Below are 222,404 nucleotides of genomic sequence, written 5' to 3'. Positions count from 1 at the left end.
CAAGGACAGCCACTGCCTTAAACTGTATACTTTTTTGCTCTTGACTATATTGTTATTTTAAAGAAAAAAAAACTGCCTTTTTATTTTGAGGCCATCGTATGGTGTTGGTGTCATAATTGTATATCTTAGTACATGAATCTCTAAAATGTGTAACTTAAATAGGAATGACCTGGCTGGTTATATGGATTCACAACCACTGCAACACATCATGTAACTCTTTTAATATTGAAAACTGGAACAAGAAACTGTTGGCTTGGAAATTGATAGAAATAGTCCTTCAGTGTCTACCTGATTGATATGGTAACTACTGTTGACATATTTTCAATGAGGCCAAGTATGTGACTTTAATTTATTTGCTTTGTTTATTTGGTTGTTTTAAGTTATGTTGTTGTGTTCAAGGCTCAATTATTTTAAACTGTATTCAAATTCTCCTATACAACATATTCTGATTGGCTGATTGCTATATATGAGCTGTATCATCAAGAAACGTTATCCAAAAAGCTCTTTTTTCTGGTGTTTCAGAATGGATTGCTGGAATAATTATAATGATATTAAACGTTTGTTTTACAGTACGATTTTATATATACAGTACATGTTTTCACTCTCTCAGGTTCATGAGTGTTGATCAGTGTTTTGCATCTCAGGTAGAATGCAAATGAAAGGCCCTCGTTGATACAGCCCACAATTATAAAAAGTTTAAAAGAAAATTGAGATGTAACATTTTCTTCTCAGTTGTACATGTTTATGTGTTCTTAATATACGGTGCACAGTTAAATGTTGAATATCATTTTGTATAGGTCTAGTTCACAAAGAAAGATACCTAGATTTGTTAATCAGATATGAATGTGTACAGTCAGTGTCCACAAAATCACAGTGTATTTATTCATTAGACTTTACTTCATGATGTAGTAACCAGCATCACTTCTGACAGCAGGCAATGATGACTAAATCTAAAATCCATTCAATCTTATACTGAATGTCCTGTTCATATATAAGGGATGATGCTTGAGTCAGTAATTTTTCAAATCAGTTTTTCAAAGTATGACTGATTAATTAATTTGGCAGTGAAGTTTTATGAATCACCTGCAACCTGTACAGTGTGTCTGTCTGGAAAACATGTTTGATGCCTGGGAATTCTGGTTATTCATTGGCCCAGTTGTTTTGAAGTCAAATGACAGTAAGTCTCTCTGTACCTGGGCAACATTTCTTGTGTCGTGAAGAAAGATTTCCTCATGGTCCCATACATATTTTGTATTGGTTCATAAAACATTTTTACAAAAGAGATCAGAAGAGTACTTGTCTTAATAAAAAGATGTTAATGTTCAAACTGTTGTATGTTCTTGACCACATTTTGCTATCTTATCATATTTGCCACCTTTAGTAAAGACACTGGGTTGTAAACACCTCTTGGGATGTAATGATTACTGTCTTTTTTCCCCAAGTTTTCAGCCCTGCTGTGAATGAAACTTAATCTCACCCTTCCAAATAGCTTCGTTTCTACTCAATTCGATCTCTTTGTAACATCTTTATAGTGTCTGTGCAGTATTTGTTCTCTACAGAGTTTTGACTCTAACTTGAATTGGAATGGATCTGAGGGCCCCAGTTCCACATGCTACAAAGCAGGACATTTTGATGCAGCACAATGTGCAAAAACCATGTGACATAACATGCCACCATATTATGGTGATGGGGCAGTGAGTGATGAAGCCACTTATCATGGCCCTGCCCCTTCTGCCTTTTACAGAGCTGGTGTCCGTTCGGGTATCTACAATAATAGGGTATGTGGATGTTAACATTGATTTGACAAATTGACAGACATTTTCAAGAACAAGACCTCATTTATAACCATGGCCCATCGTCATTCTGTCACCACAGCCATGTTCCATTATTTTAAGTGATCCCAGTTAAAGGTCAGTGGTGTTATTCATGTTCTGAAATGTTTAAACAGGACTTTTATCTTGGAGATTATGAAAATATAATACACCTTCTCAGTAAAATGTCTTTTTAAGTCATCAGTTCTCACTAGTGTACATAGACGTACTAACACATTCTTAACACCTCAGCTGTGTGTGTGTGTGTATGGGTGAAGGCCTACACTGTTCTGTGATGTTTCAGTTAAATGATGTTAATTCTATTTAAATGATCCATTTTAATTTGAAATGCCATGTTTAAGTGTAATTAGCACAGTGGGCAAATTGAGAGTGAATGAGTGTCGGGGCATGGCTTGTTTAGTTGAGTAATTGATTGATTAAGATTGATGGCATGTATCACTTGGCTTGGCAAGGTCTAATTAATGCTGGATATAAATAGATGGGTGTGAGTCAACAAGTTCAATCTTCACTGTTGGTGTCTTTAACAGCAGTGCCACAGAACACACATAATCAAAGACACAAACTTTGCTTAAGACCCTTGTTCCAAATTATACATTCATACTACAGAACAGTAAAACAACTTGTGCATACTGTATGCGCAATTACAGGGAATACTATAAATAAGAGTGTATGTTTGGGAAAGGGAGAGAGGGGGGGGTGCAGATGCAGTAACATGCAGAGGATTATTTTGAGAAAAAATCTTCTAAAAATGGCCATTAAAAAAACATGTTAATCCAAACCTTGTCGCAGGTATTATACCTTCGTCAAGCTTGCCATTTAATTTCAAACTTCAACTTTTAAGATTCACATGTAGATATAGAAGATGGCCCTTATAATGACAAACACTAGGATCCTTTTTGATAAGCATTTCACACTATCTCCCCCTCCTACGAAGATGAGAGATGTGGGTTAATTAAAACATAGCCAAGCCCTGCTAATCCTGAACTAGAGTGACAGAGTGGAGTCTTGTGTTTGTGAGGTGATTAAGTCTAAGCCTGAAAGATGCTGCGTACAGCACTAACGGATTGATGTTTAGAGACGTGTTTACCTCAGAGAAATGTGCTTGCCGCACTGTTAAGTTTCATTCTTGATAATGCATAAAAAAGCACAAAACAACTCCTTATATAAAGTACATCTCTGTAAAATAAGAATAATGTTCCTGAACCATCTGAAAATGTTCCTCTTAGACTGAGCCTTTAGAATCTGGCATGGTTTTTTGAACTAAATCTCAAGGTGACTTTGAAGATTGGGTAAAACTGGATTCACCTTTGTGCTCCTGCTAATGCTTTCTTAAGAACTAAAAATCCCAAAGTAAAATGCTGTTAAGTCCTGTGCAACTTTCTTTACACACTTAGATATTTGCCAAGTCTCATCTCCTTTGTCTTCGGTGGCATTGTTTCTGTCATTTGTTGCCAGAACTATTAACTTTTATTTTGCACTCACCTCCATTGTTTCAATTACCATGGGATGTATGAAAGGACATTTGGGTCGTTTTGTCTGGAGAAGGTACTTAGCACATGTGACTTTATAGGTTTACAGTAGCTGCTTACCTGCTGTGTCCTGATCTCCCATGTCTAAAGGCACGATGAGTTTAATTTCAACACGAAAGGACAGGTGGAATGAGTAGCCATCACAGAGAACCGAAATCATCTGCTATCACAGGGCAATCAGTTAACAATAGCATGAAAGTCTGAGGCGAGCTGCATATTTGAAGTTAGAAGTACTCTGCTATCTCTCCTGGCAGATTACCAATAGCCCTGTCCATCAGTAAAACTAGTGATGTGAATCGAAGAAGTAGGAATGAAAGAAAAGAAAATGTCACCTATCAAAGGGAACCAAAAGATCCATTCAACCAAGGCAGGAGGGCCAGAGTTACCTCTTTTTCAAGAAGTAGTTCATCAATTCAGCGTGACATCCCTGTCTTTACAACAAAAACATTTCTTTGTCATTGAATACATTACTGACGTTGTCACTTGCATTTCATATGTTAAATAATTACAGCAAATCCTCATCTTGTCCATCCAGCTGTGGCAAAAGGGAGCAATAATTGCTCTTCATGTTGTTTACTTCCTTATTTGTGTTTCTATTTGTTATACCCGATTGAAGGAAGTGTCAATCAGCTTATTATAATCAAACATCCCAAGCTCCTTTGAAGAATGGAAGAATGGAAAATAAACGGAAATCCGATCAAATTATTCAAATGGAAATAACGAGGGTTTACATTTACATTTAGTCATTTAGCAGACGCTCTTATCCAGAGCGACTCACAGTAAGTACAGGGACATTCCCCCGAGGCAAGTAGGGTGAAGTGTCTTGCCCAAGGACACAACGTCAGTTGGCTTGACTGGGAATCGAACTGGCAACCTTCGGATTACTAGCCCGATTCCCTCACCGCTCAGCCACCTGACTCACCTAGTAGGATCACAAGGTATCGTATATCTCAGTCTTCATGTTACTTCTCAAGCACAGGTCAGTTGAATGTCCTGTTTCCACTTCTGCATCAGGATCACTGGCTTGTTACTGACCTAACCATAAAGATGTGATTCCCCACAGTGAGACCTCATTTTACAGCCATCAAGTGTAAATGCAGTGATAGAATGAACTTCCACAACTTCACTTCAGGGACTACACTGGGATCCAGTGAATGTTTGCCTGATAGTGAGTCAGAGATTACATTTGTTTTGGTCTTTCATTTTATAGGGAACAAGTGACTCAAGCACTTAACCTTTGTGGATCAGACATAAATGTTAAGAGATCCTGGGGGAGGCGTAAAACAAACATTAATTATAGGTGAAACCTTTTAAGCCACCTCTCCATTTTTTTAAAACCCAACACCAGCGAACACCAAATCATTGGGGCCATAGCCAAGTACTTAGACTGCAGTCACAGGTGGCTAATGAATCTCAAAGTAATTAATTACCCTTTGATCCAACGTAATTTCTATTTATTTATTTTGTTGTTTCTATGACAACGATGTGTCACCTAAAGGTTAAGAGCAGTGCTGACCATGGACAGTAACCGTGAAACCTATGATGGTCATTGTCGTGTAGTTCTGAAGAGCACACATTCAAATATCAAAATAGAAGGAAAAAAAACATTTCATTCGAGAAGGTTCTAGTGTAATAGGTCCTTACTGTTTAAGGGCTGATATTCAGTGAAGAGGTTTCTTTGTAAATCAGGTTTAATCATTCCATCTTTTAACAACCTAGCCTTGTTTCTCTCCTCCCGCCCACCCTCACCTCCACACACTCTACACCCGGGGAGAGAGCAGATGATTGCCTCTTGTAAAACCAAGGTCGCTTCTTGAAAGGATGACAGACATTATTTCCGGTTCCTCTGTCCACGATCAAAACTCCTATTTCCCACCTCAAGCAAATGCTGTAGAAGGTTGGTCTTCACTAGCTAAATCACATAGCCTTTATTGTTGGTCAAGTGATTGCCAGATGGGCATTGAGTTTTATAGCTTAATAGAAGAAGAAAAAAGCCCCATACAGTAACTCAGTAGAAGAAAATTGTCAAAGACAATAGACAATCGGATACAATACAAATTCACTAGTCCTCCCAATTCTCTTCAAGGCCAAGACAGCGTGTCTATAAGCTGGAGTCTCTTCTAGAGCAGAACAGGATGCTGAGCCACTAATCAGTTGTCTGTCCTAGACAACAGTCAGAGCCATGGGACAAACATTACAGATCACCTGGCCGCTGAACGGGTCCTACTGCCTGGCACCTTCTGTCGCTACCAAGCAGGCACAGCCTGGCAACAAAATTCTTACAACGCAGCACATTTCTGCATCTGGAAAGGGCCAGCTGCTCCGGAATAATCCTCCAGGTAGGTGAGACTTCCTACCCTTTAAGGTTTTCTTTTCTTTTCTCATCCTTTTATTTCAGCCAAAGCCTCTACCTTTTTCTTCAATGGGAAACTTGGGGGGGAGAAAAAAAGGACAATTCAACATGAATGAAGCAATTTTCTCCCCATTTAATTTGTCCCCTCTGAAAAGTGAGACTTTAACCTCAACCTGAAAGGTAGCATGTCCCAAATGCATCACAGTGTCCAAAGGGCAGATGGCTGTCTGGCAGAGGCCACAATTCCCCTCCAGAAAAACTGAATAATAAATGCATATCTTGATCTGATCCAGCACCTTCAATACAGAAAAAGATTGCTCTTGTTGCAAAACACTTTGCTAAAAGCCCTTCTCTTTCTCAGGTCCAGTCTCCCATAAATAATTTGCCTTCAACCTTCACATGCATAAAAATTGCAACTTGTTGGTTATGAGAGAGAACAGTGAAGGCACGCCTTGAATGTCAATGGGGCGATGAATAAACAATGGCTGGCTGCTCCGGGAGCGATACTTAGCTGACAGGAGACATTTCTCCAGCCCGTCAAGTCCCTGTAATTGTTTCTGCCAGAGTGCAAGGCTCCCAGTCAGCTGTGAATGGAGGCCAATCAGATGGAGACATCTTTACATAATTTTCCAACATTCTCAATATACGGACGAAAGTTATTGGTTGCTGGGGGAGTTCCATAGCCAGCTTATTTGTAATAGGATGACAGTGGATGCTGAACAGGGACATAAGAAATGTCCCACAATGCACCCTGACATGACTGAAGTGTGTTTCTTCTGATTCCGAGTCAGCAGAAAATTTATATTTGGATATTCTGACTGCTTTGTGTATGTCATCACAAAAACACTATAGCATCTGTATACATCATCGGATATAATAAGAAGTCCTTTGATACCTTAAATTGTTGTTTTGTTGCTGAAAAAACATGATTGACCATTTCCCTGTGATACTACAGTGCCCTCCACTGGTCACTATTAACAGGACTATGGGTGTCACTTTGAAGTGACGTCTTTGTTCAGATCTCCAAGACTTTAAAAGCAAATCGAGAAAAAATAAGATACATAAATAACAACTGCCTGTTATAGGATAAGATTTTATTTTCCAATCCCCTAAAAAATATAAAGTAACATTAAAATGTCTTAGCAGTAATTACATTAACATTACCTCGTGTCTTTAAACAACACAATAAGACAAAGCATATAATCAAGTTTTGATGTTGTTAAAACTAAAACAAAGAAATGCATTATAGGACACACCACAAAGCTGTAAAGAAAGGGTTTCCTTTTAATGGAAAGAGCACTTATATGATCTGTCCTTTCACATTGAAAGCATATACAGTACAACAATACAACAATCTTCAGTAGTCATGGTTCTCCTTGGTCAATTATCTATTCATAATCTGAGTGTTTGTTGCGTGACTGAAAAGTGTGAGTGGATGTTTTTTAGTATCCCCTATTGAACTTAGTAAAGAAAACCTACGTGCTAACTAAACCAGCACCATCTTTAGTGAATTTGTTAGAAAAACGCAACAAAAAAGGAGCTCTATTAAGGTCTAAATTAAATATCCATCTTCGATACTGTAACCCCTTAGAAAGTGCATGTTTTAAAAGTAACCTTTAAAAATAATCTAATCAAATACATTAGCAATAATAAATATTGGTAGACACTCTGGCTAAGAATATTATTGCTTTAACATTAACAATAAGGTACATTAAAAGGGCATTTGCTCTGGGTTAGATCATGTTAACTCACTGTCAAATGACAATCCACCATCCTGTCCCTGTACCCCAAGACATTTGGACACATACTCACAAAACATGACAGCCATTCATCCATACTCAATATAAATAACACCAGCTGAGCAAATCACTAATCAGTGCCACTTCTCTGTGGTCTTTTTAACAGCTTATGAGATTTTCATTTCACCCTCTATATATATATATATATCCCGGCAATCTAGTGAGGTATGAAAACAAAGCGGTCTGCTCTGGCACAAACAGAGCGAGGATGAGATGAGCCAGGTCAATCACTCGGCATAGACCCCCGCTTCTGGTCTCAGGCCAGAGTGTGGAAAAGCTCCATGGCCCAAGGCTTTCGACAGCAGTCTGTGGCTGTGAGGAGACATGCAACCATGGGCAGGGAATGGGCCGGCCAGGACTTTACCAGGCCTGGGGGCTTTGGCCCGGGAAGCTGGGTAAAACCCCTCCAGGTTGTCGTAGTGTGTTGGTCTAGATTTGGTGCTTTGAGTTCTTCTGTTGGGCTGGGTGGAGAAGGAGCCAGGGAGGTCTGGTTCCAGAGGGGATGTGGCGTGGTGGTGGTGGGGGAAATGACGGGGCTCCTTGATGCTCTGGGAACGCCCCGGTCTCCTGGGAGCGGCGGGCTTTGGCCTGGCTGAGTGGGAGTAGCTGTTGACAGCGTTGCCCATCATCACCCGCTCCTGCTCCCGCCCCCGGCTCTGGCTCCTCCCTCCCGGCTCCAAGCTCCTCAGGTTGGAGCAGCTCCTCTCTTGCAGCGAGGGGACCTTGCGTAGCTGCGGTTGGCTTCTCTGGGGCTGGGAGGGGCCCTGTCTGGACTGGCTTCTCCTGGAGACACTCTCTCTCCTGGGCTGGGTTGGCTCCTCACTGGGCCAGTTAGCTCTCTGGTGTCTGGTGACATCTGGCTCGGCCACCTGGTGTCCTGGAGGGTTCTGGGACGTAGCCCTCGTGTCCTGCTGGCTGTCTACCCTGTCGATGGAGAGGAGGCAGGCATTCCCTGGATCTGACCTGCTTCTGGTGTGCATGATCTCTCTGCCCCTGTATTCTCTCTGGGGGAGGGGAGGGTCCAGCTTCTCGTAGGGGGACATGATAGGGCCCTGAGACCTCTGCCTGGCTCGGTTCTCCGCTCTGATTGGCTGATAGACTAGTCTATCAAAGCCTTCAGGTTGGCGGGCCTCATAGATGACTGTATCTCTGCTCTCCATTAGGACCTTCCTGTCTACAGGAGAGACCAGGTGAGAAGGATACGGATAGTACCCAGGAGGTGCACTGTCTCTAGTGGAGCGCATGGTGTAGGACTGGCTGTGTCTGATCCGATTGGTCCGGTAAGGGTCCACATAGTAGTATGACTCCTCCGGAGGGCTGACGTCTGCGTATGGGCTGTAACGGTACTGGACACGGCCATTCTCAAAGTAGGGCTGGACCGGAGGGAGGTCTGACTGGACGAGCCACGGGTATGGCTTTTCCTGGACGTAGAACATGGTATCTGGGGGCACGACCTCAGCCTCAGCCAGCTGGACGCGGCTGAGCTGTGGAGCGTGGAAGGAGCGCGCCCTGCGGATGGCTGGGTAGCCTACAGCTCGATCCTCCGGCCTCTGCCACTGGCCCAGCGGTCTATGCAGACCACTGGGGGACAGCTCGCTCCGGGGGGGGGCTCGGTACTGAGGGGAGGAGGGGTGTTGGCGGTCTCGCAGACCCAGAGTGCTGTACACGCCCTGGGGCCCAGCCAGGTGGAGAGGCAGGTTGTCAGGTCGGGGGTAGTGAGGTACTCCTGCGTTGTGGACCCGGTAGTGTCTGTAGGCCTCGGCCTCGGCCAGCTCCAGAGCCCTCTCCTCCTCAGGGCTGTAGCGGAGGGCAGAGGGAGGCTGAGAGGGACGTGGAAGAACCTCCTCCAAGGATTTCGGCATGGAGGCCTCGGATAGGACTGTGCGGTAGTTAAAGGCTGTGACAAAGTCAGGGTGGGAGGGGCTCGGAATGGAGCAGACCGGCTGAGGGGCGGGAGCCGACCCCGAGGGACTGTGGTAGATGGGCGCCATTTGAGGCTGAACAGGCCCCACAGCCCCTAGAGGCCTCTCTCTGGCCTCTCTCTGGCCCCTCTCTGGCCCCTCCAGGCCTGCGGACGGGACTGGACTCACAGGAGAAGTGAAGTTTCCCTCAGGGTCCTGTATTGTCTCTGGGCTGAGGTGAATAGGCAAACCATGTGCAGGGATAAAGCAGCTGTGGCCGTCTGTATGAACGCTAGGCGAAGCTAACAGTGGAGCAGCTGGCGAGATCGGTGGTTCGGTGAAATCCTGAGGCTGGGCACGGAGGTGGAGGACAGAGGGTCGAGGCGTTCTGTCCTGCCTGAGCGGAGGCTCCTGTCTCTGGGGAGAGTAGCTGGGTGTCTGGGTCTGGGCGCTCCTCCTGGTGGAGCTCCGGCTGCTGGCCTTCTGGGCAGACTCTGCGAGGGCCAGGGCCAGCTGGCGGGCGGCACTCGTCATCGGAGGGTGAGGAGGAAGGACAGACACTGAACTCACAAGTCTATCTCCTGGGGGGGGATAAGACAAACAACTCTACAGTATGACAGGACAAACAATGCTATGATAAGACATGATGAGACAAAACACAGAGGCTTTGATAAGAAACTAGCTTAAAGGTAGATCGATTCTTATCAACCTCTAAAAAAAATTATTTAAAAGTACAATGTATTACCACGATGCACAAGTTTTCTAGATGATCATGAAATGCGTATGGTGTATTATGCGACTGACCTGGTTCTGGCAGGTTCTGTGCAGCCTGGCTGTTGTCAGTGAGAGCAGAGACCTGGCTGACGGTGCTGGGGGGGCTGGGCTCTCTCCCCGCCCTCCCTGCAGCATGATGGAGCTCCCGTGGGGGGGAGGTGGAGGGGACAGGCGGGGGAGAGGGGGAGGCGGCACCGTGGCAGCTCCTTGGCTGTCCGACCCGCACATCTGCCTCGACGACGACGGGGGATTTGGAGGACTTCCGTCTGAGTTTGGGGGAGAGAGGACGCGGGGCTTTGTCCCCCCCTCTCACACGGACGGGAGTGACATCAGGGGACTGGCAGCTGCTGATGGCGTTGTTGGCGGATGAGATGTGCTCTGATTCGCTGGAAGCCCCCGCACTCCTTCTCCATCTGACGCTTTCCTTCCGCTGTGGGCCGGGAAACGCGGCGGGCGGGCTGCACTGGAAGGACATGGGGTCAAAGTCCAGGGAGGACATGCCGGGGTCAGGAGGGAAGAGGTCAAGCTCATCTTCTTGATGCCGAAGAGAGGCGCATGCTGGGCCACTGACGGTGTCAGCGCTGTTCTGTGCCTCCTTGGTCTGGTTGCTATGGAGATCGCCTTTGGCCCGGGCATGCCGCAGGTCATCCTTGAAGGCGGCGGAGAGGGCGTCGCTGGTGGAGCGAGGGCGAGAGGGCTGGTACATCTGAGACTCACCTGGGACAAACACAGAGACACAGTTGCTATCATTGAAAGGTGGTGATCTTACTGTCAAGCAAACAGAGAAACATGTACAGCTAAATGTGCAGTTAGTCAGTACTGCTAAATAATCAGTACGTTCACACTAGACAATCAGTATATCTAAAAACTATACAGTATATACACAGTATACACACGCAATTATCGTACCTTCCACATTGTGCAAAGAGGTGAGAGATTCTTCACTTTTAGCAGACCTCAGTGTTCCTCCATCTCCTCTTCCACCTGAACAAGGGTGCATCATTTAAGAGAAAGATTTCATGAGAACCCTAGATGCAGCGTAAAAGGCACCTTAACCGACACATTTTCATGGTTCATTTGCACGGCCCTGATTGGAGCTATTTTTGGGAGCAGGTTGAGTGCTGGAGGTGGAGGTCTGGGGGGAAGGCAGCCCTGCTGGTGGTGGTCTGACCTGGCAGGGCGATGCTCTTGATCTCATTGGGCTCGCTGGGGTGCCTCTTCAACTTGCGCTTGGTCACGGAGGACGACTTGCCCAGGTGGAAGAAGGACAGCCAATTCCCCACAGGAGACTTCTTCCCTTTTCCCTGAGTGCGCTTGCTGCAGACACAACATGACACACCGTCACTGTGCGGGCACTATCCCTACGACAGGCACAACCGGAGCAACGTCTCTACAACCGTTTGTCTGTCACTGCGAGCTGGAAACCTACCTTTCCATGGGCAGGTCAATGACGGTGTGGAACCTGCCTTGCAGAGCCCCTGGCCCCTCCCCCACCTCGATGTAGTCGCTGTGGGCCAGGCAGGGGGTGGTGACTGGGGAACCCAGCTGGGACTGGGTACGAGCCTGGGCCTCCTCCAAGGACAGCAACTTGGTGGACGGTGAGCTCACCATCAAAGACTTGGGCCTGGAGAGAGTGTTGTTGCCTGGAGGTGGAAATATGAGCAAGAATGTTTGAATTCATAGTGCACCGCCGTACATGACCTCCCCCCCTAACAACAAGCCTTTATTTTCCTCTCAGAAGTGTAAGGAGGGCTGCCCTACCTGCATTGTCCCGTATTACAGAGTTGAGTTTGGGGCTGAAGAGCGCCTCGGTGTTGTTGAGGATGAACTCCACCACCACAGACTGGATCCGCACCTCCATGAAGGCAGCTGTCCCGCTGAAACAGGCCGACTCGATCTGCCTGGACCTGGGACACAGATCCAGATACAGCATGGCCTACTTTCTGCAGGATGCCTGCTGGGACATGCCCCAGTTCACCACTACACCAGAACACACAGGACTCTCGAAAGGCTACATCGAAACTCTCCAATAAGTCAGATGTCGGATACGTCTTCAGATACGATGGACAACAAACTATCACTCAGAGAGACATTCACACAGTAGAATAACAACATAAATTGGTCTGAAATAACATGACAAGAACATGACAACATGTTCTTAACATACCTTACTGGTAAATTAAATGACAAATATATACTTCTTAATAGTTTTAGTTTAGTTAAGTTGACATAATTACCTGAGCAGGTTAGGTGCCCAGACGATGGCCAGGTTTTTGGTGTGCATGTTGGTGACGGGGCTGAACGTGGCCAGATGGGACAGATGTCTCATGAGGAACTCCAGGGTCCTGTGGAACAGACGTTACTAAGGATCAGACTGTACAGGAACAGCTCAGAGGAATGACCAGCAGGTGGCATCACACCACCACAGTCTAACACTCATCGAGTTGGATCCCATTTCCTAATGCGGGACTGCAGATGGAATTCGTATGTGGAGCAATGCCAGTTTTGTCCATTAGGGTGAGCAGTGAGTCGGCTCACTGACCTGTAGTGGGGAGGGGGAAGCTGCTGGATGACGTTGTGGATTTTGACCAGCCTCTCCTCATCGGTGGCTGCAGACACGGCTTCCTGTGGAGACGAAAAAACAAAAGGAGGTCGCTGAGCGAGACTGATAGCGAGAGAGAGGGGACCGCTCTCTCCTCTACTGTCGTTCCCCCTTTTAACAGCTATCTTCACTGAACCCCTGGTGTGCTGAAAACCTTCTGCTGCTCTCCGAGGGGAAGCTTTCTCACTTGTTCTTAGACGGCTTATTTCGATGCCGAATTTGGGTCACCAGTTTCCAGTGTGAACACCCCTTTTCTCTCATGGTTTATCCAGAGCTAACTGGGTCATTCAGCATACAGTACATCCAGCAGCTGGTTCATGTTTATCCAGAAGCCCAGCCTGCTGCGAGGGACCTGCTGCTTACTGAGAATCTCTCGTAGAGCTGGTAGGTGAGGAGCGGATTGGGTAGCTCTCTGAAGTACAGCTTGCAGAGGGAGCCCACAGAGTGGATGTCCTGCTTGAACACATCCCTGGTCAGGTCAGGTATCTGCTCCGAGTCAAACTCATGTCTGGAGGAAGAAAAAACGAAAGAAAGAGATGAAAACATCACGTTCCGTTCCATCAGCCTTCTTTGATACTCAAACACTTTACACATAACTTATGGACTGTATACTGGAGCTGACTACTAGACTGGTGGAAACTCACCTCAGTTTCTGGATGTTGGAGGAGATTCCAGAGAGGCGATACATCCCATCGACCACCCCATGCTTCTCTATGAACTCTGTACAGCTCCTTATCACCTGGGGAACTGAAGGAGACCAGGCCGTCAAAGACAGCAGCGAACACCGGTCCCTCCACAGCAGCAGGAAGGTTAACGGAAAGAGTAGCTTGAGTAGTGGCTGAGTGGTGAGGGAATCGGGCTAGTAATCCGAAGGTTGCCAGTTCGATTCCCGGTCATGCCAACTGACGTTGTGTCCTTGGGCAAGGCACTTCACCCTGCTTGCCTCGGGGGGGAATGTCCCTGTACTTACTGTAAGTCGCTCTGGATAAGAGCGTCTGCTAAATGACTAAATGTAAAAATGTAATGTGATTTGAGTAGCTGCACTGCAGGGTGAGAGACTGACCCTCATGACCCGAGTTGAGGAGGTGTTCCCCCAGGTCACAGCCAAACACCCTCTCCCTGAGTATGCCACGCTGCCTCAGCTTCTGAGGGGGAGGGCGAGACTTCATGAAGGTCCTCAGGAACGTGACCAGCTTCCCGTGCTTCTTGCACACTAAAGGGGACGCACACACACACACTTTGGCATTACACGCTTCAGTCGCAGAGAGAGTTGGTCATCCATTATTGACGAGGAGCAGAGCAAAGTGGAGCTCGGTGTTCAGAGATGGAGGACAGCAGCCCCCTACCTGGTTTAGGCACAGAGCTGGAGACACAGGGGGGGATCTTTTCACTTATCAGCTCCACACAGTCACAGGGGAAGAATCCAACCTGCAGAAAAAGAGAGGGAAAAAGACAGAAATGGAGAGTAATTCTATTAGTTGTGCTACAGATATGATCTGAGGGCCAGGAAGTGATAGTAAGCCTGCACTGGGGCGTGGGATGCAAAATATAGGTCACTAGAGTGAGGGCACATTTAAGTGATACACCCATGGAAGTAGTTTTACCTGAAAGCCATGTTTCCCTCTCCACCAGCCTGTGTCTTCTTTAGGAGGCATGTCGATGACAGACACAATGTCTCCGACCTAGATAACGCAAAATACAGAGAAACAGCAAACACACCATTTTAAGTAGGAGAAGAAAAAAAATACTGTGCTTTTTACACACTTCAAAATGAGAGAAAATAAATGTTATTTTTATCTATATTCCTGGATTTGTATTTGGGATTTCGACAGCCGATCATAAGATTGGGATAGATAAAGAGATGAAATTGAGCTTAAAGCATTCCCTAATGCCCATAATCCGCTGTGCGATAATCCCCAGATTCCTAGAGAGGTCACCTCAAAGGTCAGCTCGTCAGTGGCCTGGGCAGTGTAGCGCTTGGTGACGTGGGCAGCAGCGATGGCCGGGACATTGATGGAGGCTTCTTCAGCCACCAGCAGATGATTCCCCTTGTTGTCGATCTGGGGACACAAGACACAGTTTGGTAGCAGCGAAAACAGCACAGTTTACAGAGGTTAGCGAGTGGTACTGTGGTCTCTGTAAACAGAGTGACCACCGGGTTAAGAGAGCCAGGTAGAGGCAAGTGGAAGAACGAGAGGACAGGATCACGTACCTCCATCCATGTGAGAACCGGCCCACAGTTGATCTTGTTGTCGGCAATGACAGAGAGACGGGCCAGGTAAGCTGACAGCATCTGGGTCTCTGTCTGAGAGTCACACAGCCAGTCCAGACAGAAACAACATCACAGAGCCAGATAAGGGACCGCTGATAGTACTATATGAGGATGTTTTGGATCATAACAGTGGCGGGATATCCGATGTGGTACCTCTCCTGTGTCCTTCAGTGTGTCCAGGCGAGGCAGTTCGGAGAGCTGGGAGAAACGGCGATCATAGATGCACAGGTGAAGATGTTTATCCAAAACGCGGAAGTCCTCATAAGAACGCTTCACCAGCCAGCTCCGGCTCTGAGAAACGGAAAAAAGAGAAAGAGGCGAGAAGAAGAGAAAGAGGGAGAGAGGCCCTTTAGACTGGATTTAAGAAAACAGTAGGAACATCTATTTCACATGCTCCAGAAGCTTCCATGGTGTTAGGCATCCTGTACTGTCCTATACTGTACCTGGCAGCCTATCTGGACCAGGAAGTGCAGCTCCTTGGAGTCTAGACCACTCTTCTGCCCCTCACTCTGCTCTTCTGCAAAGGACAGCTAGAGGAGGAGGTACAACAGGAAGAGATTAGGCTCGTCTTCAATAATGGATGAGTACAACACACAGCAACCTCTCTCTGCGTTGAACCTACTGTAGCGTACACAGAGAACATGACGTACACCTCGCCTGTCCATGAAATCGTAAAAACCTTGTTCGTGTTCAGAATGTTCTTTTTCACATCTGCAATTCCTTCTTTAGCTCAGCTAGGTTCCAGCGGGCTAAAACGTTGTGGACACTGCCATGAGATGGACCTGATAGGGAGTGAAGGCGGGTGAGGGTAGGCACTTTCCACACTGTGACTCTGCAAGTTGGCGTGATGAAGATTCTGTTTTCACCCCCTGAAAATCCTGCAGTGGAAAATGTATAATAGATAAGGTACTGAGATGAACCCCCTGGGCGCTGGGTTGTTTTTGGTACCTCCTCCTTTCCATATCCCCCATCCCTGGACACTGTAAACTTCAGCATAAGGGATGAGATCAAAGCCTCCCAAAAACATTTGGGGCGAAAAAACTGACATGGAAACATCACACTTCAAAGGCCTGCAAGGCAAGGGAGGTTCATGCTATTTATAACTATTAACCGCTAATCTAGATACAGATGCAACGAAAGTGACCCAATTTATCCACCAGTGCTTACTAGCACTGCAAACCAAGAGCTCTTCCATAGACATGCATAGAGTTAAGAGCTGTGAGTTCCTGGAGACATGATCTTAGGAAGATCCCAGCATCCTGCATGTCATTAAGATAAGAGATTTACGCTGGGTTTACTTTAGTAGAGAGAGAGAGAGAAAGAATCTCTGGACAACAAGAAGATTAGCCTAAGAAGCAATGGAGACCATGTCGCTTGTGGGTGGCCTGTTAGGGGGAAAAAACAAGACCAGAACTAATATAGTCTGGTGGTTTGAACAACGGAGAATAGTGACTTGACTACTGCTTAAGCCTCACAGCACTGTCAGTAGTGCAGAATCTCTCGTCCGTTTCCATCTGTCTCAAAGTCTCCATCTGTCTGCATTAAACCATATGGTACCCAACAACTCTTATTACATTTCCCCAGAACAGCTCGAACTGAAACACACAGAGCAACAACTCAACCAGATAAAAACATGCTGGCGCCCATAAACGACTCAATACATACGAGAACTTAAAAAAAGAACAAATGAACAAGGCACAGCATCACTACACACTGCAGATACCTGCCAGTCCTCACACCCTCGATCCTGTGCTACCCCTTCCACAGACTCACAGCTGGAGAGGGGGTTCAGTCCTGGCTCTCCAGGCGCAGCTCACTAAGCAGATCCCTGCCCACCTCTGGTAGCTGGGCTTAGCGTCGAGAGGAGAGAGAGAGAGTTGCCCCTACATGTGTCTTCTGCAGCAGTTGAACAGGCTCCGCTTGCCTTCCATTGAGCTCCAGGTAATAAAACTCTGTGTCGGGTGTTTGCAGCAGCTATAGACTCCACATTATGCATCCTCTGGACTGTTATTACGGTGAGGAAGCAGAACAAATATAAATAGAAGCTTCCGCTGATTCTATTTCCCTCCATTGCCCCTCCTTCTCTCTCTCTCTCTCTCTCTATCTCTCTCTCTCTCTCATATCTCCATCTCGTCCTCCTTCACTCCCCAACTCCCCCTCCCTCCCTCCCTCCCTCTCTCTCTCTACCTTCCTTCATTCTCGGGTGACTACAGCAGCTTGTCGGTATAAGGGACAAAGCAGCACGGGCACACACTCGCAGGAGCCTAACTGGAGGAGACACCATTTACATTTGAAATAGTGCCCTTTAAGAGAATGTAGCTAATCTGCAACAAGATCAGAGTCTGTGTGGTGTGTGTGTGTGTGTGTATGAGAGAGAAGGGAGGTTGCAGGAGACATGATATTCTCTCTATGCTGGTCCTTTGTGTGTGTACTATGAGGAGCATGTGAGTCATGATGAGAGGAACCACAATGACAAAGACACACACACAGTGGGCACATTTCCTCTCTGGGAGAGGTCAAGTGATCACATCACAACACTATTACAGTAACTGATCCTAATGTATACAGAATTTCAGAAGATACTGGAAAGCTCTCTATAATTGTGTGTGTGTGTCAGTGTGTGTGAACACTATGTTCTATAAGTGTCAATGTCAGGCATGGCTGGCTTCTCCCTGGAGTGATATTTTTCTCTCAGGTCTAGCTCATCTTCCCTCTCAAGGTCACAGAGACTGCTGTGCTGTTGCAGACACACGACCAAAGGAGCTTGTTCTGTCGAGGCTAGGCCACAAAATCCTATTGAAGCAATGGAACACTGCCCATCAGCTCTAACACATACTACACGGAAATATACATGTACAAGCCTGCAGCAGTGTATGTCATAGCATGTGAAACTCCCCTGACTGGATGGACCAATGAGCAGGGGGTGAGGTATAGATTTACTGCTGCTCTCTGCTGGCTTGCAAACAGAATTACATTGAAGTTAACCAGGCGGGAAAATGCCACTTTCACAAATGACTGAGTCAAGTCTTCCGCTTGACTGCATCTCATTATCTCCACGGCAAACAAACTCTTACTCTTAGTCAAACTCCTGTCCTGATGGACCATGCATTGGCTGAGGAAAAACGGCATTTACACAAACGCGACCTTTTAGGCCTCAAATAACCTTAGTTCAAGCTTTTTTTCCTTTTACCAAAAGTACAAATCCTTGGCTTTGTATCAGAGCATCACCGGAGGGCATAAAGCATCTGTCTAGTTACATTTGTCCCTTTCAGTAAGGTACAAAAAATTCTCTTCTGCCCCCTTCTGGTGCCTACCAACATCTACAATCCAAATGTCTGGAAAGAGCACAAGGCCAGTTATGGAGGCTCCTGCGGGTGGACTGTCCAGGAACACCAGTGAAAGCTCTTTCCCTGGTGGCCAGAATGCTAATCCAACTAAGACTGTGGATCCAGGTTTAATCTGACAGGATTAGGGTAGCATGGATGCTATTTAGTGGATTAGCACAAACACAGGACGAGGCCACATAATTAAAGAGGAAAATATCATTCTAAACAGCGTTTAGAATTCCGTGAAATATCCACAGAGTAGGATTTTATAACAGCGCAGTGTTACATATCAATTGGTGTTTGAGTGCTCGACTCAAATGTCAGCTAAAAACGTGATTGTTTAAGAGCTGGAGGCCAGGAAAGCATTGCAACATACTGCTCATTCTATTCCTGCGTTCCATTATTAAACTTAGTAATTTGACAAACAAATCTACTAAGTAATACATGAACGTACGCCAAAGACAATTACCCAAACATAGCTCAGCCAGGAACAATAACTCCTGTTCTCCATAGAATGTCTAGATGAATGGATGACTGAATGCATGAGTGTCCTCACCTGCACACTGCCAAAGTCAACAGTTTCATAGTGAAAGTGGGCACACTCTGCCAGCCTGGGAAAGTGCCCTCTGGGAAACGTCAGCCTGAACATAAATACAAAAAGTCAGTAAGCTAGCTGCTTCATCAGTATTCTAATGGCTAATATACTGAGAAAGGGAGAAAGTACACAGAGAGAGAGAGACAGAGAGACAGAGAGAGAGAGAGAGAGAGAGAGAGAGAGAGAGAGAGAGAGAGAGAGAGAGAGAGAGAGAGAGAGAGAGAGAGAGAGAGAGAAGGGAGAAAAGGAGAGAAATAAAAACTGAAATAAAGGGAAAGAAACCTGGTTAAGAGTCTGAGATGGATGGAAGGTCCACAAAGAGAGATGTAGAGCAAAAGCAGCGATAGACAGAGAGGGAACACAGAATGGTAGGAAAAACGGCAAGGCATACACGGAAGAGATAGCACTAAATGACTAGTCTGCCTTTGCCTCGCCCATCATTCATTTTACAGTCCTTTCATTTTATTGCCCTGGTTTACAGCCCTGGTTTACAGCCCATAATAGCACGTTGCCGTGGGAACACCTACTTCTTCATGTTCTTGACCTTCATGCTGGCCGTGCTGACGCAGGAACGCAGGGGGGGCTCGGCAGGACGCTCTGTGACCTCATCACTCCTCGCCTGGGCCGCGTGTGTCATATGCTATTCGACAAAACGGAATCAGACCTGAACCACACTAGCAGAAGGAGAACCACAAACCATGTCGATACTCAAATCAACCCCAGACACTAAGGACCGTGTTCATTAGTACCGTGGATGGGGATGTCTCTGAAGGGTGCTTCTCTGCTGGAACATCAGAGTCTCTGTTCCCCTCCAGGGGGGGCAAGCCTTCACCCAGGCTAGGACAGGGTACCACAGTCCTGACGGAGAGAGGAACGAAGGAGAGGAGGAGGAGACAGAGGGAAAGTGAACACGCATCCATACAGGGTTTTCAAATCATAAATCCTCCACCAGGGGGAGCACATGAAAGGCAGTCATATTCCCGTCATAGTTCAGGGTCTCCAATCAGGACATTGCACCACCACAGCCCTGACAACATTTGGCCCAAGCAACAGTGTTATGTAGATGATTGTGTAGTTAGTGTTATCAACAAATTATTGATCTAAGTAGTTAGTGTCTAATACACGAAGGAATGCACCAAGTCTATACTCGGCAAAGACGGCAGCATATCTCACAGGGTGAGAGCAAAACTACACTTACAGCCTTTGTGTGTGTTCATGTAAGCAAAGACTTCCCTTTGAGAGATTCACCAATGCAGGCCTCCCACAGGGGATAACCTGACTAAACCTGCAGCTGAAATATGAGTCGGGGCTGGGGGGAGAGAGGTATATAGAAAGAGTGAGCGAGAGAGAAAGCGAGAGAGACAGAGAGAGAGGGCGGGTGGGGGTGGCAGACAGAGAGAGCGATCCATTCAGTCTAACTTATATCAGGGACAATGAGAAGGAGAGGTGGCCTCAGATTTGTCCTCCCGGTCACAGTCACAAAGGCCATGTGATGCAGTGATTCAGCCTCATAGTTGTCCTCTGAGATCACCAGATAAGGATGGCAATACTGCCACACTAGAGAAGGGATCCTGTAGATCTAGGTGGGAGAGCTCAATCATCCTGGGGCCTTAATACAGTTTAGATATGATGAGGACTGTTCGATTTGATATTCCTGCTTTACGCTAACATTCGCCCACATCATTCCCACTCACAAATTACCTCACACAATCACATACGCACACACACACAACAGACCCTGCATATGCAGGTACAGTATAATCATGAGCATCTGCAATGTCCTGATCAGCTGACGCGCTAGCCGTAAGAGACTAACTCACCCTTCAAGGACGTCACCACTTCCTGGTTCTCCCTGGAGTCCTGAGACAGCATTCCCGATCACCGCGGCAACCCCACAGCCAGCCTCCATGACACTGCCTTGCTGCAACAGCCGACTGACGAGGGAGAGGAAGAGAGAGGGAGGGAGAGGGAGGGGGCGAGAAGAGGAGAGTCAACCGTTAGAAAGAAGCATTCAGGCATTAACCCACTCTTAGCTGCATCTCACTCTCAGTCCATTCCATTGTAATGACCTGGGGGAGTAATCGCCGGACGAAAGAATTGGCTGAATCCTTCACCCCCCTCACCCCCGGTAGTAAATGGTATCAGGAACTCACGTCCATCAACATCACCATATACTGTAAATTAACTGAAGAAATGCAGACAGTTGACTCAAATGCCTCCCTTAGACACTTGTCGTGCGGCCTGCCCCCATTCCCACGTCCAGCGTTTACCCCTGCTTCTGGCACATCCTCACAACCATGACATTCAGAGGAAGGCCAAACAGGACTTCCTATCTCCACATTTCCCCGTCCTGCACCTCCAAGAAGAAGCTCTTAGCCATTGATACTGGGGTAGTTTTGTCTCTTCCTTTAGAGTGTCCCACTAATCACCATGGAAATGTCTGGCATCGAAAGCGGTAGTAGATACATCAGCTCAGCCATTAGCTACTAGCATTGCCGCTCCCCTGTAAATCACTGGCCCACGGCCACACGGAGTGGTGCTGACTGGGTTCTACACAGCTGCCTGACTCAGCAGAATGTGAGACACCAGATACATAGGCCGAACAAGCCCAACTCCACTCAGGGACATTTCATCTCTCCAAAGGCTGCCATGATCCCACTACAGGATACCCTGGGCCGACACAATCACAACAACTCGTGCTGCTGGCTGTGAAGAGTAAGGCTGTGGAGAAAGACATCATGATACATCAGGATTTTTTTTTACATAAAGTCATTTTCAATAATGACTGGTTGGTGGAGTCATCCCAGAAAGGCTAGAGAGGAATTGAGGACAAGTGTGCATTCTTATTTAGTACTATACAGCTTCATTATGCCACTGACATACTCTTTCACAAAGTCATCTTATACGGTAAAGGACAGGTTGGAACCTGTGAATTCAGAATAATACCAATACATATGACAAAAAACTGTAGTTATTAGCTCTTAGGATTTGGTAGACATAAATGTTATCCTAAGTACAGTTACTGTAGCATGTGAATCTAAAGCCTTATCACAATGTATCACAATCTTCAACATAGCCTGCATTCTTTTCCAGATAACATTTTGCATGGTACAGTGTAACATCTGACCTTGGGAATCACACTGAATAAAGAAAAAAAACGTACATTTCAAAATGCACTACATGCTTGTCATCGTGTTCTGCATACAAAATAGTTCGGCTAGTTACTGCCAGAGTAAGGAATCAAAGTCCATTGTTTGAAACTCAAGATGACTTACTGAGTACCCCTCCATTAAGAAACTTGAATTTCAGAATAAATGTCTGTTCCAAGCCACCTAAGAAACTCCCAAATCCTAAAGCGTAAATCAACCTTATTTGAAAAGTGTTTGTTTAACAGGTCAAATCTTTCAAAGAGAAAATGTGAACATTAGGTTCCGACGGCACAAATTTCCCTGCTGAACATTTCATTCATAAATGTATTTAGGCTACTTGTGATGTTTAACGACATGTGTCTTACTGTAGCTGTAAGAAATCACACATTATATGTATTTAGAAGCCACAAACGATATGGATTTAAAAGGCAAGAATATGTATCTGATTCTGATGACCTATCGGTTATATTTAAAACTGGTTGTGTATGTACATACTGAGCTGCACAAGACATTTGTTGGCTTGACATGGAGGATGTGTGTCTGATGTCAAGAGACAGAAGCTGCAGAGCTCTGGCTTTGACGTCTGATAGCCTACATAGTATTCCAGGAAAAGTAGGGCAGCCTACGCAATTCTGTATGCTGTTTATGAAAGCTATATTAGCACTCAAGGATTGCTGTTTAAACACTACGCCTGCATGTTGTTATCTAAAGCAGCAATTCAACGGACCAAGCCTGTGCAGCTACCAGCACACTTCAACTAATGCGTTTTGTACAGCGAATACAAGTAGGCCACAGGCAGAGATAACAAATCTGTCACAAATGGAAACCTAAAAACGGGGCCATGGTGGAGGAGGAACACTGAAATGTCTGCTGGGTAAGTCAGAGTCCAGGTGTTAACTCCTGGTGTTACTGTGTGCTGTTCTGAAGTATGGCAAGCGGACTCCACCCTTACAGTTGATCTCCCCTCCCAGCAGTGGCCAGCATGGGGGAGGGGTACAGGGGGAGGGCAGGTTCTCATCAACAACCACAACAACCATGACTCCATGGGTTCCATGAGACACACCTCCCTTGTGTGTCTGACTGATCCATATCTAGCTGAAGGAAACTTATTTTTCTCTCCGCTCTGGAATGCTGTCAATACCGCTCGGCGCAACGGAGGAGGCCGGGGAGTTGCCACGGCAACCTCCCCACATACGTCGTGACTGCGCCTCCGTTCCAGAGGGGAGACGAGGCAGGAAGAGGAAATTAAAACCTTTAGCCGTAAACCTTTGACCATCCACCCAGACGACTGCATGCCTGTCTGCAGCTGGAGATATCTCCCCAGCTCATCCCTCAGAGGTCTGTTCACCTTGTCTTTGTCTTTGTGTACCACAGTGGACACAGCACATATGATTTTGTTGTTGAAGCCTAGCCTGAACTACATTTACATTTAGTCATTTAGCAGACGCTCTTATCCAGAGCGACTTACAGTAAGTACAGGGACATTCCCCCTGAGGCAAGTAGGGTGAAATGCCTTGCCCAAGGACACAACGTCATTTGGTTGGCATAGCCGGGAATCGAACTAGCAACCTTCTGATTACTAGCCTGATTCCCTCACCACTCAGCCATCTGACTCCCCTCTGAACTATTTTCTTTCTCAGAGGAAAGAATCATCTGATGCTGTAATCTACTTTAAACCTACAGTACCAGACAGAGATTAATTTTGTTTCATCTGAATGAGGTTGTGTACATCAGTCTGTGTCCCGCTCCAGACTGTCAAGGACTAACACAGTACCCCACACTCTCAACACATACAGGCCACAGACATGTACCAAACACACTGTGTATCTAGTCATTGAGATAAGACCCATGATTGTAATAAATACAGGCAATTTTTTGAGTTTGTTCATTTGATGGGTGACAATTTGATGAAGACTGTTCGATTTGATATTCCTGCTTTACGCTAACATTCGCCCACATCATTCCCACTCACAAATTACCTCACACAATCACATACCATCATCAAAAAAAGATCAAAGATGAGATTAAATTGTCATGATGTTTCCTCATTATGGGTTAACAGACTGGCATGGACTCACCTTTGACCTAAAAATTAAGTAAACAAGATCATCCTTGGCAAAACGAGGCTATTGGCACATTAAAAGCTATGTTGAACTAGGAGTGTTAAGAACAAACATCCGCAAATGAGTTGCTGTTTCTTGAATTTAGTAGCTCGAGTCTAAATTGAATACAGGCAAAAACTAAGTGAACCGAACACGAAATGCATGTGGACAATCGATAGCAACTCGGCTAAATGTGTAGTCTTCCCGACATCGTAGGATGCGGCAGACCCCATCATAACTTATCAGGGGCGTGTTGAAAATCCATGCATTAGAGTACATTAAATGATACTTGCGAGATAGGCAAAGGTGAATGCCTACTTCAAAAACATATGCAATTTATATTTCGGTTGTGTTACCATTCAGATATCCCCGCCTATGTCTCTTAGATTATACAGAACCCAATAGTGAGGACGATGTAAAACAACGATACGCAGCCATCGGTAGCCTTTTAAACTAGACCTTATACACGGGATGACAAAACATACCTTTAACTGCAGGAGGGATAACACGCTTCTCCCCTCTCCTTAAGAGTGATTCCTTCAGCTCACCAAGCTTATGTGGAACTGCAAAGAAAATAGTTTTGTTCTCTCTAGCATCGCACTGCGAAGTTAACTTCACGGTTGCACGAAAGTCGGAGGTATCCAGGATAGGAAAGCATGTTCGCAAGAGCGCCACACAGCTGATAGGTCTCGTGTGCTCTGTGACTCTGCATTCGACACTGCGTGAACGAAATAATCCACGCGTGCACGCGGACAATATAATGATTAATATTTTGCTTAAGATAATGCCACACTGTAGTTATATTTCTACCAAGCCCTAGCATTATCCAGAGTAGAATAGATGGAATTGATTCTCAACAATGTTATCTCTTGTTTTACAGCTTCACTTTAGCAAACATAGTTTACTGTGGAAATCAGCCGATGTAACTTGCTGCAGATAATGACATCATTCCTGTGTCCATAAAAATAGCTAAGATGTCATAAGAGTTTATCAAGTTTCAGGTGTGTGTACTGCTTATGCATCATGTTTTGTTTGGCTATAGAAGGAATTTGAACATGGGTACAACGGTCGTACTGTTGTGATGACATATGCCTCGTTCAAAGCAGATCGTCAGTCTAGTGTACCAGGTTAAGTTGGCTAGTCACCTAGTCATCGAATGGTGTTTGAGATCAGAGAGGGCATATTAGACTTTGTAGTAGCCTAAGTCAAACCTCTAATTAATATTGTTGTTTACATAAAATGTTGATAAGTAGTACTACCTCAAAGCCGCTAACCCGATCCTTTCACCATTTAACATGGACTATCTACCCTACACTTACACCTTGTGTCTAAGAGATGAAACTGCACCTCCATGGTTCTGCTTTACTGTCACAAAGAAAGACGTGACACTTATGTCCACTTTTCATGTTTTTATTATATCAAAATACAAAAATTTGAGAGGAAAATTGTACATGGGAATAAGCGTTGAAAATGATATGATGATATGAACACAACATTTCTGCCAACTTCTCACAGATTCCATAGATAGGTCATAGATCATGCGATGGATCCGGCCTCCAGAATGTATGCCACCAAACCTTTTTCTCATAACCGGGCTACTGTCTCAAACCTACGGTAAACCTCAGACTATCAGTCTCCACCCAGGCCAGAGACGGCATTCGGCCGGCTTGTTTCTGTTTATTCCGAAGATCGAAGTTCTATGGCAGTTGGACATGGAGTGAGTAAGACATGATTCCAAAGAATACGGAATTCTATAGTTAACAGTGACTAACGGAAAACATACAGACTATTTTACATAAGGCTTTGGTACAGCACCATACAGTATGAGTTAATTGCAACAAAAAGAAAAAAGAAGAATCTGATCATGAAATAACTGACGACTCAAAATTATCTGCGGGTTATCATTCTAAAATAGACAAACAAGTAAAAGGTGTTATGTGTTTTCACTTTGAAGTATTTACATATGAACAGTTTTCCATGTTTCAATTAAAAAAGGCATATTGAAACGGATTATGCGCAAAACACGACATAGAATGCAGAATGTAAACGTGATACAGCACAAAGTTCAATGGGTGAAAATATGCAATGAAATGTTATACATTTTCTTCCTTTAAGCACAACTGGTTCGCTTGAATATGAGCATTTGCTAAAACAGTCAAATATGTAGCGCTTATTGTAGCCTACAGTAATAATACATTCTAGTTTCTCAGTGCTGGTACACATGGAAAAACAGAGAACACATAAAATCCTACATATTCAATTTTCTGATCAATCTCAACCAGGTTGAATGTTAATGACTGATTGTGTATTGTCTCTACATGCAAGATTAATACAATAAAAATAAATGGTCTCTAAGTATCATCCTATTTTCACCTACTGATGCACTAAAAGCTTGTAAGCAGAAAACAAAAACTAGATCGAACAGTACCTCCAAAGCAGCCCTCTTGTACACTACATGTTTTAGTTGAAGAAGCAAAAGAGCCCGGAAGACAACAGTACATAGAGTTGTGAAATCCTACATGGACAATGTGTCAGCAACAGTTTTTCAAACCATGTGTGAGGAATTAGCTTAGAGAGCAAATGCTGTTTGATGAATACTCATTTGGGGTGTACAGTACTTGGCACCCAGAATTACTGTGCTTTAAACAGTGCAGTCCATAAAAGAGTTTAGACCTGTAGAAAGTGAGCGGATAGATCTTATCGTGACCTGGTCGTGCACTTTAATTCCTTCCTCTTGTCTCAATAGTGAGAACTGTTGTAATTGTATATACAATAATCATTATGAAGACGCCTGGGTATTTATTGTGGGGGATACTCTTGTCACCAACATTAAAACAACACTTTGGAGGGGCTACCTTGGAAGCACAGACAGAAGTTTTCTTTGCAAATATAGTATAGAAATGAGAAATAGTTTGATTTCAGAATCCTATGAAGTCTGTTAGACATCCTATTTTTTATGTCTGGTCAGATTTCTCACTGAATACTGTCTTTTTACTGTCAATTGCACCACATCAACAACTGCAACATCAACAATAGGACTTAAAGTACATACTGTATAATGGAGCTCATTTAGTTAGTAAAGCACAAAGGACTTACAGTTTGCATGTAGCAAGACATGAGACCTCTGTTCTATTGTACAGCACCACAGAGTTAAATGTAGCACCAAGTCATAATGTTCAAAGCAGCTACCTCCTAACACAACATTCCTAACTAATGTACATGTAAACACGACTCCTGTTGCAGCACACACTCTATAACATTGCTTGTGGCTTCAAGAGAAACTTCGTTTTTTTTTCCATCTCATTCACTTTGGACATCTGCAAGTGATGATGAGTGAATCTATGTGCTCGTGAGGGGGAGTTTAAAGTTCTTTGTTTCAAAAACGTTTTGGGGGCCACACATACTTTATATGCTTCTATAGCCTTTCAGATTAGCATTCACATTTACACACATGGGAGGAAATACTGTACTACTTGTGCAACAGGCCAGATGGCAATAATACATTTTACTGTGCTAACATTACGTTTTCTTTTAGTGTAAAATAATGTCTGCTAAAATATGACAAATGAGGCACCGTAAAAAATATTTTATAAATATTGTTCACTTAAAGCCATGACGCAAATAGATTTATATAATTTGAATTAATTTCCTATTCTGTCTTTGTTGTGCATCATTTATGCACACCACCCTGTAAAACATGGTTTGTTTCATCTTTACAAATACAATACACACCATGTACATTATAAATATAGATTATTCCCCCTATCTTACATGTAATTAATTCATACAGTAGAATTTATCACTTTGATGTATTCCTTTCAAACAACTTCCAGTCAATATTTACTACTTTACTAGATTTTAAAACAGACAAGAATGTAAATGGGAAGAGAAACTCATGAATGCAATGTGGGCTATTTCGTGTTAAGTATAGATATCCAAAAAGTCTCAATTTCTAATAAATAAACTTGCTATTCAAATTTCAAATGAGCATGTTGTGGATGATCCTGTCCCGTTCAATCACCTGGATTGGTTTCAAAGTACTTCTGTCAGTGTATGTGAAAAGCTCTCTTAATCGAAGGTCTAGTCTAACATTAATTATTGTGGTAACCACAGTAGTAGAAATAGCCAATAGTATCATGAAAACTAAACCGAGCAAAATAAAAAAAAAGCTTAGAGATTCACACCACAAGAAAATGGTAAAAAAATAAGAAAATAATTGGTGTATTGTCCAAGTAGCCAGCTAACCAATGACAACTGCACTGCACAGCATGGGTCAGTTCAGTTAATGTACTATGACATCAACATCAGGACATTCTTTCCTGTACAGCAAAACATACATTCATTATCGGTTAGTGTTAAAACCAAGAAACAAACAGAGATATAGCAAGCAGGTAATATACAGTTTTTGGAGAGATAAACAGTCTAGATGGCCACCTTGTAATAAAGTAACAGAAACAACCTCCAGTTCTCAAAATGTTTCACTCATTTTTCAATATACACGTTCTTTTTTTAATATATTAACATCAGTGGCAAGTTTCACATTTCTGCATGATAACTACAGTACTTGAGTACTTTTCGATTGACACTATACAGTACAGTACATACCGATTTACTTGAGTTATCAAATCTATGTTTCAACATTACATTGTGAAACCTGGAAAGAACAACATTATCATCACTAATTGTTATCATATTTCTGTTCTATTACTGGAATATACACAGTCAACGCAGGAATCCATTCAAGAGATATATATATATTTTTTAAATCAAGATGAGTAGAACGCCTTCAGGTCCATTTCCTCTCAGTTGTCCTTGGCAGAGAGTATTAACTGCGCACACAGGAAATATTGGAACTTCTAACTTGCCACATAGACATAGTGAGAAGGCGAAGGAAAAGGCAGTTAATTCAGAAAAAGTTTTCCAAAACAAGACAGAAAAGGCAAACAAGGCATCAAGAGATGTGCTGCATTTCACAACTCCAGTTTTCCTTTATATTCATGTAAAACACTGCAATACAAATCTCAATTCATCACCCTGTTAAAACCCTCCAAGTAGTGGACCATTGAGACCATGTCTTAATAAAATGGCCACAATCTCATCTCAACATTACGTGATGACCAGTTCCAACACAATCTGCAAATCATGCAGAAACGTTCAGTGCCTTTTTATGGTTTGCATTATATGAATATTATTCTATGCTTTGCATTGGATAATATCAACATGAATAAAAATAACAAGATTAGGACCAATATTAAATTACTTTTGACCATACTCAGGTCATTTAATTTATTTAATGTGTGAATTGAGTAATGTGATCCATCCTCCCCCCCCGCATACACCACTTCACTTGAAAGAAGATTTCAGACGTAGTGTATCACAAGCTTTACAGCAACTTTGTGTTTACTGAGGTATATTTGGTGATTACAACCCTGTAGATACTGACACTATTTGAATTGTTGGAAAGGTAGACAGACGTCCCTGTGCCAGGACAAACCAGATAACAGTACACTGTGTAACTGAAACACCTCAAAGGACTAACACCTCAGCGACCAGTGAGTGAGACCTAACACGGTGTTGTGACTTAATCCAGCAAACACGTTTTTACCGCAAGGAGGGTTTCACCGACTCCCTTTACGAAATTATGTACAGTATGTTCTCAGAGCAATGTTTTGTTTGTCCTGGTGATTCCTTAAAGCCAGGCGATGATGATGATCCCTAAGAAAAATGACTACTTTTGTTCTTTCAAATGACTATAAAAGAGCCCGCTCCCTTGCTGTCCAGTACTGGAAGGAGATTACCACTTGTGTTATTAGTGTTACACAGGAATCAGGTTTGGGTGGAGTCACGTGGCTTGGCCTGATAGTGACAGCGATGGCCTTACTGGTCAGCGTAGGCTTCCGTAGTTGTGCCCCTCGGAGTCTGTGCTGGCCAGGATGCCCGTCTGGTCGTCGTCGGGGCGCCTGCGTCTCAGCAGGCAGGTCAGATAGACATACGGGTTCCTCTTGCTCTGCCTTTTCCGTTTCCTGTGGAGGTAGAGATCTTCTCCGGCCGGAGCGGTCTGGGATGGCTGTCGGGTCTGAGAGGGAGACGCACCTACGGGAACAGGAGCACAAACCACGTTGATCAAGGGAGCGAGCGATGGAACGGCATGCTGTTGTTTCGCGTTTAGCTCGGGCGCTCTACTCTTCAGACCGACCTGTTCTTCTCTTGGAGGTGGAGTTGTTATTGGTGTTGGCTGCCACTCTCTTGGCTTTTGTAATACATTGTTGTAGCAGTGCTTGTAAGCTCTCAGACCCGGCAGCGTCGCTAGACGCACCTAGAGGTTCCCTGAGAAGAAAATAGGAGCAAAGAGACAACACACAGCGCTTTACTATAAACCTACAGTGGCGAGCTCTACCCACCTGAAGGTGAGGAGTCAGAAGAAACGTCCAAAATGGCGACGTGATTTTGAAACGTCAGCTGACTGGAGCTGAAGGAGATCACTTCATTGTCTTGTTATCTGTTAATTTTCAATGTCACATGGAACAGAGAGTACCAATGTTTTTTTGCTGTCAATTGTGAGTCAGTTCAAAAACCCATAAAATGAAAATAATGTCTTTTTTTCTTTCTTGTTTCTATGGTGATTGAGTGGGTCCTCTTGCAGCACAGTATCCTATGTGCGTTTAGATATGTATCCTCTCTTCCACTGTTGATGGCTGGATTTGCTTCCTTCTTAAGGAAACCAAATCCTTATTTTAAAGCTATGCCAGAACTATTTTCATTTTATGAGTTCACATTTGAATGAAAATTCCCCGAAACTGTGAGTGAAGAATAAGCAGGCCCATTGATCTGTGTAATTATTCTTTTTTTTGTTGATAATTATGTTATGATTTGATATAGATTATCTCTACAAAGCTGCTCTTTAAAACACGCACTTAAGTCCTTTGCTGTTTTGCAGCCCTTCTCTTACAGAAAGATATATCATCAAATACTCATTGAATTATGAATGTCCTTGTTCTGAATGTTTTTGTTTAGTTTTGGTCTTTCAAAGGACAGAATACACCTGCTTCAAAACCTGACTTAGCCATATGTTAAGTCAGGTTATTGTGCCAAAACATATTGTTTTGCAGGGAATGGAAACACAAAGCTTTAGAGATGCTGTCCTTGATTTGTCACTGTGGAAAGAGAGATTGAGAGCGATTAGCAGATGGGGGAGACAGATCTGAAAATCACAGCAGTCCTTGTTAAATACAGTCATTTTCAATTATCACAAATACAGTCTAGTGTATGCAGTTGCCCACAGAGTGTTAGGTAAAGTACATTTCCATAGACATGAACACTGTACAGCACACTTCCATAAACATGAACACTGCGTACAGAGGCTTCACCATGCTGACGGGAGGAGATGGCAGGAAGAGGAAATGGCCGTTAAAGAACAGTCACATGACAGGAAGAGGAAATGGCCATTAAAACAGTCACATGACAGAAAACGAAAGCACTTAAGACGACGAATGCGACGAAGATTTTAGTCAGAGATTCATTGTTATTTGTTTGAGTCAAAGAGAGATATTTAGAGAAGGCATGCATGGCATTTTGCACATGGAACAAAACTTTAAAGGGGAATACTCTAGTCCATCAGTAATCTGGGTCCTCTGTTGATTCAAGGCTTTTAGTGCTGGGAAACGTGCCTGTATTTTAAAATATTTGTCATTCCAAAACAGCTCCTGATATCTCTGACCAGCCTACTCACTGTGCACGACAGCAGGCATGCGCCATTGAACTGTATGGTAAATGTGACCCTTAAAGGTAACATTGAAGCTACAGCATTATATACTTGAATCCAGTAAAGAGGCACAACCCAAAGTCAGCAATTCCCCTTTAAAGGAGAGAGTGAATAGAGCCCTCCCCCTGCTGACCCCTCCCCTCTCAGACATGGGTCCGACCCTTACCTATTGTGGCGTAGGGGACTTGGTCACAACAACGCTGCCCAGATAGCTGAGATCAATCAAAAACAAATGACATCAGACCCCCCCGAGTCCTCACACGGTACAGCAGCCCTAGAACTACGTTACCCATAATGATCTTTGCCAGGGCAGTCCTGGTTTTCCGCCTGCCCTTTAGCGCTACCCTGGGTGTCTGTGGGGTTCCAAGAGGTGGGTGAGGTGGGTGTGAGGGGGGAAGGAGGGAGTGTACAGGTACAGCGGAACACTACACAGAGGGAGTTCATATGCGCCTCAGGTACTGTATATTGCTCTGAAATTCAGTGTATTTAGGGAACTTCTAGATCTTTCTAGAGTATGCATGATGTGGGGCCTCAAGTTACAATGTAAGAGCATAATGTAGGAAGCATCCACTGCTCCAGATATTCCCTATTGTTCTTGGTTTCAATCCTTCAAATTTATCTCAGATAAATAAAGGGAGTACTGTACAGGGAAATTGACTTCATTCTATCAGTCGGCAAAATAGGGAATAGCTAAATATGCGTGTTACTTTATACATTTCATATTTTCCTTTAAACAGCAGATTAAGTCACAATACATAAAAAATGTACAATAGATCACATCAATCCAATTACGTAGTTAATGAAACTATGCTAGGTATATTGTGCCTCTATCTTAGCAACTGTTGCCATGAAAGCCTCTGCTGAACAGCAGTCATGTTTAATATGAGGACAACACAAGTCATGGCATGGCCAAATCATCATCATGCTACAATTTGTGAGCTACTATAATATTGACAGTTTATGTTATTGAATATTTTTCAAAAAGTGACTATTGAAATAATTATATTGTATATTGTTATATAAAAATTGATTATTATTTTCATATAATCTTTTTCTAGTGCACTGTCAATTGGCAAATTTGAGACAATTTTTTGTTTGCTATAATTTAGATGGTTATATAAAAATTACAGAATACATGTTGTTACGTCTTTGAACTTAGCCGATAAAGTGCCAAATGAAAATACATGCTTTCTGCATATTACAATACAATATGCACTATTTTGCAACTTGGAAAGAAAACTTGAATTGAGTGCCCATAAGGAGAAGGCTCCTGTGTGAATGAGTGTGTTTCTGTTCCCTGGCAGAGAGCATCACCTACCCTGAGGCGGATATCTGGAGCTGGGAGGGCTCTGAGGGCAGCATCTCCTCCTCTGTCCTTCTCTGGGACGGCCTCTGCCCGAACACGTCCCTGCCCTCCAGGGGAGGAGATGGGGACTGGGAGGGGTAACTGGCTGCAGTGGAGGCATAGGACATGTGAGGGTGATAACTGGGGCTGGGCCGTCTGCTGCCCTGGCCGTGGGTGGGGGAGGTGGCCAGGGAGGACCTCCGGGAGAAGCTGGCGGTGGCGGAGGGGTGCAGGGCGATCTCTGGCATCTCCAGGGAGCGGGAGGTGCGCAGGATGCTGGGGTGGGGAGGGGGCCGGACTAGGATATCTGGAGAGCCTGGCTGGGTACTGAGGGGACTCTGGGAAAGAGGGGAGAGACGGGAGGGCTGGAGGACCAGCGGGGGGAGGCCGGGGTCTGCCCGACGTCGTGCCCGCGGGCTGAGCCAGGACTGGGGACTGCTGCTGGGCGCTGTGCTAGGGCTCCCTGCACGGACTGCCGGGTCAGGGTAAGGCAACACTGGTACGCCCATACCATGGGTCGTGTGTCTGAGCTGGCCAAGACTCTGGGCCTGTTGCATAGCTAAGCGCCTAGCTGGAGGCCCCAGGGGCCGTTCTCTGCCTGGTGGAGCCATAGGGACCTCCAGCTGCAGGAGCCGAGGGCTGATCGGATCCTTCAGGGGTGGGAGGTGCAGGCGACTCGGAGGGAGGAAGTGAGGAGGGTAGGGGGGAGGGTCAGGGAGGTCCTGCTGATGATGTAAAGGGTGGTGAGGTGGGTAAATGAAACGGGTCCCTTCCAGACCCAGGAAGGGGAACTCGTGAGGCTGCCAGCTCTCGGGCGAGCGAGGTGGGGGGCTGTGTGAGTGCGGGAGAGAATGGCCGGAGGCTGTGTACTGATGGTGCTCCATCTCCCCGCTCTCCTCCGGGATGGAGGGGTAACCGAAGGGCCCCTCGCCCGTGCCCGGTGGGGAGGACAGAGCGGAGCTACGTGGGCTCATGTCGGGCATGTAGAAAGGTGGGGGGATCCCCGATTCCCCGCGGCTGCCTAGATACCCATAGAAGGGGCCCTGGGGGAAGCCCCGATAGCGGGAGGTGGGGGCCTGCCCTGAGGCATGAAGCCCACTGCCCTCCACAAAGCTCATACCTTCCATAGCCCTGTGGAGGCGGGGGCTGTAGGTGGGGGGCTGCGTGGACTCCAGGCTGGAGGACGTTGGGGAGAGTTGGGGCCGGAGCGTGGGCATGATCGGGGGCAGGGGCCCGGGGTCAAAATCATTCTCCTCGTCGGACTGCCGGAACTCAGGGTACATGTCGGACTCCTCGGCGAACGGAAAGCCCTGGATGCGTCGGGGCGGGGGGCTGATCTCCATGACGAAGCGTCCGTCCGGCCCGCGACTGATCAGCTCGATGGGCGTGGTCACCTCCGCCTCGTGTTTGGACACACTGTACTTCTTACTGGTTATGGCACGCTTGGTTTTCTTGTAGAAGGAAAGCTCCTGGCCCCTCTCTCTCTGGGGGCTGGACAGCCGCCGGACATACAGGCCTGGACCATGGGCCTCCTCGGACGACAGAGACCTGGGCCGCGATGGAGGAGAACTCTCTGGACTGATCTTCCCCGAGGACAGCCTGCCAGGACACACAGACACAGACAGGCTCTATTAGGGGAACATTCCAAAGCAAACTTCTCAGTTTTAGTCAATATACAACGTTGTTACTTGCGCTGCACGCAATGGGCATGTAAACCACATGGACCTGCTAATGCTATGCTAGTCAGAAGACATAATCCACAGCCATGGCAGTATGCCTTTGGCCACTGCAGTATGATATAACACAATGCCCGGCAGATGCCTTCTACTTGCACTGCGGCTAATAAACCTACTGTAGCAAAGAGGGAGAGGATGAAAAAGCAGCCATGATAACCATCTCAGAAATGTCTTTTTTTTCTAAACCGAGGCCTGTCTGCTGATTTAAGGGAGGGGAAGGGGACATATGCTGCACCAAAATGCCTTATCAGCCTGGGAGAAAGGCATCTAAAAATGACATTCACAGGCCTCTGTAATCACATACCCACACCAGGAGCAGCATTGTAAAGGCACCAGAATTACACGCTCTCCAGTTCTCCAGAGTCCACAGCCTGCACTGTACACAGTCGGCACTGTACACAGCCCGGCACTGTACACAGCCGGCACTGTACACAGCCCGGCACTGTGCACAGCCCGGCACTGTGCACAGCCCGGCACTGTCCACAGCCGGCACTGTCCACAGCCGGCACTGTGCACAGCCCGGCACTGTACACAGCCCGGCACTGTCCACAGCCGGCACTGTACACAGCCCGGCACTGTACACAGCCCGGCACTGTTCACAGCCCGGCACTGTTCACAGCCCGGCACTGTGCACAGCCCGGCACTGTGCACAGCCGGCACTGTGCACAGCCCGGCACTGTACACAGCCCGGCACTGTGCACAGCCGGCACTGTGCACAGCCCGGCACTGTCCACAGCCGGCACTGTGCACAGCCCGGCACTGTGCACAGCCTGCACTGTACACACAACAGAGCCGCCGCGAGCACACATCACTGTACGAGGGTGTTTTCTGTGCATGCGGGTTCGACCAGCGGAGCACTGAAGCACACACTTCTTTATTATTGATTTTTTTTAATGCAATGCGTTTGCCATGCAGCCGAGCCAGTGCAGCGCGGCGCAGCGCTGCATTATGGTGCAGGGTAGGCACTCACAGGGGGCTGGCAGGAGGGGGCATGTAGCTGCTCCTGGCTGGCTCGTCCCAGCAGGGCTCTACCCCAGGCAAGGGGGTAAGAGGAGGCCTGGGATGGGAGACAAACGACATGGGCCAGGGTCATCTGTCAGTGGCTGGACACCTATGCCTCCACACAGTGAGGACCAGCGTGGACTCCCTGACCTCACACTTCAGTCAAACTAATCTCACACGAAGACGGAGTTATCATATTGATGTGCAGTTATCATTTGGCCAGTTAAAACTCAAAACTAATGCTAGCTTCTTCCTAGAAACACATCATCAAAAAACAAGGAAAACAGGATGCATATAAAAGGACCTCCTGTTCATACGAACCCACACACAAACCACACAAACTGTGGTGAAACAATCCTGCCTTTGAGGAAATGACTGCACTGAAGTTGGATTTAAAATCACACAGCAAATGTTGCGCCGGGACTCTGGATATACCCCCAAAATGGCGGCCTTACATTTAATCTGGAGTGAGATTATGTTAGTCTTAGGTCATGTACTTACGGTGATTCAATGCTTTTCCTGAAGTGTGTCACAGACAGGGGAGGGTCTGAGAATGGTAAAAAACAACAACATTTGGATGAGCTTTGACCGCCAGAGGAGGTCCATCACACAGTAGCTTGGATCAGGGCCTGTGTTTCGAACCCACCTGGTTTGCGTTTGAGCTTGCGTCTGTGCTGCTTGTTGACGAAGCAGGCCGCTAGAGTACTGAACAGGACCGCCGCAGCCAGGAAGCAGATGGTCGCCACGACGCCCGCCACCACCGGCCTCGCCAGCCCCTCATCAGCCACCTCTGCGGGTGGGAAGGGGTCTGGGGAGGAGGTTAAAGGTCACCCAATTATTGGAACGGACAGTCCAAACATGACAATTGTCAGTAAGGCTTTACAGCATGTTTTTTGTGGGTTCGTTTGATATATTTTCCAGCAAGTTTTTAGTTCTATTTGCATCAAGTTGCATGTTTTAAAAGATGGAAAACTGACCCGTGCTGGACACCCCAACCACGTTACTGCTCTCACTGATGAGGTCATCCATGACCGCCATCACTTTGAACTCATACCACGACTCCTGCCAGAGACACAAACACACAAACACATTACACTGCAACAGTACCAGTAACCAATCCCTCCATGTAAGCAGCCTGACATATCCTCTACAAGGTATTGTACCTGTACGAGGTCCCGGGCGATCAGCTCAGTCTCTGTGGCAGGGATCAAGTCGTCCAGAACCTCCCATCTTTCCCCAAGACGGAACTCCATGATGTAGCGATCAACGGGTGACGAGTGATTGGCTGGAGGGAGCCAGGTGAGCAGGACGCCGTGTTGCGTGCGATTGGCTGTGAGGCACCGTGGTGGCGTAAGAAGCACCTGTGGTTCTGGAGTACTCATGGGAGACACTGGGGGGAAGAAGGACACCAAAATACCCTTGAGAAATAGACGAACACCTCATTTGTGCTGTGTCATGAGGATGAAGTGTTGACACTGCAGCCAGATGCTGCCATAGGGACAGCTACTGAGTCAAACTTGTCACTAGAGGGCAGTAAAGTCCACATTAGACAATGTGACGATGAGCAGGCAAACAGACGAAAACAAGATGACTGTTCCGCAATGAGCTCCGACTAGCAGCCTGCACAGATATACTAACAATTAAGTATTTCATACAAATACACGTATTCAGTACACTCAGTTCCAGTCGTTTCCATCTACAGAACAACGTGTAGTATTAATATTTCAAACACAGTATCAAATCAAGCATATAAAAGAGAGGGATGAGCGTGTCTGGATGAGCGTGTCTGGACGAGCGTGTCTGGACGAGCGTGTCTGGACGAGCGTGTCTGGACAGCAGTGGTGGCGCCACACACCTGCAGTGTTGACCGTCACCACCTCACTGAAGGGGCCCGTGCCCAGCTTGTTCTGTGCCAGCACGCTGAACTGGTACTCTGTCCTGGGCTCCAGGCCTGGCACCACCAGCCACATCTGAGCACCGGACACTGGCATGGAGTGCCAGTTATGAGGCCCAAAGTCCACCCTCTTCAGCCTGTGGGGGGAGGGGGAGAGGGAGAGGGAGAGGGAGAGGGAGAGGGAGAGGGAGAGGGAGAGAGAGAGAGAGACAGAGAGAGAGAGAGAGAGAGAGAGAGAGAGACCAGGCATAAACAGAGAGCTCAGATAACTAATCCTATTTTGCCTAAAACAGTGTAGTCACAAAAAGGTCCTCGCATTGCAGTACATTACGATAACTTACAATGTTTAAAATATTTCTTTACTGCTATCATTTTTGACTTGCAGATGTATAGTTATGATAATCTGTACTAAGTAATACATTATTTAAGCACACAGGAGACACATCTGCACATGTCGAATGATGACTAGCCATAGTTTAATATTACAGTTTTCTCATTTCCATTGGTTGCTACAAGGCCATGACAGAGAAAGTGATGAGAAGGACTGTTAACCATATTACTCTGATGACAGCAGCCCCTCTATAAGATGATTAATCTATACGCATCTGGTCATCTAACCTGCTAAGTCTCCTACAACTGCTGACATCAATTCAACGGTAATACCGATCTTCCCGCAAGTCGTAGACACCGCCTCATGGACTATGACTGCCATGTCTTCCCCATTACAAGCCATTACATTTTCAATGAAGCACCTTATGAATTATTCATCTGTAATATACATACAGCCTTCAGAGGTATACTTGTAAGGAAAATAGTACAAATAAAAGAACCAAATTATTTCGTATAATGATTCAAATACTGACTCGGAAACTATCAGAATCATGCCAACTCCAAATATTCCTGCGCGGAAATTGGTTTAGCGAAGTAGTATTTCCCTGCACTGCCTCAGTATCTTACCCCAAACCACAGACAAAGCTCACATTCCAAATCCAAATCCTGGCACAACAGTGGCATCAGTTAAGACCTGAAGAAGGAAGACGCTGGGAGTACTCACACTGGACCATACCACACCGAGAACGTCTGCTCATAGCCCCCGTCGTAACCCGGCTCCCAGGAAACATTGGCTGAGGTTGTGGAGGGCAGCACACGGATATTGCCCGGAGCGTGCGGGCTGGTGCCTGAGAACGGAATATAGGGGAACACATTATAGAAGACACTGCAGGGGGGGAAACGTCATTATTGAACAGCAAAAGGTTATAATGGCCTGTCACTATCACTCGATAATACTGCAACAAGACTCTCTTGAGTGCTTGCTATTCTCGTCACAGCGGTTTAGAATGAATAACTGTTACACAGTTCAATAAAAATAAATCTATTCAGTCAAACACGATATTCTGGTTTAGTCCCATTTGCCGATGCAGACTGAGACTGGCCAGTCTGATGGTCTCACAGACTGGGGGCCCGAGTGATGACCAGGGTGGTGTGAAGGTGAGGAGTATGGCTCCAGTCTGTGTCAATGCTACACCCTACCCCCTAACCAGCTGTGCAGCATGGCCCAGTGCCAGGCCCTTCTCTCTGGGTCAGAGCCGCCCCAGCTGTCGACTACACAACCTTGGTGACATGGCACCTGTCACCTGAGGGGGCTGTCTGTCACTGAGCATACCTGAAACAATGTCCCACATAGGTGTGCTTTTGGCTTTCTACCCATAACACTTACACACATACCCGCACATGTACGCACACACAAGTTCAGCCTTCCGAGAGCGCTCACCTAAAGATCACCATAGTAACAGCCAGTGTGTCAGCTAATGATCCATTCTATTTCTGTCCGGTCATGTCGGGAGCAGTCTAAATTTCACCTTAGGAACGGAATATTCTGGAAGTGATCCGTGTGAACGGTCAGGCTGTGAAAGAGAGAGGAGAGGGCGTGCGCGTCGTACCGATGACGAGGAGCCGTGTGCTGGCAGTGATGCTCGTCACCACGTTGGTGGCCACACACTCCCACTCCCCGTGGTCCTCCTTGCTGAGGGACAGAAACTGTAAGCTGCCGCTGGGTAGAATGTTGTGCTTGCTCTTGCTGGGCTTTCCCACCTAGCAAACACACACGCACACAAACACACACGAACACACACAAACAGAGCATGAGAATATTGACACGTGACGGAGTAGGTTCAACATAATTCATCTGAGTTCTGTAGCATGCTCTTCCTTCCGGCCGTGTGTGTATGTTTATACTGTACGTCGGTGTGTGAGTGTACCTTCCTCCAGGAGATGGTAGGAATCTCAGGGTCACCAGAGGCAGCACAGGGGATGACCAGCTCTCTTCCAGCTTCCTGACGGTACTCCCCCCCAGGCCTCACGTTAAAGTAAGGGGGATCCTGCAACACACACACACACACACACAGACACACACACAAAAACTCTCCCCGGTGAGGCAAGCAATGACACACCAGCTCTCTAGAGAGAACTGTGGCACTGTTGGTGCTCTTTTGCTTAAGAGAGAAGTCTGACGGGTGTCTGTTACCTTTAGCACCAGAGTGGCAGGGGGGGACTGTCCCATGGTACCAAGGGCGTTGTAAGGCACGCAGGTGTAGGTGCCCAGGGAGTCTTCTGTGGCCTCCGCCACCCGGATGCTTCCGTCTGCCGCCTGGCTCCACCCGGGGTACTACATTAGGGTCGGGAGGAAAAGTGCTGTTTGAAGTACAGTTACACCATCATACTGTGACTACAGTGGTGTTACTGGGGTCAAAGCTGTGGGAGTGAAGGTCGTTTGATCAGACTTTTGCCAAAGCCCCACCCACTACAAACAGACAGAACAGCACAGGGGTACTGAATAATATCCGTCCTAGCATCCCAAACCTCGACTGAGTTTGGGGCTGGTGGCCAGCAAAGGCGGACTGACCTTCTCCACTCTGAGCGGGTAGCCATCTTTCTCCCACTTCACTAACATCACGGGCGGGTTGGCATCCACAGGGCAGCGGATGACCCCAGGCAGTTTCCGAGGAACGTAGATGATGGCGGGCATGTTGATCACCCGGGCGGGGTCTGGGGTTGCAGGGCAGAGTGGGCACAGAAGGAGGTGTGAGGTTTGGCATCGCACAGCAGGAACACACAGCTTATGGTTATATTTTCTTCGACTAAATAGAAGCACAGTCCAAACTGGCATAGTGACATTGAAGCTACCGCTACAGTGTTCTCTTGAGAATCAGAGTGTTACTGAAGGGTTCATTGTAGATAGGCACTGCATTAGCCAATATAAAAGGTAGTATTAATCTCTGATCACCAATTGCCTTTCATGCTGCTATAGTGACCTAAGATACTAGGAGGGAAATAATCACTTCATTATCAGGTGTACTGAGATTCGAATGTCAAAATAATCCAGCAGTACTGAGGCATACTAATCATCCTCTAATTCATCTTTGAGGTCAGAGGAGCTCCGGTGAGATGTGGACCAGCCTCACTAACGACAGTGTGAGACAGCAGGCAGGCTCTGGCATCAGGCTTCTCTACCGCCACTCCACTCTCGTCGCCCTCCTCCCCGCTCCCCGCCCCCGCTGCTACGTTGCCACGGTAACACTCACACTGAACAGTCAGGTGTGCCGAGGCGGATGGCGAGACTCCCAGACTGTTGCTCGGGCTGCAGGTGTATTTCCCGGCATCCTCCGGCTTCACCCGGAAGATGATGAGCGTGCCGTCAATCAGGATGCGTACCCGGAGCTTCAGGTCACTGCCAATAGGAAGCAGACATTTGTCAAACGGGTCATTGTGACACGCACGCACACGGGAGGGAGGAGGGGCACGTCTGCGCAGTTCTGCTGCACGGCCAGCAGAGGACAGCACAGAGTCAGACGGCATGCCAGCTTCAGATGGGCTCCAGAAAGTGGAGCAGTTGTCAGACAAATCCCCTTGTTACCAAAATCACCTCGTGTTTTCTCTCACTGCCACATGAAATGAGGCACCACAAACAGAGGCTTATATTCCCATTGTGTTTTAAACAAATGACCAGCCAATTAGACACTGCGTGGGCACATTTTGAAGATGCCATTTGATGGGAAGTGTGGATTAATTCAATGCTTATGATTCCCTTATATCCTAACGTTCTGTAGCATATTGTATTTTTGAAAGACATTATATTTTCACTGACAAAGAATGCATATTTCTAAAAAAAAGCAAACAACTGTTACATAGAACATGTTCCCTTGCATGTGATGTCTGTATTTGCTCCTCCTGACAAAAAAAGGCTCTGAAAGACTGTCCTCAATATTTTTTCTGTAGTCTTCTTCTTCACCTATTTACATTTAGTCATTTAGCAGACGCTCTTATCCAGAGCGACTTTTATTACACTGGTTTTTACGCTGGTTCGCTGGTACGCTGGTTCTCTGACTGTGTACCAGTGTGTATCTAAATGTGTGTCTGAATGTGTGTCTGAATGTGTGTCTGAGTGTGTCTCTGAGTGTGTGTAGCGTCTCAGTTTGAGGGCTGCTACAGGGAGTCTGGCAGAGCTGCTGGCTACGCTTCAGATCAGCCCCATGTGATGATGACACAAGCACTGAGTCATGTGATGCTGTCATCAGAGCATGCTAACCCGCCTGGCCCACGCCAGACGGCCCCCTGCTGGGACAACTCTAACTGTTTCTGGGGCATCAAGACGCACGCACACACACGCACAAACACACACACACACACACACACAGGATGACAGGAAGGCACGCACACAAATCCAATGAGAGAGAGCATCTGCAAAGACACATGCGCACACACCACACAAACATTCAAGTACATTACAGGAAAGCTGAGGGTGAGAAAAGAAACAAAACAGACAAAAGGAAAAGAGGAACACCTAATCTGGGACTTTAACTATTCATTAGTTAGACCTTTGGACAGTTTGACACACACGTGCAGGCACACATGCTCCTGCACACATCCACACGCTGGACAGTGTTACAGTACAGGACGGATATCGATCATGACTTTACTTCTTGAAGTAGACGTTATCCTCTTCCCAAAACCATGTGTAGGTTAGGTTGCCAGGATACGCCTCGGCTTGGCAGGTGAAGAGTGCATTCTGGGATATGTTTACAGTGATGTTTTCTGGTGGTGTCACAATATACGGTGGGCCTGGGAACATAGAGGAGAAAAAGACGTTGGATTATTACAGTCTGGAGAATATGCTCAATAATTGTTCAGATGAGACATTTGTCATACAATATTGACAAAAATTCATTAGCCTTTAAAAACAAGTGCAGGACAACTTTTGGCTCCTGTTGGAAGCCCACAGCAACCTTTACTTGGCCAAAAAGCGTGTTTCAAAAGAGAACAGGTTTAAAGTTGTGAGACAGCGGACTGCACACGGGAGAAGTAAAAATCAACATTCTTGAAATGTAAAAAATAAGTCTTCTGGTTTATCTCCAAATATACTCTTTCCCCCATGATTCCACCATAATCCCACTCAGGTTCCTTCTGGCCTTCCATACATTCAAGGATATGGACAGGCTACACAGAGGCAGACAGAGCTAATGCTAATGCTAAAGCTGTAATAGGATCCATCTAACGTCTCTACGGCCTGCGATGGGTTACAGTAAGAGGGGAGGTACTGTACTGTAGCACACATCCCAGGCAGGAACAGGGCTTACCAGCTCTTCACATTGGGCATACCCAGAGCCTCAGGGGTGCTCCTGTTTCTCTGTAAATCATTACAAGCCATGAAAGCTAAGCTGTTTTTTATTAGTGGGACCAGCAACAAGCCTCCTGGTTCTTCATCTTGGTATCGTTTACACAAGATTAGAGAGTAGTGAAGGGGGTGGTTGACTCATAACAATAAAAAATAGATCACTAGAGTGAGAGTCATGACTACTTAGCTATCTTACTGTTCCTGCTCAGACAACTTGCCTGGCCCATTTCAACACACACCTTCTGCAGATGGTCCTTCAGCAATTCAGCACGTAGCTCGCAGACATAGACACATTTTGATCATATCAGATCGTATCTCAGATGCATTTATTTAAGAATAGATAAGTGAGAGCTTTATTTTATAATTTTATGTCTCGAAATCTCAAGGTAATTGTGCGTGTGTGAGTGAGAAAGAGAGAGAGGGGGGGAGAGAGGGGGGGGGAGAGAGAGAGGGGGACAGAGAGAGAGAGAGAGAGAGAGAGAGAGAGAGAGAGAGAGAGAGAGAGAGAGAGAGAGAGAGAGAGAGAGAGAGAGAGAGAGAGAGAGAGTGTCTGCATCTACAGCTAAATCCTTGCCTGAAGATGTTACCACACTTTATCCTCCCCAAAGGCACCTGCACACGGACAGAAAAAGATGGCATCTTCACCACACTATCAAACCGACGCCTCCATGAAAGCGTCCGCTCCGCCGGCAGCGCTACACACACCGTTACCTCCTCTCCAGTGCTTGTTGTGAGGGTGAGAGGGAGGCTGAGACAGGCTGGAACTGGAGGCTCGTATTAGGGCTACGTATCTGATCTGTGTCTGCCTGAGAGCTGGGTTAATGGACCGGACAGAGACAGTGATGTTCCCTCAGACAGACAGTGATGGAAACACACACAAACACACTCAGACACGCACACACACAAACATGCACACACAAGGACAAGTATAGGGGAGTATTGACTGTCATGTAGACTTGCCTGTACTCCTCGTAGCATACAATCAGCACATATCCCAAACCTTAATTCACTGCATAGTGAGTAAACTGAAGATATTGCATATCTGTATGAGTGGTTGAAGGATTGTAAGTGTGCAGCTTGTAATAAGAGTGAACACAGTCCACTGTGCGTGTGAAATTCATATCTCTCTCATATCTCCCTGGAAGATACCGGATTCAGTCCACCAGGACCATGATAATTCATTAAGCTCTCCTACAGTTATCCTACTGTGGTAGTGGCCATGCAGTACCATTCTATCACAGCTGCACACCGCGTCAAGACATCCAACGTCTGTGTCATTACTGGCGGCCATTTTGTACTGATAACTACCTACTATGTACCTCCCCAAACAAGTCTGACACAGTTTAAGCATATGGGGGTCCGAGCTTGATGCCATGGCTGAATTAAGAGAGTTCATTCAAATCCCCCCCAGTGATCACCTTGGACGAGCAGGCGCGTGGTGTGCAGCACCTCCCCCTGGTCGCTGTAGGCCCTGCAGGTGTACGCTCCTCTGTCCTCGCGTGTGATCCCCAAGATGGTCAAGCTGCCATCGTGCACCTGCAGCCGTGCAACAACCACACAGCAACAAAGATGATCAGGTATAATCTCTCACACAAACTTGAAATATAATCACATTATTATAAGAGCGTCTGCTAAATGAGGTACAGTATATACACGGTTTAGTACAGGCTATATTTGGTATTTGAATAGGTACGAGGGTGTGCTGGAAGTATCAATGTAACAAACATTAACCAACACTGACGCCATCAATGTGTTGTTTTCTAATTAACTTTGAATCTGATGTGCAGCTAATCTCTCCATGCGGTAACCCTGGAAACGTACTGCTGTGAATGTCTTCATCCAGCCAATGCATGTGCATTGTCAAGAACCAAGAAGCAGTGGAGAAACACATGACCCCCCCCCCCCCCCCCCCCCCCAAAACTCCTACATTATTCAGAAGGTTGCTGGGTTCAGTCCAGTCAAGTCACACACAGCTGTCGTCTGTCTGTCCAGACTAGAGACGGAGGGGTCTAGGAAACCTGGAGCATTACAACAGTTCACCCGTCCATCTAACAGCAAAGAGAGCAGAACAGCTCCAGACTCATCCACAGCACAGCTCCTGCCTCGGGTCGAGCAGGTCGGGGAACTCTAGCAGTGATCCCCCCCTGCTTGTGACATGACTAAAGCGCCACCCTCCGCTACTGCAGCTTTGTGTGTGCAAGACCTTAAGGCACAGACAGGACACAGGAAGCAAAACTATATTTAACATAGTGTGACAGTCATTAGGGAGTTGCTCAAAAGTAATACGATATGAGCCCGAAGGAGGTGTTAATGTGAGATCAGTAAGAAGAGGATGAGCGCAAGAAAAAGGAGAAGAAAGAGAAAGGAGGAGGAGTCGGCGCAAGGGGAGGAAGAGGGGGAGTGGAGGAGAAAGAGGAGGAAGAGGTTTCCTTCTACCACATGTGCTGTAGAAGTATCTGAGAGCAGGCTAAGCTCCCCTGCAGCAGGGGGGTCGGAGTTGTGGAGCATGATTCCCCCTCCCCCGTCTATGGAGCCCAGTGTGAGGCTCAGCAAACAGGACATCTGATTTCTTACCAGATAGTGATTCTTTACAGTTTTACAGGTTTGGTTTGGTTTGGTTGAGTTAAATCCGTTTTATTGTATTAAAAAAATTATGATAATGTTTGTATTTAGAAATATAAACCTAATCTTTTTGGGGGGATAAGCCAGCAGATCATAAATGCAGTACACATTATCTGCTTCCTAGCATTTGGTTTGCAGTAGATATTAATTTTCAGTCTAACATTCATATTAAGAGTAATGTAATATTGATGCAGCAGGAGGGGATAAATAATGCATATGGACGTCCTGCTATCGTTTACTAAGACCAGCGTGTTAAAGCCCAGGGCTGCACAGTTCTGACCTTTTGAATAGACTGTGGTGTGTGTGTGCATATGCATGTGTATGTGTGTGTTGGGGGGAATCATTGAGCGAGAAAAGGGTGTGAGACAAGGATGAGAGACGGAAGGAAGAGAGGGAGGGATGGGAGGGAGGGAGGGAATGTGGGGGAGACATGACAGTTGGGTGATTGACAGACTACGGCGCTGGGCCGAGACACACTGTCACTTCCCGTTCATCTCACAGCAGCTCCAAATGTTAGGTACAGCCTACAGCGGGCTGAGGGACCTAGACTCTCTGCACACAGAGAAGTGGGGGCTTAGTAGTTGAGGTGGTGGAGGGGTGCTGGTGGGGGGGGGGGGTTGAGAATCCCTTCTAGATAAGTGGAACACAAACGTAGAACATAACACATGTAGGAAGGGTTGCAACCTGATATGCTTCACTGGTTGCCCTCCTCTGGGACTTCCCTCTGCATTGGCCTTCTGAAGTCTGACTGACACTCCACTGGCCAATTACAAAGCAACTCACTGTCATGCCCAGGATGACCTGTTAGACAGCACACTGATATAGTCTGACCTTCCCAAGTAACCAAATACCAAAGTCTTGGCCGTGAAACAGACTCCGCTAATGTGCTTTAACCTCACCTGAATAAAATACAGGATCAGTTATTTGACATATTATTCAAAACAAACCCAAGCAGTAACTCTTCACTGGTGATACTGGGTACTTGCTGTTAGCGTTTTGTCTTACCGTATATTTTGCATTTGTGGCTAGCTCCTCCCCTTCCCTCAGCCAGCTGATCATTGGTTTAGGGTTTCCCTGGGCGGAGCAGCTGAGAAGGGTACTGCCCCCCTCTTTGGCCTCCACATACTGTGGAGGCGTGGCTGTAAAAGTGGGAGGGGCTGTGGGGAAAGAAAATAATAGTCATCATATATTTCAGAATCAAGACAGTGAGCCAGGCTAGTTTGATGCGAAACAGCTTCTTTTCAGCATGAGGGTTTCTACCTCGAGCTGTGACCTATTTCTGTCCATGAATCCATTGAAGAGTCTCGCCACCATCAAACGGAATATAACACTTCATTGCATGATTCCATTAAAGCTAACTGCACAGATGTTCCGGTTCCCTGCTAATATTCACATAGGTTCACTTCACCATCTATTTTTAGGGAAATAAACGCCTGTTCAGCAGGTCTCCTGAGCCAGAAGTTCTCTTTTGTTCAAGGTAATTTCCTGATAACAAACAGCAGCATTGTGCTGCACTTCAGAGAAAGGGATCAGACTGGATCCAAGTGGGTCAAGGCTGGCCGATGGGAGTCCTGCCCTGCTCTTAACTAAACACACACTCACACAGACACACACACCTGGCGCAGAGTAAACAAACACACCAATTAGCATCTCTAGACATCTGCCCATACACCCTGCCCACCTTCCTTCCATCTCTCATATCCAAGCACACAGCAAAGGAAGCTAGTAAAGTACACAGCTGACGATTACCTCAGGTGCTATCATAATAGAGCGTTGCTACTCTCTCAGCAGGCTGTGGATAGCAATGTTATAATCACTGTTGTGATGGCGTCATATTGATAAATAATGTGCTAAGAGGATACGATACGCTGCACTGGAGATAAACAGGAAGTGACATCAGCATACAGCGAGGAGATTGGTCACCAGGGGAGTTCATTCCCGCCATCTGGTACAACATGTTAGCACACAGGGTGTCATCATAGAGGGAACTTGGGAGATGTTCTACTGAAGTTGAGCAGTACGTTCTCGCCCTACTTAACGCAGATCCTCTTCATTTTCACCTCTCCTTTATTCCTGGGTTCATAAACCAGCGTGTTCACACCCCAACCCTCCACAAACCCTCCCTTTCCTTACCACCCAACCCACTCCATCCACACCACCCTTCTACACCACAGCAGATGGCCTATAGCAGCCATTCGCGACCTTTTCCACTTTGCAGCCCACTTGCATAGCTCAAATATTTGTGCCGCCACCCAACACATCCGTTCACTTAATTTGCCTTTATCACACGTTTAACACCACGGGAGCCAAACAGTTTGCTTTAAAGGTCAAATTTATTTGAGAGATCAAGGAAGACAACACGTCCATCAGCGCCACAGTAAGCACATATTGTAAAGAGAGGTAACCTGTAACTACTACGGCCAGGTCTAGAACTTCCGGTGAAGTTAGAAACGTGAATTTTAATAACCAGAACAGGTTACTTTAACCCTGCTATTACTCGGATTCTTGCTTTTTTTCATTGATGATAACAGGTCGCCCTCACAGAGATCTCTCTCTTTTCCAGATGTTGGTTAGAAACTGAGAAAGACATTACATTATCTATAGGGATCAATTATTTATGTGAGTTAACATTAACGACTAGCAAGCAAGCTGACAGATAATTGAGAATTGAAAATTGTTAGCTCTAGCTAGCTAGCCTAGCTAACGTTACTGCTCAAATCCTAGATAGTTAGAGCTAGCCTAGCTAGCTACTCTTAGTGTGTGAAGATAAACCTTACCTTCGTAATTGTCGATGTAGCTCGAAATTTACAATTTGCCCTAACTTTTCCCTTTTGCTTGAAGGGCAGCAACATATAATCCTATGTTCATCGTTAATTATCATTTTGGGAAGACAACCCTAACTCCTGTAAAAAAACGCAATTTTGTGTTAGTGTTAACTAACGTAACTGCTCGCTACCGGAAGTTGTTGACCTGTACAATTTGCGGAAGTGATGCATGCATAGTGGATTGCAGTGGGCGTATGCGGGCGTATGCATAGACATATACATGTTTATGGGCGCATGCAAGTGAAGACAGAAATGTCAGTTGCTCTTTTGTCAACGTGCCAAGCGTAACTATTTTGGCGTTTCGGTAATGATGAATTGAAGGCAAAATGTCATTTTTAAATTAGTAAGAATTGTAATAATCATTTACCAACAGTATATATAAATATCTAACACATTTAAAAGGCATTGTATACTTAATATTGACATTTATACACCACCAAATTTGTTGGTTTTGAATTCACCAAATGTTCTTTTTTTTTGGCCTCAAATTTTTTGCATCAGAATTTCACCAATCGAATTTGAGCAGCCAAAATTTTGTTATATTCTATTTATTTATTTTTGGGGGGGGGATCTGAATTTAACTGTTCATACTTGAGCAACCTGAATTTCTGAACCTTGATTTCGTTTGTTTTTTTTTACACTGAAATAAATTAATATTTCAATTTTGAAGTGTTGAATTCAGAACCAACAAATTCAGTGGTGTTCAAATTTCAATAATAAGTATTCAATGCCTTTGTAAAATTAAAAACATTATGTCACTGATTTGCTTCCATACAGAGCACACAGGTTGGGAATTGCTGGCCTATAGAGTACAGTACATTGTCCAAGCCAAAGTATCACACTTTGTGTTCTCTTCCATGTTCTGTCCCTCTTTCTGGCTTCATCACTCCATCCCTTTCTCCACATCTCCTTTATTCGCAGGAAGACTTCCTCAGGGATACACACTCTTTTTTGATATTGTTGATTTTTTAAACTTTTTTCCCCAATGTGAACAGTTACAGAACCAATGAGAAGGAGAGAGGTAGCAATAAAAAGAAAGATGGCAGAGAGGGAGAAAGATGTATCCCTAAGGATTATTTAGGAGAGGATGATAAATCATGATGGGGAACAGCATACATTGGGCTGTTTGCTGTACTTCCACAATCCTGCAATAATTTTCCCTCAAGGCAACAAGATCCCTTTAAGACTATTAGTTCCTGAAGCTACTATAATACACACATATACACACACAGAAACTCTTGCTTACTTTTATGTTATTCGTTCTCTCCCTGCAAAAGCCTCTAATTACCACTAAGAGGAGGGGAGGGGAGGGGAGGGGAGGGGAGGGGAGGGGAGGGGAGGGGAGAGGAGAGGAGGGGAGAGACTCCCCAGTGACTCCCCAGTCAACACTGTGGAGTCCTTCCGCTTCCTGGGCACTATCCTCTCCCAGGACCTCAAGTGGGAACTGAACATCAGCTCCCTCACCAAGAAAGCACAACAGAGGATGTACTTCCTTCGGCAGCTGAAGAAGTTCAACCTGCCAAAGACAATGATGGTGCACTTCTACTCAGCCATCATTGAGTCCATCCTCACCTCCTCCATCACCGTCTGGTACGCTGCTGCCACTGCCAAGGACAAAAGCAGACTGCAGCGTATCATCCGTACTGCTGAGAAGGTGATTGGCTGCAATCTGCCTACCCTCGAGGACCTGCACACCTCGAGGACCCTGAGGCGAGCGAGGAAGATTGTGGCCGACTCCTCCCACCCTGGACACTCCCTGTTTCAGTCACTCCCCTCTGGCAGAAGGCTGCGGTCTATCAGGACCAATACCTCACGCCACAAAAACAGTTTCTTCCCCTCTGCTGTTGGCCTCTTCAACAAGGCCAAGGGACCACACTGACTCAAATGACTTATTGCTTAAAACACTCTGCTTTTGCACTGCACCACAACATGGTATCTTGTACATTTGTATTTTTTGTAATATTTGTATTTTTATATTGTAATTTACGGCAACTTATATTTATTCCACTTAGTACTGCTAGTCTATGTACCCTTAGTATAGTTAGTCCACATATTTAAATTTTAGGTATATGTTTATTGTATGCACCTTCCTGCCAAAGCAAATTCCTTGTCTGTGCAAACTTTCATGGCGAATAAATCCCTTTCTGATTCTGATTCTGATTCTGAGAGGAGGGGAAGGGAGGGGAGAGGAGGGAAGAGGAGAGGAGAAGAGGGGAGAGGAGAAGAGGGGAGGGGAGAGGAGGGGCGAGGAGGGGAGTGGAGGGGAGGGGAGGGGAGGGGAGGGGAGGGGAGGGGAGGGGAGGGGAGGGGAGGGGAGGGGAGGGGAGGGGAGGGGAGGGGAGGGGAGATGAGATGAGATGAGAGGAGAGGAGAGGAGGGGAGGGGAGGGGAGGGGAGGGAAGAGGAGAGGAGAGGAGAGGAGAGGAGAGGAGAGGAGAGGAGGGGAGAGGAGAGGAGAGGAGAGGAGGGGAGGGGCGAGGAGAGGAGAGGAGAGGAGAGGAGAGGAGGGGAGAGGAGAGGAGAGGAGAGGAGAGGATAGGAGAGGAGGGGAGGGGAGAGGAGAGGAGAGGAGAGGAGAGGAGGGGAGAGGAGAGGAGAGGAGAGGAGAGGAGAGGAGAGGAGAGGAGAGGAGAGGAGGGGAGAGGAGGGGAGGGGAGGGGAGAGGAGGGGAGGGGAGATTAGATGAGAGGGCAGAACAGTGGCCTCACTTTCTTTTGGACACAAGGCCTTGCCATCTGACACCTGCCACTGAGTAGGCATGAATTCACTCTCTGCTTGGCAGGAAGTGAAGGCCAGCAAACAGGAACTCAGAGCAGGAGTGTATGCTAATTCCACCGGCCAAAGGAAATGGCTGCCCTTATTGTCTGTGTTGCTGCAGAGCAGGGGAGCACCTGCCTCCCTTACAGAGAGCCTTTTAGGAGACAGCAGTGACATGTCTGAATGTCAATTGAAGACACAGATGTCTGAAAACAGACAACACTTTAATGTTGCTGGTCATGCCGGCTAATAGCTTGGCTTAAGACACAGATAGTCTTTGATTTGTAAATAAAATGTATTGTACACTACCAATTTGCATTTACCCTGCAACAAGATGTTTCAATTGGACAAGGTATACAAGACACTGTATATGGAGTAGAATAAACATCTTTTGAGGGAGAAAGAGGGGGAAACAGAGAGAATGAGGGGGAAATAGAAAGCGTTAGAGGGAGAGAAGTGAATAGGCTGAGCGTGAACACTGATGCTACAAAGAAACAGTGTGTCCGCACAGGAGGCCATTCAAACACACACAAAAACACACACACACACACACACACAGATGTTCACACACTCCCACCCCCTTGAGGCACCGCAGGTGACACTCTCTGGCAGAGGCACAGTGAGTTTAACCCAGCAGACAGAGAACTCATTTAACAACAGCCAAATACACACACACCCCATTACACATGCATTCATGAGCACACTAACATGCACACACACGAAAATACTGACACAAGCACGTACCCTTACATCATGGAAAAGACAGAAAAACACAGAAAAATTGGGTCCACAGTGGGCAGATGGCTACTTTGCACAAACATGCAAAAGCAGCTGAAGCCTAAAGTTCGTACTTGCGTTTATATACCACTGTGAACGTATATGTCCATAGTAGAATACACACGCAACTTGGGCTTCATAGGTGCAGTACAGACGTGTCTTATGCATTGTGAAACAAGCAGTACGCATGCGAAGAGCTAGATTAGAATATGTATGAGCTTCACACTGTGAGCTTAGGTTCACAGACCAAAAATACACTCAAAGTGTGAAGGAACCTGACAGTGTACTGCTGCAAACTGTCGTACCAACAATGTTTTCACACTCTGTGAAGTGTCTCTTTGCAAGTGCACTGATTTAATCTCTTAAAAATGTCATTCAAACACACACTATATCTGACCGTAACATTTAAATGCACTGGAAAATAATGATCTAGCAAGGCAGGAGAAGGATAAGTGGGAGAAGCACAGGAGAGCCCTAGATAATTACCATGTACATATTTCCTTGTTGCAGGTACTGTGGATTTCAGTGTGCCTGCATATGGAGCTGAATAAATGGCTGAACTATATCTGCACTCATCCTGAATGAATGTTCCCATCAAAACTTGATTAGAGGGATTCCCAGTATACTCCATTTCTCAAGCTTTGTTGTATTGTGTCTTTTGATGTTAGCAAACAATATAAAGGCACACATCACACAGGATTGGCTAGCACACTGGTGCTGTTTCTTGGGAAATGCAAAGGTGCAGATTTCTTTCCCCACAGTCATCAGTTTGATAGCTCCAAGATTTTCCAAGCTGTTCCCAGGCTGGATTGCCCCAAGCAGGCCACAATCAATGTCTTTCTCACCAGTATCTCATCCCTTTACCCCAGGCCACCTGAAGAGTAGTCTGACATCATCAAAAATAATGGTGAATGACAAATACCTTTGATAAATGTATCAGTTTAAAAACAAACACGCAATGGGAATATGTGATGATGGATGGTAGAAGAGAAAATCAAATGAAAATTAGGAGAAACACAATCTACATCAAACATATTCCAAATAGCATTTCAAACAATCAATCAAAGACAAACAGTGACCAACTGGCAGTGAATCTTGACATGAATGTATCAGACAGTCAAACAGTCTCTTTCTCTGGCTGGCAAGTATGATTTGTATCTCCAGAAAATATGTGCTCAGACATCTTGAGAATATGGTGTGGATAAAACGTATATAAACGAATGAAAACTCGCAATGAAACCTTGGTGGTCGTCTAGCAACTACAACTGGGCCATAAATCACCATGGTGCACCACTCTGACAAGAGTGCATTACAGAAACGATCCTTTCTACACATTCAGTTCGTAACCCTTATACCACTGAATCACCCAATCCATCCATATACTGTACGTGGCTCCTGCTAGGAGGGAGGCTGAGGGGATAGTGGGGGCTGACTTGGCCGGGGGGGGGGGGGGGGGGGGGTTCGGTTGATGACTCACCATTGACCGTGAGGTGCACCCAGCTGCCATTGTGGAAGGTGTCATACTGCTGCTCCAGCATCAGGACCCGGCACTCGTACCAGCCCTGGTCCTCAGGGTGCACAGGGACAATCTGCAGGGACGCCTTCCCATGAAGACTGGCTCGACCTGAGGAGGAGACAGAGCGGGGCAGGGGTTCAGAACCTAGGACCAACACCCGGAGGCGACACCATCACAGATAGCGCTCAAACCGTCAGTCTATTCTAAAAAGGTAAGCCCGTTCTATAGTTCTTGACTGACAGCGCCAAGGGTAAGCTTATGCTGCATAACTCAATCACAAGAAAACCTACATGTTATCCACAGCTTCCTCTATGACACACTGTTATTCTCCAGTACAGCACTGCTACATTACAGACCAGATTTAAACACACGTACACACACGCACACACACATCTTCACCCAAACATACTGTGGTTTTAGCACCCAGGCCTGGATGATTAATCCTTTGAGTCAATGAGCAGGTTGGTCTCACAAAGCCGAGGGATCACGCTGTGCACAATCCATGTTTTTTTCAACTTCAATCATACACATAACTTAAATAAAACAGGGTGGCAACTGCCATGGATCAAGGTCAAAGGCATTTTACTTGGCCCAAAATGAAAATGATTGCATTTGAATTTGAGCGGTTTCCCAATCCATACTACTTCACAACCTCTCACAATAAACAAATTACCGTCCGTCCCTGGCCTAGCTACAGCTGCCTGCCAACATCAGGATTAATGGAGCACATTACCTGGGAGGCGATCACTCCCAGTCTCCAGCTAGCTTCTACTGTCTGATGAAGCACATAGGACTGAAATAGGAAAGCACTCAGTGTCAATAAGCCCAAAAAAGGCTGCCTTTTCTTTTAAAGCTCAAAGAGATAAATTGGGATTGCAAAAGGAAGGAAGTCAGGAGGGATGGCTGAAGTGAAGGAGAGCAGGTGGGCACGTTGAAAACCTTCGCTGCTAAACTGTCTGTCTCACAGCTTCTAAAGCCTAGCACTCAGTCAGTCACTCAGTCAGTCAGCCAGTCATTCACACAGCCACTCACTTAGTCACATGACGAGTTTTGAGAGTGGAACTCCAACTGCTTCTTTGCCTGAGGAGAACGCAGGCCTTTTTCACCCAAGCGTAGAGGTACTGTTAGTACCAAGCATAGAGGCCTCTCACACTGTTAGCACCACTGCCTGTTACAGTAGTTCAACTGGAGCGTCAGGCAGGGGCGTAGCCACGTGGTGGCCGGGTGGGCCACGGCAACCATTGGTCAGATAATGGCCACCGACCCGCCCCCCCCCCCCCCCCAACTTCACAAAAAAACGCTCCTGAACAGATATGGTATAAAGCTGAAAAAATTTTATAAAATAATTTTTTTTATGAAGTCGTCTTATATTGTCATTTGTCACTTACGCTACCAGCCCCATATTCGCAACATGTTGGGCCACGCCCCCATCAAGTGTGCGGTGATCTGAGTGATGCAGTGTGTGAGTTTTAAAATAGTAGTTTTTGACAATCAAGTGCCACCCCAAATAAGACTGGCCAGAGCTGGCCCCCCCAGAAATAATGTCCTGGCTATGCCCCTGGCGTCAGGTATAGATGTTCCCAGCCATGCATATAGATCCCATAGACAACCTAGCCCCTGGCCGGCTGGAATACCTGGGAAAGAAAACTACAGTTTTTACGCATTTTATTAACTTTTTTGTTGTGAGCAGAAAATCGATGAGGATAACGGGAAAAGGGAAGAGAGGGGACTGCAGTCTTGCAGTAAAAAGTCAGGTCTATTTCTGCCCAGGTGATGAAGTGCAGAGAGAGGTGGGAGGTGGCGTGAAGGTTAGGCATCGACCTCAACGCTTATCTGTCAGTGAACGAGGGGCGTGCGGTAAACAGAGCTAACAGCACTGTGTCCATGTCAGAGCACTTCCTCTGGAGCAGCGGACTGAACACTACACGTCAACACTGGCAACAGTAACACAGAACTCACGCATGAGCTACAATGTCTCCAAAAGCAGCACTTATGGAAGCCACAGTCTAATTTCTCGTCCATACAGTAATAACCACTGTCCCGTTGCAGGATATTACCTTAATCTGATTAAGGATGAAATGGAAGAAGATGGTAGATGATTGGAAGCCCGTTTGCTCAATAATTGAGAGGACATAGAATAAAACTTCATAACCACATATCGTAAATGAATTATTGATGGCCTCCTTGCTTGAGTGGGTGTACAAATACATGTTTTTACGTTTCCATATTACCGCGGGGCACATTGACAAACAGCCTCTGTCTAACGGACAACAGCTAGAAGAGTAATACTCCATTACATACTACAAAAGTCTGTCGTAAAATGTGCATAGTTCTGTTGACACCTTGAACCCTCTCAGCACAGAGAGATACAAGAGATGACTGGCATGTTACTGTGAAACCCAAACCCTCTGCTATTGTTGTCCTGAACAGTATTGGAGCGTCAGACATCTAGTTTTAGCTAAGCACAGTAAATGTACTGTCTCTTAGAAATACATTGACAGAGGAATGATAGTACATTTACTCCTTTTGCTTGAACAAATTATTTAGTGGTTAAGAGATGAGAAATCATGAAAATTGTGTGTGAGTGTGTCTGCGCGTGTGTGTCTGAGAGAGCTGGAGAGGGAAAATAAAGAGACACTGAACGAGAGAGAGAGAGAGAGAGAGAGAGAGAGAGAGAGAGAGAGAGAGAGAGAGAGAGAGAGAGAGAGAGAGAGAGAGAGAGAGAGAGAGAGAGAGAGAGAGAGAGAGAGAGAGAGAAAGAAAGAGAGAGAGAGAGAGAGAGATAACCTCTTCAAACCTCTCCTCCAGGTCAACACCATGCATGGAGACCATGTATGGGTAGCATGGCGTGAAGCGCATGCCATAGTTACAGCCATTATTACACTGTCACAGAGCTAACATCTAACACGGTGTACCCAGAATGCACTGCGATCGGAGGGATGAAGATCCCCCAGCACACCCAAGCATCTGCTGCTTCCTGCTAATCCCACAGCCCTGGACCCTGGTCCACATGGCACAGGCTCCCTACAGCCGTCAGTGAACGCTGAGGGACATATGATGGGACTGTCTGTTAGCAGGTACCATGTGTCCTGCCGTCATTCAGAACACCTCATCAAGCGTCAGGAAAGCTCCGCTACACCAAGTAAATGGTTCAACAAACAGTCCCCTTGTGTGCGTCACTAACACCTACACATTGCATGGAGTTAGATTAACTGAAGTTCGGGAGGAAGATGGCGCACCAAGACTCCTCCTTCGCTCCATTCAACTCATACGCATCAGCCCAGTTAAAGCACGGAGGAATGCGACTGAACCAAACTCCACGTTTTCAATTACGAGTTCTGTATAAAGTCTCTCCTGTTCCTCTGGTCCTTGTGCTAGGATGTTATCGTCACCCTCCCACCCTTCCCCTTCTTCTCTGCTTCCCCCTGTCGTCTCTCCAGGCTTCCCGGGGGATCTGCTTGAGCTGCTGCTCGGCCGTGACCCACTAGGACTCTCCGCCACAAGTTCAATGCCTGGTAAATATGCATGTACCCTTCATTCGTTCCTGTGCATCGCAGTAATCACACTCTCGTCCCCTCAGGACCCCAGGCCTGGCTCTGCTACCGGCCTCCACCAACCGCATCAGGCTTGACTCTGCTACCGGCCTCCACCAACCACATCAGGCTTGACTCTGCTACCGGCCTCCACCAACCACATCAGGCTTGACTCTGCTACCGGCCTCCACCAACCACATCAGGCTTGACTCTGCTACCAGCCTCCACCAACCACATCAGGCTTGACTCTGCTACCAGCCTCTACCAAACTGCATTATGCTTGGCTCTGCTACCAGCCTCCACCAACCACATCAGGCTTGACTCTGCTACCAGCCTCTACCAAACTGCATTAGGCTTGGCTCTGCTACCAGCCTCTACCAAACTGCATCAGGCTCGGCTCTGCTACTAGCCTCTACCAAACTGCATCAGGCTCGGCTCTGCTACCAGCCTCTACCAAACTGCATCAGGCTCGGCTCTGCTACCAGCCTTTACCAAACTGCATCAGGCTCGGCTCTGCTACCAGCCTCCTCCACTAATCGGGCTGGGCTCTGCTACCAGCCCTGCTTCAATAAAAACATATCATTATTCAATCGCTGGTGTGTTACTGAACTCGTGAAATGCAGCTATACGTCCTTTGTGCCTATGGAATTTAATGCCTGCATTCCACATTCTTATTGTACTGTGCTGTGTGTGTGTGTGTGTGTGTGTCAGGGGAGTGTGTGGGTGAGTGTGGGGAGTACAGTCTAGCAGCATACTGCTGATAGGGGGATATTTCACTCCACGCTCTCAGCCTCAGCAGATGTATGGTGATTAAGTCTCAGGCACTGGTCTTCCATTGGCCCTGAACACTCGGTATGGAGGGAACAGCAGGTAAAGCTTCTACTAAAAGGAGGCAGTCTGAGCGACCCAGCCGTCACATGGGTCCCTGCTCCCGAGGACGGGGAGCACATAAAGACCACTGTGTGTGTCAGGAGCCACGCTTGAGGGCAAAACATCCCGCCTTAAACTCGCCGCCGCAGGGGAAAAAAGAGACCCAGGATCAGATTAAAATGAAAGGTTTACTTCTGTGCATCACTTCCCATTGCATAGGATTGGTCCCGAGTAGGTACGTAGCACATTAACGTTGCAATACATCAAAGTTAACGCAGTTTAACCAAAAACATAAACTGATCTGTGCCCGCAGAATTCCATGTCCGCGCGGTCTTCTATGCTTGCTATTATAGCCACTGCAGCTCACAAACATAAGTCCAGGCCCACAGAAAGTCATAACTGAGGTAGGCCAATAGGCTGAGAAAACATTACGAAAGTAAGACTTAGTAAGTAAGTAAGTAAGACTTTATTTATATAGCACTTTTCATACAAGAATTGCAGCTCAAAGTGCTTTACATAAAATCAACAAAATAGCCGCACTCTATCTGCGGTCTCTCGAATCAAAAAAATCAACTGAAAGTAAAGAAAGTTTCTAAATAATGGGCCAACTGATCATCTTATTTGCACTCAAACAAAATAACAACATGAGTATAACATGAAGCTCAAAAAACAGTATTTGTGTATTAGTTATTCCGAAAAAAAATTGGCTTGCATTAACTATCGATGTCCCTACCAAAGCTGATGTCAAACTTACGTCCCTGAACTGTCCATATAATAAGTAGAGGCCTGTGCCCCAGTAGAGCTTTATGTCTAGTAAGGCGCCTGGGAGGGTAGAGAGCTCCTACCTGTGTACTCCGGGTCCACATGAGGAGGGTAGAAGCGGAAGTTGATGAACAAGGGGATTGGCACTCCAAACTTGAACCACTCCACCACGTAGGGGGGTTGCTGGCCGTCCAGGGGAGGGGACACGTCACATCCTAGAATCACGCTCTCTCCAGCTCGCGCCGTCACAAAACGGGGCTCTTCTCTCACACCGTGGGCACCTGGAGGGGGGGGGGGGGGGGGGGGGGGAGACAGGAGATCAGCCACAGTGATATTAGTGTAGTTTCATAGACGATACACCAAGAAAGGGGGAGGCGGAGGATAAGGGTTTTACTACAGTACGCTGACACACTGACATTCTGCTGAGCAAGCTTTGAAACCACACAGCAGTACAGTCCAGAAACTAGGCCCAAGGTGTGGTGCTCAACGCTTCTCCCTTTCTACATCCTCCTTTCTGCCGTAAAACTACCACAGTTGCTCTTTACTGGTGGTGTCTCCTGGTGAATGTGGTATGTCCAACTGTGGTGTAGCAGATTGTACACAAGCTGGCCAGAAGGCTCCATTGATCAAAGCTGGCTCCTGCTCAGATGAGCTTTACTATGAGTGCCACGGTAACCACGGAACCAGCCCTGGCGTTTTGCCACGGATCTCCAGGCACGCTGCCGAGCGCTGACCTATTGGACGGCTGAAAGGTCAGCGTACCTGCCTCAGCAGAACCCTCACTCTGGGAATGGATTTTCTGCGGCTGCCTCCCCCGCTCTCATTGAGCCTGGATCTCCTCCCCCGTCAGAGCAACATGGCTGCCTGCCTTCACCCACGGGGAAAATCGCTTTGGGGATCAAGAGACATGCTGACGGTTCACTCTCCAGTAACACCAGCTGAATAACTTAGCACTTTCATTAACAGAATGATTTGCATTATCAAGGCAAATTTTTCCAGGAAGTACATCTTCCATGTACTGGAGTCTTCCTGCAGCCTTCACCTCAGGAAGAAGGTAGCAGTATTCAAATGCTCCATCTCCATGGAAGCTACATCAACTCCTCTGCTTTTCACCAGTGTTACTACCAATCCTACCGTTGGTGGTATTTTGCTAACAAAACATATTGGAACCCTAAATATTTAGTCCTGTCTTTTCTTTGGCAAGGATCGGTCAAAGATCTTTGGGCGTCACCTCTGAAGGCCCTATGAATGAGTTAGTGATTGTTTTTACCAGTTTAATCTGCTTAATCCGGTGGAAGAGTTAATCCACTTTATTGCGTTTAGCCAGCACAGCTTTGGGACTGAAACAGAGCAGATTTAATCAAATTACACTTTTTGTAAAGTGGAGCCGTGGTCTGCCAGTCACGGACCTTCCTCCTGGAAACTGCCCTGCCATTGTGTCTCCCTGGTAAGAGAGCACAAAAATCACGATAAGAAGCCATGGCTTAGCCCTAACGACTGACCCAGTGGTACACGTGCACAAATCACAAGTCACTGGACCTTCCACATGACCACAAAACAGCCCTTAATACTAAAATCCACACTAAATAAACTACAGACAAGGCAACATTAGTTACTCAGCTGAAGGAGGGACAGGGGGGGTCTCAAAGCTGTGCAAATGTAGGTCACTGCCAGTAATATGTGCTACAAGAGTGAAACCAGTCAGGGAGTCAGGTGGCTGAGCGGTGAGGGAGTCGGGCTAGTAATCCGAAGGTTGCCAGTTCGATTCCCGGTCATGCCAACTGACGTTGTGTCCTTGGGCAAGGCACTTCACCCTACTTGCCTCGGGGGAATGTCCCTGTACTTACTGTAAGTCGCTCTGGATAAGAGCGTCTGCTAAATGACTAAATGTAAATGTCTAAATGTAAACCAGTAAACGCAAGGTAAGAAGAGAGTAGGAGAAAAGATAGAGCAAAGAAGGAAAGGGAGGGAGCATGTGTTGTTGTGACTATAGCCGTGGTATTACAGGTCCACCATGTAGGACCTCCTAATGCGCCTGTGTGGAAAGCTGTACCTCCTCGCCGGTGCAACACAGTCGCATGATCTTCTCGAAATCTTCCTAGTCTTCCACAAAACTCAACACTCTGACGCTTTCTAAATTGGTTCATATCACCTCCGGCTTCATTAGCACTCCCCACATTGTGCATATGCTCCTGATTGCATCTCTACTTCTTACAAACCCCAAAGTTCTCTGAAGGCTGCTTGATGACAAGATCTATTTTCAGGAAAATATTCGACGCAGTTGCAGCCTGTCTGTGATGGAAAACAACAACTTATTAAGAATACGTTTTTAAATAAAAAGACTCTGAAGTACAGTTGAATGAAGAGAACTTAATCTTTTAATTGGGTCAACATTAAGTGTAGTACCAGTGTCCTCTGAACCACACCCTTGGAATGAGACAGTCCTACACTTCTGGACCACAAAAATTTCCAGTTTGTCACATGGTACTACGGACACCTGGGTTATTAGGATGGGAGCCATAAACACCAACCCTTTCACTTCTCTCCACACAGCTCAGCTAAGTTCACAGGTTTAGATATCGGTTCAACATTATTTGGGGATCTTGGTCCCACTGAAAGCAATCGTGGGTAGATGAATTGCTATAAAGACCCAGGATAATATACTGCCTGGCTAATAACACCCCAATCCCTTTATGAGATCATCACAAGGGGACGATCAGCACAGGCCCGGTCACTGCTACTGCCGTTTTCATTTCCTTAATGGAGACACAGTGACCTGCTTGGGTTTATGGGGCCTTTTTCAAGGGAACATATTTACGCTCTCAACAAGACATAAATGCCAGCTGTGCAAATCATGAGACAAGCCTTCCTGCTCTATGTGTTTGTGCGTTGAGGTCCGACCCCACACGCACTCCATCACTCAGGCACCAATACATCCCAAAAAAGATCCCAAGTCAAGATACCAGCCCACCCTCTGTTGGCTTAGCGTTGTAACTATGACAACGGAGAAACAATTTATTGCACCCAGGGTATGGAATGGAAGCTAAACGAACACAAGGACAGAGAGAGAAAATCTGTCTCTGAAGCCACAGTGTACATCTCATTAGACAACAAACGATGTGGTTTATGTACGACATTGAAACTATAAATACGTAGATCAATGTATAGGCTAATATGCACTTTAGAAAATGAACTACACTTCACTCAGTGATCTCTGATGTCTACCTCTCACCTGTAAATGAGCTAAATCAAAGGCGGCCTATGTCCCAAGGCACAATGCAGGAGAATAAATCTCCATTATTTGGCGCAGGTTAAATAGGCAGGTTCACTCCCAGTAACACCAGCAGCTACTGTACACATGCCGTGTCGCCTCCTTCTGTTGCAACTCACTTAATCAATAAAAGGCATCTGCTCAGAGTCGATCAACATCTGTCCAGGGCAGCACATGAATCATCACTGTCGAAGCAGCTGGGACAGCAAGGAGTTAAAATCCACTGGAGGTTTTCGACCAGTGTTTTTTTCAAGGGGCTAGCCTGCTAATAGGACTTGCATGAAAAGTACTCTGCACTGTGCTTGCAGTGATGATCATACATCTGTGTATGGACGCTCTAGGCACTTTGGGCAATAATTATGCAGCCAGAAAAATGTTTCTGAAAATTTTGTGACATTAATGAGGGCCAATATCATGAGAGATCACATAGAATGTGAATAAATATAGAGAAAAATAATGAGAAACAATATGAATATTCGGGGGTGGATTCTTTTGGACTATACTGGAGGCTTTGCTCACTCTAGGGTTCCTAAATCTTCTTTTTGACTCAGAAAATCTCTCTATAAATGTTCAAGGAGTGCTCTGGACTCATATCTACAGCACTCTTAAGGAAGGTTGAGATTTGTGAAGCTTGGCGTTAACAAAAGAGAACTTAAAATGAAATATGCAGCACTCTACACGGCCCCACATTGCCAAAGCGTGACACGCTGAGAACTGGCTTCTGAGTGCACAACCACGATAGACGGGTGATACGGCGCACAGGAAGTAATGGAGTATGGACCTGACCAGAGAGAGCCTCAAGGACATGCAGCTAGTGGGCTGGACAGGCCTCTGACAGGGCAGTAATTGAATGCGAGCCTGCATGTGCTGAAGGTCACATTAGAGAAGTGTGTGTGTGTGTGTGAGGGGAAAGGGGGGGGGGGGCTGTAAGTGTGAAGTGTCTGTATTGAGATTAGTTAGAAGCAATGACAGCCAGTAGCATTCTTATACTGCCAGTGTGAACTATTACATAGTGTGCATAACCCTAAAGTAAACAACTACATGAAGATTGTGGGATAATGGGACCGTATCAAGAAGGACACCACTGTCACAGAAGGACCAGCAGGTCAGTGACTTTCAGTCCTGCTCTAGCAGATCCACAAGCAGTCTGTCAAACTCAGGGTTGAGTAAAAACATCACAATGATACATCTGGACATGACTCATGTAACACAACAGACACTTCCCTGTGTCCTCCACTCATCCCACGCCTATACACACATATACTGTACATACACACACACACACACACACACACACAGGCTTACACAATGACCATTCTGAGAGCTTCCCATTGGTCACTACACTGCAGTAAAATAGGTGTTATATCTCCTCTCTACTGATTTTTTTTCTTCTAAACTGTATATAATTCATCCAACATAGCCACCACCAACTACAGCGCAGTTTCTCCCCCTAGCCTCCTACACAAAGCAACAGAAGTGTGCTTTGTCTGCTAGGCTAAACACACAAGGGCCCACACATATCCACAAGCACTGAGCTAACTGCCTCCTATCCTGCAGTATGAAAACTTGGCCACTGTCTTTTAAGACCAAGAGGGTGATTCAGCTGACAGATAGTAACCTCTTTGCCATCGAACTTCAAGTCTAGTCTGTTCCTCCTCCGGTCCTCTTTGATGAACGCACACTAACCCACGCACACTAGCTGGGCCCAGTTAGGGAGGGGCCTCAGCCTTGAATAAGCTGACACCTGCTTCTGCCGGAGCAACGCACGCATACACCAATACAAATGCACATACAAAGTATAAACGGTTAGGGAATCGGGCTAGTAATCAGAAGGTTGCCAGTTCGATTCCCGGCCGTGCAAAATGACGTTGTGTCCTTGGGCAAGGCACTTCACCCTACTTGTCTCGGGGGGAATGTCCCTGTACTTACTGTAAGTCGCTCTGGATAAGAGCATCTGCTAAATGACTAAATGTAAATGTAATAAACACGTGTACATATGCACGGATATGAAGACACACTCACACAAACATCTCATACGCATGCACCCCAAAAAACATGCTCAAGAACACTCAGAGATGGTGTGAAATGGGCAAGGCTTGCCAGAGGCCCAAAGGGCAGACCAATACCGCTGGGCACTGCCACAGAGGCATATTAAAGACAGTAAGACCAGTGAAGAGGTGTCTGTGCCAGGAGTTTAATAGTCCCGTGATGTCATTTTTACACATATGCCAACAGAGACGCAATTCACATACACGTACCCACAAACTCTGGTCAAACAGAGGCAGTAAATTCCTTAACCATGCTGTAGATTTATATCATTAAAAGCTCTATCGGTACAGCACTATTAGAGCATATTAACTTGCTTATATGGCCTTGTCTAATTACAGTGGGTTATGGAAAATAATGTTTATTCAACGTTAATAAATCTCTCAGACCAGCATAGCTCTAAATAACTGTAAGTGATAGGATCTGCTCAATAAATTTCATGATATGCCAGGGTTCTTTCAGGCAAGCTTCTCAGTTAAACCCAAAGCTTGCCTGTACCTCTCTGTCAGATCATTTCACTCTACCCAACATCATATTACAGTCTCCACCCCTCTCTCCTTTCTCTCTTCTCTCTCTTCCTTTCTCTCCATCTCTCACTACCATGTATTGCAGACCCTCTCGCTCTGCGGCAATCTTGTCTTTCTCTCACTGTGTCAATAACACTACAGTGAATCTCCTGAATTCTGCTGAGCCCAATAATATGACTGTTATTTGTTTCCCCCCATTTAAATCCTTCGACCCTCCTTGTTCAGTGATGGAATCCATTTTCTCCTCGGCTGCCTGGAGAAGTACGTGGCTATTTTTCCGACCCTGAGGGTTCACGTGAGAGAAGCAGGCGCTCTTTTCCTTGAGGATAGGGCCTGCAGGCCTTCTAGTCTGGTCTGGACGTTCAGTGAGGCCAGACAGATTCACATAAAATGAGTAAATAAAACATGAGTCACTGACTGGTAGCCAAACTTCTTCGAGTGTCTGCATACACAAGCATTGCATAATGCGATTCCTCATTATCCTTGGGGGGGTGGGGAGGTATGACGTTTGTTTGAGGTCATTCCTCAGGGCATGAGAAGTCAATCCCCAGGAGACAGTAGGGGGGTTCTGTCCTCTAACTAGACCCCGTACTTATCCTGGCTATCCCAGAATGCCCTAGGCTTTGTTTGCAGGGAGATTCCACAGGGATGGTACTGGCTGAGCGGAGAGGAGTGGAGAAAGCAGAAAGAGCTGGGAGAGGCCCAGTGCTGTGTTGGCAGGAGTCTGCCTACCACAGCTTGAGAGCTGGGCTTTCTCTAGGCCCGGCTCACAGGCCTCACTCCCTTGACTGGGACAGAGAAAGTAGAGCATATGCCTGAAAGTGAGAGTCGATGTCAACAAATGAATGAGTGAGAAAGGAGTATATGTCACGACTTGATCTAGTGAAAAGAGGCTATGTCAATAAGTGAATCCTCATGTGAGTGGTAGTGGTGTAACAAAGCAAACAGAAGAGGAGGGTGAGTGAGTTAGGGAATGAAGACTGCAGCTCAGAATTATCCCTGTCTTGGGATACTATGAATGAGTAAGAGAACATGAGAGTCAGGAATAAAATGAGCTGTGATGGGAGTGGACTACTACGAAGACACATGGCGCATGAGGATTGAGGTTTGTTGAGGTCAATTCCATTTAACCACCAGTTAGTTCAGGAGTTATATTGAAAAACAAAATCATGTCTATAGCATTTTTACAAGGAACTTTTAAATGTATTTATTAATTCGCTAAATTGATTGCTTTGAAATGGGATTGACCCTGGCCTTGGACCTGTTACTCCAACACTAGCCTGCCACCTCATCCACGGTACTGTATAGTCCACAGAACTGGACAGACTGCAGCATTGACGGACAGAATATATGTTTAGCATAGTCGTTAAAACACATGACTGTAGATTAACAGATCATAGGCTCATATCTCCCCATTACATTGCTTTGGGCAAGTGTGTCTACTAAATTAATTCATAAACGTAATTAAGAGGAAGTGACCATGCTCAATTCATTCGATATTTAGTGGTTTGATGCAAGGATATAATTCATGTTTAAGGTTTTCAGATGTGTTGAATTAGAATAAATCCGTTCACAGGTCTCGGTTCCATTAGAAGCATGGAAGCCAGAGATTTAAAAAGTTAAAACCAACTCAGTTTATACATGATAATACCGATTATTTATGCAGTTTGAATTGCCAAGTAGTTTACACAACAATGAATTATATCAAATGCATTCAGTATATGGTTTCCAAACAACAGTCATTGTTCACAGATAACACTGTGTCTTCAGTGCCAGAATATTCGAATATTCAGAATATTTGAAACAAAATCTTTGGGGGTTTAAAACTAATACATGGCCCTAAGTTTCTTTGTTTGGGAATGAGGGGTCACAGTTATCAGGTGACCTCTTGAGAAATGTCTCCCTCACCTGGACACAAATGGAAAAGCAAGGTTAAGTAAGTCCATAGGTCAATATAGTGAGCTCATAAAAATGGGAACAAACTTGAATTATTGATAAGGAAACTTATAATTGCTGCTCTCCAGACAATAACTCCATCCATGCTGATATGCAGTGCTCAAATCGAAACAGTTCTTGTCATCCAGATACAGCAATGTACCTTGCCCTCTCAAATATTGCATGGCAAATATCGATCTCAAGATGCACAGGACTACACAAAACATCTAACATAATCTAATGTAAAGCTTATTCGAAAAAGAAAATATATACCTTATCTTAGTTACCTTTCCATGTAAAACACAGATGTGGTCACACCCCTTTTTGAAATTGTGAAACTATGATTTCTACTGCAACTGATTATGAGTTATCATCAGATATCATGGTACATTAAATCATGGTTTTTGTATTTGCTTTCTTCATATAACAATTACCTACAGAATTGCTTTTTGTACTCACTATGCCACATCCCTGTGGTCTATGCTCCCTGGTAGCCTGGGGTTCAGAAGCTATTGGGCAATTGAAAAATTATTTTCCACATCAAATGTAGGCTATCATAGGTTTACGTTTAATTTCTTTATTTAAAACCAAGTATTGTTTTCAAACGAGAGCTATTTTTCCATTAAACATTTACTAATACCAATTAACTAAAGCTGAAGTTTCACGTGACTTGCGAAATGCAGCCATTTGTTACAATGAAATACAGCCCTTGCTATGGACTGTCATCATAAAATCGTGACTAAATTCAAATGCCAGCAGAAAAACATAAGTACAGACGCTAAAAACAATATATTATGGGCGGAACAATATATATTGCACTTCAACTCACCTTGAGCGGCCGTTCCTCTGGTGCTGAATACACTTGCTATCAGAGTGGCCACATACCAAATCATAGTACTATTGCCGACCAGCTATTACCACGCAAAGTGCCCCGTTCAACGAATCTTTCATATTCGACCTTGCACCGCACGGTGTCTAATCGATAGCCTTTTATTCATATTCTGTATCCTTTCCTTTCTGCGATTCCCTTCATCCCTTCCCTCCCCCGTCCTTCCGTCCGCATCCTCTCCCAAAGAGACAGAGCACCTGCACCGCCGCGGTTGTAGTAGACGGAGCAGCTTTACGAGCGCATAGTGAAACCAAGTGCGAGAATGTAGTCAGCAGGTCCGCCTCTACTATCATTGGATTGGTTGGTGATTGAGGCTTTGGGGCGTGTATTGGTTATCCATCCGCCCCTTCTTACCCGAATGACAGGAGAACAGTCGGGTACCAATTCAAGGTGAGTTGGAGCGTGCCGTAGTAGTGGAACCGCAGTATCATGCGCATTGACAGAGAGCCGAGTCCGCATCTTTAAATGCCTCCTTATAGCCTAAGTGTCACCACGTGGCACCATCATTGTTCAAATATCACCGATTATACTGAGAGCCTTAGGACAAATATGTATTCTTCATATTCAGCCTACTCTACCACAGGTTCTGTCTGTGTTGCTGCAACTGCATACATAGGCTATGTGATTAATATGTCGCTAATGCGTTCGTGGGTGGTCGCCGTAGTGTCACTTATTTAAAACGTTATATTTGTACTACTGTACAAGCCTACTATGTCGGCTAATGTAATGGGTGTGGCGAAAGATACAATAGTGTTTGCCTGTTTCTAAGAAGGGAGCAGCGAGTTTAGGGATGCTGTGTAATCATCCATGCTCGGTGTTCTCGTGCACATGTCACAGCACTGAAACCCAATCCATTGAAATACTATCCACAAGACGTTCATTCTGAACGATGTGCTCATTGCACATACAAACCTCACAGGATTCAAATGTAGCCTATCTTTTTGGTTTATTTCACAAGTCAATTATTGAAAGACATTCAAACACCTATGGCATTTTTAGCCTTGATTTCTCGTAATGTTTCAGGAAGCAGTCTACATAATACTGCATGCACGCACTTTCCTCAATTAGATGTGAGCAATTCAGCAAGTGTTTTTCTCAAGGTGTCAGCTAATGTTTATCATGCCACACAACCCAACCTTTCACAGACTGATTCCAAGCATTATGGACACATGACTGCATCAGCATGTGTTGAGAAGGGAGAGCTTGCCCAATTAGAGACTAAAGCAAAACTAATGTTGACTGGATTGCCAATGCTGCAGACCCATGGACATTCAAAAGTTAAACAGCACATTTAAAAATGTGATGACAAGAATATTTACAGTCATTTTAGAAAGAAGTGGACTACACTATAGCCAAGTACTCCAATTAGGAATGATTAATTTGATGCCTTGTTGAGGCATGCATGTATTGGGTTGTGAAACTGTCAACAATCAAAACAAGCTTAGTGTTTACAATTTGGGCTAACATCGGCTTGGTTCACAGCACACATTATCTCCTCTGATGATTTTCTCATGGGCTCATCCTGTTGTCCTGCAAGAGAGAGAGAATCAAAACCTGAAACACAATAGAAAGCTGTATCAGGAGACAAACTGTGTTTGTAAATACATTTGTGATTCAAGCAGTCCGAGGTCTTGGAGTACAAATCGAGAATGTTAAGTTGTCATCAAGGTGAACTATGTCTGGCTTGTTAATATGGTTTCTGTGTACATTGATGAGGCGATGTGTTGAGTAAAACACGAATGTAAAGGTGTCTTTCTCATGATACAGTAAAGCAGGGGGGACAGTTTCTGCAGGAATTGATGAAGTCATCCAAAGGGTGGAGCTGCCCTCTCTCATCTTCCCAATTACTGTCAGGAGAGGTACACTGCTCTGTGACTGCTGCATGGCAAACTGAACACAAGGTCATTTCATCTCTCTCTCTTTCTCTCTCTCTTTCTTTCTTTCTTTCTTTCTTTCTTTCTTTCTTTCTTTCTTTCTTTCTTCTCTCTCTCTCTCTCTCTCTCTCTCTCTCTCTCTCTCTCTCTCTCTCTCTCTCTCTCTCTCTCTCTCTCTCTCTCTCTCTCTCTCTCTCTCTCTCTCTCTCTCTCTCTCTCTCTCTCTCTCTCTCTCACCTTCCCCCTCTTTCCCTGGCCAGGCCTAAAGTTGCCGAAGTGCTGACACATCACCTTCTCCTGACCAGGACATATCATGACCCTCTGGGAGCATATAAGCCCTGGTAAGTACAGGGTCTGTTTCCACGGCGACACAAACATGGCATAATGGCATTAGCCCAGCTTTATGGGGCTGTAGGAGCAGACAGGGGTGGTAGGCTGGGTTACGCTGTGGTTTCTTTCAGATTAGAGTGACAGACTGTAGCAGGGGACAGATCGGAGTGCCAAGATAATCTCCTGTTATGCAACAAAAGTGTGAATCTTTTTGAAGAATTGTTACTGTAACAGGCTGTTGACATTATGGTATACCTTTTTGCTTATTTACTGAAGCACAGTTGTAGTACTTAAACTTCCTTATGGATTTGCCCAAATGATCAATCCTTCACCAGTTACTGTATGCATTCCAAAGACAAATGTGGATTATTGGTTTCCTTGGCAGGATCGCTGATGGGTTACATGGGTAAATAACTGGACAGTCTATAACATAGCATGATCTTTCGGATGAAATAACTAAGTGTTACCTTTGAATAACCCCCTATTAAACTGGTGTCAGTCTGAGGTTTGTCAACAGCCCTTTTCATGAACCGTTGCTGCAGTGTCATATAGTCCATGCTAGCAGGCCCATAGAGCTTACTTGTTCTGGCTTTCTGCATCTAGACTTCATCTGTCACCATGGAACTGCCAACCCACAATGGTTCCAATGGATGGCAGGCTAATCCGGCCCTTACCACACGTGATTCCTACAAGGGCAGCTTGAGTTGGGTATTAAACAGCCTTTCCTAAATGCTTACAGTCTCATTCCCCTAACATCTGTTGCCCCGAGTGGGGACATACAGTACATGAGATAGGACTCTCCAATGTGCAGACGTGATGGTCAATGACCCATCTGGATGTATCTGGGGATTTTGGGCGCACAGTAGATGCCAGGATGTAAGGACTCCTTCCTGGAAGCCACTGCAGACACTGAACAGGGTATTTACATTTACATTTAGTCATTTAGCAGACGTTCTTATCCAGAGCGACTTACAGTAAGTACAGGGACATTCTCTATTTTTTCTGTTCCCTTTTGTTTTATAAGTGCCACATGTTCCTGCAGCATGTCTCCCATATGCAAGAGCTTGTATGAATGCGCAAAATACTACACAGAAGGAAAATTAACACCGATTGTCTTGATGATGACTGTCGTTGATAAGTGTTAAATGTATACAGCAGGCAGGTAGTCTTAATTTTAATCTGACGCATCATCATCATTCATCATCAATAACATAATTTTTCATAAGGCAGACGATAAGGGTAATCAATAAACAAAGACTTCCGCCAGAGAGTAGACGGGCAGGAGCGACCGCAACCACTGCAGCACTGTGCCAGCTGTCACCACTTCAGTCTGAATGGGGGATTCCCAACACACTGGCCTGCAGCCCCTGAGGACCAACATGCTAATGATGGGATTCATTCAACAGGGGAACCTAAAGGTAGAAGCTCTGGAGACTGGAGGAGGAACTCAAGAACGACAGGACTCAATTAGTATTAGTGTTATACTGCTCTTCTTTACATGCTGTATCTTTACCACAGAGTAACAACATCTAAACTTGAGAAGCAAAGGCGTGGGTGTAGTCTGTGATGGTGCTCTGAAAATGCAATTATGGACCAACACAGATGTGACTTCCGATGATATGGTTTCTGGGAAGAAGTACAGGGGTGTTGCACAGGCCTGCATGGATATACAGAAAATCTGAAGATGGATTTACCTGTATTGGCTAAACATCAACAGTGAACAGATTGGCAATGCCAAGCATACACAGATTGATACTACAAAGCCCTGATCCTGTCAATAAGATTCAGTTTCAGATCAATTCCATTCCAAACAAATGCGTCTAATATCATTATAACATGAAAAGCTTATATCTTACAGTAATAAATAGTCTCCATGAAACACGCAAATCCATAAAGGAATCCAGGAAGTAACATACTGTTACAGTACAATCCAACATAACTCTTATAAGTCAGAGAGCCCTTTGAACAAAGTGTCAAGACTTAAGAGGCTGATGGAGCATGTACGATGTCACTGGCCTCTGGTAGGATGTCTCTCTCTCTCTCTCGCTCTCTCTCTCTCTCTCAAACAGAAATACAGCTGAATGCTTTAAACTCACACAAAGCATGCAAACCCTGCTATGAGCCCTCTGGATTCCCATGACCAGACCTCAGATGAGGTTGCATGGGAACGGCAGGCAGAAATAAATAGCTAAACAATCTGCTTATCGTAGCTCTGCTAAGCCCATCTCCAGCTGATATTATGGGACATTTGAATGAGTATCAATTCTATATTCACGTATGCAGGTCTGCCTTGCCTGCCTTCACACACAAGCCCTTACCCTCCACATCTCAGATAAGCAGACGGAAATTAATCAATTTTTCTTTCTCGCTCCCTTTTTCCAGTGTGTGTGCATGAGAGAGTGTGTTTGTGTGCATGTTAGGGTGTATGTGTGTGTTTGTGCCAGTACAGTATGTGTGGATGCACACATGTCCACAGGGAGCTTGGGTCTGTGTCTAACATGAGAAACACTAAAGAATTACAGACAAAATGCAGAGGCTTCCCAAGTATTCCACCAGTTCATCTATTTTCAATCTCATGGTCGGGTAATCAAACACTAATGCCTGAATGCTTCCCATGTGAATTTGTTTCAAATGATAACACTTTTTTTAATCCTCATTTACTATCACTATCCTTTACATATTTTATGGCTCCATGTCATATTAACATAGAAAGAAAGATAGTGATAGTACTGTAGAGATCCAGTACAAACAGATTTGATCGCTGCAAAGATGTTGTTCAGTAGAAATGTGTTTGACCGGCAGTGGGAAATTTTGAATGTGTCTCTTATGTGAACATTAGTTTTCGTATCTGACCAACTTAATTTCTGTCATAATCTTTTGGGTTTGTAAACCTATCACCTTTGGATTGACGTTTTATTAATTTAGCAGACACTTTTATCCAAAAGCGACATACAAGTGCATATAAGGTACAGTGGTCCATATGTCCACATAGGTCCATAACAGTTTTTCAGTGCTCAGAGTCAAAGAACAGTCATTTTGCGGAAAGAGGTTTGCTTTCACTCTCTAGGTTAAGATGAACTGTTGAGATAACTGCTCAATGTCCCACTGCAGTTGTCCTCCATCGCGTTCTTATTCTACACAGCACCGCCGGAATTTCCATGTAATGAAATGCAAGATGTCATGTAGTGTACTAATTTTCCAATAATTTCAAATACATACACCACACTATTGTATTTGGTCGTCAAGGTCAATGTTACACACATCTGAAACACACCTCTTTAAACTCAATTTAGCAGCTGGATGTAATGAGAATGGTTGCCATAGTTTCCAAATCTCGGGCAGGTGTACAATGTTGAAGCCCATCACTATGAGGGGCCGTTTAGGAAATAATTCAGGCTGTCCTTACACAAACACATATGAAACACATACACATTCACATATGACACATTCACACACATTCATACTACTGAAAACTCACAGCCACATATGTGAAATGATCGCATAGACACATATGAAATGCATTCATGTGAAATATTCACACATGCATTCATACTACTGAAAATGTACATACACATGAAATGCTCACACAAACGCATGAACACACTCATATATGAAACACACAAGTCTTATGAGGATGAGTAAAAATCTTTGACAATGTGAGAGTGTGAGAACATTTTTAGAATCAGAATCAGAATGGGTTTTATTCGCCATGAAAGTTTGAACAGACAAGGAATTTGCTTTGGCAGGAAGGTGCAAACATTAAACATATAGGAATCTAAAATTTAAATATGAGGACTAACTATACTAAGGGTACATAACTAGCAATACTAAGTGGAATTATATTAAAATAAACTATACAATAAAATTTAAAATTAAATATAAGTTGCAGTAATTTACAATATAAAAATACAAAAAATACAAATATTACAAGAAATACAAATGGTACAAGATTGTATTGTGCAGTGCAAAAAGCAGTGTGTTTTAAGGGCATTGAGTCATGAAGTCAGTGTGAACCCTTGGCCTTCAGTATATCCAGAAGGCATTTCAGTATATCCGGAAGTCAGTTCAGGGTTAGGGTTAGGAGGGTTACCCTAAAGTTAGTGTTTTCTGGATCAGAAGGCTGTTGTTTTCGACCTGTCTGAGTAACTTACCCTACCAGGCCCCTCATACCTCACGCCTCCTTCTGCCTTTGGAGAATACCACCGTTAATCTTTAGCTGCACTGGTTATCCTGCAAATGCGAATCCACAGGCCTTCTTAACTTCACACGGGTAAGAATAAGGACTGAATTAAGACAATATAAGTAATTTAACAAAGTAACAAACCTCAATATGATTATTGCTTTGCGGGGAATCTTTTTGCCTAGTTGCTCAGTAGTTTGCTCTATTATCCTGCTAATTGTGATCTAGGTCAATTTTACCTTCGTGTTGCGGAAATGTGTCTACAGTCTCTTTTACATGGTGCAAGTCTATTGGATCACCGCCTTCCTAAATTAAGTGCTGGGGGGAGGTGTGATGGGAGGGCCGGGGGTGATAGAACACTGCTTGGTGCCCTCTTTTGGGCTGTGAATTCACAGATTTATATGAAGAGTGCGTCTCACACCAAAAGAGAGAACTCTGTTCACCGCACACTGTGGTGGCGAATTTATGGTAGAAATTTTTGTGTACGCTGTCTACAGGAGAATGATGGGAACTTTTTCTTCTAAACTGATCAATATAGTAAAAATCATTCTCATGCTTCTGGAGCTTTTACAGGATGATCACCAAAAATAGATAGAGAGCTGCCATACTCATGCAATCCATTTAGAATACATTGTACATAATTGAGGATGGCATACGACTGACGACTGAAGAGGCCATAGGAGGTGAAGAGTCAGATAGACTCGGAGAGGTTAACATTCCTCTCCTTAGTTGTGAGGTTTGACATTTACATTGTGCTTCCACCCCTCTCTCCAGTAACCCGAGGAGGTAGAAAGAATGAGGCATACTGAGGTGATTCCACAGATGGTTTGTAATGTCATTCAGTTGAAAAATAACCTCAGCCTGATTAGCATGCTAACCTCAGCATGCTCGGTTTATGTATGAGATGTTTATGTGCAGAATATGGGCAATGTTGCTAATTCAAACCAAAAAGGTTTCAGGGCTCACAAATGTCCATGTTCCCATGAAAATGTTGTTGTCCTTTTTAAGTGTACAATGTTACGTTGACCAAACCTGTATCTCTTGTAAGACGACAGATATACTGTACATGAACATGAGAATGCAAATATTAGGAGCCATTTTGTATCTGCTATCGTGATTTTTTGTTTAAATTTAAAGCGCAAAACCTTCCCAGGGTGCCGTTCATTAGCATATAGAGCACTAGAGTTAATGTCCTATTCAGCTCTTATGTTGGTGGAGACATTGATACTCAAGGGGTACATTCAGCCAAGTCAGCTTTGCATCAGTTCCAGAATAAATAAATACAATATTTAGTTTAATGATAACAGCAAGTAATATATTGTCAGAGCTCATGTCTTGTACCAATGGAAACCTCCCAATGATGAATCCATGTCACAGATTTGAACAGCTCATTTGTTGAGTAACACTGCCTGTCACTGAAAACCGCAAACTTTCTCCCTCAGACACTATGATTTTCTGCTTAGTTTAGTGGTAGATGTTTGGGTTTTAATGGGGAAAAAAAGGGCATCTCAGTCCAAACATATATGATAACAAATAGTCTCTGTAAATAAAAGACTCCCAGTGTGAGGATACTTTATTGTCTTATACTTTCATCACCTTGTCCTGTCAACCTTGTGAAAATGGCGGCTTCATTCCTGTGATTGTATTTCAAACTCCGGAAATGGAATCCAGGTGATAAATGTGAGATCCATATACTGTGATGTCAAGATGCTGCAATGTGCAGAGGGATCATTGATCCACAGGCCGTTAATCTGAAATAGAGGGGTGAGAGAGAGACCTCATGGGATAGACTAAACACAACAGGAATTACAGGCCATGCAGTCACGTGACAGATACAGTAAGGCACAGGGGGAGGGAATAAAACAAGGCTTATTCAATATATTTTGTTGGGATGTTGATAAAGTAGCAGTATCAATTCTGTCTACTGGTAAATAGAATGTCTGTTGAGACATACATTTATAATAATTACTGCAGACTTGCTGAGAAATAATCATAAGAAACTCCCCATCTTGTTCACCAGAGCTGAAGAGCTCAAGCAATCAAAGTATTTTTTTTTAACACAGAGGCATTCTAAGTGCCCGAAATTACATTTGGAATCGTCACAGACCCTCATTCTCTGATCTTCTTTCTTTAATAAGCATTTTTTTCTTTTTTAATGAGTCAATTGAGTCTGTGAACTCTTGCCAGATCAAAAAATCTTCAGATTTCCAGAGAGATGCCACAAAGTCCCTGACTACCTGATCTGTGAGGGGGATTCCCACTGGGGATGATTGCCTAGCAACACATTTGCAACAGCTCTAAGGTGGGTGAGCAGTATCTGGTGCATGACCAGTCAGAGCACTGTGCTACATTGGTTCAGTATATCAAATACTAAAAGAGACTAATCAGTTGATGATCGGAATATAACAGTGACTGACAGTTGTGTTTTATGAAGAAATATTTATCAAGATCTGTAAGTGATTAGCTAAAACACACATGTAATTGAGAGCAGTGCAATTGTATTATTCAGACATTACTGATGACTCAGGTGTTTGTGTTCAAGGCTACATGTGTATTTTGCTGTTAAAATTGTGTTTTTCTGATGACGGATTACATGACTGAATGATCGGTAATATTTGGTTATACACTGACATCTGGTGTACTCATGAGGAATTGAATTGTGTAAATCACAATTGTTGGAAAGAAAATATAGACGTAGGTATACTTTATTCTGTTTGTAAAAAGCTATTCACACTGATTTGTGAGTGTATAGGTTTCAAATGAATTGATCACGAAATAAATAAAAAATATATGAATTATATAGTATCTCTACAGAAATTCTAGTTTTAATATCTAAGGAAAGTCATCTGTCTTTCTCACTATGTCACATAATAACATAAAATATAATAATGTCATATAAATTATAAAACGGACATTTCCGGTCGGTGTAACGCCCCTCTTCCGCTCTAACGCCCTTGTAGCTATGGAAACTCGTCAATGGCAGCATCCACACCAGTCATTTCACCCTTATCCCCCCATCCTCAGAGGTGCTGTGTGTGATAGCTTGTGAATGTGCAAATATTGCTGATAAATCAGGGGCTTCAAGATGGCGATACAACAAAGGACGGCTTTTTTCATCCTCTTTTTTAGCATCAGTAAGTTCTTTCCCTTTACTATAACGGTTTTAACTTTACGCAACATGCATCGCAATTAAATCACACCGATGCTTTGTTAATATTGACATTGTGGACTTGTGCTACTACTACACGCTGCAACCTGTATTACACTTTTGCTACACATCAAATAAATAATATTAGCTAACACTATAGCATAACGTTATCTATAATAATAGTCCCGGCGTGCAAGGGGTTTGAAATTGCTCCGCAGATCTTGGCTATTGTAGAGTGAGCGGCCCCATAGCTATCGTCCATTCAAACTCTCCAACATTTCCAGACCCCATTATCGTCCACGACCGTTTCTTCCGTTAATTTCATAAAGAAGATATGCAGCAGCAATGAAAGAAAGTAACTCACTGATATGTACACACCTTATATTTCTGCACACAAAATTACAGCCTCTTACTTAGAGATTTGAGTGTGTAAACATGCTCTCAAACCGTATGTGTAGCATCTGCCTTGCGCAGCTTCAAACTTGACAATTCTCCATTGAAAGTGGTTGGACGAACGATAATGGGGCCCCTCGGCTAACTGCTAAAATGTGGAAAATAACATTTCTAGGCACATCCCTATTGGATTTTAAAACCGGAATGTTATTATATAGGTGTGTATCTATATATTAAAGTACAATGCTGTGACGTTTTTATGTCGACATATTCGTAACATTTCTGACGAGCGTCGAGAGCTAGGTGGACGATAAAGGGACCCCGCTATACGGTAGTCTATTTAGCTGGCAAGCTAGATTATGTAGGCAGGATAAAGCAGGAGGCTGGCTGGCTGGCTAGCTAGCTAGATAGTTTGTTGTTGAATTTTGTAGGGTAGGTCGAGCTGACAGTGAGTCAAATGCAAGAGTAGTCGGCTGGTTTAACACTGACCAGCTTGTGAGCAAGCAAATCATGAGTTGCCTACTAGTAACCTAACCTTGGATAGTCGCGGAGCACCGATACATTATCTGAGACTTGTTACCAACAGTTCGATAGAAACTTTAATAAATTTAATTATATGGAAAAATGTCTTATCTGCGTTATTGCTGTACATTTCAGCTAGGCTACTGTATGATGTGAGTGAATTGTCAGTGTGTTTCAGTGGATTTGCTGGATTGCCTGGGAATTGTTTATTTTTTAAAGTAATGGATCAACAGCAAGGAGATGGGAATGGACGTTTTTTTTCATATTTGGTTTATTAAGAGGATTGTACAGTGTGGCTACTTAAGAGAGCATTTTACTCAGAGTGGGCTATAGATTTACTGTTTCTGCATTATAATAACCAGAGGGATTAGATTGAGATGGTCTTTGGAATATCGTCAAACATCTGTTACATTATTTTCCTCCCATTGTACTGTTTTAAGAAGCAGACAGTGTAGATGTTCTACTCTTCACATAATGAATCATTTCTTTATATAGCCTATTGAGTAAAGAAGTGTTTTTAATTGTTAAGCTTATGTGGAATGCTTGTATTGTAGGAATACAATAGCAATCAGCCATTGTCTTTTTAATTGACCATGGGGCTTCTCTCCCATGACCTGAAACTGTCTGGGAAAACAAACAAAGCCTTGTAGCCAGTGTACAAACTGGATCAGTCTGTAGTGACTATGACATGAAGACGCTACTAGGAAATTAGTCAAAATCAGATAATTATAAAGCGATAGCAGCATGCCTTAAACAGCAACTTATTGTTTATTGTTTTGGGGCAGCCAGGCTACTCATAATGGTTCAGTGAAATGTTTTGATTGAGTCTTGGGAAGATTATTTCAATGGTTAGGCTGACGTGTGGGACAAATCTCTGCTTTGCCATAGGATGATTTGCTGGACAAGCATTCCTTGTGTCTCTCAACATGACCAGTCACAGCTGGGGGTAAAAATAGCCCTTGATATACAGGGCTGGGAAAGTTTGCTGTTGAGACCTGAGAGTCACATCTCATCACTGTATCCACAGCTGTGCTCATATGACTGGTTGCTCTAGTTTGGCTGTACGTGCATTTTCTACTTTAGGAACTAGTCTTGCCCAGCCCCACTAGTCTTGCTCACCCCCAACAAGGAAGTAACAGTGAGAGAGGCATTCAAATAGTCTACTTCACAGTTCCCTGTCCTACAGCCATTCTGGTGTTGTCTGATGAATTAAGAAATAGACAATTTCATGTTCATCATAATTTTTTTTTAACCAATAAGCCTACTATTTAATCAACTGCTGAGTGCTTTTATCTGTCTGGATTATACTTCTGAGGTGCATAATATGCTTAGATGACATTACATTACAGTCTGATTTCAGCCCTCATTAGAAGTCCTTCACATCGCCCACACAGAGGGAGTGAATGTTTTCATTACCCAGCATGAGACTCTTAGCAGCTATTATACCTCCTCATTATTTAGTCTTAGACTGGTTTGGAGACTACAGAGGCTAAAACACACTGAGGAATACTGATCTCTCCAATACTTCAGAAATGCTCTTTTTGCCTCTTGTGGTGGCCTCCCAACTTTTAGTTGTCCAACTTTTAGTTGGACAAGACACACAAACATTCAAATGCAGCTAAGCTATTGGCTGACCCCAGATGCAGCCATCTTTACCCGTATTTTTATAAATTGCTCTAAACCTCGTATCAGGATCTGTGTCTGATTGGCATAGACACTGGACTGTGTCATTGGTGTTAGCAACTTTGTTTGTCTTTGACAGGTTACATTCCATCTCTGGCTGTGATCCTGCGCACTACGGACAAGACTGTCTGGGCTAATGAATTTGAGAGTAAGTTGTGTAAAAAAAAGGACCCTTCCAAGGATAAGACAGTTCATATTCAATTTGCAGTCTGACACAGACTGTTTTCTTTTCAGCCATTGAACTGACCTGTTTGATAGAGTCCATATCAACAAACAATCCCAGAATTGAATGGAAGAAAATAAAAAAAGGAGTTGTCAGTTATGTATACTTTCAGAATCGGATTTCAGGTAATTATTCCTTGAAGCCCAAAACCAGCCAGCCATGTTATGGTACACGGTAAGCCTAGTTTATAACCATACTGTTTTATCAGGGGACTTGGAGCACAGAGCACAGCTCAGAGAGCCGGCCAACCTCTTGATCCTCAACACAAGCCGCTCTGACACTGCAGAGTATCGCTGTGAGGTCGCTGCCATCGACGACCAAAGGGACTTTGATGAGATCCTCATCAGTCTTGCAGTCAGAGGCAAGCACATGGTTTCATATTTCTTCTACTAAACAGTCTTTGGATTGTGACCTTTGTGTATGTCAATGATGCTGTGGACAGTACTTTGCAGTAAAGTGTTATGATTCTGTGTGGTGTGTAGTGAAGCCAGTGGTGCCACGATGCAGTGTGCCCGTGGCAGTGACAGTAGGCACGTCCTCTGAGCTACGCTGCCTGGAGAATGAGGGTTTTCCTGCCCCACAATACAGCTGGTTCCACAACAACGAGGAACTTCCTCTTGATCCTAAGAACAGCATCAAGTTCATCAACTCCTCTTACACCATCAACTCTGACACAGGAGGCCTGGTGAGTTATGGCCAACGGGTTAGAACAATGTTGCTTGATGACAGAAGGATTTTTTGTTTCGTTTTCTTCGCTTTACTCTTTTACTTCACTCTCTCTCCTAATCCACTTTTAGAAGTAGATGTTAGAGGGTACAGTTGATCAATTTTGGGGTGTGTCTGCAGAAATTCCGGAGGGTTCGGAAGGAGGACGCTGGGGAGTACTATTGCCAAGCAAAGAATGACGCAGGATACTCCCAGTGCCCCCCACAGAAGATGGAAGTCTGTGAGTGCCATAACCTAACAGGCGGATGCAGTAATGTTAAATTTAGCTGTCCCGTGTCACACAGGACATGCCATTGTGCATTGCAGGTTTCGCCAGTGAGTCATGTGAGTCCACTGTAGTGCCGTGACAGTAAATCACAACGGTTGTCATCTCTTTAATAGGGACACTCCAAGGTCGTTTTCATGGAGTTCTTTTTTTTAACTTGTGGGGATGTTTAATCTCTGTGTCGTTCACATGTTTTTCCAGATGATGTTGACATTTTGGGGATATTCCTGAAGTCGTTTGGAGCAGTAGTGGCCGTGATATGTGTGACAGTTGGAGTTTGTCATGCCCATAAACATGGCTGCTTCTCCAGCAAGGATCAAGAAGGGAACAAGTACGTGGCAATATAGGAAAAAATATGAGTATTTTGGGAAATCATTCCCTTAAGAATTCCACACAACTGTATATGGGGAAGGCTCAGTGGTATATTGAGGTTCTATTAATACATTTAAAATGTTTTAATAGTTGTTTGGAAATGATGGACTGATTTTGTCTTTCAGCTATAAACTGCCAGCACAGGATGACGGTGTGGACTATGGTGATGCAGATGAGGTGAGTAAATGTACCTTTTCACTAAATAAAATAGTGCTCAATGAAGATTAATTAAGCTATATTTTTATATAAAATGTACACCATTAATCAATTTGTGATGTAATGTATCCATCAGGGTCACTTCAGACACAAATCATCATTTGTAATTTAAAATCAGAACAAGAAGGCAGAGAATGAGGACGGAAGAAGACACACTGAAGACAGAGGCAAATTCTTACGGACTAGCTTTGTGTAAGAAATCTGAGTTGTAAGATTGTGCATTATTCTCTATTATGTGCATTAGCATTTGCCCAACAAGCTAATGTGCATTAGCTTTTGCTCAACAAGCTTGCCAAAGTTAACATAATAATGTGAACCATTATTTTGCTATTACTTTCTGATAGACATTTGCCATTTAATGTCATTTTTAACTATATTTCAGCACAAGGTTTTTATTTCTTCAGACATCACTGTCAACAGTACCATTTCAAATCTGTGACACTTGAGCTTTGATCAATATGCTCATGTTCAACTAATGCTGGAACATTCCCTCACAATGTTTTTGAAAAATATCCCTTTTTTACGTCCTTCTATTTCTACACCGTACACTGAACATGTTTTGTTAGAAATGTCTGTTAAAACCTCTGACTGCAGGTTTGCCTGGTTTATGTTCCTATGGTAAGGTTGTGTCAGTTTCTTTTGTATATAGTTATTGTATACAGACATGTAGACAAAATAAAGCTTATAAACTCACAGAGTTAAAAGGCACAATATTGTATAGTCTTCAATGTGCTAAATAGAGACAATTAATCTCTTAAGACAAGATAACTGCTGAAACAGGTTATACAGTATATCCTATAAATGCTGCAACTCAAGATATACTACAGTATACATGTAAGTATGATTTCAGAGTGCCGTTTTTGTGTACAAGTGACCTTCTGTTCTTACAAATCATTTAATAAAAATATATTGGACATATTGTCCACATATTGTGACTTAGTATTATGTACATAATGTTGATGTTTCTTTTTTTAAATTAATTTTCATTAACACAGTACACAATATTGTACTCATAACAACAAAACTACAGTGTGTATAACTGTAGTTTTGTATAACTGTATAACTTTGCATAATAAGGATTAACAATCATTTGAAAAATGTAAATAGTTTTATTTATCAATGTTTTTTTTCCACTGGTCTAATTTCTAACATGTAACTACTCAGGAACTGTTAAATATGTTCATCGTTCATTGTTGTTGTGTAAGAACTAAATACTGTTAATGTTTCATTTTCATTTAGTAAATAAAGATACAAGTAACTGATGTTGAGACCTTTACTTTGTAGTAACAGTAAAAGTCTTTTATTTTGAAACATAAGAAAACCCGGAAGTGGATGACGAGAGGAAATGATCGTTTGACAACATATGACATTACATTAAAGCGTCTCAGAAAAGATAGCTACAATTTAGCTATCAATCCAACACCGATTGATTTCCAAAAGAATCATCAAGACACTACTAATCGGCATCGAGTTGTATTGTGTAGATAGTTTAAATCCGAAGGAAAAACGTCCGTTTTTAATTTAAATAGATAGCCTAACACATTACTCTGCGCATTCTGATAGACTGCGTTGCATTTACTTAATCGTTGGTTGTGGCTGATAACTGTCACGGTAGTCAAATCTAAACCGTCAATTACATTTGTATCATTATCTCCACAGACCTCCTGTTTGTATGCGCAAAGCGAAGAAGCAGCGTAAGGACTGATCCGTAGCCAACCTCGGTGACAAACAAATTGGCGTATTGCACTTCGTGCTAATGAACAGCCCAAATTGATAGAACATTGGACACTGCAAGTGTCTCATACAATCCCTCAAAAGTATCAGAAAAGGGCTTAATCTCAGGCGTTCTTGGATCCCATCATCCAAGCTTTAAATATGAGTTTTTTCAGTTTTGGCCAGAGTGCAGAAGTTGACGTTGTTCTGAATGATGCAGAGACACGAAAGAAAGCTGAACATAAGACTGAAGATGGAAAGAAAGACAAGTATTTTCTCTTTTATGACGGGGAGACAGTGAGTGGAAAGGTGAACGTAACTCTCAAGAACCCTGGGAAAAGACTTGAACATCAAGGCATCAAAATAGAATTTGTTGGACAAATCGGTGGGTACATATAACTGCAGATAAACTGATGCACATGTTGCACATACAACAAACTTCAAAATAACATTTACTATGCTGCCTAGTTAAACCCAGCATTGACCCATTAGGGGAAATATTCATCAATACCGATTTTAAATTTGGAATGTCAAATATAAAATGCATGTCCTTACTTTTTAGAGCTCTACTATGATCGAGGAAACCACCATGAGTTTGTTTCTCTGGTGAAAGATCTTGCAAGGCCAGGTGAACTCACCCAGTCACAGACCTTTGACTTTGAGTTCACCCATGTTGAGAAACCCTATGAGTCTTACACAGGCCAGAATGTCAAGCTACGGTAAGTGAAAGCACAGCTTTAACATTCCTTTGTGAATCACTAACCTAGGTTCATCTTTGACCTGTCATGTGCAGTGCCCACTGTTACGCTTCAATAATTTCAATGTGTACAGAAATGTTTTAGGCTACATGATTCCACACAAGCGACACATACAGCTATTATTAAACTTATTAAAACTAATTTAATCACTGAGTCCCCACATTCTGATATATAATCAGTATATATTCGTGTTGATGTTGAGTTCAGTTGGTTGTCTTATGCAATTGGTTCCTCTTTCAGGTACTTCCTCCGGGCTACAGTGAGCAGGAGACTGAATGACATCAGCAAAGAGATGGATATTGTGGTACACACACTCAGCACATACCCAGAGCTCAACTCTTCCATAAAGATGGAAGTGGGCATTGAAGACTGTCTTCATATTGAGTTTGAGTACAACAAATCCAAGTAAGGTCCAATTCCCACCTAGTCTTTGTGTACTTGTGCATGTACCCTTATATTCTGTCCACCTTCCACAAGTTGCCAGACAGTTGTTTGCCTAATTCCTCTATTTGTCTCTCCACAGATACCACCTGAAAGATGTGATTGTGGGTAAAATCTACTTCCTACTGGTGAGGATTAAGATTAAGCACATGGAGATTGACATAATCAAACGTGAGACAACAGGCACTGGTCCAAGTGTGTACCATGAAAACGACACCATCGCTAAATATGAGATAATGGATGGTGCACCAGTCAGAGGTAAATACCATGATGATGTTTACCAGTAGATAAAGCAATGTCATCAGTCACTCAGTCAGTCCTTCCGCTGCTTTTCTCTGACCTGCATTTTGCATTTTAGGAGAATCTATTCCCATCAGGTTGTTCTTAGCTGGCTATGAGATGACTCCTACCATGCGAGACATTAACAAGAAGTTCTCAGTGCGTTACTACCTAAACCTGGTGCTGATTGACGAAGAAGAGAGGCGCTACTTTAAACAGCAGGTAGAACACTGAGTTTTCAGATTATAAGGGTTGTAGTTATGCGTTCAAGGTCATTTGGGTAGATTTTGGAGGTGGATAGGGATCACTTTACAAACAGTAGGGAATTCCAGATTTTCCTAAACAAGTGATGAAACCCAGCTTGAGTTAACCTAACACAATCACTCCTTCCTCTTCAAGGAAATTACACTCTGGAGGAAAGGTGACGTGGTGAGGAAGAGTATGTCCCACCAGGCCATCATAGGTGTCCAGCGGTTTGAGGGCTCAGCCAGTTCAGAGAGCGCGCTGGAGCAGGCGGCGAGAGAGGACAGCGGCTAAAGCTGCAGTCGTTCATTAGCCTCACGGAAGACTGGCGTCTGAGGAAGAGTAGTGGAGGCACCTGTCAGCTCACATCATCACTGTTGAAGCAGCCTTCTGTTTATTACAGCTGCTGAGTGAAGGGAGAGGGGGACCATGAAGGGAAACTGGATATACACACATGAACAATGAAAAATATGTCTGCATTTGGCATCACAGATGGCTGCAGGATGCAGACTAACCTCTTTCTCGACACACTTCTCCAATTAAAGTTAAGCCAACTACATGTTTAAACCTTCCCTGTGTGACAACTAAAATAAGCATATTATACTGTCCTTTTTATTTCTTATCTTCTAATGACCAACTCTAATTTGTCACAAAATCCATTTCTAACTTTGGCTTTCTAAATGATTCTCTGTACAAAATGCTGTACGGGAATTTAAATCATGAGAAACGACAATGCATTTTTAACATTCCACACCCAATCTAATGCATTCCTGCAATTTGATGTGGTTAAGAACTCTTAAAGAATAACTTTGCACTGGTGTTTTCTTTGCTTCTCATTCTCTGGTAATTCATTGTATGTGTTAAGATTACACAAAGAAATATTCAGAGAGATTCTGTTGCATCAAACATGTAAGTCTGCTGTCTTTGTTGAATGAGAGTTCTAAAGTATTGTTCCATACATGTTTGTCCTGTAAATAAGAGCAGCTATTGTATTCTCATGCCCCTTTTGTCTCTAATACAAAGTGATTTGCTAATACAGTTTAGTCTGTGCCATAGAATCAGTTATCTTCACTTCAGCATTCCAATAGTGTTAGCTGAGGCAGGGGTATATTGTGCTTGTGTTTGAGGTCTGATAGTGAGAAGTCTTCTATATTCCACACTAGAGACTTGAAATGTTGTGCCTATAAGTGTATCTAGCAAATGAAATCCTCTTGCCACTAACACATACTTTTGAGCTTGTTTTAACCTGAAAGATCGATCGTCTATTTTTTGTGCTCTCAAAATAACTAATAAATGATCCTCTGTCCCTAAAACATAAGTAAATTGATGCCAAATTCTCTGTTTGATGTGTCAGTCTGGTCTTTGCTTTTAGAAACAAAATGTAGACATTTTAGAAATAAAATGTATTTAACAGTATTTGGCATAAGAATGCAATTTGGTTAAGCATTCACAGTTTTTATGACAATGTTTACAATCAGTATACACATGAGTTGAGTTAGTAGTTCTGAGCGTTTTCAGGTTATGCCAGTTGGTCATCATCTCCATGTCATTTCAAGACCGCTCTTGGTTCTCCAAACTCAGGACAAAATCAAATTCCTCTGATAAGGAGAGAGAAATAAACTTATGAAATTGTGATTTGTACTATGTACAAAGTACTACTGTATGTGAACTCACCAGTAGTAAGGGGTTGGACGGAAAGTCTTGCTCTTGTGAACAGAGACATGTCCTTCAGTGGCCCTCCTTTAGCCTTGTGCTGCTGGTGGTACTTCTTTAGCTCTGACAGAGGGACAAAACGCTTCATCATCCTTTCAAAGTGAACATCCACCTGTCAGACACACACAAAAACAAGATGGAGCAAAGCCTTTGGCACAAGGTTGTGTTTAAGAACACCAACAATGAATGTTATTAATCATCTTACCATACTCCATTTGGGATTGTCTACCGTGCTGGAGGGATCATAATGGACATCTTTCTTATCAAACTGAGTGTGGTCCACGTATGCTTCCTTTACTACCTATAGTATGACAGACAGCATGTGAGAGCTACGTACTAATCGTCACAAGGTACCTTTTTACCAGTACAAGAAACACGCCTCACTTTCATTAGGCCCGCTACTCCAGGCTCTTTACAGTTGCTGTGGTAAAAGAAGGCAAGCTGTCCTTCTTTCATGTCTCTCATGAAGTTGCGTGCCTGCATACAATAAAACGTACTATTAACTCTGAAGCTGCAAACAACTTTTGACAACCCTTCTACTTTTCATCGGTTCTCTCATCATGACACTTCCAACACTACATCCGACATCTTCCAGCTGGTTAACAGTGTGATCTTCGGTGTAAGATTACTTGATAGTTTCTGACACCGTCCCAACACCCGGTTTGGTTTGGTTGAGCCTTCAGATCTTCAATGCCAAACTGTAAATGGAGGCAGATAGTGTTCTTACAACGCTGAATAAAGTGCCCGTGATTCAACGTAGCCTACACAGTTTAGTGACGATTACCTTCACATCTATGCCGTTTTCAAACCGACTGTCAGGCTCTGACTTCATCAGCCAGTGGCAGTACTGTGGACGGCTAGTGGGTTCTTTTGTGCTTACATTCTTCTTCGGCATCTCACAGGTCGATGCCTTTCTTTTACCTCGGACTCTTGAGCCAGGCTCTTCCGAAGGTGAGTCCTCCACCTGGCCATCATTTACTTCCTGCTCATTGTCCCCTGGGTGGCACACAACAACCTACATTTTTCTCCTAAATAAACAAACAATATCATGCATACCATTTTCACTGCATTCACATATCAGATCAAATTAAATGAATTCCATACGTGACTTTGTTGTTCTTGCATTCCCATTCCCACGTGTCCTTTTCTTAGGTGGCATTTGAAAATGAATGTTAAGCAAAAGCACTGTAGCTAACAAGCACTCCAAAGATCCTTAAAACTGCGTCTCAATAATCCCATGAACAGAACAACACTTGAATCACGATGCACAAGAAAATATTTGAAGGCATAAAACAAACCCTTAGAATTGACCAACCAGCGTGTGTCTGAACTCAACGTTGTATCACGTGATAGTAACGTAACAAAACAAAGCTAAGCCATTTCTACAAAATTGGTGCGACTGCTAACAAATCTAATATCGTATGCGACAAGAATTGTGTCTTGTATCTTGAATATTTTTTCATACAGTCCTACTTTACAGCATTTGTTTGTAAACCGCGATTATGTTCCTAATCCATTAGATTTCCATTTTTTGTAGTTGCAAAAGTAGAACTACATTTCCATACAAGCAAGGTGACACTGCTGCAGTTTGATAACCAAACAACATGGCTGCAGTGGGGACGTTATGTAGAGCTGCCAGACTGAGTTCGTACATACCCAGAAATCGGCGTTTAATATTTAACCACTTTCAAATACGGAGGATAGCTTCATGCATCGATCGTAAGTCCAATTTTCTTAGCTAACTTTCAATGGGCCAAATTGACAAAATTTCAACGTGACATTAATGGGAAGAAAATACTGACAAGCCAGATGACTAACGTTGGCAGCATTGACATTATTTAGGGAGACATGCATGGTGTATATAAACTGTATTCGTAACAATGTTTACATCAGAAATAGTGTAGCGCTATTAAGTAAAAAGTACACGAATTATGTCAGTCACTTGGTTGATTCCCTTTGGGTATTGAGGCGCCATATCCACCACTCAGAGACTGGCTGGTAAACACACCCAATATCACTAACCTCATCTGACTTCTTAGGTGTGATTAATTTGTATAATGTGTAACATTTGCCATTGTTTAGTTACAATGAATGTGATGTTAGGACAGACTTTTTGCTGAAGAAAGCTAGTTGTCCAAGGAGAACTTCCTTCAACTCAGTTCTGTGTGACCCCCTTCACCTTGCAGCTTCTTACGGGCTCACAGATGAACAGAAGGAGTTTCAAAAGGTGGCCTTCGACTTTGCTGCCAATGAGATGGCACCTCACATGGCCGAGTGGGACGAAAAGGTGTGGCTATGTTTTTTGAAATACATACGAGGTTTGCAAACTCAGGGTGTCATTAAATTAATCAACATTATATAATCACCTGTGGACCGACATGAGGTGCTACTTCTAAGTTTGAGGTGACAGTTATCTCTCATTGTTCAGGAAATCTTTCCAGTGGACACCATGCAGAAGGCAGCTCAGCTTGGGTTTGGGGGCATCTACGTACAACCGGAGGTGGGAGGATCGGGGCTGTCACGTCTAGACACGTCGGTCATCTTTGAGGCCTTATCCACTGGCTGTGTCAGCACCACCGCCTATATCAGCATACACAAGTAAGCTTGGCATGTGTCCGGCCAATCACAGGAGAGCACCATGTAGGATTACACTGCTTTTTTCTGTGATTTTTCCACAATGCTCATTCTGTCCTGTACAGTATGTGTGCCTGGATGATTGACACCTTTGGAAACACAGAGCAGAGGGAGAAGTACTGCCCTGATCTCTGCACTATGGATAAGTTTGCCTCCTACTGTCTCACTGAACCAGGTGAGTCTTCCTTGATACATGTTTACAAGTTTCAGTACAAGTATTCTTATGTGGTTCTATTGACTATTTGTGTGTGGTTTTAGTCACTGATCGAGACTTTGATGCACTCTGGTGCGTGCGTGTAATTCCAGGTAGTGGCAGTGATGCTGCGTCTTTACTCAGTAACGCAAAGCTGAAAGGAGACCACTATGTTCTAAACGGCTCTAAGGTACTACATGTTCTTAGGTTCGCATTATTGGGTGTGCTTTGCCTTCGGCAAGGGCACAACCTTTGTTCTCTCACATATATATTATTATTATTATTTTTATTTTTTTGCCCCCCTAAAACTCAGTCAATATTTGGCCTACATAGACAACGTAGGTGTCAAAAGTTTCGTCTTGGTAGCGATTGAGTTACTTCTATTGGAATTTACGTTCCGTTGCGTGGTTTAGGCTCAAGTTAAGTTTTTGTGGCGAAAAGTGAAGCTAACGGTGGATAATTTGCTAGCCACAGTCACTGACGTTACTAACGTCACTAACGTCACGAAAACACGCGTGACTACCTTTGGCAGAACATTCGTTTCGCATCTGTTAACTTGGGGGATAGCTTGGCTAACTATAGCTTTACTGCAAGGCAGCTGCAGAAACGCCACAAGCAAAGAGGCCAGGGTGATAACTATTTACTCATTTTACTTTGATATGACACACAATTGTGATGTGTAATGTACAGTATAAGCTGATATTATTAAGGAAGTACATCTACTTTCGGAAACAGTAGTCTACTATTTCACTGAAGTATTAGCATCATGACATTAGCCTGTAGTATGTGTTGCCCGGGCAACACATACTACAGTGGTCTATGATGTAGCGTTATCTGTTTTCAATCGTTAAAATAAACATTCCTCACATATACATTTTCGTTGTAGGATTTATTCTGACATTAGTAAACGATTTGTTGGTGAAATTACCATTACCTGTGGTTTCAAACCAGTGTAGCTCAATGCAACGCTGTAGCTTACGCGAGACACACTACAAAAACATCTACACTACACAGCTGTTTAGGAAGTCAAACGGCGACAGAACATGTTCGGCACTCCCCTTACTTAAATCAAAAGACTATCTAACTACTAACCTGAACTTCATTGCCACAGCCTAAACGTTGTCAATCTGTTCATGAAAATAATTAATTTCAGCTTAAACCGTACAACGGAACGTTAAATCCAATTCAACCAACGCAATCGCTACCAAGACGAACACAGCAGTAGTCTAGTACTGTACCGTAGTAGTACAATTTACCGGGGCAGCTTCTCCACACAGGGCTATATCGCATTTTGCGTTGTTACTGACAATGATCGCTACCAGTGAGCTTTTTATGAATGAGCGATTTTCCACTAAATAAATGTCAAGCTTATTTACGTTTTGGGGGGCATATTTTCAGTAAGCAGATGGTACTGTAGGCTAAATGCCTGAAAATATCATGAGAAAGGAAACACTTAAAATGACGTTTAAGTCATAGAGATTAGGTCAATTTTTACACCGGTCTTACACCGAGCAGTATGCAATAATAAGTATGCATTTTTATATAAAATATAGAGAAATATCAGTTGTAAAAATGTCATTCAAAAACGGACCCCTGTGCAACCAACGCAAGCAAGCACACCCTACAATTTCCCCAGAAATTGTACCCTCTCTAGTTTCTGTTGTAATGTTCCCAGCATTATCCTGCATGTAAATGATAATACCACATTAGAAATAGTTGTTCCATCTGTGTCCTACTACAGGCCTTCATTAGTGGAGGAGGAGACACAGACGTGTACATAGTGATGTGCCGAACTGGAGGGAAAGGCCCTAAAGGAATTTCCTGTCTCGTGGTGGAAAAAGGAACTCCGGGGCTCAGCTTTGGAAAGAAGGAGAAGAAGGTAACTGTAATTCTGATGATGCCGCTCACAACGCCACAACCACAAGGGGGCAGTGTTGAGCCAAAGTTGTGGTACAGAGAAGATGAATGGCTTGACTGCAATTGACAGAAGTTTTATTTTTATTTCTAAAGGTGGGTTGGAACTGTCAGCCAACCAGGGCAGTGATATTTGAGGACTGTGCTGTACCAGTAACCAATCGACTGGGGCAGGAGGGACAGGGCTTTACTATGGCCATGAAAGGCCTAAATGGGGGCAGGATCAACATTGGTACGATTTGTTTTATGATACCATACTGATTCATGTTATCGTTTTTGTGTTGTTGAAGTAAATACGTTTAGAAATACATTCTTGATAACTGCTTTAGTTTACATCCATGTTCCTGTGATCCTTCAGCTTCCTGTTCACTTGGGGCTGCTCACGCATGTGTGCAGCTGGCGAGGGATCACTTGCTCGTACGCAAGCAATTTGGGGAGACTCTGTCTAACAACCAGGTACTCGGCTCACAGCCTCTCCACGTAGAGCTAAGTGTTGTTCCATTCGATGTTTAACCAGGACCAGAGACCCTCTGTTTGCTCCCGTAGTTCCTACAGTTCAAACTGGCTGAGATGGCCACCAAGCTGGTAGCGTCTCGTCTGATGGTGCGTCAGGCTGCCGTGTCCTTGCAGGAGAACAGGGCCGATGCCGTGGCCCTCTGCTCTATGGCCAAGCTCTTCGTCACAGATGAATGCTTCGATGTGAGTGAACACCTGCGGTCGTCTCTTTTATAGGGTTTTCCATGGATGATAAATCGGGAGTCAGGTGGCTGAGTGGTTAGGGAATCGGGCTAGTAATCTGAAGGTTGCCAGTTTGATTCCCGGACGTGCAAAATGACGTTGTGTCCTTGGGCAAGGCACTTCACCCTATTTGCGTCGGGGGAATGTCCCTGTACTTACTGTAAGTCGCTCTGGATAAGAGCGTCTGCTAAATGACTAAATGTAAATGTGTTGCTTAATTTAAGTCATTTGGCAGTTACATTCTGGGCGTTTTGTTTTGTTGCTTGGTTTGATTTATGTTTAGGCTCCACGCTCTGAGCTCATTGGTGTTTGCGCTTCCTTCGCAGATTTGCAACCAAGCTCTCCAGATGCATGGTGGGTATGGTTACCTGAAAGACTACGCTGTTCAGCAGTTTGTAAGGGACATCAGAGTTCACCAGATATTAGAAGGTATGTTTAAAGTAACATGTCTGACGTCTGCAATACTTGTAAGATACACTGTGTATTTGAAGGGATGTGGTTACCATTATTAGCCACTTTAAGTGACTTGCATTTGCCAAATAGCTCCAATCACAGTACATTGAGCTGTCTCCCTCTTTGTCCAGGAACCAACGAAGTGATGCGGATGATCATAGCCAGAAGTCTGTTGACTGAGTCGTGATAAATGTTATTCCATAGCCTTCCCATGAATGGACTTCCGGTCTCAGTGGGTTGGTGGTGACCACTTCCTGTTGGTTAATACCCTGATGTTTGTCTGTGACTGATTTGAAGTGTTGTAACTGAGGACAGAGAGCGGGATGGCTTTAAGATACTGCACTCATTAGGTCTCTGTGTTTGTGGTATTAAGTCATGTTACATAAATATGCATTTAGTTTGTTTAAAAATGAAAGCTGCTTAGTCTCATGTCAGGAAAGATGTGTCCCAGACATGCAATGTCTTTCATCTCTGCTGTATTCTCTGACAGGGGATGTTTGTAATGATGTGTAATTTACAGTGTGTAGTTAGATGATTGGTCTAGTATTGTCTAACAACATAGTTAAATCTAACAGTCAACTACATGGGCTGTTAGCCTTTCCTGCAGTGGCCTTTCTTGTGTTTTATATTTGAGACTTTTATAGTCTTAGTGGCAACAGACTGTGTATTAATATATTTTTTTTGTAACCTGAATGCACAACAGGAGGCTGTTAGGCAAACTGATTTTAAATGATATCATGTATTGTACTATGTATGGTACACAATGGTGTACCACTGTCATTTACACCCCAAATAAAACTTTGTCTGTTTCTATCTCTCTAGATGTTTGGTCTTCCCTGTTCAAGGACATAAGGACATGTTCATTGGCATTCTTAAAATAAAGACAATCTTACTCTTTCTACCATTTTTATTGAAAAAGTAATGACGCCATGATGGAAAAACTAAAATCTCAAAGCCAGTGAACATTAACATTACACCAAGCAATTATAAATTAAATATACTCTCACTAGCCACTATTAGGTACTCCTTGCTTGTACAGGATTGGAACCCTCTTTGTTTATAGAATTGGCTAAATTCACAACAATACTCTGGCGTTTAAACAATAGGGTTAGAATCCTAACCCTAGTGAATCCTATGAATCCATACTTTCATGTTTCCTACCATCTGAATGTTGCAGCAAAGAATTAGACTTATCCGACCAGGCAACGTCTTTCAATGTTGGTCCAGTTTTGGTGAGCCTGTGCGATCCAAGCGGAGAGTAGAGGCCCCTGATGTGGTATTCAAGGTTAAAAGTTTTTGATTTTGTTTGCATTCAGAGATGCTCTTCTACATACCTCAGATGTAAAGAGTGGGTATTTGAGTTACTGTTGCCTTTATCGGTTAGAACCATTCTGTCCATTCTCCGATCCCATCAACAAGGCATTTTAGCCCAAGAAAACTCCCGCTCACTGGACAGTTTCTCTCTTTCGGACCATTTTCTGTAAATCCTATAGATGATTGTGCGTGAAAATCCCGGTAGATTCGCAGTTTCTGAAACTCTGAAACCAGTCCGTCTGGCACCAACATCCATGTCATGTTCAACGCCACTTAAATCACCTTTCTACCCCATTCTGATGCTTGGTTTGAACTTCAGCAGACCCTCTTGACCATGTTCACATGCTTAAATGGATTGAAGTGCTGCCACATGATTGGCTGAATAGATGTTTGCGTTAACAAGAAGTGGTACCTAGTAAAGTGGCAGATGTACATTAACTACCTAACAGGAATTATATTGATATGCTCTCAGTTTACATGAATGTGATAAAACCACATCACTGTTGAATTACTTAAATTATACTTCAATTGTCTCAAACATGTATCGGTCAATGTCAAAGTTTAGTCTTAACATGAGATAAAATACCTGGGTTGTAGGGCACATCAAGTCCAGTGTTACTGAACAGGTAGGCTAGCTGGTCTAGGGAAGACTTCCAGGTAATCTCATTATGTGGCAAAAATCTGGTGAACTGTAGATTTTAGCACGTGTAGATAATGGAAAAAGTAAAACTCTTTGAGGATCTCTTACTGTGTCTGTATGTATCTAATATGACATGACTTCAAATGTATCTGCAAACAAAAGCTACATTCATTAAGGTTGACCATTTCCATATGTATCAGTAGAGAGATCATATCACTGTTAAACATACAGTACTAATTCAATAGAGTTTTTAACTTCAAATTGTACATAAAATTCATTTAACATTTTCTTTTTGCTTATAAAAAATTAAACAAGATACAGTTACCAAATAGAAATAACAATTGTATGCTGTGTCAGCTATACAACATACTGAGCACCTTATTCAACTTTGTTAAAGTACAACAATGGATAAAGTTTTTCACCTACAAAGTCCCCTTCTCTCCATATGGTAAATGTTTTTCAGTAAGTTAGTTCTTAGTATTTCACAAAGGAAACATTCACGTTTCCGGAGTCAGATGGCTGAGTGGTTAGGGAATCGGGCTTGTAATCAGAAGGTTGCTAGTTCAATTCCCGGCTATGCTAACCAAATGACGTTGTGTCCTTGGGCAAGGCACTTCACCCTACTTGCCTCGGGGGAATGTCCCTGTACTTACAGTAAGTCGCTCTGGATAAGAGCATCTGCTAAATGACAAAATGTAAATGTAATGTAACGTCAGCTACACCAGGGACCCAGCCTGGCTCTGAGCTGGAACCATGATGGGCACTGCCCCCATGCGTGTCAGGGTGGAGGAGCTGATGCTGGCCAGCATCGTGAGAGGGTGTGGCACCTGGGGCTGGGCCCCCTCGGTCCTGCTGGGGGTGTTGAGCTTGGGGCTGTGGGGGGCATGGAGAGGGACTCCATTAGTGCTGGGTGGCCGGAGGCTCCTGTGGTTCCTGTGTGGAGGGGTGCCACCGATGTTGTAACCCGGGAGGCCCTGTAAGGGGTTGGGCTCGCCAGGCCTCAGCCGGTAGGCATTGAGTAAGGAGCCTGTGTCCGAGGCAGGCGCGGAGGGGTATGGGTAGTGAAAACTGGGCTGGTCTCGTGGTTGGGGACTCGTTGCTACGGAAGACAGTGTGCCATTCTTGGAGATGTTATCTGATCCTGTCCCACTCTTTGCCCAGGATACGCGCTTGGGTGCTGGAGCATCCTCCCTGCCACGGACAGACACAAAGACAATCGATGAAAAAGACAAGACAGCACCCGCATACATATAGAAGCAAATCAGTGACATCATGTTTTTAATTTTAAAAGGCATTAAATACTTGATAGTGAAATTGAAAAAAAAATTGGCAAACACATTTTAGGCAAAGAGATTTTGGGGGAAATATTTTTGGGTGAAAACATTTGAGGTGAAAAAATTCAAGGTTCAGAAATTCAGGTTGCTCAAATCCAAGGGCACATTTTTGGGATCCAATTTTTTTTTGTGCAAATTTGAACAACCTGAATTTCTGAACCTTGATTTTTTGGATCATAAATTTTAATAATAAGTATTCAACATTATGTCACTGATTTGCTTCCATACATACAGTCTATACCGACAAGACGGCAAACATAAACAAATCTTACTTAATTTCATTGGCAATCTCCTCTTCTGTGTCTCCCCTCCTTCTCAATATGAAGATGAGGAAGAGCACAATGGCTACCAGACCAACTATGGACCCCAAGGCGGTGGCTGCGATCACCCCGGTGTTGGAAGCTGTGGGGCGGGGAAAATAAGAAGGACGGTTCAGCCAGGACGAGGAGGACCAGGAGCAGGTGGATTGGGAGTGTTGTGGCGTGTGCCATACAGTACGTACAGCTAAAGACCTCAAGGTTGATGGAGCAGCTGTCTGCTCCGGCGGTGTTGCTGGCTCGACACACATACTTCCCTGACATGCCTTTCGTCAGATTGCTGAGCCTCAGGGTGCCTTGTCTCTCATCTGGAAGGGAAGCATCGCACAGCACACTATTCAGGATGAAGGCCTGCTAAAGTAGGTTGTGATAAACAAACACACCCAGATTGTTCTGTTCGCTGATCACATACAGCTAGATGCACTACCAGTAACGGTAATGTACTCTACTCTAAATAACACAGTGTAAACATACACTAGAATGCCATCTACACAATATGGTCCTGGAGAGAGGGATGTTATGGAAAGCCGTAATGTCAAATTTGCTAGGGAGGGTTTGTATGGTTTTTCCATCCCCCATCATCATTCACCCAGCCATTGTGAACAATTTGAATTTCTGTCCAATCCAGAAATGTATGGACAGTAAAATGATTGTTTTACAACACAGTGTGACTGGATTGATAGTCTAATGTAGGCCTGCAAGTGATAATCACAAATCCATTCATAACATTACAGCGACACAAAATAGAGACCATGTAGGTCTTCAAATGCTGAGGTTTACATCAAAAAGTCACATGGGGCATCAGACAAGTCGATGCAGTCCAGTATTATAATACACAATGTTGCTTTACCTAAATCTGTGACTGTGGTCCATTTATATGTTGCCTGACAGATGCATTGTCCTACATGTGTAGAGTAAATAAGTAGGACATCCTTAACAAACAAATCCTTTACAATCCACTCTGGGACAACACAAGTAATAGAAGAGTTGTTATATTCTGGCTGGTATTCCTAATGCAGGGCAGACTAGTAGTATTCACACTATGATGTCAGCTGCCTTCATTTTGAGGGAGGAGACTAGCATTTAAACTATTTAAAGTGTCCACTGTCATTCTGACAAACAGCTGTTCCGTAGTAAGGGGAGAGAAATGCTGTTTGGTAACATCCTCCCGTACCATCTGCTACAGGAAAGGGACGGTCAGGGCTGCATTGTCACAAAACAAGGTCCTCCATGATGACTACTCATGGTTTCCATTTCACAGTAAACCAAATCTGTCTAGGGCAGATTCTACCATAGGCAGTACTGCTTGAAATGGGAACTCATTGAGGAAATCAGCTGTGTTTACTTAAAAACCTGGAAAGCAGTACATTTACATGAAATACAAAGTAATGAACCCTGCATCAATAGCGTCATGAATTGATACAAGTTGAAGCCCCAGTTCCGGATATTGCTGTGTGTTCCAGGTGACACAACTGCTGCCATCTGTGACATCACTGGTGTCCTGTCATTGATGGTTTAATCACAAGGTTGAAAACAAGGTGACGGAAACTAGACCTGAGTGGGACAGATTAGCAGCATCAGCAAACCCTCACTTGGCTTATGTTTAACCTTAAACAGCAATCAGAATCCCACCATGAGGTGATCTGTTAAGTCTCTTTATGTGACCTTTACTTAGAAAGTGGGTATTTTCAGCGTAATACAGTGCAATTCATCAAAGAAGTGTGGACTATGGAAACTGTAGAGCGAGATAATATACATAAATCCTTCACTTGGAATAAAAAAAACTAACTTTTTTGAACAGCTGTAACTTATTTACGTACATATTCCGAATCATGTAAACATATTCATACACACGCATGTTTCTTCTTCTTTCTTTGTATATGAACTACTCCCACACTTGTCCACGACAAGGCATCCTCCTCACTCACTGCAACTATTCTGATGTTACTCTGCGGAAACCCCTTTTTGAGTTGTATTAGCATGTTTTTATTGCATCGGGATTACCATGACGTTTTGTCATGTACTGGGGGTCAGATGGCTGAGCGGTTAGGGAATCGGGCTATTAATCAGAAGCTTGCAGGTTTGATCCCGGCCGTGCTAAATTACGTTGTGTCCTTGGGCAAGGCACTTCACCCTACTTGCGTCGGGGAGAATGTCCCTCTACTTACTGTGTCTCTCTGGATAAGAGCGTCTCCTAAATGACTAAAATAGAAAACAATTTGAAAAAAAAAGTACTTTGCACATTGCCGTGTACTTAATAGCCATGTCAAGAGGATGTTAACACAGCAGTTACACATATTTCTCTCAGAGCCAGATGGCCATGGGGTCACGTCTCCATAGAGACAGAGGCACAGCAAAAACTTTGTTACTAGCTTGCCTGGTCACAGAATGTATATTTAATCGTAGATACAGCACACTGAGAGCATAAGGTCATCTATGTTATCAGCATATATATATATATATGTATATATATATATGGGTTTGGAACAAACACACAGCTAAAAGGTAGGAATTCTAGTTGGGGTTGCAGTGTGACATTGAGGTGAAGCTCTATGTGACAGAGGATTACTGCTGGCTAGGGATGAGCTGTGAAGGGCTGCAGGAGGACGTCAGTGTGGGGTGGATGAGTGAAACCCTTACCCATGAACCCAAGAACAATCAAGGGCTGGGGGCAGGACTTCCATTCTAGATCATGCAGGAGGAGACAGTGGTGGAAAGAAAGGATGAGAAGGGGGGTAGTGCACATTGATGGAATGCTTTGATTCTGAAACATTTGAAATTCTGTCCTTTTGTAGGGACCATTCATGTATATGTGACTGAGACATGCAAGCGAGTGAGTGAGTGAATGAGTGTGCAAACAAGCAAACAAGCAAACATGCAAGCAAGCCTCTGGGTCTGTATACATGTACATATTGAAACCAATGGAAAATATACATTATTGGGAAAACAGATTAGATAAAAGAGTGAAAAAACTCGATAAAGAGATGAAGAAAAGAAAGCTGTTACAATATACGGTTAGTCAGCCTAAGCTCCATTATTCAGAGACAGCTGGCGTTTTCACAAGAGAATCATCTATTTCTCGGAACAAAAACAGCTACAAAACGATGTAAAAAAACCATCACAAAGCATATTATCTATTGACTGGAACAAAAAGCTGGGAATAAAATAGGTATTTTTATGTTAGGTAAAGTGTTTCTAATGTGTATGCAGTGCACTTTGCTCATGTTGTCTGGGTCTTTGAAAGATTTAGTGATAAATATCTCGACATTTCAAAGGGCCTGGTATGATCGAACACCCTACAGTGGGATCTGTCCAGACAATGCATGGCTGTGTCTTTATAACTCTCCTGAGGCCTCCAGCATAGCAAAGGAAACACATGAAAAAAATGACTTCCTCACCAGGGGAAAAACATGAGTCTCTACAATTCCACTTCTTGTTTGATAGAATTCATACAGCGTAGTACAAACGGTGTGGGAAGTACTATCACTTTACCCAGAAAGCAATGGAAATTCATGAAAGGACCTGCATTGACCATAGTGATTGTTAAAGAATAACCCATAACCCTAATACTCACTCTGCATCGGGGAAAAGTAGACCTCGGAGACTGGGGCTGCCTTGGTCCACTTGTACTGAGGCACAGGTTTGCCAGAGCTGGACTTACAGCTTAGAGTCACGTTTCCGTTCAGCACAGGGCTTCCAGTCAGGGTGCACTCTGGAGGCGAGGGAGGGACTGAGCAGGAGTGAAAGATAGGCAGATAGATTAAAGAGCCAGATCAAGACAGAAACACAATAGATAAATGAAAGCATGTAGCATTACATCTTGTAGTACTATTGACCTTCCAAAGGATGATTCAATCCATTTGATACCAATATGTTGTTTCCTAGAATGGATGACTTTATTTTACAAGGTAATAGGTGCTGTGGGTCTGTGACCATCTGCTGTGGCTGTGGGATCTGCTGTAATGGCTAGACAGTACTATACAGTACATGTCAACTGTGGAGATCAGTTTCATTTCCAAAGTGCTTGCCATGTACAGAAATGAGAAAATCATACAGAAAACAGGCTGCCAAGTCTGCACGTTGTTCGTAATAGGGTAATGTTGCTGGTACAGTGCTTCAGCTCGCACTGGCATCCTGACTGATCTGCTACCTTTGACATTAAGGCGCAGTTCCCCGGTGAGGCCTGGAGAACCAGGGATGATGACGTTACAGAAGTAGCGCCCTGAATCCGACTCCAGGGTGTTGTTGATGAAGATAGAGAGGTTAGCGGAGGGCATGGACACACTGAAGCCCACACGCTTCCTGAATTCTGGGCTTCCGTCGTTGATAAAGTTTGGGGTGTAGGAGATGATCTGTCAGGCACAGGAGGGAAAACATTGCTTGCTGTGACATAACACACTGAAACAATTTAGGTAATTGTGATATTGGTAGCCATAATGTGGATGCACAGAATTTCTGTAATACTGAGAGAGGTTTTCAGGGAAGATGACAAAAGTTGCAGCATTCTTTCTTCCAATACCCAGTACTCATCGAGATGAAATGTTTAGTCCAGCGCAGTTTCCCAGGCTACTCAGTTAAAGCCTATGAGAAGTCAACGTCCTTCATAAAGATAATCCTTATATATATGTGCAGATGGTCGAGTTAGATTTTTTTTAGTCTGATTTTCTGTTTGAGATAAGCTTATGCGGCAGCAGACAGTGAAACTACTGAGATTATCGTAATCACTGCAAAGAGCATGTAGACACACATGTGCAGGTTCTTAACCTACAGGACACACATGCACCACATTCGCTGGGTCACCATTAGTGCCATGGTAATTCATGGCTGTGCATATGAATTTCAAATTCTTGTACTCGCTGTGAAATATTTTACTGTTTTTCCTACAGGTACACTCTTGTGACCTATGCTCTTTTGTAAAGCTCTCTCTTGGAAGTCGCTTTGGATAAAAGCGTCTGCTAAATGCATAAATGTAAATGTAAATATGTATCTTCAACTGACTCACACGATAAAAGGTGCTGGAAATAATCCTAATCTGGGTAGATCACCAGCACCCATTCATACTGAATATTACCGAGTTTTGAGGACATTCAAGATGCAGTAGAAAATCTGAACTCTTAATATGAAAGTAAAGCAGGTGAACTTTGACTTATCAAACTATGGAATCTCATCTGGATGATTCGGAAAGCTCTTTAGTGTCCTTGAAACATGGCATTAGGCCAAATGAATTGATAGGCTGCTGTTCAATTGTCTCACAAACCTATTAGAATGTAATCAGCAACTCTATTTGTCATTTATTTATTATTTATTTGTCTCAGCTAATACTTTTAAAGACAAATGAGGAAATACAAAGCAGTCAACATCTTGAAGTCTGAACCCCCTAACTCACTCACTTGTTTGGACTCGTTCGCCATGAAGTTCCAGATGACTGTGTTCTTATGGATGTCAGAGTTGGGGCTGTACCAGGCCTGCAACACAGCCATCTGGCCCTTCACCACCTCCATGTCTCTCCTGGGGATCTCCACCCGCTGCGAGTCACCTGGAGCAGTTACCACAGCAGGAGAGAAAACACCAACACCGTCACACTGTCTCCTGAATTTATGGCTACTTTATATTTTATTTGATATATATTTTGTTTTTTAAATGATAAATTCCCTTAGTATTCGTCAGACTTTGTACCTTTAGTGTAGTTAGACCACGTTTTTAAGTTTTAAGATTCCTATATGTTTAATGTATACACCTTCCTGCCAAAGTAAATTCCTTGTCTGTGCAAACTTTCATGGCGATTAAAACCCTTTCTGATTCTGAAGCATCACCATTACCCTCACCCCCTGCTCATTTATGTCGCAATGCCCAACATTACAGTTTGAAATACAGGATCATCACTCATCAAAGTGCCCATGAACGGAAGCCTTGGAAACCTCCTATTTTCCTTGATCATCTTGATATTGTTTTCCTCACTTAGTCTCCTGTGTGAGAATTTACTGTATCCATGCCACTATTATAATCCTACACATGTGCTGTGGTAATCCGATAACCACGTAATGCAGTAAAACATGCAAAGACCAAATGGCATGAGGAATCGAAGGCACATTACAAATCATCCAATTAGAGACATTATGCCTTGAAAAATGTTTGTAAAGATCGTGGAGCCCACACCTTTTGTGGGGCTTATACATAACAATTTTGAGCTGTTCTCTCCAACTGTCAGCGTCTCATTCGAAACATTCCTCATTAGTTTTATTGCTATCTTCAATCTGGTTGGAATCTGGTCATTGAAAGTTCTGTCAATAGCTCCTCTGCATGGTGACCAGTGATACACTGTGATTCAAAGCGAAAATATGAATTCCTGGGGTGTGTGTGGTGTGTTTTTTGTGAGGACGGACTAGGTACTAGGGTTACAGCCTGTGTGAATTCCAATAGTGGATTTAAAAACACCCCCTCCTTTAGTGTTATCATGTTGACTGAGAAAGATCTTCAATAATTTATTTTCAAAGAAAAAAGTATTGAAGTCTACTGCTTATTGTAGTTTGAAAAGGCATCATCACACAATTCAAAAGCATGACCAATAAGACAAGATCAAGCATTTGAGTTGATAGGACGAACGGGAAACACCTCTGCTAATGTCAAGCATTTGATGTAATTTGAATATATTGGGTCTGAGGGAATAAAAAAACATACACTAATATCAAGGACTTGATTGGATTATCCTAAAAACACATACACTAATCTCAAGCATTTTAGTTGATTTGAAAAACCAACTCAGAATCCTAACTGCCATGTAATGATATATTTATCTAGCGTTTAAATCCCTCCCTGAACACAAAACACAACAATAATCTATAGCAAGAACAGTTGACCAACAGATAAGACAGAAAAAAAAATACATGAGGTACACATCCTAAAGATAAGGATGGTTGTGGTACAGCACGTAGCATCAGAAACAAAGCTGAAGGAGTGGATGTCTTGGACCACGATGAGAGACAAGCAGGGGAGAGGAATAAGAGCAGGGTTGGAGGTCATCAGAGGCAGGTTAACTCACAGGGTGGCCAGTCCCCTGAGCTGGTCAGCTGGAGGTGGATCAGCTGATCCCAGCACCCGGAGTCCTCAGGATCCGCCAGCTTGGAGCCAAATCGACAGACACACTCAATGAGAACGACCTGGCTCCGGACGGCTCTCAATCTCTGAACCGCTACAACACTAACACCTTCCAAGAGAGGGAGGGTCCTAACCCCCAGTATTCAAAAACACACAAATTTAAGGAGATAGTTTGATCAAGATCCAGTTTGCGAAGACTGTTCCACATCCAAAGCTTCCACAGCTGCACTGAAGACATGCTTTCCTTCTTTTTAGAATTCAACTCTGTTCAGCTGGGAGAATTATAGATGACAGAGAGAGTGGGAGAGAGAGAGTGAGAGAGATAAGAGGGAGAGAGTGTGTGTGTGTGTGTGTGTGTGTGTGTGTGTGAGAGAGAGAAAGACAGAGAGAAAGAGAGAGAGAGGCAGGGAGAGAGACAGTGACAGGCAGAGATAAGAGAGAGTGTGTTTGTGCGTGAGAGAGAGACATAGAGAAAGAGAGAGAGAGGGATAAAGACAGGGAGAGATGGATAGAGAGAGAGAGAGAGAGAGAGAGAGAGAGAGAGAGAGAGAGAGAGAGATAAAAGAGAGAAAGACAGGGAGAGATAGGAGGCAGAGAGTGCAACTGGGTGTATGTGTGACGTCAAGCCCTGGCATCTTGTTTTTTGGGCTTAAAGTTGCAGTTGCTCTATGCTTTCTTATTACCCATGGGATATTTTGACCCCCTAGCAAGCCCACTACTGTGGTGTCACAACATTTAAGTCCTGCAGACTAATCCCTTAACAATCCCTGGCTCAATCTTCCAATTCTGACCCTCGCTTCAAAAAACGTCAGCCCAGCAGAGTACTCCAATAATGTAATGCAGGACACTGTGGAACCTGACAGTCTTTGCTGTCACTTAGACAAGAGTGGACTTGTGATAGGTATAACTCAGTGTAGAAGCATTTAAACGCAGATCTAGAGGTTGGGGTTAATAACCCCTGTAAGTCACTGTCGGAGAAATTAAGAATGTAACGTTTTATACTGAATAACACTGGTGCTAGCATTCCTTGTCAGCAGAGGAACCCCTCCCCACATGAACTATAGAAGACACTAGGCTTACGTAATCAAACTGACCTAGGCTGACCATTGTCTTACTAGAGATTACATAAATATGTTTAACAATATCTGTACTAAGTAAACCATCTGGTCAAGCGTAGGGTCAGGAACTTTGTAAGTTTCCACTGCTAAGGACGCACACACGTGCACACGCTTAATATTTCTAACAGTCACTTTGGATAAAAGCATCTGCTAAATGAATGAAATGAGTCTTATGCTAACAAAGAGCTAAACATTTTCACGTAGGCTATATAATATCCACCCAGACAAGTGTAATTTTGGAATGCACATTAATCCAACTGATAACCAACTGATAACTGTTTGACAATATATTCATTTAAAATCAAACCAGATTCAGTCTTGGGTGTCATCAGTGTAATCATCACTGATCACTGATTACAAGGATTAAAGTGTCAATCTGTGCTAATAAAGATGTTTTTATGCAGCACAGGATGAGAAAGCGAAGGGGAGACTGTTCTACCTGGCTTTCCAACCTTCAAATTAAGATACAACTGTGATTATACAAACCAAAGGTATTATATGTTAGTTTAAATATATAAAACAAGGCATGAGAGAGGAACACAATATGTGTGAATGATAACCCCTCATAACACTATACAGTCCCGTGACTATTCTTGTGGTTCTTGGGCCAGGTTTATCCTCAGTATCTGTGTCAGTGAATTGTTCATCAAATGAAGGAAAATCTTCCCTAATCCCTGGCTGTCTCCATCTGGGCCGTGTGTGGCTTCAGAGACAGACACACATTGGAAGGTGTGGATGTCTGTATCAAGTCCATCTAAATCCAAGCTGCTAAACCCATGAAACACTGCCCCTGTAAGGAGTGAAAACTGAACATGCTGGATTCTGTGTTCAGTCCAAACAAATGTCTTGATTTTAGACGGCTGTGTCCAATAATTCAGCCATTTTCTTCTTGCACATGTTTATTCAAACATGCTAATTGTCTGATGCTGGTGACTCAACTGTTACGGTGACCGCCACTAGTGGTGTGGGCTCTAGAGTTCTGAGAGACACATAGTTCTGGAAAATAATATCAAAACAAAGTACACGGTGCCATGCATGCTGGAGCTCAATTAGAGGGGTCACTGTTTCAGATGTAGTATCTAAAGTCATCCAGTAGGGGGAAGTATATCTTTAGGAGAAATAGCCAAGAGGCACAAATCATTGCCCAACGTTAATTGTTTTTAAACAAAAATGAACCAGCTACTGCTAAAACTAATGTTCGAGGTGAGATATCCAGTAATTTCACGCATAACCACTCCTTTGTACTGTTCAGTTGACCCATAGGGGAGAACACCAATTCAGCAGTCTGAAAGAGTGGCAGAAGATAGCCCAACTTTCATTAACGTGTCACCCTTTCTTCCAGTGTAGCCTCAATTCTCTTTTCACTACAGTCTTTATCATTAGGTAGAGCTAAGAATCAAGTTTGCTCTCTGCCACTTTCTCTCTCTCTTTCTCTCTCACTCGGTCTCTCCATCCCTATCTCCGCTGAGCAGGCTCTCCTCTCTCCAAATGAGGCTCTAATCTAGAAAAAGAAGCAATAAATTCCAGGTCTATTCCAAGTCTTTGATGGAAAAGCACAGACAGGTGCGTGATTGGCAAGTCTTACAGCCTCCTGCCGTTGCATTCCCAGAGTAAATATCACGCCTCATTAAGAAGGCAGTCCATCTGAAGTCCTTCACAGCTGCTAAACTCTAAATTTTTCAGAGGTAGATAGGACTGACTCAGAATACGAGGGATGCAATAATGTATGGAATATCAGGATATCAGGAGTCTATTTAAGTCGGTACACGAGCAAGAAAAAGGGACGTTGGACAATAAGATACCCCATCTCTATAAAACACTGCATATTGGACTGACCCTCGGGGCTTCAAACAGATGGAGTTTAAATAATAAATATTTGGAGGAGGCTCCTTTAAATTGGATTACATTAGCGTAATCTCTGCAGCTATTTTAAGCCATTTTGAGGGTGCTATCTCATCACAGGAGCTTTAATCCTTCTTAAGTTTTGATTGTGTTCAAATTGATTCGGCATGCACACATGGGCTAAAACTCCTACACACCACTCCTTCTCTCTCTCTCTCTCTCTCTCTCTCTCTCTCTCTCTCTCTCTCTCTCTCTCTCTCTCTCTCTCTCTCTCTCTCTCTCTCTCTCTCTCTCTGTCTCTCTCTCTCTCACTATCTCTCTCTCTCTCTCTCTCTCTTTTACACAAAAGCAAGTTCACACACAAATGTGCATGAACACACACATACAGTTCACACAGTCAGACACATATTGAGCACACACAAGAGATGTAACTAAATCACATTATTTATGAATCTCCTTGTACCGAAAGGAAGTGCACTTCATGGGAGAAAAAACTTCCAGGCGTCGTAGCTGATTTCGGGATTACCAGGCTATTTTTCTGTTTTGTCACCTAGAGAGTTTGGAGACGCAGATTCAAAAGATTCAAGTCAATGGAGGGTATAAAAGCCTACCATTAAAACTCCCGTCATTTTGATATAAACAATATCAGAGGTATAGCCTCAGCTTCACACTATACTTAATGTAGGTCCTAACCTCTGAGATTTCAATAGTGTGAAGTATTTGTAGGAGACCGCCGAAGGCCAAAATAAAAAAAGGGATTTATCAATCTCTCATCCCCTTTGCTGCGCAAACTGTTTCCATACAAAGCAACAGAAACAAGCCTTCTGACTATGGCTTCTCTTTCAGAATTTGGCAAAGGGATATTTTCTCCCCTTTATCAATCTTAAAGGTTAGTGTCCCTCCCCCACACAAGCACAGATGGATGGAGCTGGAGTGATACATTAAAGAAGCTCACCATAAGAGAGAGAGACAGAGAGAGAGAGAGAGAGAGAGAGAGAGAGAGAGAGAGAGAGAGAGAGAGAGAGAGAGAGAGAGAGAGAGAGTGTTAGGGGTTAGGTTCCCAATCAACTTAACAAGGAGCTTCCCCTCAGTTTCTTCTTTTAGCTGGCACGGTAGACCGACCATTAATCCACGAGCATTACATCATAGTTAACGACACGATCGAGATACAACTGTTAATATTCATCACCATTGATCACTGTCACAGACGACAGCCGTGGCCCACTTGGCTTTAGAATTCTGAGCAAACTGCCGAACAGATCGCAGGGCTTGAGTATAGACTGTGATTAGGGGAACGACGGTATCCAGGAAGCGGGTCTCCGTAATGACCACCCATAGGGCCAGACAGTGATGGAGCTCATTATGTATGTGATGCCAGAGGGGGTGTTGTGTTCTGCTCCCATGGTGGTTTCATCCACAAAGCTGTGAGGAGAACAGGTCATGCAGATTCTTATTTGAACTATGATCCAGTGCTTCCCATCAACATCTGACCTCTGACTGCGATCTCTACCCACTGCCACATTCTTGCTCGTGACTCCACCACACACACTTGTTGACATGAATATGTATGCTCCGACAGCGGCACGGTTCGGCATGCCTGCGTCTGCCAAATGTCATACTGTCGTTAGAGCGCTGACTTTTAGGGAGTGCATTTATCATCAGCTACCCCCCCAAGCTGAGGAAGACATTAGAAGGAAGAATGGAGAGGAAGAAAAGCTGCATGTCTTCCTGATCATGAAGAGAATGGATGCGTGGGAGCTTTGATCATAAGCCAGGCACAAAGCATTTTGATGCAGTGTCAATGCACACAGCACACTAAGGCAAGCGAGCCCCCTTATTGTAAGTCTTACAGTAACTCACAATAACTGTATTACAGCAAGCCGCACGTTGTGTGTGTGAGTGTGCGTGTTTGTGTGCGTGGATGCTTGTGTGTGTGCTGGTGTGTTAGTAAGCTGATGTGTGAGTGTGTGTGTGTCCGTGTGTCACAGGTCAAAACCGTGTAAAACAGTTTCCCTTCAAAACCTTACAAAAATGAAACTCTTCTAGTTAGTGTGTGAGGAAAGAGGAAGGAGGTTGGGTCACCCTGCTCTCTCTCATGTAGGATTTTGACGGGTGTCACTGGCCTCATCAGGCTCGCTGTCCATCACCCGATGCCTCAGCCCACACAGCCCCAGGCCCTTGTGGCAGGAACTGGTGGCAGGGAATGAAAGGGAAGCGTTGGACTTAAATAGGTCTGCAGTATCACACCACAACAGCAGCTAACCACCATACCGCCCCAACACTATCTTGGGCTTTGAAGAAGATATTTATAAGCCATTAGTGTGGCAGGAGGGCAAGGGGATGTCGTTTCATCTCCCAGATCTGTCATGTGTTCGGCTGAGGAGGAGCCAGCCTTGACAGTGACAAAGAGTAGAGGCTGCTAAGGCTGGAACAGAATCTTTGCCAATAATCAAAACACAGAAATCTCATTGGTGTACTACCTACACTCGTATTGTATAAATCCTAATCCATATGACCGGCCTGGTGGTTAGTAATCACCATCAACAACACACAGTATCTTGAGGCTCAGGAATATCCTCTGACCTAATGCCATATAAATCTAAAACAGTAAACCTCCAGTTTAAGAAAACAACAAGGATCCATTCCTTGCAGAAGGACGCTTGGTCTCGGCAATTCACACAGATTATACAGTTCCAGTTTTTTGCAAGGACATGAATTCACTACCCAGGAACCCATGGTTCCATGCCTTCTCGGAAATGAGATCATAAAAAATTAACACTGTGCTGCAGGGAGGATTATCTATATTGACGTTACAAAATGATAAAATCAGTCAAAAATGAATGTGACATAGAGAATATTCTCTGGTTAGCAGCATTTCTGACTGAACAATAATGCATACGGGACATGGGGAATCGACCAGCATGGAGAACTGGAGAACTGGAGTGTCTGAAGGAGTTACAATCATAAATAATGATGTCATTCTCATTCTGTTCCAGAACATTCACCGGCATGTTGAACAGACAGAGAGGTTGTGAGGGGATGTGTGTAGAATGAGACATGACTATGTAGCTGGGAGTGCTATGGAAGTGTTTTGAATGGTGAGAAAGTGCATGAGTGATTTATTGGTCTCTATATGAAAAGCAGCTTGTGCTGTGCCTAGAGGAGAATCCAGGAAACTGGAAGCCTGCTGGAACATCTGACCAAGCCTCTGGGCTCAGGTGGCCCCTTAGGAGAGAGAGAGTGACCAGCCAAAAGATTAAGCACTCAGATCCAGTCCACAAACACACACACACAATCACATTTAGTCCAAAACCCATTGAGATGCGTGGAGCTTTGCCACTGAAAGAGCCTGGAGACCAGAGGATATCTTCAGTCAGTCAAATCGCCACCTGAGCCCTGGTTGGTTTATAGCTCAAGAACTGCTGCTGCTCTACTCCTTTTAGGGAGCTGAGAGATGAAACAGACACATATATTTCTCTACACTGCAAAAGATGTGTCTAGTTTCTAGTCTAAAAATCTCATTACACTTAAAATACGGCACAATCACCTAACAAGTAACATTTCAGTGAGATATAGGTATGTGATTTTAGACAATGCATCTTGAATATCTTGTTAAGTGAAGGAGTCTTGAAAACATCTTGTTTTGAGTTGTATCTCAGATTAAACACGTTTTTTTTTCATATCATGTAATCTGCTTTATTGATCTTGAAAGGCCTAAATATCACATCGTATTTCAAAATGTTTTTAACAAGCATATTTTTACTTGTTCCACAGTCAGATTTTTATTACAGATTTAGACAAGCAAAAAACTCATTTAATAGATTTTTCTTCCGTAATCATCCAAGTGTCATAATTTCCAGTGCAGCTCTCCATCTCATCAAACTAATCCCTCACTTGGTGTTTGATCAAACTAATTTCACACTGGACAAAGTCCATTGCTGAACCTTGGATGGTAAATAACAGACGGTCTAAAAATAATCCCCAAAAGCCTTTTTTTCACATTAGAGGGGGTGTAATTTAGTGAGGTGACATGACATGGGGTATACTCATGGATTAAGCCACCAAAAAAAAGGATTCAATGGTTCCAACACCCTGCTACAAGTGATTAACAGATACAGGCTTTTAGCCTTTCAAGACAGGGCAAACCGATAAACAGGCAGCAGCAGCATAGGAGTAGGATCGCTGATGGTGAGATTAGATGGGGGCAGCCTCCTTCAGACTGACCTGGTTGGGTTTCTGTGTCATAGTGAAAGACAAGAGTGAGATTATTCAGGTTTCTTACTGTAATAATCCTCTTTGGCTTCTGTAACATCCTCCCCCTTCAACACCCCAAGTGTAAACAATTGGTGGAGAGGGAAGGGTTGACAAGCTTGTTAAGAAAATGGAGACTATGGAGGTTATGACGCCAAATAAACATTTTACCTAAGCTTCACTCCTAGATCTGCTGGGGGAGATGGAGAGAAATAGACAATTCTCAGCTCTCGGATTTGATCTCCTGATCATTTAATAGGGTAGGCTCCTCTAGAGCCATAAATTCTTTGGATAAATTACAAAGAATTGGATGAGAATCCAAATAAGGAGACAGCTGTACAGATGAAGAACTAAATCAAGATTTTCCAGAGGCCAAGAATGAGAATGGTGTGTTCCATTAGCAGTAGCAGGGTTCCTCTTTATAACACAGAATATGGCTACTTGTGATTGATCTTCTCAAACTTTGACGCCAACAGAACATTGTACTTTACAGAGCCCCTAGCAGTCAAAGAAAAAGAAGAACCAGTTGTATTTTTGGCTCCTGTTTTATTTTTTATTTTTTTTATAAAACTGCTGAAGATGGCAGCAGCAGGTGGGCCATGCAAATCTATGAGATATGAAACTTGGAGACTGAAAAACACTGTCAAATCTCCGAGTGCTTTAATCGATCAACAGCAGCGTTGCATCGGCAGAGGCTGAGTCAGCGGAGAATTGGTGATAAAACACAGCAACATCAAGAGGTGCAGCCGTCCTCAGCTACATAACATTCAAAAATAATTATTTAGACGGTATGCATGCTGAGGTGACATTACCATAAACATATGTCGTTTTTATTCAACCAGAACTTTGTTCAACATTCCTTGCACACAAGAAATAGATAAAATAAATGCTATATTTCACTGCGCTGTTTAAAAAAATACGAGAAGCTGTTTCTTGTAGTTGTTGACAGGACCAACCACTGTGAAAGCTAGCATGCTAAATCCAGCTATCTGCAGTTCTGTACATCTTGTGTTATTTCCAAAATAGATCTCACATGCTTCCATCTCAATCTTTTTTTACTGGTCTGTCAATCAGGGCCTGGGGTCGGTGAGACAGTTTTCCAGGTCATCAGCTCAACACCGCTGGGAGATACCATCCTGTAGGTTATCCCTGATCTCAGACTGAGCTGGTAGGCAAATGAAAGCTAAGGCTGGAGCACACATCAAGAGAACTGCCAAAAGAGATGTCAACACCAAAAGACAGAATATAGACCAGCTACCATTATCAAGAACACTCTGGTCTCCGGAGTTGGGTTTAGACTGTTCGGTAAGTATACTTATTTACAGTAAACAGTCTTCATTAATTATCTCCATGTGTTGTTGTTCCATTTATGTCAGTTTATGCCTCTATCTCTGTGACAGTTGTCAGTAAAGGGGTTAAGTCTTTAATTCACACACAGATCAACGGAGCATTGATTAGTTTGGATGGTGCCACTGTCATAAGGCCACTCGCATGTCCCTTGGGGGAGGAATGTTCTGTGTGTGTGTGTGTGGTGCATAAGATTAGCGCTGAGTGGGATTAGCGTAAATCTTTGCGTGCACACTTGTGTGTGTGTTTGGTAACTCCCCCTCTCTCTCCCTTTCTCACTCTCATCAGTATACATAATATCAAATAATTTTACACAACTGTTCACTGTTTTACATTGTGTCAGCAGTGTCAGGTGTCAGGCCAGGCGACGCCCCTCTCTCCAACAAGCTCCGTTTCCATGGCACTCCTGTTGATGGAGCATGGCTGATGTTTCTTCGGCCAGGTTCGCTAAGCTCTCTCTCCACATTCTAATCTTATTATCAGTCCAAGCTGGCTTTAAGAGGGAGGGACCCGGGTCGCACAGAGTCCCAGTGGCATGGGGAGGGGTTGGGGGGGGGGGGGCACACCCTTTAATCTGGCCACTGTGTTTTCATTTTTGACACAATTGCCTCAGAACCGGTGTGTTTGTGAAGCAGATGGGGAGGGTGTATACACTTCTTTACTTGCCATTACAAAATATTTCTACCCATATTAATGGGTTCCCTCTTAAACTATTGGGGATTCTTAAGTCTTAAATTTCTTTAGTCGGTCTGGCTCTATCAACTTCAATATCAAAGTTCAAATCAAACATCATATTGTGAATACACCACTTATGTTGGACATTGTGGCACCACCTAATGTAATTAAAGTTGTCTATTTAACTCTGGCTTGAAGCCAATCGCACTTCAAAGAAAAACCTTTTCTCGGAAGTGGGATCAATTCTGGTGTAAGAGATTCATACCTCTTTCTAAGACCATCTAAGAGCGTGGAAGGGGTATTTTTATTAATAGAAGTCTAAATACATTGTGATGTTGATGACCTCAACAGAAGCTACTCACAATTTAACTTTTTTTGACCTAGACCATTATGCCAAGACAATACTTGGCCAAAATTCCTTTTATCAGAATATTACTCAGATTAATCAGTAGATTGACACATCAGTAAAAAAAGACAACAATAATTGTCTTACAATGTCAGAATTGTGTTACAATTCTTGAATATTGAAAATTGCATAGCAATTCTGTATTTCAAAAGCATGGACAAGATAAAGTGAGCTGTATACATGTTTAATAATGTCAGGTAAGCTACACAGGGTTGTTGGTGCATTGAGCCATGATATTTACTGAACCATTATGAGATATTGCAGCATGTAAAGTGGCATGATCTCTGCTACTCTACATGGCATGGTGGACCTACTATATAGCCTACTGTTATTTGGGCCACAAAGACAAAATAAATATGATAGCAAAACCGGATGATGCTAATGCTCATAGAGAAACCTTTTTCTTTTTTTTATTAGGAGATATACAATTATCACTCCTGAGAATAGTTTCAGAAAGACCACGATATCTGGCCATGCAGAGTTATTGGGATTTGGAAGGATAGTCATGGGACAGAGAGAGGCAATGGGGAATGGACTGTGGATGGGTAACCCGCCCAAGTGTGAAAATAAAACAGAAATTAGGAATTTCAATAACCTTTTCCCATCAAAGTTGAATTCCCCAAGCGGAAGAGTGTTTGAACACTATCAGGAACACACAGAGTGACGGCACATGCCAGATGGATATTACCTGCTCGAATGTTGAATTTTCAAGGCTCAAATTAAACTCTATTTCCTTTCATTACTGACATCCTGTCTTTGACTTACCTTTTGGTCATTCAAAGTATTTTGAAAACTAGCCTTAACATTGCTGCTCGCATTCTAGGATTGTGGTTAAACTGCACCAATAAAAGTAAACATAGCAGAAAGACTCAATAGAGAACCGAAGGCAGTTATTAATTTAGTATCTCGCATGTACTATGTACTTTTCCTTTTCACATAGTTATGATTATACATGTACTTCTGACCTTAAAAAATCGCTGATGTAAAAAAATTATATTCCTTGGCTTCCCCCCAATGAAACACAAACATCCTTAAAAATGATATGTCCCTGTCTGTGGCCTGCCTAGGAAGCTAATTCAGTCATCACACAAGGGATATGAATACAACTGTGCACATGAATGCACTGATGGGTAGATTCAAATGTGTGCACTGATCTCTACTTCTAAAGAACTCTGTCATGATTCATTTTCAGCTTTTTCATATAAAACAAACTGAACAAAGGCTTACTGTCACTGTGGAGGACCATACAGGCACTGGCTACGAATACTCCTTTGCTGAAATATTACTTATAGAAATGCAGATGCATGGGTTCATGTCTACTGGGTACTGAACCTGCCTGCTTGAAAATACCACTGAGTCTGATACAGAGCCTGGTCTTTCAATGTCAGGCTTCACTGACCAGAGACATTCCCGGCCAGTAAATCAATTTCCCAAAACACTTTATCCTTTATTTTACACACCACAGATTCCCTCTGTTTGGATCTGAACCCACTCAACCCCAAAATTAGCTTTTGGTAACCCAACTTTGACAATGCCAATGTCTAACAGGTTTTCATGAATGAACCATTCCTGTGGTGAACACAGATCAAAAGATAGATGTACACGGAATGCATTAAGCCTGGCCACACAGCACTCCATTCACAACCAAACAAAATAGTATTTTACTCAACTTGATGCCCACTACTAACAAACACCTCCCTTTTTACCAGTAGCAGCAATATCAAATACAATCTTTTTTGAGAATGTTCAGGAAAAAAAATCTGTTCCACCCCTGCCTAAGTTTCTTGACTGAACTTCAAACGTTACAGCCCATGTCTGAGTGCATATTATTACTTCAGCTACATTTACTAACTGAAATGGGAATAATATAAGATGGAGTCTGTGCCATGCCTTTAAAGTAGTTAGGGTTACTGGTCTTATCAGCTTGGAGCAGGTTTCTCCTGGTCTGTCCTGTGCACTTTACTGAGACTAGATCAATTTAGAGAGCCAGCCAACTTCAGGGTCTGAAATAGAAACGACACTGTTCCCCCCTGACTGAGAGCCTCTAATGCAATGACCATGTATTAGGCTTATGACCTGGTGGTATATAACCTAGACCCAATTTCACAACATTTCGAGTGTCATTACCTCATTACGTTGGAAAAATATTAGTCGAAAGTGGCAACATTGGCTTAGTGGAGACTGGTGTAGACAACAAAAAGAGTCATATGTAATTTAAGGCTAATAACCACCCATTATAACAGTCCATAATAGAAAGGTCCCTGTCATCCTCCTATACAGACGTATGTAGCCTACTGTATGTGATCTTGATCTGAGTGTGTTTGTTTATATATTCAATGAAATGTTGAACATGTAAATACATTTTATCCAGAATACCTATTACAAATGAAATAGTGACAACGCAGGTGCTTTCAAATCAATCTTTCATGAATACAAGATCAGAGCCTGAGTTGCAATTCCCTGATCTTTACATGTTCTTGTTCAAATGACATTGATTTCCGTACGGCATCTCTTGTAGACCTCGGTCCAACTAGGAAATAAGCCTTCTTTCTCAAGACGTAAATTGAAACCGTGGCTCATTAATGAATAGCTTTGAGTGAAAGGTAGATTGGTCAATTGATTTGAGGTAAAATCATTATTAGGGGTGTAACGATACACTCAGCTCACGATTCAATACGTAACCCGATACTGGGTGTACAATACAATATGTATCACAATATTTTGAACAACATTTGAAATTAAACTGAAATTCACTTAACAGATTTATTTCCAAAACATTAAAAATTTTCAATCATTTTCTTTGTTGTACATACACTTTAGTTAAGTCCGTTCAAGCGATTTCTGTGAATGCAGTGAATGCATGCATGACGCAGGTGCAGAGTAGGTCGCGCGCTGGCAGCTCAATCAATAGGATCAAACGGACGTCGTATTGTAAAAATATTACCATAACTCTACGAAACATATTGTAAACATTTTGTATTGCGATATATTGTTCCACGATATATTGTTACACCCCTAATCATTATAGTACCTTCCCTGGTTTGAATCCTCAGTCAATTGGAAGAAGTGTTGGTTGGAAAGGCATGACTGTAGAATACACTGCAGTACATTCTCACCTTCTTGGTTGGTTGACTGTTTCTATATTAAGCGGTATCTGCCACCACCCTGGAGCATTAATTCTAAAGGCAATTGCCTTACTACCCAAGGGACAGCACAGAACAGCGTTTGATACTGGAGTAGATTGATGTTAGAGGTAAAATGACTCCCGCAGGGTCCAGCTACAGTAGGTTTTTCTCTCATGACATCTGGCCTGTTGCTGTATAAGACGGCTATGAGTTATCTCAGCACAGAAGTTACATACAGTATTTTGATAAGGACCATATCATCATGAAATTGTCTGAAAAGTGAGAGTATCCAAACAATTCAGAAATCAGCTTTAGAGTGGTAAGTGTACACTTAATCTTTAAGGTGAATCCCATAGAGACAGCAGGGATGGTTCTTAGCCTCATATAACCAGATCTGAAGCCTTTAACACCAAGTAACCCCATCCGGTCGCTCAGAACAACACCTTGAACCACCTGGCCCAGAAGCATGGAGACAGCAAGGGGATAAAAGGGTGCCCTCACTCCTCAATGAATACTGATCTTCCATCTCCTCACAGACAAAACCATCCATCTCCCCCCTCTTTACCTGGGGATTCATCACCTGCCCTTTTACCACCACAACAAAAATACCATCAAGCCTTGCTCCCCAGGCCTATCATCCACCATTACAAACCAATCTCCAAAAACTCTTAGTTTACAAACCCATCTTGGCCAATATCACCCACCAAAAACACCCACGATAGCCCATCTCTTAACAATTACACCTGACCATCCCCAATCTTGCATTATCTCTAAACACAAAAGTCTTGCTTTCCCTCCCACCTGGATGACGAAGTGGACGAAAAAAGGCATGTGTTGAAGACCAGCCGTCTTCAAGCCTTCTACCCATTGACATCAATCGTGGGCTCGGATAAAAGAAGCCTTTTAGAACTGTCAATGGAACACAGTACACATATTTTAGTTTAAAAAGCTGCACTGTGTGTCAGGATGTGGCTGAAAGAGAAGATGTAACAGGGATTCGTTACCATCTATATAATGTGACTCAACAACTGTGCTCATAGACACCTTTGAAGAGGCAGGCTCAAACACATTGTGATAAATTACAAAAAATTGAATGATTTACCATATATCTAAATGTTAAATGATGTGGTATACAACAGGATTCAGACGTCATCCGTCATTCATCCAGTTGTTGTCGGTTACTTGTGTTCCACTGGGGCGTACGCTGCATGTGTGATCTCTGACACCCACGTTCTGGTGTCTATCAGGGCAAAGGCCTCATTTAGAGGGGGGGATTGTACCTCATTAGTGTGTGCTATTTCCCATGATGCACCTGGCCTAAATCACCACAGTCCTCACCCACGCCTGGGTGTAAATGGCAGACTGCTCTCTGTGAGATTCATGATTTATGAGCTGTACACTCCAGAGCTCTGCTTACTGCTTTGCCTACAGGCAGTCTTTTTTGCATGTTGCCAAAGGTCAGAAGTACAGTGCAGACATTTCTTGAAAGAAAGTTAGAACAGCAAGAAGGACATTCCAAATGATGCATATGAGAAGTCTAAGGTTAAGAAAAGCCACGATACTAAGACAGCATACACACACAAAAATAACCGAAAAGGGATTCTGGTAAAGCTGAGGCAGGTTGACTCGCTAATTGGCAGAGTGGGATGATGGTGGGATGATGAGTTCTCTGCAAAGCACCCTGATAGACTCATCTCTGTGGCGACCCGAGCCTGAGCAGGTCTGCCCTCTCAGGCATCATTAGTCACATGAGGACAGGCCCTGGATGGAGGCAGTGGTGGGGAGGGAATAATGACAAGCCGCCGCTGTGGCTGCACCTTAACAGCAGCCAGTCAGTCAGTCTGGGGTGTTTTGCTTCACTGCACCGGCTGTCAGACACATTCAGTTTATGTCCCTCCCAGTGTGGCACACTCGCGGATGAATTTAAGAAATTCTTGATTATAGATTGACAGACTGAAAACAAACTTTGTGTCTCGCTGCTCATTAAAATAAGGATTTTTTAATTCTGGCACATTAGTATTACTCTGGCAGATGGTAGCTACAGATCCTCTTCTACACGTACACATTGCACTCGCTGTTGTTGTAGAGATGAAATGACATACAGTAGTCTGCACAGTAAAGACTGTGGAGGATTTTCAAGAACAGAGCCTGCTCCAACTCCATCTAGTTAAACAACTCACAGTGACGTGTTAGCCATTAGTTCCAGGCAAGTTGCCTTTTGATTAACGACTGTCTGTTAGTCCAAGGCAAGCTGTAGCCGTTAATTAGGTGAAATATTGACTTCGTGGGATTGGTACATTCTAGGTGCTATGTGGGGGGCACATATAATTGACCATGCTAGCTAGGCATTAGACCCGCTAATGATTTACGCTCAGAGGAATGGGCGATTCTAAGCAGAGACTTCATCCACCTCCGCTGGAATAATCTGCTTGTTAGGCTGCGCCTATTTTGACTATTATCAGGTGATTTTTATTCATGTTATCTTGTAAAATTCAATTTATTATAAAGCTAAGGGAAGCTGAAACAGTCAAAGAGTATGGGAGTAGTTTATAAAATTAACAGGGCCTAAGACACAGCACTTTCAATATCATATCTTCTGAGACATCTCTGCGACTGGCCAGACTGAGTACCCAACTGCCTTTTCTCATCCTGTCAGCTGTCTAACAAAAGGTTTGCGTTACTAAGGTCCCCTATGCTTCGGATGGGAGCTATAGAATAATTCCACACAGCCCCAGAAACCTGTCATTTCAAGTGTGAAACAGAGTTAACCCCTGACACACAGTGATCACACTGACATCAAAGCCTGTCCCTTAACATATAAATATCTTAAGTATCTTTTCAAACACATAGACTTACCTACGGGGACAAAAAAATTGTAAACTACGGCTATCCTCCTGATCCATACTGTCATTCTCCAGGAGAGGGATTAATAAGACACATCAATAAAGACACATCAAAACACATTTCATGTTTACATTTACATTTAGTCATTTAGCAGACGCTCTTATCCAGAGCGACTTACAGTAAGTACAGGGACATTCCCCCGAGGCAAGTAGGGTGAAGTGCCTTGCCCAAGGACACAACGTCAGTTGGCATGACCGGGAATCGAACTGGCAACCTTCGGATTACTAGTCCGACTCCCTCACCACTCAGCCACCTGACTCCCCCTGTTGACCATGTTAATTCCAGTCAAACCAGGAGTCACCAAATGTGTTAATCTCATCGCAAAGCCTGCTTGCCAGTACCTTGTTAAAAAGCTGCAGCCAGTCAGTGATTACAAAACAAATCTGATTTCTGCTGCCTGAAAGATAAGGGACCACAATGGACCTAGCTTTTCTTAATCAGTCCTTTATTGTGTATATAAATGGACTCTTAATTTAACTAAACATTTGTAAGTGTCATTGAGTGGCTGATTACAACCAAACACATGCCCAACAGCTAAGACCAGGGGCGCCGCTAGGGTTTCTGAGCCCCCTGATGTAATGTAGGCCTACTCCCGGCCCCAAAATCAAAATCATACAGGAAAGTGTGGGGTTCTGCTGGGCCCCCTGTCTGACTAGGGTCCTTAGAATCATCCTAATCTCCACCCTGTTGCGGTGTCCGTGCATAAGACTCACAGAGCCCTTATTGGGTTAATGGCCAGCGTACTATATGTCTTCCTGCGGTTGTTATAGGTTTCAAAGATGATGCCAACAGCAAATTAGATAACGCGGTATAGTCTAGATTTAAGTTTGATAGTGTCAAAGTGGGATTTACCAATTTCACACCAGCGCATTTCACACTGTTGATAAATATAGTGTCTTGGGCACCTGTCTTGGGTCCATCTGAGTGCAATGAAAGGTGCAACTTGTCAAATGAATAGCCTATAATTTAGCCTAATGTACACACTAAAAAAACTATACCTTGAAGAAAATAGGAAAGGGTATCCTATTTTGTAGGCTTTTCCTTATCAAACACGCCTCCAAAGAAATAAAAGCAAGTTTATACAAAATATTGGAAAAAGCAGTGCATGTACAGTTAATGCAATAAATAAATAAATGACTAAATGTAATGCACAGGTGTGACGTCACTAGTTATGCTAACTAGCCAATATTCTAGTTATTTAGTCACATTTATATATTACACACAAAAACGTCTTTCTTTGGATGCGGAAAACTTTTGTACGTGATAAACATTTGCCAAGCAAAGAATTTTACTCACCAAAATAAAGATAAAAAAAAATACTTCAATCAATATCACAAAAGTATTTGAGGCTTAAATATCTTACCTTGGACTATCCATACCAACGTCAACAGGGCACGAGCTCTCCATGATATCTCCATCTCCCAACATTAACCGTCTGTTCCGGTGCAAGGTAAGTCCCCTCGGATCTAAAACTTATTCGCAAGTAAGCTACCGTGGAGCTTTGTCCTTGGAGTAAATAGACAATGTTTAGCTAAGCACGTATAACAAAGAAAGCGTGTTGAAGAAAACCAGCTCACGTTAACGGTTATGAATAATTTCCCTTTTCCCGTCCGGCACCCAAACAATAGATGACATTGCAGAGCACTGGCGAGTTTGCACTTCTATAAGCACTGTCGAACACTAAACCACGAGAAAATAGTTAACTGTCTCGCCATGACACTTATACATCTCATCTCTCCAGGTTTGCTCTCTCCTGCATCTTTCTGAGCGTCTCTCAACACGCTCGTAGGTTAGAACCGTTAACTATTCTAGTTCCCAGGGTTTCAGCCGTCCATGTATAGCTGGCACCTGCGCGCGCCGGGAACGCCCCCTAATCCTTTTTCCGTACAGGTGCCGACCTCCGCTACATTTCTCCCCTGGAGCCGTGTATCAGAACCTCTTTACCATGCAGACTCTTGAATTAATTTATTTTATAGGATTTATAACATACACTGACCTCAATAGGTAGATTAATTAAATGCACTGCATTTTTATGAAGATAAGAATAGTTAATATGACAACAGAAAACATTTGATATAGAAGTCCCCCAAGAGACGCATTAGTCAACGTTGTAATGGGGCAGGAGCCAGGCTTTTAAGTTGTAATGTAAGTCTGAGGTCCTGCTGTCTCAACTCAAATGGGTTGTCAGATGAAATATTTATGGCTGTGGGTCCATGTGTTGTTTTAGTAGTGGCATGTCATGGATTCATTATACAATATTAAATTCAACATGTTTTCTGTCTGATCTGACCCCATCCCACCTTGACAACAGTGAGTGCACACACAGAAAGCATGACAGATCACATATCTCATTCCCACAACATCATCATAGCAGATGCTCCTACCAGGTTAATAGGAGCGAGAGTTAATAATTGACTGGCAGCCCTCTGAATTTTTCATGTCTCTCATATTTTGGGTGCAGCATCTCCCTCATTTTAACATTGTCAGCCAATTTGAGGGAATTTTGAGGTCATAGACGATTTTCAGTTCACCAGCTAAAATTAGTGCATCAACCATATATGAGTAGTTACACTAAACCCAGGGTTCATCTGGATATTTGTGTTACATGTGTCGATTTATCGAAGACGAAGATACATGTCTGCATTGCGAATATCCTTCGACCATCTCTATACGATTTCCAGACATGAGAGCAAGCCAACATATCAAGGAAACTTGATGCCGATGGCTGGTGTAAATTATTTATTTTGGGTATGGCAAAAAGCACTAATCTCGAACTGCACAGTGGACATTTTCTAAGCCCTAAACCTCGATATTTTCTAGTTAAATGTAGAAGTGTTCCCTGTATAGTTGGGTTCTGTCTCTTGCAAATACATCTCCACAAGATTATACATTAGCAGTGTTTCCCCTAGGTTTACAGCTGTAAATAAGATAAATAACATAAGGCCATTTAGTTTGTTTAATAAAAGAGCAAGCTATAGACCTGTTTTATAGGAAAGGTAACCTTAAATGACTTATTTTGTGATCTGGCGCTATATAAAAGAATAAAAAATGTTTTACTTGACCTTCCAGGGGGGGGGGGGGGGGTGCCGTTGTAGGGGCGGGGCGCCCCCCTAATTTAATGGTAGGGGAAACACTGATCAGTGCATCAGCACAGTAATAATTGTATTTGATCCATTGGAGTATTATAGTATTAGGATCACCTATCCGCAGCCTGCCATAGTTTTACTCACAATCCCAAAATAAGGATGCAGCCTACTCCCTATATTCTTGGTATCTTCTGTTCTTGGCTATCCATTACCTTCCTGAAGAATGTCTTTGTTAAACATGTCTGACAGCCTAGAAGCCCTTATCGCAATGCCTGGTGGGAGACAGGACTAGGCATGACTCACTGATAGTCAGCCTACGCTAATGAATGGTTCTATTGAACTCTTTTGTACTACTATTCACCTCTGCCTTTTTAAACAAGCTGAGGATAATGTCACATTAAAAGTGAATTCTAGTCCATCTAAAGTAGCTTCTGGGATTTTCTGGTTTTACATTGACTTTTGATTCTCCTTTGCCATCTAGTGGTCGAGTGGAACATCAGTTTACCTCAAAATAGGAGGACTATAACCTGACAAATGAATGCAAATGACATTTACAGGACACATTTGGTTTGTGTGATATAGAGAGAATATTTGTGTGCCATAAATCTGCATACAGTGCGCTTATCACACTGTTATGTAATGCACATGTGGACATCCCCGAATCTCACAAAAAAAATCCCCTGCTTGCTTAAACTCTGCTTTGGATTTTGATCTATCTTCATTAGAATATGGTTTTATTTGGACAAAGTAGACTTCAGGCCAACCGGGCCTATTCAAATATTTACTTTCAACCTAATCCTAAATCATCGAAGAACAGACAGAAATGTCCAAAGATAGTCCTCTCTGGGAAGTCTTTTAATTGGCTGTAAAGAACCATCACTAATGAATACAAAGCAGAGCTTTCTCCTTCTTCCTCAGATGTGAATGCCCACCTAATGAGAGGAACAAAGAAGAAAGAACAGAAACTACAGATCAGTCTGCGATTACAATCCCATCTCTCTGGCTCTCTTTTTTTTTAGGATGCTCCTCCAGTAATAGCACTCCATCCATGGCCAGATGTGTCAAAGGTCAGAGGTAGAAGGGAGAGTCAAACACATAGGTTCTATATGTGACAGAGGAGACTGAGGTAGCACTACTACAAGAATGGGGAACCTTTCTGTTTCTGTTTTTGCCTTTTATATGTGTATTCACTTTTAATCTCATGGGTGGGGCTGTCTGCATGTTCTCCATATTGACCTGTGTTTGCCAAAAGGGCAGACATTCCCTACCAGTCACCAAGCTGCAGAGTGGCAGACGAGAGGTAAGAGGTGACGCAAGTACGAACGAGAGAGAGAGACAAGCTGTGATTGACTGAGAGAGGGGCTATTAGGTGACTATTACAGGGAAAGAAGACAGATTAGCAAGAGGGATGAGACTTTTGGACTGTTGTCTGTGGCAAACACCAGAATTTTCAGTGTGTTTGTTCTCATGGTAGGAAGAACAAGTGGAACGCATCTTTGGGAATAGCAGAAATAACCATTTAAGGTTTTTTTTTCCAATTTGGAATCATTATGTGGCTGGACTTGATTCTGACTCTTTTCCAGTTAAATGTTTTTACGACTTCCAAGAGCACAGATGCTGGTTACAGAGCATATTTTACCAATACAGCTGCTGATTCATCCTTCTCTATGAATACATCTCTCAGTGCAAGCATCTTGAATGGTGAGTAGGTGGATTGGTAGACACACATTGTAATTGTTCTATCAGCATCTGTATGAAAGAACTGTCTAGAAACTGAACTTAATTATTTGCTTATTATTATTGCAAAATGATGTCAAAAGCAGTCCTCTCCTGTTAAACGTTTGTTATCTGTTCATTCGACAATCAAGGCAGTAATCCCCAGGGAGGGTGAGTTCAATCTCGCTAGTCTGACCGGGTCATTATTTGTGACTATTTACACAACTGTGTCAACAGGACACCCATCACCCGCTTCACATAGTCACTGATAATAAACTATTTAGGATTGGGGCTCACGCGCCTGCTCTTTAGGGACTGGTGACATGAGGTGGTCTATTAGCAACCTGTAACGCTCCCCATTCCCCAAGGCAAAGACTCGCATCTCAGATTCCGAGGGCCGATAAGGTAGTTGCCATGACAGCAGCTTTGGCGGACAGCTACAGAGATTGTTTGTGAGGCTTGATGTTCGCGTTATGTTAGCAAAGAGAGGGGGCCTTCCGAGCGGGGGAGCTTTATCACTGTTCACTGTATGTAGGACATAACAGAGCAGATTGGTTCTGGAGGGAGGGCGGTACATGGGTTATGATCTTATCTGAGCCTTATACTTGCATCTGGGCAATGAGGCGGATTCAGATATGTTTTTTTGCCTTTTTCAGATTACTATCGTGTCTCCATCTTCTATGAATGTGTAAAACTGAGAATGTTGTTTATATGCATAACATGTAATATCGAGGTTGTGAAGGATCCACCTGTTTATTTCCCAGCTCTGATGTTACCCTAGGAGATGAGATGTTAAGGGGAGATCCTGCTCCAAGCACTACTATAGGACACAATGGTGAGGAAGAGCCTAGTTTTGTGGCCATAGACAACTCAGACTCAGAAGATAATGACACTGGGATCATTTTTCCCACTCATCTGCAGTGTGCAAGCCTTACCCTCAGTTTACAACAGATCAAAACAGCAATGAAGGACAATTTTGATACATGGTGTGGCTCGTGTATTTTGTTGTTTATTTTGATACACTTAAAATTACGGTATTTGTTATGTTATGATGATGTATATTTGCCTTGTACCTTTATAAATTGTTCCATACACTCAGTTGTGACTCTCTCTAGTGGTTAAACAGGGTATTACTGTTTCATTAATATTTTTTCTTTTGCAGATTTGTTTTTTTATATCACAGAAACGTAGATTGGCAGTATTGTGCATAGTAATTGTGTGCATTTGCAGTATACTATAGTGTGGTATTTTAAAATGTTTCACTTATGTAGTGAAACATAATCTATATAATGTATGAAAGTCTGTGTGGAAAAAGATGGGTGAAGGGATATTGTATGTGGCCAGTAGAGAGTGCACTGAGCACTTTAATGGTCTGACATATGGGATTTTGGATATATTTATCGCTCATCCTTTTAGCGGGATCTCTCCCTCTTTCTCTTTCCCTCATTCTTTCTGCTTCCTCCTCCTCTTTTCATCACTTCCTCCATCTTTCACCACCGTTGGGCCCGAGTAGCCCCATATGGCGGTATACAGTGTTGCATGGAGCACAGATGTCCGTCAGAACAGAGCGTGGAAGATCAAGAGAACTATAACTCATTGACCCCATCATTGTTCTCAGTCACAAATCTTCAGCTGACTGACGGGAGTGTTTTGGCTGCAGAAATAAAAACGTCTCTGGCACAAGACAAGGGATCTGAAGAGGCGGTGATGATTACCCCAGAAGAACAAGAAAGATAGACAATTGGTTTTTATGTGTTTTAATTACTGTGTTGGCGTTTTCAATGTGATATACTAGATAGTTTGTTTTCTGTACTGCTAAGTTGTTATTTCAGTGACAGGTGATAGGTGAGTACTCTGGAAGTGGCAACAGATTGATAAAACAGAGTAAATGCAGAGTAGATTAAATAAGAGAAAGAGTGAGTGTGATTTCTCCTTGGCTCATTTACAGCCTCATTAACGGTTTGTGGCTCAGATCCAGCAGGAGTCAGCAGTGGTCTCCAGGTAGACGGATGAAAGCTGAGTATTAGAGCCGCGTAGCATCTCTCCCTCTCTCCAGAGCACTCAATACAAATAGAGCCCTCACACAATTTGCTAACCGACGTTTCGAGGGTATGACAAGAGGATGTGTATATTGCCATATATTGCTTTGCCAAAGGATCTGAAATGAGAAAAGCTGGGCAGGGAGCCAAATGTTGCTGTGATATTAGTTGCTTACCTTAGCACTCTGTTGTATTGGATGTAAATGACCTGCCACTGGCCTTGTGCCGCAGTGACACCAGGACTATAAATAAAGCCTGAAGTCCTCCAAGCTGACTGAAGGTCTCTCACACAGTGGGGCTGATGCAAGACAAAGGGGTCTGTACCAGTGACTAATGGGAGCTGCTGATCTCGATAGCACAGAGGTCAACATCTAAGGACCTCTTTGTGTGTGCGGAGGAGGACATACCTCAGGTGAGCTCGGTAGGTAGGTTAGGTAGGTAGGCAGAGGAAAACAACTGCAGTGCAGTGAAAACCATCGTGAGTGAGCAGGGGGTGTATAGTTCTGTCATAACCTGACTGAAACTCCATATCACAAATTGAGGGTTGTTGGTTTTGGTGTGATTGTTTGGGTCAGTAAATATAAATTCGTACTTGCAGCTCTAGTTTACGGCCTTGGATTTTAAGGAAGGGAAGAACAATGCGGACAACAGGCGAGGAACTGGAGCCAGACGGTTTACAAGGAGACATGAGGTCAGGGCTTGGGGCAAATAGCAGACAGCTGAACCTCACATTCTTCACCAGAGACAGACCAGCTAGGCCCACCATCTGTACCCATCTGAACCCACTATTCTCTATCCCTTACTCCCATTGCCTGCATAACGAACACACACCCATGCGCACACGCAGACACACACACATCCGCACTGTCTTTGAAGAAGAAAAAAAAAACAATCCAGAATGCTTCCACTGAAATTTACATTGATGAAATCTGAGTTTGTCACTATATGTTCTGTAGATGTGTGCATAACATTAACAATCAAAATCATTGTCACTCAAAGTCACAAAGACACCATTGCATTGTGGGTAAAGAAGAAGACGGGTGAATCTACTCTGTGTGGGAGTGAGGCTCCAGGACTGGCCTCTGGTAAACTATATAGTAGCTGTCTAAATAAGGCTAGCATGTCCAAAGGAGTCAATGTCCCTCAACATTTCAATTGAGCCCTCCACGACTGCGCTCCATTCAGCTGATCTGATCCTTGATAAGGTACAACCCTCTTCCACTGGGGCCGGGGTTAATGCTGCTCTAGCCTCTCTTTGTGATCTGCCCCGCGACAGGCGTCTGGACTCCTCTTCCGTTGTCCAATTTTCAGCCCTTTCAGTGGGACAATGGAGGGCAGGCGCCTTCTAGTCCACGGCCCTCTCCATCATGTATGGCTCTCGGTGAACGACACAGAGACAATGCTGTGAGAGGGCAAAGGCCAGGGATGCCGGGAGGCTGGGCTGTGACGGGAGAGGGCTGGATGAAACAGAGCCTTCCCTGGGGAGCAGTGTGTCGTCCCCCCAGAGGGGAGCCAGGCTCCAGCGACCCTGCCAGGGCCAGATTGCAGATCAATAAGAAGGAGTAGTGGGTGTGAAACAAACAGCACCTGCTTTAGAAATGACAATCTGTGGAGACTGAAGCCAAACTAAATAACATAATAAGAACCACAGATTGATATTTTAGAGGGTGGAGAGCCTATTCTATGATAGCTCTAGTTATCAATGTCATTATAATCTATAACAATACTTAATAATTAATGAAAGCGGTAAAGGTTTATTGGATTTCTCTAATGTCTTCTTGATTGCTCTGATCATTGCTTGCAATGATGTTGCAACCGGCCATGTGTAATGCAACTGACACCTGTATTTACAAAGACCTTATGATAATATAATAACTTGTTTGTGTTAAGCCTGATCGGCCGTCACAACATCACAGCAGCTGATGATCGCAAGAGGGTTTAGAGGGTCGAGCGACAGAGCAAACAGGTCGAGCTCGACCAGATGCTGCCTCTGTCTCTTTAAGAATATATTCTAAGTCTGCCTTGGGTTTTGTAGTATACGCTATGTAGCTAAGCATGTGCATCGATTGACAGTCGTGAATTGGTGGTCTGTCATTGAGTCGCACAGCGCCACTGGAGCTGGAAAGTAACTTGACTTTATCGGCATTGCGTTGTATCATTGTTTGATTTAGACGTTGTTTTTCCTGGTTTTGTCAATGACTTTTTGAGTAAATATTTGGAGTTTCGTTGAACGATTGTAAACATGTTTTTGCGGCCGCACATTACGGACAAAGTAACAATGAAGCTATGTCGCTTTTAGATTCTTCTAGCGCTATTATCATGCGGTCCGGGAGAGTTTATAAAGTTCAGCGGAACGATTTTTATATATTCAAAGACTACAGCTAAACAAAAGCTTTAAATTGTAATAGCTTACTCTATTTACACATTTGGATACCCTGTGCAACACAATATATAGGCTATATTTATAAACAAGTGGACTTGGACCTGTCAGCGAAGATGGGGACACAAAACTGTGTTATGCTGTTGGTGCTTGCAATCGTCTGTATCTCCCAAGGTAAAACACTGAATCTGATAAAAACCTTGACTGCAGCCTACTGTTTCCCACAGCTTAATGCATTAATTGTGTGATTATGTTTTGTTTTTACTTGGGACTGCATGGAAGTGATACAGATTGGTTAATTTTCTTTTGGGGGAAAATCGTTTGGGAATCATTTATCGTCTCTGTAATATAGTATTGTGTTTCAGAGTTGTATTGAACCCCTCAACCCCAAACCCCCAAATAAATATAGGCTCTATTGGTCACACACACACGCTGGCACGCACAGGCACATACATACGCACACAGGCACACAAACGCTTACACTGGTGCCATATGGTGTGTGTAGTGAAGTGCATTGCGTGATATGATTCACACATTCTGAAATGTCTTACGCGTTTCTCCAGATGTTCAGATGTTATTGACCAGATTTATGAACGTCTTGATTGATTTGAATACTGCTGTTATCTATGTTTTGTTACCCAGTTTACAATATGCTATATTAATGGTTAGTCACAAATCCCCTCAAGACAGCTTCCAAAGCATTACACTTTGGACACGTTGGTCGATGTCCAACATGTGTACTATTTTTGTCCAAGTGTTTGAATGATCCAAGTGTTTAAATGATCATTCTCTCAGTATTCAAATAAGGAGAAATAGTCCTTGTGTTGTAATGTACAGTTCAGTACAGACCAATGCTGTCTAATCTTGAAAGCAGGATTGATCTAAAACTAAGTTTGCCCTGCCTATTCAGTCTTAGAAGCTGAACTGCTTCCATCGATACGTCAATGCCTTCCAAGTTGTTTTCAAGCTTGTGTGGGAGTAAATTGTCTGTGTTGTCTTAAACCCCTGTTTGATTGCATAGAAAAGAAGGTCGGGCCACAAATTGCATTCGATTGAACTAGTCGAAAGGCAGAATTGCATGCCTCGGGTTTTAAGATAGACAAAATTGCCAGAGCTTGCTGTCTTCCCTCAACATATTGGATGCTGTCTATGTGATGTCTCTGCAAATAACGAGAACATGAGCTCCTTTTCTGATAGACAGGTCCAAATTACCTAGCTAGTTGCTGCACAATTAGTGATGACAAATTGTGGAATTTTCTATGCACTTCAGCAGAATTCAGAGCCCTTACTGTGTTTGTTGTCATACAGTGATCTAAACAATCTTTCAACAAAACCAATAATGTAAAAGAAGCCTGCATAGATATGTGTGTGTTCGGTGTCTCCTCCCCCTAGTTACTAAGTGAAAGCGTGGCTCTGGGTTCAGTAAAGCCTCTCAGAGCTCAACTTAATGAAATGGCCTGTGGATGATGAAACAACAGCACAGCCTGTTTACAGTCCATACCAGGTCTGAGTCATATACACTGAATGATGTCCTACTTCTGATGCAGGGATGCCATCATTGAGATTAGACATGGGGCAAGGACAGTTGCCAAAAACAAAGGCTGCGAGTCCTTTTCAGAAAGAGCGCATGAGATTAGCGCAAATGCAAATTCGTCCTGAGTTGACAGCACTCCAGAAGTACCCGCTCCTCGGCCTTAGGACTTCCACCAGCCAAGGCTGGACGTCACCTCGTTATGTAGATGGTGGAACAAAAAAAAATGAAAAGGCACAAAAAAAATCTCTGTGGATGGTAACCTGCCCCAGAGACAAGCCTCTGTCAGCTGAGAGTGCTGTCCCATTTACCTCTGGTGTGTCAACCAGGGTCTGGCTGTTTTCAACAGGTACACTCTGCTGTCTTCCCATGTCTCCCCACGGCTGCATGCCCAGGAAGATATTTAGATACCACAGCCTGGGGGGGGGGGGGGGGGGGGGACTTCTGTTTCTCAACCAACTGTTCCTCAAGGGCCACTCTGTACATGGACAACAACAGCGTTGGAAGAGAAGCAGGAAGCTCCCTGACTTTAATTCACACCATATTAGATTGACAGGAGAACACTCATGCCCCTGAGGAGGAAGGGACTGACGCGTGCTTAATAGTTTTTTTTTTTTTATATCGTCGGAATTTTCGCCACAACAATATTAATTAATGAAAGGACTCCTATTATGTAATGCTACAGCTTGAAGCCATAGGCCAAATATAGACTGAATCAACTGGGTCCTTAAAGATATCACTTGATCTTCCCTATGGGTCCATCACTGCTAACGATGTGTATTAAATAAGGCAGAAATGTATCAGAAGCTACGAGCCAACACGTGTGTGGGAGTCTGTTGATGCAGTTTAAGACAATTCGATAGATGTTCTGTCAGAGTGTATGCTTTTGTGTGCGACTACACTTGCACGGTGTGGGTTATTTCATTATTTCCACAAATAAATAGCTTTCTTTCAAGTTGTCAGCGAATGTGAGATGTTTTTTTCTAGTGCTGTCATCTTTGCATACATAATGGATGGGCGCACAGTTATTTCACATAATCATGTTGTATGGTGATATTTGAGCAGGCCTTATGTGGAGGAAAATGTTCATATAATGTTCATGTGTGGGAGTCAGGTGGCTGAGCGGTTAGGGAATCAGGCTAGTAATCTGAAGGTTGCCAGTTCGATTCCCGGCCGTGTCAAATGACGTTGTGTCCTTGGGCAAGGCACTTCACCCTACTTGCCTCGGGGGGAATGTCCCTGTACTTACTGTAAGTCGCTCTGGATAAGAGTGTCTGCTAAATGACTAAATGGAAATGGAAATATAAGTGTGGTTTTGAAAGTCAGTTGTATTCCTGACACCAACATGGACAGTGGGCCTATGACTAAATGGGTTATGACCATAACACGGGAGCAGTTTTTCCATTAGCTAGAGAGATGATAGCCATCACCAGATTCTCTCCCTGCTCAACCTTCTCTCATGGAGAAATCCTTTATCACATTTTTTGAAGCCATGTCATTCACAGGGCCCCTCTCATCTGAAAGGATCCTCAAGGTTACCTACAATTCAATCTTACGGTCAAGCTCTCCTTATGCTTACAGACATTGGATAGTGATGGAGTTTTCTTTGTCACACATTTTTCTTACTTAGAAGTTTGTGCAAATTTAAGACTTAATGAACGTTACATAACAGTTCTGAATGCATCTTGACAGATCATTTTGTGAAAGTGGTTAAGATGTGGCTGTGTTTGTGTAGTTCATCCATTCATGTGGAAGTGTGGGACCATGAATATGCCTCTCCCACTCTCACTTTTTCCTCATTTGAATTCGATTAATTTTGCACGTTGATTTCAATGACCTAGAATCATATTTTCACACCACAATAATTCCCCATGAACATTCAACTCTCAGAGGATTCCATTAGAGGCTGTCTAGAGTAAATTGGGCCATGGGTGTTGAGGGTGAGCAAAGCTTTTTAGGTGGCCTCTGGTTTTGTCTCTGACATGTTTTTCTCTTTGTCACAAATATGAAGGGGCTATGTTTCTGTCTTTGAAAGGGGCTTCTACTCTCTGCACGCCAATCTTCGTGTCATGAATTGAACACGGCTGTGATTATTCTTCAGAGCCTCATCAGGGGAGAATGCCCAAGGTGCCATAGAGTCTACTCTGATTACACAGCTGCCACGGGAGTGTGTTGATGTTTGTCACACTGACAGATAAAGGTGCCTTTTCAGTGTGGAAGACTTCTTGTTTCCAACAACATTATAAAACACATGGACGCATGGCCTGTTTCCTCCTCTGCGAAGACTATCGTTATTCTAAGTTACAATAACGGCAATATGGGACATAGAGCCTCTTCCCTAGTGTTATATGTAAATCCCTGTGGAGGAACCCAGTCAGATATTCAAATCACAAACCAAGCTGTGAATTATACACAGGTCATAAAAACCTCCAGCTGGAATTGGGTAGGCTTTGAGAGAGTGAAAACAGCAAACATGACCCCCAGTATCAGCAGGGAGCTGACAGTTAAGAGGGGAATAGTTTAAAATGAGTATGAAATGAGCAATATTTGCTTCACTTGGTTTGTTGTGGTGAGCATGCAGTTTTATATAAATCACCACTTCCAGAAAGGGAAAGAGATAGAGAGGTATTGCCCATTGCAGGCTCCTCGGCATCTGATACCACGAGCACTCATCCACATCCTGCATTAGCTTTAGCTGCCTGGTGGGTGACCTGCAGGTCTTAGTTCTGGGATTGCTGTTTGGATGTTTACCTCAGGTTCATGCCTGTGTTGGGCATGGCCTGATGTGGATCAAATGAGTTTATAAATCTGCTTACTGCTAAAAGCTCTGATTAATCCAGACGCCTCAGATGTAAGTATAATGTAGCAACACGCACAGTATGTCAGTAGGTTGCAGAATTCTGCTCCCGGCATACGATTCTGGTGATGGAAGATTGTCATACTGTCAGAGATTATCCAGATACGGAAGGGAGGGGGGAGGACTACTGTTACTGTACAGTACAGGGTGGCATGGGACCATTGGATAGACACTGCTTTTAGGTCGGCTATCCATCAGTTTAATGGAATTCGTAGATGTTTTTTTATTTATTTTGTATTTCAATGATTCATATTCCAACCTTAGACTTCATATTGTTACAGTAGATGCACAGCAGCTCTAAAAGCCTTGCTGGAGCCTGTAGTTGGGAGTAGTAGTCCTCTTACCCTGCAGAGCAGAGAGGAACAGTAATGGATCCCAAGAGAAAAACATATGGGAAATTCTCTATTTTCCTGTCTCTCTCATTCTTTCAAGTTAGATCTCACTCTCTCTATCTCCCCTTCTAAATCTCATTTAAGCTCCCCACTAGCTATGTTTCCATAGTACAGGAGTCCTGACTGACAGTGAGATTGACCATTACCATTTCAAATATTTGGTTCAAAACCCTGTGCTGGTAACCCTCTTTGGGGGAAAAAAGAACAGAAAAAAACACATCCCTTCTTCTTCACAACGGGTGGCATACATATTCATGCTGCTTTTAGTTATTACAGTGGAAGCCAAGTTGAGAGTGACATTATTATGTATAACCTTATCAAAATGTAAATAAACATTGATTTATATTGATCTTTCTTTAAGCTTTCCCTTACAAGGTATCATGTGCCGCAGGTAACCCTGTCAATCTTTATCTCCACCTACCAGGGTCTCGAGCTCGTTTTGAAGACTCTCCGCCCCGGATCGTGGAGCATCCCTCCGACCTGATCGTGTCCAAGGGGGAGCCGGCCACCCTCAACTGCAAGGCGGAGGGGCGGCCCACCCCCACGGTGGAGTGGTACAAGGACGGGGAGCGCGTGGAGACGGACAAAGACGACCCCCGCTCTCACCGCATGCTGCTGCCCAGCGGCTCCCTCTTCTTCCTGCGCATCGTCCACGGACGACGCAGCAAACCGGACGAGGGCGTGTACACCTGCGTGGCTCGCAACTACCTGGGAGAAGCCGTCAGTCGTAACTCTTCGCTGGAAGTTGCCAGTAAGGCCCTGTCTTTGACTCGTCCTCCTCTATTGGATTTTTGGTTTGCTCCGTGTGTGGGTTTGTGCGCATGTATGTCTGCATGTCTTGTTTTTCAGTATTTAGCTTCGAGTTGTAGGCAAGCTCTGCTAGAGTATCGGGAAGTGTCAGACAGGAGGATCAGGTGAGGACATGCTTGCGTGTCTGAACGAGGGCTTTCATCTCTGCGGAGGTGTGGATGCAGAGGCGTGCATAGTGCTGTGGCCCTCAAAGCCGCCCACGTGCCACTGTCTCCTAATTGGTGCCAGTGTGGCATGACCCTGAGCTGAAGGGCAGCTCTTTCTGGCGTTAGAAAATGGATTAGCGAGCGTGTTGATTAGGGCAAGGAGCGTAACAGATTAGCCGCCTTACAGTCATCTCGTTAAAAACACAAAACAGCAATTTGACTGCGTCTTATCTTCCAGTAGAGTGAAGACTCTTCACCCACGGTCTCTGTAAGTGCCTCATGGCTGGATGACCTCATCTCAAGTCCATGTTCAGAAATAGGGCTGGCCTCTCCGCCTCCACTCTCATATTTGAGAATCATAAACGCTTGTAGCTAGAGCAAACATTTCCGCCACAGAAGATATAAAGCCGTACCGTAGTAATATATATTTATATTGATCAATTTTCAGTGATTTAGTTCTGATCTGTGTTGCTGAAGATGATACGGTTCTACCAGAAATGGAATGACTCACCCAGACTCTATATGACTAACATCAGCGATGAGTCTTAATCTCACTGCTTCTGGATAGCCTGGGCATATGCTAACACAGTATGGTGGTGGACTTAGCTCTTAACCGCTCGCCCCCCCCCCCCCCCCCCCCTCCCCTCCTTGGAATCTGCAGACTGTTGGGTGATTAGTGACCCAATTAGACTGGCAGGAGTAGGGGAGAGGTGTAGGGGGTCGGTCTGAGTTGGTGGTCTTGTACAGATGGCGGTGCTGTGTTTTATTAAAGGGAAGTGTGAAGAACAACAGGTGGATGAAAGAAATGCTTTGAAATCTCCTCCTCCCTTTATGAGCTTTGATGAATGATGCTGAATTAGTTTAGTTCTATAACCAATTATGTCAACCTAGTCACTCAGGCCCTCACACTTGGCCTAATTAAGCCAAATTAATAAAGAGATTCTAGCTGTCGTTAAGTAAAGCAGTCTCTTTGTTGTTCAGCTAATAAATTTTGATGATGTACCATGTCTCTGTTTGTTTTGCATTAGTTAGATAAGAACGTTGTTATGTTACTATTCCCTTGAGATGATGTGTTGTTCATGAAGGACTTCTTTGTTGATGAGAAACTTTTACTTCCACACACCAGCTCCAACTTGGCTCAGACCCAAGGAGTAGAAATACATCCATGTCTAGAGCTGACCTCTGACACATGACTCTTTACCAGTATGGTGGTTGGCCACAAATTCTCTAAGGATTTGAAATTCAGATACATAGACTTTCTTCCACACAATGAGCCCCCACACTGCACACTTGTATCTGAACTGACATGTATTTCACGCTCAAATGCTTTTTATTTGCTTTGAGGCCCGCAACTTAGAATTCAGTGTAGTCATTGTTGATTTCTTCCACCTCTAAGTACGTTTTCCTATTGTGAGATTCTGTTGTTGTCATGAGTGCTGCAATTCACCAATTGACTTGCTCAGCTGCTGTGTGGAGCCAATATAATGATATATATTTTCTATGAATCCATTCATTTATTCCAGAAAGTGTGTTCCGTTCTGGCAGTTGACTTTTATGTAATAGAAAAAGCAGTATCTATTTCAAAGCGGTGAATGTGAATGTCTGTCTCAGAGAGAAAACAGCCACATGCTCTGAGCTGGATTAGAATAAACTAGGACAAATAAAAAATAAAACTTAAAAGGCTTTAGAGCCAGATGTCTCTCTTTCTCTCTGCTGATGGAGGATTACGAAGGACTGATGTTTTGGGCTTGTGTTCGTTTCTTGGCCTCCGCTAACAGTCTTCTGCTCTCTGAAAACAGACCTGAGGAACATCCGCCTCGCTAGACACAGACGTTCCAACTCGCCAGGTAGTGAATAATTTATTCGATGCCGCTGAGTTGATTGCTGAGCACATCAGAGCTGAGGTCGAACACGGTACGATTTGAGGGGAAGATTTAAGGATGAGTTGATGTACTTGTCCGTGGTCTGCAGGCTGAAGACAGAGGAGTCCCTCTTTAACCTCCGTAAACACAGCCAGACAATGGCTGGATTAAAGCAATCCCTCCTAGTGCAGCCGAAGCCTCTATTAGCTGTCAGCACAGGAGCGAGGGGATAGGATTAGACCACCTCTCTAATGGGTTTACTCCTACTGCTCTCAGGAACAAAAGAACAATGGCTGACCAGCCAGCGGCTCACTTAAAGATCACTTCTCTGTCTCAGCAGGCTCTCTTCCACCATGTGTTCAGTTCTCCTGCATCGCCCGGTCACACACAGGGCCCCATCGCTTGCCTGTAACACCAGTCTCCGACAGTAACTGCAGTATAAGCTCATGGTGTGCCCTTGTGAACTCTAGTTCCACTCTATTGTCCAACATCACTTATCCATGAAAACCTGCTTGCATCCCGAACCCTTGGGCTCCTTTCCCAGCACACTGACAAAAGCCACACAATGCACACAATTGTTCTGACTACTGTCACACTCTCCCTATGAGCACTAAAAACTGCAACAGATGGCCTCTCCACTCTGCTAAAGCTGTACTCCTGCTAAGGGCTATATATAGAGCGATAAATATCACTTAAAAAGGCAGTGATGAATATTCTGTGGAGATTTAATCTTTTAATCTGTATATCCATGAAAAAATATAGTTATGAAAATAGATGGAGCTGGCCAGAAACACAATCATGCCCCACCTTCTTTGGATTGCAAAGAAGTTTTAAGCTAATCTAGCTACACTAACAGCATGCAGGACAAATATGAACATGCGATGTTGTGCCTGTGGAGAGAGGGTCAGACTGGTGGTGGCCTGCTCACCGCTTCAGTGCACCTTAGGTGGGACATGCTAGTGTTTACGTGCTGCGGATGACTCACTAATCCCATTCTGAATCCCATTCTGACTGAGAATATATGTGGACTCCACATCACCGCCACCCTCAACAAAGAGTTGCAGACAGTGATTGAATACATTACTAGCAACAAACGAGTCTTAAACATATGATAGATCAGTGTTGCTGAAGAATTGCATTTGGGACAAACAACTCCTTGAGCTCTAGACGTGGGCTGAATCTGATGCTGAACAACGAAGCTGTTGATCAAGTAGAGGAAACAAGTAGGGGAGTCAGGTGGCTGAGCGGTGAGGGAGTCGGGCTAGTAATCTTAAGGTTGCTAGTTCGATTCCCAGCCGTGTCAAATGACGTTGTGTCCTTGGGCAAGGCACTTCACCCTACTTGCTTCGGGGGGAATGTCCCTGTACTTACTGTAAGTCGCTCTGGATAAGAGCGTCTGCTAAATGACAAATTTTAATTTAATTTAAACAACTTCTTGGTTTTATTTTGGATTGTAACTTGTGGTGGACAAGGCATTCTGTTTTTTGTAAAGATGGGGAGGAAAATATCAGTGATAAAGAGGTGTTCTGCTCTTCTAACACTAAAGAAGTCCTGCCATCTAGTTTTATCACATCTAGACTATTGTTGACGGATATGGTCAGGTGCTACAAAGAAGGATCTAGTAAAACCGCAACTTGCAAAGCAGCTTGTCTTGCCCTTCTAATGTAGGTCTAATGTAAACAACATGCAAGGCTGTCAGAATTACAAATTTTCGCTAGAAACATGTACTGAATTCCTAATTGTTTGTAGTCACATTCAGCTCAAACACACATACTTACCCCACCAGACATGCCACCAGAAGTCTTAAAAACTGTTATTAAATCTAGAGCACAAAGCAATTCCCAGTATTGTAATGAGCCATGGTTGCATGGAACTCACTTCCAGCTGAGGTGGCTGAAGCATACCATAAAGCCAGGTTTTAAAAAACTGTTAAGCTACACCTAATGCCACCCGTTGTGCAATCTATGTATAGGAATATTTAGCTTTGTATGCTATACACTCTGCTTTTGCAAGTGTATATGAATATGCATAAGAATAAGTTCAGTAATATGTTTGCGAAAAAAATTGTGAGTTATACTTGTTTTTTAAGATGTTCTCAGCTAATGGGGATCCCCCCGAAAAATCGCATTTTATACTCCATTGGGAATTCACCACAAAACACTTAAATAAACAGTATGAAAAATACTTTTTGTATAGTTGGCTTAAGATCCTGGTTGAGGAGGGATCAAATTAACTTGAGTCCAGCTTCAAAGAGTTGCACTTGGCCTTGTTCACTGAGCAGTTTTGGGGGAGGGAGATCAGACGGCAACTTTCTCCCTGGTGACTGATCCTGCCCTCCTTCGGCCCTCTTTTGGGGCCTCTGTGTATCTAAGATAAATCAGTCTTGGGACTGGGGTGTGATGTTCTTGGTGTGTGTGTGGGTGTGTGTGTCTGCACGCCCTTGCGCAGGCATGGTTTTCTGGCAGAGGGGTGTGTGTGTGTGTGTGTGTGTATGTTCCTCTATGAGGTTTTGGGATTAACTCTATGCCCATGACTTCACTTCAGTCGACATGGCTGAGTAACAGGGTCTCTGTGCTCTCGTCTCTGCACCAGACGCACTAAAAATAATACAACGCTTTCAATTACCCCCTTAGCTGTGAGAAGCCTTTGAAACAGACAGCAAAGTGGATACGGTCTGGGTTATTCTCTGAACAGACTGTTGGGAGGGGAGTGTGCCTTGACAGATTATAGCTCATCCATGTCCCTGCAAAGCAGCCAAAAGTGCTTTTTTTTTTATTGTGATGGGGTCTTTTTATGTTACAGGGGGGTTAGGGGTCGGTTTGGGTGTAAACCTTTTTTTGGACATATGTACAGCCAGCACGTACGTCTAAGCTGCATCCTTAAACTTCCCCCAACCAGAACAAAAGCGTTCCCAGCTCCAGAGTGTTGTGATAAGGCTATCAACCAGGGGAGCTGCACTGACTTTCTCTGCACATCGCAGCCTTCAGCATACAGTTGGATTCTGTATATTGAAATCTGGGCTGGAGATGTCACGATATAAAAAATAATGAAAACCCTTTTTGAATATAGATGAGGAGCCGTGTTTTCAGAATGAGCCTTCGCTTTCTAAAACAGATAACCCTTTCTGAATATATATGAGGAGCTGGGTTACATTTCTCAGACAGAGGCTTCTCTTCTCGATATGTTGACGTTTATAAACTTCTCTTTTGTTAAAGTTTAGAATGTCACCTCAATGACAAGATACGGAACTTCTCAACTGGGGGATAAAACGTGTGTCAGTATGATGCATTAAAAGGATAGAATACAGATGCATTTGAAGAAGCCCGACTTCAGGAAGTGGGTGGACAGAGAGTGTGTGACAGATTGACTCATATTGGAGGGGGGGGGGGGGGGGGGGGTAGCTGGAGGGAGGAGGGAGACTGAGCAGACTGATCGACAGATGACGACGTCCATCACTGAGGATGATGTGAGACTCAGCCGGCTCAGGAAGAAGTCCCAGCACCATTTGTCTGCTTCTCTGAGACGGGAATATTCATAGTCGTTTACCCAGGATAATTGCAGCACTCAGAAGTGTGCAAGTCTCTCTTGAGTTCTAGATGGATAATCACATGGATGGCGAGATAAAGCCGGTCTAAAGAGATAGCTAGCAGGCAGGCGCCAGGCTCTGAATATTAATGATGTGTTAAGGACAGGACTTAGGAGCTTGACAGGCCTCAGTGTACTGTGTGAGGCAAAGAGATGTTATAAGATATTACACGATGGTGGGCATTGCTCTAGGTTAATTCACAGTTAATTGATTAGATTGACTGCTGGCAGGGGTCGTCGACAAGACACGTCCAGTTAGCAGATGGGTAAACTGACCCGGCAAGCAGATGGTCTTTACTGCTTGTTTTCTCTGAAATGAAATGAGCTTGAAATATATAGAGATATAAAATAAAGATAAAAAATAAATATTGATCACATTGTCCAAAGTGTGTGTGTGTTTCTCAAGAGGTCTCAAAAGACCAGCTTGAGGTCAGAGTTCATCCAATATGTTTCTTCTGTCAGTCAGTACAAAACAAAAGCTCCATAAGGGTCATCTTATGGTCCTCCCTCTCAGCCTGTCCTCTTCTCTCAGAGAAGTTGACGCTGAAGTCAACATGTCAGCCAGACAAACTGTAAGGACAACAAACAGAAAGTCACATCAATAGCATGCGGTCCTGTTTCTCTGTCAAGTTCATGTTGCTGATATGTGCGGTACTGTGCAGTAGCTTGTTCTTAGGCATTACAGACACAGCATCGCATTAATGTGCCAAGCCGTTCTTTTGCCTCTCCCAGGTTAAATAATGAATGGGTTTTGATTTGTTTACTCCGTGTTGGACTGAGAGATGTGTATTATTCATTGTCTCTCAAAGCAGATTCGACAGACTAGGACACGGGCCCAGGCAACATCAAAACGCTGTGCTACTGTACTCAGCCAGCAGCTTGAACAGGCATGCAATGGCCAGAGCACAACACCACCCAATCAGCTCGCTTTCATTGAACCTTTTCAAGGACTCACATTTCAGTCATTCCAGGAATGAGTGAACAGAGTGCAAAAGAGGCTAGTGGCAGCCTCCCCACACACTATGGTGTTGTCTTGGGACTAGATGAACCCAGAATAGGATAGACTTGCCGGAACATTAGTCTTACTATTCCATGTCTTACACTCTCCTCGTACCCCTTGCCTCCCCGTCCTTCCCCCAGTTCTGAGGGATGACTTCAGGCAGGCCCCCAGTGACGTGGTTGTGGCGGCCGGGGAGCCCGCCGTGCTGGAGTGCGTCCCCCCGCGCGGACACCCTGAGCCCAGCGTCTCCTGGAAGAGGAACAATGTCCGCCTCGGCACCAAGGACGAGCGTGTCTCCGTGAGTCTGGGATCTGCAGATGCTAGCTTATCCAACCCCATTCACGTCCCTCTGAGTTCAAATGTTCTCGGGGGTTTAAGCATGCACATCAAAGCAAAAACCGACAGTCAGGAGCAAATGCTCAAGCTATATTAGGAACTCACTCGAGCTCCAACTGACAACAGTTCCAGTTCGCTGCGGCTCAGGTCCAAACGATGTCAGATCAGTGGAGTGTCACCAGGGACGCATGATGCAGATCTGCGCTAACTATGATGGAAGCCCTTCCTCTGGAGCGCTGCTGAACTGACGTGTCCCTGTGTGTCGTCTCAGATGCGTGGGGGCAAGCTGATGATCTCCCACACCAGGAAGAGTGACGCTGGCATGTATGTGTGTGTCGGCACCAACATGGTAGGCGAGAGAGACAGCGATCCTGCAGAGCTTGTGGTGTACGGTAGGTTTAAAATCACCCCACGGTTCCTGTGTTTTTGTTGTCGTTTTGGATGTCGTCGTTGACGACGGCGTGTGCGTGCGTGGATGATCACATGACCTGCTTCGTGGCGTGACTGCGCTCCTGTCTTGGCAGAACGTCCTGTGCTGCTGCGTAGGCCCGTGAACCAGGTTGTGATGGAAGACGAGAGCGTAGACTTCCTGTGTGAGGTGCATGGAGACCCCGCCCCGACAGTGAGATGGCGCAGAGAGGAGGGAGAACTACCCCGAGGGAGGTGAGTTTGACCGACACATAAGCTGACCATACAGACGTCAAAACTCCCTGATTGAATGTCAATGGGAAAGGATTGACAGCACAGCCTCGCACACTCACACAGACTGTGTGAGACAGTGGTATCTGAGATGCAGGCAGATTGACAGAGATGAATATTGTATAGGATTACATACGTGACCTAGAAAGAGTCATTATTCATTAATGCATGCCTTTTCCCAACTAAATGTAAACGAATAAAGAATTAATATATTACCGTGCATAAAACAATATGACCGTTATGACGGCTATGGTTTTGAATGACAGACTGTTATTCCTCCCGACTGTCAGATTTGAGATCCGTAACGACAACAGCCTGCATGTGGTCCGCGTGAGAGAGGAGGATGAGGGCACCTACACCTGCATGTCTGAGAACAGCGTGGGCAAGACCGAGGCCTCGGCCATCCTGCAGGTGCATGGTAAGAGACCCACACACACGTACTATCAAAAAAATAGCTTAAGAGTCAACACACATACTCCTGCCCAGTCTCTCATCTCTTTCCTCTGATGCCACGGTTCACACAGTAATGAACAGTCACGTAGGTAACACCAACATGTTCACGGACGGGTACAGTAGTATTCGTGAAGGATGTGTCTGTCCGTGTGTGTTACATAAGAATGTGTGTGTGTGCGTGTCAACATTGTGTATGCGCAATGTCATTGTGTGTGCATGATATCACTGTGTGTGTGATATCACTGTGTCTGTGTGAGATACTGTGTATGAGTGTGTATGATATCACTGTGCGTATGACATCACTGTGTGCGGGATGTCAGTCTGTATATGCGTGATATCTGTGTGTGTGTGTGGCTCTCCTCTATGCTGCTGAAGTGAGCTTATGCTAAACCAGATGGATTACTCCATTAGACAGCTGTTTGAGATGGTGTGCTTCAACACACTGCCAGAGACTAGTCACAACAGGAAGCAGACATGGCGGTGTTTGTGCAGAATGTGCTTGTGTGTATGTGTGTGTGTTGTGTTTCCATGTTTGTGTTGACATTTCCGTCTAAATCAACCCGTCTCATTTCACCAAACTTTCTCTCCGTTTTGTCTCCTGCTAGAGATCCTTCTCATCAATTTCTCCTTTTTCACTAACAGGCGCGCTAAATTAAACCTATGTTCATTTCAGTCGATTTGTTCAAGGTTCATGTGGATGCAATTAGGATTGTGGCATGCTTTTAGAGCTATCATCGTCTGGTCGGATGCTCAGTGGACTGGTGCCATTAGTGGTTGAGTCTTGTCTCTCCGTGGCTGTGCTTCCAAGTAAGCCTCTGACACTAGATTAAAGCCTGCTATCACACACACACATCTGGTGTCTTTCCTTTCATTACAACCAGTGTGTAAAGATCAAACTATGTTTCGACTTTATCAAACATCCATGTGACACTTCTTCTGTTTGCGCGTGAATCACAGTTCTTTTTTTAAATTTTACGATTGTTTAACTGATAAAATCTTTCTTGTACGTGCTTGTATGCATTTGAATCGGTTTGGTGCTATTCTAAATACAGATTAGGTGAGGACATTGTATTAAGTTAACCTAAAACCGATCGATGTTAAGAAAACATTCGTGTTCTGCTCATACCCCTTTGATTTTCATTCGCCTCCCTGGCTGGTGTAATTGTGCACCAGTGTGTGTGTGTGTGTGTGTGAGTGTGCGTTTGTGTGTGTGCTCTGTCTCTAGTGTGGGAAGATGCTGCGTTCTCTCACTGGGAGTGGGAACTTGAAGACACGACACAAATGACTCAGTTTCCTTAAGTTCTGTGTTTGTGTTTGTGCTGTGTGTGCATGTGCGTTAGAGACATCAAGGAGGCAGCCTTGCCAGGGATAGAGTCAACAGTAATCAGACCGCTCATGCTGATGCAGTAGTCGTCTGGTCAGTATCTATCTGTAGGCCTGGCCAGGTAAGATGTGCCCGCCCCACAAATCTGACTGGTCATCATCACAAATCTACTTTGACTCTAAAATAACCCAGGAAATATAATTACAATAACATCCCTTTGGAAAGGCATGGTTTGCTGCCTGACTTTAGCGGCTATGAATCTATGTCACCCACTGCAATGTGAAAAGAGGCTAGACCATTTGAGCTGAGACAACATACAGATAAACTGACCAGAAAGCTAAAGCTGACAGCATTCAAACAACATTCACAAAGTGTCATTGCTCAGTGTTTGATTCATATAATGCAGTATTCATGAGCAAGTATTGATTTTTTTACAGGGGACAGAAAGAATACATAAGATACATAAAATTTGAAGCTCTGTTCTCGGTTCTAGTACCACCACAGATCGCCATCCGGCCCCGGGACCAGATTGCAGCTCAGGGTCGCAGCGTAACCTTCCACTGTGGGACTACAGGGAACCCTCTGCCAGCCATCTTCTGGCAGAAAGAGGGAAGCCAGGTCAGAACGATCAATTATAAATAATGAGGCGATGAGAATCGCTGTCAGACAATACTATGTGTTTAAGCACAATATAATAAACTGTATTTGAATTTCTGGCAAATATTTTGACAGCGAGTGAGCTATGGGACTGGCTTTTTCAAACTTAACAGCCTATTATTTTGATTAGCAGCCACCTAATAGTTTTCTCACCATGTTTGTTTTGCGGTGACTCATTCCAATTTTCACAGCTTGAATCAAAGATATTTGTTGCGTTTAGCGGCTTTTTTTTCCCTCCATTTTTCTCTTGATTGCCTGCACCCACAAAGACGTGCTCGCTGAGCAAATGAGGGGGAAGCGTGTTTGCATTTGGCTGAGAGATGCAAAGACAGATACTTGTTGCAAGGCATTATGGGTATGCGTTGGCGAAAACATTGCTGTTGTCGGTAGACAGAGTTGAACATCGAGGGAGTGGGTGAGAATGGGTGGGAGAAGGAATGTGGGAGGGGGAGGGAGTACATCAGGTGTGAGAGGAGCTGCCTCCCCCAGGGTAGAGGCACAGAAGCACAATGTTTAACACCTGCTTTATTAAACTATAAATATTGCTTTTTTTTTTACTGCTCTCTTGCTCTTAAGATATCGTTAGAGAATCTTTTGGAAGCTGAGGTAGAAGTCGTCAGCTTGGTAAGTTAAGGTAAAGTTAGGTAGCAGGTCGTGGACTTGGGACTGTGGGTTCGATGGGTTGCTGGTCGCCTGTTTGTGATGCGTTCAGCAGTAGTTTTTGAGATTATCTTGTGTCCTTATAACCCTGGCCTCCACTCACTCACTCTAAGCTTCTTATAAGAATGAAATGGATGGATATTTGTCCCTCCCTTCCCCCCGTCCACTGTCCTATCCCTCTTTTAAACTGCCAGGGATAACTTCAAACTTTCAAAACACCCCAAACAACCCATATAAAGTCAACACTACTTTCTGTTCTTGTTCTGTGTCAGACTGACGAAGCAGCTAATGAACACAGTGACGACCGTCTGATTCATCGCTTTGAATGAGTGGCATTTGTCTGATTTGTGTTTGTTTCTCATTTACGTGTCTGTTTGTGTTTGTGTGAAGATGTTACTGTTCCCCGGCCAGCCGCCCTCCCAGTCTGGCCGCTACTCTGTGTCGATGAGTGGGGAACTGACCATCACTGATGTCCATACAGAGGACACAGGACGCTACATCTGTCAGGCCATCAGTGTGGCTGGAAGTGTGCTGACAAAGGCCTTGCTGGAGGTGGAGGGGGGTGAGTTTGCGGGGAGGGTAGAGGCAGGAGTTCAGTGGATAAGGTGTTATTGTAAACTCAGCACAAGACATCAGTCATTAACAGAGCTCTGCGCATTCTATCCTTTCACCCATAGGTCCTTCAGGGCGGCTTCCACCTATTATCCGTCAAGGCCCAACCAATCAGACTTTGTCTCTGGGGTCAGTTGCACAACTGCAGTGTAATGTGATAGGTGGGTCCTCGCTCAGGGTTTCGTGGGAAAAGGACGGGCAGAGGATTATAGGAGATGACCCCCGTGTGACAGTGATGGAGAACGGCACATTGCAGATCACTAAGATAAAGGTGTGTAACGTGTGTGTGCGTGTGTGGGTGTGTGTGTACAGGTATGAAAATGTCTCAGATGTATGACCTCTTTGTTCTTGTGTGAGGATATGTGGGCGCGCCGCAATGCCTGAGGTCCTTCACACAACTACAAAACCTTCTCCCAGGGGGTGATTTATTTTCCATTTTAAGTGTCTTTGCCCTATTAAAATCAAGGTGAAATCGGTATTCAAAACCGATCCCTCCAGCGCAATTATGTGCCCAGGCCCTGTGTAATTGTATTGTTAATGAAGGGGTTTGTTTGTAAATGCAAATGCAAATGCACACTGCCCTGATGAAAGAGCAGTTCTTCCCCCCCCCCCCCCCGTGTTGCCGACTCACCTGCAGCGAGCATAGAGAGAGCAGAGCTTCGTTTAATTGACTGTGGCTATATGGATGATTAACGATCTCACAGCTTTTAATTAAATCTCAGGCTCAGCACTGGATGCCTCTTTCACACACACACACACACACACACACACTGTGTCATGCTTAGAAGTTGTCCTCAGCATTTAGGCGAGGTCCAGTGCTTCGCAGATGCGGGAAAATCTGCCATGCCACTGCACTCGATGGAACAGAAGAGATGCATTAGCGTGGCATCCACAGAAAGACAGGTAGAGAAAAAGGAAGAATGGAGAGAGAGGATGAAGAGGGAGAGAGTGAGTGAGGAAGGAAGGAAGGAAGGAAGGGAGAAGAAGGAGGGTGAGAGAATTGAGCAAAAGAGAGAGGGAGAAACGGAGGGGTAAAGGCAGAGGGAGAGATGGAAGATGGGTCTAAAAATATTTAGCCTGCTCATGCCCCCTACCATCTTTAATATTTCAGAGCTGCTCAGACCAGCACAGGAAGTTCATATGCCCACATGTAGCCAGTCTTATCAGTCAGAGGTCAGCACTCTGTCTGATCTCTTGCTTGTTTACAGCAGGCTGGCACGCTGCCAGTGCACTGTCAGTAACACCATTAGTGGCAGTGAGGCATGTGGGCATGTACCCAGGGTAAATGGAAGACGGGTGGAGCGTGCCACACAGCCTCAAGGGTAAAGAGATATATGAAGCTGACCGAGGCTGTTCTCAGCAGTCTCACTGCTACTGTGGAGGGATCACTGTTCAATCACAAAGCGGCATTTTCGATAACGCTTGAAACTCGGCAAACGCTAAACTGCTGAGACTGAACATGAGGATTGCAGCAAAGCTGTAAATGAGGGAGTAAGTGATGGGTTATAGAGGAGAGATTATCAGGGACTCTGTCTGGGTTGGCTGGAACAGGAAGTACGCCTTGTGAGTCTTGAACCTTGTCATGAAAGGAAGCTGACGTTCCCCTCTGCGTTGCTAGGATACGGACTCGGGGACCTACGCGTGTGTGGTGTCCAGTGCTGCTGGAGAATCAAGCTGGAGAGGGACACTGACGATCAGAGGTACGGCACACACACACACTACAAGACACAGTCTAGTGTCTAGTAGCAATCTCTGTATGTGAATCTGAATTCCCTTTGCAGGTTATGACATACACAGATTAGAATAGCATATCCTATCGGGAAAACAATTTCAAATGTTATTGTATGGTGTACAATAACCCCCCCCCCCTCCCCCTCCCTCTCCTGTCTCACAGATAATGGAGGTCCTTCGGTCTCTCGGGCGTCTGAGTCTATCCAGTTACCGGGACCTCCCCAGAAACCTGTGGTGACGGAGGTGACTGAGAACACCGTCACCCTCACCTGGCAGTCCAACCCCCACGAGGGCGGAGATGCCGTCACCTCCTACATCATCGAGGCCTTCAGGTACAAAAGGGCTTTGAGTAGATGCCAGAAGTCTGGCGTCTCTCTCTCTCAGGGTTTGCCTCTATGGGCCGGTCTGACCTGTCTGACTGCGTAAACTGTGTTTGGATGACTGTCCTGTGTTCAACTGTCAAGGGATGTCAACTGAGCTTGATATATTACACTGCAAATTCATAAACACTTGAGAGATGGGAAACTTTGAAATGACGCAAGATGAAACCGGACGATTCAGTGCGGCATGATTCTGCAGAGGACCAGTTATGGAGGTGGAGAACAATTGCTCCAGTGGTGCTGGCCTAGTCAGCATTGACCTGAGGTGCTGGGGGCAGCAGGCGCTCTGAGAGTTCTCATTACAGAGGCAGATGGAGGCCAGAGGCCTGAGGCAGACACACAGTCAACCAGACGCTGGGGAAGCAGGCGCCTGATTGGCACACAGACTGACAGCGCTGTTTTAGAGAGAGCGTTCCCAAGGGTGGCTGTTAGCTTCCTCCACCGTTGTCTTCAGAGGAGCCTTTAAATAGAACTGGATGGGAGGGAGTCCTATTATTCCTACACCAGGCCTGGAGGTGGAGAGGGGGATAGAAAGATGAGGGTATGGAGTAGAGGGCGACGCCACTCGGGGACTGGATGGGAACAGATAAGGGTTAGTTGTCATTCATCGTTCTTACTGACATTTCCAGTTGAAAAGTTCTGGAGTGTTCCGGTTCTTTGTGTGTGAGCTCTTTGACTAACACTGGTACTGTTATCTTCTCGATAAAATCGTCCTTTAGGTATTGTTCCTTATTATTATATCACATTTCAGGACTGCGCGAATGGCACAAAAGCAGTGATTGTTTTGCTGTATCTTTTAGCCAATCGGTCGGAAGTGTTTGGCAGACGGTGGCCGACCACGTGAAGCAAGAGAAGCACACCGTCACCAGCCTGTACCCCAACACAGTCTACCTGTTCATCGTCCGAGCAGTCAACTCCTATGGACTGAGTGACCCAAGCCCCATCTCTGAGCCTGTCAGGACGCAGGGTGAGGATGGACGACAGGACTAACCCATGTAGTCAGGTGACAGATGTCCCCTAGTGCTGAGATGGTGGGCTGGTGTGAGTGCGCTTGTCTCTGTTGTTTCAGATGGGAGCCCCACGGAGCAGGGCATGGACCACAGACAGGTGCAGAGGGAACTGGGTGAGGTGTCCGTCCACCTGCAAAAACCCATCGTACTGTCCCCCACCAGCGCCAGGATCTCCTGGACTGTGAGTAGTGAACATTTGTATTCGTTTAGCAGACGCTTTTGTCCAAAGCAACTTCCAAATTGCGCATGAAGAAAGTACAGCAGGAAATGTTTTGGTGGTCAGACTCAAGGAACCGTCTGTATTTACTAGCCACATCTCAAAGTAACCTCATCTTAGTATACAAAAAATAAAACAACATCTGCATTACTTAAATGTACTGCATTATGTTCTGCATTATGTTCCAAAAGTTACCAACACATGAATGCAGGAAATACCGGAAAGCTCAGTACGTACAGATATCCACAGCACTTTGTGGTCCCTCAGGTGGGCCGTCTATCTCAGTTTGTCCAAGGATACAGGATATTGTACCGTACCATTGGCAGCGCCTGGTTGGTCCAGGATGTGGAAGCCACACCCGAGCTCAGCGCCGTCCTATCAGATCTCCGCATAGACACAGAGTATGAGGTCAAGATCCGCCCCTTCTTCAATGAGCTGCAGGGACTGGATAGTCCTATGGTACTGCTGCATATGCCTGAAGAGGGTAAGTTAATAAAAAATGAATGAATATTATGAATAAAATATGACATGTTTAAGTAAGTGTAGGAAATGTCGGATGTATACTTTTAGACATACTGTACATATTTGCATTAAATATTTGCAATATTTATGTTAATACTGTAAACGTTTTCAGTTCCGAGTGAACCTCCACAAGCTGTGTCAGTGGTTCAGCTCACAAACAGCTCCAGCATCAGTGTATCCTGGGAGCCTCCCCCCCACAACCATCAGAGTGGTACAGTCCTGGAGTACAAGGTGAGACGGTTATTTAGTTACTCCTCCTGTTTACTTAAGAAGATAGATAACAGCAGAATTAGTCTGTGGGATGGTTTCAAACTCTCTGACTCTTGTTGCCAAAGATACTGTGTCAACACTGAGGACCATCTGAATACATGCCAATTTTAATCGGCCATTGGTAATTACTCACCAAGTCTCATCTGTTGTCAGCTTAGACATTTTTGTCTGATACAAAAGAAAACTCATCCTTTGGAATTGTAATGAGGGGAACACTGCCTCGCAGTCATCTGTCAGCTGGGAGAATGGAACACTGAGTGCTGGTTCCATGTGTTCCGTGAGAATCAAGTCCTGCCTCTCTCTGTTCTGAGCTCTGATTATCTTCCCACAACTGAAAAACAACCCAGCTCCCCAGCTTCAATAACCAAGACTCCTGATTCTCTGTGTGAAGAACCCTTGGTCCTGATTGCTGTCTGCCTTGTACGAGTCACCTGATCCCCCCCCCCCCCCCCCCCCCCCGATGCTGTATGCTGTCAGGTGTGGTGTCTGAACAGAGAAGGGGAGATGGAGAGCCAGATCAACCGGACAGTGGACGGAGCAGTACTTTCCATCCTGCTGACCGGGCTGTTGCCTGACGTCCAGTACAGTGTGGTGGTGGCGGCCGTCACGATCCTGGGGGTGGGAACACACAGCCCGCCTGTCCATCTGCTTCTCAGTGAGTCACACTCCATACCAACACCACCGTGCACCTTTTCCGGCTTCCATGGAAAGCATGTTGGGAGAAAGGGGTAGAGATCTGATATAGTAGTTGTGATGAATTATGAACACAGTCTGCTACCAGTTTCCTTTACACACCTCAGAATGTCAGTCCATTCATTGTGTCATTATCTGAATTTCTCCCGGCTCTCATGCAGACCCGTCATTGGACGGCCCTTCAGGCTCCTCGCCGAAGGACGGCAGCCCCAGCCTATCAGAGCAGATCACGGGCGTTGTCAGTCAGCCGGCCTTCATCGCGGGGCTGGGCGTGGCGTCGTGGCTGGTGCTCATGGGCTTCAGTGGTTGGCTGTACTGTCGTCATCGAAGGAGGAAGCAGCTAGGACACTACACCACCTCCTTCGCGTACACACCCGCAGGTACATTTACATTTATGCATTTAGCAGATGTTTTTATCCAAAGCGACTTCCAAGAGAGAGCTTTACAAAAGTGCATAGGTCACTGATCATAACAACGAGATAGCCCCAAATATTGCGGGTAGCCAAAACATGAAGCATACATTGTGAAAACCAAATAGATCCCAAAGGGAAGAACCATAAGAGCATGTAGTTAAACAATTTACAATTAAACAACATGAACCTCAAAAGTGCAAGGGTTTACCTGTGGAAAGAAAAGCAAGAAACAAAATATATTTCACAGGTACGGGACGTCTCACACACTGAACGCCAATGGATCTAAACACTGCTAAACATAGTCTATTTCTACTTCTTACAACATTGTCTTGATAACAAGTCTGGTATGTTAACAGTGCTAGACAGCCTAGTTTTTGAATATTTCATATCTCCTGTATTATGCACCAACCTAATCCAGTACTGCACATTATCTTACAACCACTTTCAACATGTTCTTAAATTATTTCCTCAGACAGTGTATTTAAGATTATAGTTGCTTTAGTTTTTTTATATGGTGTTCAAATTCCTGGTCTTAGTGTGTAATGTCTCAGTCTTATTTTGAGCGTACGCCTTTTAGTTTGCAAAATGTAGGTCGACAGCATGGCCTTAATGAAGGGACAATTTGAATTTGCATACTTAAACCTCAAGTGAGATGCACTGTTTTGTGGCCTTGAGGGTAGCCTATACTGTATCTTCATTTCTTTACAAAACAGTCCTGGGATGAAAGCCACCACTGTGTCAACCCTGATTTTAACACATTAATGTTATTGCAGTGGGATTTTCTCATGGTGAAGGATCTGGTTTGATAAATGGAAGGTAAAAACACAAATCACCTGGCCAACAAGTATTATAATAATTCCAACACCCCAGAAGGTCTCACCTGATTTTGATTCTGATGGTCTCCCTCCCTGCTTAGGCCTGGGATGCTGGGCTCCAACATGGGGAATTACCCCTGGCTGGCTGACTCGTGGCCTGCTCCCACCTTAACACCCAACAACAAAGACACAGTCAACTGCTGCTCTGGAAAGCTGGACTCCACAGACAGATACTACAATGGTAAGACTTACAGTAAGTGACACATCCTAAAGCTTACTTATAAGTGGCCACAATGAGAGAAACGCTCTTAAGATTAGATAACCTGGTTGTTTTTATTTGACTGCTGTGGCTGCCGTCCCTTAATTACGGCCTGTATTATATTATACATGTTTTATTCTGTTATAAATAATTGTGTAATAGTGTATTATATATACAACTTGTCCAGCAGTTGGAATATCCAATTACTTGAACCAATCAGAGAAGTTCAACTCAGCACCCAACGACAGCCCCATCTACAGCACCATCAACACCACAGTGGACGAGAACCTGCAGTGTCTGCCCTACTATGACACCTACTCCAGCATGCCCTACACCCAGGGGCCAGACCCTTACACCAGCAGCCCCGTCCTGGCCAACACAGGCCTGAGTCTGGAGCAGGACCTGGACCAGTGGACCCTCCACTCTGGACACTCTGGATCCGACTACGCCAAGCTCCAGTACCCAAGGACAAGCAATGGTAACGGCATGATAATGGACACTTGTTCAGGTTGAAATGGTTGAATGTAATAACTATGTTCCTTTGCTCTATTTCTGGTATATATTTAGAGTATATTATTATATGAATATATTTTATAGAAATGTTGACTGCCTATATTTGTCTTCAGCTTGGTTCTGATGGTGTGTGTTTGTTACGGTGTGTCTCTACAGCCAGACTGGTTCAGCAGAGATCTATTGGGCCTCCATCCAAGCCTCTTAACTGGGAAGATGTGCTGTCTCTTCCACTGCCTGCCAGTAAGGAGATGAGTCATACCAAGAGAGACATGGATGAGAGGAGGCCAAGGTAATGCAGACCCAACCCCCCCCACCACCTCCCACACACACACACTTACACAAACAGACAGCCTACCATGGGACAGCCTGTTAACTACAGCTGAGTGAACTAACCGCTCAGAGATCTAAGAGTGCTGAAGATGCTACTTAAAGCCCCTTTATCTCCGAAACCTCACTGTCCTGTTCCTGCTGTGTCATTTTTTCGTCCTCTCAGACATCCTCCCTAAGTGGGGTGCGTTTAGGTTCACTGTTTCCGCTCTGTTTACCAGGTGATGGACCTGAACCACATGACAGAAAGTTAATGACGCCAGGGACCAAACCAGTGCTGTTGAGTAAACTTTAAAGAAGTTTATGATGGCAGCTGTGAGTTTAACCAGTCTTGCGGCTGTGGGGCGAGGGCAGCGCAGAGGCTGGCATCCCCTCTAACTGGTTCTGACAGATTAAATTGTAGACATAACTGGGGGGGGGGGGGGGGGGGGGGGCTAGGGGGGTGAGCTGCTCTGACTGGGCTGTGTCTTTGGTAATGACATTAGCCATCGTCTGACAGCCTGAATTAGCTTTCTCTGTTTTCAATGACATGTCCTCCATTAAATCCACCCGACGCTCACTTCTAGTCCTGACAACATAAAGCACCCTTGGTCTGTCTTATCTACTATAACCCTTTCCTTCTACAGTCCTTTCTTACATCCAACTCTGCTGGCGTTTTGTCAACTGAACTATTCCTCAACCTCCAGATGTGGGTGTTTACTTGTCTCAAAGACTCGTTCTGATGTTGAAATGTTGCCCAAGTAATTATTCTTTAGATCTCAGGTTTTATTCCACTCACTCTACTCTCCTTTGTCTTTTATAACACTGGCAGACACATACCCTGGTATCTAAACTGGATCCTCCAGTCCCATAGTAGTGTCTAACGTTGTGACTGTGCTCCCTGGCTGTGCTTTAGCTCTGACGAGGAGGACTGGTGCCCCCCCCTGCCAGCCAGGACGTACCTGATGGAAAGTTCCAGGGAGGAGCTCGCCAGCCTGGCTTCTGGAGGGGAGGAACTGAGCCAAACCCCTCCCTACAGCCTGCAGTCCACAGCCACACTCCCCCCTCCCTCACCTCAAGAAGAGACATGCCCCCACGCCGACATGAGGCTGCAGCACTTTGATCTGCTGGCACGCTATAGGTCAGCCTCCCAGGTGACCCAGTCCAACCCAAACTTGTTTGCCAATAAGGAGGCTCATGAAGGCGTTCTGCCTCACCACACCAACCAATGGGCTGATGCTTTCCAAGGGCATGGCATTGCTTCAGAGAGCAGTGGCAGAGGTTTGTTGTGCTTTCGTTTTGTGCATCTGAACATTGTGTCTTAAAACCAAAACAGAGTCATTGTTTGGCTTCCCTTCCAAATATTACTTACCATCCTTTACGACAGCACAGAGATGTAGGCCCATGAATATTCACGGAGATCGTTTAAAAATCACTGAGATTATATAAGGAGTGTTTGTACATTAGAATCACATTCCATTTATTCTGAATTGCCTCGGTTTGCTTGGGTCCCTCTGAATCTCTTGGGCGTGACATCCCTGTTCTCTCCTGTCAGAACAATCTTCTCCCCCTGAGCCGGCAGCGTCACACGGCCACAGAACCAGGATCAAGAAGAGAGCCCCTCAGGACAGTCAGCACAGGAGAGAGCAGCACAACCAAGCAGGTACAACACCACCCCCTCTACACTGATACTCCTGATGGACTGTATGGCTGTAGAATGTTGCTAATCAAAGAGCTGTCAAACCCACCATTCCGCCAGACCTGCCTCCTCCGCCAGCCCCGCCCCCGTCAGACGGCTCGCTGAAGCTTCTGGAAGAGTCACTGGGCAACAGCAGGAAGTTTGCGGACAGAGATAAGAGAGAGGGGGGCCTGCCCGCCATGCAGAGGAAGGGGGAGTACTCCTCGCCCCAGAAGAGAGGGGCGGCCAAGTGGTTGTCACAGGGTAGGTGTCTCAAGCTCATTTTCAACATAGATTTCTCAATATTGCCATAAAGAAGACCCCCCTCGTTATCAAACTGTGTTTGTTTGCTCCGAACCAAAAAAGGCAGCAAACCCAGAATATCACACACAGCCTCCCTGTGTGTGGTTTTAGATAACAATGACGATTATGCGACGTGGCGTCGGCGTTTAGTGTGTGTAGTCCTGCCATGCTGGCTCTCCTTTTACACAGACGTTATTGGGCTCTTTAACTACCTCTCCTGCCGGCTTAATGCTGGTACAACAAACATAGAACTGCAAGGCTGCATAATGACAAAACATTCTCGCCTTGAACAGGCTCGGTAAAAGAGACTACTGACTACTAAAGACATGTCATAACACACAAAGCAAAAACCTGATTATTAGATATACTATCTACCGTGCATGATGTACAGGGAAAGCACATATTGTAGTGTACAGGCCAATATCTGGATTTTGTCTCTGAATCACGTTCATGCAAATCCCCCCTGGACTTAAAAGTCTCCATCAGCTTAATCACACACATCCAGCAGCAATCCGCCGATCTCAACCCAGAGAGGTTGGGGAGGGGGTCCATTCTGACCCATCACTTAGGGTTTAACCCATATATATCCAGCTGCACTTTTGGGTGATTGGAGTCTTTTGTCATCTGCAGATACGGATGTAATCCAGTGCTGCCAGTCCAGCTTCCTCCCTAGGGGCCAGCTGTCAGCCTATGGGTCCCTGGGCAGAGGGGCTTCTCCACGGGCCTCCTCGGGGCCCAGGGCTCCTGGAGCGGGGCGGAGAAGGGACGAGGTGAGTCCAGACTCTCAATGTGCTCTTCTCACACAGGAAACACACGTGGTCTCAGCTCAGGAGGGGCCGTGTGCTCTGGTTGCTTGGAGGGGACAGATGGCTGAGCGGTTAGGGAAGGGGGCTATTAATCAGAAGGTTGCTGGTTCGATTCCCGACCGTGCAAAAATGACGTTGTGTCTATGGGCGAGGCACTTCACCCTACTTGCCTCGGGGGAATGTCCCTGTACTTACTGTAAGTCGCTCTGGATAAGAGCGTCTGCTAAATGACTAAATGTAAATGGATAATAGGGTCAGGTCGGGTGTGTGTGTGTGTGTGGGTCTTGCATGGTCTTAATCAGTGTGTGATTTGTACAGGCAGCGAGCCAGAACACACATTAACCCATGGGGCCATCGTTAAGTTTTCCACCTGTCACTGGGCTTATAGTCTTGTGATCTTGAACAGCAAAGTTTATCCGACGTGTTGACATTCATACCTTAAGGTAGGATTTGAGATGTTTTCACATCTTTTCATGGATAATTGAGGGTAGTCATTCAAATGAATGTTTTCACAGTTGTCTCAGGAATGTCAGTGGAAATAATAGGAGCAAACCAGAACTCTCACAGTGTTCCTGTGGCTAAGCTTCCGCTAAATTACACTGTCAGTGTTAGGATTAGTCCTTGGCTCCAGTCCCAGCGCTGATTGTGTTGGATTTTTGTTTGCTTTCAGAACCTCATATAGATGGAGGCAGATTATGTGACACGACAGTCTCTTTCTTCTTCTCCTTCCTCCCACTTCACTGATCATCAGCCTGTTGCCATGGTATCAAAGAACAACCGAAGATGAAGCATTAAGGCCTGACACCTGCCTTTTCATTATTGTTTTAATGTTGCCTAATGTTGGTTTTCATGTTTTTTTTCTCTATTTAATTATTTATTCATTATTTATGTGACATTTCGCCCTTCGTCAATATGTACATAGACGTCTTTGATAACTTTTTATTGATATGATCTACATTAAAGAAAGAGAATATTGTATTTTGAGAAAACAAAAATGTCATCAGTGAGTCTGTATTATTCTGAAGATATTCGAATGTACCTTATGTTTACATGTTAACCCCAAAACCATGATGATGTTTGTTTTACGCGAGACAAGAAAATATAAAACAGATGAGTTAACAAAACCTTTTGAGTTAGACGTGTGTGTGTGTGTGTGTGTGCGTGCACATAATGTACGTGTGTGTGTGTTGGTTTACAGTTTCTCTCTGTAATTGTGGAGTCAGCTTCCTGCTTATTTTGTACCAAAGGTGTGTGAACCAGTACCCTTGTTAAACATCCTTTAATTTATTCTGCCATGATTTTGAAAAAAGATCAATAAAACATTTGTTACTCTGACAGTGTCTGAAACATTTATTATCTAAATATGGCTTTTGTTTGGTAATGTCTTATCAGACAGAACAGAGAGCCGTGTTTTACAAAACACATTTTCAACAGTAAGCGCTACTGTAGCGTTGGTTTGTGTTGTGAGGGGAGACAGAGAGGGCCTGTCTGTGGCGTGCAAAATCAGTTGTTTGGCTTGGAGCATCAGAATGGAGAAGGGCATGCGTGCGATGTCACACTCCACCTGTGACATTCTATCCCCAGGTAAACTGCTTCCTGCTTGGCAAATAAAAATAGTATTTTCGCTGGCTTCAGGTAAACAGTGTTGGTTTTAGATGAGGTAACAGGGCAGGAGCACTGTGCCTGTTTGCTTAGTTTAATGTCCACCAAGAACAACAGTATTATCCATTTAATTTGCGGTAGGCTCATTGTTTTTTAAATATTGCAATGTCTGTTTGTTCCATGGATTCCGTTCTCCCCCCCCCCCTCACACACGCCCCTTCCCCCAAAAAATGTAATATTATTAAACATACACCATACTCAGCATCCCAGCACCGGACTCAAACAGATATAGCAGTATAAAAATATAACTAAATCTGGCCTTGCTCTGCTCGTTCTGTTCAGTCTGCAGAACCTGTTTTTGTTTGGTTTGTATTTCTACTGTAGTGAACTGATAATGATGAGGAGGATGATGGGATTTAATAAAAGCAAGAGCGATCCGTTATTGTATATAGTCATCACTATATCAAATACATAATACATACAGACAGTATAATAAGCGTTCGGTTACTACTATGCTGATGTTTAATACCCTCAAATTACTGGTAAACGACAGGATTATGAAAATGATTGGATGTATTTTTTATATGATTATGATATGATGCAATGGCCGAATAGAACTTCCACTGCAGCCTTAATCATTAAAATCATATTTTTGTGTTTCATTGGTGGATGACGAGATTATAGATTTAGGGAAAGTGATTTAATGAACTTCTTGTAATGGTACATACAGCACTATAAACAAAAGATCCCAGAAATACTTCCTATGTAGAGAGGCAGTTTCTTCTGTTGCCGAAATTAAGTCTTGAATTTATTTTACCTCAAATAATATTGGAAATATTTATGTGGATTACAATGGATTTTTATTTGTATTGTTAAAGAAAGTTTACAGATTAGACAACTGAAGAACATGTTTGAACAGGTTCCATACGTCCATTTTAGCAGCTAGGTAGAAAGTGCCATCTAGTGACGACATTGAGAACTTACTACTTCATAGTCTTTCTCTGGTAATACCAGTGTATGCAAACACACCACAATTAAACATCTCAGGTTGTGGTTTTGTGACATTGCTTGTTACACTCAAAATAACCTTTGTTTCATTGACAACGAATGTTTCAACACACCTGACACCAGTAAAATAATTTTGATTGATTTTGATCCTTCTTGTTAAAGATTCAGTAATGGAGGTATTCATTTAATAAGGGCAATGCATTAATTATGTATGAAAATGTTATCAATAATTCATCATAATCATGACACCATGTCTACATCCATACCTGTACAATTAAATTCCGAATGCATGAAAATATAATCTATATTGTAATCTAAATTATGCTAACATGAACAATATATTGTTGAATAGCATACATTTTCTATTTAGAATAAACTATGTGAACGTTGCATTAGTTTGAGCCTGTTGCAGAACGGATGTCCACTGTGGATGATAGTGCAGCACTGTGAATTGAAACCCCCATGTCATCAGTATTACTGAGACTTGCAAATGCTTTCATAGTTTTGTTTTTTCAGCAGATTCCATAAACCACTAACCTCATTCTCTGTGATTGGTGGTGGCTCAGCGTGCATCATTGTTCTACTTGGCCGTTTGTTCACTGGGATTCCTACACACAAACAAAACTTTACTGACAGCCTGGGCAATATTGGGCTCTGGAGTGCTTTAACAATCCCCCTGAATTATTGGAATCTCCCACTTTTTCCAGAAACAGGATCAATAAAGGTAGGTTATCTATGGTTAAACAAAGAATGTGATGTGCGATTCTATTTAAAGTTGTATTGGGAATGTTGATGTTAAGTAGGATTAACAGCTTCAAATATGTTATGCATAATATGCTGTGCTTAGGGGGGAAATATTCTCCTATTATTAGTCCAGAGCCAGTGTCACTAACTGCATCTGTGTGTGCCAGTGTGTTTGACAGCATGTACAGCTTCATGGGAGGAGGATTGTTCTGCGCTGGGATAGGAAACATACTCCTCGTGGTCTCCACAGCAACGGACTACTGGATGCAGTACCGTCATTCCAACAACTACATGCACCAGGGCCTGTGGCGTTACTGTGTGCCAGGGAAATGTATGACACACACAGACAGTATTGGTAAGAAAAACATGGTTACACACGACAGCTGCGGTCTCTGTCCTCCCGTCATGCCGACGGGAGGACCTGAGTCATCTGGAGGGGTTGCTCATCTCAGTCATGATGCTGCAGTTGCACTGTTCAATAAGGTCTAAACCCTCGAGTATAATCTCCAGGGTCACTGCCCTAACAGAGGAACGTATCCCTAAAGCACTGACAGCAAACAGCGGTCTCCAGATGGTCATGATGAATAATGTAATGAGAACATCCTATAATTGATGATTGGAGATATCGGCGAGCTACAAAGACTTGCTCTCTGTGTGCCCTCATTAGCGTACTGGGATGCCACCCGTGCCTTCATGATCCTGTCCCTGCTGGCCTGTTTCATTGGCATTGTGATCGGAGTCATGGCCTTCATCCACTACTCCTCTTTTGATGGGTTTGACAAGACCTTCGCAGCCGGCATCCTCTTCTTCATCTCCTGTGAGTACTTCCTAATCCCTGTGGTCAGCAACTCCCTCTCAGGTCCTCGTAGTGATGTCATCGTAAGTGACGGGACTTTGTCATCTGCAGGTTTCTTTGTGCTGCTGGCGATGGCTGTCTACACAGGGGTGACGGTGAATTACTACGGTAAACGCTATGGGAACTGGAGATTCTCCTGGTCTTACATCATGGGCTGGGTGTCCGTGGTGTTGACGTTCTTCTCAGGTAAGCTTATCTGCTGTGATGTCACAGTCTGGAAGGTTCTTAGCAAACTTAGACCAACAGATCACCATTCAAGTGCCTACAATATTACTTCAATGTATTTGATTATACCCACGTTCACTGAATATCTGATTTTTTTCTTTTGAAAGGTATATTTTACATGTGTGCCTACCGGATGCACGAATGCCCAAGAAACTCCAACTCACGCTGATCTGCCAATTCCACCCCATGAATAGCTCTCTATCAAATGACTGAGAACTCTGTCACCACTGTTATCTGGGTTTACACACAGACATAATATCCTGTTTAACTGACCTGAAAAATATAATAAATGGGTGTACCACAGTGTTTGTTTGTCATATATAAAATGTGTCAAGATCAAAAGGTTTATGATGCACAAGTTTGAAAGCCAGCCTAGAATTTGAAAGACCCTTTATTTATATTTGCTCAAACAGGAAGCTGGAAATACAATTCAGCCACATTTCAGGCTGTGAAAAACATGCTGTGTATGTTAAACGTGAATAGTTTAAACCACAAACAATTCACATGTAAGCAAAGGACCCGTCAACCTAAGGTCACCGTCAAGTTGCTGTTTTCAGCACACAAAAATGTATGACCCAAAACAAAGTGATAGATGTGCAAACTGTGAGATAAATAATGGTCCAGCACATTCCATGGCTTAAGCTAAACTTGATGGATGTTTCACAGAAACGCTGGGAATGACTAATCAACTTCCTCGATAGTTGGTCCAGAAGATCCACCTCCTCCAGGGGCACCCCCAGCCCCTGGGAAGCCCCCTGGCATGCCCCCTGGCATCCCTCCAGGCATGCCCTCTGGCATCCCTCCAGAGCCCTGATACAGCTTGGTGATGATGGGGTTACACACCTTCTCCAACTCCTTCTGATGGTCCTCAAACTCCTCCTTCTCCGCAGACTACAAATCAAATAAAATGTATTTGTATAGCCCTTTTTACACACAAGCATGTCACAGAGGGCTTCACATACGCACATAGAACTGCCCCTCAACCAACCTAAACCCTCAAGGAAGGAAGGAAGGAAGGAAGAAAGAGACAGAAGGAAGAGACATAGAAATTTAAAAAAGAGATGATGGATGAGCCAATCCCATCTCAACTACAAGAGTCCCTGCTGTGTTTATCCAACAAGTCCAACCCCATACCTGGTTCTTGTCCAGCCAGCTGATGACCTCATTGCACTTGTCGAGGATCTTCTGTTTGTCCTCGTCGCTGATCTTGCCTGCCAGTTTCTCGTCCTCCACGGTGGACTTCATGTTGAAGGCGTAGGACTCCAAGGCATTCTTGGAGGAGACCTTGTCTCTCTGGACATCGTCCTCTGCTTTGTACTTGTCGGCTTCCTGGACCATGCGCTCGATGTCCTCCTTGCTCAGACGACCTGTCCAGGGACACAAGAGACAGAGCTCCATGGTTACAAGACTTCTGGAAGAGGAATCTGTTACGAGATGTGTATAATACTGGACGCACAAACATTGTCACCAATCTGAGTTTGGGTCAAGAAGCCGTTTACCCTTGTCGTTGGTGATGGTGATCTTGTTCTCCTTGCCAGTGCTCTTGTCAGCGGCCGACACGTTCATGATGCCGTTCGCGTCAATATCGAAGGTAACCTCGATCTGGGGGACCCCTCTGGGGGCGGGGGGGATGCCGATTAGCTCAAACTTCCCAAGGAGGTTATTGTCCTTGGTCATGGCTCGCTCGCCCTCATACACCTGATAAACACAAGATCTCGTTAGAAGAAAGTCCTACTATTCCAGTTAAAACATGAATATAAATCTAAGTTGGGCCATTGAGATTGTTCAAATCAAAACTACAGAATTTTGGTTAGTAATTTTTTTTCCGCCTGTTCACACCTGGATGAGCACGCCAGGCTGGTTGTCAGAGTAGGTGGTGAAGGTCTGGGTCTGCTTGGTGGGGATGGTGGTGTTCCTCTTGATGAGGACGGTCATGACCCCGCCGGCCGTCTCGATGCCCAGGGACAAGGGGGTGACGTCCAGCAGAAGCAGGTCCTGCACGTTCTCAGACTTGTCACCTGACAAGATGGCTGCCTGCACAGCTGTTCAACACAAAAAGAATCACTTAGGTAAATATCACAGGATTTCCATTAAATTATGTCTGAACAGCACAACCGATGAGGAAAGAGGCAGAAAAGGAAAAAGGTAAAAACTTTGGGATTCTAACCTGCACCATATGCCACAGCCTCATCAGGATTGATACTCTTATTGAGTTCCTTCCCATTAAAGAAGTCCTGAAGCAGCTTTTGGATCTTGGGGATGCGAGTGGAGCCTCCGACCAGGACAATGTCATGGACCTGGGCCTTGTCCATCTTAGCGTCCCTCAAGGACTTCTCCACTGGGTCCAGGGTGCCTCTGAACAAGTCTGCGTTCAGCTCCTCAAAGCGGGCTCTGGTGATGGAGGTGTAGAAGTCAACCCCCTCGTACAGGGAGTCGATCTCGATGCTGGCCTGGGTGCTGGAGGACAGGGTGCGCTTGGCGCGCTCGCATGCGGTTCTCAGACGACGCACAGCCCTCTTGTTGTCGCTGATGTCCTTTTTGTACTTGCGCTTGAACTCGGAGATGAAGTGGTTAACCATGCGGCTGTCAAAGTCCTCCCCGCCCAGGTGAGTGTCTCCTGCCGTGGACTTGACCTCAAAGATGCCGTCCTCAATGGTCAGAATTGACACATCGAAAGTGCCGCCACCCAGATCAAAGATGAGGACGTTCCTCTCAGCCCCAACCTGAAAATCAATCGATATCAATTTAAGTAATCGTGTTATTACTGCACAGTACTGTAAAAGGTCTGCCTTGCATCATACTCAGGTATTTAACAGAGGGGTAGAGTCAGTGAATTAACCTTCTTGTCGAGGCCGTAGGCGATCGCAGCAGCGGTGGGCTCGTTGATGATGCGGAGGACGTTGAGCCCTGAGATGGTCCCGGCATCTTTAGTGGCCTGGCGCTGGGAGTCGTTGAAGTAGGCTGGCACTGTTACGACGGCACTGGACACAGTCTACAGGACAAAAACATAAGAATATTGTATGGGATCAGTCTTTATCAACTTTTGAGAAATTATAATGTGATCTACATTAAAGAGATAATGACAATAGTATTCTGAATGGTTAAACCAGTAGGTTGAATTATGGCCTCACTTTTCCCAGGTAGGCCTCGGCAATCTCCTTCATCTTGACCAGCACCATGGAGGAGATCTCCTCAGGATAGAAGGCCTTTGTTTCCCCCTTGTACTCCACCTGGACCTTGGGTCGGGTTGAGTCATTTATGACAGTGAAGGGCCAATGTTTCATGTCTGACTGGACCACGCCATCATCAAAACGCCTTCCAATAAGTCTCTTTGCATCTGAGGGGAGATGGCAAAAGCTATAATGATTCCCTTGTTAATACCCCACAAGTTAGTTGATCAATTGACCTATTACAAAATGTCTTACCAAAGACTGTATTGGTGGGGTTCATGGCTACTTGGTTCTTGGCAGCATCCCCAATTAGCCTCTCTGAGTCGGTGAATGCCACGTAGCTGGGTGTGGTCCTGTTGCCCTGGTCATTGGCAATGATCTCCACCTTGCCATGTTGGAACACGCCCACACAGGAGTAGGTGGTGCCTAGGTCAATGCCAACGGCTGGTCCTTTCGACATGGCTGCTGAATAAGATTCCACACAACAGAAGTCGTCTCTTAATCATTAGTTACGGGTTTAAAAACAAATTATATATTGTTGAGCTGACCACTTAGCGAACATGTTACGTTTTTGTCAGTAGTAATTCCAATGACACAGTGGTTAGAATTGTCCAGCATTGTATTGCTTACCCTTGGGAAATGCTATTTTAAGAACATAAGTCTCACTGAATGACCCCAGCACCTGTTCAATTCTCAACTGTGTATTTCGCAATAGAGTGTTTCCACAGCAAACAGCAGCAACTGACATAATGGCACTGCTAAAACCATCCTTACGTCGACTCCGGAATATCAGGCTTTTTTTTTTTCAGCTTGAAATGACTAAAAGTAGACCATTTAAAATACAAATATCATAATACAACATTTTAACTAAGTAAACTTAACAAGTAAACACTGTGCCACAAATAAATAAATCAAGTCCTTGTTATCGTATCGGTAGCGAGCTAGCCTATTACCGGTAGGCCTACACTAGGGCGCGTCTTCAGGAGAACCAGCTGGAACATTCGATCTGCTTCTCCCTCATTCTCGTTTCTTTCGGTTTCTAGCTAGCTTGCTAACGCGACTTTAGCCATTTGTCAGTGCACCTTTCCTTGAAGCACCACCAACAATAGGTGGACATTTCCACAATAACACCTTACAATTCAAGTTATGATCCACAATTAGTATGATTGCTGTGTATATAGCGAGACAAGTGGAGTGATGACAGTTGCTGTCAAGTTTAGCTAGATGCACTCAGCATCATAGAACCTCGCTCAAGTTTAGAAACGGACTCATTTATTCACTAGACTTAGCTACAGTGCCTTTCACTTCTAGCTAAATATTTTGAAATTAGGAGCCGCATATACTGTAATAAAGTTGCTCAAAAATAAGGTTTCTCTGAACAAAACACTCGAGTCTAGCTAGTGCTACAGTACAGTGGGCCTACTTATCAAGCGAGCAAGCTCTAGCTACAGTAGCTGTACAATAAGAATAACACAACTGTAATCCATAAATGTTCGCATATATCTAACTAGAGCTAGTGCTAATTTGAAATAAAATATTATTTTACTAACCTGTACTGTATAGCAATATAACTCGCAGTTTAGCGGATTAAAAAGCGTCCCTCCGATTCTTCAACTGCGTGTGAGCCTGAACTTCGCAAGCCTGTCTTTTCTTTGACAGATGAAGAACTCTCTAGAAAAAGGGAGAGCGTTCTGACCAATCAAGTGCGAACCACTTCGTAAGTACCACAAAGGAACCAATTAAACCTTTTCACCCTACTGTCTCTATGTCTGACGATAAAAAAATGCTATAGCAGTTTCTAGATGTTTATTTTTATTATTGATTTAATTGAATTCAATACAGTAATACGACAACCATACGTAGGCCTATGCAAACACCTTGCGTGTGTTTGGTGTGTGAGAGGGGACGTCTTGATTTTTCTAGTTGCCATAAAAGAGTAGGTAACCACCAGTATTATTCTTCATACAATTGCAAATATCCATAGACACCATTGGTCCCGGGAGGTGTTCTCTCCATTGATATGGGTAAATTGCGGCTATTGTTGTACTGTGGGTGATACATTCTTTCATGGAGATCCGTCACAGCAGAAAAACAAACACACCCCTGTCAATTACGGCCCATATGGACTACATCTCAGAAGAGATAAGATGTACATTTTGTGGTGGAACAAAGACAGTTAAGGATCTGCTCAAGAGGGTGACTCATCATAGGTCAAGAGCTGTGGATTTCTTTTGTATCTGTGGAACACTGTTAGGAGTTCAAGCTTGCCAGATTGACTTGTACTGACAGTATAATTCAGTAAATGCAGACAGAAAGGTTCTAGATATAGGTGTGTGTAAGAGACAAATCATAAGTTTGATAGAATGTGAGCGATAACATTAACAATAGGACTATAAATAGTAAGGTTTGTGGATTGTATTTTTTGTTTTTTTTAAGGGGATATTTTCAACAACACAGACCTGGGATGTTTAGACAAACAAAGCCATATCCAATACTAATTTGTCACTGGATACCTTAGCAGTAACATTGCATTCTTCTTTTTAGGTTGTACTCACATTGTGCATCCTCCCAGGGACCTAGGATAGTTAAATGTCCCTTTCATGTTAGGGTACAAAAGAGTCAGGGCTTAGCCCAGAAAGGTGTGTCTTTTATTCTGTGAGAGAACCAAATCGGGGTTCTACACACGACTTAAAGCCTGAGGCCACCACAAAGCGTTTCCATTACCGAATGAGTATACTGTGTTGAAGAACAATATCTTTCTTATCGCTAAAAATGGGCAGTACAATATGTGCGTGCATTACCTAGCACATATCTTTTTGTCTATTAGGACAAAGTATACTGTTGGAAATAAATGAAAAATGAGAGACAAAGGCTTACCAAAGGTACACAGTCCTTTACACAACATACTAGCAATTTACATCTAACCTAATTTGACCCTGCACACCTCCTGTTTATTGTACGAAGATAACTTTATATGGACTTTAAATAAAAGAAAGAAATACAACAAGGAATTGTGATTGCAGTAAGTAAGAAAATGTTTATTTGTGAAAAACATCTATGTTAATGTCAGCCAGTCTTCAGCCATCCCAAGACTATCTTCAAGTAAAGGATTCAACGTCTCTTAAATATTGTTAATTTTAATACAGCCCATTCTCTGAAGTACTTTAATAAAAAAAATGTGCATGATTAAATATTAATCCTTATCTATGCCTGGAAATACATTGATACAAATAGAAAAATGGGTTAAATATGGACTTTTCTGGTCATGTAATATGAGCAAGGATCCATTTTGCAGTCCAGCCCAATATCATGATGTTTTCACTATCTCATGTTACCCTTTTGTTTGAGATATTCCTTCTCACGCCCCTCAATTCATGTTATCTCAGTATAAATAAAGGTAGCTAGAAGCAAAGGTATCGTAGCGTCAGAGAAAGATGAAGACCTACAGGTGAGTCTATACAACCAGTGGACTTGTAGTTTATTTCTATCCTGTGTAAAGGTTTTCTATGTTTTAGGTATTTTTCACAGAATTACCATCAATATTTGTGTGGGGCAAGAACATTCAAGTTTTCCATATAAATAAATTTGTTAATGGCTCTTTTTAGCAGTCCGACGATATACAACATGTCATAGTAACTTATTTGACATGAGGTAAATTCACCAGCAATAGGTCAAACCAAGTTCATCTGTTAATATATAAATATATTGATATGTTGTTAGATGTATGACCCTTAAGGCAGAGTTTTGCTGGACACTGTTAGGTCCAAGAGTAATGTTATTTTAGATTGTCTCTTCATAAAAGGCTTGGGTGAATGCCTTGGTCTCAATTGTCTGTGCTTTTTTCTTCCAGACTAAGAACAATGTGGGGTCCTGTACTTGTGTACTATCTGGGCCTAATTCTGTGGTGTGAGGCCCAGACCTTATGCAACTCACATTCGACATTCAGAGCACCATGTCAGTAAATAACGTTATATATTTTACTTCAAACATATTTAATCTATAATCACTATTAGAATTAGGTTCTGTCATATTTATTGTTTGTGTCCTTAACTATATTTGTTGTTTGTTTTTCATTTCTCTGTACTTTCATTATCCACAGTAAACTCTGACATAAAGGTGACATGTGGCACGGATTATATGGAGATGAGCATCTTTCTTTGCCCTGTGTACTTTGGTGGATATAATTCCTCTCTGATGGCCCTTAATGCAATGTTCTACAACTCGGAGTGTCGTGGCATTCCAGACTGGACTGCTGACCCACCAATCCTGAAATTTAATCTCTCGATCACTGCAAATGCTATGACAGTTTGCAAGAACAATTTTAAGGTATTTATTTACAGAGATAAAAGGAAAACTGACTGATATATTATTGAATAGCATCAAACCTATGAAAATAAACTTTTATTTTCATTTTTATCCTTGAACAGGTGACTAGTGAAGTTGGGACTGGGGTCTTCGCCGACTTCTCCAGTGTCCAGTATGTCAATATATCTGGTATAATCAACTCCCTAGATCCCAGTGCTGGTACCATCACCTACCGTCAGCAGATCATGTACTTGTTCTCCTGTCGGTACCCTCTCCAGTACTTGGTCAACAACACTGAAGTGGCTGTGTGAGTAGGCTAATCACAAACATTTATGACTATCTCCCAACTACTTTTAGCTGTACAAACTATTCCTACTATGATGTGAACTCTAATTGGCTTCATTTCATCACAGATCTGGCGTGAGTCTTGCAGTTAGAGACAATAACGGCAGCTTTATTAGCACACTGAGTATGCAGCTATACAGTGTAAGTATACATCACATTTCCTGCATGTAGGATACTGTATGGTGGACATAGGGAATACAAAACACATAGGAGTTCAGACATGTACATTGGTTGCTAATAGTTTCTTTCTTCTGTGGAACAGAATACAAACTTTACTCAGGCACTCATTGTCCCTGAGAGTGGGATCAATTTGAAGACCAGGATATTTGTGGGGGTGAAAGCTACAAATCTAACTGAAAGGTATGGTTGATGCCACTACATGTACAGTAAGACGTACACCACTGTTGGACAACTCAAACTTGTAATTGAGAGTCAAACATATGAATCGACAGCCTAATTGGCGTGATATAGTATCCCTTTGTCAAATTGTATAGGTTCAATGTGATGCTGGACCGATGCTATGCCACAACAAGTCCTATTCCCACAACAAACAGCACCTATTATGATCTCTTTGTCGGGTGAGTCATTCATTGTGTCATACTATACACCTTTTGTGTAGTTTCGGAAATGTTAAACTCTGATGATTCCTACTCAAGCTCGGTGTCTGGCCTCTCTAAATTAGCATGTGACGTGTTCCTCATGTTTCTTCTAAGGTGTAACCGTGATGGACAGACAAAGGTTGAAGTAAATGGAGTGTCTCAAAAAGCATACTTCTCCTTTGAGGCCTTCCGTTTTGTGCAGCACAAGAACATGACTGTCTCCACCTTCTACCTCCACTGTGTAACCCGCCTCTGCGAGGTGTCAACCTGCAATGCCTTACTTCCTGTAAGTATAGTTATACCACGCCATCCACTTAACCAGTCTAATAAACCCAAACTGTAGCATACTAAACATAGAGAATGGTTTATTTCTGAGGCCACCATATTACATTTCATTTATGTGAATAAACTGAAGTGTTCCTAACAATCAACCACACAGAACTGCTCTGCCGGAGCCAGGAGAAGGAGGGAGACTCAAGGCAGCCAGGGTGGGTCGGCTGACAGTGTTGCCACTGTGACCGCCGGCCCCATCTTGACCAGAGTGGACAACGGTATAGTGATACTGTGGTCTGTTGGACCTTCATGATGGATCTATAAGAGAGAGTTTTGAGTTGATCTCAGTCTCAGAGGAATAAAATTTTCTGGTTTCCTTTCCCTACAGGAAGTCCAGAGGGTGCTGCTGCTTACTGTAAGGCTTTTTACCCCATGTGATTCATAAAATTGTGATCTTTGTGTTAGATAACATTTCCTCAAATACGTGAATACGGTCATATCTAACACATTTTTTGTTGGTCTGTGTGCTTCTCCTGAGTGTGTCTGCTGATATTTGTATGGTTCTCTTTTACTTGACTCTTTCAGCTGCCTCCACCCAGTCTGAAGGCAGCTCCATGGTCGCTGTGGCGGTCATCATAGCAGTGCTTGTTGTCATTTGCGTGGCCATGGCTGTGTTCATTGGCTTGGCCAAGAGGAGGAAATGGATAAACATTCACTGACCAGGGGCAGGACCTCTAGTCAGCAGCAGCCAGTGGGAGATCACTGGAGTGCTTAGGACGTCTGTTGTGAAAATGTAGAGGAAGCTCATAAGCAGAATGAGTAGAGAAAAGCTATTAAGACCATATGAACACCACGTGGAGAGTGGTGGGATGGAAGGAGGGGATATTACGCTAAACTTCATACACTTACATTTTTACATGCAGTATACGCTATAGAGATGTGCCAAAGCAGCAGTGCTTAATGCATGCACATATTCATCATATTCATATATATAGTTCAACATAATAGAATAAGGAGTGTGCCCATTATATATGATTATCGCTCCATGGTAGCATTGCTTTTTCTACATAATCATTTGCAGTTACAGATTATTAAAGTATTTTATGAATTAATTTGTTGCCTTTCCTTTGTTGTGTTTCATACTACAGATACTTTTGAATGTAGAATGGTGAAGTTGTTGTAGGTGTTTCTAAATATTATATAAAGTGGTCTTTCACCAACACAAACCAAAAAATTAGAGCGCGCTCATTGCTATATCTTATCTCTCCACTAGATGGTGTCTTTGATTCACTGCTTCCGTTCCAAAACTCCTCAATCACATCTGAAGTAGTCCAGCCCTGTGGGGTCCCTACCGGATGTTATGCAAAATGAGACACATACATCTGGTTGTTTAGAATTGAAAAATATTTTATTCCGTTTGTGGTTAATTCAGTTTAAGGCGTGCATTTAATTTATAAGAAATTCTGTAAAGAAAATCAAATGTATTGCATCAATTAAAGGAAAAAATTTGATTCAAGTGGAATGTTATAAATGAGTGAATGAATAAATGAATGTCATGATAAGTGCTTAATATCTAAATGTTTGCATATTACATGTGGTAGGTATTATATCAGCTAACATTATAAACACAGAACCTGTGGTGGCTGTTAGACCATCTTGCACATTGATCATTTTAGGGCAGTTTTTGCTGTTGTAAGCATCCTCAGGGCTAGCACGCCTTCCACCCATTCATTAGGAGACTCCATCATCCTCTCCCACAAAGCCACCTCACTGGGAGTAGAGTCCATCCAGTCTACCACAGCCCCATAACTTCTGCCTGCAGGGGGAGAAAAGCCAAGAAGAGATACTCTTGTCAAAGCACGGGCTGTTTATATTTTACATTTAGCAGACGCTCTTATCCAGAGTGACTTATAGTCAGTACAGGGACATTCCCCCCGAGGCAAGTAGGGTGAAGTGCCTTGCCCAAGGACACAATGTCATTTTGCACGGCCAGGAATCAAACCGGCAACCTTCTGATTAATAGCCCGATTCCCTAACCGCTCAGCCATCTGACCCCAATGTTTACATTACAGAGTCCAGTAGCCCAAACCCATATCCCCAGTACCTGTGCCGGGCCCTAGCCTCAGGCCTCCAAGGAGGTTGCTGGCCAGCCTGTCTCTGTCCCAGACCGTCAGCTCCACGCAGGCCTCTTTCAGGTCCTCCTGCCTGAAGCCGTCGTACACCATGGTGTGGTTGAACACCGGCTCCACCGTCCTCCTGAGGACGCGGGTCTTCTGACGGCTTTTTCTGCTCGTGTCTGGCAGCACGAAACTAACAAAAGAGACCGTTTATATTACACCACACCTTTAACAGGACACTGGGCCCCTTCTGAATGTCATCCAGTAATACCTACACATCACATGTTGAGGTTATTAGAGTATGTACCATTTTACATAGGGGTCAATGGAGGCTCCCCTGATGAGAGGAAGGTTCTTGCAGTCTTTTACCCAAATATGAACTTCACCTGTTATGGGGCCCTCTTTGGCTACGCCTAGGAGGAAGAAAAGCATACCAGCAACTCAACACACCTGTGGCAATTACCCTTTGTTCCTATAAAACATTCAACCCAATGTGAATATACCATGAGAAATCTGATTATATTGTGGTAGCTCTTACTGTGGGCAATCTGGGGCAAAAAGCGAATGGCCAGTCTCATTTCTCCTCTGTCATCTGACTGCTTTAGACAGGTGGTGGGCTGAAAAGAGACACAAAATCATCACAGTCCAAAATCTATAGCTCTGAAGTCCCCTGAGATACGTTTCAACTTATATGACATCACTTGTGTAAGCTCACACAACTCTGACTACTGTGCTTATGTAAGTTTGTGGCTGGATTTCAAAAGGACACTGGACTAGCAATCCTTGTGTTCAGACACAAACAAAGTAGGTGTTTTGTCTTACCCTGGCTTTCAGGGCTAAGTAGTTCATCTGGGTGTGGTCAAAGTCCCATTTGGACAAGTCCACATCCACCTCACCCAGGAAACTGTTTCTCCCAAATGTGTCATGGTGCCAGACAGAGAGAATGAGCGTCTGGGTTCTCAGATTCTCCAAACGAACTCGATACTGATTAAGAGGAAAAGACGGAAAGAAAAGAACAGTGTGTATCATCATTCATTGAGCCTTACAGTGGCAATTATCTGTCTCACTTTTCTAATGTTATTATGTATAACGGTTGTCTTACTCTCAGAATCTCATTAAAAGTCGGATTCTGTGTCTTCTTTTTCACAGATGTTTTCCTCTTCCCTAAATTGGCTTTGTCAGGCACCAAGTAACTTTTAACATACCTGTAAAGAGACACAAACTCAGTTTGATATTTCTTCAGTGTACTTTTCTATAAATTCACAAACATACAGTAAAACCTAACAACAAAATGAGCACGCCCGGTTCAGTACTCACGGGTCCGAGCGGCCTCTCTTTGGATCCACAGCGGCCAGGTCTTGACACTGAGCCACAAAGATGTGGAACTCCCTGAGCTTCTGCACATAGTTGATGGAAAACTGGATGTTTCCCTGGACCTCCACATTCTCAAAGTCCCCACTGTACATGGTCATTACACTGCCACTCATCTAGCACGACGGCAAAGTCACCACACACACACACATACACGCACACACATACACACACACACACACATCTTAACATTTAGTGGTTAAAAGGACCAAAATATTATCAGGATGGGCATTTAAATTATAGTGAGTTCTTGTGGGCAAATCGCTGTGTGATTAGAGTGTTAAGGTGTCAGCAGTGACTGTGTTAGTGACATCATGCCTGGTTTTGTGTGAACATACAGAGGACACAGATGCCATGCCAGAGGAGGTGCTGAGGTTAGTCATAGATCTGCCCGTCATCTGCCTGCTTCCATGGTAACTATTCTCAGAGGTGGAGTCAGTGTCTCTCCCATCGTTCTAGAACACAGACAGAGGACGTAGAATGTCCGCGGTGCAAATATATCGCGTATTCATAGGGGGCAGAACTGGAGCGGTGGTTACCTCCTTCTGAAGGAATGAGGGAACAGATTTGCTTAATTTCTTCAGATGTTCAGGATCAGAGAAGGTGGAAGAGGAGGGTGAGGCGAAGGATGAAGCTGAGGAAGGACAGAAGAGAAGCGTTTATAGAGACTGACCCATAGGTCAGACTGTCAATACATACAATTCATCAATACTTACAAAGTCTGTATTTACATGACATAATGTGCATTGCCTCATTGAGGCCCAAAATGAGATGCTGTTTATAGAGAAAATAATTAAACAAAAGTCAACCATCACTTCCACGCCTCGGGTCAGCAAAAGGGCCTTGTCTTCTTTCCTGCCCTTTGGAGTTATTAAATAACAAGGTGTATTTTAACATCTAAATTAAGCATCTAGACAGATCTTAACATTTATCAGCATTGGGAAATGCAATTAAGGAGAGAAGTAAAATCCATACTTACGTTGTGGCAAGGACGCTGTGATGTCCTCTAGACTTTTAGCAAGGTTCTTTGGACGTGCCTCTGCTCGCCTCAACGCCCTCTTCACTGGGTTCTGGTCTTCCTCACCATTCTCTCCTGTTAATGTATACATGTTTCTCCTGTATATGTACAACTACCCCATGAACTCTTCACATATGGTATCATTGGTATATCACAACTAAATAATGTAAGTGCCATTCCTGGGCTTCACTACAGTCATAATAATAACAACATACCACAACAGTAACAGCAATGACAAAACGAAAGAAAAAGAAAGAAAGACACAACAGTACAAATAGTGACACAGTGCAGTGAAAGGTCACCATAATCACTCTGTCAATTATTACTTTCTTCCTTCCATATTCACAAGAAAATGTCTTGTGTAATATATCCTATATTCAAGATGAAGTATCAGAGGATTGTGTATGAGGTAAGTGTACAGTGATAAGGCATGTTGAATTGAGGCCACTTTCATCCTGGCCAGGCGGATCAGTCTGGAGCCAGAGCACCACGTGATGTCGTTAGAATCAGAAGGCCAAACTGTCCAACCCACAACTTAAACAGAGGCAGCTGATTCCTAGCACAGACACTGTTTACAGAGACATTATTCAGCCCACTGAGATAACCAGTACACTGTTTCCAAGATACAGGAACCAACCCTGCAATGTACACTACATAAAAACAGAGGAGACTTAAAGAAAGGGAACACATAGAAAAGACATAGAAATAAGGCTGTTGCTCACGTTTAGAACTGCTTCTTGAGTTGGACCATGATTCGGATGTGCTGCTCAAAGATGACTCTCGGCCAGTGTCTGTGCTGCCTTGGTTTGACCACGGGGGGCGCTGTGCAGTTTTACTGCCTCTCCTTCCATAGCTCTCCTCTGAGCCAGTAGGGGTGCTGGACTGGACCGGCCCACTCAGGTCCAGGTCAACTCCGGCCCTGCTGTCAAAGTCCTTCAGTGCTGGGACCATAGAAGAGTGGGCGCTGCTCTTCTCTGAGATGCCCAGGTAGTGGCGATAGTCTCGGGGAACGAAAGATCTAGCACGCAGAGCCAGAGATTCAGACTCCTCAGAGGAACGTGAAGACCTCCTGGGACCTGCCTCTTTATCTGCACTCTGTCTCCTAGCTTGCGTTGTCTTCCCCTGTACAGGGCTGACCTCTCTTGTCTTTCTAACCTGTCCTGGATAAGGTTTGTCTAGCTTGTCTTGCTGATCATCCACGTCCAGGGAGAACATACTCCTCGCACGCCGCATCGTGGACCGTCCACTTGAGTTTCCAAAACTGTCTTTCCTTGTCTTTGGAGAATGAGACTCTTTTGCCAGGGTGCCTTGTGGTCTAGGGGGCTTTTCTTCTCTGGAAGACTTCTGATCTGAGCCCCTTCTGCCCTGCTGTGGCCAAGGGCATTTTTGCTGCTCTGAAAATAGTGTGATGGGACTCGACAGGTTAGATTGACTGTCAATCAAAGCTCCTGTACCCAACCCAATCTGTCTGTCAGTGGGTGACCTTAACTGATGCTCTCGCTCTTTATTTCCCCTGGCTAGAGATGGAGGTGGAGATGGAGATGATTTTGAGTGCCAGCTTTCATCTACAGGTGGTCTGGCACTGACCTTCTCTGTGTGAGTAGGGCTGGTTGTGCTATAGAATTCAGGATCAACACATTGTTTTAACTCCAGCATTGGATGCAGAGAATCAGCTGTCTCGTTCTTTTTCAGGCTTCTGGGCTTATCAAAAGCACTTGGTCCTTTGCGATTCGAGATGGCCTCACCCCAGAAATCTCGAAGATTCTTAAACTGTGAACGATTCCCTCCAAGGCTTGGGGATAATTTGTCTAGTCTCTGATTCATTGTGAGAACGGTAAAATTAATTCTGTCAGACGAGAGGACAGAATCTCCTTCATTGTCACTCTCTGATCCATTCCCAATTGACAGCAGATCATATTCAGATTTGGTGAATCTTTTATTCAGCTTTGACGGAGCTTTATATAGCCTGACATCCCCTAGCTCTTTAGATTTACCAATCACTGGCCTCGTTTTTTCTTTCTCCCAGAATGACTTGAGCTGTCTTACTTTCTCTGCTGTACTCTCGTTTCGAGGAGGAGGTTGCTTTGGGGTGTGTAGGATGTTACCTCGGTCAGTAAAGGTGAGATCATCTTGTTTTCTAGGGGACTGGACATCTCTTTCTTCCTTCTCCTTTTCCTTGAAGTTTCCACCAGCACTGCTCTTTGTTTTAGTTTGGGGGCTGACCTGCTCTCTCCCTATTCCACCAGAATGATACTCCATGTGTGAGCTATGTGTGGGCTGATCACCTTCTGGGATGTCTCTGACCTGGAGGGTTTCAGGCTGAGGGCTGGACAGAACCTGAGCCGCTGGCGACAGATTCCCAGGCTGAGGGCTGGACAGAACCTGAGCCGCTGGCGACAGATTCCCAGGCTGAGGGCTGGACAGAACCTGAGCCGCTGGCGACAGATTCCCAGGCTGAGGGCTGGCTCTGGACGGTGGGAGTGGGTCTGCCTGAAGCTCTGGTGGGGGCCTGGCCTGGAGCTCAGGCTGAAAGCTGAGTCTATTCAGAGAGAGGATTTCTGTTTCAGAACCTCTTCTGTCCCAGACCAGTGGATTTGTTGGTGATGTCAAATGGCGGTCCTCTCTGTTTTGAGCTCCAGCACTTGGGTGGTAATCTCTAGGAGATGGTGACATTTGTATCCCTACTGTAGGGGGGGAAACTTTGTGTTTCATATCCTGGGTTGTCTTTTGGATTTCTTTTCCGCTCCTGAGATGTGGGGCATTCTCTTCGGGGGGCACCACAACCTTATCTAACACGGCCTTCTCTTCTTTGTCATTCTTCTTCTCCGTCTCCTGGTTCCCAGGTCTTGGTCTTATTTCAACTCCTGTGTTGGATCTACTGATGAGAATCTTTGGCCCAACGTTGCCCTTCTCCCAGAAGGACTTGAGGTTGGATATGTTTGCAGATTGGTTCTCATCTTGAACTTCCTCCTTCACTTGTGTTACCTGTGGTTTGACCTGTTGTGTGACCTTCCCCAATTCTTCTTCTTCTTTCTCTGACATGTCCTTTCTCTCTCTCCTACCTGCTGTCTCAGTCTCGGATATTCTCCTCTTGAACTGGTATGTTCTGTTCATGTTGACAGGAGAGTGGACCTCAGTGGGTTTAGACTTCAGTCCATCCTCTGAAGTCTTATCAGGTCTTGAATACACACTTTGACCCATAAACGGTTCATGTATGCCAGTGTACTCCTGCTGGTGGTCTCTCATCATCCTGGGAGATGTTTTCTCTCTGAGTTGATATTTGGTCTCACTGATGTTCTCACTATAATTTCTGACCGGCTCTATCAAGTCTTCCATGGTCATGTTTTCCTCCCGGTCAATGCTGAGAACTTCTGGCTGACCACTTTCTGTCTCTAGCCAATCATTGCTGTCCGTGCTGCGGCTGAACCAGTCCAAAACCTTGGCGATGGCTTTGCCCTCCTCCCCGGTGGTCTTGGGGCTACGTGGAGCCGACTTGAAGGCAGTTTTACAACTGGGCTTCTTAGGGGATTGTTTCTTCGGTTTATCATCTGAGACATGGAGATCATATGGTTGATCTGAAATAGTGAGTCAATTTAAGCGTTAGAAAGAAACACATACTGTAAGTAGTAGGCTTCATGCGCATATATTCACACAACACCACAACATCCAGAATTTCAAGCATTTAAACCACATTCTGTAAGAAATAGTCTCTAGACTTACTGAGGTCCACGTGTGTTCCTGCATTGCGAGCGTGTGTCTCCTCCTCCACCAGTGTCTTCTCAGCCTCAACAGCAGCAGGTTTATAGGTCGAGTTCTGCTGGCCAGACGGCTGAGGAATGGGAATGGGGGCTGGCTTTGTGACGTCGGAGAGCAATGAGGATTGGTGCTCTGATAAAACAGATGTCTCCATGCCGCTGAGGTGGCCCACAACATACTCTCTCTGGGTAAGGCCATCTCTGCGGTCAGTCATCTGACCTCTTGAGATGAATCTCTCAGTGTTTCTATCACTATCAGGAAGCAAGGCTGGTTGGAGGTTTGTGGGGGTTTGTGGGCCAGTCAGGGAAAGTAACACGTTTTCACTTCTAAAGGCAGGAGATGGGGACCTTCCTTGGGACATTCTGAAGGAGTCACCTTGGGAAGTCTCCACCACCCTCTGATAGGTGTTTGACTGAGGCTTCGCTGCTCGCTCCAGGCTGGGTTCTACAGAGACCAGAGCCGCATCTGTCAGTTGCTTGTAGGATACCAGAACTAGAGAGTTCCCTGCGTGGCTGGAGGGATTGTTTTGTGACTCTGAGATGGATGGTATGGTTCCTCCTCCCAGACTGGAGCTGCAAGTGGAGCCATGCTGGAGACTTCCCTGGGAGGTCATGACCCCTGACCCTCTTTGAGGAGCAGGACCGGAGAGGGAGATGTCACTGTCTGAGAGAGCGCTGGGACGTCTAGACAGAAATGTTCTCTTCTTGGGGACAGGTCTGAAGCCCACAGAGGAGCCCTCGGAGGTGACAGAGCCTGTGGAGGTCTGGCTGGACAGGCAGGACGTCTTCAGTGGAGAAACAGGTGCTGAGAAAAAAACAAAATAAGCAACATGAGAAGGTGAGCTTTATCTTTCCAGATAAGCCAGTATAAATGCCACAGGCACGGCTATCATAGTACATTCACGTAGGTGTGTCTTAATACTGTCGTGTAGTGTAATACTGTAATACAACACATTTGGAAAGATCCGCTAACTATTCTCAGCACAAGCTTTTCCATGTAAAATTGATTCCCATCTGACCTGCTTCCGTTGGTTTCACGGGTTCTTGGTTTCCATTGGCCAACTGTATTTCTGTCTTTTCAGACAACTCAAGAACAATAGAGGCTTGATTGAATGGGTTGTGCCTTGGCTTAATGAAGAACAAAAAATATTATTAAGTTTTGACAATTCACGACACTTTAAAAGGCTCTCAACAACATTGTGATATGATTGACAAACTAAAGTGTAAAAAAAAACTTATAAAAAGTAGGTTTATTGGGTGTGCTTTGCCTTCGGCAAGGGCACAAACTTTGTTCTCTCACATATATATTATTATTGGGTGTGCTTTGCCTTCGGCAAGGGCACAAACTTTGTTCTCTCACATATATATTATTATTATTCTTTTTATTATTCTTTTTGCCCCCCTAAAACTCAGTCAATATTTGGCCTACATAGACAACCTAGGTGTCAAAAGTTTCGTCTTGGTAGCGATTGAGTTGCTTCTATTGGGATTTACGTTCCGTTGCATGGTTTAAGTGGAAATTAAGTTTTTGTGGCGAAAAGTGAAGCTAACGGTGGCTAACTTGCTAGCCACAGTCAATGACGCTACTTACGTCACTAACGTCACGAAAACTCGCGTGACTACCTCTAGCAGAACATTAGTTTAGCAGCTCGTTAACTTCTGGGAGATAGCTAAGCTAACTGCTTTACTGCAAGGCAGCTGCAGAAACGCCACAAGCAAAGACGCCAGGGTGATAACTATTTACTAATTTTACTTTGTGATATGACACACAATTGTGACGTGTAATGTACAATATAAGCTGATTTTATTAAGTAAGTACATCTACTTTCGGAAACAGTAGTCTACTATTTCACTGAAGCATTAGCATCATGACATTAGCCTCTGTTGCCCGGGCAACACATACTACAGTGGTCTATGATGCATCTGTTTTCAATCGTTAAAATAAACATTCCTCACAAATACATTTTCGTTGTAGGATTTATTATGACATTACATTACAAGTAAACGATTTGTGGGTGAAATTATCATTACCTGTGGTTTCAAACCAGTGTTGCTCACTGAAACGCTGTAGCCTACGCGAGACACTACAAAAACATCTACACAGCTGTAGGAAGTCAAACGGCGACAGAACATGTTCGGCACTCCCCTTACTTAAATCAAAAATCTATCTAACTACTAACCTTAACTTCATTGCCACAGCCTATACTTTGTCAATCTGTTCATGAAAATTATTAATTTCAGCCTAAACCGTACAACGGAACGTTAAATCCAATTCAACCAACGCAATCGCTACTGTACCAAGACGAACACAGCAGTAGTCTAGTACAGTACTGTACCTTACCTGGGCAGCTTCTCCACACAGGGCTATATCGCACTTGGCGTTGTTACTGACAATGATCGCTACCAGTGAGCTTTTTATGAAAGCGATTTTCCACTAAATAAATGTCAAGCTTATTTACGTTTTTGGGGGCATATTTTCAGTTAGCAGATGGTACTGTTTGAATCGCGATTCCATCTTATACTGCCGGTAACGTCGTAGAATAATCTTCAAAGGGGGTTCTTTATTCATGAATGAATGCAATATGAGTAGGCTAAATTCCTTAAAATATCACGAGAAGGGAAAAACTTAAAAGGACGTTTAAGTCATAGAGATTAGGTCAATTTTTACACCGGTCTGACAAATTTATTCGTTTTGATTCAACGATGAGGCTGCCTCTTGCAGGTGAAATAAGACATCTATTTTATTCTACACTTCAATCGTATTTTCAGTTGTAAATGAGCAGCAAAAAAAAAATGCTTTTAAATCTATGTAATCTTTATAAATAATAAGTATGCATTTTTATATAAAGTATACAGAAATATCAGTTGTAAAAATGTCATTCAAAAACGGACCCCTGTGCAACCGACGCAAGCAAGCACACCCTACAATTTCCCCAGAAATTGTACCCTCTCTAGTTTGCTTTGTTTTCTTAGTTTTAGTTTCGTACCATTCCTGGGGAGCGTACGTTTACATCAATTCTCGCTCTCTCTGTGTCAGCAACACTGGAACTCTCCCTGCAAAACAGACAAATCCATCAGTACTCAAATTAATGTGGGTTATTATAACTATGGGATCCTGAACAGGTGATCAAAGCAAACAGGTCGTGTTGACCCTTGTTTTAAGGACTCCATTTAAGGCAAGGCCCGAGTACAGTGTATTTGCACGTCCACTTGAAATTCCTGATTACCTCCTGTAAATGGTTGGTCAACATTTGGTTCTGCATAACTGGGACCTGTTCAATTGAGATTAATGCTCATTTCAAAGGAAGCAGGGAAGTGCCTGAGCTGACTGGCATGGGCGCTGGACTAGAACAAAAACCCATGATTCCTGCATGCCTGACTCCTGCTGCCTTCCAGACACCTGATCTGAGACATTATAAGTAAAAGAAAGGACGATTACCTGTATGTCTCTTTGGAAGAAAGCGGCTGCTGAATGTAAATGTAATGCAAATGTGCAATCTTCAAGCACTGTTACTTGAATGTCAGACTTCTTAAAACTGTCATATCAAAATAGTTCCTAATAGAATTACTCCTAAGCTACAAGAGGCCACATCCTGGATTTGAGCAGGTACAGAACGGAACAGATGGATTCCATGTGAGCAACGCCTATGTTGATTTAAGTAGTAACGAGACACCAACTCCTAAAACTCACACATATGCACAAACACACGTTCTTCACCCAGGACGAACAGTAGTTTACAGAGCAGTGACTAGTGCTAGAGGAGAAGAGGGAAGTATGAATTAGGAATCAAATGTGTGGGTATGTGAAGGAGGCGTGTGGTAGATCACCTGGTCTGCTGAGGCTGTATTGGGGTCTCCAGGAGTCTGGCAGGTTTGGGTGGAGCGACTATGTCTGAGCCTCTTCCACTCACAGCTCTGGACCGGGACAGAGAACCCTCTGAAGAAAATGCAGGGAATAAATACTATCAGCCAACAGAAACACATATCTCAGATATTAACATACAGTCCCTCTGCAGTAACATGCCAGTGTTTGAGTGTGGATCCCATGTGACAGCAATACGTTGTTTATTGACAGGAGACAAGACAGCCTACCTAAGGTGTCTGCTCTCTTCTGCTTCATGGAAGCCAGAATGATCTCAGAGCCATGGATCTTGTCGTTGTGTCGTTGAGACTTAGCCTCATAAAACCACTCTCCTGTCAGGTACTTCAGCTTGCTCTGCATGGGGGAAACTTTCTTTTGCAGTGTTCTGGTTGGACAAAACCCCAGGTGGTCACAGGTCAGAATATACAGCAGGTAAATCCAATAATTGCATTTATTGATGACAGTGTGTGTGACACTACCCTTTCATGCTGAATGTGTGCACAGTCATGTTAATTTTCCACCATGTAAGTTACCGGTAACAATCAAATGCAATAGACATGGAAGCACAATGAGACGCTTGTAAACAAATAGCTTACATTCCTCAGAGGACAAAACACGGTTATTCAATAGTATCAAATGAGAGGAAGCACGGGGCTTTCCTTTGTGGCTGAATATGTGCCAGAAGCCCACAATAAACATGTGGGTTTTTTTTCAAAGGGAGTTAAATCAAGACTGTGACACCATTTATTGTCATAGTTTGCTCTGTAACTCTATACTGTATAATATATAACTCCCCTATATCATCACATTGAGTGAACGAATGTAATGGGTTAAGGTGACACATAGGATGTGTAATGATAAACTGAACACCTCTTAGGCTCTGATGAACTAGATGTGTTTACTTTAGCAGTTTGTTAAGACATATAGTACAGTTGACTTTTCCTATCGTCAAACCATCCTACCAGTAGGAGAATAACACTGGCTACAAGACTTGGAAAAGCAATAATATTGTTTGGGAATGCTTTTGGGGGAAAAAGCTAAAAGAGTAATTCAATGAAAATCATATATTTTTCTGTTTTATTTTATGACATCTTTTCTCCTGAAAGGAAACTACACAGGTCATGTGAGAAGGGGCAGCAAATTATTACACACGACTGGCTTTAATCCTTTTACACCAGGGCGACTAAGGCCTGAGCACAAACAAGTCAACCATACAGAGACAGGCTGCAGAATGACTACTCCTGTAAAAAGACATAGCTGGCCAATTACATTACAAAATATCTGTGAATGGGTCATTGTTTCTCCCCTTTTGTTTTCAACTGTGGGCCTCATGGTAAAAAACACAGAATACCACATAGAGACAAAGTACCTGTAAAAACCATGATGGACATCTATTGCAATGTATGAACACGCAACAAACTTGACGTAACTTGACAGTATTTTCTCAGCTGAACACGTAGGCACCTCTTTGTTTCTCCACCTCTAAACGATTTCTATTCCTGGACATCAGACCAGCATATTCCTCTATCATGTGGTTCTCTGCAGTTGAACTGGGAGCCATAATCTCATTAGTTATCTCACACTGAAGTCTCTCAGTGGCACATACTCTGTAAGTATCCGGCCAGGTTGTGATTTTATTAAGGCCAAACAAGCATCACCTTCAGCAGCTTGTTTACTCTCCCATAAAGGTCTCAGCTCATAGAACCGGAGGAAAGACGCATTCACAACAATTGAATATATAATAGTTTCCTTAAAAACGTGCTTGAATGATCGTGTGATCATTCAGCTAGATGGGAGCAGTTCTTACACACTTCCTTGTGAAGGTGTTTTGGTTCTCATAAAGAGAGTCTGGGGCATCTGAAATGAAGGTTTCATTGAGAAGGGCTTCCGTTCATAAGTTCAATCTCCAGTGAGCTCACCTGATTCTGTCCTCCTCAGCCTTTTTGAGGTCTTCATCCCTCTTCAGCACTGTCAGAATGGCCTCCTGCTCCTCGTCTGTGAGGTGGCTTAGGTCTATCATGATCTCTCTCTCTTTAGTGTATCTCTCTTCTTCTACTTCTATCTCTCTCCTCAGGACAGGTGTTTTGAGAGGCTAAGGAGATGGAAATAAAATACAGAAAGTCAGTTAGTTGTGTTGTGTCTGCCTTTCCACTCAGTGACCCTGAGACATTAGCCTGATAGCTGGGGCATATCTATTTGTATATTTGTGTGTGATCCAGCATGTCATAATTACCTCTTCTTATCATTTGTTCACAACCTTCGCTAGTCTAGCACATATTGGCTTTAAGATTGGATCAAGTGCAGACTTTTCAGAAAACTCAGAAGCATGAAACAGACCAAAAGTTAAATTAAATTAGTCTAAATTTATCAGGTGTCTATATGTTTGTAAGAAACACATGATCTTCCAGTATCTATTGAAGTGCCACCTTCTGTAAACCTTGACAACCACAGCAGGTACAGCCTCCTGTTGATTCATACAATTCATACAACCACCTGTTGACCTTGAGTCAATTCAAACACAAGTTATGACCAACTACTGTGCATGCAAATACATGTAGCCATAGTTCATTCTTAACTAAAAATGTGTGTTTTGGTTTAATAGAAGGGCACAGGCAAATTGTACAAAGGAATATTTTGCCGTTAACTAAGTTTATGTGATTGGATAATTGTATTGACTACTCACGTTGCCTGACACACCATTGCCCTTACTTATTTGTACATTTATTATAAATATATATATATTGTTTCAGAGCTTCAACAATTGAAGCCATCCTTACAGAAACGAGTAAAAGTGTGAATTGTATCACTAAATCTAATCCCTGAAATATCCCCAGGTAGCCGAACTTCGTGTGATGCAAAATTATTTCAATTTAGGAAAGTACAGTAACATACAGTAGTATAGGCTAGTTGATATGTTGAATAACCTAAAAACTTAATGTGGACATAAGATAATTTACCTTTATAAACTTGAAAACAAATCTGCGCCTAAAATGGATAGTCTGCTTTGTCAGCTTCCTTGCTTTGGGACATTGTCTCCTATGAAACACTTCTCTAGTTTCCAACATGACACGTCTATCAGAAAATCCCTGTCCTTATAAAAACCACACAATTTCTCTTTGTGTATTATTGTAATATGAGCATTTCGGTTTCAGCGAAGTATGAATAAGAATTAAAAAGATTTTACCTTGATCAGAGGCTGTCTGAAGAGAGCCTTTAGACATCACCCGCTTACGTTTGTCGAAGGAGGCGATGTCAGAGAGATCGGCCACAGAGCATAAAGACAGCGTCTAATGCCTGTTTACAATCAGTTTAAGTTTATCAACCAGGATGTTGGGGCCAACTTCATGCGGTGTCTTAACCTTCAAAAGTAATTGGAAATCTATTATGTTTTTTATTCCTTTATGCCAATTAAGCTGGATATTCAAATTGTGTTAATTGACCAGAAGACTTGACAGCTTTATGTAAACATTAATACATGTAGCTACTATCCTAGTGTAATTGTACACATCAAGACTTGGTTTTCTCACTGCAATAATCGAGTACCGAATAAAGAATAGTACTTAAATAACATTGTTATTTCTTTTCCAGTAGTATATCAAGTAGTATGCATATACTGGGAGTCAGATGGCTGAGCGGTGAGGGAGTCGGGCTATTAATCTGAAGGTTGCCAGTTCGATTCCCGGCCGTGTCAATTGACGTTGTGTCCTTGGGCAAGGCACTTCACCCTACTTGCTTCGGGGGAAATGTCCCTGTACTTACTGTAAGTCGCTCTGGGTAAGAGCGTCTGCTAAATGACTAAATGTAAATATACTGGGCACCAGGTGTCAGTATTTATCACATAAGTGTCAATGCATGCATGTGCACTCTATCTGCTGTACTGAATACATCACAAAAAGAGAGGCTGAAATATTAGTTACCAGACAAGAAAAAAGGCACACAGTATAAAGTCACCAAATAGCTGACCTTTCTACTGAGAAGCTCTAACTCTAGGGAAATACATTATACTGACACGTGGGCCTATTCCAAAAGCTTAGCTTTGAAAAAATTGAAGACGAACCAACACCTTTGTGGAAGCTGCTCTTTATTTGAAAAAGAAAACAAAATCTGTCGATGTCTGCTACACGTTCTAATTACATAAAGAAAAATACAATCTGCGTAGGACAAACGCAGATAATATCCTGAATCAAACTTAGGTAGAGTCATATTTGATTGAATTGCTTTCATATTTCATACATCTTTCACTTCCCCTCACAATGAACAGTCAGTTCTATATACACGGAGCACCGATCAACAGCGCCTCACTCCCATCCTGGTCATCTGGATCTCTATACAACTAATTTACATCAAAACTGTGACCGTTCTCGATATCGCCAACACCCACAACGACCACATACAGTTATCCCCCGTCTCCCGAAACAGGGGCTGAGAACGGGCAGGTAGCTTTGGAAAGATGTGTGCAACATGAAGGCAACTCTTTCACATTCAGAGTAAAGGCAGCCATTAAAACGGTTCGTGAGTTGATGGCATGCCAAGCTTAAAGCAAAATGGATCCCTCCCCCCCCCCCCTGTGTGATGCTTCAGGATCATGGATGAAGTGGTTTCAACTAGATGAAAAATTAAAATTAAAGGACTAAAATAAAATAAACCGGTCCATTGCAAAAACCCTAGGCACAGAATTGACTATACTGTAGATGACTGACTCATACTCTAACCCCTAACCCCCATCACACTTTAAGTGTATGGAGATTGTGAGATTTGCATCTATTAAGAATTGTTCTTCACACAAAACTCGGAGAATATTTAGTGCTCTATCATTCCGCTTATAGGTGTAAATTTATATAATATCTATCTTTTGTAACTCTACCTCAATGACACAGTCCAACATCCATGGTTTATGCATATGCACTCCCACAGGTGTTCATTGTAATGTAGGTTTTACTATAGATTTCCCCCCCCACTCTTAAATCAATAATCATAAATAAATACAAACAACACACGAGGAATGTCTACTGTAAACACGGTAAAAAAGACAATAACTAAAACAGGTGTAAACGTCATTAGCATCACTACTCAGTGACAGTTAAGTAACTGTGGGAAATGGATGACTGGTGATCCAGAAGAGAAGGATTCCTATCCTGACAACCTCCACTTTTTCTTCCCCCTTCCCAACATCAATCCTTAGCATTCAACAACAGTATCTCCAAATACATAATATCAAAGTTTCTCAGCACCCATAACTATCTTTACAGATTATAAAATGGATGAGGATTCCCTATAAAGGGGTTAGACAGCAGCATCACTTGACGTCTTAGACAAATTACAGAATAATGGGTGAGTTCTCTCCCAAAGTCGTTTACACATGGTTTCCATGGTTTCCTTCAGTCATTGCACGGCTGTGTTCTTGACATGTCTGTATTTGGGGTGTGTGAACGTTTCTCTGAAGAGTAGGACTGCAACGAGGACAAATCTTTGCTGCTAAGTGCTTCACCTTCTGAGAGACGATTCTTTCATATTACATGAACTGCATCTGTGGGTCAAGAGGAACATAAATGGGTGTTTAGACAGAGGAAGACTGTCCTCCGATGGGTTGAAGCTGCATGAAACTCCATGAATACAATGAAAAGACAGACACTTCAACTCAGAGCAATGTGCCTCAGAACACAATTGTCTCAGTACACAATTACAACAGAACATAAAACAACTTTTAAGTTACGAAATGGCCGACTCCTATCTAGAGACTAAGGTTCAGTAGACTTCTACGTGTAAAAACATATATATAAAAGAAGAAAAAAAAAGAAACAAAAAAAGGAAAAATACACCTTTTAATGAATCCAGAGACACTAATTAAAGTGAGTGTGCAATAGAGCAAGCCAACAAAAAGTACAGATCTAAAAGCGAGGAAGTATCAAACAGCTTGTCTCTGATCGGATGGGAGAAGAAGAAGTGTGGTTTGCAAATGAAGGGGCAGAGAAGAAGACAGGAAAAGGGAAGCATCGGAGCGTTAGAAGTGCTGCTCGTGCATGTGCATCCGCAAGCACAGAGCATGCTGTACCTAAGGAGATGCTCTACAAGAAATCCTTGAGAGAGAGCTGTGCAAATGGGTCCTGTCCAGGAGCTCTGAGGGGACTCTGGCTGGAAGGACTAGACGCTGCAGAGGGCTATTTTCAAGGACAGGGAGAAACAGAGGGAGAAGGAGGGGTGAAGTCAGAGACGGCAGGAACCGAGAGAAGGACGGAGAGATTAGATAGAACGAGAGACAGGAGAGAGAAGTGAAGGAGAGATTAGATAGAACGAGAGACAGGAGAGAGAAGTGAAGGAGAGATTAGATAGAATGAGAGACAGGAGAGAGAAGTGAAGGAGAGATTAGATAGAACGAGAGACAGGAGAGAGAAGTGAAGGAGAGATTAGATAGAACGAGAGACAGGAGAGAGAAGTGAAGGAGAGATTAGATAGAACGAGAGACAGGAGAGAGAAGGACGGAGAGATTACATAGAACGAGAGACAGGAGAGAGAAGTGGAGGAGAGATTAGATAGAACGAGAGACAGGAGAGAGAAGGACGGAGAGATTAGATAGAACGAGAGACAGGAGAGAGAAGTGGAGGAGAGATTAGATAGAACGAGAGACAGGAGAGAGAAGTGGAGGAGAGATTAGATAAAACGAGAGACAGGAGAGAGAAGGACGGAGAGATTAGATAGAACGAGAGACAGGAGAGAGAAGTGGAGGAGAGATTAGATAGAACGAGAGACAAGAGAGAGAAGTGAAGGAGAGATTAGATAGAACGAGAGACAGGAGAGAGAAGTGAAGGAGAGATTAGATAGAACGAGAGACAGGAGAGAGAAGTGGAGGAGACGTTAGATAGAACGAGAGACAGGAGAGAGAAGTGGAGGAGAGATTAGACAGAACGAGAGACAGGAGAGAGAAGTGGAGGAGAGATTAGATAGAACGAGAGACAGGAGAGAGAAGTGAAGGAGAGATTAGATAGAACAAGAGACAGGAGAGAGAAGTGAAGGAGAGATTAGATAGAACGAGAGACAGGAGAGAGAAGTGAAGGAGAGATTAGATAGAACGAGAGACAGGAGAGAGAAGTGGAGGAGACGTTAGATAGAACGAGAGACAGGAGAGAGAAGTGGAGGAGAGATTAGATAGAACGAGAGACAGGAGAGAGAAGTGGAGGAGAGATTAGATAGAACGAGAGACAGGAGAGAGAAGTGGAGGAGAGATTAGATAGAACGAGAGACAGGAGAGAGAAGTGAAGGAGAGATTAGACAGAACGAGAGACAGGAGAGAGAAGTGGAGGAGAGATTAGACAGAACGAGAGACAGGAGAGAGAAGTGAAGGAGAGATTAGACAGAACGAGAGACAGGAGAGAGAAGTGGAGGAGAGATTAGACAGAACGAGAGACAGGAGAGAGAAGTGAAGGAGAGATTAGACAGAACGAGAGACAGGAGAGAGAAGTGAAGGAGAGATTAGACAGAACGAGAGACAGGAGAGAGAAGTGAAGGAGAGATTAGATAGAACAAGAGACAGGAGAGAGAAGTGAAGGAGAGATTAGACAGAACGAGAGACAGGAGAGAGAAGTGAAGGAGAGATTAGACAGAACGAGAGACAGGAGAGAGAAGTGAAGGAGAGGTTAGACAGAACGAGAGACAGGAGAGAGAAGTGAAGGAGAGATTAGATAGAACAAGAGACAGGAGAGAGAAGTGAAGGAGAGATTAGATAGAACAAGAGACAGGAGAGAGAAGTGGAGGAGAGATTAGACAGAACGAGAGACAGGAGAGAGAAGTGAAGGAGAGATTAGACAGAACGAGAGACAGGAGAGAGAAGTGAAGGAGAGATTAGATAGAACGAGAGACAGGAGAGAGAAGTGGAGGAGAGATTAGACAGAACGAGAGACAGGAGAGAGAAGTGGAGGAGAGATTAGATAGAACGAGAGACAGGAGAGAGAAGTGAAGGAGAGATTAGATAGAACAAGAGACAGGAGAGAGAAGTGGAGGAGACATTAGATAGAACAAGAGACAGGAGAGAGAAGTGAAGGAGAGATTAGATAGAACGAGAGACAGGAGAGAGAAGTGGAGGAGAGATTAGATAGAACGAGAGACAGGAGAGAGAAGTGAAGGAGAGATTAGACAGAACGAGAGACAGGAGAGAGAAGTGGAGGAGAGATTAGACAGAACGAGAGACAGGAGAGAGAAGTGAAGGAGAGATTAGATAGAACAAGAGACAGGAGAGAGAAGTGAAGGAGAGATTAGACAGAACGAGAGACAGGAGAGAGAAGTGGAGGAGAGATTAGATAGAACGAGAGACAGGAGAGAGAAGTGAAGGAGAGATTAGACAGAACGAGAGACAGGAGAGAGAAGTGAAGGAGAGATTAGACAGAACGAGAGACAGGAGAGAGAAGTGAAGGAGAGGTTAGACAGAACGAGAGACAGGAGAGAGAAGTGAAGGAGAGATTAGACAGAACGAGAGACAGGAGAGAGAAGTGGAGGAGAGGTTAGACAGAACGAGAGACAGGAGAGAGAAGTGGAGGAGAGATTAGACAGAACGAGAGACAGGAGAGAGAAGTGAAGGAGAGATTAGACAGAACGAGAGACAGGAGAGAGAAGTGAAGGAGAGATTAGACAGAACGAGAGACAGGAGAGAGAAGTGAAGGAGAGATTAGACAGAACGAGAGACAGGAGAGAGAAGTGAAGGAGAGATTAGACAGAACGAGAGACAGGAGAGAGAAGTGGAGGAGAGATTAGACAGAACGAGAGACAGGAGAGAGAAGTGAAGGAGAGATTAGACAGAACGAGAGACAGGAGAGAGAAGTGAAGGAGAGATTAGACAGAACGAGAGACAGGAGAGAGAAGTGAAGGAGAGATTAGACAGAACGAGAGACAGGAGAGAGAAGTGAAGGAGAGATTAGACAGAACGAGAGACAGGAGAGAGAAGTGAAGGAGAGATTAGACAGAACGAGAGACAGGAGAGAGAAGTGGAGGAGAGATTAGACAGAACGAGAGACAGGAGAAAGAAGTGAAGGAGAGATTAGACAGAACGAGAGACAGGAGAGAGAAGTGAAGGAGAGATTAGATAGAACGAGAGACAGGAGAGAGAAGTGAAGGAGAGATTAGACAGAACGAGAGACAGGAGAGAGAAGTGAAGGAGAGATTAGACAGAACGAGAGACAGGAGAGAGAAGTGGAGGAGAGATTAGATAGAACGAGAGACAGGAGAGAGAAGTGAAGGAGAGATTAGACAGAACGAGAGACAGGAGAGAGAAGTGAAGGAGAGATTAGACAGAACGAGAGACAGGAGAGAGAAGTGGAGGAGAGATTAGACAGAACGAGAGACAGGAGAGAGAAGTGGAGGAGAGATTAGACAGAACGAGAGACAGGAGAGAGAAGTGGAGGAGAGATTAGACAGAACGAGAGACAGGAGAGAGAAGTGGAGGAGAGATTAGACAGAACGAGAGACAGGAGAGAGAAGTGGAGGAGAGGTTACACTGAGAGGGGTAAATACAAATGATTCTTAAGGAGGGTGATGACGGACAGGTTTGACCCAGGAAAGGGGTCAAGTAGAACACTGTCGTCATCACAGTGGGCTAGTCATCACAACACAGCTCTAACACCCACAATAGCTAACTACACGTCACAGAAGCAGAAACTCGCACGCTTTTACATTACAACACGTATACTCTCATGCCCTGGACACACAAACGTACATGGCAGTCGACACTCACGCACACATGCACTCACACATACCTGAGCGCTGGACACAGAGCCAAAGGGGTTGGGTGGCCTCATGACAGGCTGTGTGTACATCATAGTGGGAGGGTTCATCATCCCCATGGAGCCCATCTGCTGGGGCTGTGGAAGAGAACATTCACCAGCCTGAAGATAAGCCATGTCAAACTGTCCTGAAGAGTCTGCCCTAGCCCCAACTCTATCTTTTCTGTAAAAGGAACGGCAGCTTCAGTGCTAATGCACACAGACAGCTCTATACAGGCAAGTATCCTTACCATTCCATATCCCATCATGCCTGTGGGAGTCGTGGCAGGGAAGGCCATGACAGAGGGAGGCTGTGAAGACACACAAACAGACCGAGCGTCAAACATGACTTCTCAGAACAGCATACAAACAGCTGAATGGCGTACAGACACCTCTGTTGCACATAACAAAAGTCAAGTGCAAACAGCCCTGCTTCCCGGGGAAGAAAGTCTGCATGACCACTGTCAAAGGCCAGTATGCATCACCATGGAGACAGGGTTCCAAGTAGTGGTCGGCGCAGCCTTGGGTTGCCAGTTGGTTCCTCCAGTCAGCCTCCTCTCCCCAGGCTGGCTCCAGTGGATGTCACTGCAGATTAAAACAGCTAATATTAGCCCAGGCTGTTAGCTGCTGCTGCTGCTGGATAAACAGCACGACAGAGGACGTCACTTTGACCACTCCACAGAGAAAAGAAAAAAAAGGCAGTCGTGTCAGAGGTCACTTACTTTTTCGCTGTGCCGTTTCCAATACCGAGATCTAAAAGAAGTTTAGGAGCACAAATGTAAGAGGTGCATCAGGAGATTTTATGTCCAAAAAACATACACGTGTCAGTATGATGATGACAATGCTGGCCCAGTTTGCACTGTGGCACAACTGTCACAACAATACAAAGAATTTTCAATTGAATATATAGAACATGATGAATGAGCTCCTGACCAGTCCAGTGAAAATTCATTAGAATACCCACCCATAAAGTGCCACTTACTGCCCACTAGGTTTGCCAGAGAGGAGTCAAGGTCGTCTGACACCAGCTTCTCTGGCTGCTGACTGGAGCAAAGGGCCTGGTTAGACCCTGCCATAGTGGGCTTCAGGATGCCCCCTGTAATATCTGAAAGGGTGGGCGAAGAAGGAAAAAAACAACAACATGCTATTGCAGGAGAAATCATCGAGTCAATTATGTCTTCGACCCCTGTGTGGCCCAGTTGTATGCACATACTCACCGTCAGAATCAAGGCTGTTGGCGCCGGTCGCTTTGGATCCGAAGACTGACTCAAAGTCCACCTGGATCCCTCCTGCAGATGGCTGGGGAGGGGCCTGTTGTGCTGAATATCCTTCGGAAGAAAAGGTCAGAGAGGAGGCTATCACTACAGGTACTGACAGGCTGACACGTGAAGCAACACAACCGACTGGACACAATTTGGCCTCATTCTTTTAGCAGTGAGACCCACCGGACTCTCGACCTAGAGTATCTCTGAATGGACCTGCCATGGGACGGCTCCAGGTCTAGTACTCTACCTCTGAATAGGCCTGCTACACCAGAGGACTCAGGAGGGTATGGGGCCTGGTGTGGGAGGTGCTGGGCCATGGGCACTGAACCACAGAAGGAGTCTGACACCCCACAGGAAGCAGGAAAAGGAAGAAAGAAAGAGAGCACAGGAACGCAGTTCATGGCAAGGCCAGACAGGCAGGCAGGACAGAGGAACAATAAAGACAGAGAGAAGAAAGGTTCCACGAAGTGTAAATAACATGTAACAGTAAAGTAAAACATGAAACTATAGAAAATAGTATATAAGACAGGGGTAAAGGTGGTGAAAAAGGATCCTAACTAGAAGGTAATGAAAGTCTATGTTCCCAGATGCTGGCCTCTGGTTATAGGGACAGACCATGGGGAAAACATGGGACTGGGTGTCTATGTTTGCCAGGGCTAAGGAAACATAGTCTGGGATGGTGAACCATCGTAGTACCTGAAACGGAGTGTTCTATCCGCACTGTGCGTTTGTAATTGGTTGAAACGGACGAGTTTGTGTCAATAAAGGGATTGTAACGATCTAGAGGATCAAACATAGTATTGGTGAAGGAAAACAGAATTCAGATAAAACTGCTCTACGAATGAACAAAATGAGACTTTTGACATTGTAAACGACTATGATATGAGTACTACCATCAAATATGATACAACAAAGAAGAAGGGAGTGGTATATCCTGAACATACAGGTCAGGAGTTAGACAATATCGCCTCTACACGTGGATATAGTCTGTCAATCAGAATGCTATATGAAGCACTAGACCTCCTTTCTGAGACGCTTTCTCTAAAAGGTTGTTACTCGTCTTTATGATTGATTAAACTGGAAAGGAACCAATCGATAACCCCACGTTGTGACAAGAAAGTTATTTTAGAGAATCAAATAATGGGCAATAATAGACATTCCTGGTTGGCAATTTACATTCCCATTTTGGACAGGTGTTACAGCTATCAACATCTCTATTATTCAGTGAACATGCGAGTCAGACATGCTCATGGTGGACTCTGCTACCTGGGGCATGTGGAGGACACACAGGACAGGTCAGGAGAAACAAAATGAGTCTTTACCACCAAACATTTCATGAGCAGACGTCCTAGAGGAAAAGCTAACACCGTCGGAGGAAACGACAGGCAAGTGTGCAGCATCGACAACGAGCTTTGACAGGAAGGGGTTAAGGTTTGGCATGGAGTCGTCTCCAGCTTCAGCAGAGGTGAAAGGATCTAGGCAGGTGAGAGAGAGATCGAAAGAGAGAGAGAGAGAGAGAGAGAGGAGAGAAAGAGAGGGATCGAAGGAAAAGAGAAGAAAGGAGGACGTCAGTCAGACAATAAAGGGAGTGCATGCAGATCATGAGTGAACTACCACACAGACAGGAGGGCCCTTTGTGGTGTTGTCTGGGTAACAGGAGATTCCTACCTGCCCAGGCAGTAGCCACTGGCAGACCTGTAGATCCAGCCTGCATGGAGGGCTGGAAGGTTTGCTGCAGGTCGAAAAGGTCACTCTCCATTTTCAGAGCGCTGGGGAGAAAAAGGCAGCTGTCAGCAAGCCTGACCTTGAACACTGTCAGTCACTTCCAGGACTACCAGTTTTATATAATTTGCAAACAGGTGGGGTTCGTATCAGGGGCCACATAGACATCCAGTGGAGGCATACCCATTGGAACAGCTAGGGGTAGAGAAGAGGTCAATTGCTGGGGCAGTGCTGATAGTGCCCCCTGTGGTAGAGACAGGTGATGTGTCTGTGGTGGCGAAGGAAGGTCTCTTGGAGAGCTCCTTCAGCCTCTGTTCCTGGGTGGAAACAGTCCAAGTCACATATCGGCACTACAGAAAGACCCTTCTTCTTTGAGGGGGACAGTTTTGCAACACCAAATTCCTTGAATATGTATTTATTTGTGCAACACTGGACGGATTCTCTTTTAACTTTGAGAGAATTTGGGGTTGAAGTGGCCAGTCGCCATCATGTGTTGTTGCTATATTACCTTCAGTGCTTTGAGACGGGCCTGTTCCTCCTCCAGAGCGGCCTGCTTCTCCCGCTCATCCACTTTAGTAAAGGACATCCCCGTGCTTGCCAGCGAGGACACCGCGTTAGACAGGGTACTAGCCCTGAAAAAAAAAAACACAGGAATAAACACTGTTAGGCAAACACACAGGTACTGCTGCCCTTTGGAAACAAAAAAAAACTGAAGGGAGAGTGTGGAGTTCTGCGTAGATAAATGAATTAAAACTCCATAGCGTGAGCCTACCTGCTGGCGGCAGTGGAGTCCTTCACCTTCTTCCCTTCCAGAGAGGCGAGGTGCTGTTCCAGGGCTTCCAGAAGGCTACTGGGAGCCTGGGGTGAGAGATACCCACAGTCAGCACAGTGTTTAAGACTTAACAGACAGTAGAGGACGTCACCATCAAGGGCAGTGGTGGGTATTAGGGCTTTTTTTCTACACTCTGCTCTCGACTATACTACAAAAACGCAATAGCTTTGTGTTCTGTGCTTGTTTACTATAATACTGTACTTATAGTACTATTTCTTAATACTTTGCTAGTGGCTTGCTGCTTATGGGCACCCAAGGGCCGTTGCCTGCCCACCACTGATCCATGGTAACCATATCAAGTGTTTGGAACTTATGTTGTAATTTCGCCACAACATTTTCCAGCTGACAGCCATTTTGGATGAGTGGAGATCACATTTTTGCGGATGACACAACACAGCATTTTCAACATCCTGGTGTTTGGTGTTGAACTGACCATGTCTAAGCACAATCAGGCAGCCATTTTGGATGGTCTAAGTACATCTCATGGGACTATGAGGACAGTGATTCACCACAGATTAGTACAGAACCTGCTCGACACAAAACTCAGCGACCACACTAGAGAGGCAGGCAATCAAGTCACAGACACAGAAGAAAAGTGATATGAGGATACTTACACAAACTGTGAACTAAAGGTGGAAAGATAGGGGAAAATACAGAATATAAAGGTGGTGATGGTCAGAAAGATATATTTATTTATTTGTGTGTATTTATAGAAATGTCCAATTACTATAGTGTTCTGAGGTTGACTTTAATGTGGCCATTGTCATCGCAAGGATATTCCACAACGATTGTATTACAGAGTGTGAATCAAGTTGACTGTAAAACACACCGTTTGAACCTATAACACCTTTATGTACTGTAGATAAAGCTTAATCAAAAAGGAAGAAGAAGAAAAAAGTGAGTAACACGCCTCAGTCGGCGACATGCGCTTGGGGGAAATCATGCACTCAGCGGAGCCTCATCTTAAGGAGCCTTTGTGCAGGGTGGAGTAAATATTTGTGGGGCAAGGTAACAGCTTATTTTGAAAATAAGAATTAACACCGAAAGAGATAAAGACACTTGGAGGGACAGGGAGAAGTTGATAGCACAAATGAGAGACAGAGGTACGGAGAGAGAGATGTATGTGTGTGTGTGTGTGTGTGTGTGAGAGTGTGAGTGATAGTGTGTGGGCGCATCAGAGAAAGATAAGTTGCTGTCCCATCCAGGCTTTTTCGTAAGAAGTGAAGTTGTTTGGTACAAGAACCTCAGTAGACACCAGCTGTACTGGTTAGTTGAAGGTGTAGAACTTACCTGGGATAGGTCTGGTATGTCTCCACGGTCAATACCGACTTGCTGTTGAACAAGAAAGAGAGACCAAGTTAAAGTCATGTCTTTCCTTTTATAAAGTTAGCTTACCTTTATCTGCAGACACATTTGACGAGGCACCTTTGAATGAGTGAATGAATTCATGAATTTTCTAAACAGGTAAAGAGAAATTACCTCTGCTACTTTGAGGAACTCGGAGATGCGTGTCATTCGTGTGAGGAACTTCTTGTAGATATCCAGACCTTCTTTACACTGGGTCTTCTTCATGTCAAAGTACTTTTCTATGGTTTGACAGACAAGGCATTCATTAAAACAATTCCTCAAAAATCACCAGATAATGATGACACTGATGATGAAACGTTATTCTAATTTCATCACTGAATCGTGCCACTGAATCGTGCGGACCATTGTGAGAGAAGGTGACTTGACGGTTTACCTAGCAGATTGATAATGCCTTCATTATAGGCTGCAAAAAGCCTGATGGAGTCTTTGAAGAGGAGCATGAAGGCTGCATTGATGACTCCGTTAGTGAGCTCGTTGGCATTGACCTGAAGGAGATAGATCAAGGTGCTTCACAAAACCAGAACAAAAAATATATATCCGTAACTCACCACAGCAGTTCTGCTGACAAACAATAACAGAGAAGATACCGCTAGCGTGCACAATAAGGCATGTAATGTATCTCCAATATCTGTTCTTGTCTATCTGCAGACTATCTGAAACCCCCGGGCAAGCCTCTTTATTTTACATGAGCACAGCAAGGTTGACCTCAGACTCACATTGAAGTCGAGGAGAGCATCCATCTGGTTCTGTATCATAGGGATAGTCTTCAACAGCTTTTCTGTATTCATGCTCCGCATCACCCCGTCCACCCTGTAGACACAGGTTTTTAATAGAAGACACAGGACAGAGATAGAAGCAGGGTGGCTATGCAAATGTCTGGTCACTTTCTACTGCATGTTAGTAAAAGGATTCCAAGTGCTGCAGGGATATGAACATTTTACAATATTGTACATATAAAGAATACTGAGAAGGATTCACAAACGGTGAATGACTGCATATTAAAGAGTTTCTTTCCGCCAGCAGTGAGTTGGATTATTTTTAAGTCTGGAAACAAGCACAAACACTATTGACAGATCCTCACCCTCGCTTTACTTTAGTGAAGTCAAAAGCGACCTGTCTGTATGAAACCGCTTTTTCATTCAAGTATCGGCTGTATCTCCGGATAAATGTGGACATGTCATAGCCTGGAGGAGATGGGCAAACAAAAGCACACATTAGGAGGATAACAAACATGATAAGATTTAAATATTTCTGATATGACTGCTATGATGGTTGTGACATCTCTTTACAAGCTTTGCTCAGCATGACAGTTAAGGACAAAGATATTCAAAGTTACCTTGTAACCCACTTTTGTCCAAAAAATTACTGAGATTGAATAACGTATTCCTTGAAGCCAAGTACTGGACAAAACGCTGTATCAGGAAAAAAAAGAAGGTATTCACCCTTATTAAATACATTGACGATATAATTCAAATATTACAGTAATACAAAAGTAATGTCTTGATTATTAGTTACCATATTATAATTGATATAAATAACAGCTTCTAACAGAAAGAAAAGATTCTGGTTCAGTTCTAGTATCCAATCATAGACCAGTCCCTCACCTCGTTCCCGTAGACCATGAGATGGTGTGTGGTGATCAGGGACTTGAACACCACCACCCAGCTGGTGTTAGTGGTCCGTTCAAATAGTGAGTCGGCAAGCTGAGGGATACTGACGTTCATCTCATTGGTGCAGTGGATCAGGTCTGAGAGGAAAGAGAAAGGGGCCATTTAGAGGATTATCTCCAATGGTCTCATTCTGAGAATGACGATTCATAGGCTCATAAGCAGTGTTCTGAGGAGAGACACGGTGTTGAAAACGGAGAATACACTGGGTTCCCGACAAGGACATTAATTCCAGGCCAAGTTCATATTCTGACATTCATATTCTGTTTCCGTGTTTACACACACGGTGTAAACACCCACAAACAGTCAATATGCCTTTGGCTGCAATCTCATTCAATTAGATTTAATTAAAGGTCTGACTAATTGTGTGACTACTATAAAGATACTTAATTACTATGCTACTACAGACTGCCTCTTTTCTTTTTCCACAGCGCACTTCCTCGAGAGGGTTTAGAGCTGAGGTTTCACAAACTCAAGAAGAATTCACAATCCTGAAGCCAACTTGTTTCAAAGACTGCCAAATAACTTGGACAGGGATGCTCTTTCCTTCATCAGCTCTCTCTCTCTCTCTCTCTCTCTGTGGTCTATTAGCACTGTTTTGGCCTGAAAAAGGTTTAAAACCATAAAAACAATGCAAACATGAAGCCTACGCCTGTTTTAATTACTCACAGTTTAAATCATTTTATAACTTAGACCTAAACCACATCAGTTTAATATCAGTACCTGATATGTTTCCTATTGCTAGCAGAGGGATGCGGGTCAAACCTGCACAGTGCACACCATTCCAGCAGCACTAATGGTGTTGCCATTCAGTGATGAACAGATTGACAGTGCAGTCAGAGAAGGATTTCTGGCCTATATTTCTGTGTTTTCTAAGGAGGGGGTTCTAAGTAGGACAGGGTAACCTTCCAGAGCAGCAGCAGTTAGCATGGCTGGCTGAATCACCCAGGGAAGACTGGGAGTATGGATAGAGAGAGAGAGAGAGACAGAGAGAGAGAGACACACTGACAGTGTTGTAATGTTACATTATAGTAAGTATAGTATAGTCTAAAACAGCAACACGTCTTCAGTGTTGTTGCATATAGGCTGTGGCACATTTATCTGAATGAAGGAACTTGACAAAAATAGCTCAATCATTCCATCTCATTACAAACGCAAATACCCCCCCCCCCCCACACACACACACACACACACACACACAAACCCTCCATGTACACATGACAATGTGGGCACAGAGGAGTGATGTCACAGTCATTTTCACAGATCTCAATATGGGCCTCTTGTTGTGAGATCTGAGGGGGTGAGTCTGAGGGAGGGAGTCTCTCTGTCACGTTGGACAGCTGGCTAGGTTGGGTGAGCCAACACACTTCAGGTGCATGCCAACTCTCAGTCAACCTGTTAGATGAGGGCTTCTTCAGGAGAAAAGCCCCAAGGAGCTAAAAGGTAGGAAAACTCAGAAATTCCTTTAGCAATTTTAGCTATGTGTCAAAAACTGACATTTACATTTACATTTAATCATTTAGCAGACGCTCTTATCCAGAGCGACTTACAGTAAGTACATTCCCCCCGAGGCAAGTAGGGTGAAGTGCCTTTCCAAAGGACACAACGTCATTTGCACGTCCGGGAATCGACCCAGCAACCTTCAGATTACTAGCCCGATTCCCTAACCCGATTCCCTAACCGCTCAGCCACCTCACTCCCTACAGACAAGTGGTCACCTTCTTCTTTAGAGATGCTAGTCTAGCCAACCGTTTTACACTGGCATCTTCATACAGATAACATTAAAAGAAACCACTTCTATCAAGGACCAGGAAGCACCGCTCACAAACTAGTAGATACTGCACCTACAGTACGCATGCACAACACACCTGTCTGGATGACTCCTGAATGAAAGTCATCTAAGATACTTATTCCACCTGCATTCCTCAGTAGAGAAGATACACTTCTATGATGTCAACCAAAATCATATCAGTGGCTGCTCTGTATGAAAACTTGGAGTGGTAAGGGTGGTGACACACAAATTAAAGGTCTGCCTGACATAAAAGTGTAGCAGTCTGTCAGAGGAAACTCCTCTCATTGCCAGGATCAGGCACAATATAAAGATACAATGCAAAAGCCCAGCCTTACTCCACCAGTACAGATATGAAGACATGCTATTCACAAACCTTAAAATACAACACTGACTGCTGGATTATCCAATTATGTAAATGTAATACCGTTTCATGTTCACTTTACTACAAGGTGATGTCGATTTCATCTCTGACATCTATGACATTCCATGGTTTCACATACAGGAAAATTCCAGATTTTCCAATGACTCAAGTGATTTTCAATTCCTGTATCAAATAGCCTACTTGAGGAATGTTACGATGCAAAAGCATTAACAGGAGCACAGGGCCTTCTGACAGATAATGTAGGCTATCAATAACCTGGAGGTGTAAATGTACATGTATGGCCTCTGTGACAGCAACGACTAACCTGGTTGCTGGTCAGAATTATTTCGCGCATCCATCTGGTACTTGTCATCAATAACATTTCAGGTTCCTCCTCTGGGCCTGCCCTAAGCTAATGCTGCTCAAAATGGGTTGTTATCCTACTAGGCCTGATGGCAAAAATACATCCCAACAACCACTACGATGATTGACTTACCTAATGTAAACTATAATAGAGAACTTGTTAATAATAATAAAGTATATTTAAATCTATGAGTTCCTGGAAATGTGCTATAGCTAGCTATGCAGAATGAATGAACCCATTATTATATGATTAGAAACGCTTTTGACAGCCACTAGCCAAGATGAACGATCATAAACGAAACAGGTTTATTAGCTAAGTATCATGCTAACGTACAAGAGTTTACTGTTCAGATGTGTGTTTTCATTGCAGTGTCTGATTTTTCAATGCTGTATCATAGATGTTTTCTCAACGAAAACTAGGAAACAGTGTTTCAGTAAAGGCTTGGGCCTTCCATTCCCGTCGCCATAACTCTACCAATGCAGCTCAGTGGTTTCCCCGCAACCAGTCTATGTTTTCAAACATCATATTTTAAGTATTTTCAATAGATACTTACAATCCAAATGTTTCTTTTTCGGGCCCATTATTTCGTGTGTAGTTGCCTTACATACTGTTTTAGACACAGCGGATCCCGTTACACTGTGCTGGGCTGCCGTTATCCTGTCCGTAATGCTCTGCCCGGACATCTTCGTTTATCTATGCTGTAGCCTATAACGACGAATTTGAAAATAGGCTACACAACACCAGCTGTTCAAAATGTAAAGTAAATTTGAAATCTTCTTCGCCGGCAACCCCCTTGTCCACCACCCAATTGAAATAGAAAGAAAGGGGGCGCTGAAACAAAACGAATACCGGGCGTTGCAGAAGGATGTAAATGAATAGCCTACAACAAAAAATGTAAACTGTGTATCCAAAGCTCGGTCAGATATTAATTTAACTAGCGCCTAAAATAAAATTTCATAACGATGCTTTTGAGGATTTGATGATGGATCCACTCGCTGACTCATTCACCCACAGTCTCTGCCTATATCTCATCCCGATCTCACACACTGGATCCCTCTGTGTCTCCTGTCTTCGAATCGCCACTCCTGCTGGGTTTAAAGGACTAGAAGCATTCAGGGAAATGGCGGGCCTGCTCTGTTCTCAGAAAGGTTAGAATGTATGACGTTGCGGAGTGTCACGCAAATCTAGAATCTGCTATGTATTCTTGCATAGTATAAATAATCAATAGGCTACAGGCCTAGGCCTATGGTGCTGACCACGCACTGTAGACATGGACAAATATCTTACTAAATTGCTGTTTTTATAAAGTGTAGTAAAGCTTTTGAGGGGTAGGCCTATGGCTTTTTAATATGGAGTCTCCAGGTACTATGTCTGAAAAAAACAGATACACTTGTAAACTACTGCTGTAGAATAACAGCTTTCATTGTAACTTTTTAAAATTAATTAATTTTAACATGTCCAAATACATAATGTAGTATGTTGTTAAACTGTACTCATATAGGCTATCGTTTATTCCTCCACAGATTTGGTCGGTACCATGTAGCCCACCTTTTAAACTGCTGTGAGGTCATGATCTTGTTTTAGGAGTTTTTGATAACGCTACGTAATTCAATAGCAGATTGCTAGTGAAGTCATTCAGCACAGGGGGGCACTATTGGACTTCAGAACGCTCCATTGGCAAGAACAACTGACTGTAAATCAGAAACTATTTCCTAGGCAAGTAAAACCGCTTGATTGATAACCAGCTTTTATTAGCCTTATGTGTATAGTGTTGGCTGTTAAACTGGCAGGATCAATTCTAAGGAATCTCCCAGGGGCTGTTATGGAGCAAATTATAACGAGTTTCTGTCATGTATCCATCATAATTACACACTTAATAACACCTTGATTCTTGCACGCTCATTAACTGCTATGACGTGCATCAACCATGCCCTTACGTCTTGTTGTAGGCTAAGCATGATGAGAAATGTTATTGCTCGGCTTATCATTTTTTCCATCGACGATAACAGGTCGCCCTCACACATCTCTTCTGTTTCCAGATTTTTGTTAGAAACTGAGAAAGACAAGGGAACAAATATGACAGACCCATTACTTATGTGGGTTGACATCAAGGTCTAGCAAGCAAGCTGTCAGATAATTGAGAACATTATAATGTAGCTGAAAATCTTTAGCTAGTTAGCCTAGTTAAAGTTACTGCTCAAAACCTCGATGCTATAGCTAGCCTAGCTATCTAATTTTACTGTGTGAAGATAAATCTTACCTTCGTAATTGCTGATGGAGCTCGAAAACGTACAATTTGAACCCGTTTTCCCGTTTGCTTGAAGGGCAGCAACATAGAATCCTATATACATCGTTGATTGTCATTTTGGGAAGACAACCCAAACTCCTCATAAAAAATTGCATTGTGTTTGAGAACAAGTAACTGCTCGCTAACGGAAGTTGTTGGCCTGCCTTATGAAATCTGCAGAAGTGACGTGTGCATAGTGGAATCAGAATGGTACTGTTCGAATTTGAGCAACCTGAATTTCTGAACCTTGAATTTTTTTATCTGAATTTTTTCGGCTCAAATATTTTTGGCTTGAATATTTTCAGCTCAAATTTGATCAGCTTTACATTACTTCTGAATTTCACCATTTGAATTTGAGCAGCTTAAATGTTGAGCAGCCCAACATTTAACACACAGTGTTAAATTTCAATTTCAATATTCAATGCCTTTTAAAGTTCAAAACATTATGTCACTGATTTGCTTCCATATCAGTTGGTCTTTCGTCAACGTGCCAAGCGTAACTATTGGCGTTTGGGTCATGATGAATAAAAAAATAGTAAGAATTTTAATAATCATTTACCAACTGTATAAATAGTTTGATATTTATTCATTTTTCATACTTGAGTTTTCATTGGTTTATTGGCCCACCTGTATTACACTAGCGGACCACTAGTGGTCCGCGGCCCACAGGTTGGGAATCGCTGCTCTAGTTATATGAAGGGTTACGTTACATAAACAATAAGTCATCCGCTTCTCTCTTGGTAATATTGTCGGGGTTCTCACCCAACACAATACCTCTATCAAAGACCTATGCACACCTTCATCCATTGCTGCACACAACAGAAACCCACATGCAGTGTTACATGCATTGGCATGTAATTCTTTTGTTTGTTTTGTGTCTTCATAATTGCTTTTTCTGTAGCTTCCATCTGAAATTATCTTTCATCGTAATACTAAAAAGAATATTAATGTTGTATTTTTTGATGTGAATGAATCATGCTCCTATAGCATAAACAAGGTTTATGGCTTTTGGAAACGTTACTCACTGAAGATGAGATCATAGCACATCCTTTGATGAGGGCTTGGTTTACATGTGTGTGTTAAATCTGATGACTGAAATTACATCCAAACTCTTCAGTTTTGCTAGGGAACACCGATTTTACCATTTGCATGTCTGTGGGGTTCTCTGTTGAAGCGTGAATCTGTGATCAGATTGAGACAGTACATATCTGGGCTGCGTTTCCCGATAACGATGGATCGTAGCAACGATCGAGCAAAAAACTAAACCATAGATATTTCTTACGTGCGTTTCCCAAACATGCTCGTAAGGAGTAGGCTAATCTATGCACTTTCAAGAGTTACGAATTTTCAAGAGACACTTTAGCTACGATGTCTTTAGGAACGGCCAGTAAAACTAAGATTCGTCCTACGATGGATTCTACGATCAATTTAGGCTAACGACGCTTTCGGGAAACGCACCCCTGTTAGATCTGACCACTGATCCTCAGTGAAAGCCTGTCAAACTCTGTGGGGAGAAGCGATGGAAAACTTTCTATAGGACTTCATTCAGTAATCTAGTCCAGTATACAGCCCATCCTTTGCTATTTGTATGCTGGCATGTAGTTCTACATATGCGGCCAAAGATCTATGATTACAGGTAAATCTCTGACTTCACAAAAGGAGCAGCAACTGCCTAATACTGTACATTGTATCTTTCTCCAATTTCTTGTTTTACCAGTGTATTAACTTGTACTGCTACACCATTATGAAGTGCAACTACATAGCATTATAGTGAAATAGTAGTTAATGTAACCTTAAAGTAAAGTTTTGTTCTTTTTGTATTTTTCTCTGTATCTCACATTCTCTATAATCCTATTTGTCTGTCATGCACACACACCCAAAAGTCTTTGTCTATAAGATAGTTTATATGAGAATCTCATAAGTAGAACAAATGGCCACATGTTGGCTAAGTAGGTCATCTGCTGGGTGGGAATTGTAAAATAAACTAGATGGTAATGGTTTCAGTAAATGTATTCATTTCATGTGTATGTGGCCATATGATCCTATGGACCCTGAATGGCAGTTGTCTGTTTGTTTGTGCTTCATATTTGATTTCAGGCCTGCATCATCACAAGGACGAATGTTAGTGAATAGAGAGGCTCCTCGTGTCCAGCACCCAAACCTCATTCCTGAGAGCAAGCAGACAGGCCGGAGGGTTACGTACTACTGGCGCACAGTATCAATCGCCATCCACAAAAAGATATAGACAAGGCCACCCACATGCATACCCACATACACACACACACATTCTCACAAATAGAGCGTTTTTAAGTTTGATTTAGAATTTCATATGTGAAATTGTGAAGTGCCAAACAATGTATACATGTACACTATATCTATATAGTGAAACTCATAAAAGAAAACAGGTCTAGAATTTGTCATATCCACACTCACAAAACAATTTTGAAAGAATATTTTGACGAGAAACTAAAGTAGGTCATTTCAAAACGCAGACAACTGAACAAAGTAATCTCATGCAAAAGATGAATTGTACAAACCTGCCAATACCACTAGAAATCCACCTTGATTTCCATTGTACAGTATAGGCCATAGAATAAGCCTCACTCTAAGTGATGCCCTGTGCATCCAAATTACCTACACACTGCTCTGCATTAGCCTGAGTTGACTTTTATGTCCATGTGAATGTAGGCAGGGTCCACTCTCTTCAGTACCTGATGACAGCTTAATTCCCAGCCCGGCCCCCCTGCTGAGTGCCGCTGTTTGTGTGGGATGACAGACGGAGACCAGGCCGAGGGGAGATGAGTGGGAACCCTCGGAGCCCACTCAGATTTCTGGGCGCCGTGAAAAGATTTGTCCAGGCCATTCACATCTGATGGAGTTTCCAATGTTTTGTGGGACAGTACTTTTTGTTGAAGTGTTTGGATAGGGAGATGGTGTGTCTCCTTGCTTCTGTACACACACACACACACACACACATGCACACACTCACAAAAACACGCACCACACACTGACACACGTACGCACACACACACACTCACGTGCACTCACACACACCACACACATACACACTCATGCGGCATTAGTGATCCCTCCTTTTGTGAGACCACTTTGAACAGTGCTGAGTTGTACACTGCAGACCAGGTAAGAGGCTTCAGAACCACAGCAACAGAGGTTGTATAAAGACCCAAGTGTGTTAGTGGAAGCTGCGGGAAGCGGGGAGTGGGGTGAAAGAGGCTGGAGAAAAAAGGAATGTAGAATGGTTTGGAGAGAAGAGAGAGAGTGAGTACAGCGGGGTTGAATAAAGGGCAGAAGAGTAAAACTGGAACCCATACTTGAAGAGGGCTTGGTATAGGGGGGTGGGGTATTTAGGTCAAGACCCAGGGGTCAACGTGTTGGTGTTCCGGGGACAGAGGGTGATAAGGTTAGTGGACAGGGTAGCTAGGGGGTGAGGCTTAGCCAACGGGGAGGACAAGAGGAGTACAGATTGAGAAGCCGGATGATTTACAGGGGTTTGGAAGGAACTGTTTTGAACTTGTTTTTAAGGTACAGTAACAGAGTGATTGGAGACTTTGCATGCTGCACCTGAGCCACTTAGGTGATGAGGGAATGAAAGTGAAAATGTGTGTGAACCTCACCAGGTGTGAAGATGGAGCGAGTATATGTTATCCTCCTGGTGATATCTAGGATGTCTTCAGTATCCACGCAATTTAATGGATACAACTGTGATGCCAACTACCACAGCAGGTTTCCAGGTGAGGACTGTCATCTCTGTGTAAAGCCCCCTCGTTACTTTCCCACCACATGTTGTAATATCATTTTTATATTGCTTTTTTTATATATTTTTTTGTAACCTTCAAAGGCAATATATTTTACTTAGTTTTGTCAGCGTCTCTTCTCTTGTCAACTTTTCTCTTTTATTGTCTCTGTCTATTACTCTGTCTATCTCTCTGTCCAGCGGAGCGTGACATCAGTGTGTACTGCGGAGTTCAGACCATAACCTTGAAGATCAACTTCTGTCCGGTGCTGTTTTCCGGCTACACCGACGCAGACCTGGCTCTGAACGGTCGCCAAAGCGAGGCCCACTGCCGGGGTTTCATCAACAACAACACTTTCCCCACAGCCGTGCTGTTCAGCATCAGTCTCAGCACCCTGGAGGCCTGTGGCAGCAGCCTGGTGGTGAGGGGCCATGTGAACAGCTCAACCACATGGGCACCTTCACAGAAAAACTCTAACGAGCATCTGTTGGCATTGATTTTGGTACAAAATGACAGTTAAACGTCTTTATTTGTATTCTAAGGCTGAGGTGATGTTTTTTTCTCACAGGTGACAACAGCCTACGGGGCCAATGCCTACGGGAACATGTCCCTGGTGCAGATAGGGAATGTCTCAGGGTACATAGACACCCCCGACCCTCCAACCATTATCAGTTACCTGCCCGGGCTGCTGTATAAATTCAGCTGTAGCTATCCCTTGGAGTATCTGGTTAACAACTCCCAGCTTGCCTCGTGAGTTCCTCACACACTTCCTGTTTCCTACCTAAGATTGATTTTGTTCAAGTGTGATCATTGTTATTATTTTTATAATTTATTATTATTAATCTTAAAATCTTATTATTTTAAGATCATCTGCTGCTATATCAGTGAAAGATAATAATGGCACATTTGTGAGCACTTTGAGCATGATCCTGTATAATGTGAGTACCAAAACTGAAATATTTTTCTGTGACCTTGTATACTGACATATGCCTCGTTCAAATGCTTTATTTATGTAAGATGTTGCATTGACACATGACTCAGAGAGTAAGCCTGCTAATGTATTACTTTCTCCAAAGGACTCAAACTACAATCAGCCTCTCTCCATCCCAGTGGCTGGGCTGGCATTGAAAACCAGAGTATTCGCTGCAGTTAAAGCTACAAACCTAGACAAACGGTAAGAAACTATATTTATTTTTCCTTTAATTGACACCACACCACACTTATTATTTGTATCATATGAATGATCATTCTGAACTTCTTCAGTCCTACTTGGATTTTCTCTTTAATAACATTTGGCTTTTTTTCATTTGGATTATGTTGGCTTCTTTTAACTTTCGGTTGACATCAACATAATTCAGCTCCACCAACTGTCATTGCTTCCCATTCATTAGTCTCAATAGCCTGTGTGAAGGCTCTAGTCCTTCAGTCCTGTTCTGTTGTCAGACTAGATCTCTGTCCTGAACCAGCTCCTCATAGTTTTGTCTCTTTGTAGATGGAATATCTTGATGGACTACTGTTACACCACCCCTTCAGGGAATCCAAATGATGAACTGCGCTATGACCTTTTCTTTGGGTAATCTCACTTGCAAATGATGCCAAGATAAACCGCCAAAGTGGCCCATTACCCATTCACCCATCCACTTATCATTCAAGCCCTCATAAAGGGGTTTCTGGGTGAATGACAGGATGTTTTTCGCATTGAGTATTTTAACATAGACCCAGACATTTCCATTGCTTTCAGTGTGTGTGTGTGTGTGTCTGTGTGGGCCCCTGTTGCACTATGCTTTTTTTTCAAAACAGCTGTCACAAAGATCCACAGACAACTGTTTTCGAGAACGGGAAGAGTCAGATGGGTCGTTTCGCTTTTGAGGTGTTCCGTTTCGTCAAGCACAGACACCAGAAGATGTCCACTGTGTTCCTGCACTGTGTCAGCAAGCTTTGTCGGGTGGATGACTGCATGATGCTCATGCCAGTAAGGATTCCTGTTCCCCTTCAGGGCTCAGTCTAATAGTTTTTCTCAACCCAGGACTGTTTATACCAACTATACATCACCTAGATACAACCCAGGACTGTTTATACCAACTATACAATGTCCCCATGTCGGCCTGGCATCTGTGCAGCTCACCACGGTGTGTAAGCTAACGTATGAAAATGACATGTGATGATCTCCTGGTGATGTGGCTGTTAGATCTGCGGTCATCGTCGTAGGAGGGACACTGACGAGAGCACAGAGTCTAGACCGGCGTCTGGCAATGCCATCATCACAGCTGGGCCCATAATCACCCGGAGTGGTGTGTGCCAAAGCCTACTGTCTTATCTCTGCTGAAAGAGCAGATCATCAAATATATACTATCTGCAGTCTATTCTGGAATTGGTTATGACCGTTATTGTCTTTACAGATGAAACTCCAACCAATAACTCACAACTTGGTAAGCTCTTGTCCTGACAACTCACAATCTAGATCACGTGTTTCATGTTGAAGAAAGGTTTAATCTTACGCTTTTTCTTTTTGTGCGGGTTATTTCAGCTGCGTCGAGAGGCTCGTTGCTCCCAATGAACCCAGTGACCAGTGCGCTGCTCTCAGGTGTGGTCATTCTGGGAGGAGCCAGTGTTGTCTTCTTTCTACTTTCCCTCCGCCTCCTACGAAGAGGCAACCCCCCATCTGCAACACCCTCTGGAGCTTGGAATCCCATCTTCAAATAAACCTCCCCTCTCTCTCATTATCTGTAATATATTATCTCTAATCTCTGTCTCCTTTTTCTTTATCCTTATCTTTCACTCTCTCTCTCTCTTTCTCTTGTTTTTCTCCTTTCAACCAAGTCTCTGATTTGATGTTTTCACTTACGTTCTCTTCTATGTTCTTGTGCCGCCAAACTCAAATACATCATGTACGTAAATAGCATATTGTCCATGGAGTGCCATGTAGCGCTGTGTTCTGTTCGTCCTGTACTCCCTTGTGTTTTTACCAATCCATTGTTCTTTAAAGTGTTTTGAAAGGACAATCCATACAGTACATTCTGCATGATCTAGATCATCACGAAGGCCCATCTTGCATTCCTCTCAACTTAAATTACCTCTGCCTTATTGTCAGTCATAGTGAAGCACAGAATTGGTTTCATTAAACAAATAAGGTTGTTGTTGTAATATCAACCCCTGACACCATTAAAGACTGGGACACAACAAAAGACCAGCATCAAATTGTTTTTGCTGTATTCATTTAATATGTATGGTATTTTACACATGCTATCCCAAGTTAATGTAGGATATGTATTTACAAGACTATGTCTTATATCTTTAGATTTATTACTATTGTAGCTAAATATCTTGTTTATGGATGACATTATCAGTACATGTACCCACTGATTTTGTTTGGTTAAAATGTACAAAATAAATAAATTGTCCATTTATTTTAATTACTTAAATGTATATCATGTTAATTTAGTCTGTATTTTGTATTTTTATATTCAAAGAAATGTTTGAATCATATAAAGATAATAAAAGTTTTGTATAAAACTTTTTCTGTTAACTTTTGCAAATGCTACATTGACCAACACCTTGCTGTGTTGTTTCAAAAGTCCAATTAAAGAATGATTCCAAAATGTTTGCAATACTGTTCTGTTCCTCATGAAGAGGTCTCTCCTTAAACCACTGAACAGTTAACAATAATTAAAGATAATGATTACTTTATAACTTGTATACTGTTTGAAATGTTCTGAATATAATAAACAATGTTTGATCTATACCTTGCAATATGAATCTCATGAGCACATAAGCCTTGGTTATGTCCAGGAGAGAACTATGCCTATCTATTAATTATGTTTCTTGTATCATTGATACAAGAAACTTGCCACTAGGAAAGGCCTGTTAAGTCAGAGGTCACAATATTTCCAAAGTGTATAATGCCATGCAACTTTGAATGAGGAAAATAGAAGGAGCAACAAGGCCATTTCTAGACCTGAACAAAAGCCATCTAGCACACATTGTTCTTTTTCTGTGCCTGCAAAGGCAGTGCTAATCATCTTGTATCCTCCCATATTGTGATACCATATACTCCCTTGATTTCCTGTATTCATTGTCCAGTCTTCTTGAGTGTAACAGACACCTGCACCTTACCTATGTGTAATAAATACGTAGATTTTGTCTAGAACTTGTCTAAACTATTCCATTCATTAACTTGGTACTTTCAGAGCAATTGGGTATTATCAGTGACATCTTCACAAAATTGACAAGTTCCCATAAACAATAAAAGTATGTGTTCTGGGTGACATACCTAATTCTGTGACTCTGTGTAGTTGTAACCCTAACCAGATCCTACAGTCATGCTAATCGTGAGTTGAACAGCTTTTACACAATCATTTCTAAACTTACAATGACAGTTGGTGAATGAGAGGTGAGAGAGGATCACCATTGCCATCCTAATTAAACAAATGAGGTGTGTACATTGGGCGGACATTCCATTCTTAAGCAAAGTGCAGTTTCCAGGTCCATGGGAAAAAAGTTTTTATGGGTCACCTGACAACATGCTGTAAGTATGTAAAAATAGAAACACATGGTCAGGTGAGAAGGTAGCTATGGCACATGTTAGTGGTGTGTCCTCATCTTGACAAAGGAGGGCTGAACCCAGTGCTCTGATTCGTTCCTAATCACAGTAAATATGTTTCCTTCCCAGGTGGCTCACCTGACAAGATCAATTTACAGAATTCTTTCATTTTTCTCGTTCCACTTCTGTAAAAAAAAATATATAACTAACAATGTGATATGTGAATAAGCTTTTCATTTGGTCATAAGTTGAGACAGAAAATTCCCAGATAACTTGACAACACACTACAACACAAACTGGGAGCTGTGTGTGTGTGCATCTATGCATAAGTGATTCTAGGTTTTAAAACTGGTGGTGCAAAGGGTAGTGATTGCTTACAAAAACATTCTCAAAAATAATACTAGATCTAAAAATGTAAAACTAATCATTAGAGTACAACAAACAGAACATACAAAAAATTGAACATGCAACTCTGACATCACTTAAAAATGTTCTAAAAACATTTCATCGCTTTTTACATAAATTTGAAAATGTAAGTGTTTTCATCCCAACAGTAGGGGGTGCAAATGCACCCCTTGCACCCGCGGTAAAATTGCCTATGCGTCTATGTGCGTGTGTGAGTTTGTGTGGTCCCAGAAGACCATGAACCATACACTACCTTTATTAAATTACATATTAGCACGCAAAGGTTTGCAAGTACTCACAAAGAGACCAGAAGATGCAACCTTGAAGGTTGTTGTGTTGGGTTTCAGAATGTGCCTCCAGGAAAGAACCATGGTACATCAACCACAAAAGTTAATTGTTCACACTAACTGAGACATCACACGAAAGAAACCTTGACCCTGTTTACAACCAATCCCAGGAGCGTGTGTGAAATATCAAACTCATTCAGTCTCATATATAAATGAAGCTCATGCCTACCAGCATAACTGAGCTAAGAGATTGAAGAGGTAAGATTAGTAAATAACATATTGTGCTTGCTTGCTTTGATTTTACATAATGCTTCGGACATTTAGAAGTGTTTTTTTTTTCATTTTTACTTACTGTGATGTTTACGATGACGCTTGTGTGATTAGATTTAGATTTTGAACTGGTGAGATGGCGTTGTTTAGTTTACTCATCCTGACCTCCTTGAGCATTGGGATCCTTCAGGCATTGACCACAACTGACTGTGGAGCATATTCCAGAAAACCAGGTACCTATCCACCCACCCATAAAGTATCTATAGTTGAGTATTGATTGTTGCTGGCAGTCAGCTGCAGTCTGGTTGGCATATATTACAAACTGGTTATTTCGGTGTAAGGAGGATGTGTTTAGTGCTTGAATCTGGTTTGAGACTTTGAGGCTATTCTTTAGATCACAGCTGAATTAGGTTGTGCTTGAGAACATGTCAGACACAAAGACAGCATGTAAAGCCATCCCTGTCTGGATAAGTCAAAGTGCTGCCTTGCATCCCCCAGAGTACACCGACATCTCTGTGGTCTGCGGGACCTCTACTATGGACCTGACCATCCTCATCTGCCCCGCCGTCTATACCGGATACAATGAGACTCTCCTGATCCTGAACCAGATCGTGGATAACCCAGACTGCAAGGGTAGACTGGACATGTCAGTCACTCCGCCAGTACTCCGGTTCAGCTTCCCCATACGACTGGGTAACGCCTGCGGAAGTACCTTCCTGGTGAGTGGAACATCAACAGAATCTGTCTAAGCTCTCTCTGCATGGCCGAGGAGACACAGTAACATTTAGAAAGAAGAGACGTGATTCTCATCACATTATGGGAAAAAGCTGAGATTGAAGCCAATGTGTTCCGTTCATCAGCTCTGATTGTACATGTTGGAATAGAAGGGATGAAACACTCAGAATAAGTAAAGGCTTCAGTCTGATTTAATGGGGGGGGACGATGTCCAGCTGTTTTACCTTTCTACTCTACGTTTGTTCGTTGATTCCAGCCTATGAAAAACCGATGTTGTTCTATATTTTTTCAGACCACGAGTTCACCAGGCATAGGAATATTCTCGGACTTTTCAAACATTCAAACGGTCAACGTAAGTGGTGTGGTCCGCTCCTTTGACCCTACCGAAGGGGCCGTCACCTACAACGCTGAGCTCAAGTACTTCTACTCATGCGCTTACCCACTGGAGTACCTCATCAACAACACACAAGTAGATGTGTAAGTGGCAAACCTAAACCTTGACCCCTCTTCAGCATCTCTGCTGATCTGCAGACCTGGCCTACTCACCTAGCAATGGAAACTTCACTTTTTCATCTTTTGACTTTGATTGGGTCTCGTGGGAGTGATTGAGTGGCCACACAGTGATTGAGCCTCTATCTATCGGCTGTGTCTCTCCATAGTGCTGCGTCCTCCATTGCTTTGAAGGAAATCAATGGCAGCTTCATCAGCACCCTCAGCATGGCTCTGTACAAGGTAAAAACAAACACCTGCCTGACACCTAAAACGGCCCCAGCGTACACATTTCAAAGCCTTGCTGTAGTAACCGGCCCTGAACAAATTGGGACACGCTACGCAGAATAGGCTGTAATGATACCCCACATATTTGGTTCACAGTAAGCCTAGATGTTTGATCTTGTGTAAATGTTTTATAATGCACTTAGAAAGTTCCTTTCCTTCCTCTGCCAGGATGAAAACTACACCACACCCCTTGTTATTCCATACCAGGGGGTCGAGCTAAGGACTAACATCAATGTTCAGGTTCTTGCTGTCAACCTGACATCCCAGTAAGATCATTTTACATCATTACTTTACTCTGAAACCCCAAACACCTTAACTGGATTCTTCTTATCCTTGATGATCTGTCTGAAACTGAATGGGGGTTAAAGGTGATGAGAAGGTTCTGATTGGCTCTGGTGACTTCACTCTTTCTCCTCAGGTATAATGTTCTTCTGGACCGGTGCTATGCCTCAATTTCACCCAGACCCTCCAACTCAACCATCTTTAATCTGTTTGTCTCGTAAGTAAATAAAAGAAAGACTATGAAAAAATATGAAAAATACACTTAAATCTGTCTCAGCAGCTAACATACAAACTCTACTTCCTGTCTAAGCTGCATTCAGACACAGTCTACCTGTGCGCTACATAGTACATCTGTCCAGGTCCTAACCTCTCAAGTGTTTTTCATTAAAATAGAGAATTAGCAATTACATCTTGCCAAGTGCCAAAGGGGCCTTGCTCTCAAAATGCATCCTCATCCATTCAATAATGAATATTCTCTGTGTATCTACTGGTGTCATGTGCAAATGGGCACTTTTGAGGTTCGCCTTTTTTTAAAGGTGCTCCGTAAATCAGCAGACCACCATAATAGAGAACGGGGTGAGCCAGAAGGCCCGCTTCAACTTCCCGGCATTCCGCTTCATCGAGCAGCAGAATGAGACCGTCTCCACCTACTACCTCCATTGCATTACCAGACTTTGTGAACCCAGCACCTGCAGCACCTTCAAGGCATGAGATGACACTGACATAATAAACAGAACAGCCCTCAATTTATTTCCCTCTAAAATGGCAACCCTTGGTGGGTGAACTGCATTCTTGCAATCTAACGCCAACCTAGACCGTCTCAGTTTTAGACTGCTCCTCTCGAAGGAGAAGTATGAACCATGTGCTTTGTCAACTTTTCTCTGTGTCTGTTCCTGCAGCAATGCAATAGGAGGAGGAGAAGTGTGGAGGCCGTTATCGACGACGGTGTCACTGAGCAGACTGTCCTTACCGTGCCAATCAAGACCAGGGCTGAGAGCAGTAAGTCCTCTCTGGCTCTTTTCCTCTTCTCAAAATATCCCTGTGCAGCACTTGCAAGTTATACTAACATTGGAATAATTTGCAATTCCTAGTATCCTAGTATGTCATGCTCAAATAAAAAAATATGTTTGAGAATAGATTTTTTTGACATCTTTGACATGTCTTTCTCCTAGCCATAACCTCCCCAAACGCAGGTAAGTTTCTTTAATAAGTTCCGTTAAAGACATATTTTACTGGGGACTTGATTGAAGTTCTCAAATACTTCATTAGCAGCATCCACTGTGTTTTTTTATTGACCCTGTCCCACCCTCTTCCTTTGCTAGAACTGTCCGGTGATCAAAAATCTGAGAGTGGGACATCAGTTGGTCTGGGAATTGCTGTGGCAGTTCTCATTGTGGTTGCGGTGGCTGCTATTCTGATGGCTGCCACCTTCTACCGTAAACTAAACAGGCTAGGCTAAGAGTTTGTAGGACACAAGAAAAAGTGACAAAGCAACACTTTTGACAATGAAACAGTATGTCCATACTGGAAGAAATACTCTCTTGACTATCTTTCATTTTTGGACCCTGCATGTGTCTTTGCTCCACATGTTAAGCTTGTATCAATAACTACATTGAGGAAGTTGGTTTACAAAACATGTAGCTACATACTGTATAGTGTGCACCAATCATCTCTGTATGTGTACATAAACCATGAGCTTGGGTGAAGCAGATACATCATTCCTGACCCTGTGAGAATCCTTCTCTTTAGTTGGTTAGGAGGGGCAGGAGGGTTTGTGCACTCCAGAGCAGCATTTAAAGTCGTTCACTTAGATGATGCTCTCCTCTTTAAGTTTTTTTTGCATGTGATGTATGAAAAGGTGGGCATGTAGAATTAAACTGTGGTTGATATGAGTGGGCAGTTATCCTGAATTCCAGTGGGCCCCGAAGCCATGATGCCAATTGAAGCCATATGGCAAACTTTATGTTTCAGAACAAAAATAGAACTTAGTTTGTTCATGTTCAGAGGGGGTACAGGTAAATTCTGTATTTTTATTCTTTAATTCCTTACATGTTATATTATCACAAACATTTTACAGCTACAGTTCACTGTGACCCGTGTTGTGTGAAAAGTTTGTAAATGGTAGAAGACATGAATGGTAGCAGTTGTGTATTTGTATTATTTTGCTTCATGTCTCTATGTGGCATCATCATTAAAACTTACAGGTTGTGGATTATTATGTTGATGCCTTTCATTGTGACCCCATAACCATGTTTCCACATCGTGCAACTTGCCATGATATCCAAATCACATTAGAAACATCCAGATTTAGCCATTTCTGAGTGGTGCAGTCAATTAATTTGTTTAATGATGATTTTACTGAATACTTTTTATGTTCTCGAATATATGGCCATTACAAGTGATTGTATGCCCTTAGCTGTGGCGGTTTCATACAATAGATGTAGATAAACAACTCTGGGAGTGCTGAAGTAACTCTCCACTAGAGGGTATCTCATCACCATTTTTAAAATCCAGGAATTTCTTTGGCGACAATGCGTGAGGCTACTTACAAAGAATGGCAAGTCTGGTAGTAAAGGTAAGCATACTCAAGCAACTGCTTAAGAAGTGTCACATAGGTACTTCATATTTCCTTCACACAAACTTAACATGTTTTACAATCAAGATTTAAAACAAAATATTTTAATTGGAAAGCTATGATATGCATGTTATTTAAAAGATATTTAACAATATTATCCAATGCAATGTACAGTAGAGGGGGCTTTGAACCTGTGACCTTGTGATCTGGTCATATGCTCTAACCACTGAGCAATGCAAACACAAGGAGTAAATGTTGTATACTCAAAGCTAACTGGGATGGCACTTTAAAACATAAATAGATTGTTAATAGCTTGGTAGAAAATGATCTAATTATGACGTTGCAGACATCTAAGTAGGCCACTTCAAAGTGTTTGGCAAGATGACCCAGTTAAAACAGCAGTGGATAAATCAGCTCGTTGATCATGTAGTCAGGAACAATGATCAGAGTAAGAGGGTTAGACATAAATCTAACTTTGTATATGAGTGAATTAAAATAAGGACGGTCACTCACTCTTTCTCGCTCTCTCTCATGGTGTGAGCATTAACCTTTCCCTACAGATGGTGAGCCTCCTAAAATGTTAATGCTGAAGGGGGATGGGTTCTGGGGAGACGTTGTAGAGGTCTCTCTGTTTGTTGGCTGCTATGTTGGTGGATCCATCAATTTCAACTAACCTTATAGTCCAAAATGGGAAGGCTGGAAGGCAAAATGGATGGCCATTACAGTAACACAATAAAGTCCATAATTTGATATGTTTGAATAAGTGCTAGTCGCATTTATAGAAAAGCTGTAAGACATATGACACACATTGTGTACACTGAGAAAACATCCTGGTAAGATGAAACTCTGCAAAAGAGGAGAAGTTTGAACAATAAATCTATTTAGAACACTGCAGATAAATGTCATGAAAAGTAAAAAAAATAAAAAATAAATGACATTTGCAAAAAAAAAAAAAAAAAGACATCATGGTGTCATGTTGTTCTTAGATAGATAAAATCCACTGCATGGTTTTCTGAGAGACTGCAGAGCTGTCATGTCAGCTGTACGTTTACATTTCCAGACAGGACTATTATAAAAAATGTATAAACCTGGTCTGCAATGTGGGTCAGCCATATGGAGAAACAAAAAGCTGATCTTAAACCTTAAAGGCAGATATTTCACCTAGTCCTTCCATTGTCTATGTAAAAATAGGCTATACAAAGATGCATATGTAATTATTGTTATGGATTACAGAAAGATGGGGTTTTAAAGCAGACATAATCAACTGGAACAAATGAGCTTGGAGTCATTATGTGCATTAATGCAACATTAAGATCTTAAAGGAAACCAGACTGATAACTTTGGAGCCTATCATGGAAATCATTTACAGTTTTTCTCAATTGCTAAAACACTAAAACCCATTGGCTGAACAAAGTTCTCAGTTGCCTGAACTCATGTAGCTAATTGTGCCTGTCTGTTGTCAATACCTTAAACCATTTCACATGGTAAAACACAATTTGCAGATCTCACTTAGAATTTTCAGCAAAACTCTCAACACAGCTACTGGCCTAACCCAGCCCAAAGACAAGAAGAAGCACATTGATCACATGTTTACTTCTTTGATTTTTGTCTCTTTTACAGTAGTATTGTATACTGTAGTAGCCTACAGTGCATTGTATATACTGCATTTCTGTATACTGTACAATGAACACATTGTATGGCCCTGAACATTGTACTTTTGGACTAGAGAGTCAGGTGGCTGAGTGGTTAGGGAAGCGGGCTAGTAATCAGAAGGTTGCCAGTTCGATTCCCGGCCGTGCCAAAAATGACGTTGTGTCCTTGGGCAAGGCACTTCACCCTACTTGCCTCGGGGAGAATGTCCCTGTACTTACTGTAAGTCGCTTTGGATAAGAGCGTCTGCTAAATGACTAAATGTAAATGTACTTTCCATTTGTTACAGTACTGACTGCTCAATAGATTTTGACTGGTTGCAGGTTCATATCAACAAAGAACAAGAGTGAGTAGTGAGATGCAGGGTACAGTACTGTATAGGGGTACAAGGAGGAGAAAGAACAAAACAATTGCAAAGAGCAAAGCAGAGTAGTAATTTCTGATCAATTTTGAGCTACTATGATAGAATATGTTTTTGTTCATCAAAAGACAATGACGGATAAATATGAAATTGAGATTACGTAAAAATCTTCTCCCTGAGAACTATATGTTTTGAACAATGTGTTTTCTATTTTTTGGTGTATTGTTTACTGACTGCTTGATAGTGTATAGTATTTTGATCACTTTGTTTATGATTTGAGAGCAGTGTTTGATTTTGAGCACAGGTAAATCTGTTTTGAGGCGAAAGTTTCATTTTGCAAGAGGAGTCAGAGGTTTTGTAAATAGATGAGGTTTTGTGCTTACAGTTTTGAGAAAATGGGTGACTGTTTCAAGAAATGTGTTTTAGCAATTGTGAAAAACTGTAAGACACAGAGATGAACACAAAAGCCCTAAAGAATCATTTTAAACTTAAGTCTGTACTACATAGTAAAACCAAGAGAAATATGGGGAGGAAGATATGTTCAGTTCGCAGATTATGGTCGTACCACAGATTGTAGTCTGCCTTCAGCACCCAGATCCTCAAAACTCTTGCTCTCTAAAAGTTGATCTGTTTTCAGTAGCAAGGTATGTGGACAGCAGATAAAGAGGATTTGGGCTGAAGCTTTGTCTTTATGCAAACAGTGGTGAAGACAAAGAGAGAGACAGGGAGAGAAATAGACAGAGAGAGAGAGAGAGAGAAAGAGAGAGGAAGACGGAGAGGGAGAGAGAGAATGGCAAATCCCTCCAAAAGAACAAGTAATCCTGCTCTGGTTGAGCTGCAGTGTTTGTCCTCTGGACCAGCATTTCAACTCCTCAAACACATTTGGGGACTACTAACTATTAAAATGTAGACCCCTACAGCAGGAAGGTTCCTCTGGAATTTGTAGATGGAGTGTGGGCCACCCAATCAAAGGGAAAGAAGTATCAGCCATACAATACATCAGCCTCCTACCACAACATAGCCCTGAGAAGGGAGCAAAACATATTCTAGTAAGTATGGTTTAAGGTTGGACATCCGCAATACACAGCTGTGTTCATATCTGCATCACAGCCTTCTATATTGATATTAAGGCTGATTCTCTAGCTTTCAGCTGACTATTGTTTTGAGTTTGAAATAAACCTCCTGAAATGTAAAATACCATCATCACCTTGTCCTACTTTATCTTGGCATATTTGTCAAGCTGTCCATTCACACTTCAACACTGGGGTACTTGCAAATGATTGATGCGGCACCTCTTAATGTGATAGATGAAACTTTGATTCCCTGCTGTGAGAGAGGGGCAGAACCCATTTTTGTGGGGTCCTCCCACGCTTGTGTACATCCCTGGTGGGACAAAGGCACATTCAATTTAAACCCCATTAATAATGCACTGGCAGGACTGGAGGGACTCAGAGAAGGACTGTCTCCATTTAGGTTTAGAGGCTACGTTTGATTGGGATTTGCAGGATCAAGGACTTATGAGAAGGACACTGAATGACAGCCTGAGGTCGATTACAGCCCAGTGATTAACTGACTGACAATTTGGGATATTCCTTCAAAACAAAATCTATGTTTTGTTTCAATACAACTAAAAGAGGAATCCTAATCAGAAAAAGTGATGTATTGCTATGAAACAGATCAAAGGCTGAGTGTTTCTGTTTAGTTCACATATGGGATGTCTCAGACTCATCTTGTCTACAGTCTCTCTCTCTCTCTCTCTACTCCACGAAGGAGTAGGGAGGGAGGTGGATGTAAGAGGAAATGTTGTGTTGGTTGGCTAATCAGCAGATACAAGCGATTAATGGGGAGTGGGTGGGCAAACAGACTCCACACACCCTCTTTGCCAGAGGAATGCATGTCCACTTAGCCCTGCTGACCTAACACTAATGCAGTCTACAGGGGCTCGGGTGGGGCAGGGGTGCGGGGCCAAATCACATGGTACCATAAGAGACAGCCCGGTGCACTCATACAAAGCAAACATCCTGTGACACTCAGTTGAGACGTGATGCTGTGCACCAATCCCTGTGAGGTATCTCTTTTCATAATTCATAAGGGCAACCAGACATCCCAAAAGTAGGGGCAGACAGCCTGCGGCAGAGATCCAGCTAGGCTAAAACAACCTGTTTCATTATGCATATGGTACATAGCTCTCTCTGACCCTAACTAAAGACCCCACCTCTGTCACACTGAGAGCGAGCTGCCAGATATGGAGGGACTGTTAACGCCAGCCTCACTCTTCACATATCTCTGTGGCAAGTGGCATCCAATGGATAGTAGGTTTGGTGTAATTGCAAGCGGAACCCCAACCCCCCCACCCTGAGTGAGGACCCTCCTGGCTGGTACACTGTGGTCTGACTGATTAGGATGAGAGGTGGGGACAGGGGCAGGTGAACTGATTGGGTTCACATCAGAGGAAAATAGCATGGCACTAAAGAGCCTGCGTGAATCCCCCTCAGTGCTGTCAAATGGTGGCTTCTGAGGCAAATCCTGCCAAGCATTGAGTTGCACCGAGGCCGTAATCATAATACATATTGGGGAACACACATCCCCCCCAATATTCAAATCTGGTCAAAATGTCCCCCCCCCCCAATATATTGATATAAAAATATAAATGTGCTACGCTACGACAGGCAACCACGCACACTGTCCGAAATTATCATAAAAAATGTAATTTGTTCCCCCAATGTTGACTCCGTGGCTACGGCCTTGAGTTGCACATTCAAGTGTAGGTGGAAAAGCTCAACGTTAATGGCAGCACAGTCTGTCAAACCATTAAGTTACAATTATCCCTCAGGATCTAGAGTGGTTAATTGCTGTAGGCTACTCAAGGTCCTTCTGTGAACTATAAGAATTGTACTCTACAGAGCCATTGCTCAAATAAAGCTGGTTTCCATGACACAATGGGTTTTAACAAAATATCAGAAGTTCTATATGGGCTGAGCAATTATCAAATCAGTGAAAGACAATTATTTTGATGTTTTTCTCTTTTTCAGCTATGAACAGAGAATGATGAATTGCAATGTTGCTTGTTTATTTACTAGTTATTTAGAACTTACCTTCAGTTGCTTGTGAAGTTTCTGAATTCTTCGATCCCTCCATTCATCCGTCTTCCAGAGTGTGAAAGAATGGAGGTTCTTAATGAGCTCTACTTTGATTTTTGAGGTGGAACAAAACAAAGGCGCTATTACTTGTTCCTTGTTTTGTTTTTCTTCAATATTTTATCTGCAATGGTGATATGTCTGTGCAAGGAATACATTATCTTCTGCTTTTGACTCCTTTTCTCATATTTATTCTTCATCTCTCATGATGTGATATGATTTAGTAATTTGAACATAAACTTTCAACAGATGAATTCTAAACCGCACATATCCGGATAAAGAATACTGTGCGAGTGGGGCTTTCTCAAATTATTCCTTGCTATTCTCTTCCTGTATGAGATGTTTTCATTTAGCATTTTCAGTCTAGCTCAAGGGAGGACCAAATTAGAAACTGAAACTCCTGTGATGGAACCACAAAGAAACCAACAACGCGCTGAATAAAGATTCAAACTGTTATAACATACATGAGAGGATTTGGTGATGTAGAGCTCTGCTTAGGTAGTTGGGGGGCAAAATGATAAAAAATGCATTTCTCCACCCACTTTGGAGCACCCTGTTTAGAATAATGGGGGAAGACGTTCTTCCTGTGGGACTCGAGAGGAAAGATCTTGAAACACAGCAACCTAATACAAGCAGGCTTTTCCCATGACACATTTGTGTTGGAAAAGAGATTCTTCATTGTCTTTTCAAGGGAGCAAAAACATCTGAGCTCTTTGCGTTTCAGTTCTCAGCTTGGCTCCAAGTGCTGAAGGCAAGGTACATCAGCAACGTTTGATTAAAGATTCATGCTCTTTCAGACATTTTTTCTCTCATTTGGGGTGTGCCTCATGTGCCTCTATCTTCAGGGAGTCTGTAGTGTAGGGTGGGGGAGCTAGCCCCACATCTCATTTGTTTTGCTGTTGTTTGTCTGTATATGTGAACAGAATAGCATACAGCCACTGCTCTCAAGAAGCTGTTCAGTTAGACACATGGATCTATGATTGATGACGAATTTTACAAAAGCCACAAATAACAGAAGTGGACTGTTTGCTGCTAGATGCGTCAGGGAGTAGGCTCCCTCAAGTCCAGGACAATAACAGGGACGTCGGATTGGCTGCACTGACTGAGAATGTCAATTTCAAACTCAGGTTAGGTCTCTCCCTTCTCTACTTGGTAGGTGGAAGAGGAAATTAATAAATAGTAGGGTGCAGATGTATTCCCCCAAATTCTCCATTAGATGTTAAATGACTTCAGCTAATCTTTTGATGAAGAACAAAGAGAAATAATCTGTATTTTAATTATTCCATCAATGTTCTTTAAAGAGGGAGAGAACAAAAGAGCCCATCAAATCTTTTTTACAAAGTTAGGTGGATTAAGAAAATAAATTGTGTAAGATTAATGTGAAGGGATCTAATTGACCTCAGACAGATGATCATGTCTTTTCTCATTCACTCAGGTTGTTACAAAGCAATCTAAGTAAACAGAGAGTGCATGTAGTCGCCTCTGTTGATCAGATCTTTTTGGATATGCGTGTGTGCACGTACATTGACCTTTGTGTTTGAATGTTGTACAAAGTCACACTG

General features: G+C 43.6%; 15 protein-coding genes across 23 annotated transcripts; 8 read left to right on the top strand and 7 right to left on the bottom strand.

Moving 5' to 3' along the window:
- Positions 1-6,862: 6,862 nt before the first annotated feature.
- On the bottom strand, positions 6,863-20,912 carry LOC136952119 (rho GTPase-activating protein 32-like). Its single transcript, XM_067246810.1, has 21 exons — positions 20,804-20,912; positions 19,733-19,841; positions 19,511-19,623; positions 18,945-19,029; positions 15,506-15,592; positions 15,216-15,353; positions 15,003-15,095; positions 14,728-14,850; positions 14,395-14,472; positions 14,137-14,218; positions 13,854-14,003; positions 13,435-13,537; positions 13,154-13,298; positions 12,731-12,813; positions 12,426-12,533; positions 11,950-12,095; positions 11,618-11,831; positions 11,360-11,505; positions 11,098-11,172; positions 10,219-10,905; positions 6,863-9,995 (listed from the first exon to the last, which is right to left on the bottom strand). Exons 1-21 carry the CDS (start codon positions 20,890-20,892, stop codon positions 7,741-7,743), a joined length of 5,109 nt encoding a protein of 1,702 aa, XP_067102911.1. The 5' UTR covers positions 20,893-20,912; the 3' UTR covers positions 6,863-7,740.
- An 8,004-nt stretch (positions 20,913-28,916) lies between these two features.
- igsf9ba (immunoglobulin superfamily, member 9Ba) lies at positions 28,917-67,978 on the bottom strand. Its single transcript, XM_067246421.1, has 21 exons — positions 67,915-67,978; positions 59,390-59,587; positions 54,103-54,249; positions 47,272-47,423; positions 45,063-45,180; positions 42,950-43,091; positions 41,555-41,700; positions 40,876-41,018; positions 40,498-40,638; positions 40,232-40,351; positions 39,914-40,064; positions 39,028-39,151; positions 37,935-38,110; positions 37,243-37,469; positions 37,057-37,141; positions 36,726-36,887; positions 36,581-36,626; positions 36,048-36,134; positions 33,315-34,940; positions 30,431-30,561; positions 28,917-30,327 (listed from the first exon to the last, which is right to left on the bottom strand). Exons 1-21 carry the CDS (start codon positions 67,976-67,978, stop codon positions 30,119-30,121), a joined length of 4,395 nt encoding a protein of 1,464 aa, XP_067102522.1. The 3' UTR covers positions 28,917-30,118.
- Positions 67,979-77,399: 9,421 nt separating this feature from the next.
- On the top strand, positions 77,400-82,928 carry jam3a (junctional adhesion molecule 3a). The gene is made up of 9 exons (XM_067246549.1): positions 77,400-77,492; positions 80,184-80,252; positions 80,339-80,452; positions 80,536-80,688; positions 80,810-81,012; positions 81,174-81,273; positions 81,520-81,649; positions 81,816-81,867; positions 81,983-82,928. The coding sequence occupies exons 1-9, from the start codon at positions 77,444-77,446 to the stop codon at positions 82,016-82,018; spliced, it is 906 nt and encodes a 301-aa protein (XP_067102650.1). The 5' UTR covers positions 77,400-77,443; the 3' UTR covers positions 82,019-82,928.
- A 315-nt stretch (positions 82,929-83,243) lies between these two features.
- LOC136951893 (vacuolar protein sorting-associated protein 26B-like) lies at positions 83,244-86,683 on the top strand. The gene is made up of 6 exons (XM_067246542.1): positions 83,244-84,004; positions 84,182-84,338; positions 84,618-84,782; positions 84,901-85,076; positions 85,177-85,319; positions 85,497-86,683. The coding sequence occupies exons 1-6, from the start codon at positions 83,782-83,784 to the stop codon at positions 85,632-85,634; spliced, it is 1,002 nt and encodes a 333-aa protein (XP_067102643.1). The 5' UTR covers positions 83,244-83,781; the 3' UTR covers positions 85,635-86,683.
- Positions 86,684-86,689: 6 nt separating this feature from the next.
- Positions 86,690-88,330, bottom strand: thyn1 (thymocyte nuclear protein 1). The gene is made up of 7 exons (XM_067246543.1): positions 88,158-88,330; positions 87,838-88,049; positions 87,683-87,751; positions 87,438-87,530; positions 87,259-87,354; positions 87,015-87,165; positions 86,690-86,938 (listed from the first exon to the last, which is right to left on the bottom strand). The coding sequence occupies exons 1-7, from the start codon at positions 88,210-88,212 to the stop codon at positions 86,892-86,894; spliced, it is 723 nt and encodes a 240-aa protein (XP_067102644.1). The 5' UTR covers positions 88,213-88,330; the 3' UTR covers positions 86,690-86,891.
- Positions 88,331-88,416: 86 nt separating this feature from the next.
- Positions 88,417-93,869, top strand: acad8 (acyl-CoA dehydrogenase family, member 8). Of its 2 annotated transcripts, XM_067246270.1 has the most exons (12): positions 88,417-88,772; positions 89,240-89,340; positions 89,482-89,651; positions 89,753-89,862; positions 89,994-90,070; positions 91,622-91,759; positions 91,891-92,026; positions 92,153-92,250; positions 92,341-92,493; positions 92,859-92,961; positions 93,117-93,217; positions 93,808-93,869. In XM_067246270.1, the coding sequence occupies exons 1-11, from the start codon at positions 88,658-88,660 to the stop codon at positions 93,170-93,172; spliced, it is 1,257 nt and encodes a 418-aa protein (XP_067102371.1). In that variant the 5' UTR covers positions 88,417-88,657; the 3' UTR covers positions 93,173-93,217; positions 93,808-93,869. The 2 variants fall into 2 exon arrangements, with proteins under 2 accessions (XP_067102371.1, XP_067102370.1); XM_067246269.1 differs by lacking the exon at positions 93,808-93,869 and having other exon boundaries at positions 93,117-93,799.
- A 1,451-nt stretch (positions 93,870-95,320) lies between these two features.
- On the bottom strand, positions 95,321-126,960 carry esamb (endothelial cell adhesion molecule b). The gene is made up of 9 exons (XM_067246723.1): positions 126,787-126,960; positions 126,371-126,492; positions 103,630-103,814; positions 101,981-102,126; positions 100,741-100,942; positions 100,165-100,302; positions 96,776-96,898; positions 96,546-96,675; positions 95,321-96,130 (listed from the first exon to the last, which is right to left on the bottom strand). Exons 1-9 carry the CDS (start codon positions 126,958-126,960, stop codon positions 95,656-95,658), a joined length of 1,695 nt encoding a protein of 564 aa, XP_067102824.1. The 3' UTR covers positions 95,321-95,655.
- A 1,730-nt stretch (positions 126,961-128,690) lies between these two features.
- On the top strand, positions 128,691-156,123 carry LOC136951432 (roundabout homolog 2-like). The gene is made up of 26 exons (XM_067245808.1): positions 128,691-128,748; positions 133,779-134,105; positions 140,898-141,055; positions 141,365-141,485; positions 141,618-141,756; positions 142,083-142,210; positions 144,063-144,187; positions 145,277-145,448; positions 145,564-145,769; positions 147,117-147,198; positions 147,393-147,561; positions 148,410-148,576; positions 148,679-148,800; positions 149,104-149,320; positions 149,471-149,589; positions 150,106-150,283; positions 150,483-150,701; positions 151,508-151,550; positions 151,651-151,790; positions 151,999-152,286; positions 152,478-152,610; positions 153,544-153,908; positions 154,183-154,290; positions 154,387-154,569; positions 155,239-155,378; positions 156,085-156,123. Exons 1-26 carry the CDS (start codon positions 128,691-128,693, stop codon positions 156,094-156,096), a joined length of 4,119 nt encoding a protein of 1,372 aa, XP_067101909.1. The 3' UTR covers positions 156,097-156,123.
- A 2,824-nt stretch (positions 156,124-158,947) lies between these two features.
- Positions 158,948-160,018, top strand: LOC136952038 (lens fiber membrane intrinsic protein-like). Its single transcript, XM_067246711.1, has 4 exons — positions 158,948-159,123; positions 159,436-159,585; positions 159,676-159,810; positions 159,957-160,018. Exons 1-4 carry the CDS (start codon positions 158,949-158,951, stop codon positions 160,016-160,018), a joined length of 522 nt encoding a protein of 173 aa, XP_067102812.1. The 5' UTR covers position 158,948.
- A 204-nt stretch (positions 160,019-160,222) lies between these two features.
- On the bottom strand, positions 160,223-164,708 carry LOC136952242 (heat shock cognate 70 kDa protein-like). Of its 2 annotated transcripts, none has more exons than XM_067246950.1 (9): positions 164,570-164,708; positions 163,275-163,484; positions 162,981-163,186; positions 162,689-162,841; positions 162,017-162,572; positions 161,689-161,891; positions 161,349-161,547; positions 160,984-161,216; positions 160,223-160,740 (listed from the first exon to the last, which is right to left on the bottom strand). In XM_067246950.1, the coding sequence occupies exons 2-9, from the start codon at positions 163,477-163,479 to the stop codon at positions 160,531-160,533; spliced, it is 1,965 nt and encodes a 654-aa protein (XP_067103051.1). In that variant the 5' UTR covers positions 163,480-163,484; positions 164,570-164,708; the 3' UTR covers positions 160,223-160,530. The 2 variants fall into 2 exon arrangements, with proteins under 2 accessions (XP_067103051.1, XP_067103052.1); XM_067246951.1 differs by having other exon boundaries at positions 163,275-163,481; positions 164,570-164,702.
- Positions 164,709-164,721: 13 nt separating this feature from the next.
- On the top strand, positions 164,722-169,653 carry si:dkey-4p15.5 (zona pellucida-like domain-containing protein 1). The gene is made up of 12 exons (XM_067246952.1): positions 164,722-164,736; positions 166,406-166,467; positions 166,870-166,973; positions 167,119-167,345; positions 167,447-167,631; positions 167,738-167,810; positions 167,932-168,029; positions 168,164-168,247; positions 168,383-168,554; positions 168,708-168,819; positions 168,930-168,956; positions 169,127-169,653. The coding sequence occupies exons 2-12, from the start codon at positions 166,454-166,456 to the stop codon at positions 169,258-169,260; spliced, it is 1,230 nt and encodes a 409-aa protein (XP_067103053.1). The 5' UTR covers positions 164,722-164,736; positions 166,406-166,453; the 3' UTR covers positions 169,261-169,653.
- A 381-nt stretch (positions 169,654-170,034) lies between these two features.
- On the bottom strand, positions 170,035-183,904 carry sytl2b (synaptotagmin-like 2b). 2 transcript variants are annotated; one of them, XM_067246948.1, is made up of 20 exons: positions 183,849-183,904; positions 182,584-182,756; positions 180,895-181,049; positions 180,631-180,739; positions 179,790-179,856; positions 177,822-177,930; positions 176,768-177,607; positions 175,475-176,622; positions 173,770-175,384; positions 173,009-173,122; positions 172,839-172,889; positions 172,569-172,663; positions 172,368-172,484; positions 171,976-172,145; positions 171,761-171,863; positions 171,481-171,642; positions 171,197-171,275; positions 170,966-171,071; positions 170,646-170,851; positions 170,035-170,357 (listed from the first exon to the last, which is right to left on the bottom strand). In XM_067246948.1, the coding sequence occupies exons 2-20, from the start codon at positions 182,682-182,684 to the stop codon at positions 170,209-170,211; spliced, it is 5,496 nt and encodes a 1,831-aa protein (XP_067103049.1). In that variant the 5' UTR covers positions 182,685-182,756; positions 183,849-183,904; the 3' UTR covers positions 170,035-170,208. The 2 variants fall into 2 exon arrangements, with proteins under 2 accessions (XP_067103049.1, XP_067103050.1); XM_067246949.1 differs by lacking the exon at positions 172,839-172,889.
- An 820-nt stretch (positions 183,905-184,724) lies between these two features.
- On the bottom strand, positions 184,725-200,835 carry picalmb (phosphatidylinositol binding clathrin assembly protein b). 6 transcript variants are annotated; one of them, XM_067245889.1, is made up of 23 exons: positions 200,335-200,835; positions 197,202-197,344; positions 196,934-197,009; positions 196,679-196,781; positions 196,314-196,407; positions 195,971-196,082; positions 195,709-195,815; positions 195,520-195,561; positions 194,170-194,255; positions 193,906-194,029; positions 193,581-193,714; positions 193,344-193,444; positions 192,998-193,150; positions 192,372-192,455; positions 191,923-192,015; positions 191,628-191,738; positions 191,375-191,515; positions 191,133-191,163; positions 190,896-190,995; positions 190,662-190,721; positions 190,405-190,509; positions 186,717-186,822; positions 184,725-186,191 (listed from the first exon to the last, which is right to left on the bottom strand). In XM_067245889.1, the coding sequence occupies exons 1-22, from the start codon at positions 200,462-200,464 to the stop codon at positions 186,730-186,732; spliced, it is 2,223 nt and encodes a 740-aa protein (XP_067101990.1). In that variant the 5' UTR covers positions 200,465-200,835; the 3' UTR covers positions 184,725-186,191; positions 186,717-186,729. The 6 variants fall into 6 exon arrangements, with proteins under 6 accessions (XP_067101990.1, XP_067101991.1, XP_067101992.1 ...); XM_067245890.1 differs by lacking the exons at positions 191,923-192,015; positions 192,372-192,455 and having other exon boundaries at positions 191,375-191,554; XM_067245891.1 differs by lacking the exons at positions 191,923-192,015; positions 192,372-192,455 and having other exon boundaries at positions 191,393-191,515.
- Positions 200,836-205,649: 4,814 nt separating this feature from the next.
- On the top strand, positions 205,650-209,150 carry LOC136951919 (zona pellucida-like domain-containing protein 1). The gene is made up of 10 exons (XM_067246580.1): positions 205,650-205,820; positions 206,024-206,244; positions 206,392-206,573; positions 206,689-206,761; positions 206,900-206,997; positions 207,316-207,396; positions 207,624-207,795; positions 208,012-208,114; positions 208,223-208,252; positions 208,351-209,150. Exons 1-10 carry the CDS (start codon positions 205,715-205,717, stop codon positions 208,524-208,526), a joined length of 1,242 nt encoding a protein of 413 aa, XP_067102681.1. The 5' UTR covers positions 205,650-205,714; the 3' UTR covers positions 208,527-209,150.
- Positions 209,151-211,750: 2,600 nt separating this feature from the next.
- LOC136952048 (zona pellucida-like domain-containing protein 1) lies at positions 211,751-214,578 on the top strand. The gene is made up of 9 exons (XM_067246722.1): positions 211,751-212,044; positions 212,353-212,537; positions 212,720-212,792; positions 213,006-213,103; positions 213,256-213,336; positions 213,656-213,824; positions 214,019-214,118; positions 214,292-214,312; positions 214,442-214,578. The coding sequence occupies exons 1-9, from the start codon at positions 211,751-211,753 to the stop codon at positions 214,576-214,578; spliced, it is 1,158 nt and encodes a 385-aa protein (XP_067102823.1).
- Positions 214,579-222,404: the final 7,826 nt, after the last annotated feature.

This window comes from Osmerus mordax, chromosome 11 (genome assembly GCF_038355195.1).
Source record: "Osmerus mordax isolate fOsmMor3 chromosome 11, fOsmMor3.pri, whole genome shotgun sequence".
NCBI classification, from domain to species: Eukaryota; Metazoa; Chordata; class Actinopteri; order Osmeriformes; family Osmeridae; genus Osmerus; species Osmerus mordax.
Note: the sequence above shows the minus strand (reverse complement) of the source record. Positions and strands in the feature narration are given on the sequence as shown.

Excerpts from the sequence above, each read along its gene's own strand:
- sytl2b (XM_067246948.1), bottom strand. The coding sequence starts at position 182,684 with ATGATAGACCTAAGCCACCTCACAGACGAGGAGCAGGAGGCCATTCTG. Across the intron at positions 172,664-172,838 it reads CCCGAGGCGTGGAAGTGATG|CTTCATCCTTCGCCTCACCC; the intron begins GTTGACTTTTGT and ends GTCCTTCCTCAG. Across the intron at positions 171,643-171,760 it reads CTTTTAATGAGATTCTGAGA|TATCGAGTTCGTTTGGAGAA; the intron begins GTAAGACAACCG and ends CCTCTTAATCAG.
- LOC136951919 (XM_067246580.1), top strand. The coding sequence starts at position 205,715 with ATGGAGCGAGTATATGTTATCCTCCTGGTGATATCTAGGATGTCTTCA. Across the intron at positions 206,245-206,391 it reads CCTGTGGCAGCAGCCTGGTG|GTGACAACAGCCTACGGGGC; the intron begins GTGAGGGGCCAT and ends TTTTTCTCACAG. Across the intron at positions 208,115-208,222 it reads GCCCATAATCACCCGGAGTG|ATGAAACTCCAACCAATAAC; the intron begins GTGTGTGCCAAA and ends TTGTCTTTACAG.
- acad8 (XM_067246270.1), top strand. The coding sequence starts at position 88,658 with ATGGCTGCAGTGGGGACGTTATGTAGAGCTGCCAGACTGAGTTCGTAC. Across the intron at positions 89,863-89,993 it reads CTACTGTCTCACTGAACCAG|GTAGTGGCAGTGATGCTGCG; the intron begins GTGAGTCTTCCT and ends GTGTAATTCCAG. Across the intron at positions 92,962-93,116 it reads AGTTCACCAGATATTAGAAG|GAACCAACGAAGTGATGCGG; the intron begins GTATGTTTAAAG and ends CTCTTTGTCCAG.
- picalmb (XM_067245889.1), bottom strand. The coding sequence starts at position 200,464 with ATGTCCGGGCAGAGCATTACGGACAGGATAACGGCAGCCCAGCACAGT. Across the intron at positions 194,030-194,169 it reads GACTCCACTGCCGCCAGCAG|GGCTAGTACCCTGTCTAACG; the intron begins GTAGGCTCACGC and ends TTTTTTTTTCAG. Across the intron at positions 186,823-190,404 it reads GCTCTGTGTCCAGCGCTCAG|CCCTCTGCAGCGTCTAGTCC; the intron begins GTATGTGTGAGT and ends CCTTGAAAATAG.
- LOC136951432 (XM_067245808.1), top strand. The coding sequence starts at position 128,691 with ATGGGGACACAAAACTGTGTTATGCTGTTGGTGCTTGCAATCGTCTGT. Across the intron at positions 144,188-145,276 it reads GGCAGAAAGAGGGAAGCCAG|ATGTTACTGTTCCCCGGCCA; the intron begins GTCAGAACGATC and ends GTTTGTGTGAAG. Across the intron at positions 150,702-151,507 it reads CTTCGCGTACACACCCGCAG|TGGGATTTTCTCATGGTGAA; the intron begins GTACATTTACAT and ends ATGTTATTGCAG.
- igsf9ba (XM_067246421.1), bottom strand. The coding sequence starts at position 67,978 with ATGATTTGGTATGTGGCCACTCTGATAGCAAGTGTATTCAGCACCAGA. Across the intron at positions 41,701-42,949 it reads GATAACGTCTACTTCAAGAA|TGACCTGAAGCTCCGGGTAC; the intron begins GTAAAGTCATGA and ends TCCTATTGGCAG. Across the intron at positions 30,328-30,430 it reads CACCTCCAAGAGAAGAACAG|GTGCGTCTCCCTCTCAGACC; the intron begins GTCGGTCTGAAG and ends CTGTTCCCGTAG.
- LOC136952048 (XM_067246722.1), top strand. The coding sequence starts at position 211,751 with ATGTCAGACACAAAGACAGCATGTAAAGCCATCCCTGTCTGGATAAGT. Across the intron at positions 213,337-213,655 it reads ATCTTTAATCTGTTTGTCTC|GTGCTCCGTAAATCAGCAGA; the intron begins GTAAGTAAATAA and ends CTTTTTTTAAAG. Across the intron at positions 213,825-214,018 it reads GCACCTGCAGCACCTTCAAG|CAATGCAATAGGAGGAGGAG; the intron begins GCATGAGATGAC and ends CTGTTCCTGCAG.
- jam3a (XM_067246549.1), top strand. The coding sequence starts at position 77,444 with ATGGCGATACAACAAAGGACGGCTTTTTTCATCCTCTTTTTTAGCATC. Across the intron at positions 80,453-80,535 it reads CTTTCAGAATCGGATTTCAG|GGGACTTGGAGCACAGAGCA; the intron begins GTAATTATTCCT and ends CTGTTTTATCAG. Across the intron at positions 81,013-81,173 it reads ACTCTGACACAGGAGGCCTG|AAATTCCGGAGGGTTCGGAA; the intron begins GTGAGTTATGGC and ends GTGTGTCTGCAG.
- si:dkey-4p15.5 (XM_067246952.1), top strand. Across the intron at positions 166,974-167,118 it reads TTCGACATTCAGAGCACCAT|TAAACTCTGACATAAAGGTG; the intron begins GTCAGTAAATAA and ends CATTATCCACAG. Across the intron at positions 167,346-167,446 it reads TTTGCAAGAACAATTTTAAG|GTGACTAGTGAAGTTGGGAC; the intron begins GTATTTATTTAC and ends ATCCTTGAACAG.
- LOC136952038 (XM_067246711.1), top strand. The coding sequence starts at position 158,949 with ATGTACAGCTTCATGGGAGGAGGATTGTTCTGCGCTGGGATAGGAAAC. Across the intron at positions 159,124-159,435 it reads GACACACACAGACAGTATTG|CGTACTGGGATGCCACCCGT; the intron begins GTAAGAAAAACA and ends TGCCCTCATTAG. Across the intron at positions 159,586-159,675 it reads CATCCTCTTCTTCATCTCCT|GTTTCTTTGTGCTGCTGGCG; the intron begins GTGAGTACTTCC and ends TGTCATCTGCAG.
- LOC136951893 (XM_067246542.1), top strand. The coding sequence starts at position 83,782 with ATGAGTTTTTTCAGTTTTGGCCAGAGTGCAGAAGTTGACGTTGTTCTG. Across the intron at positions 84,783-84,900 it reads TTTGAGTACAACAAATCCAA|ATACCACCTGAAAGATGTGA; the intron begins GTAAGGTCCAAT and ends GTCTCTCCACAG. Across the intron at positions 85,077-85,176 it reads GGATGGTGCACCAGTCAGAG|GAGAATCTATTCCCATCAGG; the intron begins GTAAATACCATG and ends TTTGCATTTTAG.
- LOC136952242 (XM_067246950.1), bottom strand. The coding sequence starts at position 163,479 with ATGTCGAAAGGACCAGCCGTTGGCATTGACCTAGGCACCACCTACTCC. Across the intron at positions 162,573-162,688 it reads CCTACGGCCTCGACAAGAAG|GTTGGGGCTGAGAGGAACGT; the intron begins GTTAATTCACTG and ends ATTGATTTTCAG. Across the intron at positions 161,892-162,016 it reads GGCTGTGGCATATGGTGCAG|CTGTGCAGGCAGCCATCTTG; the intron begins GTTAGAATCCCA and ends TGTGTTGAACAG.
- thyn1 (XM_067246543.1), bottom strand. The coding sequence starts at position 88,212 with ATGCCACCTAAGAAAAGGACACGTGGGAATGGGAATGCAAGAACAACA. Across the intron at positions 87,166-87,258 it reads ACAATCCCAAATGGAGTATG|GTGGATGTTCACTTTGAAAG; the intron begins GTAAGATGATTA and ends TGTGTCTGACAG. Across the intron at positions 86,939-87,014 it reads CGTCCAACCCCTTACTACTG|AGGAATTTGATTTTGTCCTG; the intron begins GTGAGTTCACAT and ends TCTCCTTATCAG.
- LOC136952119 (XM_067246810.1), bottom strand. The coding sequence starts at position 20,892 with ATGGAGGCTGGCTGTGGGGTTGCCGCGGTGATCGGGAATGCTGTCTCA. Across the intron at positions 13,538-13,853 it reads CCTCAACTCGGGTCATGAGG|TTCCCCAGGTGATAAGGAGC; the intron begins GTCAGTCTCTCA and ends GGTCTCCTTCAG. Across the intron at positions 11,832-11,949 it reads TGTAATACGGGACAATGCAG|GCAACAACACTCTCTCCAGG; the intron begins GTAGGGCAGCCC and ends TTCCACCTCCAG.
- esamb (XM_067246723.1), bottom strand. The coding sequence starts at position 126,960 with ATGGTGGGCCTAGCTGGTCTGTCTCTGGTGAAGAATGTGAGGTTCAGC. Across the intron at positions 102,127-103,629 it reads CTCAGGGGACTGGCCACCCT|GTGACTCGCAGCGGGTGGAG; the intron begins GTGAGTTAACCT and ends TAACTGCTCCAG. Across the intron at positions 96,131-96,545 it reads GAGATTGCCAATGAAATTAA|GGAGGATGCTCCAGCACCCA; the intron begins GTAAGATTTGTT and ends TGTCCGTGGCAG.